Below are 288358 nucleotides of genomic sequence, written 5' to 3' on the forward strand. Positions count from 1 at the left end.
ATGTTTGGTAAAAATGAGTGCCTTCACCACTATGTAGTCCTAAGGGTATGATTCATGTGGGGATTACTTTTTCTAATAAAGACTTTATTTATTGCTGAGGCCATTGGTTGCAACAGGGAAAGTCTTCAACCCAGTGAGAAAATACACAAATCATAGCCAACACAATTTATATCCTTGAGATGGTGGTAGTCAGATAAAATTCACCTGTCATATCTTAAAAGGTCCTGAAGGCAAAGAACAATGTTCCATAGAACTATGAATAGGTTTTCTAGGGTTGTATTTGGGATGGACTTGGCATCTTTGATAAACTAGAGAAGTGACCTTTGGGGAGAGTTTCTAATAATATTGTTTTCCCCAAAGATTCATTTTATCAGTTTCCCAATGGGTTAAGTGATGAATATAATCTAAAATTTGCTCTTGGAGGACATTTGGCAAGACTGGTCTCTTATTGGGCCCACACCATAGGTTGGTTTTAGGTTATGAAAACATCCTCGAGTTTTCCATTTGTTTTTTTCATTTTGGGGAACTATCTGCTGTGCATCAGGAATGCAGTTTTTGACAGTATCAAATTGGCCATCAGAGAGCTTGAGGGGGCATTGAGCTATGGGCAGATGGTTCATAGAAGCTTCAGCTTTTGCAGCTGTGTCAGCCAAGTAATTTTCTTTACCTTCTTTAGTAACAGTTTTTGTGTGTCCTAAGATTTTAATTATTGCTAAAGACTTAGGTTTTTGGATAGGTTCAAGTAATTCTAGGACATAGTCACTGTTTTTTATCTTTTGGCCAGTAGAGATAGAAAACCTTTTGGTTTCCAGAGCATAACAAAATGGCACATGCCATCCCCAAAGCATAGGGGCTATCAGTATAGATATTTGCAGTCTTATTAATTGTCAGCATATGTGCTTGGGAGAGAGAAAAGGGTTCTGCCAACTGGGCAGAAGTGGCCTTGAGTGAGCAACCATTTTCAATAGTTTCAGACAGCAAAACAATAGCATAGCCAGGTTGACATTTCCCTGAATTATTTGGAAGGTAGGATCCATCGGTAAATCAGATAAGTTCCGCATTTGGAATGGGGGTTTCCAGTGGGTCCTTTCTTGGGGTTAGTAAAGTATCAGTTACGGTTATACAGTCATGTGGTATCTTGTCAGAAGGAAGAGGAAGTAAGGTGGTAGGATTCAAAGAGTCGCAGCAACCAATAGTTACATTAGAGGGTGATAAAAGAATCTTGTAAGAAGTGAGTCTGCTAGCAGAGAAATGTTGGATATGATGAAGTTAAATAAGGTGTCAATAGAGTGAGGAACATAAACAATGGAGAGCCCATAATCAACTCTTCCATTGCCCTTAATAAATGTGCAGTGACTGCAATGGCTTGCATACAGGGTGGGAGTTCCGTTGCCACAGGGTCTAATTGTTGATTGTAATATCTGAGGAGTTTCTGATGGTCTCCATGCCTTTGGGTAAGAAGCCCCAAGAAATTTTCATTTACTTATGAATAAAAAAGGAGAAGGTGAGGTTGTCATTAGGATGTCCTACCTAACTCAGGGGGCTCAGGAAAATTCTCCTTAATATTCTCAAAAAGCTTCTTCTGGCCATTGTAGATGTTTGAGGTAGTCACTATTTAGGATGGAATATAGAGGCTGAGCCATGGTAGAGAAATGTAGGATTTATTGTGTATAGTATACTGCTAATTCCAAGAACTCATGGGGTTGTCTTTGGTCATGGAGGCAGGAAAAGCCAAAATTGCTTTTATTCTTAGGGGATCAGGTGAAAGACCCTGTCCTGAAATTACATGTCCTAAATATTTTACTTGTAGGAGAGAAAGTTGTACCTTCTCTTTTGAAATTTTATGGCCCTTGGTGGCTAATTTCTTTAAATAGGTAGAAGCTGTCCATTATGGAGGCCTCTAGAGTGGAGGAACAAAAAATTCAAGTCTGCTATGTCTGCTTTTAAGACTTGGGAGAAGTATGTGAGACTTTCAGTATACCCCTGAGGCATTCCTGTCCAGATATATTGTTGTCCTTCCCACATGAAGGCAAAAAGATATTGGCTATCTAGATCAACCAAGATACTAAATAAAGCACTGCAGAGGTCAATTATAGTAGAAACTTACTGCCTGGTGACATGGCTGATAGTAATGTATGTGGGCTTTGTACAACAAGATCATGGGGCATTACAATGCCATTTATGGCTCTTATGTCTTGGACAAATCTATATCCCCAGTTATTAAGTTTTTGTATCTATAGAATGGGGTATTACATGGCCTAGTACATGAATGATTAGCCTCTGTTTGAGGTAATCTTCAATAATTGGTTTAATTCCTTGAATGGCTTCTTGACATATTGTTTAGTATTTGGAAGGTTTTTGTTTAATCTATTTGTATTTTAACTGGTGGTGCTGAATGAATCAGCCAATGTCAGTGGTGTATTTGGACCATAAGTTTTCACTAAGAGATATTTTCTTCTTGTTTTCATGAACTAAAAATATAGGGATGTAGAGTTCTGTGAGTTCCTCAAGGATTCCCTCTTTAGTATTAATACTTTTTCCGATGGTAATTGCATCTCTCCCTTTTAAGAGAAAGAAATGTAAGCTTTGTGGGCTTCCAAAAAAATCTAAGCCAATTAAGTGAATGGGAGCTGGAGGAACTAACAGAAACCAATGATAACCCTGGAGTTCCCCAAGTTGAAAGACTATGGGGAGACAGCCCCTCTTGCTGAGGTTGGGAACCCATCCTGCTGATGCAGAGATCTGCTGAGATGTATGTCCATCTGGGCCACTGGGACAGTTTTCTGGACTTTGTTCCCTGGCCAGTGCTCCCACACAGCCCCAATGCTCTCCTTGGGTCTTCCTTATATCCATCTGATCTAGAAAGCCACATTAACTTCTGAGCCCTTGTAAGACTTGTGGCAAGCCTGCACATAGAGTTTACTCTACTTCTGGGACATCTGCAGTGATCACAGCCTTAGAGAACACATCAGTCTGCTTAGAATCCCCGAGAAGGCTCCCTGAGGAAGGACAGGCACAGATAAAAGCAGACTGTGAAGATTAAAATAAATACCTAATCCCTCAATGTGCAGATATTATCACATGTCCACAAACATCAAGAACATTCAGGGATATAAACAGACAAAATAAGGCACCAGAGATTAAACCTAAGGTGATAGAGATGTGTGATCTCTCAGACAAAGAATTCAAAATAACTATTTTAAGGAAGCTTAACAAACTTCAGTAAAACATAGAGAATCAATTCAGAAACTTATCAGAAAAATTTAAGAAAGATTGAAATAATAAAAAAATCAAACAGAGACCTGGAGCAGAAAAATAAAATGAATGAAATAAAAAATGCAATAGAGAGTATCAACAGAAGAGCTGATCAAACAGAAGAAAGATTCAGTGAGCTTGAAGATAGACTATTTGAAAATAGTCAGATGAGAAAAAAGAATAAAAAGGAACCAAAGTTTATGAGATCTATGAGACAACATCAATATTTTCCAAGATTGGATTGTTGCAGTTTGGCCCAGTTCAAGGGTTCAAAGCAGGATTTGTTTTGGGGGGATTTTTTTTTTTTTTGTAAGTTTGCAGGACATGCAGTCAGTTCTTCTTAGAATGGCTTCCCAACTCCATTTTAGAGCTCTGAACATGAGTGATGCCATTTTGTATATCACATTTCACAAGCCAAAGTACATAAATCCACATCCCATTGCCCTTTCTAATGAATATCTAACTGCTTTGCACAACCACATGGTATAATGGAAAAGCACATGTTTGGGATTCAGAAGATGGTCCATGAACAAATCACTTTACCTTTCCAATCAGCTTCCTCATCTGTGAAAGAGGAGTGATGGTAATATATCATAGATTTTGATAAGAATTAAACATGACAAGACGTGTGAAAGTCCTGAGGTTATTAGAGGTTATACAAGTGTTCATTGCATATATGTTACATAAAACGTCTTATATTAAATATATAAAAGTTACATAAAATAGTTATAATATGACTGCTTATATGTAAAATAATGACAATTATAAAGTACACATATATTTAATAAATTATCAGCATATGTTGGAACAGTATATATATTTGCTTTACACAAGTTTTTCAATTCATGCTTAAAAATATATTCAATCACTTATATTTCCAAAACCAGCTATCTCATTGTCATTATTCTTATTTCTTTTTTTTTTTTTTTTTTTTTTTGAGACAGAGTCTCGCTTTGTTGCCCAGGCTACAGTGAGTGCCGTGGCATCAGCCTAGCTCACGGCAACCTCAAACTCCTGGGCTCAAGCAATCCTCCTGCCTCAGCCTCCCGAGTAGCTGGGACTACAGGCATGCGCCACCATGCCCGGCTAATTTTTTCTATATATATTAGTTGGTCAATTAATTTTTCTATTTATAGTAGAGACGGGGTCTCGCTCTTGCTCAGGTTGGTTTCGAACTCCTGAACTCAAACGATCCGCCCGTCTCGGCCTCCCAGAGAGCTAGGATTACAGGCGTGAGCCACCGCGCCTGGCCCATTATTCTTATTTCTGCTTGTCAGTTTTTCAGCTGCTTTTTACCCCTTATAATATTTTGTGGGCCTTCTGTTAATGCTGTAGGATTTGTAACCAAATGCTCACATGCTTTCATTTCTTGTTCAACAGGTGGGGAGCACACAGGCCTGGGATTCCAGAAGTGTTTTTAGTAGCTGGTAAGTCTCATTAAAACCTGGGGGCCTCCTTGTAGGCTGGGCACTCAGCTGCCTTTTTCTATTTTCAGAATGGCCACAGAAAATCTCCTGTCAAAAGTTTAAAACTTTCCACTGCCTGTAAATAGGGTGGTTCACACCTTGCAAAATATAACCTGGCTTGACTACATATAACCTCATTCTGACATATCCTTCAGCTTTTTAAAATTTGCAGCTCTCTTGATATGAGATGTTCCACTGCACATTTCATTTGCATTATTAGGCCATAAATCAGCATAAAGACAGAGAGATGCTCTAAAGAGAGATATTCTTCTCTTTAAAAGCATTCTAAGAAAAAAGAGTTACCTTTGTATAGTTAAATTGATCACCATGTCTATTAGTTATGCTATTTAAAGTAAATTTCAATAGGAAAAACATTAAAGAAAAGAGAGCACTCAACGTTAAAAAAAACTTATCTTGAAAGGTTCATGGAGATTAAATGTAGGAAAATATAATTTTTGAAGCTTAAAAACATTCTAAAATCACACATTGCAGAAGTGTGTTCTCTTTCTTAATAGGTATAAAACTTAACTTGGGAGAAATAGGAATGACTTAGTACTCACATATAAATATACTGGTTGTCTCATTCACAAATCTTGTTGAGGAAATCTAATAAGATGGAAGCAAATCATAGCAATTAAATGATCCAAATCAGCTTCACCCTAATTCAGATCTTCTCCCCACCATCGGAGTTTATCATTTTTGTATATTGTTATATATTTGTAAATATACATAGAATTATTTGCGGTTTTATTTGTATAAATGTCAGGCTACAAACATTGTTTAAGCAATCTCCTTTTTTTAACTCAATAATGCTTTTTTTTTGAAGAATGTTTTTGAAATGTACTCATTGTTTCTAATATCTCACCATTGTTATAATGAATGAGTGTATATATGATTCTAAGGTCTTTTTTTGGTTTAAAGTCAATCTCAGGCTTGTGCTAAGACCTGGTTTGCTTTGACATTGCAAGAAATTAAGAAAGAAGAAGAAACTAACTCCAATGCTTGGCTCTATTCCACAGAACATTTCACTACCAATTTTAAGGGAGGGATTAGCCAACAAAAGTGAAGTGTGGAATTAAAACGGTATTCCAGATATGTAATTCAATCCCAAAAAGCTACTTTGATCTGAACAACCAGATATTTAAGAAGTGGACTTTGTTCTGCCTTGGATTTCCAACTAGTTCCTCCTAGTCTACTTCATCTCAGTGAAGTGAGATGAAGTGAGATCAATTCATCTCAATGAATGAATGAATTGATCTATCCATCCGTTCTCAATGAGTTTTCATTAACTGTTAGCCATATGTATAGCACTGTATTAAACAAGTTATATTTTATTTTATTTTATTTTATTTTTTTTGAGACAGAGTCTCACTTTGTTGTCCAGGCTAGAGTGAGTGCCGTGGCGTCAGCCTAGCTCACAGCAACCTCAAACTCCTGGGCTCGAGAGATCCTTCTGCCTCAGCCTCCCGAGTAGCTGGGACTACAGGCATGCGCCACCATGCCCGGCTAATTTTTTTATATACATATCAGTTGGCCAATTAATTTCTTTCTATTTATAGTAGAGACGGGGTCTCGCTCTTGCTCAGGCTGGTTTTGAACTCCTGACCTTGAGCAATCCACCTGCCTCGGCCTCCCAGAGAGCTAGGATTACAGGCGTGAGCCACCGCGCCCGGCTATATTTTATTTTTGATTGCGAAGCTTGTGAAGGCCATCTTTTTTCTTTTCATGTCAACTTTTCACATTAGAGGATATATTTCCTGAATGATATACCAACCGCTGCAAACCAATAACTCAAACAGCGTAGTAGGAGAAAATGTAGGTGCTACCACTGATTTAGCTGTTTGTCTTATAGTTCCATCAAATCATCAAGTCATACCTTATACCTCAAAAAAAGATATATACCTTAAAATTGGAATTCTTGCTAACACTAGGTCCACACAGGTTAAATTCCTTTTTCTAGAGTTATAGAGCAAATCATTGTGGAAGGTTTGGAATTAGATGTAGGTTAGATCAACAATGGCTTGCTATTCAAATGTCAAAGTTCGAAAGCCCTTATAAACCCTGAGCTTTCTTTCTTTCTTTTCTTTTTCTTTTTTTTTTGTGAGACAGAGTCTCACTCTGTTGCCCAGGCTAGAGTGAGTGCCGTGGCGTCAGCCTAGCTCACAGCAACCTCAATCTCCTGGGCTCAAGCGATCCTTCTGCCTCAGCCTCCGGAGTAGCTGGGACTACAGGCGTGCGCCACCATGCTCATCAGTAGGAGAATAGGTAAGTAAGCTGAGGGATATTCATACAATGAAATACTAAGCAACAATGAAAATAAGTTTAAAGATAACTCTCACAAATATAATATTTTGCCAGACGCAGTGGTGCGTCCCTGTAGTCCCAGGTACTAGGGAGGCTGAAGTGGGAGGATCGCTTGAGCCCAGGAGTTCTGGGCTGTAGTGCGCTATGCCAATCGGATGTCCAGTCAATATGGTGACCTCCTGGGAGCAGGGGACCACCAGGTTGCCGAAGGAGGGGTGAACCGGCCCAGTTCAAAAGCGGAGCATGTCAGAACTCTCGTGCTGATCAGTAGTGGGTTCTCACTTGTCAGTAGCCACTGTACTTCAGCCTGGGCTAATTTTTTCTATTTGTTTTTAGTTGACCAATTAATTTCTTTCTATTTTTAGTGGAGATAGGGCCTCGCTCTTGCTCAGGTTGGTTTCGAACTCCTGACCTGGAGCGATCCGCCGGCTTGGCCTCCCAGAGTGCTAGAATTACAGGCGTGAGCCTGGCCTAGTAGATTTTGAATAAAGCAGATTATTCTCCATAATATGGGTGGGGCTGATTCAATCAGCTGAAGGCTTTAAGAGAAAACAGACTGAAGGAACATAGAGAATTCTGCCATCAGATTGCCTTTGGACTTGATTTGCAACATGGATCCTCCGTGGGTTTCCGACCTACAGTGCTACCCTGCAAATGCTGGACTTGCCAGCCTGCATAATTGGGTGATAGTTTCTCTGGAGGATCCTGACTAATACTCGGAACTGGAATCATCTAGAATACTAACTCCATCATGTGTCTGATGGTTAATGCTGAAAAGACTTAAACAATTGGGATCAGGAATACTTGGGGCTTCTTGGGCTTCTCTCTTTATCTCTATGTAGTTTTGTTTTGTTTTCTTTCTTTCTTTTTTTTGAGACACAGTCTTGCTCTGTCTCTTAGGCTAGATAGAGTACAGTGACATCATCATAGCTAACTGCAACCTCAAACTCCTGAGTTCAATCTGCCTGCCTCAGTTTCCCAAGTAGCTGTGACTACAGGCCTGCACCACCACACCTGGCTAACTTTTTCTTATATTTTTGTAGAGACAGCGTCTTGCTCTGTTGCCCAGGCTGGTCTTGAGTTCCTGGCCTTAAGCAATCTTCCCACCTTGGCCTCCCAAAGTACGGAGCTTACAGGCATGAGCCACTATGCCTGGCCTAAGTGAACTTCTTTTATGTTAAATCAGGATTCCCAAGGCACGTGTCCCTAGGAAGAGAGAACAAAGCAGAATCTGTATTTTTTTATTACCTAACCTCTGAGGTCACATTGTGTCACTTCTGCTTTTGATTGAGGCCATTACTAAGTTTTGCCCAGATTCAAAAGGAGGGAACACAGATCCCATCTTTCAATGGAGGAATGTCAACAACACATTATAGAAGGGGATGAAATATATTGGTGCAGCCATATTTGGAAGTATCATCTGCCTCACTAATATTTTCAAATTCTGAAATATATTTCCTATTTATTTACTTGATACTCTACTTTTAGAGTGGATCCACTTATTAACCATTCTTTTTATCTTTCTTGACTTGAAATAACTCTTTTATTATTAGAGAAATGTATACTTGAAAGCTTAATTTCAAGTATTAGGGATTTTTTTTTTTTTTTTTTTTTTTGAGACAGAGTCTTGCTTTGTTGCCCAGGCTAGAGTGAGTGCCGTGGCGTCAGCCTAGCTCACAGCAACCTCAAACTACTGGGCTCAAGGGATCCTCCTGCCTCAGCCTTCCAAGTAGCTGGGACTACAGGCATGTGCCACCATGCCCGGCTAATTTTTTGTATATATTAGTTGGCCAATTAATTTCTTTCTATTTATAGTAGAGACGGGGTCTCGCTCTTGCTCAGGCTGGTTTCGAACTCCTGACCTCGAGCAATCCGCCCGCCTCAGCCTCCCAGAGAGCTAGGATTACAGGCGTGAGCCACCGCGCCCGGCCAGTATTAGGGATTTTTTTGTTTTTGTTTTTTTTTGAGACAGAGTTTCACTCTGTTGCCCAGGCTAGAGTGAGTGCCATGGCGTCAGACTAGCTCACAGCAACCTCAAACTCCCGAGCTCAAGCGATCCTCCTGCCTCAGCCTCCCGAGTAGCTGGGACTACAGGCATGTGCCACCATGCCTGGCTAATTTTTTGTATATATATTTTTAGTTGGTCAATTAATTTCTTTCTATTTTTAGTAGAGACGGGGTCTAGCTCAGGCTGGTTTTGAACTCCTGACCTCCAGCGATCCACCCACCTCGGCCTCCCAGAGTGCTAGGATTACAGGCTTGAGCCACCGCGCCCCGGCCAAGTATTAGTTTTTAATCCCACTAAATTTTAGTATATTAATCTTTTTATCAAAGTCACATAAAAGCTTCAGACACCCGTGTTTAGAAAAAAAAAAAATTAAAAGTCACATAAAAGAAGTCCAAAGTAAAACCAACAATTTTTCATGTGACCATTAGGGCCAGAAAATTGTTTTATAAAAGAACATGTAATGGGAATGTAATTAACAAAATTGCCACAGAAGACAATTGTTTGGCTTGAGTAAATCCTAATTTGGACAATGTTAGCATTACCTTAGAGTTTCTTTTTATTTAGAATCAGCTGTGCTGCTTTTTTTACATACCTTCCTCTGGTAGGAATTTAAGTAGAGGAGGGGCTGCGTTGAGGCAAGGAGATGACCCCTCTCTGCTGGTGTGAAAAAATAGAGCCAGGACGGGTAGTTGATTTTAACCTACCATTCCCTAGGTGGTAGTTGCTCTTTACTTGAACCAATAATTTACCCTCAAGGTAGTTGTTGCTGGCTTTTTCTTGGATGTAAAGGTCAGATTAAACTCTTATAAAAATAACAACTGTACTTGTCTGTCCAGTGTTGCAAAGTTGAAAAGTTTCCTGAGCCCCAAATCAGTAGGGTACCATTTCAACCGAGTGAAGTTATATTCTTGTGCTTCTTTACTTTTTTCATCTTGACTGTTTGTCCTACATCATTCCCCACATGTATTTTAAAATTCCTATTATTTATTTATTATTTAAAAAATGTATTATTCAGCATTTTGGATATACAAAAGCTACACATCCGTGCATCTACACCTAGCTTAAGAAGTGAAACATTACCAACACAGTTGGAGCTTCCTGTGCTCACTCATACCACATACTAATTTCCTTTCTGCTTCATCAAAGGTCGCTTTTCTGAATTTAGTATCTTTTATTCTTTAGCATTTAAAAATCTTTTATTACATTTGTATGTGTTCCTAAGTAATCTACACTGGTATTGTGCATATTTTTAAGCTCTTTGGAAGTGGCATCATGCTATATATATCCATTGCAACCTCCTTTTTAAATATTATATTTGTTTGTTTTTTTCTTATTTTCTTTTTTCTATTTTTTTTAGACATGGGGTCTCACTATGTTGCCCAGGCTGGAGTACAGTGGCTACTGACAAGCGAGAACCCACTACTGATCAGCACGGGAGTTCTGACATGCTCCGCTTTTGAACTGGGCCGGTTCACCCCTCCTTCGGCAACCTGGTGGTCCCCTGCTCCCAGGAGGTCACCATATTGACTGGACATCCGATTGGCATAGCGCACTACAGCCCAGAACTTCTGGGCTCAAGCGATCCTCCCACTTCAGCCTCCCTAGTACCTGGGACTACAGGTACACACCACTGTGTCTGGCAAAATATTATATTTGTGAGAGTTATCTTTAAACTTATTTTCATTGTTGCTTAGTATTTCATTGTATGAATATCCCTCAGCTTACTTACCTATTCTCCTACTGATGAACATATTACTTCCTAAACAATGCTTCCATAAAAATTCTTGTACTTGTCTCTTGGTGCTCCTGGGTGATTTTCTTATGGTAGTGAACTATTTAATACAAGTCTGCAATGAGATAGGGAGCTTGAGTCAGAATATACATCAACATATTACTTCCTTCATCAAGAAAGTCTTATCTTAAAAATTCAGCTCACCCCTAAACAGTGTGCTTAATGACATAGGTGATTTACATGCTTGCATAAGCTCAGTATCTTATTGTGATCCAGTAACAAAAAGTTTGAGAATGTGGATCATTTTGAGTGAAATTGTTGAGTCATAGGCATATCTTCGACTATGCTTCATGTTTCCAAAATGTTCTCTAAAATTGTTGTACCAATTTACACAGCTATCAGAAGTGAATAAAAATCCAGTTTCACATCTTTGCCAACATGTGATATTATCAGACCTTTTAATTTTTGCCAGTCTGGTGGGTATGAAATGGCTTCTCATTATGGTTTTATTTTGTCTTTCCCTGATTGCTAGTGATATAAAGCATCTTGCCATTTAAAAAAAATTGTTTTTAGGGTTTTTGAATCACTGAACTTTTCTGGACTGCTGCTGCTAATTGTCAATTTTTTCTTTATTCATTTCTTCCTTTTATTCAATGTTCCAAAGGTGGACCATGTCTGTTTATTGCTTTTTTATCCTTTCTTTCTTCTCTCTTTTCCCTAATATCATTCCATTCTTGCTTGGTAATGTTGTTAGTGCTCTTATGACTGGCTTTCTGCTTTTCTGTCTCTACTGTCACTCTTAGGTGGAGCAGAGTCTCTTGGGATCTACTTTTTTTTTTTTTTTTTTTTGAGACAGAGCCTCGCTTTGTTGCCCAGGCTAGAGTGAGTGCCGTGGCGTCAGCCTAGCTCACAGAAACCTCAAACTCCTGGGCTCAAGCGATCCTTCTGCCTCAGTCTCCCCAGTAGCTGGGACTGCAGGCATGTGCCACCATGTCCTGCTAATTTTTTCCATATATATTAGTTGGCCAATTAATTTCTTTCTATTTATAGTAGAGACGGGGTCTCACTCTTGCTCAGGCTGGTTTTGAACTCCTGACCTCGAGCAATCCGCCCACTTTGGCCTCCCAGAATGCTAGGATTACAGGCGTGAGCCACCACGCCCGGCCTATGTCTCCACATTTTCTTAACACAAATAGTAGAATGTTATTCACATGAGATTCTTCTTTTAAAATGATACCTTCCTTTACAATTTGCAATTTATAATTATTCCTACTTCAGGTTCAACATTTGGTCCCTTAGATCCTCCAATCTCTGACTTTCCTTCAGGAACTGAAACACTTAACTTCCCTCGTACTTGACTCAGCTGCCAAGGTTGCTGTACCTTTTTCAGTTCTGAATCAAGCCTCAGGCCACTCTGCCTTTCAGAATCAAGCTTTCCGTATTATCGCCTCAAAGCCCCTATTACCAGCTTAAGGTAAGGAGGGAGCTACCTCTGCATTCCACTGCCTGTCCTCTCCAAAGTAATCTTGCTCTCAAATTCTTTGAATCTGGCCCGGCCCAGTGGCTTACGCCTATAATCTTAGTACTCTGGGAGGCTGAAGTGGGAGGATCCCTGGAGTTTAGGAGTTTGAGACCAGCTTCAGCAAGAAAGAAACCCTATCTCTACTAAAAATAGACAAATTATCCAGGCACAGTGGCATGTGCCTATAGTCCAGCTACTTGGGAGGCTGAGGTAGGAGGATCGCTTGAGCCCAGGAGTTTGAGGTTGCTGTGAGCTAGGTTGACGCCATGCACTCTAGCCATTGCAACAGAGTAAGACTCTGTTTCAAAAAAACCCAAAAACCAAAAAACAAACACAAACCAAAAGTTTTTGAATCTATAATTTCTCCATCCATTCATATTAGTGATCAGGCTGAAGTGTCTTGTGTGAGGGGCCCAAGAGTCACATGCTTGGTCTCATATTTCTCCTTTGAAGATGTGCATCATGTGGGCCTGTCTTACAACTTACTCTGGTTGCTGCTATCAGTTTGTCTTAGGACTTCAGACAAAAATTAAAATTTCAATATCCCATTACAGTCAAATGTGGTTAAATGCTGCCTTTGTAGATATTCCTATTCTCCTTTTGCTTTTTGGATTTGATGTCACAGAAGTTTCTCTCTGTCCAGTATTTCCTCGGGTTGTGTGCACAGGCTTGTGTGCTTATGCACACATATTCACACATAAGCACACACATATTTATTAATATATATATATATGAAGATAGATAGCTATGTCTGTTTTCTTGTCAAACTCTTATTGATAAATTTTGGTTTTTCCATAATTTTGCCCATCAGAATACTAAATCCCCTAGAAAAGTTCAAGACTAGGCCAAAAGAGTAAATCTAGGGAAAAAAGTAACCAGAAAACCGATCCCTAGAATGGAGAGAGCTTTATAATGGTTGAATTTATTATTGAAAAAGATCAGATTTGGCATACAGGCTTGACATTTTCTTTTTTTTTTTCTTTTATTATATATTTTTAAAAAGTATTAATCTTCTTCTCTTTTTTCTTTTCTAACACGGCAAACAGTATCTGAAGTCGTCATTTTCTTAGAAATGTCTTTAATCAGTCCTCATACATAATTTTATTAAATTAATTACAAATAGTGAATGACATCATTACATCACCATTTCTAAATTTGTTGTCTGGAGATCAATATCAAATTTCACATTCCCAGGAGAGAAAATATATAACTATTCACCCACAATTTATTTTTTTTTAATTTTTCTTTGAGACAGAGTCTCACTCTCTTGCCCAGGCTACAGTGTCATGGCATCAGCTTAACTCACAGCAACCTCAAAGTCCTAGATCCAAGTGATCCTCCTGCCTCAGCCTCCTGGGTAGCTGGGACTATAGGCATGCACCACCATGCCAGGCTAATTTTTTTCTATTTTTAGTTGTTTGGCTACTTTCTTTCTATTTTTAGTAGACACAGGGTCTCATTCTTGCTCAGGTTGGTCTTGAATTCCTAAGCTCAAGCAATCCTCCCCCCTCGGCCTCCCAGAGTGCTAGCATTATAGGCGAGAGCCACCGCGCCCGGCCAACCCACAATTTAAATTCAACAAACATTCAATTTCATTCTACAAATACTGAGTACCTGGTATATGCAAGGCACTGATTCAGCTAATAAAAAATAAATGATTCAGTGGGGAGGGGGAGCAAGGGCGATATATGTAACCTTAACATTTTTACCCCCATAATATGCTGAAAATAAATAAATTAAAAAAATAAAAAATAAATGATTCAGCTTAGTAAAAATAACCAACATTTTAAAGCACCTATTATATGCCAAGTACCATGCTATGTCTTTTGCATACATTATTTCTTTTTTTCTATAGCTTTATTGATATATACTTCATATATTATACAATTCACCCATGTAAATCCAGTGGTTCTTAGTATATTTACAAAGCTGTGCAATCATCACCACTATCAATTTTAGAACATTTTCATCACATAAAAAAGAAACTCTATAACCATTAGTAGTCATTCCTGATATTTCCCCTACTTTTTTATATCTCTCCCCAGTCCCCAGCCCCAGGCAACCATGTATCTGTTTTTTGTCTCTATATTCTCCTATTCTGAATACATTTTATATTCCTTTACATGTGTTATCCTTTACATGTGTTATTTCATTTAATCCTTACACAACCCTATGAAACAGGTACTATTGCAATCTCCACTGTACAGATGTGGAAACTGAGGCAGAAAGAGATTAAGTAACTTCACCAAAGTTATATAGCTAATAAGTAGCTCAGCCAGGCTTTAAACTCAGGACTGTTTGACTCCAGAGTTCATGCTTTTAATCCACTATGAGGGGGATAAAGGGCCTTGCAATCTAACATGACAATGATGTGTAAGATAAACGTAGGAGTAGTGATAGTGGATACTGCCCTACAGGGGGTACACAGCATCATAGAGTTCAGGGGTGAAAGATCGTCAGCAAAGTATGAACAATCACAGCATTTTTTCTGTAGTAGGTAGCCTTTGAGCTGGTACTTAAAGAATGTGGCTGAAATTGTGAACTGGGATAAAATGTGTTCCAGGTCAGGGAACAAAGGACTAGCGGAAGGAATAAACAGGTTGTGTCTGAGATCCAGTTTGGCTTGAATGTAACAATCCCAATCAATGAATCACTTCCCACTTAGGGAAGTGATATTAGCCACTGTTTGTCTTTTAATGCCAAGCTCTTGATAGATGTTGTGTCTGATCTTTAAGACACTGCATATAATTAACTTTCATTTGTAGACAATGAGATGGAGGTTCTTGAGGGGTCACAGGGCAAGTAAGTGATGGAGTTGAGATGTGAATCAATCTTCCTGATGTCACATCCCTGCCCTTTCTGCTTTATTGTGTTGCCTCGCTTCAGGGAGATGAAAAGCTAAGCTGGTGCCATATTGAAAAAAGCCCTGATGGCTGAGGTGAGAAGTTTTTACTGACCTTGGCAGGTAGAGGGAAGGCAGAGACAAAACTCAAGCTGAACTCTGGGAAGAATACTACACTACAATCATCTGAGCAGTAAAAATGAGAGTCTAAATTAGAAGAGAAGTAGTGCAACTGGACAAAAGTGGAGTACATATAAGAAGTATCCATCAATGGTATTTTTTTTTTTTTTTTTTTTGAGACAGAGTCCCACTTTGTTGCCCAGGCTAGAGTGAGTGCCGTGGCGTCAGCCTAGCTCACAGAAACCTCAAACTCCTGGGCTCAAGTGATCCTGCTGCCTCAGCCTCCTGAGTAGCTGGGACTACAGGCATGCGCCACCATGCCCGGCTAATTTTTTCTTTATATTCTAGTTGGCCAATTAATTTGTTTCTATTTATCATAGAGATGGGTCTAGCTCTTGCTCAGGCTGGTTTCAAACTCCTGACCTCGAGCAACCCGCCCGCCTCGGCCTCCCAGAGTGCTAGGATTACAGGCGTGAGCCACCTTCCGGCCCATCAATAGTATTTAGATACTTAATAATTGCTTGGGTAGGAGCAAGGAATAGAGAGGGATATATAATATTTGTGAATTTTTGAGCCTTTCCGTTCTCAGAAGGGTGTTCTGTCATGGCCATTAGCGGAAATACAGGGGGCAGGAAGAGGAACTGGCTTTGTGGGATTGAGGACAGGAAAAATGATAAACCTAATTGGGGGCTGGAGGTGCTGGTGACTTCTGCATCTATCTGGAGATGGGTAACGGACAATTAGAGATTTAGTTTTGGGACAAGATCTAGTTGTCCAAAGAGAGGTAAGAGTCAAAGCCATAGTAATCAATGAAGAATATAGAGTGTAGAAAAATCTGATCTTGATGTCTACTAAGAAATAGGAGAAAAAAAGAGAGTCATACTGCACACCTGTTATGTGCCTAACACTGTGGAGACTTCTGGGAAAGGTGACAAACCTTTTTGTATTAACCTTCCATTCTTTTTTTTTTTTTGAGACAGAGTCTCGCTTTGTTGCCCAGGCTAGAGTGAGTGCCATGGCGTCAGCCTAGCTCACAGCAACCTCAAGCTCCTGGGCTCAAGCAATCCTCCTGCCTCAGCCTCCTGAGTAGCTGGGACTACAGGCATGTGCCACCATGCCCGGCTAATTTTTTCTATATATATTAGTTGGCCAATTAATTTCTTTCTATTTATAGTAGAGACAGGGTCTCGCTCTTGCTGAGGCTGGTTTCGAACTCCTGACCTCGAGCAATCCACCCGCCTCGGCCTCCCTAACCTTCCATTCTTGTTTCAGAGATTAATTACTCTTAGGAAACTATGAGCAAATAGTACAAATATCCAAAAGCAAATCTGTAGGGTGTAAACAATAAGAGTTGTGGGATGTCAAAAGGGAAAGGGATTGATGATATTTGGGAGGCAAGGAGAAAACATGAGTATAAGGTACAAGAGGTAGAAATTGTGCATAGGCTGACACCAGGGTAACATGGCTGTGGACACAGTGACGGAACTTTTGGTGTTTTCTCTGTTGCCCAGGAGGTAGCATGGGGCAGAACAGTATAAATAAGCTTTAGGGTAAGGGAGACCCAAAATCTTATATCTCCCTTTACCGATGACATAATATTGGGCAAATTTTTTAGTTTTTCAGAACCTATTTCTTTTTTCTTAAAAAGTGAATATACTTATTTAATAAGGTGATTGTACACATTCAGTAAAATAACATATGAAAGGTATTTATCCCACTCTTTTTTCCCTGCTGCGGCAAGGGGTCCGGTGGTCATCTGTGGAGTAGCTATCTTGCTCTGTAAACCTATATCTTGCTCTTGCCCTGTAATCCTATTACAATCCTATCTTTCTCTTCTCAATAAATTTCACCTCATGCTTGCCTTAAAAAAAAAGAAAAAAGAAAAGTAGTTATCTCACTGCATTATTGAGCAAGGTTGGAGAAAACTTAAGTCGTTTTTCTTGCTACCACTTGCACTGATGGATTACCCATATTTTCTGTTCTTCCCTCCAGCTCACCTTCCTGGAGGCACATTTTACACGTGTGTAGGACTTTCATACATCCACTTAGCTCTTATTCAGGCATAGCTGTGGGATCTACAAAAAGAAATTAATTGTGAGCTGCCTCTTGCTTTCATTGATACGGTCTATTCAACAAACATTTATTGAGCATCTACAATGTCCTAGTTACTGTACTTGGCCCTTTTGTGATACAGAGAGAAAAAAGAGACCTTAAAGTCCTCAAGATACTTAAAGATGAGAAATAGCCTCTGGGTAAGTAACTATCGGAGTCCAGAAGGTGGAGAAAAGTGATGGGTGTAGAGCTTGTGAGCAGTGAGCACCTGTGGAAGGTGGCATTACTCGCAGAAGAGATGTTCTTTAAACTAAGTCTTGACAGATGATAGAACCCACCACCTGGAGACTGGGGAAAGAGGACAAGAATATGAGAAGATAGGTTGACCAAGGAGGGCCTCTCAAAGCACAATTATATCAGGCCAATACGTAATAGGTGGAAACTCTGTTTTACTTGGTGGAGACTTAAGCCATTAGAGTGAGCCCACGCTAAACAGAACTGTAACCCTTGTGAGTAAAACGGCCACAGTGACAGCAGTGGGTAACTGCAGCAGCCACAGAGCTGCAATTATTCTGAAACTGATCGGAGTGACGATTTATTTGTACAATTGGTGAGACATCATAAATTCTGAGAAACTGCTGTTTTCAGACTTCGAGTTTGTCCTTGTCAAATCCTCAGCTTGTTTTCCCAACCCGGGTGAAATGCGCAGCCAAAAGGCCCAATTAGTGTGAAAGGGAAGGGGGTAAGGGTGGTCTCTGCGGATGTAGTTTGGCTCCGTCGGACTCCTGCAAAGCTCAAATTTCGCCACATCAAACATGGCTTCCTTGCGGTTCCTCTCCTCGTTTTACCTAGCTTCCACCTTTAGGCCACACTTAACATGGTTCTAACCCGAAGGTTACATTCCTGTGGAACAGTCTCGGGACAGTTCTCGCGAGGTTTTCTTGGGCTCCGACTGCTCCCGCCCTGCCTCGCGCCGCCGCCACAACCACTGCCGCCAGCGCCGCTCCTCGTCTGTGTCAGTTGTCGGGCTGTAATGGCGACTGGGCCGCCCCTGCCAAAGTGACTCCCGGGCGGGGGAGCGGGGCCAGACCTGCGCCACAGGGAACTGCAGAAGCCGCAGCTCAGGGGTTGGCTTGCTGTGGGGGAGGGGAGGCAGCCTTTCCGCCTCTTCTTCCTTCCCTGCAGACCCGAGGATCCGCGGAGCCGGTGCGAGGCGGGCACCCGGTGCGTCCCCGGAGCGGGGAGGCCAGGCCGGGGAGCCCTGGGGCCGGTCGGGGCGGTGTCACTGCACCCTCCGCCAGGCCCCGCGGGATGCACCGTGGGAGCCGAGGGCGGAGGCCACACTCTCAGGTGAGCTGCGGGAGGACCTGGCAGGGTCCACGGACGCTCGTTCAGCCCCAGCTCTCTCTGTCCGCGGTCTGGGTCCCGGGGTGGCGGCGAGAGAGGCGGGGCGGAGCGCAGGGAGTCCTGGCCCTGCCTGGCAGCCCCCTCTGGAAACCTCCCTCGGTCCTGAGGCTTATCCGCGAGGGCCATCCTGAGACCTGGGTTTCAGGTCCCTCCAGTGCCTGCCGAAGACGGAATTTCCTTCCTTACCTGCCAGTGTTCTCCCCCCACCCCCACCCCTCCTCTCGCCTTTGGTCTTGGGGGAAATGTCCTTCATTTGGAGATCAAGCATAATTTGGGAAATGCCGGGGACCTGGCACCAGTTTCTGTTCCTTTTTGGTGGGAATAACATTCTCGTATAGGGAAAACTTTGATGTGCTCCAGTCTAGCAGCTGCTGAATATAGTCTATCGGTTTATTCGCAAATGATTTAGGTGGAGGATATCTTTACGCTTTGGAAGTTGTCAGTATTTACCCCTGTCTTCTTTTAAATGCAGCCTGACGTGCTAAATAATATTTAGCTCATGTGATAGATATGTGTTTGAATTTGCCTGGATTTTAATTTTTCAGATAAGGAAGTTGCACATAGGTATAGATTTTAATGTGGTTTGAATGATAGTAGCAGACCCTTCAAATGGGGAAAATACATGTTGTCAGGGTTAGTGGTCAGTATCCATGTCTTCCACCTGATTTGTTTTGATGGTGATCTTTGTTTTGAATTTGAAGAAGTCGTTAGTGTTACCATGTTAACTATACCTCCTGCTCTGTAATTTAACAGTTTTAAAGGAAAGGGTATCTGCAGACCTAGTAACAACCTGACAAGTTTTGTAGAAGCAATCTGTTTAAACAATTTCTAAGTGTAAAGTATTGTTTTTAAACCAGGAAATGAAATGTACTGTTAATAATAACATGAAATTGTGACTTTGGGGGATTAGTTTTTAGATTTATGCTAGAAGTTGCTTCAAACCTATGGGCATATAATAATTAGTAGTTTTGGTGTGCTAAATTGACAAACTCCATTCAATGTAATAAATCTGAACCATTGAACTTTCGTTGCATTAAATTTAAGATACTTTAATCAGAAAATGAATGTCAAGCTAGAATACATTGTTTGTGTGGATAAATACATGTGTATCTCATGTTTTTATAGTAGTAGAACTTTGTGTTTTAGAGATTGGTGAGTGATAGATGTAAATAATTTCGTACATATGTTAAAGAATTTCTCTGATTCTGGGAGATATATTCGTGTGTGTGTTATGTAAGAGCATTAATACTTGAACAGCCAACCTTCTGTGGGGTAATCAATTTATGAATTATAAAATTTTTGAACTTTTCTCTTCCTGATTGCCAGTCTTTTGTCCATTTTATAACACTTCTACCACATAATGAGCAGAAGAAGAGATGAAGTCCCTATATACCCAATTTTATTTGTTAAATTGCAGTAAGTTATAGTGGGAGCAAAAAAGAAGCTGTTTTTTTAAAATAACTGACATCATTTTTTAGTGTGCTTGCACATACTTTATTTAGTCTTCACACCAATCTTGTGAGGTGTAGGTATGGCAAATATCTTTATTTTGTAGTTGTGGAAACCGACACACAGGGAAGTTCCTTTATTTATGTGAATACTGATCTCATTGCTGCAGATAATCTAGAACTAGTTTATTTTAAATTAAATATTAATATACTTATGGCATTTGGTATTATTTTATAATAAAAAAATTCTATTTTTGTTCCTTTTTACATGCCACTTTCTCCTTAGGCTGGTGATTGTCAGTTTTTTAAAAAACAGTAATTTCATAACATTTTGCTAATTATTAACAAGTCATGAATTATTATAATAGATCACTTTACTTCTTTATGTACTTTTTCCTTGAACAAGGTTATTAAATTGTAGTTCATTTATTGTATTTCATTTTGTTTGGACTCTTAGTTCTGTCATCTTTGGGCTTCAAATCCTTTATACTTTTGGTTATATATAAAAAAATTCCTGCCTCACTGAAAAGTAGTGACATTTTGGTGATTTTATTATAGAGACAACTGATGATTTAAAAAGTTATCTGCAATTGTGATTGTTATTTTTGCAGTATGGGGCAAGTTGTGAAATAATTTTCCTTATTTACTTTTTTCCCTATGTCAAACAATTTTTAATGTCACAGTAAAAAAAAAATAATCAAAAGATTGCATAGTTTTTTCTGCACTGATTTTTTGTTCATTGTTATCCTAAATGTAATTTTACATGTGGGTATTTTGGATTATTTGCCTTTCTCATCTGATTTGTAAGTTCCATGATTGCAGAGATCCTCTATTCACTATTGTGCACCAGTGCCTAGTATAAAGTAATATAGTCAATAATTATTAGTTGAATAAACTGACTAAAGAGGGGTCTCAGGATAATATTTTCAAAACAAAACAAAAAAACTGGTTCTTATTTCCTAGGTACATCTCAACACTTGGGAATATCCTCCAGAGGTACATTCAGATTTGCTAGGTAGGAGGGGAATGACAGGTTGGGATTAAGAAGCCACTGAGAATAAGCCACAGGTGGATCCTAAAAATTTTATTGACTATTTTCATTAAAAAAATGAAATTTTCATTGCCTAGATGCTCTGGCTATAATTATTATAATTTAAAGAAAATAGAAGCTTTAAGACCCTAACCTGTTACACTTGTACTGTAATTATAGGCTTGTAATAAATTTAAGTCACTTCTTAATCATAGCATTGGGAGTTTTAATTCTTTAAGTTCAGCTAGTTCAATTCCCATGTTTTTTATATAAGAAAACAGAGGCTCATATAGGGGAAGTATCTCATCCATAGTTGGTTTCATCACTGGAATCAGAATCTACTATATAACTGTGGTCTACATTTGTTTAATGCATCAGATAATTGTCAAATCAGAGGATAATTGTGATCAACCTGACATTCTATTCTATATCACTATTAAAAACTCAAAATGAGCCTCTCTTTTCATGAATCAATAATATTTGTTAACTTAAAAATCAATTTCAATCCTCTCCTGTTATTGGAATTATAAATTAGTACAAGTGGAACAAAATTCTGGAAGGAAATTTGGAATTTCCTATCAAAATTAAAAGTGTGCATACTTTTTGATAGAATCATTTCATTTTTAGGCGTTTATCTTACATAAACATTAATGTAAGAGCACATGAATTCTGTAAGAATGTTCATTTTAGCATAAATAATAAAAATGTCATAAATGTGTATTGGAAGAGGTTAAAATTATATGTGTATTGGAAGAGGTTAAAATTATAGTATATTTATGCTGTGAGGTGCTATGCAGTTGTTAACAGGTTTTGGGATATCTCTATTTTTACTTTGAGAGAAGCAGATGAATATGTCTTCAGTCCCTGGACTGTGCAGCAGACTTTCTGGGTTCAAATCTTTACCACTTACTAGCTGTGATCATTTGCAGTTACTTAAACTCATGTGTAAAGTGGATATACTAATAGTTCTTACCTTAGTGAGGTGCTGTGAGAATTAAATGAGTTAATATTTATGCCCTAAGTAAGCATAGTAAGCACATAAGTGTTAGCTATTACTATTATGTACTGACTTGGAAGAATATTCATGATATATATATGGTAAAAAAAAGTTGTACCACACTGTGGAATATAATTTGATTTATGGAAAAATAAACACATAGGCAAAGAAATGTAGTTTGGTTTTGTTTTGATTTTTATGTAATAGAAAAAGGTCAGTAAGGATAGACATTAAACTGTTAGCTGTGTTATCCCTTAGAGAGTGGATGACTTTTTACTTTTGACACTTTTTATCAATATAGTGTGTTATTTTAAGTCCTACTTTTATAATTTTTGAAACTTTTTTCTAAAAAAAATAGTGAAGCAAACTTTTTCTTATATAGTTATATAAATATATTTTTGAATATAGTTTTTCAGAGATATACAGATTTCAACAGAATATCACATGATTAGATCCTGTTTCAAAACTTTTGTTGATGGGAGGTTGAAATTAATCTGTGAAAATCTCTAATAAGTACATTTATTTTTCGAACTCCTGACCTCGAGCAATCCGCCCGCCTCCGCCTCCCAGAGTGCTGGGATTACAGGCGTTAGCCACCGCGCTGGCCAAGTACATTTATTTTTCTACTATCACTGTGAGCTTAGGTCTCATATTTTAATTTGCAAAGTAAGCCCATAGGCTATGTCAGTGTTAAACCCAGAATTCCCAGAATGAGCATTCAGCAATGATACAGTAAGTCCTCACTTAATGTTGTTGGAAACTGCGACTTTAAGCGAAATGAGTGAAAGCAATTTTACCATAGGCTGATTGATACAAAGAAGAGTTAAGGTCCTATGGTATATATCTGGTTGCAAAAATATCACCAAAATTCTAAATAAAGACTCAAAACACCTCTAACATTGAAAATAAATGTGATCCATACATACTTTTAAGAAAGATTAATAAAAACAAGTAATATAATTATTTACCCACTTATTCCTATCCCAGCAGCTCAGGGCACAAAGGTGGGAACACACCCTGGACAGGATGCCATTCCCTTGCAGGGCGCACTCACACCCACACCCACACTCACTCAGATTGGGACCCTGTAGATACATCAGTTCACCTGATATGTGCATCTTTGGGATATGGTAGGAAATCTGAGTACCTGGAGAAAAATCAGGAGAATATGTAAGCTCCATGCAAATAGTAGCCCTGTCTGGAAATTGATTTTTTTTTTCTCAGCAAGATTATAATGAAATAATATTAAGTGAAATGACCTTATTTGCAGACCTGCTATATCTTGGAGCACTGTAGTGAACTCACATGGACACTGGGATTTTTTTTTTTTTTTTTTTTTTTTTTTTTTTTTGAGACAGAGTCTCACTTTGTTGCCTAGGCTAGAGTGAGTGCCGTGGCGTCAGCCTAGCTCACAGCAACCTCAGACTCCTGGGCTCAAGCGATCCTTCTGTCTCAGCCTCCCAAGTAGCTGGGACTACAGGCATGCGCCACCATGCCCGGCTAATTTTTTCTATATATATTAGTTGGCCAATTAGTTTCTTTCTATTTATAGTAGAGACGGGGTCTCGCTCTTGCTCAGGCTGGTTTTGAACTCCCGACCTCGAGCAATCCGCCCGCCTCGGCCTCCCAGAGAGCTAGGATTACAGGCGTGAGCCACCGCGCCCGGCCGACACTGGGATATTTTGAGGAAAACTGCAGTATTTGACAGCTGTGGGATACTTGACATCTATGGGAACACTAGTCATATACCAGCTTGAGATAGTGCATATGAATTGTGCTGCTACATTTTTTTTGAATGCAATGTGTCTTCAAAAATCTAGGTTTTAGGGGGTTGCTGTGATAAAATGCAAGTACTATATAAAAATCAATGTGGAACAGTAAATGAAGGTGGCAGTGTCCAAAATAATTTTAAGCTTTGAGAAATTGTGTAATGTCTAATATGTGCATATATCCTATAAATAAGTAATTTTGGTTATTTAGTAATAAAATATTTCAACTTATATGTATTTTTTAAACTGCTGCTGAGTTGTTAGGATATAAATAGTTACTAGATTGTATAGACCTAACTACTTTGGAAATGGAACTGTTAAGTATTTTTTTGGTTTAGGGGCTCATGAGAAAAGGAACTGAGACACTAAGGATTCTGTGAACTGAGAAAGTTTGGGAAACTTTCAAACTCTTTTGACTTGGACACTTACAAGTAAGAAATATATTTTCCAGTATCTATATGAGAATATAATGTACATATGTGTATATACACATATATATATAATGAAATGAAAGTTTCACTAAAAAAATGCACTTACTGCTTCTAATAGAGTCTGATATTTTCAATTCAGTTCTATTTGGCTTCATTAAAAATGCTAGATATACATTTATATATATATTTTTAAACTAATGGGTCACAGCTATACATTTGCAAAACATGAGGCTAGATGGCCTCTACTAATTTTGAAATGCTTTCTTTCTCTGAATTAGTTATAAATGAAGTAAGACTACAATTTATATAATAAATGCATCTCTGAAACTTTGTGTAGTTGCTATATTTTTGTATGATGAATTATTTTAAATGTTACAGAGAAATAAAGACTTTTTTACAAATAGTTGGATAAAGTTTTTTTTTTTTTTTTTTTTTTTAAGACAGAGTCTTGCTCTGTTCCTGGGCTCAAGTGATCCTTCTGCCCTAGCCTACCAAGTATCTGGGACTACAGGCACATGCTACTGTACATGGCTAATTTTTTCTATTTTTAGTTGTCTGGCTAATTTTTTTTCCCTATTTTTAGTAGAGATGGGGTCTTGCTCTTGCTCAGGCTGGTCTTGAACTCCTGAGCTCAAGCAATCTCTCCCACTTTGGCTCCCAGAGTGCTAGGATCACAGGCATGGCCTAGAAGGATATTTTTGCAAATAAAAGAATCTGATTTATCTTTGGTCAGTTTGTGACAGTAGGATCACCTGAGCCAAGGAGTCTGAGGTTGCTGTGAGCAAGGCTGACGCCAGGGCACTCTAGCCTGGGCAACAGAGTGAGATTCTGTCTCAAAATAAAAATACCTGGCTTCATATGTGTTTTTATGCCTGTTTGCATATAAGAATTGGATTCTGAGACTTAACCAATGGGATCATCATTCAGCAAACAGATCTGGAGCACCTAGTTACTAGTATATGCTGTGTAAAGAGCAATAAAGCATCATCTCCACAGTCTTGTGTAAGAGGTATGTAAATAATAGTACATAGGGGTAAAAGAAATGGTAAAGTTCTGTGGATACCCAAAGAGGCAGCAGCTGTACTGCGTCAAAGCAGTAAGAGCTTTCAGTGAAATAACAATTAGTTGTTTGTTTCATTAAACTCCTCTCAATTAGTTAAGTTATTGAATGTGGATGGAAACTTATAAAAATTTTTTTCCTTATTCTTTTACTTCAAAAAGTGATAAGTACATCTGCTTTTAAAAAATTTTAAAACATTCATACTGAAAAAAATATGCTTCCTATCCTGGACCCTCACTTCTCCTTGGAGTTAACTGATGTTAACAGTTTCTTATGTATCAGGGAAACTTTTGTATTTTTTTATTTTCTTTTTTTTCTTTTTTTTCTTATTTAACAGTTCTTGGAAGGGAAACTTTTGTAGTGAAAATTTTATACTTTAGGGCAAAAAATAATCCTTGACTTGCAAACCGTAAGACAACTTTTTGGGGATATAGCTCTTGAAATTAATTTAGGAAAGTACTCAGGATAACTAGATAGTGGGTAAGCAAAATATAGGCTCATTTTTAGGGCTTTTCTTTTTCTTTTCGGCTATTCTTGGTTTCAACTCTCCTAAAGCAATGATGGTCCCCAACTATTTTGGTACCAGGGACTGGTTTCATGGAAGACAATTTTTCCATGGACTGGGGGAGGGTGAGGGAAGATGGTCAGAATGATTCAAGCACATCACATTTATTGTGTAGTCAAACCTCTGCTAATGATAATCTGTATTTGCAGCCATTCCCCAGTGCTAGCGTCACCTTCTCAGTTCCACCTCACATCATCGGGCATTAGATTCTCATAAGAAATGTGTCACCTACATGCTTCATATGCACAGTTTACAGTCAAGTTTGTGCTCCTATGAGAATCTAATGCCACTGCTGATCTGACAGGAGGTGGAGCTTATGTGGTTATGCAAACAATGGGGAGCAACTACAAATACAGATGAAGCTTTGCTTGCTGGCCTGCCACTTACCTCCTGCCATGTCGCCTGGTTCCTAACAGGCCAGGGACCAGTACCTTTAGTTAGACACTTGTTTAGCTCTGTTTCTTATCAGTGTGTGACATTGTTTTCTCTGTTATCCTTATCCTGCCTCCTGTGCTGCAAAGGCCAAACTAGTACCAAATGTTACATAGTTTCTTCCAGATTTCCTGGATTATAGTAGATCAGCTTTGTTTTTGTAAAAGTAGTTGAGGTTTGTATTTTATTTGTAAACACAGGTGAGGCTAAATTCTCAGGCCATTCGTATGTACTACTGTATTATGGGAGTGTTGGTTATTCTGGGAATTTACTTGGAACAATGTAATAGGTCTGACTTAGAACTGGAATGTTTTCTACTTTTTCTAGCCCTACTAAATTTACCATTTGTCCATTTTATGTTGAGACTAGATAGTAGGACTTTTGCAGGGTTGTCTTTTTTTTAATATTTTAGGCAGAGATGATTGTTACATAGGATCTGATAGAAATGAGAGAACTGACGTGTAGCAAAGATACAGAAAATATTCCCTGTAGGAGCCATAATGAAGTCATTTCTTTCATTTTTTTTTTTTTTTTTATCCCTGGTGCCTGGCACATAGTAGGGGCCCAATAATTATTGAGCAAAATGAGACTATATGACTGAATGAGAGACTGTCACTAAATGTGAAAGGAAAATTTGCTGGTAGAAGATACTTGAGAATTGGCTATTACAAAATGTCATTATGTCTTATTTGTGTGTGTATTACAGGGATAGGTCATTGTTTCTCAGTCTTCTTGGTGTCAGGACCACTTTATATACTTGAGTTATGGAGGACTCAAAAAGCTTTTGTTTATGTTGGATATATCTATTGATGTATGCTGTATTTGAATTTTTGAATGCACTTATACATTTATTTAAAATAAAGATATAGTACATGTTAACATTTTTTTTTTATTTATTTTTTATTTTTTTTATTTTTTTTTTTAAAGACTAGTCAAGTGCAGTAGTGAGGAGGGGGGAAAGTAGTAGAACAAGGAGTTCAATCTGTAACTGACTGTGAACAATCACGTGAGATAACTCACTACCTTCGGACCAGCCTTCATGTTAACATTTTTTATTTTTTATTTTTTTATTTTTTTTTTGAGACAAAGTCTCACTCTATTGCCTAGGCTAGAGTGCCGTGGCATCAGCCTAGCTCATAGCAACCTCAAACTCCTGGGCTCAAGCAATCCTCCTGCCTCAGCCTCCTGAGTAGCTGGACTACAGGCATGCACCACCATGCCCGGCTAATTTTTTCTATATATTTTTAGTTGACCAATTAATTTCTTTCTACTTTTAGTAGAGACGAGGTCTCGCTCTTGGTCAGGCTGGTTTCGAACTCCTGACCTTGAGCGATCCTCCCGCCTTGGCCTCCCAGAGTGCTATGATTATAGGCGTGAGCCACTGCGCCTGGCCACACATTAACATTTTTACTGAAAAATAACTTTTCTAAAATAAGAGTAGCATTGTTTGACATTAAGAGTCTTTTTAACGTCTGTCTTAATAGAAGACATCTGGATTCTCATATCTGTTTCTGCATTGAGTCTGTTGTGATATCATGTGGCCTTTGGGAAACTCCATTATACACTCATAAGAGAATGAGGGTAAAAAAGACAAGTAATGTTTTAATACTATTATGAAAATAGTTTTGACTAAGATAGTCTCAGGAACCCTCAAAGTTCCCTGGATCACACTTTGAGAACTGGTGGTATAGGTTATAAATTCAGAGTAGAAAAGAGCCTTGTAGGTAATGTAGTTACCTCTTCTTGAGGTCACCTCTTCTTGTAGATTTTTCTGGTTTATGCAGCTGGATGACTCAGATAGGGACTACCTCAAGTTTGTTTTTGAGGGATAATTATAGTTGGCTTTTGGAGATGTTGAATTTGATGTTTCTTTGAGATTTCTGAATAAGCAGTTAGACATATGGGTTGGGATATCAGAAGATCTGGACTGGAGCTTTGGTTGTCATTGGCATAATAGATGGTATATCAAGCCTTAGGCAAGAGTGAAGTCACCCAGGGAGAGAGAATAGTGTTAAAAGGATAACACTATTAAAAGGTTGAACTTCCTGAACTTAAAGATTTAAAAGCTAGTTAGGGAACTACTGGCAGGAAAGGAGATTGAGAAGGAGAACTAGAAAAGTAGGAAAATCAGAGCATATATAAAGTGAAGGGCCAAGAGTGTTTTGAGAGAGTAGTCAACTATGATGAATACTGCCAGAGAGGTCAAGTAGGCTGAGGATTGAAAATACTCATTAGATTTGGAGAGGAAGAGGTCTTTGGTGATTTTAATGAGAACAGTTGTGGTGGAGAAATGGGGGTGGCAACCACAATGGAGTTTCTTGAAAATTGATTGAAAAGTATCTCCAAATGAAATGGAGACTGAGTGTATTCAATTTTTTTTGAGAAATTTGTGAAGGAAAAAGCAGTAATAGAGGAGGAGGGTGCTGGGTTGCAGGCGTTTTTTGTTTTTTTTTTTTTTTAAGTAAGACTTGATTAAGCATAAATGCTGATAGGAAGAATCCTAGGGAGAGGAGGAGGTTGGAGGTACCCATGAGAGAAAATATAATTAATGGTGAGATTTCTCGAGAGAACTTGGGTGGGGAGATCCAGAAATAAGTGAAGTATTCCTATGGCTCCTTTTCTGTAAAAGTTACTAGTTTTGTTTTTTTGTCATTTTCTATATTATGAACGCTAAGCCTGCATGATAAGAGAGAAAGCTAAATGGTATTATTAATAGAATTCTTTTTAATTTCTTGGCTACCATTATTCTTGTGTGAGCCTTTGTACATCTGCTATTTCATTTATTTGTTTTTTTGAGACAGGAGCCTCACTGTGTCACCCTGGCTAGAGTGCAGTGGCATCATCATAGCTTACTGCAATCTTAAACTCCTGGGCTCAAGCTATCATACTGCCTCATCCTCCTGATAGCTGGGACTACAGGCCCCCACCACTGACACCCAGCTCATTTTTCTATTTTTAGTAGAGATGGGGGTCTAGTACTTGCTTAGGCTGGTCTCAAACTCCTGAGCTCAAGCAATCCTTCCCCCTTGGCCTCCCAAAGTGCTAGGATTATAGGTGTGAGCCACCGAGCTCATCCCTTTTGAGCTTTTATTTATATTTTACATGATGCAAATAGGACTATGCCAAATATAGTTTCTTTTCTTTCTTTCCGTCTTTTTTTTTTTTTTTTCTTAGAGATAAGGTCTCGCTCTGTCACCCCAGGCTGGAGTGCAGTGGTGCAATCATAGCTCGAATTCCTGGGCTCAATTGATCCTCCTGCCTCAGCCTTTGGAGTAGCTAGGACTATAGCATGTGCCACTGCTGGCTAACTAAACATTTTTTTTGTAGAGACAGGGTATCACTATCTCACCCAGGCTGGTCTAGAATTCTGGGCTTCAAGCTATTCCCCTGCCTTGGCCTCACAAAGTGCTGGGATTACAGGCATGCCACTGCTCCCATCCCTAAATATGGTATCTTTTATTCCTTATATTTGAGTTTAGTATGAACAGACATTTTTGTTCATGTATGCTTTGACTTTTACATGAAACAACTTGTTTCTCTGAAAGATGCTAGTTAATCTCATTGTAAAATGGACACTAGAATAAAACTCTTGAGTCACTTAAATGAATAATAAAGGTATTCATAAACTTTAAGAATTTTAAGAAGCTTGCAGTATAGTAAGGAGATAGTGTAGTAAAGCAGCAGTCTCCAACCTTTTTGGCACCGGGGACCAGTTTCATGGAAGACAGTTTTTCCACAGACAGTTGGAGGATTGGTCGGGGAGGCAGAGCTTAGGCAGTGATGTGAGTGATGGGGAGTGGCTGTAAATACAGATGAAGCTTCTCTTGCTTGACTTCTGCTCACCTCCTTCTCTGCAGCCTGGTTCGTAACAGGCCATAGCCTAGTACTGGTCCATGGCCTAGGGGTTGGGGATTGCAGCAGTAAAGTATTTAGGTTATTAAGTATGAAATGTCTGATTTCGTTAAGTACTAAGTTTGACAGTTGATATCTCTGACATTTCACTTTGACATTTTTTTGTTTATCGTGAAGGTACCATCCTCTGTCTTTCAAACTCATGTTTTGGCTTGTGATTATCTTTCAGATTTTTTTAGAGCAATTTTTGTGAAACCATGGATAAGTCAAAAATGGTGTTATTTTCGAATGTGAGTTCAGTTGTGGAACCAATGCAGCATAGGCAGCTTGAAATATCAACGAAGTGTTTGGGAAGGATGTGGCTAAGGAATGTACAGTACGTTGATGGTTTGAGAATTTTTGTTCTGGTGATTTAATCTTGAAAATGAGTCATGTGGGTGACCTGAGACCAAAGTGGATAATCATAAGCTGGAAGCTATAGTGGAAGCGAATCCATCTCAACCTACACATGAATTAGCAGCAAGGTTTGATGTTATTACTCCAACAATATTGGACCATTTGATACAAATCAGCAAGGTAAAGAATTTGGATAGATGGGTTCCACATGAATTAAATGAGTTTCAGAAAAGAAATAGTCTCAAAGCTTGCCTTTCTTTGCTGTTACAACATAAAGGTAAACCATTTGTATACTGTATTGTTATGTGTAATGAAAAATGGATTCTTTTTGACAATCGCAAGCATTCGGCACAATGGTTGGATAAAGATGAAGTGCCAAAACACAGTCTGAAACCGAATATTCATAAAAAAAAAAGCTAATGGTGTGTGTTTGGTGGTCCAGTGCTGGTATTATCTTCTACAGCTTCATGAAACCTGGTCAGTTGATGACAGCACATGTCTACTACACCCAATTGGACGAAATGATGAGGATGCTTGTGATTAAGCAGCTGAGATTGGTAAACAGAGAGGCCAAGACAAGGGTTGACCACATGTTGCACAAACAACGCTGCTCAAACTGCAGAAGCTGGGTTTGGAAACACTCTGTCATCCACTGTATTCACCAGACCTTGCATCATCTGACTACCACTTTTTCCAGGCTTTGGATAACTTCTTGCCAGGAAAAATATTCAATTCTCAGCAAGCTGTGGAAAATGCCTTTTGTGATTTAATCACTACTTGCTTTCCAGGCTTCTTTGCTGCTGGCATGAACAAGGTACCATTAAGATGGCAAAACTGTGTTGATAGTTTAGGTACACACTTTGATTGATTGTACTGCTTCTTGTTTGAGATAAAATAAACCACACTTTTGATTTGAGATCAGACATTTCATATGTAATGACCTATAATATAAATGCTATATTTCTGAATGCATAGTTTCTGAAAACTATGGCAAGAGTGTAAGAGAGGAATGATCAATGCTTGATCCTTTAAAAACCATGTGATTGGCCAGGCGTGGTGGTTCACACTTGTAATCCTAGCACTCTGGGAGGCCAAGGTGGGAGGATCACTCAAGGTCAGGAGTTCGAAACCAGCCTGAGCAAGAGCGGAGACCCTGTCTCCACTAAAAATAGAAAGAAATTAATCAGACAACTAAAAAGATAGAGAAACAAAATTAGCCGGGCATGGTAGTGCATGCCTGTAGTCCCAGCTACTGAGGAGGCTGAGGCAGGAGGATCACTTGAGCCCAGGAGTTTGAGGTTGCTGTGAGCTAGGCTGACGCCACGACACTCTAGCCTGGGCAACAGAGTGGGACTCTGTCTCAAAACAAACAAACAAACAAACAAACAAACAAACAAACAAACAAACAAAAACCCCATGTGATCATATCACAGACCCTGAATGATCTTGTTCCCTCCCTTCTTTTTTTTTTTTTTTTTTTTTTTTAACCCTCCCTTCTTTAGTTTATTTCTCTCTAGTCATCTTCTCTGACACATGGGACTTTTTATTTTCTTAAAAAGAAATATTAAATAGTCATCTTCTTTTTTGCCTCAGGACCCATCCACATATTCTTTCTACTCCCAGGAAAACGCTTCTTTGCTTACCTTAGCTAACTCCTTTATCCATCCTTTAGGTCTTACTTCAAATGATGCTTTCCTCTCCACTTCCCAGATTAGATGAATTCTTTCTGTTTTATGCTCATAGCACATGCATTTTTCCCTATTTTCATCTCATTTGTAGTATTTGTTAAATATTAACCTTTAGACTCCTTGAGGGTGGGAATCATGTTGTTTTTACTGCTGTATCCCCACTGTTTAGCACTCTTGGTTCCTGCTACATACTTGGCTCTCAGAAAATATTTGTTAACTGAATGATCACATGGGTTAGATTGAAGCTAAAACAACTTACCTGCTCTGTTTAGGAGGGAGGGGAGAATAAAAAGCTTCATCTGTAGATATTTGTGGGGAAATCTCATCTTCCAGGTGAATTTGATAATAGTTAAAGCATATAGGTTAAAGGAGCATTCTCTAAAGAAGCTGTGAAGTTAATGAAATGTAGGTTCTAAGGAGGATAGGATCTAGGTGGGAAAGCAAGGTGTCTTATGATATTGAGAGGGGATAGGGGATTGTGTTATATATCAATAAATGATGGCTGAGTTTGAATATTATGAGAGACATGGGAATGACTGTTAAAGGTTTCACAGGTTTGAGAGAGATCTAGATTTAATTTTCACTTCTGTCACTTATTAGCTGAATGACCTTGGACTAGTTCCATAGTCTCTTTAATACTGTTTCTTCATTGGTAATGAGCAGTTATAAGGATACTTGCCTCACGGGTTGTGATGGAGATTAGAAATAATATATGAAAAACAATCCAGTCTTTGGCCCACATAAAAGGACACACAAAATGGTCCTATGATTATTGACTATTAATTGTCTTCATGGTCACCCCCTCCCCTGAAGTATTAAGAGGTCTGTAATTTTGCCTTCTGGTTTAAAGGAAATGTTGTTGTCAAGTGTTCTGGAGCTTTGGAAGACAAATGTTCTCAGGTGATGGAACAGTGAGATTAGTTCTGTCTACTGATGCTCATCTTCATAAAATGAACAGTGTTTTTGGAAGTGTCAGGCTTTAAAGAATAGAATTGAAGATAATCTCTAGAGCTGTAGTTCTCAAAGCTGCCTATTTATTGGGATCCCTGTAGATCTTAAAACATACAGGTTTTGGGACCTATCCTCAGACCTGCTGATTCAGACTCTCTTGAGGGTGACCGTCTTTGTTTTTAACCTGTTATCCAGCTCATTGTCCTAGAGCTGCTTGAGAAAGTAGGCCCAGGAGACAAGAACTCTGTAGCATTGTATGGCTACTCTGAAACTCATTTGTAATGGGAATGATTGGAAATGTATGTGTGGGTTATTTGGGTAAGAGTAATCTTTATTAAAAAAAGGCTTAGAAACTAGCTACAGAGGTAGAATGGGGGGGGTGTAATGATTTTAAAGTATTATATTTAAAAGACTTTTTGTTTTTTTGGGGGGGGGGTGGAGTGCAGTGGTGTCATCATAGCTCACTGCAGCCTTAAATTCCTGGGCTCAAGTAATCCTGCTTCAGCCTCCCAAAGTGCTTGGATTACAAGTATGCACCAACACCACTATGCCCGGCTAAAAGACATTTAAATACAAAGGATGTTTCTTATATATCCCCATTTGCCATCGATTAAAGTAAGTAGATATGATAACTTTATAACTGAAGGTGCATTTTGACATATTGTGCTAGCATCTTAAGACTGATTTGCACGTTGTCTTTAATACCAGTTCACAGTATGTGCCCTAATTTTTTTAAAGAAGCTAAGCATATTATGTTTCAAAAAATATGTGTTTATATATTCAGAATTTAGTGTGTTAAAGGTCTTTTTGAGTATTGAGAGAAATTTCATTACATTGTATGTTTATTCATAGAGAGAACTTTTTAAAAAAATTTAGAAAATTTCTTCCTTTTTTATTTTGTTTTCCATTCTTTTTTTCTACTCCTCTGTAGACCCAAGGAAGAGATAACTTTTTTAGATGTGGAAAAGTGATTCAATAGTAGAAAATAATGAAAGCCAAGACTTTCATTTTTTTTAACAGAGTTAATCATAAGCATATGTGGTACACATTTGAATATTAGATATAAAAATAGGGAAATTAAAGTGAGGAAGGAAGGAGTGGAAGTCAGATAAGAGATTAATATGGAGGCCGGGCATGGTGGCTCACTCCTGTAATCCTAGCACTCTGGGAGGCCGAGGTGGGTGGATTGCTTGAGGTCAGGAGTTCGAAACCAGCCTGAGCAACAGCAAGACACCATCTCTACTATAAATAGAAAGAAATTAATTGGTCAGCTAATATATATAGAAAAAGGTAGCCGGGCATGGTGGCGCATGCCTGTAGTCCCAGCTACTTGGGAGGCTGAGGCAGGAGGATCGCTTGAGCCCAGGAGTTTGAGGTTGCTGTGAGCTAGGCTGATGCCATGGCACTCACTCTAGCTTGGGCAACAAAGGGAGACTCTGTCTCAAAAAAAAAAAAAAGAGAAGGAATACATCGAGCTTGCTAATTAAATTTATCAAATATGATTTATGGCAATGTGTCTGGATTTCTAATTTCAGTTATTTTAATTTCCATGTTAAGATTCTGGCTTTTTCATGCCAATTGGAGACTCTTAGATCTTAGAATCTTTGTTACTTTATTTCATTATAGATGAAGTAGGGTTCAGGTCTGTTAAGGATGTTAAGGATGGGTACTCAACATCACCATACTTCCAGAATCGGGGAACTTGATTGCTGATAGACACAAAATTCTTAACAAGGCACATGTGTTTGCTAAGTTGTAGCCTGGTAATTAGTAGTGGTACCTTTCTCTTATAGTAATTCCTGCAAAGAATCTGCTCAGCTTGGGATATACCATTCCCCTCTAAAAAACATGAACATTTTTTGTGAGGTTGAGGCCATGCATGGGCCTAGTAATTAATCCTTGCTCTGAGTGGGTAGCTGGGAGAAATGTCTTCCCTTTCTGACATTGTTCAGTGATTCTAGATGGCAGTGTTCACCTTCTCTAGTTTTTCTGCTCATTACCTTGTTAAAGTCTAGAGAGTGAATAAATGAGTCTCCAATACAGTTTATATGTATTTCTTATACTATTTTTTTTAGCTTAGTCATAATTAGGCTTTTACTTGGTGATAGCCAGAGTAATAGCATTATATTTTGCTCCAGTCTTCTAATTCATTGCACATTAATGATGATGTGCTTTTATCAGATGATTACCATTATTTCCATGACATCATATATTTAGCTTATTATATGGCTATCTGTAGCTCCTTTCTTGCCTTGTTATCAGCAAGGTCAAATTTTGTGTGCGTACCTTGTTTATTTTACCATATATTGTTACAGGCTACCTGCAAAATAGTATATGAATTCCATTCCCTTGTTTTTCTTCCCATTTTCCATTTCTTTTTTCCCCTCTGGTTTACTGGCCTGGTGATGTATGTTAATTGTGTTCCTTTTTCTTTCTTATGAGTGGCTTTGCAGCCTGGCTTTTTAACTACCTCTTCTGCTTCTGTGATCATGTTGTTTACCACTTCTATTGGCCTACCCTACTCCCTTCTTCCCCATTCCTCCTTCCCCTGGCAGCCCTGTCTTTGACTCCCTTCTATTCTTTTCTTTTCTTTTCTTTTCTTTTCTTTTCTTTTCTTTTCTTTTCTTTTCTTTTCTTTTCTTTTCTTTTCTTTTCTTTTCTTTTCTTTTCTTTTCTTTTCTTTTCTTTTCTTTTCTTTTCTTTTCTTTTTTCTTTTCTTTTCTTTTCTTTTCTAATTTTGAGACACAGTCTCACTCTGTTGCCCAGGCTAGAGTGAGTGCCGTGATGTCAGCCTACCCCACTGCAACCTGAAATTCCTGGGCTCAAGTGATCCTCCTGCCTCAGCCTCTGGAGTAGCTGGGACTACAGGTACACAACACCATGTTCGGCTAATTTTTTGTTTCTATTTTTAGTTGCCCGGCTAAGTTTTTCTGTTTTTAGTAGAGACGGGGTCTCACTCTTGCTTAGGTTGGTCTTGAACTCCTGACCTCAAGCCATCCTCCCGCCTCAGCCTCCCAGAGTGCTAGGATTACAGGCGTGAGCTGCTGCGCCCAGCCCCTTCTATTCTTTTTTTTTTTTTAATTTTCATTTTACATTCTATTTTTTAATTTTTTTTTATTTCAGCATATTATGGGGGTACAAATGTTTGCCCCTTCTTTTCTATTTAAATTGAGCTCATAATAGCTTCTAATATTGCCATTTGTTCATCTGTTCATTGAAGGCTTCTTTTGATATCAAGATAAGTAATAAGATACAATCCTTAAGTACCTACCATACAACCTTGTGGGGAGACTGATACATATATTATTTGTAACTTTATTTTAGTACTGGTCATATTGTATACTATTTGTGTGTGTCTCCTCTACTTTGAATACTTTGTGTACATTAAGTTCTCAATGAATGTTCATTGAATGAATGAATTATGTATATGTATATATAAATATAAAATGATAAGTAGTATAAAAAATGAACAGGTGCTATGGGAAAGATGAAGTGCTAATTCTATTAAGGGACAGTCTGGGAAAGATTTATAGGAGATGACATTAGAGTTTGGCATTGAAAGGCATTCCTGCCAGAGAAAATTTAGGAAAAGACTTTAGAGATAATAGAGAAACATCTTAAAGGTTGAAATGACTTGGTAACCAAATATCTGATGTAATGAAGGGGAGATAGGAGTTTGAAAGATGAGCTGGATGCACAGTAATCCCATCTACTAAAATAGAAAACAAGAAAAAGGAATAGTTTTAAAGATAGATGATAAGGAATTTATTTGGTTTTGAACTTGATGAATTTGAGGTGCCAGTGATACTTGGAGGCAGACCATCTAATAGACTGAAAAGTTGGGTCCAGAGCTACAGAAAGATCTAATAAAGAAATATGATTTAGGAAATAGTTGAAACCGTGGAAGTGTGTGAAATTGTCTGGGAAGAAGGACCTAGAAAAGAAAGGACCTAGGAAGAGGCCTTGGAAATGTTACTGTTGATGAACTGGGCAGAAGTAGAGAAGCCATCAGTCAGGAAAAAAGTGATTAAGAGGTATGAAAAACAGGAGAGACACATTTTATTAATCTCAAAAGTAGTGAGAGTTTCCAGATGAAGGTTTAAAATCCCAGTTGTTAATGAACTAGTGTTATAATACCCACTAACTAGAAAATTGTGTTACTAGAAAGGTGTATTTATATTTCCTAGATTTTCTAGACAGGTACAATTTTTTAATGTTTAAACTTTTCTAAGACTTTCATAAAAATAAACCTGTAAATCAGAAAAAAAGTAGCTTTTTAAGACTATGCTCCAATTTTGGGGTTAGAAAATACAGACTGACTCTCTCTCTCTCTCTTTTTAAGATAGGGTCTCGCTCTGTCATCCAGGCTAGAATGCAGTGGCAGGATCATAGTTCACTGTAACCTCACACTCCTGGGCTCAAGCAATTTTCAGCCCCCTGCCCCAGCCCCCAAAGTAGCTAGTACTAAAGGAGTACACCATCATGCATTGCTAATTTTTAAGGTTTTTTTTTTTGTGGAGACAGGATCTTGCTATGTTGCCCGGACTGGCGTCAAACTCTTAGCCTCAAGCGATCTTGCCACCTCAGCCTCTGAAAGTGTTGGGGTTATAGGTGTGAGCCATTACTCCCTACCCAGAAAATATGAATTTTTTAGTTGAAGGACTATTCATAAGAAAGTGACTTGAAAGATAAAGGCAAATTTTTACCAGTGGATTAAAAAAAATAATGTTTTCTAGTGACCAGAGAAAATTCTACATGTATCTCTTAGGAATTCTCATTGATTTTTTTGGAATTTTCTATTCTCTCTGTCTTTAAATAATATATTTTTAACACATTTTCTATAGTATATATGAAATGAATTTCAAATATATTTTTTGTAAATAATGTTTTTCCTCTAAGCTTGTGATTTACAGGCTTGAAATTAATATTTTTTTTATTGGATTCTCTTTTCTTGTGGCTTTTTATCTTTTTTTTCTTTTGAGGTAACTCAAAGAGAAGTTTGTTGTAAGGTTTCAGAGACACCTCAAAGAATGCAAAGGCATAAAATGAGGTACTGGTACTATTAGAATTGGAAAATTATCAAAGAACAAGACTATTTTTTCCTTTTTGAGGGGCCACGTGGTTTCTCATTTGTTTTTCTTTGATCTTCCTTTTGCCTTTTCATCATGATTTTTCAGCTTAACTCCTAACAACTCATTGTCTCAGTTGCTTAATGTTCCAAAATTCTGTGATCTTGTTTGCCAGGGACAGGTTAGGATGGTATTGAATCAGTCCTCACTCCTTATGTGATCCGCTGTAGCTGGGATAAGGGGCAGGGTCTTGTGGATTGTGGGGGGCCGGTAGTTCCTTAAAAAAAGGGCTGTGGGTAGGCACATATAGTGATTGACATTTGTAATACATTCATACACAATATCATTTAACACACCTTTTCAGGAACATTTTAAAGGCATAATTTGAGATCAGTTGTTTTGTGCTCAATAGGAAGATAGCCATCTTTGACTTTTGCAAAATGTTAGCATGAAAGGAAGATGTATATGATAAATGCTGAGTTCAGATAGTGGTTATTACCTTTGGGTGAGGGGAGAGAAATACGAGCAGAGATACACAGGGCACTGCAGCAAAGTTGATGGTAGTTTATTTCGTAAACTGAGAGGGGGGGTATGTGGGTTTTTATCATATTATTAATAATTCTTATACCTTTTGATATATAACTATAGTAAATTTTAAATGTAGTTAAGAAGAAAGTCTATTTGTGGATGATTGAAGATCATTTAAATTTAGACTATGACAAACAATAAGCCTCAGAAAATAAAGCAGTCCAACAGGCTATTGAAAATTTGTTAACCCTTTCCTGAAAGTCAAAATCATTGACAGTGTGGCTCTTAGCTATTATGCATGGAAAATGTAATTCATAAAGTAACTCTCAGAATGTCAAGTTAATTAGATTATCTGTCATGTCTTAGAAGCATTTATATAGTCACGCATCACTTAACAACAGGGATATGTTCTGAGAAATGTGTCCTTAGGTGATTTCATCCTTTCGAGAGCATCTTAGAATGTACTTACACAACCTAGATGGCATAGCTTGTTGCTCCTAGGCTACAAACCTGTGTGCCATGTTACTATACTGAATACTGTAGGTGATTGTAACACAATGATAAGTATTTGTGTATCTAAAAATAGAAAAGGCACAGTAAAAATAGGGTATAAAAGATAAAAAAAATGGTATAACTATATAGGATACTTACCCATGAATGGAGCTTCTAGGACTGGAAGTTGGTCTGGGTGAGGATTAGCCTAGCCTTACACAGGGTCGAGGTCATCAGTATTACTGTCTTCCACCTCCACATTTTGTCCCCCTGGAAGGTCTTCAGAAGCAATAACATGCATGGAGCTGTCATCTCTTACCATAACAATAACAATGCCTTTTTCTGGAATACCTCATGAAGGACCCACCTCAGACTGTTTTACAGTTAACTTTTAAAATTTTTATAAGTGTAAGGAGTATACTCTAAAATAATGATAAAAAGTATGGTGTAGTAAATACTAGGTGATAGGAATTTTTCAGCTCCATTATAATCTTTTTTTTTTTTTTTTTTTTTTTTTGAGACAGAGTCTCGCTTTGTTGCCCAGGCTAGAGTGAGTGCCGTGGCGTCAGCCTAGCTCACAGCAACCTCAAACTCCTGGGCTCGAGTGATCCTTCTGCCTCAGCCTCCCGGGTAGCTGGGACTACAGGCATGCGCCACCATGCCTGGCTAATTTTTTATATATATATCAGTTGGCCAATTAATTTCTTTCTATTTATAGTAGATACGGGGTCTCGCTCTTGCTCTGGCTGGTTTTGAACTCCTGACCTTGAGCAATCCGCCCGCCTCGGCCTCCCAAGAGCTAGGATTACAGGCGTGAGCCACAGCGCCCGGCCTATCCATTATAATCTTAAGGGACCAACATCATATATGTGATTTGTTGTTGAAACAGCAACATGGTCCTGATGTTATGTGGTGCATGATTATTGTATTTGTCAGTTATATTATGTCTCTGTTTATCTCATATATCACTGGATCCCTGTGAGTATGTGATAAACACCATTACATTTATCTCCAGAAAAATGTACATAGATGACACAGACACGATTTTACATACAATTTCATTGAGTTTATAAATTCCTTGACTCTCATTCATGGATTCCTAGGTTAAGGATACTTGTACTAGATCGTGAGGTTATAGAGATCAGGGTCATTTCTTATTTGTTTTTTTATAATACACAATGCTTTGCACAAGTGGGTACTCAAAAAATATTATAGGCTCTTTATATGCAGGCTTACTTTCCTCATTCTGAACTTTAAGAGATAAAGATTATTACATTGGGTTAAAGAAGTTCTATTTTCTATATGCCAGATACATTTAAAATAAAATGATCTAGAAAGCTTGGAATTAAAAGGATAGGGCAGATGCAATGAAACAGTGCATGCTTTTTATTAATAGTATACAAAATAAATATAAATACTAAAATTTTTAATTTTTTTTTATTTTTATTTTTTTTTAGAGACAGAGTCTCACATTGTTGCCCAGGCTAGAGTGAGTGCTGTGGCATCAGCCTAGCTCACAGCAACCTCAAACTCCTGGGCTCAGGTGATCCTGCTGCCTCAGCCTCCCAAGTAGCTGGGACTACAGGTATGCGCCACCATGCCTGGCTAATTTTTTCTATATATATTAGTTGGCCAATTAATTTCTTTCTATTTATAGTAGAGATGGGTCTCGCTCTTGCCCAGGCAGGTTTCGAACTCTTGACCTTGAGCAGTCTGCCTGCCTTGGCCTCCCAGAGTGCTAGGATTAGAGGCATGAGCCACCACACCCAGCCAATACTAAAATTTCTTTCGGGGCAAAGATGGTCCTTTTTTATTGATGAAATATGAAATCCACATTGACAATATAACCATGAACCTTTATATATCAAGTAATAATATCAAGTTATTTAAAGCTTAACTTTTAGAAATATGAAGTGGACAAAGAGTTGGTAGTTATGGTAGATTTTTGTCCATCTCTCTTAATTCTTGACAGACTAAATAGGCAAAAACGAATTTACAGATATTCAATAAATTAATTCCATATTTCTTATACAGCTGTAGACTAAAGTTGTTTTCATGATATCTGTGAAATACTTCCTTGGGAAGGTGGTTTTGTTATACCCCAAGAAGTGTTCTTGAATACATCTGTTTGACTTGGTAAACACTTTAAAGTGGTTGGAGAAGATGCCTTCTGTATATTGAGATTTATACTTTAGAGATAATAAAACTTTTGATAGATTAGACTAACTTCTTTTTATGAACAGATATTTTATTGTACTTTTTCCTCAATAATTTTTTCAATTTTACAAAATGGTGAAATTTTATATATATTATATATTCTTACATAAAGAATAGCCCTATTTAAATACATTCTATTAAAAATACTCACCTATGGGACCTGGGGTAACCAGAGATTGTGAAAGATGGATTATTGAAAAATTGAGGTGATTCATGAGAATAGACATACTCCAGAACTGAATTAAAAGTATAATTATAAATCTAAACTATGATATAATTCTTTCATATTATCTGAAAATAACTTTTAATTGAAGTATATGCATTGCAAAATCATGTAAGTGTACAGCTTGGTAAAGTCTCGTGAACTGAAAATACCCTTGAAATCAGCACCCAAGTCAATAAACAATATTAGCAGTACCTCAGAACCCTTCCTTGCTCCATTTCCAGTTACCTCTCTAGCCATTCCAAGGGTAATGACTATCTTCACTTCTAGCACCATAGATTAGTTTTGCCTATTTTATACTTTATATGATGGAATTATATGGCATGTACTCTTGTTTCTGGCATTCTTAACATGTTTGTGATATTCAACTATTTTGTTGCATGTAGTTGTAATTAGTTCATTCTCATTGTTAATGGTGAATGTACTATAATTTACTTATAGTATGAAATTTTACATAAATGTCATACTCCTCCTGATACTTAGTCATTTGTGTTTGAAGAGGCGTAACTGTTCACAGGGTATTTATTTTGAAATAGAGATAGATTTTCTTTCATATTTACACATCTACCTACACTGTCTCAGTCTTATTAGTATTAGCTACTAGACGTAGAAATTATGGATACATAATGCAGTTTTTGATAATTTAATCTATTTCTCCTGGCCTTTAGAAAATTGATAATTACTATTATATATTTTAGCATTTATTTTAGTTTTAAAGCAAAGAGATATCTGCCCAAAGAAAACTTGTCAAATAATTGACAGATTACTTAGTAATGTAGAATAACTTGGCTGGGTGTGGTGGCTCACGCTTGTAATCCTAGCACTCTGGGAGGCTGAGGTGGGTGGATCATTTGAGCTCAGCAGTTCAAGACCAGCCTAAGCAAGAGTAAGACACCGTCTGTACTAAAAAAAATAGAAAGAAATTAGCTAGACAACTAAATATATATATATATATATATACACACACATATATATAGATATACATATATATACACACACACACATATATATATACATATGTATATATATATACACATACATACATACATACATATATATATATATATATATATATATATATTAGCCGGGCATGGTGGCTCATGCCTATAGTCCCAGCTACTCGGGAGGCTGAGTCAGGAGGATTGCTTGAGCCCAGGAGTTGGAGGTTGCTGTGAGCTAGGGTGACGCCACGGCACTCTAGTCTGGGCAACAGAGTGAGACTCTGTCTCAAAATAAAAAAAATAAAAAATAGAATAACTCATGTTTGTTTAGTTATTTTTTCAGTTGGCTAGACCAAAAATGTCTTTATCAGAAGGATAGTAAAATGAGTTTTAAAAATTGTATTGGCAGCTCTGATTAAAGATTTATGTTTGAAAAAATTTTAAACGATTGGCATATTTGTTGATTTTAGTTTTTCTGCCATCCCTATTTTTAAAAACCTAGTTTACATTTCTTGGAGCCACATTCTATAATCTATGAAATATTCTATTTTCACAGCATTTTTGAAGTATTTTCTAGGAAGCTTACAAATCAGGATTATTTACTTTTAGGTGAAATTAACTCCCTTAAAAATTAATTATACCTTTTAGTTTTATGTATTTGGACCTTGTAAGTAAACTTTTCCTTTTCTGAAATTTAAATTGGGGTCTTTGATATTCAACATACTGTACTGCCTCTACAGATCACTAATTGGATAAAATAATTTTTTATCAAATATGACAAAGGTTTAATATATTTGTAAGGTAAAGAGCTCATCAAATTGGTAAGAAAACATTAAGATCCTGGTGGGTAAGTGGGCAAAGGAAAAGAAAAGATAATTCACAAATGAGAAACTAAGATTAAAATTTGCAGCAGAATATTTAACTCTGATAACATCTACCAAATTCAAATTAAAGCAACCATTTTCTTCCTGTTAAATCAGCAAAAGAATAGATAATGTTTTAAAAGATATTAATGGAACATTATTGTAAATCGGAAAACAGTTTTACATTGAATCTCTAAATGTTCTTCACATTCTTTAGTCAAGTTTTAACATGCTTTGCAGATTCTGTTCTAGATAAGTAATCCAAATAAGCAAAAATTCATATATACAAATGTTTATTTGTAAGAGAGAAAGTGAGACATAATATTATACTGGCTATCTATTGCTTTGTAACTCATAATCTTCCACCCCCAACCCAATTTAAGCAATTTAAAATGACATGTTATCTCATCTGTAGGTCAGGAATTTGCGAGCAGTTTATCTGGATGATTTTGGCTTAAGGTCTCTCATGAGGTTGTAGCAGAATGTCAGGGTAGGACTGTAGTCATTTGAACTTGACTTGGCCTAGAGATCTGCCAGGAGTGCTCACTCACATAGCTATAAGCAGGAGGCTCAGTTTTCTTTGGCATGGACCTCCTTATAGGGATGCTCAATTGTTCTCATGCCATGGTGGCTGGATCTTGGAGATAGAGGAGAATACGTTTTTATAACCTGGTCTTGGAAGTCACACATTGTCACTTATGTCATTAGATATTAGTTAAAAGCAAGTCACTAAGTCCAACTTATACTCAGTGGAGAAGAATTAAATTCCACTTTTTCAAGAAAGGAGTATCAAAGAATTTTTGGATATATTTTAAAACCACCACAAATGTCCAGCAGTTAGGTAGAACACAAAATTGAAATTACAGTAATAAAATTAGAAGGGGATATGCAAAATATCTTAATAGTTAGGAGTGTGGGAGTAGGGCTGAGTCTTTCTACCTGTTATTTCCCATACTTCCTGTGTTATGTGACTTTTATAACAGAATGATTCCTCTATATTCATAGGAAAATATAATGATTTTTATTGCCAAGCTGTCTAAGCATAAGCAGATCATGATCTTTTTTTTGAGTCATGATATTTTTTGTCTTTTTGTTGTGGTAAAATACACATAACATAAAATTTATCATCTCAGTTATTTTCAAGTGTACAGTTAGTTCAGTGGTATTAAGTACATTCATATTGTTATGTAACCATCATCACCATCCATCTTCAGAATTCTATACTCATTAAATAATAACTCCTCATTCTCTCTCCCCATCAGCCCTTGGCAACCACCATTCTACTTTCTGTTTCTATGATTTTGACTACTGTAAGTATTAATATTTTATGTAAAGGAAATCATATAGTATTTGACTTTTTGTGACTGGCTTATTTTTCTTAGCATAATGTCCTCAAGGTTATTCCATGTGGTAGCATAGTCAGGATTTCCTTCCTTTTAAGGCTAAATAATCTATTATGTATATATGACATTTTGCTTATCCATTCATCTGTTGATGGACATTTGGACTGCTTCCACATTAGCTATTGCAAATATTGCTGCTTTGAACATGAAATACATGTACAAATATCTCTTTAAAACTCTATTTTTATTTCTTTTGGCTATATACCCAAGTAGAATTACTAGATATAGTAGTTCTATTTTTAATTTTTTGAGGAACTGCAATACTGTTTTCCACAGCAACTATACCATTATACATTCCGCCAGCAGTGCACAAAGGTTCCAATTTTGCATATCTTCACCAGGACTTGTTATTTTCTGGGTTTTTTTTTTTTTTTTTATAGTTAACCATACTAATGGGTATGAAGTGGTCATTATATAATTTTTAGTGGTTTATTTCTGTAAGGAAAAATAAAGTTATTGGCTTATTAGATACTCTTAACAGGATATAAAAATACCTTTTAGAGATGACACAGTCTTTTTCTGACTTTCCTGAAGGGCAATATAAGTCAGGGCATTTTCTTTACTAACCTTATAATATTGATATTCAGTGAATACTGATGATGTGATTGCAGGTAAATTGGCAGGATGAGGAGCAGCAAATCCAAAGAGGTGGTGCCTTTACCAAATCCAAGGAACTCTCAAAGCAAGGATACTATTCAAGGTATGATTTTTTTCTTTTTGAGATGGGATCTTGCTGTGTTGCCTAGGCTGGAGTGTAGTGGCTATTCACAGGTGCAATCATAGCACACTACAGTCTTGAACTCTTGGGCTCAAGTGGTCCTCCTTTTTCAGCCTCTCTAGTAGCTGGGTCTACAGGTGCATGATGCTGTGCTTGGCTTTGATTTTGTTTTTATAAACTGAACTTAATCTCTTGTTTAGGATCATGTATATTAAATTCTGGGCTAATCAATACGTTAAAATTATACATATGCTTTGATTTATAAAAAGTGGATACATTTTAAAATTCAGTTTTGTTTTAAATAAACAAGGTACCTCTCTTTCAAAGGTATCCTACTGTTTTGTAAAGGAAGCATCCTTTTTAAAAATGAAACAGTATATGTAAAATTTTTCCCCAGAATTTCTGGCTTAATATCAATAAATGGTGTAATGTAGTTCCTAATACAGTTAAAGACTTATAATGTACAGGTAACAAAAGAAATAGTCTCATTGAATTCTTTTTTAATAATGCATTAGGGATAACTTTAAGGCATGATATTGTTTGAGAGAGATTGACAAACTGGAATACATTTGGAGGAAGATTACTGGGTTTTTGAGAAATCTGGAAATCACGTCACCTGATGAGTGTTTGGTGGCAATTAAAATATTTATCCTGGAGAAAGATAACTTACCATTAATATGTGGCCTTCAACTATTTGAAGGGCTGTTATCTGAAAGACTAGATAGATTTTTACCTTTGTTTCTAATAGTAGATTGAAGTTTAGAGTAGTTTTCTAATCTTTTTCACATTGTATTGTGAAATACAATACAATATAAAATTTTGTATTTCTTCTGCTTATTGCAGTAAACTGGGATACTGCTTATTTTTGGAGATGTCTGATACAGGTATGGGTTGGAATGTCAATCTAGCCACTATTACTAAGGACTAGTAGTATCAGTGTCTATTCAACTTTTTTCTTTTTTTTATTCCTTTTTTTTTTTTAAATTTCAGCATAATAAGGGGGTACACATGTTATGGTTACATACATTGCTATTGCTTTCCCTCCCCCCTCGAGTCAGAGCTTCAAGCATATCCATGCCCCCGACAGTGCACAATGTACTTGTAATGTATATATATATATACACCCATCCCCTCCCCCCCTACCTGCTGGACACCTGATACATGTTTTTTTTTTTTTATAACATTTTGGTTAGATTTTATAATTTTGCCTTTACTTAGCAAAGGTTAGAGATATGCTCTTCCCCTCTACACTGTTCGGCGCATCTCTCAGATGTGGATCTATCCCCCCCCCCCCCCCCCCCGCCCCCTGAATCTCTGGTGAACACCACCCCCCTTTGAGCACCATATTGAATAACCCCAGTGAGATTGGCCTGTATCAAGAAATCTGTAAGCAATACTGGCGAGGATGCGGAGAGACAGGAACACTCTTACACTGCTGGTGGGACTGCAAATTAGTGCAACCATTGTGGAAAAGAATTTGGAGATACCTCAGACAGCTAAAAATAGAAATACCATTCGACCCAGCAATAGCATTATTAGGCATCTACCTAAAAGAGCATAAATCATTCTATTATAAAGACATCTGCACCTGAATGTTTTTGGCAGAACAATTCAGTATTGCAAGGACGTGGAAACAACCTAAGTGCCCGTCAATTCACGACTGGATAATTAAAATTTGGTATATGTTTACAATGGAATATTATTCAATTCTAAGAAATGACAGCAAGCTAACACTGCTTATATTATCCTGGATTGAGCTTGAGCCCATTATCCAAAGTGAGGTGACACAAACTCAGAGGGATGGGCTTCATATGTACTTGCCGTCACATTGGTACTGACTGATTTTCTTTTCAACTTTAAACCATATATTGGGAAGCTTGGCTTTATAGGGTGGTAGTTGGGGAGAAAAAGCATATTTTGGCTAAGTATAATAAAGCACTTGCTGAGGAATGGTTCTGCCTAATAAAGTCATTCTCAAACTTTTGAGTACATTTGGGAGCTTATTAAAATTCAGATTCTAAGATCTAATTCAGAGATTATGATTCAGTAAATACCAGTTTTTCCCAGCAGATACAACCACATCGTGGGATGCACTTTCTCAGACCAAGGCTGCTGTAAGTAATTTTAGCTTCCATTTATTTATTTCTGGTTTAAAATTGATTTCCTTTTGTGATCGAATAGATTAAAATTATTTCTATGGTGTTTTTTGGATGAGAAAATAAAGTTAACATTTTGGTAAGAAGTTATATACTATATATTATAAAGTGACCATAAATGACACCTATTACATAGTAAAGGAATAAGCATGACACTACTTCAGGTATCAAGAGCACTAACACTGTGGCATATAAAATATTAAAATAATTTGTGCTCTTCACCTTTAATAAATTTGTTCATTTGATACGTTGAAATGAAAATTTAAAATAGAGACTGAATTAGGGAATGAATTAGGGCTATGTTTATGTAGAAGGCTCATTGTCAGGGAGGAAATGAAAAGGAACCAACTTGTCCTTGAATAGACTGAGTTACCTCTTCTTTTTTGGGGCAATAATAGGCTGTTTTCTCACACTGGTGAAGATTAATGACTATGGGTAACCAGTTCCCATTTGTGTTTTGCTCAATCTTGTCTGGAGTTTAGGAATTCAGATTTGGCAGGTGATACATAGGCCCTTCAAAGGGAGATGCTTTTCATTTTCATTTGCTTTCTGGGCAAATTACTCTTTTAACTTAAATATCCTTTTTTGTTTTCTATACCACCTGAATTTGAATCACTTGTTTCTTTACTGTCTAAGTACTTTTATAGTTCTTCTGTCCTTTAATATTTAAAACTTGTTTGAAAATGAATTTGGAAAAAATATTATACCCTAGACTTGGTCCCAGTTGAAGGGTCAAATTTTGGCACTATCCTTATAGCAATATATATTCTCTCTCTTCTACATGAGCATAAGAATAGTTTTTATCCCCCAGTTTAGTTTAGTGCTGAACTGTTAATAATGCTTGCTTTTCAAAACTATTAGGTATTTTTGAAGAATTTTTAAGTATGATAAGGGGCTCATAAGTAGGGGGGAAATCTGATATAGAACTATTTATATATAAAGGATTATTCCAATTTTTAAATACATTCCACTGCAAAAAGTGAAAGAAGATAAATCAAAGTTTTATACGAAGTATTTTTCTCTGTGTGATGCAATTTTGGTGATTTTAATTTTTACATATTTTTTGTTTTCTAAGCTTTTTCCTATGTAATCATGTAATACTCTATTCAGTAGAAAATGCTCTTTAGGCTGGATGCAGTGGCTCATTCACGCCTGTAATCTTAGCACTCTGGGAGGCCAAAGCAGGAGGATCCCTTGAGCTCAGGAATTTGAGACCAGCTCTGAGCAAGAGCGAGACCCTGTCTCTACTGAAAATAGAAAAAATTAGCTGGGCGTGGTGGCATGCATCTGTAGTATTGGCTACTCAGGAGGCTGAGGCAGGAGGATCTCTTGAGTCTAGGAGTTTGAGGTTGCTGTGAGGTAGGCTGACACCATGGCACTCTAGCCTAGAGGAACAGAACAAGACTCTGTCTCAAAAAAAAAAAAAAGTGCTTTTTAAAATAATTGAGAACATTGGTGGTTATACCAAAAATTGACCTATATTGCAAAATGTATATGAAACCTGAATTCTATCTTGTGAAGTTTCTCCTTATTTTGAAACTTATTTTATAGCTATTAAACTGTAAAAAGTTGTGGCTGTTTATATACCTGTAGTCCTGAATTTTAGCCTAGCTAAATCATTCTTTTCTTATTTTTGCATGTGAAATGCATAGGCTATATTGCATAATGGTATACCACATATAATGTCAGATAATTTACTGCTTTAAAAAAACTCAACAATTAAAATAATTCAATGACAAATAGAAACTTTTTGATATTCTTCAGAATCTTACTGATTTTCTTATCTAAATTTGGGCAGCGTTTTGCCAGGTGTTATTACAGCTTAAGTAATAAATGATGAAACAACTAGTATTATAAGAAAGCATTGCTGAGTTTTTTCTACTTTGAAGAAAGGTATTGGACAATATAATTTTAAATAACCATGTAAATTGATGGTAGCTGGATTATTTACAGAACTAACTTATGTGTTGTAATGATGTTTAAATTTTAGCTGAGACACATTGAAAACAAGTTAGAAGTAGCCCCTACAAGTACAGCTGTGTTTGATTCTGTCATGGATGCCAAGAAATCTTCTGCAAGTGCTATGCGAAAAATAAGTAGGAAAGGTATGTATGAAGTTACTTCCAAAGATACAAATATGTTAAATATAAATTTTTGATGTTAGTTTTGTTTCCTTTTTTTTTTTTTTTTTGAGAGATAGGGTCTTGCTCTGTCACCCAGGCTGGGAGTATAGTGAATGGTGTGATCATAGCTCACACTGCACCCTTGCCACAGCCTCCCAAGTAGCTTGGACTACAGGAGTGTGCCACCATGCCTCGCTGATTTTTTTGTTTGTTGTAGAGATGGGTCTCACTGTTTTGCCAAGACTGGTCTCAAACTCCTGGCTTCAAGTAATTCTCCTTTCTTGCCTCCTGAAGTGCTAGGATTACAGGTGTGAGCCACTGCATCTGGACAGTTTTGTTTCAATTTAATTTCTTCTTACAGTTCCATATATTTGCTTGCTTTTTTATCAAAAAGTATACCTTGGCTGGGCGAGGTGGCTCACGCCTGTAATCTTAGCACTCTGGGAGGCTGAGGCAGGGGGATTGCTTGAGGTTAGGAGTTCGAGACCAGCCTGAGCAAGAGTGAGACCTGTTTCCATTAAAAATAGAAAAAATTAACCAGGTGACTAAAATAGCTCCAGTGACAGAGTGAGTCTCTGTCTCAAAAAACAAAAACCAAAAAAAAAAACGAACAGTAACAAGATAAAACAAAATAAAAAAAATCTATACCTCATTGGCATTTAATTTTTTTCTTTTGGTATTCAGTAGTTATGATGCAGCCTCATGTTCAGTGACTATAAATGGTGTTTTCACCATCCTCAATGAGGGATTTTAGCACCATTGCATCACCTTTGACAGTGAGTTTTCATTTGTTTTTAGTGATGAGAATTTCATTTTGAGATTTATATATGTCTGCTTTTTTTCTGATTGACTGATTGAGACAAAGTCTTGCTCGATCACCCAGGCTTAGAGTGCCGTGGCGTTAGCCTAGCTCACAGCAACCTCAAACTCCTGTGCTCAAGCAATCCTCCTGCCTCAGCCTCCCAAATAGCTGGGACTACAGGCATGCACCACCATGCCAGGCTAATTTTTTCTATCTTTTTAGTGGAGATGGGGGTCTTGCTCTTGCTCAGGCTGGTCTCAAACTCCTGACTTCAGGCGATCCTCCAGCCTCAGCCTCTCACAGTGCTAGGATAATAGGCGTGAGCCACTGTGCCCAGCCTAAGTTTTTTCTTTTTTGATTCACAGGTATATCACTTTGAAAATGAAATTTAGTTGACTTAATAAGATGTATATTTTCTTACTAGGGTTTAAAATCATAAATGGAATGTCCTTCATATAGGTATATCATAAATTGAGACTGCAAATATTTCTTTGATTACCTTTCATGTATTTCAGTCTGTGGTTTCTTAATTGGTGGGCTAAAATGTGTAGGTCAGTACTCTACCTAAACTATGATTTTCTTTTTTTCTTTACCTGTGAGCTTGGTGGGTTGCATCTGATACTTCTCTTGTAAGTGAGAGCCATTGACAAAAAGGAATTTTATATGTAGAATTTTATTTTGTGTTGTTTGCTCAGAATATAGTCTTTCTCTATTAATTGGGTTACTTTATTAATGTAACCTGAATATTTTCCATTCCCTTATATAATACTCAACTAGAGATGGCAGAAACAATAGATACCTAAATTATTTTCTTAGATACTAGCCAAATTCAGAGATGGTTGTATTTGATATCATACGTTCTCACAGATTTCCTTTTCCTTCAGATGGTAGATACATGGATGATTCTTGGGTTAATGCTCCAACCTCCAAATCCTCTAAATCACGAAAAGAGAAATCTCGTAGCCCTCTTAGAGCTACCACCCTGGAAAGTAATGTGAAGAAAAACAATCGTGTGGAATTTCGTGAACCTTTAGTTTCTTACAGGTTAGTATGGAAAAAATTATCAAATAGGGTTAGTCTATAATATTTACAGCAAGATTATGATTTATTTTTTCAGTTTTTTATAGCACTTTGGCTATGAAATAGTATTATAAGACTCTAGTATTATTACCTTTGTCATTCTCCACAAAAGATAATGTTAAAATCTTTCATGTGAAATATCATCAACTACAGTATACGTTTATTGATAAATATTTGGGGTGAAGAAATAGTAATATTTGCCTCGGGCCACTATTATTATAATCTGTTTCCTAGAAAGCAAATCATTCAGTCTCTGGAAGCATGGCTTTTTTTTCTTTTAATATCTCAGATTGTACATTCTATATGATGAACTTTATCTAGCTTTCTTTTCTTCTTATTTTTTTTTTGGTAGCAGTAATCAGTCACCTAAAATTTCTTTCTCATTAGGAAAGTGAGTTTGTTTATTGTTTTGTTTTATTGTTGTTTCAGCAACTTAGATGTTCAAGATTGATGAATGAATTTTCATAGTATAGATAATATAAAATGCATTGCATTTTGTTAACATAATTTGGACTATTCAACTGATAAAATTACAGGATCTTGTATTTGAGGGACACTTTCTAATGATTTAAATCCATTCATGCATTTAATATGATATAGTAACAAGTAATAATTACTGGACCTATTTCTTTGTTTCATTTGTAAGCATTTTTTGTGTTTTACAGTGTCAGTTAAAGTGTTTCACAATGGTACTTGGTAGTACTAGGTATGTGTTTGTAGTCTTAAATTTGAGATAAAGAATTTGGGTGATGGAGGTGGATTATGAGTGCAGTTCAATTTTTAAAATGTTACATTTGATACAGTTTGAAATATCTAAGTGAAAATATTCAGTAGACATCTAAAAATTTGGGTAAGAATGCAAGTGGAAGGCCAGGCACAGTGGCTCACGCCTATAATCCTAGCACTCTGGGAGGCCGACGTGGGAGGAGGATCACTTAAGCTCAGAAGTTCGAGATCAGCCTGAGCAAGAGTGAGACCCTGTCTCTACTAAAAATAGAAAGAAATTATCTGGACAACTAAAAATATATAGAAAAAAAATAGCCAGGCATGGTGGTACATACCTGTAGTCCCAGCTACTTTGGAGGCTGAGGCAGAAGGATTGCTCGAACCCAGGAGTTTGAGATTGCTGTTAGCTAGGCTGACGCCACGGTGGTACTCTAGCCTGGGCAACAGAGTGAGACTCTGTCTTAGAAAACAAACAAACAAACAAACAAAACAAAAAGAATGCACGTGGAATGTTCAGGATTAAGAATATAAATTTGGGAGTTGTCACTAGTATGAAGCAATAAAAATAGTGGAAAAAATATAGAGAGAAGACAGGTACTTAATCTGGGTAAAAGTTCATAGTTTGGAAAAAAGAGAAGGGAAAAAACTTGAAGAGTAATCAAAGTTCAGACTCTCTAAACATCAATAAGCAACTTGCCTAGAAACATCATCACTACCAGAATTGAGAATGAATAACTGACTTCTTATTTATATTCTAATTTTCTTCCTGCAAAGAATACTACCTGTTATTTAAAATTGTGTAAATTGTATGTCTTTTAAGAGAACTGCAAGAAAGATGCCCAGAGGATAGCTGTGAATGGAATTCCCTTCTCTGTGGTAGATTCCATTCATCACTTACAACTCTTATTTTTATATTTTTTTGAGACAGAGTCTTACTCTGTTGCCCCAGCTAGAGTACAGTGGCATCAGCCTAGCTCACAGCAACCTCAAACTCCTGGGATCAAGCCATCCTTCTGCCTCAGCATCCCGAGTAGCTGGGACTATAGGCATGTGCCACCATGCCCGGCTAACTTTTTCTGTATATTTTTAGTTTTCTACCTAATTTCTTTCTATTTATAGTAGAGATGGGGGTCTCACTCTTGCTCAGGCTGATCTCGAACTCCTGACCTTGAGTGATCCTCCTCCCACATTGGCCTCCCAGAGTGTGCTAGGATTATAGAGTCTTGCTCTCTTGCCCAGGCTAGAGTGCCATAGCCTCCGTCAACCTAGCTCACAGCAACCTCAAACTCCTGGGCTCAAGCGATCCTTCTGCCTCAGCTCCCAAGTAGCTGGGACTACAGGCATGCGCCACCATGTCTGGCTAATATTTTCTATTTTGGTAGAGATGGGGTCTCACTCTTGCTCAGGCTGGTCTCAAACTCCTGAGCTCAAATGCTCCATCCTCCTCGGCCTCCCAGAGTGCTAGGATTACAGGCGTGAGCTACCGCGCCTGGCCTAAAACTCTTTTTTACCTTCTGTTTGTTTTTTGTGATACACAATCTCCTTCTTTCTGTGGCAAAGGCTAGAGTGCAGTGGCATCATCATAGCTCAGTGAACCTCAAATTCCTGAGCTTAAGTGATCCTCCTGCCTCACCCTTCTGAGTAGCTGATACTACAAATACACACCATCACTCTCAGCTGCTTTTTACTTTATTTTTTGTAGAGATTGTATGTTGCTCAGGCTGTATGTTGCTCAGGCTGGTCTCAAACTCCTGGCCTTAAGTGATCCTCTTGCCCTGGCCTCTCTTGGGATTGGGATTCCTAGCACATCCCAAAGTGCTCGGAATACAGGCATGAGCCACTATGCCTGGCCTGTGTTACCTTCTGTATGAAACATGGACAAATGGGGGGGAGAGAGTGGGTATGTACATACATAATGAGTGTGATGTGCACCAACTGGGGGATGGACATGCTTGAAGCTCTGACTCGAGGGGGGAGGAGGGGCAAGGGAAATATGCGTAACCTTAACATTTGTACCCCCATAATATGCTGGAAAAAAAAAAAGAAACATGGACAAATGTGTTCCTAACCCACTCCTTTTTCGCAGCCTAGTTAATCATTCCTCTGTGCTCCCATAATACTATGTAATTTCTTCTATTATAGCATTTTATTTCATGTCGCATTATATTTTGATTCCATGTCTGCTCATTACACTAGTCCATATATAAGGGTCTAAATCTTGTTTTATTCTTAAAGCATTAGTTTAATGCCTGACATATGTACTAAATATTCAATAAATATTTTTTCTAACATTTTATTATGAAAATTTTCAAATTTATGGAAAAGTTGAAAGAATTGTTTAGTGAACACTCTTATATGTATTCAATAAATATTTAATGAGTGAATGAATGAAAGACTGTGAGAAATTACTCAGTTTTTTATCCCCTGTCAGTTTTTCATCCCCCCCCCCTTTTTTTTTTTAGAGACAGAGTCTTGCTTTGTTGCCCAGGCTAGAGTGAGTGCCGTGGCGTCAGCCTAGCTCACAGCAACCTCAATCTCCTGGGCTCAAGCAATCCTACTGCCTCAGCCTCCCAAGTAGCTGGGACTATAGGCACGTGTACCATGCCCAGCTCATTTTTTTAATATATATTAGTTGGCCAATTAATTTCTTTCTTTTTATAGTAGAGACGGGTCTCACTCTTGCCCAGGCTGGTTTCGAACTCCTGACCTCGAGCAATCCACCCACCTTAGCCTCCCAGAGTGCTAGGATTACAGGCGTGAGCCACCGCGCCCGGTCTCATCCCCTTTTGAGATTGGCACATGATATGTAACTTACCATTTTATGCTTTATTTTATTCTCTACATGTGCTAATTTTAGACCAAAATCATTTTAACCGTGAGTTGCAGTCTGGTCAAGATAGTGAAAATAATCGCAGTTAGTCTTGGTTTCTGATGGCAGCTATGGGATTCATTTCTCAGCTCCAGCTTCTTCAATAATCAACTACTCAGAGCAGGATCTAAAGTTTTTTGGGTCATGGACTCCAGTGAAAATCTGATGAAAGCTATAGACTATCTTCTTATAAAAATGTACATGCTCATATACTCCCAATATACATAGTTACTATGTTTTGTTGTAATACAGTCATGGTTTTAAGAATTTTTGAGGTATTTAGGGTTTTATGCCTTTATATGAAATGGTCTAGATCAGTGCTATACAATAGAACTGTTAATGAGGGCCACATCTGTAATTTAAACACTTTTAGTAGTCACATACAAAAAAGATGTTTTATATTCCTAAATCTTTAGAATCCAGTATGTAACTTACCTTGCAGCAGCTCTTAATTTGGACTAGCCACATATCATGTGCTCAATAGCTACATATGGCTAATGGCTACTGTTTCAGACATTGCAGGTCCAGACTGTTGTTATGTCTGGTTTTGTTGGATATTTTCTTGGCTGTTTTTTCATGATTCATGTGTTCTTCTCACTGTTGAGGCCTATTTGTCTTCATTAACCTCTCTTTTAATAAACTTCTTCCTGAAAATAAAGCTTATTAGAATGATGTGTAAAATAAAAATAGTCTCTGAAGGAAGACTTTTGCTAGTGTTTTTATGAACAGAGAATATGGATTTTGTAATATGTACTTTGGCTCTGCCCAGTCATCTTTGCTTACTCCTGAGTTTCTAGATATGCTTTACATAGTTTGAAGCTGCCAGAAAAGTGCTTTTTGGTTAAGAGGTTTAACTTTACTAACAACATGTATTTGGAGGAAAATATTTATTGTACCTCTACTTTATTTCTACTTCCCATTCTGTTTGTTAATTTGGTACCTTATTTAGAAATGACATATATATTTCAGAATTTATTTTCTAGTACTTAAGATTTCATAGAGGAGTAACAGATGGTAACAGATATCAAGTGAATACCCCAGGTCAGATCAGATCGTAATCTTATTTTCTGGAATTCTTAAGGAAATCTCTCCAAACATCTTTTGTATATTTCTTATTCTGTAATATGCAGGTTATTTAGATTATTTGCCACGTAACTTTATAGAGAGAGCATTGAGTCTTAATATTAGTAGTGGGTATTTTACTATTTTTAACTGACTAGAATTTCAGGCTTTTTTGATCTCTGAGGTTAGCTTAGAGTTCTCCAGTTTGTATGACTGGTTTCAGTTTGACCAGTTTTTGTGCTTTCATGCAAAGCTTTTTTCTTTTTAATTTACTTTTTAAATTGACAAGTAAAAATTATACGTATTTATGGTGTACAACATTATGTTTTGTTATATGTATACATTGTGGAATGGCTAAATCAAGCTAATTAATGTGTTACCTCACATACTTATTTTTTGTGATGAGAATACTTAAAATCCACTCTTAGCAATTTTCAAGTATACAATATATTGTTATTAATTATAGTCACAGAACTCGTTATTTTTTATTACAGGGATATCCATGGTGTACCTTCTAATTTAAGTCCCAGCCAGTTGGAGTCAAAGCACATATATTGTGTTGATGTTAATGAAGAAAAGACTGAGAGTGGGAACCGGATCATAGGCAATCGAGAAGAACGAAATATACATAGCTGTGACTTTGAGAGCTCCCAGTCATCAGTGATTAATGATACAGTTGTTAGGTTTTTAAATGATCGACCAGCAATTGATGCATTGCAAAATTCTGAATGTTTGATTAAGATGGGAGGTTCTATGAGAACTGAAGAAGAAATGCCTAATAGGGCCAAAGGAAATGAAAACAGTCTGAAGCCTTCTATGAATAACATGGGCCAAGATGTTGATCCGAAAGTGTTCCGGCTAGCTGACTCTTCTCCATCCTCTTCTAGTACTTCCAATTCCCAAAGATTAGATATTTTAAAGCGCCGACAACATGATATCAAACTGGAAAAACTCAAGGAGCGGATTAGGAAACAATGGGAACACTCAGAAGAAACAAATGGCCGGAGCCAGAATTTGGGTCATATTGACCATCCAGTAATGGTTGTTAATGTTGATAACTCAGTAACAGCAAAAGTCAGAAAAGTGGCAACAGCACCACCTGCTCCATCGTATAAAGGTGTGCAATCAATCTTTGTATCTTTTTCTCTCTGCTTCCTTGTTCCTTTCTCCCTAGGATATATTTGAGTGTGTGTGTATATGTATGTGTGGGGGGGTCATCTTTAGAACAGGATGCAAGAATCAAATGCAAAGAAATTATTTCAAGATATGTGTTAAAAATGCAGATTCCTAGATCCTACATTGGACCTAAGTCAGAATCTGGGGATGGGGTCCAGAATTGGAATTTCTAATGAAGAGTCCCTCAGGGGATTCTTGTAGTTTGAGATTTACTATATGAATGTTTAATAAATTGTACAAAAGAAAATATAAGAATTAGTACCATTTTCAGAGAACTGTAAGAATATTGCCTTTATTCTACCATTGTATTTGGATTGTTACTAGGAATTATTTCAAAAGTAATTTTTTTTTTTTTTTTTTTTGAGACAGAGTCTCACTTTTTTTTTTTGCTCAGGCTAGAGTGAGTGCCGTGGTGTCAGCCTAGCTCACAGCAACCTCAATCTCCTGGGCTCAAGCGATCCTGCTGCCTCAGCCTCCTGAGTAGCAGGGACTACAGGCATGCGCCACCATGCCCGGCTAATTTTTTTCTTTTGTATATATATTTTTAGTTGGTCAATTAATTTCTTTCTATTTTTAGTAGAGATGAGAGTCTCATTCAGGCTGGTTTTGAACTCCCAACCTTGAGCAATCCGCCCGCCTTGGCCTCCCAGAGTGCTAGGATTACAGGCATGAGCCACACCATGCCCGGCCCAAAAGTAATATTTAAAAGTTAATTCAATTTCCGGTGAATATTTGTGTCCAGAATATTTTGGCACTGACATTGATATTGTTGATATTTTAACCTTTAAGTTTTGATACAAAGGTTTCTTTCCCCTATATTAAAGAAAATAAATATTTAAATCACATTTATACCAGCACTGATAGATTTTCATTAGGAAAATGCTTTCCTGAGCTAATTTTTTTTAGCCAACTCAAGTTTTTATATATGGTGGTTTTAAATGGTTTATATTTTCTGTTTTTATTTTTATATTCCTGAAATTATTTTCATAGGGTCAGCAATGTAAAGTTTTTGATGAAGAGTTGATTTCTTGTTCAGTTTAATTCACATTACACTTCTGTCATTTAAACTACTGCCATTGTAGTTTTTCTTTTGTGTGTATTTTTTCCAAGTTTAGTTTTTTATATGCACTTAGGTAGATCAAAATATTATCAAGATTTGTTTCTTTTATTAATTTTAAATCATTAATAAACTAGGGCAGTTTTTGCTATCATGAATATTGTTTTGTGTTTCTCTACCAAGTTTAATTTTTCTTTGACCAGTTTTGCAGTTTTTTTTTATAGTCCTAAGAGATGCCTGTAGTAATTTTTCTCTAGAACAAATCTTACTAAGTACAGTTTTAGCAATTATCAGTTTTATTTTGTGTTGTTTACTATGTTTAGCTAGTGATGCTCATTGTAAATTAGATAAAAATAAATAACTTGCATTTCATTCTAGCTGATATGTGATAAAATTGTGACCACTTCACTTTAGAATACTGAAGAATTGCTCTGTTGTCCAGGATTGGTCTAATGTAATGTAATGTAAAATTCTTTCACGTCATTTTACTCACTTGTGTACCACATCCACAGTATTGGCAGAACAGATAGCAAATGGGAGTCAAAATGTTATTGGTTCCAAGATTGTGATTACCCCAAATCTATGTTATACGTATTTTCAGACCCATAAGATGCAGATTACACATTTAAGATTTGTTCATTCTACAAGTCAAAGTTCTGAAATACAAAAGATTATTCCATTAAGGCAAAGTTAAGATTGTCAATTTGAATTCATATCTTATGTAATAATTTACAAAAACCTGAAAGTTTAAAAAAAAATTCTAAGGAACCAGGCTGAAAATCATAATTATAACTTTCTTTGAATTGGTGACTGGATTTTCCACAGTTGTTTTACTAATTTTTTAATATGCTAGTTTTCAATATTAAATATTTTATAAATACAACTTTTGGGGGGTTAATTTCTGAAATGTAGTAAACATTTAAGAATTCATTATAGTATATAGTTTCCAATGTCCTGAGCAATGGACTTATTTTTTCCAACAATGAAGAACTATTTTTCTGTTAACTTTTTGGCATTATATATTGAAAATATCTTAAAATACTGTATTTATTTGAACACATAATAAATTCACTTGGTTCACAGTTCCAAAGATGAAAAGAGTATACCTTGAAAAGCTCTGTCACTCTTGTGCTCCAATTGCTGGTCCCCTTTGTGAAGGTTGTATGTGTTAATAATTTTTGTATCCTTTCAGAGATAATTTTTGCATATACAAGCAAGTAAGAGAATGTGTGTGTACTTACTTTCTTCCTCTTTTAATGTAGTTAGTAGTATACTAAACCCATTCTGCATCTTGATTATTTATTTATTTATTTTTAAAGGCGACATAGGAAGTGTTCTATGATTCTGCTTAAAAAATTTGAAATGGTGAACATGAGTGGTTGTTTATGTGATTCTTTCTTGTATTATACATAGATGTTTATGTATTTTTTTCTTTCCGGTGTAAATGCCCATGAGATTAAAGAGCCTATGTTGGTCATTCTTATTGTATCTCAGAGGCTAGAACAGTGTCATGGACACAAGTAAGTGCACAGCACAGTAAATTCTTTGTTCTATTCAATAAATTCAACCAGTAGGAGAAAAGTGTACAAAGAAATAGAAATAAGGACTTGGGGACAGAAAGAAAAACTAATGTAGATATTAAAATCTTCTTAAATTTAATGTGTAAGTAAAGATGCAGATATAGAGATAAATCACGTAGAGATAAATGTTTCTTAGGGAAGAGAGGAGAAAAAAATTTTAGGGTTGAATGTAAAGAGCTGGGATGGGGGTGATGGTGAAGAGAAAAGTTTAAAAGAGACAGATATAGATTTGCATGGAGTTGTCACACTTACTTTATTTTTATTTCTATTTTTTAATATTTAGAGACAGTCTCGCTATGTTGCCTAGGCTGGATTTGAACTCCTGGGCTCAAGTGATCTTCCTTTCTCAGCCTCCCAAGTCACTTGGACTATTGGCATATGCCACCACTCCTCGGTTTTTTTGTTTGTTTTTGCAAGTTTTTTCAGTTTATTAATTCTCATGAAAAATCTACACAGTCACCATAGATAAAGTCATACAGAATCTTTACTCCTTTACTCCATGTTTTTGCCAGCAGCAATACAGGCCTTTGAAGTCCCTCTGACTCTCATCATTCTGTTTTTATGCTCACTTTGCTATTTCCATGAGGTCTTTTTTTCTTCTCATACAGGCCATGTCCTATGCTTGGTTTCATTTTTCATTGCATAATCTGAGGAATCATAAGTCATGGCAAAGCCAGTTGTCTTGCCACCACCCAAATGGGTTCTGAATCCAAATATATTAATACAAAAATGACATTGGTGTGGTTTTGTATATTTTGTCTAGTTTTTTACCGAATTTCTGTCTTTAGTACTGTTACCTTCCTGGTGTGAAGGACCTGTTTGTTTCTCCTAAAGTAGTTGGTTCATCATGAACTTCCTGGTCTGGATAGTTAGTGTGTCAGTCATGATGGCAATTGATCCTCAGGTAGTGTGGCAGAATTGCCATACTTTCTTATGGCAGGCTGTTTTGCGATAGACTGAATACAGTGTTCATAAATTTTTTCCTGATATAGATGTAGACATAATTGTGTGTCCCTTACCACAAATGTCAGGAGGAGTTAAACTTAGACTCTAGTGCCTAAGAGCTGAATAGATTATTTTCTATTAGGCATGTAATTAATTTACCAGTACATTTAATCTAACACCTGTAAATACCATTACCAGTTTTTGACTCCAGCCTATTGATTTAATTCTACAATATTTATGGATCGCAAATTCTTTGATAAGTTGAGTGGATCTTAAAATATAAATCTTTATACTATTTTGGTTATCATCCATATTCATTATTATTGTTTTACAAAATAGAATTCAAAGTTTAATGTATTTCTTAAAGAGTAGTGATAAATTTGAAGTGGAAAATCAGAATAGTAATTCCTAGGAAATAGCACATGTGTAATGTTTCTTGAGAAACTGAACAATTATATTTTGAAGACCTATTTTCCATACTTTGGGCACAATTTGCCTATATAGGCAGCAGCTTGTCCAGTTGTTTAGCAATAGGCAAAAGCAGACATGGTAGCAATTAATGCCTGTCTTCAAAGACAAGAAGAATAAATAGTATTGTCTCTGTTTTAATCTTGAGAAGAATAGTTTGTCTGTGAAATATGTAACTTAAGATTGGTATTCTTTTATCATTTAACATAGTGCTTCTTCACTTCTAATCTTTTTGAATGAATGTATATTGCTTTATCTCACTGATGCTTACTTTTCCCAAATGGTATGTGTCAACACCTTATGTGGTAGTTAATTATGCATTCGTCTTTTAAAAGCTTATAAATCCGTTCATCATTAGTTATTAGGGAAATGCAAATCAAAACCATGATGAGATATTCACTAGAGTGACTATAATAAAAAAAGACAGACAATAAGAAGTATTGATGAGGATGCAGAAAAATTGGAACCCTCATATGTTGCTGTTGAGAATGTAAAATGGTACAGCTGAACTAGTAAGTTTTTTGGCAGTTGCTCAAAAAGTTAAACATAGAATTACCATATGATCTAGCAATTCTACTCCTAGATATAATACCCAAGGGAATTGAAAGCATATCTGCACAAAAACTTGTACAAGAAAGTTCATAGCAGCATTATTAATAATGGTCAAAAAATAGAAACAACCCAAGTGTCTATGAGCTGATGAATGGATAAACAAAATGTTGATCTATTCCTACAATGGAATATCACTTGGCAATAAAAAAAATAAATCCTGATAGATGTTACATAATGGTTGAACCTTGAAAACATTATGCTAAGTGAAATAAAAAGACACAAAAGACTACATGTTATATGATTTTATTTATATGAAATGTCCAGAATAGGGAGATCCATAAATATAGAAGGTAGATTAGTAGTTGGCAGGGGGTGAAGGGGCTTATATGGAAAGTGACTGCTTATAGGTACAGGGTTTCTTTTCAGTATAATTAAATACTCTGGAGTTAGATAATGATATTACACAATTTTGTGAATATACTAAATATCGTCAAGCTGTATACTTTAAAAGAGTAAGTTTTATTGTATCTGAATTATATCTCACTTTAAAAAGGATAACAAAGCTTGTAAAGCAACTTTATAAAAATGTTCTGTATTATTGGTATACATTAGGTTTCAACCCTTCAGAGACCAAGATTCGAACACCTGATGGGAAAGTGTGGCAGGAGGCTGAGTTTCAAAACATGAGTAGACAACTGTATCGAGATTTAGCACTTCACTTTGCAGGTGAGAATAGAGCTTTTTAATGTTTTGAGTATTTTATCATGTATGTGATCTAATTTATAATATTTAAACATAAAATTGTCATCAAAGTAATGATATTAAGTTGTGGTGGTTTGAGTCATAGGCTCTTTTAGCCTCTAGGCTCTGCTCCAGGGTTAAAATTAGACTACATGGCTAATGAGACAGAAACTAGGCAATTTTTTTTTTTTTTTTTAAGACAGAGTCTTACTCTGTTTTCCTGGCTAGAGTTCTGTGGTGTCAGCCTAGCTCACAGCAACCTTTAATTCCTGGGCTCAAGCAATCCTCCTGCCTCAGCCTCCCGAGTAGCTGGGACTACAGGCATGCGCCACCATGTCCGGCTAATTTTTTCTATTTTTGGTAGAGACAGGATCTCGCTCTTGCTCAGGTTGGTCTCGAACTCCTGAGCTCAAATGCTCTGTCCTCCTTGGCCTCCCAGAGTGCTAGGATTACAGGCGTGAGCCACCAGGCCCAGCCTGAAGCTAGGCAATTTTTAAATTGGGGGAATTTCAGAGTCAGTACTGCCTGATTTGAAGGAACCATAGTAGATAGTCCAGTTGATGTTTACTTCTGCTAGGCCTCTGAGATCTTTTAAGTAGTGAATAATTTGGCAGGCAACAGATAAGAAGATACATGAGGTCAAGATGCTAAAAGAAAAATAAGTATTATCGAGACTGAGGACAGCCGTGTGGAGGACGGACGTGCGGTGGACAGCCTCGGTGGTTGTTGGCTCTCATTTGCATTCTGGCTCTTGAATAATGTTAATATAAGCAGTTCTCACCGTTGAGCCACCTATAATCTTCCTCCCTTCTGGATTCCGTCCTCTCAGAATTCCCCTCCATCAGAATCTTCCCTCCTGAATCCACTGCAAGAAATCTGGTGGGATTCCCAGAATCCTGTCCACCCTAGAACCCAACTCCTTTGAGAGGCTTCTCCCGGAATTCTTTCTCCCTAGAGCCTCTCCCCAAGAATCTACCTTTCATCAGAATTTGCTTCCTTTCTTAGTCTCCTCTGTCGTAATCTCTCTGTGCCATAATCCTCTCAGAAGCCCATCCCCAAATGCCCTTCCTCAGAGCCCTCGCCCTCGACTCCTTTTTCCCTGACTCGCCCTCTACTCAGGATCCACTTCACCCCAGACAGCCTCTCCAGAATCTTCCTTTCCTCAGGACCCACCACCCCTGGAATCTCCCTCCTTCAGAATCTCTCTTTCCCAGCAAATCCCAGAAAACCCATCCCTAGAATCCCCTTTCACAAAATCTTCTTCTCTCTAACCCGTCCCTCAAAATCTACCTTTTCCCAGAATTTACTTCCCTTCAGAGACTCCTCCCAAGCAACTATCTATCTCCCTTGGAATTTTCTTCCTCTTAGAATCCCCATCTCCTCAGAGCCCTCCCTCTAGAATTCCCCTCTTCAGGGTCCCTACCCTAGGATCTGTTTCTCCAGAATCCCCCAAAGCATCTGTTTACTTTCCCCAATATCACCCTCCATGCTAGGCTCCACCCCCAACTGAATTCTCCATTCCCAGCCCTCCCCAGTCCCATCTGAGGGACCCCAGCATTACCCCCTGATTCCTCCCCAGATGCCCCCCCCATTCTTCCTAGCCAAGCAGTTCCTCTCTTGGGACCAGAGGGAGCCCAGAGTTGCCTCAGTTTCTCCGGCATCACAGGGTCTGGGGTCCAAGGTTCAAAGGGTGTGGTGGCCACAGAGGGTGGAGACTGGGTGGAGACAAAACAAAACAAACAAAAAAAAGAAAAATAAGTATTATAGGAAGGGAATAATGTTAGAGAATTAGAAATAGGAGGAACCCATGGAAGATTAGAAGAGGGCAATCATACTAATAATATTACTACTTATTAAATATCTAGCATGATCTTGAGCCAAATGCTAGGTACTTCGTCTTTTGTATTTTTTACAGTACAGGAGATAGAGGCTCAAAAAATAATTTTCTTAGGGTTGGATAGAGTAAGAATATAGAAGCCGGCCAGGCGTGGTGGCTCATGCCTGTAATCCTACCACTCTGGGAGGCCAAGGCAGGAGGATCACTCAAGGTCGGGAGTTCGAAAACAAGCCTGAGCAAGAGCGAGACCCCGTCTCTACTAAAAATAGAAAGAGATTAATTGGCCAGCTAAAAGTATATAGAAAAAATTAGCTGGGCATGGTGGCGCATGCCTGTAGTCCCAGCTACTTGGAAGGCTGAGGCAGTAGGATCGCCTGAGCCAAGGAGTCTGAGGTTGCTGTGAGCTAGGCTGATGCCACAGCACTCTAGCCTGGGCAACAAGAGTGAGACTCTGTCTAAAATAAAATAAAATAAAATAAAATAAAAATAAAAAAAGTAGAAGTCAAGATTCAAAACCAACTTTTGTCTGATTCTAAAGCCTGAGGTCTTTCTTGTAAGCCCTCATAGAGATTCTGCTAGTACATTTTGTGGCATTAAGTGTCCAATCCAGCTATTATTATTAGAATATTTTATTCAGAAAATTTTTTCTCATGTGAAGAGGAAGTATAATGTAATACTTAAGAGCAAAGATTTTGGAATCAGCTTACAAGATTTCAAATTCAGGCTCTGCCAACTTATTGACTGTCTATACTAGCTGTTACATAACCTCCATTCCTTGGTTTTCTCATCTGTAAAATAGGGATAATGAAAATAAATAGGATAGTATCATTACAGACTAGTAGAATATGTCAGGTGACTCCTAAAGAGGTCTACCTATTATACTCTGCTTTCTCACTTGTTATGGGATGGACTCTGTGTTCCTAGCTAAGACTAATCTATTTGTGTTTTAGATTCTATTCTTGTGTATTTAAGGATGATACTTCAGCTCTGTATTCTTTCTTTTACGTTAAGTTTTCCGTCTCTACCAGGTCATGCTCATCAATATACTATTTGCTAACATGCTGTTACATTAGCCATCATAAAATAACCCCTCTCTTGGCCCTATTTCTCTCCAACTACTGCCTTGTTTCTGTCTTCTGTTTACAGCAAAACTGCAAAAAATTGCCTTATACTCAGTGTCTTTAATTTGTCTCCTCTCTTTCTTCTAAATCCCTTCTATTAGATGTTTGCCCTTATTTCCCTGTGAACTGGTATTATCAAGATCAGCAATGACTTCCAGATTGCTGAATGTATTATTTAAAAGCCCTTTGTCATCTTGATCTCTCAGCAGCATTTGACATGATTGGTCACTTCTTCCTTGAAACTGTTCACTTGACATTTAGGACACCATGAGTATCTGGTTTTCTTCCTAAGTCTAACTGCTCCTTTTCAGTTTTTTTCCTAATTGACTCCCTGATCTCTAAACGTTGGCATCCCCTGGCCTCAGTCCTTAGTACTTGGGCAAGCGGGTGAGGGTGCTTTCCCTCCCTCCGTCCCTCCCTCCCTCCTTCCTTCACTCCTTTTTTACCTCCTTCCCTCCCTCCTTCCTTCCTTTCTTCCCACCTCTGTTTTTTTCTTCCCCCTTCCCTTTCTTCCCTTTCACTCTCTCTGTCTCTATCCCCCCTCCCTCCACTCACTCCTTTTTTCTTTCTTTTTTTAAATTTATCTACACACACACTAGGCAAATTATCTAGTCTCATGGCTTTATGTATTCTCTGTTGATCCCTAAATTTATGTCTCTAGCCCAGACTTCCCCTGAACTCAAACACTTATATCCAACTGTTAACTCCATGTCTTCCCTTGGATCTATACTAGATCTCTAAAGCTTAGTATATCCAAAATGAAGCTAACTAACTAAATGGGGTGATGATGTACCTCTTAAACCTGTTACTCTAGTAGTCTCTCCATGTCAGTTAATTTCATCCTTCTAATTTTTCAGGCTCTAGATTTTAAGTCATTGTTGACCACTTCCCCCATTTGTCTCATACCTTATATCTAATATTGTCTGAAATATATCTAAAATATAATCACTTTCAATCACTACTTAGAACAAAGCCACCCTCAGTCTCTTGTCTGGTTTACTCCAATAGTCTCCTAATTGGTCTCCCTGTATCTGCCCTTCTTCTTATGAGTCTGTTCTCATCACAGCTGCCAGAGTACGGTTGCTAAAATTTAATTTAGATAATGTCACTCCTTTGCTCAGAATCTTTCCAAAACTTCTCATTTCACTCTTAGTAAAACCTGGAGTTCTTACAGTGGCCTGTATAGCCCTGTATGATATGGCCCTCAGCTGTGTCTCTGACCCTAGTTCCCATTCTTCTTCTTTTTGTTCACACCACTCACACCAACCTGCTTACTGTTTTATGGATACTAGGGATGCTCTTTTACTCACACTTATTTCCATTCTGCCCAGAATGCAGAACTCTACCTGTATGTTAAAGTACATTTATTCAGATCTGTAATCGAGGTTGACTTTTTGAACTTATATGTATATTCAGTATATTCTCCCATGTTGGAATTTTTAAAATTTAGTGAGTAGTAATGTATATGTAAAATACCTTGACATGTTTCACTAGCATAATCATAAAAAGGCTTAATTTTAGATTATTATATTTTTAAAAGTTTTTATGTATAAATTCTTGAATGAAATAGGAATTTGTGAAAGTACTCATCTTTGCGATTCTATAAATGCAATGATCCTGGCTTGGAAAACATTACTATTGTACTTCTCCCATTTGTGAAAATGAGGTAAATTTCTCAAAAGTTTCCTGAAAAAATATTACAAAGAATTGGAACCTAACAGTGGAGTACTGGTAATCTTTAGATTTTTCCATAGAAGGAGTTGACATTGGTAGCATGTGGGTCATAGAATGGTCTCAGTGAAGGTTTCTTTCTCTGTACTCGAATCATATACGTTATATTGATTTTCCTTACTGGAGAGAGAATGAATGAGTAGTGGGAAACATTGTATGATCTGCTATAAGTATCTCTGCTTTTCAGATGATATCTCCGTAAAAGAGAAACCTGCTGAAAAAAGTAAAGAGAGGAAAGTGGTCAAGCCAGTGCGAAAAGTCCAAAAAGTAACACAGTTATCAAGTCCAGAATGCAAAACAGGTTAGTTTTCTCAGTATCATGTCTATCCTAAAGTTACATATTACTAAAATGGAATCTCCGTGGATTTACTATGGTACCAAATGTTCACATTGTTTGGCACTTATAAAAATTCAGTACATTTTATATGTCTTTATTTTGTGTGTGTGTGTGTGCGCGCGCATGTGTGCGCCTGTGTGTGTGTTATCAAAGTACAATTGATACTGAATAAAACCGGACTATTTAGAATGTACAGTTTGGTACTTTTTCATAATTGTATACATCTGTGAAACCATTTGTTCACCATATGTTCCTTAAGATACTGAACACATCTATTACTCCCTAAATTTTTTTCTGTCATTATTTTTAATAGAAGTTAACCAGATTAAAAGTAATGATTTTTATATGATGAACTTGTAAATACAAGGGGATTGTTTATTGACTGTCACTAAGTCCCTTCATGATTCTCATAAGAGAATAAATTTTTTTAAAATTTTATTTATTTATTTTTATTTTAGCATATCATGGGGGTACAAGTGTTAAGGTTACATATATTGCTCATGCCCCCCTCCCCCCTAGAGTAAGAGCTTCAAGCGTGTCCATCCCCCAAACATTGTACATCTTACTCGTTGTGGTTGTATATACCCATCCCCTCCTCCCCCTCCCACCCTGCCAACACCCAATAAATGTTACTCCTATATGTCCACTTAGGTGTTGATCCGTTAATACCAATTTGCTGGTGAGTACATGTGGTGCTGGCTTTTCCATTCTTGAGATACTTCACTTAGTAGAATGGGTTCCAGCTCTATCCAGGAATATACAAGAGGTGCTGTGTCACCCTTGTTTCTTAAAGCTGAGTAGTACTCCATGGTAAGAGAATAAATGTTGCACATTAGAACTTCAGTAGTCCATGCCAGTAGTGTTTAGGTGGGACTCTGAATAGATGAAGATTGGAAAAAAGAGAATTCTCTAGTTCCATAGTGATTAATTAACATTTTAGCACTGATCCAGAATGCCCAGATTTATAACTAGTTTTGTTCTTTTGGTAAATGAGTTAATTTTAGTGTGCCTTCCTCTCCCCATATGTAAAATGGGAAAGCAGTAGTACTCATCTCACAGGGTTATTGTGAGAACTGAAAGAGTTAATACCTAAAGGTACTTCCTGTGGTACCTGGTACATCATAAATGCTCAAATGTTAGCTACGACTCCATTAACAATAGTAATTATTATTCCTGGCTATACTGAAGATGGCTATTTAGAATGTCATATTCATGTTAGTGAGTAATTTGGGCCAAGAGTGGAAAAAGTTGGGAACTTGTCACTTTCATTTTGGAGACATTCTAAATTCATACATTCCTTCATTAGGCAAATATTTTTGAGCACTTGGCTATATATGAGGCACTGTGCTGTATACTAAGCTTAGGCAATACAGTGGTAAGCAAGATGCACATGGCTCCTGCCTTTTTGGAACTTATTATATTGTCAGGAAAACAGTAGATAATATAGTTGCTACGAGATGTGATGAATGCTGTAGTAAGAGATCACAAGGTCTTAGGAGAATATAGAGCAAGACTGATGGGGTGCTGATTTTTGATCAGACACCTGTTTTTTTGCCATACACTATTCAGTAGAATGGCAAATAATATATTTTGTGATATCCATTGTTAACTTTGGGTGTCATAATAGAGTGACACTGGCTATATACAAAAAACAAAAAATTTATAAGAAATGAGTTATCTGGGCCGGGCGCGGTGGCTCATGCCTGTAATCCCAGCACTCTGGGAGGCCGAGGTAGGAGTTTGAGCACTTGGCTATATATGAGGCACTGTGCTGTATACTAAGCTTAGGAGGACAATACTCCTCACTCAAGGTCAGGAGTTTGAAACCAGGCTGAGCAAGAGCAAGACCCCGTGTCTACTATAAATAGAAAGAAATTAATTGGCCAACTAATATATATAGAAAAAATTAGCCGGGCATGGTGGCACATGCCTGTAGTCCCAGCTACTCAGGAGGCTGAGGCAGCAGGAGTGTGAGGTTGCTGTGAGCTAGGCTGACACCACGGCACTCACTCTAGCCTGGGCAACAGTGAGACTCTGTCTCAAAAAAAAAAAAAAAAAAAAAAGAAATGAGTTCTCTGAGTGTTGACTTATTCTTGTATTTAACAAAAGTATTTTTCATGTGGCATTATGTATACTGTTGTCAGTTTGAAATGAAGGGCAGGGACCACTAAAGCTTAAGAATACTGATCTTGGATTGTATTTATCCAGTTTTGTAGTAGGCTAATTCCCATATATGCACTGTGGCAATGACATAGACAAAGAGTTATTAAATGTGCTTAAGCTCTGTTAATAGTTTATCTAATGAAAGCCTTCTATTTCTATCAATCGTTACATAAAACTCTCACAGAAAGCCAGAATTTAGAAATAACCACTGAGCATATTCAGAAGCCAACATGTATAAATAACTACCCAGTATATTAATGGTTGCTTGTTTTTGATTCAGAAAATTAAGCCAAAGTTGCAGAGAAACCTGCTTTCTCCTTTTACTTATGAGCATAGTTTCTTATAAATAGATTGAGCCATAGACTTAAAACCCAATATTTTAGACTGTAATGTTAATGACAAGGTGCGAAAACATTTTTTCTAAAGTAAATAGCATACATTTATGATTTACTTTTTTATTATTTTCATTAAAACTATATTTCTATTTAAACTTTTAAATTTAAGCCCTTTTTAAACAAATTCTAAGTGGAATGTCTTTTATTATAAATACAATAAAATAGCATCTCAAAGGGCCAGAAAAATAGAAGAAAACCATTACCCTGTCTTAAAGTACTAGTATTACTTTGTGTATTTCTTTACATTAGTTTTAAAATCATAATAGTATGTGATGGTAATTATTGTATACATTTTTTTTGTATATGTAAAATTCATTGTTTTCTCAGCATCTTTTCATGAGAATGTTTCTGTTGTTTCTCATGAAAATTGTCATTTGTCATGGCTACACAATATTCTGGTAGAAACTATATTCAGCATTCTTCAGTATTTGTTACTTCTGATATTGTAAAAAGTGATATAGTCAACATTTTCATATATTTTTGCTTTCTTTTGGATCTTTTTCTATCATATAAATTTGTTTGTTGGATTATTTGATCAAGGGGAATGAGTACTGTTGGGGTCTACGACAGGTAGTACTATGTTTTGTTTTGTTTTATAAAAAGAAACTCTACCCACTTATATTTCAACAAGTAATGTTAAAGTAGAATGATTTTATTGTAATTTTACTAGCATTGGCTGTCAGTGTAAAAATATTTTTTTCTAATTAGGCTTAAAATTCTACTTCATTATTCTTATTGTCGTTCTATTTGTTATATTGCTTTGCATTTAGATACTTTTACATATTTCATGTTTACTTTTTATAGTTTCTATTTTATAAATAGTCTTTCATATCATTTGTTGTGTTTTGAAGTTACTATTTTGAAGTGATGTAATTTTAATTTTCTTACAGTTCAAAACTAGTAGGTAAAAATTTGTTTTTCTCCTGGTAAACAACTATATTTATTTGAAACGTGTATTTTTATGAACTTTTATAATGAGAGAAATTTCAAATGTTGATGATATTTACTTTTTAAATGTTATTTTATGCATAAAAAGTAGTATGTACTTTGGGCATATATCTGTAAAATATATTGTGAAAGTCCCTGTAACACCATCCCCTTCCAAGGTAAATCACTGTTAACTGTTTCTTTAAAATTTTTTCCCTATGCTTAGATTAAGTCATTCATTTGTCTAGGAAGCATATGTTTTTACATGTGCTATGTACTGTGTTAGTATTGGCAAACCAAACACTTATTATATGTTAAGACATATTTTTGTTCTGTCGAATTGTGTTCTTGAGGTTTCAGAAATTATTATTATTTGGTATTTTCAAAGCATTTTACATTCATTTCAGAGGTGTGGGTAAATGAAGATATAAACAAATAATTAACCAATTTAGGGAGCTTAGGGTTAAAAATACAATTATATTGTAAACCTTTGATGTTGTCATAAGTTAAGCATAAGATTAATTATAAAATCTGTATGATTGAGTAGATAACATTTCTTAGAGCTAAAATTTAAGTTTTAATTCCTGTGGAATATATATATTTTAGGTAGTAGTCGTCTGATAAGTACATCTTCTTGGCGAGATGGACAAAAATTAGTAAAGAAGATTCTGGGTCCTCCATCCAGAGTGGAGCTAAAAGAGCGAAGAACAACATCAAGTGACAGAGGTGGAAGAGAAAGAACTACTAAATCTGGTGAGTGACTATAATTAAAATTGTTGAGAAAACAATTAAAAATTGCTTATGTAAGGATTTAGAGAAGGTGAAAATACTCTTCAGAATGTGTTAAGACTTTGCTTTATAATTGTGAATGTAGCTCAAAAAAGAAGCATTCTCTTGGACTTGTCTATGGATAATCTCTGCAGTGGGTGTTATATTCATCTTTATTAAGAATCCTGTTATATTAATTACATTTATCTGTCATTGTGAATATGAAATTATTATTTTAATCAAATCGTATTAGACTTTTAGGACCTTAGGAGAATTAAGTACGGTTTGTCACATCTCAACATATACAAACAAACATGGGTAAATATTCACAAGGTTGAATTTTTCTTATTTGACAAATTAAGAAAGAGGCTCTGACAGAAGTGATTTTTCTGAAGGGTATATAGTCAGTGGATGGCAAAATTTGATGTAGGATCCAGAACTCTTTAGTTTAACCCTCAAGTCCATTGATTTTCACTTATCTAAGTATCTTGAATGCTATTTGAAATAACTAGTTACTTTTTTTATGAATGCTAATATTGGGACATGAAATATAAATACCCACATGCCAGCTTTCCCCTTCAGCAACAAAATTTGTCTCAGTTAATTTGAGCTTCTAGAATGGATTTACTAGGAAATGTAATTACTGGTATAATTTGGTATATAGAAGTCAGTATATATACACAATACTTTTTGTATTATTCTTCACTTTCATCTAGCTTGTAAATAAGCTTACAATTAAGCCACATCAAATATTTAGATGATAAAATGATTGTTTTTCTATATATTTACTTTTTTCCATCATTTACTGGAGAGTTGTAGGGGTTTAACATTTATTCAGCGAATATTTACTGAGTGCCCACTATGTAGCAGTCACTCCTCCAGTGACTTCAGAGTAAGCAAAGTAGACCAAAATCCCTGGCAATGTAGAAAAGGCATTCTAGTAGAAGGAAACATTATGTTCCTCATATGTCTCATAACTAAACTTTGTCTCTTTTCTCTGAAAATAGGATAAATACTAAAAATTTTAAAAATATTTGATGATTGGTTTTACAGATATTTTAAAAGTGTGAATATGATCATATGAGAGGCCAGCTTTAATCTTTTCTTTTCCAACAGGACATGTAAATTAAACTTTTAGAAATTTGCTGATAAATTCATCTAAATACAGTGCTATTTCTTTTTTTTCTCTCTTTTTTTTTTCTTTTTTTTAATTTTTTATTTATTTTTTAATAGGCTTAGCTCCGCTGCTGTATCTTTTTTTTTTTTTTTGAGACAGAGTCTCACTCTGTTGTCCAGGCTAGAGTGCCGTGGTGTCAGCCTAGCTCACAGCAACCTCAAACTCCTGGGCTTAAGCGATCCTTCTGCGTCAGCCTGCTGAGTAGCTGAGACTACAGGCATGCGCCACCATGCCCTGCTAATTTGTTTTTCTATATATTTTTAGTTGGCCAATTAATTTCTTTCTATTTTTTTAGTAGAGACGGGGTCTCGCTCTTGCTCAGACTGGTTTTGAACTCCTGACCTTGAGCGATCCACCCGCTTTGGCCTCCCAGAGTGCTAGGTTTATAGGCGTGAGCCACCTCTTTTTTTTTTTTTTTTTTTTTTTTTTTTTTAATAGAGACAGGGTTTTGCTGTCACCAGGCTCGTGTGTGGTGGTGTAATCATAGCTGACTGTATCCTGGAACTCCTGGCCTCAAATAGTTGTCTTGCTTCAGTTTCTCAAGTAGCTAGGACTACAGGCTAGCGCTATTACCCCTGGCTAATTTAAAAAGAAAATTTTTTTTAGAGACAGAGTTCCACTGTGTTGCCCAGGGTGGCCTCAAACTCCTGGCTTCATATGATCCTCTCGCCTTGGTCTCCCAAAGCACCGGACCTACAGCATGAGCCACCTTGCTTAGCTGCCATTTAATATAATTGTCAAATGGATCAGTGTTGTAGAATTTTCAGAAAAATTAATATTTTCAGTGCCTTGGTTATTTGGCATGTTCAGTAGATCTTTGCAAAGCTTTTAAAAATTATTTTTAAGATTCTTAATGTATTTTTAATTTCCTTAATTCTAATTATTAATCAGATGCTTTCTATTGTTGGATTTTTTTAAACAGTTTTTTTTTTTTTTGGAGACAGGGTCTTGCTCTGTTGCTCTGGGCTAGAGTGCAGTAGTGTCATCATAGCTCACAGCAACCTCAAACTCCTGGGCTCAAGCAGTCCTCCTGCCTCAGCCTCCCGAGTAGCTGGGACTATAGATGTGCACCACTACACCTGGCTAATTTTTCTATTTTTTGTAGAGACAGGGTCTTGTTCAGGCTGTTCTCGAACACCTAGTCTCAAGTGATCATACTGACTCGGCCTCCCAACCTGCTACGATTGCATACAGGTGTGAGCCATCTTGCTTGGCCTTTTAATAGGTTTTTTTTTTGAGAAGTTTTGGAAGGAGACAAGTTGTAACATTAAATATGTACATGAGATAGGAATAGTAATGTTAATATTTACATCAGCCATAAGATCTGCCCTTTTTTCAGAAATATAAAAAGATAAAAAAGAAAACTCAAGGAAGTTTAGTTTTTCAGAAGATTGAAATTCTTCTTTTACTACTACTACATTTGCTACTAAAAAGGGAGGGTTTTGGCCAGGTGTGGTGGCTCATGCCTGTAATCCCTGCACTCTGGGTGGCTGAGGTGGGAGGATTACTTGAGGCCAGGAGTTTGAGACCAGTGTGAGCAACGTAGTAAGACCCTGTCTCTACCAAAAAATAAAAAAGGGATTTTTCTTTCCTTTAAATAATGTTCTTTAGAAGATAAGGCTATAGGATATTTAAATTTGAGTTTTTAAGGTAAAGTGAAATTCTCTTCATAGTGCAATAAATCTTAGGAGTGAATATAGGATTTTAATATATCACTAACAGTTCATACTTTGCAGGGGGTCATATTGGAAGAGCAGAATCTGATACCAGGTTGGATGTTTTACATAGACATCTTCCACGAAGCTCAGAACGTTCGAAAAGTAGAGCTCGGTCTGAAAATAATATAAAAAAATTAGCTCCATCTCCTCCAGATAATAAACAGGAGGAAAATACTGCCTTAAATAAGGACTTCTTACCTGTTGAAATTCGTGGCATTCTTGATGACCTACAGCTGGATTCTACAGCACAGACTGCAAGGCAAGAGACTGGAGAGTTACAGAATCAAAAGTCTTCAGCACCAGTACAAGCTCCTAGGAGTCATAGTCCAGTGAAAAGAAAACCTGACAAAATAACAGCTAATGAAGATCCCCCTGTTATTTCCAAAAAGCGTCACTATGACACAGATGAGGTACGACAGTACATTGTTAGACAGCAGGAGGAAAGGAAGAGGAAGCAAAATGAAGAGAAGAAGGCTCAAAAGGAGGCTACTGAACAGAAGAACAAACGATTACAGGAGCTCTACCGGAAACAGAAAGAAGCTTTCACTAAAGTAAAAAATATGCCTCCTTTTGAACCATCAGGAACTAAACGACTTCAGGAAACTTATTCCAAATTGCTACTTGAAAAGACCTTGCTTGAAGAGCCATCTGAAAAGACCTTGCTTGAAGAGCCATCTCATCAACATGTTACACAGGAAACACAGGTAATAATAGTGATAAAGGGGAGAGAGGAGTAATTTATGATTAGGAAAAGCTTATTTGCTATACGATTTAAAAATATTCCGTCATTCCTAATATTTAGATATATGCTCAGATGACATTTATAATAATCATGGCATTTCATGAAATGTATTATATATGAATAGTAATGTGATAAATATGATGGAAAATAAGAGCTGAATTAAGAGTTTCTGCCAGGTGCTGTGGCTTGTGCCCAAGTTGGGAGGATTGTTTGAGGCCAAGAGCTCGAGACCAGCCTGGGTAGCATAGCAAGACTTCTGTCTCTACAAAAGAATTAAAAAAAAAAAATAGCCAGGCATCCCCTTGAGCTCAGGAGTTCAAAGCTGTAATAAGCTGTGATCATGCCACTGCACTCTAGCCTGGGGGATAGATCAAGACCCTGTCTCTAAAAAAAAAAAAAAGTTACCTACATTGACATTACTTATCTTTTTTCCTCTTGTCATTGCTATTAGTTTTATTCCTGTTTAGGACTGAGTAAATAAAATTTGACTATATTAATGAAATATAATTGACCTCTGAACAATGTGGGGGTCAGGGGCAACAATTCCCTGTGCAGTTGAAAATCCACGCATAACTTTTAACTTCTCCAAAACTTAACTACTGATAGCCAGAAGCATGGCTATTAAGACCGGAAGCCTTACTGATAACACAACGTATACAGCTTATTAACACATATTTTGTATGTTATATGTATTATATGCTGTACTCTTGCAATAAAGTAAGCTAGAGAAAAGAAAATGTTCTTGAGAAAATCATAAGGGAGAAAATATATTGATTATTCTTTTAAGTGGAAGTGGACCATCATAAAGATTTTCATTCCTATCTTCACATCAGGTGGGTTGAGAAGGGGGAGGCAAAGGAAGTGTTGGTCCTGCCATCTCAGAGGAGGTGGAAGGGGAGGCAGGCACATTCGGAGTAACTTTGTGGAAATATATTGGAGTTTCTGTCTGACTCCTTTTCATATCTCTAGAAAGTTTGTATATGGTATCAACCCTTCTTCTACTATTTGCTTCAATTTCAGTGCCTGTATCATAGAGAGGTCCATGTTGTAAAAGAAATTAAAAGCAGTCTTGAATAATCAGAACCTTTCTGCTGGATCGTCTAATGTCAGTTTTTTTTTCTGGTATTGCTGCTTCTCTGTCTTTTTCTTCATTGTCTAGCCACTAGTTTGGAAGCACTCATTTCCATCCAGTTGTCTTCTGTTAATTCCTCTGGTGTGGGTCTGTCAGCTCTTGAATTTCTCCAAGATCCGTAACTTGAAACCCTTCATTCCCCACTTTTTTCCTCCATATCCACAATCTCTTTTATGATTTTCTTGATTAGCTCTGTATAGTAAATCCTGTGAAGTTATGCACACATCTGGACACAGTTTTCTCCAGGAGAAATTTATTGTTTCAGGCTTGATGACTTTCATGACTTTTTCTGTAACAACAGTGGTATCTTCAATGGTATAATCCTTTCAGATGTTTACGATATTCTCTCTGTTAGGGTTCTCTTCCATAGCATTGACAGTCCTTTCCATAGAGTACTCTGTGTAATGACCCTTAAAGGTCTTTATTGACCCCCGATCTAGAGGCTGAATTAGAGATGTGTTTGGGGACAAATAGAATACTTTAGTACCTTCAGTGTTGAACACATGAGGTTTTTTTGGCCAGAGGCATTCTCCAATCAAAGTAACTTTAAAAGGCAGTCTCTTACTGGCAAGGTACTTCCTGACTTTAGGTGGTAGTGAGCTAGGTTCACCCCCACGGCACTTCAGCCTGGGTGACAGATTGAGACCATTTCTAGAAAAAAAAAAAAAAGTCAAGGAACAGGAAAAGCAGCTTCTGCCAACCAAGAGGCAGCAGACACCATTTAAGAAAATCATTGAGAAGAAAGGATATCTGAGAAGAAAGCATCAAAGGAACCAGTCCAGAAAAAGGGTTCTCATTGTCCAGGCCTTCTTGTTGTGCAACCACAAGACTGGTAGTTGGTGTTTATCTTTTCCCTTTTAAGGCTCTGGGGTTAGTTAACAGCTTTATAGTTATGGGCAGTCTTGATCATAAAACCCAACCCCATTTGCACTAAACAGTAGGTGCTCTGTCCCTTCCTGCCTTAAAACCTGGTGCTTGCTTCTCTTTCTTACTAATAAATGTCCCTTGTGGTATTTTTTTCTAGGTTAGGGTACTTGTCTGCATTAAAAAGCTATTCAGGCAGATATCCTTTCTTCTCAAGTGATTTTCTTAATGGTGTCCACTGCCTCTTGGTTGGCAGAAGCTGCTTCTCCTATTACTTGACTTTTTTTTTTTTTTTTTTTTCCAGAAATGGTCTCAATCTGTCACCCAGGCTGGAGTGCATTGGGGGCAATTCTAGCTCACTGCCTCCTTGAACTCCTGGGCTCAAGCAGTCCTCCCTCTTGAACCTCCCAAGTAGCTGGGACTGCAGGTGTGTACCACCATGCCCAACTAATTTAAAAATTTTTTTGTAGACACAGGGTCTCACTATGTTGTCCAGGCTCATCTTGAACTCCTAGCCTCAAGTGATCCTCTCTCCTTGGCCTCCAAAAGTGCTGGAATTACAGGCATGAGCCACCATGCCTGGCCCTATCTTTACATTTTTTAAACCAACCTTCTTTCTAAAATTATCAAACCATCCTTTGCTGACATTGTATTCTCCAGCTTTAGATCCTTCACTTACCCTTGCTTTAAGTTTTCATGTGATGACCTCACTTTTCTCCAAATCATATTAGCCTATAAGTATGCCTTTCTTATAGTGATCTACACCCACATAAAAACTGCTCTTTCAAAATGAGATCAAAAAGTATTTTGCAAAAAATGCAAGGTTTTCATGCCTGCTGGCTTCGTTGCAGCTATGGCTTCACAAATTTCCTTTATTCTTTGTTACAGTGGTCCTTACATTGTGTTCATTGATTTTGAATTGGCAGGCAACCACAGCTACAGACTTCAAGCTACATTACATATCAAGCAATTAATCTTTTTCTTGTAATGTCATGACTTTTCTTTTCTTCTTGGGAGCACTTCCAGCCTCACCGGCAGCACTTCGTATGGGTCCCATGGTGTTACTCATGGTTATGGTATTGCACTAAACACTATGAAAAAATACATGAGAACCATGAATGATCACCTTTTACTATAATACACAGTTATTGGAGAGAGAGTGCTCACACAGTAATGATTAGCATCACATGGCGTTTAAAGCCCACACTTAACCACAGTTGAGCTCACTATAGTACCAGTGGGGTGGCTACAAAATTATTATAGTAGTACAGTCTGTTAATTTTGTGCAGTTAATGCTACATCTTTACATTTATTTATATTTTTCTTGATCGTGAGTGGCCCTGTGTATGGTCTGTGTTTGTGTAAGGATTGATGAATTTTAGCTTCATAATAGATTTGTGTATATATTATGGTAGGAAATGATAAAATAGACTACATATATTTATTTTATGCATTCTTGATATACCTAACTTTTTCTTAATTTTTTAAATATTTCTAGGTTGCAAGGTTTGCCTGCAAGTTTTTTGAAATGGTTGCAAATCTCTAATCTTATTATATTTATTGAAAAAAAGTCTATGTATAGGTGGATTCATACAGTTCAACCCCATGTTGTTCAAGGATAAATGGTACTTAGTTTTGTTTTCTGTGCTGAAATTGATAATATCCTAGTTTAGTGTGCTAATGTTTTTAAGAATAATAACGTGGAGTACATACCACGTACCACATACTGTTTTAAAGGCTTTACTTACAGGCTTAAGCTTCAATAAATCCTCACAACTCTGAGAAGAGTAGGCACTATATTATTGCTGCTTATCGGGTGAAAAAACTGAGGTTTACAAAGGTTATAGTTCCTTCTAAATATGTGGTTAAGATTAGGTGCACTCGTTGGATTTTAGATGATATTTTGCTGTTAACTGTAATGGTTGTTTTCAAGGCAAACTAAATTTGAATTGGTTTTACATGAGGGGAAAAAACCCCTACATTTTATGATCTTTGTAAAGTTGAAGTGAGTTAATGTTTATCTTATTTGTTACATGAGTATAGCTTTGTGATGGAAGTCAGATAAATTTGATTTCCCTTTTTTCCTAGGCTAGACCAGGGTATCAGCCATCTGGAGAATCTGATAAAGAAAACAAAGTACAGGAACGTCCCCCAAGTGCATCTTCCAGTAGTGACATGTCTCTCTCAGAACCTCCACAGCCTCTTGCAAGGTAAAAAGCGGAAAATGAAAGATGATTAAGGTTCTTTCTTTTCATGAAATTTAGTAGAGTGGTCTATGTTCAGTGAATTCACACTAACCTTCTGTGTGAACAAGATGGCAAAGAGAGGTGTATTTAGAAATTGTTTAATATTGGCTGGTCTGATGATAGTGGGAACTTACTATTAATAACAGTGTCACTAAAGTTGATATACAGCCTCTCATCACTAAATTTGACTGGCTATAAAAGAAAAAGAAAAAAAAAGAAATTGTTCAGTATCTCCTAACGGATATTTAAGCATTGTGTACGTCTCTACTTACTGTATTCTACTCTACTGTTTAGATTTTTACTGTCCTTTAATGTAAATGTCAACTTCTAATACATTGGAAAACATTCTTGCCTTCTCTGAACTAAACACAATAAAAGTTTGTTGGATGAATGAATCACAATGAAATTAATGTTTTAAAGTATTTTTTGGTGAATAATTTTTAAAAGGCATTTCTATACACATTGCTGTTCATAATTTCTTCATATAACTCATACCAATTTATACATCTTACCTTTCAAGAGCTATAGTTAGTTGGATGTGCATGCGAACATATGACTAAAGACTAAGCACTCTGGGAGGTCGAGGCGGGTGGATCACTCAAAGTCAGGAGTTCAAAACCAGCCTGAGCAAGAGCAAGACCCCATCTGTACCAAAAAATAGAAAAAAATTAATTGGCCAACTAAAAATATATAGAAAAAATTAGCCGGGCATGGTGGTGCATGCCTGTAGTCCCAGCTACTCCGAGGCTGAGGCGGGAGGATTGCTTGAGCCCAGGAGTTTGAGGTTGCTATGAGCTAGGCTGACGCCACGGCACTCTAGCCCGGGCAACAGGTGAGACTCTGTCTCAAAACAGCAGCAACAACAAAAGACTAGGAAGAGATCTAATTGAATTTCATGTTGTTGACTATTTTACCTTAAATTTTCTTAGGGAAAATTTTTTGCTGTAATATATTCTTTGCAATAAAGAAAAAAACTATTTGAGCATGAAAATTAAGGTGATTTTTTTATTACAGGGGTATAAATTATACTTTGTAATAATAACCATTTTGGGAAGGAGAATGATTTTGACACTTGGAGAATGCACAGATAGAAATCAAATCAGTTTCCAATTTGAAGTTAATACACATGCTCCTCTAGTACCCACCCCCCAAAATAATAATATTGATAAAAAATAGCTAACATTTATTGAATGTTTCTTAGGTTCTAGGTACTGATCCTAAGCACTTTAAGTGTATTATCGTATTTAATTCTTGTAATTCCTTCAGTTAGGCACTGTGGTTATGTCTGTTTTACAGAAGAGGTAATTGAGGCCAGGAATTTAATTAACTTTCTCAAAGATCAAAACGTTAGTGTTAGAGATGGGTTTGAACTTAAGCTATCAGACTCTAGAACCTTGTGTTTTTAACTACTCTATTAATACATATTGTCTCCCAGAAGAGAAATGTTTGTTTAAGGTTGAAAATACATTTCAAACTTTAAGCATAAACTTTAAATTTTTTTTAAATTTGAATACTTTCAGATAGATGATCCTCTATAGTTCATCTCAGTCACATTGTTGGTGTCAGATATACCCTGCTGGATTCATATCTTCTATTTTTACCTTTCTATGAGTCTCCTAATTCTAAACAAGTTGTCCAATATTAAAAACAAACCAGACACAAAGTAGATCTTACTACCTTGCACCAGTTCCCAATATCAAACTTATTTGACCTGTGATGTCTAACTTATTGCCTCTACTTTATCACTACCCTCATTCCTATTAACAGTTTTAACAGGAACTTTAACTTTATGCTTAGAAACATATTACTTTCTGCTTAAAATTGTGGCATTTCTTTTTCTTGCCATTCATATCCTATCATTCTGTGTTAGCTATCTGGAAAATTCCAAATTATCTATCTAACTTTGAAGACCTTGAAGATCCAGCTCAAAAGGCACTTCCATTGGCTAGAAGAGTTAATTGTTCCCCATCTACACTCTGTGGAACTTTATAAATCTTTGCTTTAGTACTTATGACATTGTATTAGCTGTTTATTAGTCTGTCATCCCTGGTAGATCTTGAGATCCTAAAGTGTACGGATTAAATCTTAACTGAATTAAGTGTTTTCATTTTTGTCTCCTCCTGTTTCTCTACCATCAACATAGCACCTACTGTAAAATTGGCATTCTAAATATATTAATTTAAACATCTTAGACTTTTACTCATCAATATCTTTTACAACTTACTTTGTATTTCTATTACCAGCAGCTTGGTTTGGGCCCTAGTAACGTCACAACTTGTATTTATAATACTCTGTATTCTATGACATATAATCTATGCTTTAATCTTCCTTCATTCCACTCTTCTTCGCAGGAATTCATAAAAGACAGATACAACTTAACGTCCAGCCAAATGTTTGCATGACAAGCTTTTCAGCTCCCTTATCACCCTGGTTACCCTCCTCTGGAAGATGTTTTTGAGCCCAGTTGTAGAACTTTACATTAATCCATATCAGTTTGGTCTAAGGTTTCAACTGTACAAATAATTCTGGATTATAATTTGGTAATGTGTTGTGTTAGCCCTAGTGCCCAGCTTTCTGTCATCTGCAAATTTGATAAGCATATCTTTATATCATCATCTAAAAATAATGGACAAGACCAAAGACAGAACCTTATACTATTCTTCTTAGGGTCTGACATCAGCCTTTAATTTCTGTGTAGTATCCCTTAATATAGAGGGAATATATAGCTTGGAAACATAGGTCAATATATATAATGTTGTCTAGGGCATCTTTGTTCTGTTTTTAGGCTTATGGACACCCTACCCTGTATTGTATATTTATAATTGATACTCACAGTTTTGCATTTAATTGTTTGATATTTATTAATTTTTTTAGAAGTAGGTTATAATCATCTCCTTATTTAGTATACATAATGTTGAACATAAATGTTCAGTGTTTAGTAAATATTTGTTGATTAGAATAATCTATATCATATCTGCATTAATATTTATCAATCTTAAGCATTTCTCTTTTATCTAACATTATTTTTAAAGGGAAGAAGGATAGAGCCAATGTTGTAAATAATTTTGTCCATAGAGTTTTAAAGGTTTTAATGCCGTCTTTTTAATTAATAGCTTAACAGATACGGTATCTTAGTTGAAGAAAGCAGTTTGCAGAACAGTACGTATAATAAAATCCCATTTTTGTGCAAATAACACCACCAGAACATAATATACACATAGAAAAATGTTTGGGAGGATATAATTCTAAATGAAATATTAATAGTGGCTTTTTTTGATTATTTAGCTATGAATGATCTTTATCTTTTTTTTATCCTTTTTTAAAAAATAGTGTGTATGTATTACTCTTATAATAAAAAATAAAAACTTAAAAAAATGGTGATTTAGTTAACTAACATATTGTGACTTTCATTTCCAGAAGGGACTTGATAGAACCTACATGGATGCATCCTGATAGATTGAGCCCACGAGTTCACCATTCTCAAGCACAGCCTCTTGTTGGAACAGCTGGAAATTTACTTTCACATCTCTTGAGTCTAGAGCATATAGGAATGTTGCATAAGGATGTTGAGTCTGTTTTACCAACTAGGAAGAATCATAATGTGGCTTCAGGGCCATTAACTTTTACACCTCAACCATATCTGACCTCACCAGCTGCTCATCCATATGCCTTGTTAAAACCTAGTGCCAGCCAATATAAGAGTAAACTGGATCGTATTGAAGCCTTGAAAGCAACGGCTGCTTCTTTGTCCAGCAGAATTGAAAGTGAAGCCAAGAAATTAGCTGGGGCCAACATTAACTATGGGTCAGCATGGAACACTGAGTATGATGTGCAGAAAGCAACTCAAGAAAATGGACCTTGGACCAAGGCTATAAGTCCACCTGTGAAAGATGATGCTGAAGATGTTTTCTCTGCCCGAATTCAGAAGATGTTGGGAACCTGTGTATCTCATGCAACTTTTGATGATGATCTTCCTGGTGTAGGCAACCTTAGTGAATTTAAAAAGCTTCCTGAGATAATAAGACCTCAGAGTGCCATATCAAGCTTTAGAATGAGATCCCCTGGTCCCAAACCAGCAGGGCTGCTGGCACAGTTGTGTAAAAGGCAGACTGACTCTTCTAGCTCTGATATGCAAACCTGTTCTCAAGACAAAGCCAAAATGTCACTTGGTTCCAGCATAGATTCAGTCAGTGAAGGGCCTCTTCTTAGTGAGGGGAGTCTCTCTGAAGAAGAGGAAGGCCAGGATGGACAGCCCCTTTTGAAGGTAGCAGAAATTTTAAAAGACAAGGAATTTAGTTCTGGAGAAAGAAATACTTATGAACCCCTCAAAGAGTTTCAGAAGGAAGCTGAAAAATTCTTGCCACTTTTTGGGCACATAGGTGGTACACAAAGCAAAGGACCATGGGAAGAATTGGCAAAGGGAAGTCCACATAGTGTCATTAATATTTTTACAAAATCATATCAGTTATATGGAAAAGGTGAGAAAAATAAGTAATGCTTATACTGTTTATATGTTATCTTAAGATAAATTATTTTATAATTTCTATACAAGATATATACTTAAGTACACATTTTTCATTGTTCATTGTGAGGGTAATGGAGACTTACTATCGTCCATATTAGTCATAGTCTACATTATCTACATGTTTCAACTAGAGTATTAGTAATTTAATCTTTAAAATTCCATTTTTTAGTTATTGTCATAAAACAGTAGTTGACTGGTAGTTGTTGAATTTTGATCTAGTTTAGAGAAATTCCCAGGTGATATTCAGAATTGGGTATATATCAAGTGTTAAACTAAGTTTTCTGTGACTATAGTTATATACTTAAATAGAAACTAAATATATTTCTTAACAGTGATTTGGGAATATTAGTGGTCAAGAATTGAGAGAAGCAACTGCAGTAACATTTCTAATATGAAAATAACTCTGTTATTCTGTGTTAAAACTACTTTTAATAGCAGTCAGACTTTGAACAGTAATGCAGCTGTATATTTGAGTCCTAAAACAGTAACTTCTAAAGTTCCCTTTTATCCCTGAAATCCTGCAACACAACTTTCCTTTTCTGTGATAACTTAATTCCTTCAAGTTCCTTTCTCTATTCTTCCTGCTGTAGGTGGATTCTGCCCATCTTATACTAACATAACTTTAGAATTTCCAGGCTGGAGATTTCCACTTTCTATAATGAACAAATTATTTGACAAATGAATTGATTTCATCTGTTCATTTTATGCTTAACTGGGTATCACATTGCTTTTTTCCTAGACTTCATATTGAGGCACTTATGATCTTGTACAGACCGTTGCTCTCATGTTTAGCCACTTATTTCTATTGGTGGTAATTTAAATTTCTTTTGATGTTGAAAGTTCTTTTGATGAAAGCAAAGTGCTTAAAACAACACCCTTGTTTTTTAAATAAGAAAATTGAAAAAAAAAAAGAAAATTGAGTTTATTCTTAAATTTTTCTATTAGATTTTTTATTAAGATTTTATAGTGAAATATTTAGAAATAATATATTACCTAGGATTTGCTTCAGAATACTCTATGGGGGAGCGATAGATGGGGTGAATGGGAAGCTTAATTTAGATTGGTCACATACTGGTCATTATTGAAGTTAGGTGATAAATGCATTGTTTCATTATGCTATTTTCTCTGTTTCATGTATGTTTAAAAATTTTCCTAGTAAAAAGTTAAAAATGTATTGTTAGATACAAAGGTAAATTGAAAAGAAGCACTAATAAAATCAAACTAAAATGTCCCCAAGCCCATGTTGTTAATCTCCATGTGTAGACTACTTTGCTGACAATCTTTGGTTTTTCACCATGTTTCAATTATTACTTTGGACAGGGTTTGAAGACAAGTTGGACAGAGGAACATCAGCATCACGACCTTTGAATGCCATCACAACCTCACTAAGCAGTGTTTCATATGAAGATGATTTTGTCTCCTTTCCAGGGAGTGGGACTTTGACAGAAAAAAAATCAACTCTTGAACCTCAGTAAGAATATGTTGGTAATATAGAATAACGTCTGAAGAGTAAGAAAAATGTACAAATGAGAACTGTGGTCTGAATATTAGTCAAATTTTGCTTGTTTAAAGATCCATATAGAGGCTGGATGGCATAATGGTTATTAAGAGCATGGGCTCTGGATCTAGACTGCTTGGGTCAAGTCCTGGCTCTTCTTCCCGATTATTAGTTGTTTGTATTTGTGTGTATTACTTAACCTCCCTATGCCTCAGTTTACTTCTCTATAAAATTGGGAAAACGGTAGTACCTGCCTGCCTCTTGAAGTTGTTATGAGTAGTCTGTGAAATAAAAAGTACTTAGAATAGGGTCAGGCACATAATATGCAGAATATAGGTTGTTAAATCAATCTGTGAATCCCCAGTGGAGGATAGTATTGGGAAACTATTCCATGGTGTACTAATGTAAGAAGCTTAAGAAGTGGTTATCTGTGGTGGAATTGAAGAAACTCAGACAGATACTTGATTCCACGGTCCCAAATAATAAGTAATTTTTTTTTATAATCAAGAAAACATCTACAATTTTTCAAAGCTTTTAAAAATAATTATGGTTATAATATCTAATAATTATTGACACTTAATGTGCAAGACAGTGAGAGGATTGAGGGACTTTACCTGAATTATGTCATTTTTATAATAGCCTGATGTGGTATTATTGTTATTATTTCTGTTTCAGAGAGGAAACTGAAGCACAGAGATTAAATCATTTGTACAAAGGCACAAATGAATCAGACTTTGCTAGAATTTTCTGCCTAAATTTTTTATCAAAAAAATTAATCTGTAATTATTCATATTCAATATCTTTTTTTCACATATTACAAATTGTAATCCACATAAAATAATTAGAGGATCTTATAAAAATTAGCTAAATCTAGTTAGATCAATAAAAATATTCAAATTATATCAGGAAAAGTATATTTTTCAATTATGAGCTCTAAGGAAAAAATTAAATTTTTAAATAAAAACTTTAAGGATTTAATTGTGGTGACATTTAATATTACCATTCAGTATCATTTGATGCGTTTTATTTCCAGGTTGAAGTGCAACATATTAAATTCTTGTTCTCTATAAGGTTATCACAGGGAAGACAGTTACAATATATAAAAATTATAAATTTGAACAGAAATTGAGGCCACATTTTCCATTATTCAACATTATATTTTTTTATCTTATGTATCTGAAATATTAGTTTTTTTATTGGTTTCACGCAGTAAACAATTCACCCGAGATTTTTTTCTCAGTAATAAATTGAGCCATAGGAAACAATCCAACTCATGGTAGTAAGAAAAAAAAAATAAAGTGGAAGCCATCTTTGGTTCTAGTTATATTCTCCTAGTGATTAAATAGATTTTTAAATATCTTTGATTTTAGCTGTGTTGTAAGACTTTATTTCTTTCTTGAACCACTATTACTTTTTCACAGTACTGGTGGTAGCACTTTAGGCATTCAGGAAGACCATTCTAGCAGAAAGTCTGCCTATGATCTTTCCTCTGTGGATGTTACTTCCCAGCATTCATCAGGACCCCATTCTGCTGCATCATCTCATTCATCTAGTTCTTCTAAAGGAAAGAAAGGGAAAAAGGAAAAGACAGAATGTAAGTGGAATTCTACATGGTAACTTTTTCTCTTACCAATGATTTTGTTTAGTGATCTAAAGTTAAGATTTGATTCCGTAAGAAGTTGAAGGCCAGGTGTGGTGGGCTCTTGGCTGTAATCCCAGCACTTTTGTAGCCTGAGGTGGGAGGATCACTTGAGGCCAGCCTGGGCGACATAGTGAGACCCCCATGTCTACGGAAAATAAAAGAATTAGCCAGGTATAGTGGCATGCATCTGTAGTCCTAGCTACTAGGGAGGCTGAGGTGGTGGGAGGATTGTTTGAGCCCAGGAGTTCGAGGCTACAGTGAGCTATGACTGAGCTATGACTGTGTATTCTAGCCTGGGTGACAGAGCGAGACCTTGTCTCTAAACAACATAAAAAAGGAAGAGGAATTTCTTTATGATAATAATCTAATTAGCCTCAGTATTTACTTATTATAATAATACCTTTTGATAAATAACATTATAAATCTTGTAATACAAAAGGAATACATCCGCAATGATGATAAATTAAGAATTATAGATAAAAGTACTTATTGAAGAAACATAAATTCCCTTTGATCCTTCTGCTCAGAAATAGCTACTATTAACATTTTCATACCTGTTTTCCCAATGTAGACATAAAACCACACACACCCCTTTATTTAAAAAACAAATGCAGGCCATGCATGGTGGCTCATGCCTATAATCCTAGCACTTTGGAAGGCCGAGGCAGGAGGATTACTTGAGGTCAGGATTTCAAGACCAGCCTGAGCAAGAGTGAGATCCTGTCTCTACAAAAAGTAGAAAATTAGCCAGGCATGGTGGCATGTGCCTGTGGTCCTAGTTACTCAAGAGGCTGAGACAGGAGAGGATCACTTGAGCCCTGGAGTTTGAGATTGCAGTGAGCTCTGATTATGCTATTGTACTAGCTGGGGTAACAGAGCAAGACCTTGTCTCAAAAAAAAAAAAAAAACAAAATACAAATAATAATTGCTTTGCAGTAGCTTTTTAAAATAATACTATGTCATACACATCTCTGAGCATCATTAAATACTCAAATTTTCTTATCTATAAAATAGAGACAGTAGATACTTCAGATGGTAATTTTCAAACTTATATGAAGTTAACAGACCTAATGTGTACATTCTAGTACCTGGTCCAGTAGCTAGTCCATTGGTACTCAGTAAATATTTTTGAGTGATTGAGATACTCTTCAGTGTCTACAGTTCTGCTTTTGGCTGTAGTTTGCTCTGTAGGCCTACAGGTGAGGAGATACAATGATTAGGCAAAGACTTCTTTTTTTTTTTCTTTTAGCGTATTATGGTGGTACAAGTGATAAGGTTACGTATATTGCGCCCCCCACACCCCCCTCCAGTCAGAGCTTCAAGCATGTCCATCCCCGAAACTTTTTACATCTTACTTGTTGGGTTTGTATATACCCATCCGCACCTCCCCGATCCCACCTGCCCGACACCCGATAAATGTTACTCCTATATGTCCACTTAGGAGTTGATCCGTTAATACCAACTTGCTGGTGAGTACATGTGGTGCTGGTTTTTCCGTTCTTGAGATACTTCACTTAGTAGAATGGGTTCCAGCTGTATCCAGGATATACAAGAGGTGCTATATCACCATTGTTTCTTAGAGCTGAATAGTACTCCATGCTATACATATACCACATTTTATTAATCCACTCATGAATTGATGGGCACTTGGGTTGTTTCCACAGCTTTGCAATTGTGAATTGTGCTGCTATAAACATTCAAGTGCAGGTGTCTTTTTCATAAAGTGACTTTTGATCTTTTGGGTGGATGCCCAGTAGTGGAATTGCTGCATCAAATGGTAGATCTACTTGTATCGCTTTAAGGTATCTCCATATTGCTTTCCACAGAGGTTGAACTAGTTTGCAGTCCCACCAGCAGTGTAGGAGTGTTCCTCTCTCTCCACATCTACGCCAGCATTTGTTGTTTGGGGACTTTTTGATAAAGGCCTTTCTCACTGGAGTTAAGTGATATCTCATTGTGGTTTTGATTTGCATTTCCCTGATGATTAGAGATATTGAACATTTTTTCATATGTTTGTTGGCCGTTATTCTGTCTTCTTTTGAAAAGTTTCTGTTCATGTCCTTTGCCCATTTTTTGATGGGGTTGTTTGATTTTTTCCTTGCTGATTTTCCTGAGTTCTAAATAGATTCTAGTTATCAGCCCTTTATTGGATGTGTAGCTTGTGAAAATTTTCTCCCATTCTGTGGGTTGTCTGTTTGCTCTCTTGATGGTTTCCTTGGCTGTGCAGAAGCTTTTTAATTTGATCAGGTCCCATTTGTTTATTTTTGTTGCTGTTGTGATTGCCTTTGGAGTCTTCTTCATAAATTCCTTCCCTGGGCCAATGTCTAGAAGGGTATTTCCAACATTTTCCTCTACAATTCTAATAGTTTCACACCTAAGGTTCAAGTCTGTTACCCAGCAGTGAGTTGATTTTTGTGAGAGGTGAGAGGTGTGGGTCTTGTTTCAGTCTTCTGCATGTGGCTATCCAGTTTTCCCAGCATCATTTATTGAATAAGGATTCTTTTCCCCAGTGTATGTTTTTGTCTGCTTTGTCGAAGATTAGTTGGCTATATGAGGATGGTTTTATATATAGGTTCTCTGTTCTGCTCCACTGGTCAATGTACCTGTTCTTGTGCCAGTAAAAAGCTATTTTAATGACTCTAGTACAGTTTGAAATCTGGTAAGTTGATACCTCCTATTTTGTTTTTATTGCCTAGGATTGATATTGCTACACGAGGTCTTCTCTGGTTCCATACAAAGCGTAAAATTATTTTTTCTATATCTGTGAAAAATGATGATGGTATTTTGATAGGGATTGCATTGATGCTGCAGGTCACTTTGGGTAGTATAGACATTTTAACAATGTTGATTCTACTGACCCATGAGCATAGTATATTCTTCCATCTGTTTACTTCCTCTGCTATTTCCTTCTTCAGTGTTTCATAGTTCTCCTTGTGGTCTTTTACCTCCTTAGTTAAATATATTCCAAGGTACTTTATTTTCTTTGTTGCTATTTTGAAGGGAATTGAGTCTTTGATTTGGTTCTTACTATTGTTGGCGTATATGAATGCCTCTGATTTCTGTGTATTGATTTTGTATCTTGAGACTTTACCAAATTCATTTATCAATTCAAGGAGTCTCTTGGTTGAATCCTTGGGGTTTTCTAGGTATAATATCATGTTATCTGCAAAGAGTGAGAGTTTGATGTCTTCTGCTCTCATTTGGATGCCCTTAATTCCGCTCTCTTGTCTGATTGCTGTAGCGAGGACTTTCAGCACTATGTTGAACAGAAGTGGAGATAGTGGGCAACCTTGTCTTGTTCCAGTTCTAAGTGGGAATGCTTTCAGTTTTTCCCCATTCAGTATGATATTTGCCTGTGGGTTTGTCATATGGCTTGTATCATTTTTAGGTAAGCTCCATGTATGCCTATTTTGTTGAGTGTTGTTATCATAAAAGGGTGTTGAATTTTGTCAAATGCTTTTTCTGTGTCTATTGAGAGGATCATATGGTCTTTGTTTTTGCTTCTGTTTATATGGTGAATTACATTTATAGGTTTGTGTATTTTGAACCATCCCTGCATCCCTGGGATGAAGCCCACTTGGTTGTGATGGATTCTTTTCTTTTTTTTTTTCTTTTGGCATATTATGGGGGTACAGATTTTAAGGTTTCAATAAATGCCCATTTCCCCCTCCCCCAAAAGTCTGAGTCTCCATCATGACCATCCCCCAGATGGTGCACATCTCACTCATTATATATGTATATACCCGCCCCCTTCCCCCCTCCCGCCTGCCCAATAGCCTATTACTGTAGTACCTATGTGTCCACTTAGGTGCTACTCAGTTAATACCAGTTTGCTGGAGAATATATCTGGTGCTTGTTTTTCCATTCTTGGGATACTTCACTTAGTAGTATGGGTTCCAGCTCTAACCAGGAAAATATAAGATGTGCTATATCACCATTGTTTCTTAGAGCTGAATAGTACTCCATGGTATACATATACCACATTTTATTAATCCATTCTTGGATTGATGGGCACTTGGGCTGTTTCCACAGCCTTGCAATTATGAATTGTGCTGCTATAAACATTCGAATGCAGGTGTCTTTTTTGTAGAGTGTCATTGGATCATTTGGGTAGATGCCCAGCAATGGGATTGCTGGATCAAATGGTACATTCACTTGTATCACTTTAAGGTATCTCCATATTGCTTTCCACAGAGGTTGAACTAGTTTGCAGTCCTACCAACAGTGTAGGAGTGTTCCTCTCTCTCCGCAACCACGCCAGCATTTATTGTTTGGAGATTTTTTGATAAAGGCCATTCTCACTGGGGTTAAGTGATATCACATTATGGTTTTGATTTGCATTTCCCTGATGATTAGAGATGTTGAGCATCTTTTCATATGTTTGTTGGCCATTCTTCTGTCTTCTTTAGAAAAGTTTCTGTTCAAGTCCTTTGCCCACTTTTTAATGGGGTTATTTGATTTTTTCTTGCTGATTTTCATGAGTTCTAGTTATCAGTCCCTTATTGGATGCATAGGATGCAAAAATTTTCTCCCATTCTGTAGGTTGTCTGTTTACTTTCATGACTATTTCTTTGGCTGTGCAGAAGCTTTGTAGTTTGATCATGTCCCATTTATTTATTTTTGTTGCTGCTGTGATTGCCTTTGGGGTCTTCTTCATAAACTCTTTGCCCAGGCCGATGTCTAGGAGAGTGTTTCCAACTTTTTCCTCTAGAGTTCTAATAGTTTCATACCTTAGCTTTAAGTCTGTTATCCAGCGTGAGTTGGTTTTTTTTTTTTTTTTTCTTAGCTCTTAGACACCAACGGAGTGAGTTGGTTTTTGTGAGAGGTGAAAAGTGTGGGTCCTGTTTTAGCCTTCTACAGGTGGCTATCCAGTTTTCCCAGCACCATTTATTGAAAAGGGATTCTTTTCCCCAGCATATGTTTTTGTCTGCTTTGTCAAAGATTAGATGGCTATATGAGGATGGTTTTATATCAGGATTCTCACATCTGTTCCACTGGTCAATATTCCTATTTTTGTGCCAATACCATATTGATTTAATTACTACAGCTTTGTAGTATAGTTTGATATCTGGCATATTAATGCCTCCCATTTTGTTTTTGTTGCCTAGAATTGCTCTTGATATTCGGGGTCTTCTTTGGTTCCATACGAAGCGTAAAATTATATTTTCTATATCTGTGAAGAATGCTGATGGGATTTTAATAGGTATTGCATTGAATCTGTAGATCAGTTTGGGTAGTATAGACATTTTGATGATATTGAGTCTACCGATCCACGAGCATGGTATGGATTTCCATCTGTTTACATCCTCTGCTATTTCCTTCCTCAGTGTTTCATAGTTCTCCCTGTAGAGGTCTTTTACGTCCTTGGTTAAGTATATTCCTAGGTACTTTAATTTCTTTGTTGCTGTTGTGAAGGGAATTGAGTCTTTGATTTGGTTCTCAATTAGATTGTTGTTGGCGTATATGAATGCCTCTGATTTCTGTGTATTGATTTTGTATCCTGAGACTTTATTAAATTCATTGATCAGTTCCAGGAGTTTCTTGGTTGAATCTTTGGGGTTTTCTAGATATAATATCATATCATCAGCAAACAGTGAAAGTTTGATCTCTTCTGCCCCTATTTGGATATCTTTGATTCCATTTTCCTGTCTGATTGCTGTAGCCAAGACTTCCATCACTATGTTGAACAGAAGTGGAAATAGTGGGCAGCCTTGTCTGGTTCCAGTTCTAAGTGGGAATGCTTTCAGTTTTTCCTCATTCAGTATGATGTTGGCTATGGGTCTGTCATATATGGCTTGTATCATTTTTAGGTATGTCCCTTCTATGCCTATTTTCTTAAGTGTTCGTATCATGAAAGGGTGTTGAATTTTGTCAAAAGCTTTTTCTGCATCTATTGAAAGAATCATATGGTCTTTGTTTTTGCTTCTGTTTATGTGGTGAATTGCATTTATAGATTTACGTATGTTGTGGATTCTTTTCTTGACAAGCACCTGGATTCGATTGGCTAGGATTTTGTTGAGAATTTTTGCATCTGTATTCCTAAGGGATATTGGTCTATAGTTTTCTTTTTTTGTTGCATCCTTTCCTGGTTTTGGTATCAGAGTTATATTCGTTTCATAAAATGTGTTGGAGAGTATTGTATTCTTCTTGATGTTGTGGAATAATTTCTGCAGGATAGGCACTAGTTCTTCCTTGTAGGTGTGGTAAAATTCGGGTGTGAAACCATCTGGTCCAGGACCTTTCTTTTTAGGAAGGTTTTTTATTGCTGTTTCAATTTCAGTGCTTGATATTGGTCTGTTCAGGAATTCTCTTTCTTCCTGGTTGAGCCTAGGAAGGCTGTGTGCTTCTAAGAAATTGTCCATTTCCTCCACATTTTCCAGTTTGTGTGCATAGAGGTTTTTGTAGTATTCATAAATTATATCTTGTATCTCTGTGGCATCAGTTGTGATATCTCCTTTTTTATTCCTGATGGAGCTTATTCGAGATTTTTCTTTTCTGCTTTTTGTTAGGCTAGCCAATGGTGTATCAATTTTGTTTTTTCAAAGAACCAACCCTTTGTTTTGTTAATCTTCTGTATGGTTTCCCGGTTGTCAGTTTCTTTTAATTCTGATTTGATCTTAATGATTTCACTTCTTATGCTGGGTTTCGGGTTGGTCTGTTTTTGTTTTTCTGGCTCTTTGAGACAATTCATTAGGTTATCTATTTGTGATCTTTTAGACTTTTGGATATAGGCATTTATGGAAATAAACTTTCCTCTCAGGACTGCTTTAGCTGTGTCCCACAGGTTTTGGTAACTTGTGTCTCCTTTGTCATTTAGTTCAAAGAATCTTTTGATTTCCATCTTGATTTCCTCGTTTATCAAGTGGTCATTCAGCAGAAGGTTGTTTAGTTTCCATGACTTTGTGTAGAAATAAGAGTTCCTGTTAGGGTTGATTTCTACATTTATTCCATTGTGGTCTGAAAAGATACATGGTATAATTTCTATTTTTTAAAATTGTTTGAGACGTGCTTTGTGTTCTAGGATATGGTCAATCTTAGAGAATGACCCATGAGCTGATGAGAAGAATATATATTCAGTGGTTTTGGGATAGAATGTCTTGTAAATGTCAGTGTGGCCCATTTGTTCTAGAGTTCTGCTTAAGTCCATTATTTCTTTGTTGATTTTCTGTTTGGAGGATCTATCCTGTGCTGTCAGTGGGGTGTTAAAGTCTCTGACTATTGTGGTGGTGTTGTTCATCCATTTGTTTAGATCAAGTAGAGTCTGATTTATGAATCTGGGTGCACCAAGGTTGGGTGCATATATATTTAGAATTGTTGTCTTCTTGTTGAACAGTACCCTTCACCATTATATAGTGACCTTCTTTGTCTTTTATTACATGTGTTTATTTAAAAACCTAGTTATCTGTAATCAGCACCGCCACACCAGCTTTCTTTTGGCTTCCGTTTGCTTGAAATATTGTTCTCCACCCCTTTACATTTAGTCTAACTGCATCCTTGTAGGTTAGATGTGTTTCCTGAAGGCAGCAGACACTTGGCTTGTATTTTTTTATCCATTTGGCCAGGCTATATCTCTTGAGTGGGGAGTTCAAACCATTCACATTTATTGAGATAACTGATAGGGGGGCACATTTCTGTTCATTATGTTGGGTTGAATTTTGTTGCTTTGTTTTCTCTCTTGAGCCATTGTGGTTTCTGGGCTTTGGCCTTTAGTTTTTGAGTAGGTTTATATTCGTAAGTGTTTATTATGCTGATCCGTGGGTAACACTGTTTTGAGTACTTCTTGTAGGGCTGGTCTTGGTGAATTCCCTCAGTCTTTGCTTATTTGAGAATGTCTTGGTTTCTCCTTTGTATTCAAAACTTAGTTTTGCAGGGAATAAGATTCTAGGGTGGGCATTATTCTGTTTCAGAAGAGTGAGAATGGGGCCCCAGTCTCTCCTTGTTTCAGTAGAGAAGTCTGGTGTTATTCGGATTGGCTTTCCTTTGTATATAACTTGCTTCTTTCGCCTTACAGCTCGTAGAAGGGCCTCTTTAGTTGATATTTTGGTCAGTCTGATGACTGCATGTTGGGACGTCTTCCTGTTTGCATTGAATCTCCCAGGGGTCCTCTGAGCTTCTTAAACTTGTATATTGAGATTTTTACCAAGGCCTGGGAAGTTTTCCTCTGTTATATCTTCAAATAGCTTATCCAACCCTTGAGTGTTTTCTTCTTCCCCTTGGGGTAACCATATAATCCTCACATTAGGTTTCTTCACATAATCCCACATCTCTTGTAGGCTTTGCTCTTTTCTCTTGTTCCTCTGCTCTGTCTCTGTGACTGATTTATTTAATTGGAAGGTGGTATCTTCAGTCTCTGAGATTCTTTCTTCTGTTTTATCTACCCTGTTCTTGAGGCTTTCCATTGTGTTTTGTAGTTCCCTGAATTGATTCTTCACTTCCAGGAGTTGTTAGACTTTTCTTCATTGTTTCAATTTCTTTAGTGAAGTTTTTCTCCAGGACCTGGAGTCTTTTTACGTTTTCTTTGTGTTGATTATCCAATTTTTCTTGCAACTCGTTGAATTTTCTTACGATCCATGCTCGAAATTCTTCTTCTGTCATTTTAGTGGTCCAATTTTGGTTGGTGTCCATTTCTAAGGGGCTGGTGTTACTCTTTGGGGGTGTGTTTTCTGTTTGAGTTTAATATTTCCAGAGTTCCTTCGCTGATTTCTTGCCATCTGGATCAGTTGTTGCTTCTTTCCTTTAGGTTTTGTTTGGGTATTGACACGCCTCGTTTAGTCTCTAAGCCGGTAGGTGGTGTTTGTGGGTGAGACTCGACTGCACGCTGTATGATGAGTCAGTAGGTGCCGTGAAAAGGGTGTGCAGAATGTCCTCCCTGTCAGTAGGTGGCACTTGCTAGGAGGAACAGGCAACACTGTTGTTTTTGTGTCCTGTAACCCGCTCTTGTTCCTCTGGAGAGGCACTCTAGTTCCTCATGTGGTCTGTGGGGCCCTGGGACTTCTTGGTGTGTCCTTTTCTCCCCATCAGTGAGGGTTGGTCTGGGAGTGAGTCTGGGCAGAGCTGGGTTGGGTAAGCCTGCCCTCAGGCACCACCAATGCTGTTAGCAGGGGTCAAAGTTCTGTTCTCTGCTTCCAGGAAAAGCTGTCAGGGAGGGGCTGGAATGGCCCTGCTCAGTCAGAATGTCTATATGTGGGGTGGGGCTGTCTGAGACCCACAGTCTGGAGTGGGCCTCCCTTCTTTCCACCCTCCCCAACTCCGCAACTACTCCTGTCCTCTGTTAGCAGGCCAGACCACACACCACCAGGCCTCCCCTGGGTATGATGCTGGCCGGGAAGTTCCCTGCATAGGATCACTGCCGGAGCTGGCCTCAGGGCCTCCCTTTGAGAGGAGGGTTGCCCTCTAGGAGGCTGATCTGCCCCTGAAGGCACACACACCTCAGTAGGCTGTTCGAGTATATCCCTTCTGTGCCCTGGGCAATGCGAGACCTGGGTGCACAGAATCTGGTCCGCAGGTCTGACCTCTGGGCCCCAGAGTTCAATTCCTGACCCCACCAGGGAGAGAAGTGCCAGTCCCAATTCACCCACGGGAGCCCAAGCTGGGTTGATGTCTGTTAGCCTCAGGGTCTGCCCCGTTCTCCTGGGATCACCGTGCTAGCAGCACCTGGGAGGGCTGGCGGGTAGGGAGCTCACCGTCTGAGTTCCCCTCAGTCAGCTGTCGGGCCCCAAAGGGGAAGATCCTGTTCCCTGGAGGTGCCTCCTGCTGGTGACTATATTGTCTCCCTAGGCAGCCAGGGATAGGGACGGGGGAGGGGAGAATGAGGCAATATGGCGCCTGCCGCGCGCCTCGGGTCTTTGCACAGGGAGGTGCCCGCGGGAGTTGGGAGCCTGGTGCCGAGTCCACTACAGGTTTAGTGGTCACTTGCGGTGGCCGTCTGTGGGCTGGTGTCCACAGGTCTCTCCACCCGCTGGGGAGCCCACCAGCAGTCCAAGATGCACGGGAGGGAAAAGTTAACTGCTCCACCTACCCTTGCCGCTGGTCTCCAGGCTGCTCCGGAGGTCTCTGCTTCAAGTTCTCCTCCGCAGCCTCCTCCTGTGGAGTCTCCTGTGGTCTCCGGTAGCCCTCCTTCCGTCCCTCGCCTGATGTATGCTCGTCTGCTTGCTTCTTGCTTCTAATTTCTTCTAGAAACTGTCTGTTTTGCAGAGACACTCTGTCTGGTGGTGTTTCTCGTCCCCGATCTTGCTCTGCCCCCCAGGCAAAGGCTTGTTAAACTCACAGGATAGCTTCTATCTAGGGAATTATTTTCCTTCCAAAATAGTTTTTTCTAATTATAAAGATAAACCCTGTGCATTTAATTGAGTTAAAATGGAAGAGGAGGACAGGGGAGGGGGAAGAAATCAGTCATATAGAAAACTATATTTAAAAATAAATTACCTTTAATCTCTTCACTTAGAGATAACCAATGTTAATATTTCAAAATATACTGTAGTTTAATTGTGGTAAAATATACATAACATAGAATGTATCATTTTAACCATTTTTGTATGTACAGTTCAGTGGCATTAAGTACATTCACATTATTTTGCAACCATTAGCACTTTTCATCTCTAGAACTTTTTCATGTTCCCATACTGAAACTCTGTACCCATTAAATAATAACTCCATTGCTCTGTCCCCTAGACCTGTGGTCCCCAACCCCTGGGCCACGGACTGTTACTGGTCCTTGGCCTATTAGGAAACAGGCAACACCAGCAGGAGGTGATCAGTGGGCGTGTGAGCGAAGCTTCATCTGTATTTACAGCTGCTTCCCATCACTTGCCATCCTCTCCTCCCCCTGGTCTGTGGGAAAATTGTCTTCCATGAAACCGGTCCCTGGTGCCAAAAAGTTTGGGGACTACTGCTTAGACCCTGGTAACCAGTGTTCTATTTTCTGTCTCTATGAATTTGACTGCTCTAGATAATTCATGTAAGTGGAATCATACAGTAATTTTCTTTCTGTGTCTGGCTTATTTCACTTAGCATAAAGTCCTCAGGATTCATCCATGTTGTAGCATATATTAGAATTTCATTCCTTTTTAGGGCTGAATAACAATCTGTTCTATGTATATACCATACTTTGTTGATCCATTCATCTACTGATGGCCATTTTTGTTGTTTCTACCTTTTAACTATTGTGAAAGATGTTGCTATGAACATTAATGTGCAAATATCTATTTAAGTCTCTGCTTTTGATTCTTTTGTGTACATACTCAGATGTAGAATTGCTGGATCAAATGGTAATTCTATGTTTAATTTTTCGAGGAACTGCCATAGTGTTTTTCTATAGCAGCTACACCATTTTTCATTCCCACCAGCAATATACAAGGGTTTCAGTTTCTCCACACTTTTTATTTTTTTGCGTGTGATAAGAAAACATCCTAATGGGTGTGAAATGTTAATAACATTTTTAGTAAGAATCCTTCCAGACAACTTGTAGGCATACATAAATAGAAAATTTTATGTGCATGGGTGTACACTTTATATGCTATTTTGTTCTGTCTATAGGTTATGGATATCTTTTTCTTTCAGCAAATATGGATTACTATTAATATTTGTAAGGACTACCTAGTATTCTATTATTTGAATATATTATAATTTATTTAGGTAATTCTACATTGGTAGATATATAGGTTTCTTTTTTCTTTTTTCCATTATAAATACTACTACATTGAATATCCTTATAAATACATCTCTATGCATTTATCTGTTTTTTTTCCGATAGGGGAAAATCCTAGAGGTGAGATAATGGGGAGATAGTATGCCATGTTTAAAATTGGGATACATTTTGCCAAATAGCATTTCAGAAAGCTAGTACTAGTTCATACTTCCAATGAGAGTGCTAGTAGAAATTATTTCTTAATCATTAACTGAGTATAACTCTATAACTTATACTTCAGAACACTTCCAGTTGCAGACTGCAATGTCTTTGGTAGGACATTTAGACATTATTTTACCAGCATTTCCCAAAGTCTGCCTTTCTTGTGAAATACGAGTTCAGTGGGATAAGCTGTTTCATAGGTGTTCTGATAATAAAAGAGCTCATGGTTCTGTAAATTTAGAAAATGCTTTCAGGGTAAAATGGGCTTCTTTCTTACAGGACTTATCAACAATTTTAATATGCTAATATGCAATATTTATTTCAGTATAAGGATGAGGCTGTATAGTATGAAGCATTTCCAAATTTATTTGACTGCAGAATCTTTTCTTTCAATCAGCATTTTATGGCACTGGAATTCAGCTGAACACAGTATGGGAAATGCCGATCTTGCTCAGTTATTTCATTTTGCTTTTGTTATGCTTTATTATGTTAGTGTCTTACCTAAGGTCAGTAACTTGTTATTGGAAAAGCCCAGATTCTGACTTCTGACTCCCCATTCTGGTCTATCTTCTACTACAATATACTGTACAATTTAAAAATATCATGACATATTGAGTATATGAAGATAAACAATATGATTTAATGTAGGCTTTTAGAAATTATAATCTAAAATAGATTAGGCCAGGCGCGGTGGCTCACGCCTGTAATCCTAGTACTCTGGGAGGCGGAGGAGGGCAGATTGCTTGAGGTCAGGAGTTCAAAACCAGCCTGAGCAAGAGCGAGACCCCCATCTCTACTATAAATAGAAAGAAATTAATTGGCCAACTAATATATGTACAAAAAATTAGCCGGGTATGGTGGCGCATGCCTGTAGTCCCAGCTACTCGGGAGGCTGAGGCAGGAGGATCGCTTGAGCCCAGGAGTTTGAGGTTGCCGTGAGCTAGGCAGACGCCATGGCTCTCACTTTAGCCTGGGCAACAAAGCGAGACTCTGTCTCAAAAAATAAATAAATAAAATAAAAAAAAATAAAATAAAATAATAAAATAATAAAAAATAAAATAAAATATATTAGATGACTTACAGGTAGTGTTTGTGGCTTTCAGTTTCCGTAATCTCCTTTCACAATACCTGAAACAAAACCACCCTATTATATTTCACTTTCCATAACATCATTTTTTTTTTTTTTTTTTGAGACAGAGTCTCACTTGTTGCCCAGGCTAGAGTGAGTGCCGTGGCGGCAGCCTAGCTCACAGCAACCTCCAACTCCTGGGCTCAAGCGATCCTCCTGCCTCAGCCTCCCGAGTAGCTGGGACTACAGGCATGTGCCACCATGCCCGGCTAATTTTTTCTATATATATTAGTTGGCCAATTAATTTCTTTCTATTTATAGTAGAGACGAGGTCTCGCTCTTGCTCAGGCTGGTTTCGAACTCCTGACCTTGAGCAATCCACCCGTCTCAGCCTCCCAGAGAGCTAGGATTACAGGCGTGAGCCACCGCGCCTGGCTTCCATAACATCATTTTAAACTTAATTTCTCCCTCATCCCCAAGTTCTAAAATCAGTGTAATTTTTATTGTGTATGCTCCCTCTGGAGGTGAAAAAGAGTGTCTGTGTGCACTGTGTGAAAGCTGTCCAGTGTATAAATAGTTGAAAGTAGTTGGTGAAGTGGTAATCTTAAGAAAAAAATTTTAATAGTACTTTCATTTGGCAATCTTTTAATGTAGGGGCTTTTAATGTAATTCTGTTAATGTAATTCTGTAATACAGTCTTTTAATGTAATTCTGTTTTCATATGGGTCCCTTGATTAGAATTTAGGTCTTTCTTGCATAGAACATTGTATTGTCTACAATTCCTGGTTGTTTGAAGTTAAGAGAAAATTTTAAGTTGTGTATTTATTGTTGAAGAACAATATTCAATGAACCAATAAAGTATTCTTATTATGAAAGCAATGCATCTTTATTATAGCAAAATTAGAGATAATCAGTATTAGCAGCTTGCTTCCAGCCTAGGGATCATAAATATACTGTAGATTGAAGAAACTTTTCTAAATGAATAATAATTCCTTAGATTTTTTTCTGTTTTGAGTGTAGCATTAAGTGTCAGTAGCATTAAGTATATTCACACTATTGTACAACCATCCCCACCATTCATCTCCAGAACTTTTCCATCTACCTATACTGAAATGCTGTACCTATTAAACAATAGCTTCTCCCTCCCCTCAGTCCCTGGCAACACCATTCTACTTTCTGTCTCTATGAATTTGCCTATGCTAGGTACCTCATATAAGTGGAATCATATATTTTTCCTTTTGTGACTGACTTATTTCACTTAGCATAATATCTTCAAGGTTCATCCATATTGCAGCATGTGTCAAAATGCCCTTTTTAAGGCTGAATAATATTCCTTTGTATGCATTTACCATATTTGTCCATCCATTGCTGGGTAATTGGGTTGCTTCCATCTTTTGGATATTGTAAATAATGCTGCTTGGAACATGAGTGTATAACATAATTGTTTTTTCACTTTTACATTTTCTTGTGACCTTTAATCATATATGTACATTTCAAAAAAAAAACACAAAAACTAGCTGCCACGAAAATATATATGCAATTTTGTACTCTGCTTTTTTAAAAAGGAAATAATGAATATATTTCTCATGCTGCTATTTAAACATACCATTAAGGTGAATCGTGCACTAGACTTAGGGTCAGGAGACCTGGATGTATGTCCTAGTTCTACTATTGACTGTGTATCCTAAACAAGTTATTAAGCCCCATATAATTCCAATTACCTTATTGGGAATATAGTAGGTACTTCAACAGTGAGCTATGGTTGTGCCACTCTACTGCAGCCTGAGCAATAGAACAAACAAACAAACCCCTTCTTTTTGGTTACTTTTTCATAGGAGTAGAGTAGTACTTCATTCTTACTTAATGTACTTGTCTTTTATTACCAGTTGAGCTAATATGAACAGGAAATAGAGGATATTAATGGAAGAAAATTCACTTTTATTAAATGGAGGCAGAAGGATGAACTGATTTTATTTTACATATGGAAAACAAATTTAAAATACATTATAGTCAATTTAAAAATATTCTGACTTACAGCTTTTTATTATTTCATTAAAATCTGTGTATCAGTTATCTTTCTCAAATTCTAATATTTGGAATCAGCTTTAAAAGAAATTTACTTTACAGGGTTGGATTCATTCACTGGAAATATTCAGAACTCACTTCTTAATGAGGAAAAAGTACAGTTTGTCTCAGAACGTGGCTCCCATCAAGGAAAGAAATCTGGTACCAGTAGCAGACTTTCTGTTAAGGATTTTGAGCAGACTCTTGACACGGATAGCACTTTGGAGGATTTTTCTGGGCATTCTGTGAGGTAAAGTAGTATATACTTTATTCTGTAATTCATATATAATTAAAATTACAGTGTCATTGATGTTCAGAGAATTTATTTGGTAAATTTTAGCTTGGCAGTCTCTTTAACTGTGTGTTTCTAAGTTACTACAAAATTCTGTACTTTCTAAATAGACATTATAGCTTTGTTCATAGCTCTAATCTTTATTTGTATTTTAGAATATGGTTATTACTTAATATAAGTCTCTTAACCTAAACTGTTATAACCTCTTTCTCAGGAATTCTCTGCCTCTAGCACAACCTACCTTTCTATTCTGAATGCCATTGTCACGGTGGTTTCTTGGCTCAATATTTTGACCAAGCATCTGCCTTCCTGAGGGTGCATTGGGAGGTCATGGTTACCCCATGGATCCATAGATTAGTTCTGAGAACCAAACTCTATTTGAAATGTTTTCACTGGGCTACCACAGACTATCTCGTTTCCTTTGTCTACAGATTTTGCTTTTCAACTGTATTCTTTCACTCTCAACTACTTAGCATCCTTTTGTCTTATTGTTTATTTCTTCCTCTGAATTTTTCTCTCCTGCTCAACTGACTAGACCACTTAAGCTTATTTGTTTGTTTGTTGTTTGTTTGTTTTTTGAGACAGAGTCTCACTTTGTTGCCTAGGCTAGAGTGAGTGCCATGGCGTTAGTCTAGCTCACAGCAACCTCAGTCTTCTGGGCTCAAGCAATCCTCCTGCCTCAGCCTCCCAAGCAGCTGGGACTACAGGCATGTGTCACCATGCCTGGCTAATTTTTTGTATATATATTAGTTGGCCAATTAATTTCTTTCTATTTATAGTAGAGATGGGGTCTCGCTCAGGCTGGTTTTGAACTCTTGACCTAGAGCAATGCAGTGGCCTCCGCCTCCCAGAGTGCTAGGATTACAGGCCTGAGGCCACCACGCCCAGCCTGTTTGTTTGTTTTTGAGACAGGGTCTCCTTCTGTTGCCCAGGCTATAGGGTAGTGACATCACCATAGCTCACTGCTTAAGCTGATCTTGACATCTCACTTTTATACTGGTTATGGAGCATGCCTACTTTGTTTTTCCCCCTTCTTTTTAATATATATTATGCGCTTTGGCCTGTTACTTACAATTAACCTTCAGTTACTGCTTTCTATACAGTTGCTGCTCATTTGTTCACATGATGTTTTATCTGTGTACTGATTTTATCCTTCTAGAAATTGGGACTGAGAAGGCACGGATTGATTTTTTTCCTTTTAAAGTAACTTTGTGTTTTTTCTAGTACTGTGTCACATCCAAATAACCATTTTTAATGCTTTCATGTTGTAAATAATGTTGCATGATTAATACCATCATTCCTATATTTAAAATTGAATTTTAATTTCTTTGTCAGTGATTTTGGAATTTACAAAACTTTACTTTTTCTTAAGAGATACTCTGGTGATTTAATTGGCAAAATCTACAAAGTTAAACATTTCTAAAATGGGATCCATACCCAAATAAGTTTGATAAGTGCCCCATACTATAAGCTAGATCTCACTTCCCCACCCATTGAGATTCACAGTGGATAAAATAATTTGAGGCTTTGATAAGGAGGATTTCAGATTTTTAAAAAATTGTTAAACCTATTTTATCTTATTTGGCTATAGATACTCTCTGTCCCCAGGCTGTCTTGCTTGCTTGCTCGTTCTTTGTTTTTCTCTTTAAATTTTTTGTAGTACTCACTGACATAATTGGAAACACTTTTATAAATGTTAGTCTAACTAAAGTTTCTCTGCAAAGCAAGTATAAATTCATCTTGTAAAACCATAAGGTGAGGTGCAGAGTGCTTTATTGTGTTTGATGATGGGTCAGAATTCTTTAATGGCAATCTATTAAAATGATAATTCTTTTTTTTGTTTGTTTTTTTGTTTTTGTTTTTGTTTTGAGACAGAGTCTCGCTTTGTTGCCCAGGCTAAAGTGAGTGCCGTGGCATCAGCCTAGCTCACAGCAACCTCAAACTCCTGGGCTCAAGCAATCCTTCTGCCTCAGCCTCCCGAGTAGCTGGGACTACAGGCATGCGCCACCATGCCCAGCTAATTTTTTTTTTATATATATTAGTTGGCCAATTAATTTCTTTCTATTTATAGTAGAGACAGGGTCTCGCTCTTGCTCAGGCTGGTTTCGAACTTCTGACCTCGAGCAATCCGCCCGCATCGGCCTCCCAGAGAGCTAGGATTACAGGCGTGAGCCACCGCGCCGGGCTGATAATTCTTTTTATGTTCCATAAGTGAAATTGCCAGACTCTTGGATATAGTATTTCTCTAAAACATCAGTAGAAAATTAAACATTAGGTAAACAAGTGGGTCCCTCTCAAAATTACTTTTATTCAAATATTTTTATGCTGGGCATAAGAGAAATTTTTATCTTTGAAAACTATCATAATTTTATTAGAAACTAAAGGCAAACTTGTTTTAGTATGTTGCAAATATGTTAACTGTGCTAAAATGCTTTATAGAGTATCTTTGAATAATGTATACAATAAATAAATATTCAGTGCAAGGCAACATCCTTGGAATTATAATAATACTTTTAATAAGCTTACTTTTTCAAAAAGGGGCTAGACATGTGCCTTGTATTGAATTAAATACCTTAGGAGTTTTTAACAATCTATTTGTTATGGGGAGGTTACTTATTAGAAAGTTCAGGAAAGAGAATATTAAAAGGTAGATATAAACAAATGAACATACATTAAGTATTTAGAGGTGGATAGTGTGAAAATAATTTTTTCTGTGACTCTTGGGTTAACAAAAGAGGGAATAACAAAAGTTTTTGTCATTTTTTAAACTTTTAATACAAATTGATATTTTATTCTCTTTCAGAGACATATTTTAAGACTTTTGTATAGCTGCAATTTTATTGTTGTATGTCTACCTATTTTAGAAAACTTTGCTTTATACTACAATGAGTGAATCATGATAAATATACATTGTAGAGGAAAGAGTTAAGTGCTAGTTTAATTAAGAGACTCCCTTTCTACTTCATTTAGGACAGAGTTTATGAGGATAGAGCTTGGCTTGTTTACCACTGTAAATCTAGCAATTAGAGGAATAGTCATAGTTCATTCATTTAGCATAGCGACTATATTGAACGAATAAATGCCTAAATCTCACAGTTTTTAAAGCTAATGTTAATAAAGTAATGTATTTTGTTCTTACAAATTGTTTAGCTGGCTTATGAAGTAGTTTTCCTTTCTCTAATGTTTTTATGAAACAAAACTTCTAGTGTCTCATCAGACAGGGGAAGATCTCAGAAAACTCCAGCATCTCCCCAATCTCCAAGTTCCCAAAAACTGTTGCAGTTTGACCTTCCAGGAACTTCATTAGAAAGATCTAAGTCTGCAGTAATGCCTACAACTACAACAGCATTTAAGCCTAATGCAGCTTTCACTGATTTGAACCTGGCTGCCAGCAGAACAACTACAGAGATGGCTTCAACACCAGGCAAGTAGATCCATGCATTTGTAATTCTTAAATATTAATTGTTTTTTCCTGAAAATTCCTTTTCTTTCATTTGAGCTATAGGGAAATGTTATTTCAACTAAATGTCATTACCTTTGAAGTAGTAAACAAAAACTGTGCAAGGAATTAAATATTGAAAAGCCTGAGAGATTCAGTAATGTTGATTTTTTTTCCCATCTTGCCAGCATTAGTCAAAACACATCTGAAAAATATATCCCATATATGCACTCTTATTTATAGGAGTATGTATGTATATATGTATACACACATGCACACACACACTTAAAAGAAATAGCTACATTGTGCAGGCATACCTTATTTTATTGTGCTTTGCTTTATTATGCTTTCCAAGTATTGCATTTTTTATAAATTGAAGGTTTATGGCAACTCTATGTTGAACAAGTCTTATCAGTGCCATTTTTCCAATAGCATATGCTTCATGACTCTGTCTCATTTTCGTAATTCTCTTGATATTTCAAGCTTTTCATTATTATTATATCTGTTATGGTGATCTGTGATCAATAATCTTTGATGTTACTATTGTAATTGTTGGGGGTAACATGAACCAAATCCATATAAGAAGACAAACTTAATGTTGTATGTGTTCCGACTGTTCCACCACCTGGCTGCTCCCCATCATGCTCCCTCTCCTTGGGCTTGCCGATTCCCTGAGGGGCAATAATATTGAAATTAGATCAGTTAATAACCCTATGATGGTGTCTAATAATTTAAGTGGAAAGAAGTGTTGTATGTCTCTCACTTTAAATCAAAAGCTAGAAATAAGTAAGCTTAGTGAGGAAGGTATGTCAAAAGGCAAGATAGGCCTTTTATGCCAGTTAGCCAAGTTGTGAATACAAAGGAAATGATCCTGAAGGAAATTAAAAGTACTACTCTAATGAACACATGAATGATAAGAAACCAAAACAGCCTTATTGCTGATATGGAGAAAATTTTAATAGAGGATCAAACTAGCCACAACCTAAGCCAAAGCCTAATCCAGAGCAAGGTCCTAACTCTCTTCAATTCCATAAAGGCTGAGAGAGGTGAGGAAACTGCAGAAGAAAAGTTTGAAGCTAGCAGAGGTTAGTTCATGAGGTTTCAGGAAAGAAGCTTTCCTGTCTTTCCTGACTTTTAGGTCTCCATAACCTAAAAGTGCAAGGTGAAACAAGTGCTGATATAGAAGTTGTAGCAAGTTATCCAGAAGCAAATTGATGAAGGTGGCTACATTAAATAACAGATTTTCAATGTAGGTGAAATGATGAGATGCTGAAAGAAGATGCTGTCTAGAACTTTAATAGCTACAGAGAAGTCAATTTCTGGCTTCAAAGCTTCAAAGGGCAGGCTGACTCTCCTTTTAGGGGCTAATATACCTGGTGACTTTAAGTTGAAGCTAGTGCTCATTTGCCATTCTGAAAATACTAGGGCCCTTAAGAATTATGTTAAATCTCCTCTGCATGTGCTCTATAAATGAAAAACAAGTCCTGGATGATAGCACATTTGTTTGCAGCATGGTGTACTGAATATTTTAAGCCCATTGTTGAGACCTGTTGCTCAGAACAAAATATTCCTTTCAGAGTATTACTGCTTATTGACGGTGCATCTGCTCATCCAAGAGCTTTGATGGAGATATACAAGGAGATTAATGTTTTTATATGTCTGCTAACACAACATCCATTCTGCAGCTCATGGATCAAGTAGTTATTTCAATTTTCAAGTCTTACTATTTTAGAAATACATTTTGGCTGGGTGAGGTGGCACATGCCTGTAATCCTAGCACTCCGGGTGGCTGAGGTGGGAGGATTGCTTGGGCTCAGGAGTTTGAGACCAGCCTGAGCAAGAGTGAGACCCCATTTCTACTAAAAATAGAAAAAATTAGCTGGGCATGGTAGTGCATGTCTATAGTCCCAGCCACTTAGGCTGAAGCTCATTTGAGCCCAGGAGTTGGAGGTTGTCGTGAGCTATTATGACACCACTCCTCTAGCTGGGGTCCCAGAGGGGGAATGTCTCCAAAAAGAAAAGAAGTACATTTTGTAAGGCTATAGCTGCCACAGGTGATTCCTCTGATGAGTCTGGGCAAAGTGAATTGAAAACCATCTGGTTTTCAATGGATTCTCCATCTAGGTTCCATTAAGAACATTTGTGCCCAGGTGCTTTTGGCAGCCATGGGTTACAATGCAGACATGGCCAAGTCCAAGAACCATGCCTCCCATAACCAGTCCTGAAAATGGCACTGAAATGGCATCCAGAAACCTCGATCACAAAGATGTGAATATCTTATGGGGGTGAACCCCAAGTTCCTAAGAAACATGTGCTTTGTCAAAAAGTACAACAAAAAGGGCCTGAAGAAGTTGCAGGCCAACAAGCCAAAGCTATGAGTGCATATGCTGAGGCTATCAAGGTCTCATAAAGCCCTAGGAGGTTAAGGCCAAGATCCCAAAGGGCATCAGCTGTGAGCTCAACCAACTTGCCTACATTGCCCACCCCAAGCTTGGGAAGTATGCTTGAGCCTACATTGCCAAGCGTCTCAGGCTCTGCTGGCCAAGAGCCAAGGCCAAGAATCAACACAAAGCCCAGGCCGTGCCTTCAGCTGTAGTTCTAGCTTCGGTTCTGGCTCCAACTCAGGCTCCCAAAGATGCTCAGGCCCCAGTGATCTCTGGAGAAGAGGCCTCTGTCTGCCAATGAGAGGACAGAAGGACTGGTGTAACCCCTGGGCTGCTGTCTTCCTGGGACTGTTGTCCTTCTGTGCTTTTTGTAGGAGTAAACCTGAGGCAAGAAAAATCACATTCATGATTCATGGGAGATCAAAATATCAACATTGGCTGGGCACACAGCCTTATACCTGTAATCCTAGCACTCTGGGAGGCCAAGGCAGGAGGGTCGCTTGAGCACAGGAGTTGGAGACCAGCTGAGCAAGAGCAAGACCCTGTCTCTACTAAAAAAAAAAAAAAAAAAAAAAAGAAAAGAAAGAAATGAAACAAAATATCAACATTAACAGGAGTTTGGAAGAAGGCGATTCCAGCCTTCATGGATGACTTTAAGGGGTTCAAGACTAACAGAAATAATTGCAGATATGGTCAATAAAGTAAGAGAACTAGAATTAGAAATGGAGCTTGGGTGTGGTGGCTCAATCCTGTAATCCTAGCACTTTGGGAGGCCGAGGTGGGTGGATTACTCGAGGTCAGAAGTTCAAAACCAGCCTGAGTGAGACCCTGTCTCTACTAAAAATAGAAAGAAATTAATTGACCAACTAAAAACATATATACAAAAAATTAGCCGGGCATGGTGGTGAGTGCCTGTAGTCCCAGCAACTTGGGAGGCTGAGGCAGGAAGATCGCTTGAGCCCAGGAGATTGAGGTTGCTGTGAGCTAGGCTGATGCCACGGCACTCACTCTAGCCTGGGCAACAAAGTGAGACTCAAAAAAAAAAAAAAAAAAGAAAAGAAGAGAAATGGAGCCTGAAGATGGGACTGAATTGCTGCAATCCCATGGTAAAACTTGAATGTAGGAGGAATTGCTTCTTATGGATAAGCAAAGAAAGTGGCTTGCTGAGATGGAAGATACTCCTAGTGAAAATGCTGTGATTATTGTTGAAATGACAAGAAGGGATTTAGAATATTACATTAACTTAGTTGATAAAGCAGCAGCAAGGTTAGAGAGTTAACTCTAGTTGTAAAAGTTCAATTGTGGGTAAAAGCCACCAGAGAGTATTGTATACGACAGAGAAATCCTTCATGAAAGAACGAGTCAGTGTGGCATATTTCATTGTTGTCTTATTTTAAGACAATGCCACAGCTACCCCAGCCTTCAGCAACCAGCACTGCTGATCAATCAGCAGCCTTCAGCATTGAGACAAGACCTTCCACTAGCGGAAAGATTGTGATTTGGTGACGGCTTAGATGATTGTTAGCATTTTTTAGCAATAAAGTATTTTTAAAATTAAGGTATGCACATTACTTAGACATAATGCTATTATACACTTTCCAGTATAATGTAAACATAACTTTTATATGCACTAGGAAACCAAAAGATTTGTGTGACTCACTTTAAAGTCCCCATCTTTCCTACAAAGGAAAACAGACTTGGTTTTGGCTCTTAAAATGAAATACATTTTAGAAATCTGAAGCATAATTTCATGTGAACTTTTCTGTTTGACAACTGTCATGCCCTCCAGGTTCTAAGCGCGTTTCTCCTGCTGGCCTCCAGCATCGCATGGCTGCAGAACTCAGTTACCTGAACGCCATTGAGGAGTCGGTGCGCCAGCTGTCAGATGTAGAAAGAGTTAGGGGCGTTGCACTTGCTCAGCAGGAAAGTGTGTCTCTGGCTCAGATCATAAAGGTATTTGTGGAGTTTTCTTCTTTAGTTTTCACTGGCTTTTCTTTTTTTTTCTTTTTTTTGTTATTCAAAATAGTCTTAATGATGAGTTTAAAAAATAATCTTTACCTGCCAAGTGGAAAAAAATGGCTTGCCAAACAGCACTTATAAATAAGCCTGGGAAAAACTATAATATATGTACTAAAAAGAAAATTCAAGAGACTGTATTTAGCAGCAAAACCATAACATAATCATTTTCTCTCAAATACTTTGTTTTCATGACTGTAAAAATCAGCTAGTCAGACAATCTTAGTATTTTCTCTTTTCATTGATAAGTCAGAGATGACTGATTTTGTTTGTTTTTCTGATGCTTTATTTGTACCAAAAAGAGAAGTATCTGAGATCCAGGTGTTTGATAAAGCCAGGATAATGTGGACTTTTCCTTACCAAACAAAACTCCAGAGAAGGAAGATCTTAGCAGTGTTCTTCAGTAGAGATACTATTGGTATCTTTTTTTTTTTTTTACAGAGGTATTATTTATATACAATAAAATACAAGATTTTTTAAATGTACAGTTTTGATGAGTTTTGATTAGTGTATATACCTATGTAATAACCACCCTAATCAAGATATTCCATTACCCCAGAAAGTTGACTCATGCCCGTTTTCAGTTAACCCCCCCCAAAGGTAATTACTATTCTGATTTCTAGCACCATAGTTTATTTCACCATAGTTATTTCACCATAGTTAATTAAGTTCTACCTGTTGTAGAACTTCACATAAATGGAAGTATACTTTGATCTCTATTATGTTTATTTTATTCAACATAAATTAAGATTTATCCATGTTTTTATTTCAGTAGTTTTTTTGTTAGTTTTTTGCTGAGTAATATTCCACTGATATCACAATTTGTTTATCCATTCTCCTGTTTATATACATTTGTATTATTTCCATCTTTTGGCTGTTACAAATATTCCTGCTTTGAACATTTTTAAGCAACTGTACGTACATATGTTTTTATTTTTCCTGTGTAAATACCTAGGAGTGCAATTGCTTGGGTCAAGTATAAGTATATGAAACTTTAAAAAAAGAAAAACAAAAAAACCTGCCATACTATTTTCCAAAATGGTTGTAACATTTTACACTCCTACAATAATACATGAGATTTCCAGTTATTCCATATCCTTGCTGTCATTTGGTATTACCACTCCTTTTTATTCCAGTCATTCTAGTGAATGTGAAATATTATTTCATTGTGGTTGTAATTTGCATTTGTGGTTGTAATTCTTATGACTGATGAATTTGATTATCTTTTTGTGTATTTACTGACCATTGTTTTTTTTTTTGAGACGGAGTCTCACTCTGTTGCCTGGGCTAGAGTGCTGTGGCATCAGCCTAGCTCACAGCAACCTCAATCTCGTGGGCTCAAGCTATCCTTCTGCCTCAGCCTCCCGAGTAGCTGGGACTACAGGCTGCGCCACCATGCCAGGCTAATTTTTTCTATATATTTTTAGTTAGCCAATTAATTTCTTTCTATTTTTAGTAGAGACGGAGTCTTGCTCTTGCTCAGGCTGGTTTCGAACTCCTGACCTCGAGCTATCCGCTCACCTTGGCCTCCCAGAGTGCTAGGAGTATAGGTGTGAGCCACCACGCCTGGCCTGACCATTCTTTTATATTCTCTTACGACTATCTGATCAAGTCTTTTGCCCACTTCAAAATTGGATTGTTTTTTAATTTTTTTTTTTTTTTTTTTGAGACAGAGTCTTGCTTTGTTGCCCAGGCTAGAGTGAGTGCCATGGCGTCAGCCTAGCTCACAGCAACCTCAAACTCCTGGACTCAAGCCATCCTCCTGGTTTCGAACTCCTGACCTCGAGCTATCCGCCCGCCTCGGCCTCCCAGAGTGCTAGGATTACAGGCGTGAGCCACCGCGCCCGGCCTGTTTTTTAATTTTTAAATTATAGGAGTTCTTTACATTTTCTGGAAACAAGTCTTTTGCAGATATTTTTCAAATATTATGGCCCACTTCTTGGCTTACCTTTTCAGTTTTTAAACTGTCTTTTGAAGAACAGAAGTTTTTAATTTTTGATGAAATCAAGTGTTAATTCCTCTCCTCTCTCCTCTCCTCTCCTCTCCTCTCCTCTCCTCTCCTCTCCTCTCCTCTCCTCTCCTCTCCTCTCCTCTCCTCTCCTCTCCTCTCCTCTCCTCTCCTCTCCTCTCCTCTCCTCTCCTCTCCTCTCCTCTCCTCTCCTCTCCTCTCCTCTCCTCTCCTCTCCTCTCCTCTCCTCTCCTCTCCTCTCCTCTCCTCTCCTCTCCTCTCCCCTCCCCTCCCCTCCCCTCCCCTCCCCTCCCCTCCCCTCCCCTCCCCTCCCCTCCCCTCCCCTCCCCTCCCCTCCCCTCCCCTCGTCTCTCCTCCCCTCGTCTCTCCTCCCCTCCCCTCGTCTCTCCTCCCCTCTCGTCTCTCCTCCCGTCTCGTCTCTCCTCTCCCCTCTCCTCTCCCCTCTCCTCTCCCCTCTCCTCTCCCCTCTCCTCTCCCCTCTCCTCTCCCCTCTCCTCTCCCCTCTCCTCTCCCCTCCCCTCTCCCCTCTCCTCTCCTCTCCCCTCTCCTCTCCCCTCTCCTCTCCCCTCGTCTCTCCCCTCGTCTCTCCTCTCGTCTCTCCTCTCGTCTCTCCTTTCCTCTTGTCTCGTCTTTCCTTTTCTTTCATTTTTTGAGACAGAGTCTTGCTTTGTTGCCCAGGCTAGAGTGAGTGCCATGGTGTCAGCCTAGCTCACAGCAACCTCAAACTCCTGGGCTCAAGCAATCCTGCTGCCTCAGCCTCCCAAGTAGCTGGGACTACAGGCATGCACCACCATGCCCGGCTAATTTTTTCTATATATATTAGTTGGCCAATTAATTTCTTTCTATTTATAGTAGAGACGGGGTCTCGCTCTTGCTCAGGCTGGTTTCGAACTCCTGACCTCGAGCAATCTGCCCACCTCGACCTCCCAGAGTGCTAGGATTACAGGCGTGAGCCACTGCACCAGGCCAATTATTTTCTTTTTTGATAGTACCTTTCGTTTTTGAGAAATCTTTGTCTATCCTACAATATAAGATACTTTAATAAAGATATCCTCTTATGTTTTTCCTAAAAGTTTTATAGTTTTAGCTTTTATATATAAGTGTGTGATCCTTCTCAAGTTAATTTTGGGATTTATGTGAAAGTTCATTTTTCTCTCATATCAATATTCAGTTGTTCCAGCACCATTTTTTTAAAAAAAGACTTGTATTACCATAATGCCTTTATCAGTGATCAAGTAACCACTTATGTGTAGGTCTATTTCTGGACTGTTCTTTTCCATTGATCTATTTGTCTGTCCTTAATGTCAGTACCATATTATTTTTATTACGGTGGTTTTTTAGTGAGTTCTGAAATCATGATATATTTCTTTCAACTTTGTTCTTTTTTTTCAAGATGGTTTTGGTTATTCTAGGTTTTTTGTGTTTTCATATAACTTATTGAATCAGTTTGTCAGTTTCTACCAAAAAAAAGTCTAGTGGAATTTTAATTAGAATGGCATTGAATCTATAGGTCATTCTGGGGAGAATTTACATCTTAATGATATTGCCTCTTCTAATTCATGAACATGATACATTTTTCTGGTTATTTAGATCTTTTAATATTTCTCTCAGCAGTATTATAATTTTCATTGTAGAGAGCTACACATTTTGAAATTTATTTCTATTTTTTTGATGCCACTGTAAATTCTTTTTTCAATTTCATTTTCCAGTTCTTCTTTCCACAATACGTATAAGACAATTCTTTGTGTGGGACTATCCCATACTTTGCAGGGAGTTCAGCATTTTTGCACCCTTCCCACTAAATAACAGTAGTGCTGTCCCATCACTGTGACAGCAAAAACTCCATAGACATTTCCAAATGTTCCCTGGTAGAGGGTGGGCAGGGACTGATACCAATTCTTTGGAGAATTATCATATTAAAGAAATGACCCCATTGTAATGGAGAGTCATGCTGACCTTGAAATCTGTGTCAGCACTGAGATTTTCTACCATTTTAGAGATACATTATAATTCTGGGTTTGCAGATTTGGGCTGAGCAAAATATGACTTTTTACATATAATCTTACCACCTTTGGAGAACCTGTATTATTTAGTACTAATTCAGAAGAGATGAAATATATAAATTTATAGATAACATTGTATAGAATAATGGTAAGAAAGGGTCATGGTGACCAGGAGACCTTTTATGAGGACAACAATTTTTACGTAGCTGCTTCTTCAAAGTCAAAAGAATTATAAAATTGTGAGATGTGCAGTATTATTTTTATTTTTATACATGGGACATATTTTTATCTCTTCCAAAGAGTGAGGTACTATAGCTTTTGCTTTCTAACCAGCTTTTTAGTATCAATTCTTAGTCCTTATGCCTTGGAAATTTTTTCTATTACTACATTATTTAATGTATGGTAGGTAGTCACTAAATATTTTGATAAATGATAAATGGCTGATGGCTGATCTCTTTACTGTCTTTTCCTTTAGGCTCTAATTGGTTGCTCCAAATAATTTGTGTTAGGAAGATATTATTGTGTGTATTATAGTCACTGTGTTAAAGTAGTTTACTATCTTAGAATTAATATTTGGCCATTTCCTTAATTTGAAGGCACAGCAGCAACGCCATGAAAGAGACTTGGCCCTTTTGAAACTAAAAGCTGAACAAGAGGCTCTGGAATGTCAGAGACAGTTAGAAGAAACCCGAAACAAAGCAGCTCAGGTAACTTATTTAATATTTTGCAGCAAATTCTGGTTTTTTAAACCTAAATTTGCATCTTAGAAATCACTTCAGTGTTTTTTTAATTATAGAGGAGTAACGATGTAAATAATTATGTTTTAGTATTGACTACTTTTTATGGGATAATTTCATGTCATTTGATTCTTGTAACAACCTTATGAAATAAGTAGTCAGGACTTATCCCAATTTAAAGAAGTAAGAATTCTGGTACATTGTAGTTATTTGTCCACAGACACATTAACTTGTGAACAGTAGAGTTAAGACTTAAACCATGAAATCTAGATTATAGTCAAGTGTTTTTTTCTACAAGGTATTTAATGCATGAAATAAATTTATAAGTTCAAACTAATTTGCGTATAGGGGAGACTGAAACATAACTTCTTTTTTTTGCCCTCTTTTATATAAAGGTCCATGCAGAATCCTTACAGCAGCTGGTTAAATCACAACGAGAAGTAACTGAAGTCTTGCAGGAAGCAACCTGTAAAATAGCAGCTCAGCAAACAGAGACTGCTCACCTTACCACAGATGCAGCATGCCAAATCTGTGAGGTAAGAGCCACTGAGAACCCTTTTCTCTTTAGTTCTTTTTAGTCAATCTTAGTAACCTTGCTCTTACCAGTAACAGATTTCTAATATCTAGTAAATACATAATCTGAATTAGTGACTTTTACTGGAGGCCATACCCTGTTGAAATAAGAGGCATTGTTGATTAGAGTGTATTGTACATGTAAATGTTATATGTAGAGAAAAAGGTAGAGAAGAACTCTGGTAAGCTTTTTAGAAAAGTATTGACTTTGGTAAGCTTTTTAGAAAAGTATTGACTTTATTGGTGTATAATTTACAAATGATAAAATGCATCCATTTTAAGTGTGCAGTTTGATGAATTTTAGTGTGTGTGTGTATGTCTATCTCTTCACCATAGTCAAGAGATAGAATATATCTATCACTTTAAAAAGTTCCTTCATACCCCCTTTGCAGTCAGTCTCCAGTTTCCACCCCAGGGAGCTGCTGATCTGCTTTGTGTGAGGATGGTACATTTTTACCCAGAATGATGTTAGTGTCTTTTCTTTTATTGTACCAAAGGTAAAGCCAGGAATAGTTTTATTACTGTCTCTATGTAGGCTATCACAAGTTATAGATACAATTTTACTTTATTGTAGCAGTTTGTAAAATGACTCAGTTATTGAAATTTCATGAACCTACTATATGTTGGGTACTCTGAGGTACTATGAGGTTTCATACTTACAAATAAGTATGAAATTGAGTTTCCTTTCTCAAGAAAATTTTAATGTAATAGACAACATTAACAAAGATTTCAAAACACTTTAGTTCATCAGAAAAAGGAATAGCTCAAAGCAGTGATTGAAGAAATATAAAATGAATAATATATGTAGCAGTTGCCAATAATGGTTAAGACTAGGGAAAATGTATTTCACATTATTGGTACAAAAAGAATGAGAAAGGAAGTTGTAATTGACTTGATTCTTAAAGGAAGATTTAATTTTTGGTTGCTACTGCTTATTATGTGATGTGAAGCTTTTTCTGTCTAGTTCATAGATTGTTATAGCTGGGTGAGACCTTATAAATCATGTAGTCTCTTTATATATAAGATGAAGCTGTGGAGATTTAAAGAGCCTAAAGTGACTTGGCCAAAGCATTTCTTCTGTTAGTAGCAGAATTTGCTTGCTCCTCAGTTCATTGATCTTTCCAAGACACTGTGCACCTTCTCAGTTATTCTTGATGGTATCTCTTGACATCTACATTTGCCTTTCATGGGTGTGTTTATATTTAGATGCCAGAGTTGACTCAAACTCATATCTCAGATGCTACCACTGCTTCAGGAGCTCCCCTAGCAACACTGTATGACCACCAGCGGCGACATTTTCCAGATTTCGTGAAACAACTGAGTACCAGAGCTGAAACAGATAGGTTAATATTCATTCATTCAGCAAATATGCAATGAGTATCTCTTATGTCCTAGGTACTATTCTGAGTACTAGGAATACAGTTATGGGCATACAGTCTAGTAGGGAAGATAAACATTAGTCAAATATTCAGTGAAGTGAATGAACACTTACAAACTGAGATAAGTGTTAGGGAAGAAAGGAACACATATCTCAGAGATATGTAACACAGGAATTTGAATAGCCTGGGGTACCAGAAGGTCAGAGAAGATTTTCATAAGGAAATAAATCTTATGGTGAGATCTGGTGGATGAGGAATCAGTGATGTAAAGGATGTAAAGAATAGGCAGATCAAAACCCTGGGCCAGGCACATGGCTCATGCCTGTAATCCCAGAGCTTTGAGAGGCTGAGGTGGGAGGATTGCTTGAGGCTAGGAGTTCGAGACCAGCCCAGGCAACGTAGTGAGACCCCATCTCTATAAAAGAAAAAAACAAATTAGCTGGGCATGGTGGTGTGCTACCTGTAGTCCCAGCTACGTGGAAGGCCAAGGCAGGAGGATCTCTTGAGCTTGGAGTTTGAGGCTGTAGTCAGCTGTGATCATGCCACTGCACTCCAGCCTGGAGGCAGAGAGCAAAGAGTTCTGGGTATGAGATGATGCAAGGATCAGATCATGGTAGGACCTTGCAGACTTTAGGATTTTGTAATTTATTCTAGGAGCAATGGAAAGTAATTAAAGAGGTTCTTTCGGCAAGACTGAGTGGCATGATCATATTTGTGTATGTTTTTAATCATATTTTGACAACCTCTAATTCATAAATTTTAAGTCTTTATTAACACTCATTGATACTAGGAGTGATTTTGTGTTTATTTTCCTTAATAAAGCCGAAGATACTCTTTAATGTGTTTATATAGATCATTTTCTATTGAATGCCTTTTTTTCTTAAATACTTTGTAATAGTTATTTCATAATTTCTGTTTATTCAAGATTTTATCTCATATTACTTTCAAGCAGTATTTAAAAATCTTTCTGTTACTGGAGACTTTGAATACTTAATAAGTTTTTATCTCTTTGTAGGAAAACTCAATCTATTTTCCTCTGTCAGAGTAAAGAAGGAACTCTTGACTCAAAGCATCAGAAGAATACCCCTTCATATGATAGCTATTCTGAGTCTTCAAGGTATAAGAATCATGATCAAAGGTGAAGATAGTTTGATTTCTTTATCAGTACAGTTTCGTAAACTCTGATAAATGGCTTAAGCATTGCTTTTCTTTGACTTCTTAATCTTGTTTCTTTAAATGGAACAGTGTCCGCCCTTCAAAGTGCTGGCTTTTCCATTTAATTTGCTAATTTATAAAAATAATATAGCTACTATTCCTTGAGAACCTACATTGTACAAGCATTGTATAAATCTCTGTTTTACGACCCATTTTGAACTTGAATAAGAAAATCACTCGAATTTGATTTTTGTCTAACATCATTTCCATAGTCTAAAATAAATATAAAATAAACAGCAAATAATAAATCATTAGCAAAAAAACATAAAGTGAGAAATGCACGTTAAAATGATGTATAACATAACCACATGTATTTAAGAATGTATTCCAATAGCAAATGTCAAATTTCAACATTGCTAAAACCGCAGTTACTTTTGCACCAGCCTAATAGTTTTCAATTATGGTTCCATTCTTGGATTAGAAAGGGTTAGAGGCTACTTTCCAGAATTCTTAGAGGTAAGACACTGACATTGCCAAGTGTAATAAAACTTCAATTTAAAAAAATTAAATCATGGGAATAAAAACCATGAAAATTAATGTTGTCCTTATTGAGTACCTATTATGCCTCTGAAACTATGTGATTTCATTTAAGCTTTACTGACACATACCTTTACTGATACTTCATTTAAGCCATCATCTGGATTACTTTGGTGAACTCCTAATAGGTTTGTTTCCCCATCCTCTAATCTTTCCCCACTCTATTCATTAGCCACATGGTAACCAGAGTGATTTTTCTAAAATGTGCAGCCAATTTGGTTATTTACCTATTTGAAACTTTTCAGTATTCCCTCAGAACATTCAAGGTAACATTCACATCACTTAGTATAGTATAAAAGTCCCTTTGTAATTGAGCCTTTAGTTCATCTCCAGCCTTGTTTTCTAGCATTTCCTACACTAATTACTACACTAATTCTAACTACTTCCAGTTCTTTAAAAGAACCATGTTCTCTTTGTCTTCTGTGCCATTATATATGATAGACACTTTCTTTCTAGACTCTCCCCTCCTTCATTTCATTTGGTTTACTTTTACTTACCCTTTAAGAATTAGTACTACCCCTAGTCTGCTTTAGCTATCCCTTCTATGTTCTCCCACAGCATTCTGAATATATGATATATTATAGTCTTGACCACTCAGTATATCCTTGTTCCTTTGCTTGTCAGTTACAAGCAACTAGACTAGAAGTTCTTTGAGGGCTACATTTTCATCACTCCAAAAAGAAACCCAGTACCCATTAGTAGTCATTCCCTATGCCCCTGTCTGGCAACCACTAGTCTACTTTCCATCTCTGTTCTCTATGGATTTGTGTATTCTGGATTTTTTATATAAATGGCATCATTACGCAAATGTGGTACTGTGACTGACTTCTTTCACTTATCATGTTTTCAGGGTTCATCTATGTTGTAGCATATGTTACTGTTTCATTTACATGGCCAAATAATATTGTATTGCACAGATATACCACATTTTATTTATTCTTTCATCAGTCGTGATTAGTATGAATAATGCTGCCATGAACATTTATGTACAAGTTTTTATGTGGATATATGTTTTAATTTATCTTGACTATATACTTAGGAGTGGAATTGCTGAGTCATATGGTAACTCTGTTTTCCAAAGCAGCTGCACCATTTTAGATTCCTATACCAGGAATGTAAAATGTTTCCATATCCTCACCAACATTAGTTATTCTCTCTTTTTTTTATAGCCATCTTAGTGGGGACCATGTATACTTGTATCCCAAGAACTTACTAAAGTGTAAAGCATACATTAGATAGTCTACTACATGTTTATTAAGAGAAATGATTGACACATAACTACTAATTGGTGGAATTGGGGTTCAACCCCGATGTCCTTCTGACTTTAAAGCCCTTGCTGTTTGCTGGCTTATATCTTTTACCTTACAGCTTTATTAGGAGATTTATCTTTTCACAAATATCTATTAAACCAGACAATTGCATTATATTATGATAAATACGATCGTAGAAGTATACGTAAAAAACAGCAGAAGCACAGGAATAGAAGTGACCAAACCTTCTGTGAGGGTTAGGGAAGGGTTCATAAGGACTTTGCAGAAGTGACACTTAAACTTAGTCTTGAATTAGTAGTCCATTAGATAGAGAAGGAAGAGCATTCAGAAGAGGAAATAGCATGTACAGAGGATCTTAAAGCCTGGCTCATAATAGGCTCCTAATATACTTTGTTTTTCTTAAATGAATGAATAAACAAAGAAAAACAAGGAGGAGAAAGGAAATTTCGGAGAATGTATGTTTAGTTTGTTGGCTGAAGGATAGCCAAAAACAGAAGTTCACTTGGCATTTGGATATAGGAGGGGCAAAGCCAGTCATACAGATTTGAGGCTCAATCTAAATGACAGGAATTAAAGTTGTAAGGATGCATAAGATTGCCCAAGGAGAATATGTGGCATAAAAGAGAAAAGGACCAAAACAAGTCCCTAGGGTACACCATCATTATAAGGAAGACAGAAAAATTAAAAGCAAGTAAAAGAATCAGGAAAACTTGTTTGAGAGGTGGGAAGAGAAACAGGCGAGAGTAGAATCATGGATTATAAGAGAAGAGATCTCTTTTATTTAATATTTAATTTTGACATAATTTCAGCCTTACAGAAAAGTTGCAAAAGTAAGAAAAAGTCCTCAAATATGTTTCATCTGGATTACCTTAATGCTAACATTTTACTACATTTTCTTTAGCAAGTAGAGCTTTTTAAAAAGCAGAAAGAGGTGAACACCATCTAATGTTGTGGAGAAATAAATTATCTATTGGATTTGGCAATTAGCAATTTAGATAGAGTTTATCAAGAACAGTTTTCTGAGCTGGGCATGGTGGCTCATGCCTGTAATCCTAGCACTTGGGGAGGCCAAGGCCAGGAGGATTGCTTGAGACTGGGAGCTCAAGACTGGTCTGAGCAAGAGTGAGACTCCATCTCTACAAAAAATAGAAAAATTAGCCTGGTGCCATGACTTATGCCTATAGTCCCAGCCACTCAGGAGGCTGAGGCAAGAGGATTGTTTGAGTTTAGGAGTTTGAGCGATGATGATGCCACTGCACTCTAGCTTGGGTGACAGAGCAAGGCCCTATCTCAAAAACAACAACAAAAAAACAAACAAAACAGTACTAGGAAAGCAGTTGGAATGGAAGCAGATTTGATAAATTGTGATGTTAATGAAAAGTCAGGAAGTAGAAACAGTGAGTAGAAGCCCCCTTTCCCAGTAGTTTGATTTTGAAAGGAAAAAAGTAAAAATAGTGGATGCCTATTATGATTATTTGAAAGTGAACCTTCCTTTCTCCTACTCATCTTTCCCAAGATAGTTTATTCTCATGCCCGTACCTATTTTTTATGTTTCGTATTATATCTCTCTTCATTTCATATCTTTTTTTTTTTATTTCGGCATATTATGGGGATACAGATTTTAAGGTTTCAATAAATGCCCATTTCCCCCCCTCCCGCCACAAGTCTGAGTCTCCAGCATGACCATCCCCCAGATGGTGCACATCTCACTCATTATATATGTATATACCCGCCCCCCTCCCCCCTGCCCAATACCCTATTACTGCAGTACCTATGTGACCACTTAGGTGCTGTTCAGTTAATACCAATTTGCTGGTGAGTATATGTGGTGCTTGTTTTTCCATTCTTGGGATACTTCACTTAGTAGTATGGGTTCCAGCTCTAACCAGGAAAATATAAGATGTGCTATATCACCATTGTTTCTTAGAGCTGAATAGTACTCCATGCTATACATATACCACATTTTATTAATCCATTCTTGGATTGATGGGCACTTGGGCTGTTTCCACAGCCTTGCAATTATGAATTGTGCTGCTATAAACATTCGAGTGCAGTTGTCTTTTTTGTAGAGTGTCATTGGATCTTTTGGGTAGATGCCCAGCAATGGGATTGCTGGATCAAATGATAGATTCACTTGTATCACTTTAAGGTATCTCCATATTGCTTTCCATAGAGGTTGAACTAATTTGCAGTCCCACCAGCAGTGTAGGAGTATAGAATTTTTTTATTTCCATCTTGATTTCTTCATTTATGAAGTAATCATTTAGTAGGAGGTTGTTTAATTTCCATGTTTTTGTGTAGAAATGTGAGTTTCTGTTAGGGTTGATTTCTACTTTTATTCCACTGTGATCTGAGAAGGTACATGGTATGATTTCTATTTTTTTAAATTTCTTGAGATTTACTTTGTGTCCTAGGATATGGTCAATTTTAGAGAATGTCCCGTGAACTGATGAGAAGAACGTATATTCAGTGGATTTGGGGTAGAATGTCTGGTAGATGTCAGTCAGACCCAGTTGTTCCAGGTTTTGTTTAAGTCTATTATTTCTTTATTAATTTTCTGTTTGGAGGATCTGTCTTGTGCCATCAGTGGGGTGTTGAAATCTCCGGTGATTATGGAGTTGCTATTAATCCATTTGCTTAGATCCAGTAAGGTTTGCTTTATGAAACTGGGTGCACCTAAGTTGGGTGCATATATATTTAAAATTGTTATCTCTTCTTGTTGAACTGTGCCCTTCACCATTATATAATGACCCTCTTTGTCTTTCACTACTTTTGTTGCTTTAAAAACTAAATCGTCTGAAATTAGAACTGCCACGCCAGCCTTCATTTGGCTTCCACTTGCCTGGAATACTGATATCCACCCTTTTACTTTTAGTCTATATGCATCCTTGTAGGTTAGATGTGTTTCCTGAAGACAGCATATATTTGGCCTGTATTTTCTTATCCATTCAGCCAGCCTATGTTTCTTGAGTGGAGAGTTTAAGCCATTCACATTTATTGAGAGAACTGATAGGTAAGGTAGATTACTGTTCATTCTGTTGGATTGGATGTTGTTGCTTTGATTTCTCTCTTGAGCCATTGTATTATCTGGCCTTTAATCTTTGGGTTTTGGTTGTTTTTATATTCGTGAGTTTCTATTATGGTGTTCCGTGCGTAACATTGTTTTGAGTACTTCTTGTAGGGCTGGTCTTGTCTTGGTGAATTCTCTGAGACTTTGCTTGTCTGAGAATGTCTTTATTTCTCCTTCATATACGAAGCTTAGTTTTGCAGGGAATAAGTTTCTAGGGTGGGCATTGTTTTGTTTCAGAAGAGTGAGAATGGGGCCCCAGTCTCTCCTTGCTTGTAAAGTCTCATTAGAAAAGTCTGGTGTTATTCGAATTGGCTTTCCCTTGTATGTCACTTGCTTCTTTCGTCTTACAGCTCGTAGAAGGGCCTCTTTAGTTGATATTTTGGTCAGTCTGATGACTGCATGTCATGACGTCTTCCTGTTTGCATTGAATCTCCCAGGGGTCCTCTGAGCTTCTTGAACTTGTATATCGAGATTTTGAGCAAGGCCTGGGAAATTTTCCACTATTATATCTTCAAATAGCTTGTCCAACCCTTGGGTGGTGTCCTCTTCCCCTTCTGGTAACCCTATGACCCTCACATTAGGTTTCTTCACATAATCCCACATCTCTTGTAGGCTTTGCTCTTTTCTCTTGTTTCTCTGCTCTATCTCTGTGATGGTTTTATTTAGTTGGAGGGTGTTATCTTCAGTCTCTGAGATTCTTTCTTCTGTTTGATCTACCCTGTTCTTGAGACTTTCCACTGTATTTTGTAGTTCCCTGAATTGATTCTTCATTTCCAGGAGTTGGGGTAAAGTTTTCTTCATTGTGTCTATTTCTTTAGTGAACTTTTGTTCTAGGTCCTGGAGGCTTTTTGTGGTTTCTTTGTGTTGGTTATTGAGTTGTTGCAGTTCGGTGAGTGTTCTTATGATCCACATACGAAATTCCTCTTCTGTCATTTTGGTTGCCTAATTTTGGTTGGTGTCCGTTTCGAGGGGGCTGGTGCTCTTCTTTGGGGGTGTGTTTTCCGCTTGGTTCTTCATATTTCCTGAGTTCCTTTGCTGATTTCTTCCCATGTCGATCAGTTGTTGTTTCTTTCCTTTAGGTTTTTGTTTGGGTATTCACACGCCTTGTTTAGTTTCTGAGCCGTTAGATGGTGTCTGTGGGTGAGATTCGACCACTCCCTGTATAATGAGTCAGTGGGTGCCGTGAAAACGCTTTGCAGGATGCCGTCCCTGTCAGTAGGTGGCACTTGCTTGGAGGAACAGGCTATGCTGTTGATTTTGTGTCCTGTTATCAGCTCTTGTTCTGGGCGGAGCTGGGTTGGGTAAGCCTGCCCTCAGGCACCACCAGTGCCCCTAGCAGGGGTCAAAGTTCTGTTCTCTGTTTCCAGGAAAAGCTGTCAGGGCAGGGCTGGAATGGTCCCGCTCAGCCAGAATGTCTGCGTGTGGGGGTGGGGCTGTCTGAGACCCGCAGTCTGGAGTGGGCCTCGCTTCTTTCCACCCTCCCCAACTCCGCAGCTACTCCTGGGCCTCTGCCAGCAGGCCAGACTACACGCCACCAGGCCTCCCCAGATTGTGATGCAGGCGGGGAAGGTTCCCTGCGCAGGAACGCCACCTGGGCTGGGCGCACGGCCTCCCTTTGGGGGGAGGGTTGCCCTCTAGGACGCTTATCTGCCCCTGGAGGCACACACACCTCAGCAGGCTGTTCACAAATATCCCTTCTGTGCCACGGGCAATGCTAGACCTCGGTGCAGGGGATCTGGTCTGCAGGTCCGACCTCTGGGTCCCAGAGTTCAAACTGTATCCTCACCACGGAGAGGAGTTCCGGTCCCAATTCACCCACAGGGAGCCCAAGCTGTGTCTGTGTCTCTCAGCCTCTGAGTCGGGACCGTTCTCCTGGGAACACCGTGCCAGCAGCACCTGGGAGGGCGGGCGGGTAGGGAGCTCACAGTCTGAGTTCCCCTTGGTCAGCTGTAGGGTCCCAAAAGGGAAGGTCCTGTTCCCTGGAGGTGCCTCGGTCTGGTGGCTATATTGTCTCTCTGGGCAGCCGCGGGTAGGGGAGGAAGAGGCAATATGGCGCCCGCCGCGCGGCTCAGGTCTGTGCACACGGAGGTGCTCCGAGGGATTTGGGAGTCTGGTGCTGCGTCCGCTACAGGCTCACCGCTAGCTGGCGGCGGCCGTCTCTGGGCTGGTGTCCGCAGGTCTCTCCACCCGCTGGGGAGCCCACCAGCAGTCCCAAATGCAGGGGAGGGGAAAGGTGATTTATGCACCTACCCTTCCCGCTGGTCTCCGGGCTGCTCCGGCGGTCTCAGCTTCCAGTTTTCCTTCGCAGCCTCCTCCCGTGGAGTCTCTCGGGGTCTCAGGTACCCCTTCTTCCGGCCCTCGTCTGCTGTATGCTTGCTTTCTTGCTTCTTTTTTCTAATTTCTGCTAGAATCTGTCTTTTCTGCAGAGACACTCTGTCTGGTGGTGTTTCTTGTCAGGCATCTTGATCCTCCCCCCCATTTCATATCTTGATTATAAAGCAGTCCTTTGGCCAAATAAGTTTATTTTGAAGTTATGATCCTTATTTTGCTGATTTTTTGTTTGTTTATAAGCAGAAGTAATAGTGGTAGCAGCCATCAAGAAAGTCCTTCAGTCCCATCTCATAAGGAAAATGAAAAGAAACTTCATGGTGAAAAGGTGGAGAGTTCCATTGATGAACAGGTTCAGACTGCTGCAGGTGATTCTCTACGAAGTGATAGTGTTCCATCTCTTCCTGACGAGAAAGGTAACTTTCCTTGCACATATATTTGTTTAGAAACGGGAGGAAAGGTGATCTCAGTTATAAAGTGGCAAATAACTTTACTGAAACTGTTTTCTAGAATTTTGTGGAAAGTAGAAGTTAAAAGTGATGAGCATGTATATTTAGCTTGAATACTTTCTAAGCAAAGTATTGAAGGCATGACCTGGTTTCTCCTTAGTGCTAATATTAATAATAGTAAGTTGAAGGTTTTGTTAAGCAAAAAGGAACCAAAACTTGAAGATTTGGAAAATTCTCAGCCCATCCATATTGTAAACAATGAGAAAGTGTGTTCTGAAGAGAACACCAAAGCTATGGCTGGACAATTACTTCATAAAGTCATCACCTGTGGATTTGACCAGCAGAAGCCAGGTATAGAGATGGGATTATACCATCAGAGACACTAAAGGAGAACATTGAGACTTTGGATTCTAAGATGGAACAGTAGAGCTTTTCTGGCTGTGAACATGCCTTAGCCTTCAAGAAAAGGGAAGAATAACTCCTAGGACAATCAGCAGGGCTGCCACTGTTACCATAGGCCCAGAGCATAGAGGCCTGGGTAGCAAGGCTGTCTCCTTGTTGATTTCAGACAGTGGAGTCACCTCCTCACTTTTAGGGGCCAGTCTGCCCCTCTCCATAGCCTCAAGGGCTGAGGATATAGAGCTGCTGTCTCAGTGGGCCCAGAAGGCAGAGCATCAAGCCAAAGAAGATTATTCTGTAGACTTCAGAGCTGATGGAATTTGTCTTGCTAGATTTTGGACTTGCTTGGAACCTGTCATCTCTTGTTTTCCAATTTCTTTCATTTGGATGGTAATGTCTATTCTATGCCTTTTCCACCATTGTATTTTGGAAGTACATAACTTGTCTGGTTTTACAGGTTCACAGCTGGACAAGAATTTTGCCTCAGAATAAATCATACTTTCAGTTTCACCCATACCTGATTTAGATGATATTTAAATGAGACTTTGGACTTGGAGTTGATGCTGAAATAAGTTAAGACTTTGCAGGCTGTTGGGATGAGGTGAATATATTTTGCGTTCAGAAAGGATGTGAATTGTGCAGGGCTAGAGGATGGAATGTTACAGACTGAATTGTATCCCCCTCAAATTCATATGTTGAAGCCCCATGTGACTGTATTTGAAGATAGGGCCTTGCAAGGAGGTAGTTAAGATTAAATAAGGTCATCAGGTGGGTGTCTTAATTTGATATGACTGGTGTCCTTATAAGAAGAAGAGGTACCAGGAGTACACACATACAGAGAAAAGGGCAAGAAGGTGTCTGTCTATAAGCCAGAAAGAGAAGCCTCACTAAACTAACCCTGCTGACATCTTGATCTTGGACTTCTAGCCTCCAGAACTGTGAGAAAACAAATCTGTTGTTTATGCCACACATTCTGTGGTATTCTGTTATGGCAACTCAGGAAGGCTAATATAATAGTTTATAAATGTTGGGAGGCATGGTCAGATTTCTTATTGACATTCACAGTCAAAAATGTTTCATGGACTGCTAGGTTAAACATTAATGAAATTCATTTTAGGATTAGGCTTCATAATGACAACTTCTATATCATGGTAGAAATTAAGGATATAAGAAAATAATAAATTATTTGTTTCCTGTAGGACAGTTTAACTTCTTCTGAATTTTATCTCATTAATAATAGTGTTTGAAGCTGGGCATGTTGACCTACATCTGTAATCCTAGTACTTTGGGAGGCCAAGACAGGAGGATCACTTAAGGCCAGTAGTTCAAGACTAGCCTGAGCAATATAGCGAGACCCTGTCTCTAAAAAAAATAGAAAAATTAGCTAGGCGTAGTGGTACGTGCCTGTAGTCCCAGCTACTCCAGAGGGTCAGACAGGAGGATCACTTGAGCCCAGGAGTTTGAGGTTGCAGTGAGCTTTGATGATACCAGTGCACTATAGCCTAGAACAAAGCAAGACCCTGTCTCAAAAAAGGGGGAGAGGGTTGTAATTAAAATACTGATGACAAATTTAATTATTGGTAATTTCTATGAGTCTTAGAAGGAAAGATGGTAACCATGTATGGCTTGTTTCATGCCATATCTCAAGTATTTATCATGATTCCTGGCTTCCAATAACAGTGAATAAATAATTGTCAAGTGACTATTTTGAGATATCATAAAGGAGTGACTTGATTTATTTAACTTCTTTAAACAATATTAAATTACTTGGATTGCTACTTCTGGCCATATTGGAGGAGCAAGGATCAGATTTGCCTTCTCTCCTAAAACAGGTATAAAATATCAGGCAAAACATATGAAATAATAATTTTCAAGATATTGGGCATCAGGCGGTGAATGATGTTTATTCATGAGAGACTGGAAACAAATGAGATGAGTGCCATGGTTGTACCAGCTTATTGCCTAAAGAGTTCCCATATTGCAGAGCATGGAGCCCAGTGGTCTCCTTGAATTGAAGAAGTGAAGGTGGGAGTCTGGAGAGGTCGAGAGAGCTAGAGTTCATGGGGCAACCACAGTTCGAAGAAATAGAACCATTAGAAAGACTGATATGTAAAAGAAAACATAAGAGAAAATCTAAGTGACCTTTGGTTTGGCAGTGACTTCTTAGATACCTCAAGGTATGATCCATGAAAGAAAAAGATTGATGAGTTGGACTTTATCAAAATTTAAAAGCTTCTGCTCTGTGAAAAACACTGTTAAGAGAATGAAAAGACAAGCCATAGACTGGGAGAATATATTTGCAAGTCACATATTTGATGAAGGGCTTATATCCAGAATATATAAAGAACTCTTAAAACTCAATAATCAGAAAATCACCAGCCCAATTAAAATATATATACAAGATCAGAACAGATATTTCTTTGAAGAAAATATGCAGATGGCAAATAGATGCAGGAAAAGGTCTTCAATATCATATCTCATTAGAGAAATGAAGACTTAAAATCATAGGATACCACAACACACTTATTAGAACAGCTAAAATCTAAAAAAACAGACAATTCAAATTGTTGACAAGGATGCAGAGCAGCAGGAACTTGCATTCATTGCTGGTGAGAATGCAAAATTATTTGGCCACTGTGGAAGACAGTTTCATAGTATTTTATAAGATTTGCTGTACAACCTAGCAATCACATGCCTAGGTATTTACTACATAATTTGAAAACTTAAGTCCACATAAAAACCTATACGTTAATGTTCATAGCAGTATTATTCACAATTGCTAAAAACTGGAAGCAACCAAAATGTTCTTTACTAGGAGAACAGATAAACAAACTGGTACATTCATACAATGAGATACTACTCAGCTATTAAAAGGAATACATTTTTGATTTAAGCAACAAATCGGATGATTTTTCAATAAATTTTACTAAGAAGCAAGCTCATATGGCTCTGTATTCTGTGATTCTGTTTATATGACTTTTGGAAAAAGGCAAAACTATAGAGATGGAAAATAGATTAATGGTTTCCAGGCATTAGGGGAAAGAAGACATAGTTGACTACAAAGGGAATGCACCAGGGAAACATTGAAGATGAAGGAACTTTTATGTATGGTATTTGTATGTTCTATATGAAGCTATGCATTTTTCACAACCCTGGAACTATGTATCACAAAGAGAAAATTTTAACCTTTTAATAACCCAGATGTTGAGAGATCCCAGGATGTAATGCAGCCTGTGACAAATGATCCTAACTATATTACAAATATATGGCAGGTTGAAGGGTATGGGATGGCAGGAAAAGCTGACCTAAGTAACTTTGGAAAGTGGTGTTTTGAGTGGAAATTTGAAGACTAAGACAATAGTAATAGTACATAAACCTAAACTCCAGTTGATGCTTTTATTTTTCACAGGGGTAAAACAGTTCTTTACATGGGTTGACAGTTCTTTACATATATATTGGGGTTGAACAAATAAGTAAATGAGTGTTGGACAGTAGGCACCAGGTTTCTCAGTGTTGGAGGGGGACACCACAGATACATAAGAAAGGAAGACCAGAATGAACCCTATGGTACTAGATTAGAGTCAGAGACATCAGTATGAATTCACATTTAGCTGGATTGTGTGTGTGTGCACATGTGTGTATGTATGGGTTAGTGTACATGCCACATATTACCTAGCCATGTCCACTGAGCAAGTGCAGAAGTCATATCCCTATAGTAAAAAGGACAACTAGTGCCTAGCTGTGGTTTCTAAACATTGTTCTTGAATAAAAGAAAACAAAGCTCTTTGGAGAAATGGTTGATTCTAGGACTGCAGATTCAAGATGTCCCGGATGCATCTTATAGTACCAGAAAGTGAGGAGGTATTCAGTAAAGAAAGGAATGACGGGGAAATGCCAAAGGCACACAGGAACCAGATTGAAAGAGCTGTCATATTTCTGATGAAGCATGGAATTAAAAAGATATTTTAGGCTGGCTGCAATGGCTCACTCCTGTAATCCTAGCATTCTGGGAGGCTGAGATGGGAGGACTGCTTGAGCTCAGGAGTTTGCCAAACTAAGCAAGAGTGAGACCCCATCCCTATTGAAAATGGAAAAATTAACCAGGCATTGTGGCATGTGCCTGTAGTCCCAGTTAGCCTATAGTCCCAGTTATTTGGGAGGCTGAGGCAGGAGGATCACTTCAACCGTGGAGTTTGAGGTTGTAGTGAGCTATGATGATGCTATTGCACTCTATCCCACGGGACAAAGCAAGACTCTGTCTCTAAACAATAATAATAATAGTAATATTTTAGTTTGCATTTCTTTGATTTCTAGATGTTAAACTTTTTTTCACTTTGTTTATGTTTCCTTTGTTAAACATCTGGTCTTGATCTTTTCTTATAAATGTATTTGTGGTTTTTTAATTGATTTGTAAGAGCTCTTTAAATATGTAGTGTATTGATATTTTTACCATACTTCTTGTCCTAGTATTTGTAGGTATTTTTGGGGATTTTTTTCATGTTTGTAAGGTAAATGAATTTTGTTTATTATTCCATGCCTATTAATTGCTAGTGATCAGTTATATGGATTTATGTTGGATTGTCCATAAAGAGGCAAATAGGGCTGCTAATTGAATAACTACTGAAAATAGTTATAATGATGAAATCTGCTTTCTCTATATTCTTATAGATTCAACTTCTGTTGCAACAGAATATTCCCTGAAATTTGATGAATCCATGACAGAAGATGAAATAGAAGAGAAATCATTTCGATCTTTGTTACCTTCTGAGAGTCATCGCAGATTTAACATGGAAAAGAAAAGAGGCCATCAAGACGACTCTGATGAAGAAGCTTCCCCAGAAAAGACTGCGCTGTCTTCTGCCAAGGTGTGTTTCATTTTTATCCATGGAGGTAGATGGTTGTGGATGTGTTCTCTCAAAGGTATGAGGATAAATTTTATACCTGGCCTTAGTTGTCAACTGCCAGAATTATTTTCCTGAGATTATCAATTTTATGTTATTTTTTACTATAAAATCTGGTGTCACTTTCCTTCTATATAGGACTTTGAGGATCTGAGCCAATATTATTGCTATTGGTTTTTCACTTGCTTCACTCTTCTAACACTTAATTCTATTTAGAAATTTATATTCATTCTTCTTCCAAATTGTAAGTCTTTTAGTTAACGGGAACAAAGTCTTACACCACGTTGTATCCCTAGGACAGTACCTGGCTTGCAGTTGTTTATTAAAGTTTTATTGGCTGAATAAATTAGCAGATGAACGTTAATCCCTCTCACGTGCCTTTTTATAAAGAATGTTGTCTTACATGGCTGGTGGCCTTATTAAATACATTTATTTTTAGGAATGTACACCTCTTTAATGAAGTTAAGTTCCAAAAGGTTTAGAATGTGATAAACTTGAAATAAACTCTCTGCTCTAGGAGCTGAGCATGCCATTCTCAGGAGGACAAGATAGCTTTTCTAAATTTACTATGGAGATGGTTCGACAGTATATGAAAGAAGAGGAAATGAGAGCAGCTCACCAATCTTCACTCTTGCGTCTCCGTGAAAAGGCCTTGAAGGAGAAAACTAAGGCTGAATTAGCTTGGCTAGAGCATCAAAAAAAGTGAGTTCTTTCAGTGAGCATAATTTTCATTAATTTCTTCTTTCATAAAAAGGAAATGCTTTATCTTTTAAGATGTTTTTGTTTCCTCAGTAGTTTGATTTGAGCAACCCAGTTTTTCAAGACAGAAATGTGGCAGTCATACTCGCTTTGTGTTACTTTAAAGACTTTCTTCCTACCCACATAGCGTTGTCTTTGCATTTCTCTTTTATCACTTAACTAACTCTTATGGTATATTGTCATTTTATACTTAATATTCCTACAATGTTGTAAATTTCCCAAAGTCCTTCTATCTTTAAAGGATGCAATTTAGGTCTTGCATGTATTATATATACCCAGTAATATTTTGTTGGGTTATGAATTGCTGCATGTAGCAACTGTTTTCCACTTTAGAAACTGTTAAATTGGTTTATAGACTTTTAAGTAGTCAAGAATTCTTGACATAATACAGATAATAGAAATTTAATCTTTGCCTCAATGAAAAATATTATTTGCAGACATCTACGAGACAAAGGAGAAGATGATAAAATGCCCCCACTCCGGAAGAAACAGCGTGGTTTGCTCTTAAGGTTGCAGCAAGAAAAGGTATGTTAGGAAAAACACTCCTTTAAAACAACTTATCATAAGGAAGTTAGTTTGTGGAATCTATTATTTTGCCTAATCTCTTTTTATAATTGCCTTAAATGAGATTTAGTTGATACCACTTTTTGTGCCCATACTACTATAATTATAGGAGTTGCTTGGTAGTTGCGTGTATTTCTCCTAAAGGATGGTGTGCCACTGCTGACATAACACAATACACAGTCAAGCCTTCTGCTTTTATACTAAGTAACATAAAATACTCTTTTGAGGTACATATTTTAAAAATTAATGTGTGTATTTTTTTGTCATTGTTTTCCTAAATAGATTTTCATGACATATTAATTACATATTGACAAATATTTGGGGTTAGTGGACTTAGACCTTGGTTTTGAATTCTGGTGAGGCAGTATGGTGGTGTAGTGGTAAAGAATTCAGGCTCTAGAGTCAGATTGTCTAGGCTAAAATCCCAGCTCTGCCATTTATTTGTTTCTTAACCTTGGATGAGTTAATTTCTCTCTGCCTCAGTTTCCTCATTTGTAAACTGAGAATGACATTAGTAACATACTTTATAGGTTTCTTGGGAGAAATAAGCTAATTAATACATAAAATAAACTTAGAGTAGACTTTGGCACAATAGTAAGTGCCCAATAAATGTTAGTTGCTCTTACTTGAATTCCAGCTTTGTTACTTGCAACTATGTAATCATGGTCAAGTTTAACTCTCTGAGACTTAATTTCCTCATCTGTAGGAGTAGGGTTTATACTTCATATGGTGGTTGTGAGGATAAAATGAGGTAACATATGTAAAGTGTATTTCACAGTGCCTGGTAAGTATTCAATAGATTCTAGTTTTTTTTCTCCTTATTGACCTGTTCTCAGGTACTAGCAACTGTTTAGATAATTTATCAACCTAATTATTTGAGTTATATATAGGATTATTACTTAGTTTTTTTTTTTTTATAAGTTTGCCTCAGGAAACATTACTGATGATATGAAAAAGTTTTTGAAAAAATTCTCAACTTTATTTTTGACAAAATCGTGTCTTTTTAATCCAGAAAACATGGTTTTAAATAAATTAAAACCTTTTTTAGTTAAAATAAGTAAACAACTTTCTTGAGTGTTACAATAGCTTTCTGTTTGTAAAGTAGAATAAAAGCAAGATTTATGAATATTTTTTCCCTTTGTGTGGGGTTTCTTTTGACTTTGACAGTATCCTTCGAAGCATAAAATTTTTAATTTTAATATACCTAGTATCGCATGCCTGCTGATAACATATTTTTGGGTTTTGTTAGTTTGAAAAATGTATTTGTTTTACCTTTGTTCTTGAAGGATATTTTTAAGAGGTCTAGAATTATTTTCTTTCAGCACTTTTAAAGTTTTTCCATTGTTTACTGCTTCCCATTATTAGGATGTCGAGTGTGGATAATGTCGAGTGGATAATGAGAAAAAAGCAAGCTAGTGCAAAGGGTTAATGTTTTTTTTCAAAGCTCTCTTATGATTTTTTAAAAATGGTCTTTGATTTTTCAGTTGTTTTATTAGGTAATTAAGTATGAAATGTTCAATTTCCTTAAGTACTGAGTAGACAGTTGATATCTCTGACATTTCATTTTCATACTTCTTGTTTTTTTTTTTTTTCTCCTATTGTGAGGGTGCGTCTTCAGTCTTTCAAATGCACATTTTGACTTGTGATTATCTTTCAGATTTTTTTTTTAGAACAATTTTTGTGAAACCATGGATAGGTCAAAAATTCATGTTGTTTTTTAATATGAGTTCCGTCATGGAACCAATGCAGTGCAGACAACTTGAAATATCATCAAAGTGTTTGGGAAGGTTGTGATTAATGAACACATAGTAAGTGCATCAATGGTTTGAGAAGTTCCATTGTGATGATTTTAATCTTGAAAATGAGTCATGTGGGTGACCTGAACCCAAGATGGATAATGACCTTTCAGCTGAAAGCCATAGTGGAAGCAAATCTGTGTCAACCTATGTGTGAATTAGCAGCAAGGTTTAACGTTACTATTCCAACAGTATTGGACCATTGGAAACAAATGGACATGGTAAAGAAGCTCGGGACAGATGGGTACTGTGTGAATTAAACAAGTGTCAGAACAGAAATTGTCTCGAAACTTGCCTTTCTTTGCTGTCATGACATAATGGCAAATCATTTCTATACCATCTTATTATGTGTGATGAAAAATAGATTCTTTTTGATGATTGCAAGCATTCAGCATGATGGTTGGATAAAGGTGAAGTGCCAAAACATAGTCCAAAACCAATATTCATCAAAAAAAGCTAATGGTGTCTGTTTGGTGGTCCAGCACTGGTATTATCTACTACAGCTTCATGAAACCTGGTCAATTGACTATCGTGGATGTCTGCTGCAACCAGTTGGACAAAATGATGATGATGCTTGAAATTAAGCAGCTGAGATTGGTCAGTGGAGACAGACCAGTCCTCTTGTAAGACCACATGTTGCAAAAAACAATGCTGCCCAAACTAGAGAGGCTGGACTTGGAAACTCTGTCATCCACCTTCACCAGACCTCACACTAACTGACTACCACTTTTTCCAGGCTTTGGACCACTTCTTGCAAGGAAAAATATTCATTTTCTCAGTAAGCTGTGGAAAATGCCTTTTACGATTTCATTGCCACTCGCTCTCCAGGCTTCTTCACTGCTGGCCTAAGCAAGCTACCGTGAAGATGGAAAAACTGTGTCAATAATTTAGGTGCATACTTTGATTAACTGGACTGCTACTTGTTTGAGATATAATAAACTAAACTTTTGATTCAAAATTGGGCATTTCATATTTAATGACCTAATACTGTGATGTGCTTAGGTGTGGTTTCCTTTGTGTTCATTCCGTCTAGGGTTTGCTGAACTTGAATCTGTTGGTTGTATTTCATCAGTTTTTCAAAAATTACTTCTTCATGTATTGCTTCTGCCCCATTCTTTCTCTTCTTTCCTTCAGGAACTTCAGTTAGACATTAGCTCTTTTGACCATTTACCACATCTATTTCCTGCTCTGTTTTGTTTTTATTTCATTCTGGAAAAAAAAAACCTAAAGTAAACTAAAAACACTGTCCTTCAATTTGTAAAGTTTTCATTGTCCCATTTTTTAATTCATTAGTGCTTCTTCTGCTTTGTCCAATGTAATGTTAAATCCATCCAATGAATTCTTAATTTTGTTTTTTTAATAGATTTTCATTCTTTGTTGAAATTATCTACCGTTTAGTCTGTTTTTCTGCCCTTTTCTATACTTTTTGTGCACATTATTCATACTGATTTTAACTTTCTTGTCTGCTATTCTTTCCTTGTTTTTTTCCTTGTCTGCCAATGTGCAGCCATCTGTAGGTCTACTACTGTTGTCTGTTTTTATTTTTTATTATCATATGATCCTTTTTCTTTGCATGCCCTAGTAATTTCTTTATTGAATGCTGGGGCACTGTGTATAAATAACTGCAAAGGCTCCAGCTGATGTCTTCTTCCCCTGGAGAGGATTTTCCTTTCTTCTGCTATGCTGTCAGAGTCATCAGTGGTTCACCTTAATCCATTCAAGGACTGAGCTGGCTTAGGGTTGGGTTGCAGAGTTCATAAGCTTTGGTTTACGTCTGGTTTGCATTGTCCCTAGCTTGTGACCTTTCAGGGATTTCACTTGAAACTTGGGTAAACCTTTTTTACTCAGCACAAGAGACTATAGGGATTTCTGCTCTGCTTTTGAGATGTTTCTGGCTTAGCTCCTTACTTCTGTCTACTGCTTCAGAATTTGACAAATACTTTCAGGAGGAGAATGAGTTTGAGGCCTCTTAAGTCTCCAGTTTTATCGTTTTTAGCTTTGCATAGCTAGTTGGAATGTTAATTGATATAACCATTTTGGGAGCAGTTTAAGTTGAGGACATATATAATATATGACTCAGCAGTTCTTTCTCGTTAGTAGCCTAGAGAAGCTTTCACACTTGTGCAGGGGAAAATAGAAACAACTTAATTTCTTCAGTAAGAGAATAGAGGAAAACTAACTGTGTTCTTGCAAGAAAGTATAATACTGCAGGAAAATGAATGCATTAGATATCAGCACTATCTATGCAGATTTCTGAAATGATGGTAATATTCTATATCTGTGCTATCCAATACAGTAGCTACTAGCCACATGTAACTAGTGGCTGTCATATTGGACAGTTTAGCATTAGATCTTTATTTATTAAAAACCATAATGTTGGCTTTTATAGAAAATCAGGATGCAAAGTATATGTACGGTATTATACCACTCATATAAATTTTTTAAAATAACCACTTAGTAGTATATGTTCTGTGGAAATAATCCATACATCAAAAGTACATGTGGAAATGATATACTTCTGAGGAAGAATCAAAGAAAAAAGAGATTGGAGTGGAGTTTGGTTTCACCTGTAATTATTATTATTATTTTTTTTGAGACAGAGTCTCATTCTGTTGCCCAGGCTAGAGTGCCATGGCGTCAGCCTAGCTCACAGCAACCTCAGACTCCTGGGTTCAAGCAATCCTTCTGCCTCAGCCTCCCGAGTAGCTGGGACTACAGGCATACGCAACTATGCCCAGCTAATTTTTCTATATATTTTTAGTTGTCCAGATAATTTCTATTTTTAGTAGAGATGGGGTCTTACTCTTGCTCCGGCTAGTCTCAAACTCCTGAGCTCAAACGATCCGCCCACTTCGGCTTCCCAGAGTGCTAGGATTACAGGCATGAGCCACCACGCCTGGCCAATGATTTATTTTTGAAACAGGTTTGAAACAAATATGCAAACTGTTAAATATGTTTAATGCCAGTGTTGAGTGACTACTTTTTCTATTTGTAGTACTTCTGGATTTTTTTAAGTAAATGTGCAAAAAATCCTCTTTGATGTAATTGGCTACCTCTGGAAAGTTGCCTTATAGAAATAAAAGAATCAGAGCATAAGAATTTTTGTGCTAAGATATTTATTGCAGTTGTAATTACATATTACAACTATGTGGCAGGAATGGGGAGTTCAGAATTAGGCTCTTTTGCTGGATACTAGAATACATTGATTGTTGTTAGCTCAAGGAAAAGTATTTGTGCAATTGTTTGAACTGTCAGCTGAACTAGCTATAACCAATTTTTTCATGGAATACCATTTTCACTTGAAAGAATGATTCCTGGGCAAACTATTCTAATTTGGATTTGGATATTTGAGAGAGATTTTCTCAAGGATCCACAAAATGTGCCTGTCACTTCAAAGAAAACAACTAACAGTATTTGTTGCCAGTGATAATATTCAGGCTTTCAAGCAAGTCAGAATTTTGAAAATTTTCTATCTGCCACCCAATACTAAATAATTGGTTTGGAGATTAATGGTCATATTAATGAGTGTGATATTTTTGATATTGTATAGTGAAATGTATTAACATTTAGAAGATCTGCATAACTCAGTAAGCCAGCATTTTCCAAATGACCAGTGCATGATGTTAAAAAAAAATCAAACTATACAATGAAGAGGTTTGCAAAACTCTAAATACCAATCTTTTTTTTTTTTTTTTGAGACTGTCTCACTCTGTTGCCTGGGCTAGAGGGCCGTGGCGTCAGCTTAGCTCACAGCAACCTCAAACTCCTGGGCTCAAGCAATCCTGCTGCCTCAGCCTCCCGAGTGACTGGGACTACAGGCATGCACCACCATGCCTGGCTAATTTTTTCTATATATATTAGTTGGCTAATTAATTTCTTTATATTTTAGTAGAGACGGGGTCTCGCTCTTGCTCAGGCTGGTCTCAAACTCCTGAGCTCAAATGATCGGCCCGCCTCGGCCTCCCAGAGTACTAGGATTACAGGTGTGAGCCACCACGCCCGGCCAATATTAATCTTTTCACTGAATTTTTTTGTGTGTTTTGGAAAATATAGCTGCTGTCTTAAAAATACATATAAAGCCCTTGTATACTAATGAGAGAATAAGAATGGAAAAGAACAAATAATGTGTTAGTATTATAAAAATAGTTTGGCCCTGAGAGTCCCCTGAAAGGGCCTCAGGGATCCCGTGGACTACAACTGGAGAACTGCTGCTCCAGAGAAATTCATAATGTGCCCGGCGAGACAAGAAGTATAAGGCTCTTCATTGCACCATTGTTTATAATAGTAAAAGTAGACAACAGCCTCTAAATTCAACCATATTGATAATGGATAAATGAAATGTATATTCATTCCTCCAGTGTAGTTTTGTGCAGCATCAGAAGGTATAAATTAACATGGAGAGGTATCAAAAACAATGTCTGATAAATAAAGCAAGACTGAAAATATGTACATATGATATTATTTATAAAATATTTTAAAACATGCAAACTGCCAAGCAGTATATGTCTTTTGCAGATAAGCACAAATATTTGTAGAGGGATTTAAAAAGAATAGATATGTGCCAAACCTATGATAGTTATTACCTCTGTGGAATTAGGGCACAAGATTACAGACTAGTTTCATCTATAATGTTTTATTTCTTTGTAAAATTAAATACTAGAAGAAAATATAACCAGATATTAGTAGTTGTTAACTTGGAGTTTTGGAAATGTGGATGTTTATTAAGCACTGTGCAACATTGTCAGATAGTTTAAAAAAAATTCTCTGAAATGTGATTAAAATAATTATAGCTAACACATTTTTAATGTTTTTATTATGCTTTATTGATAAGAAAACACATCTAAACAAATTTATTTTTAAAAAGGGCTGGCTCTGTTAAATGTGAACAGTTATTAACAGTGAAGTATATCGTCTTTTGTCCACTTAATTAGCAACTGAAAACATATCCTGTGAGATGTGGAAAGAGATTGGTACAATGTAGTCTTAAATGTTTCTAGTGGCATTGTAAGTGGGGTCAGTCCATTTTTGAAAGCAATTTTTAAAACTGTTTTAAGAGCCATAAAATGATTCACTGTCTTCAACTTACTTATTCCACTTTAGGAATTGCTCCTAAAACACTAGTCCAGGTTATGGAACAACTGCAAGCATTAAAACATTATTTTGATAGTGAAAAATGATAAGGACTTAAGAGTTTAGCAGTAAAATAATGGTTACATTAATTAAATTACTTGGTATGCATCTATTAAACAAATAAGTGTAAACACTGAGTAGCATTATGAAAGAATGTGAAAGGTATGTTTAAAAGGGATATGAAAATATCTGTTGTAATTATGATTATTTAAATTAAGGAATCATGTTAAATTATTTTACAGTGATGGAGTTGTGTGTCACTTTTTTCCTTTGTCATTACTTAAAAAACTTTACAGTGTTACTACTTTTATCTTAAAATACTATACATATTTATTTTTAATGTATATGATGGCTTTTAAAAAATGTTACTTTGGACTTTTTTCCTACAAAGCTCAATCCCTCTCCTAACTCTTTAAATCCTAGGCAGAAATAAAACGTCTTCAAGAAGCCAACAAGGCAGCTCGGAAGGAAAGGCAGCTGATTCTTAAACAGCAAGAGGAGATAGAAAGGATCCGACAGACCACCATAAAACTACAGGAGAAGCTGAAGTCTGCAGGGGAGAATAAACTGGTACATTACATGGAATTATTATTTGTTTTCTGCCTCATGTTGCTTACTAATACCCAACCCTATCTCATGTTCTAATTTAGTGTTCAGTCAGTACAACACAAAAATGAACTAGGATAAAGTTCTATGTATGTGCCAGTCTCAGTCCATTTTTTGTTGCTATCACTGAACATCTAAGACTGGGTAATTTATAAAGGAAGAAAATTTATTTCTTACAGTTCTGGAGGCTAGGAAGTCCAAGGCCAAGAGACTGCAACTGGTGAGGGCATTCATACTGATGGGGACTCTGTAGAGTCCTGATGTGGTGCAGGGCATCACATTTGGAGAGGGCAGGTCATGCTAGCTCAATGCTGTCTTTCTCCTCTTACACAGCCACTAATGACCCACTATCATGACCTCATTTAATCCTCATTACTCCTCAGACATTCCACATTTTAAATACCATGGTCTGATTTCTTACCCTCTTAATATTGTTACAGTGAGGATTAAGATTCAGTGTGAGTTTCAGAGGGGACATTCAAACCGCAGCAGTGCCTTAATGCATAGTGAGAATTTTATTTTTTTCCTATGAAATACTGAAGTTTTGAAAGGGGCACATAATTCTTATACAATATTAATTTAGTTTAAAATGTTTTTTATAAACTAAATTGAGATGGAGAGCTTTGCTTTAGCTTATTAATCCACATATATTCCAAATATATTCCAATATATTCCAAATATATCCAAATATATTCCTCTGAATTAATGGGAAAGATTATTTTGCTCTTTATATGATACTTATTTCAGCCATCCAATTTTAATATAAAGATACAAGATTCAAAGGATGTATTCAGACAAAAAATTTTGGACCTATTCCTTTTTTTTTTTTTTTCCCTCTCACTTTATCCTCGTTCCTCTGTAACCCTTCTCAGCCTCTGGTAATCATCATCTACTCTCTGTCTTCATGAGATCAATTGTTTTAAATTTTTGGCTCCCATGTATGAGTGAGAACATGTTAAGATTTGTCTTTCTGTGCTCAACTTATTTCACTTAACATAATGTTCTCCAGTTCCATCCATGCTGTTGCAAATGGTAGGATTTCATTCTTTCTTTGGCTATATAATATTCCATTGTGTGTGTGTAACACAGTTTCTTTATCCATTCATCTGTTGATGGACACTTAGGTTGATTCCAAATATGTGCTATTATCCAAATATAGTGCTGCAATAAACATTGGAGTGCAGATTATCTTTTTGATGTATTGAATTCCTCTCATTTGGATATAGACCCAGCAATATGGTAGTTCTATTTTCAGATTTTTGAGAGCCTCCATACTGTTCTCCATAGTGGTTGCACTAATTTACAGTCCCACCAACAGTGTACAAGTCCCCTTTCTCCACATCCTGGCCAGCATTCATTGCCTTTTTTATAAAAGCCATTTTAACGGAAGTGAGATGGTACTCATTGTGGTTTTGATTTACATTTCTCTGGTAACCAATGATGTTTAGCATTTTTTCATATACCTGTTGGCCATTTGTATGTCTTCTTTTGAGAAATATCTGTTCAGATCTTTTGCTCATTTTTTAATCAAATTATTTGATTTTTTTTCCTATTGAGTAGTTGGAGCTGCTTATATATTTTAGTTATTAATCCTTTGTCAGATGAGTAGTTTGCAAATATTTTTTCACATTCTGTGGGTTTTTTCTTCCATTTGTTGATTGTTTCCTTTGCTGTGCAGAAGATTTTTAGCTTGATGTAATTCCATTTGTCTAATTTTGCTTTGTGTACCTTTGTTTTGGGGTTATTACTCAAGAAGTGTGAAAAAATTTTGCCTTGTTCTAAGGTACTGTAAAATGTCAGTATAGTGTTGGAAAACTCAGACTATGTAGTAGTATAATTTTTAAAATCCCTAATATTCTGTGCTTTGATTTTTAAGATACCCTTTAAATTTTGAAACAATCTCAAACTTAGAGGAAAATTTCAAGCACAGTACAAAGAATTCTATTATCCTGAGTCATTGGAGAGTAAGTTAAAAACAAATTAACATTGATACTTTACTACCATTTAATCTACAGACCCTTTAAATTTCTTCAGTTTACATAATGATGCTTTTTTATAGCAAGAGTTAGTTCAGAGTCACATACTACATTTAGTTTTCATGTCTCTTTAGTCTCCTTTGGTCTGGAAAAGTTCCTTGACTCTCATTATCCTGACAAAGATCATGAAAGTTATTTTGTAGAATGTCTTTAACTTGGGCATGCCATGCTTCCTCATGATTAGATTAAAGTTGTGCATCTTTGGCGTAAATATCATGGAAGTAATGCTGTGTTCTTCTTTTGCACTTGATCAGGTGGCATATGATTTTGATTATTCCATTACTGATAATGTTGACTCGTTCACTTTTTTTAGGTGATGTCTACCAGACTTCACTCTAAAGTTACTGCTGTTCCCTTTGTCATTAATAAGTACTTTGCATGGAGGTATTTTGAGATTATTCTATATAAATACCCTTTTTTCATCAAATTTAAGTTTATGCTCTTAATCTATATCAGTATTAACTAATGGATTCTTATTTTACCCAGTCTTACAATCTATTACTGTCATTATTTATTTGATGCTCACTTTGTCCCAAATTAGGCCAATAAGAGCCCCTTTCATGCAAGTTTCTATGCCCTTTTTGTATATCCTATCAGTCTTGAGTCCTTCCATGTTTTCTGGAACAACAGGATGTTTTAGGGTCATTTTGTACTTACCCTGCCCCAGCCTTAGAAGCAGCCATTTCCTAAGGAGGAAAGTTATTTAGAAATCAAACACTGGTGTTAAGCATGCTCATTGCTATTCAGGCTTTGCTCATCCTAAGTAACAAATCTAGGGAATATGTAAATATATGTAGATGTAGTAAACACATTTTGTGTGTGTGTGTGTGTAAGTATAGATAAAAAAATCATGAGTCCATACCGATTCCTCCAATACCAATCCAGCACCACAAGGTTTATTCTTGTTTTCTATGTTTTGAAACTCTCTTCTCTGACAGATAAATGGTTAACATGTTCTTTAATATAGTTGATGATTTGATAATTTCTCCCATGGACCCATCTTCCATAACCACTACCACCCCCTCTCCATGTGGATGCCCTTCTCATCCCACTTGGGCTCCTGACGTGGCCCGATTACAGGACGGGGGATGGACACAGAACACAAAAGAACGACACACACCCACACACAAAGACATTATATGACTTGAGTGCCCAATACAATGGTCGCTTTATTTTCATACCCTCTAGACCCAAGGTTAGTTCCTTGTACTTAAGCATCTCAGCATAGCAGCGATAACCATTAATTTTGGAGTTGTTTTACAAGGGAACAATGGTCCCGTAATTTCAGACCTCAAAACAGTTACTTAAGGCGCCAGACATAGCTCAAAAGCCAAGGCCGAGATAAACAACATAGAGTAATGCAGCCACCTGAAGAACTTTTTGTTCTCTCTCCCAGCCAGTGGCAGGCCCCTATGGTTGTGTCTGTCTTAGGTCATCCCCCCCTTGGGGAATCTTACCCGTCACTGACTACCAACCATCTCACGGGGCCGAACCTTGGGAATGTTCTTTTTATCTTTAGGGCCTCCAGACTCCCACCGCCAGGGCCCACCATGTGGGAGCTGGGCAACATTTGCTCACGTGCAGAAACTCAGACCTCTTATCATGTCACGAGGCAGTAACCGTGTCTGAAGAAAATGCTGACTACCGCTACACCACGCAGCACACGTACATTACAGGCTCTAGTGGATGATTAGTATAACCAGAATCAGCCCCCAACAGGCTCTGACTCCCCAAATTGGGCTATTCCTTATCCCATAACCCCTTCTCTGTACTTTCCTTACCCTCTTTGGACACTGACACCTGTGCCAGGAAGTTCTCCGTGGGAATGCCATCCTCACCATGTTTGTGTTTCTGACTTCATATGCTGGACCACTAAGATGAAGACGTTCTTGTTGCCGCACATGGGCTCTGATTCACTGCACAGTCCACTCTCCCGTGTTAGGTACCCTCTTCTTCCTACTCAGGTTCTGAGACCTCATTCAGCCTCTGTCTCCCTACACCCCTTCATGGATACCTGCCTTGCTCTCTGCCCCATCTAATGACTTTAAGACTAAACTGTTCAGGAAGAAGAAAGGGAAGAAGAGCTGTACTTTGTATTTTTCATAAAATACAGTCATAACTATCCCTACTGATGTTCCTGAAAAGTTAGAATAAATAACTATTTGTGGGTAACATACTAAGTAATTAAAGTTTTACTTTTTGCTCATCAGAAATAATGTATTATTTAATAGTTCCTATGTGTTTTCATTATAAACTTTTTTTAATTTTTGAAAATAATATTTTTCCATAAGGAATATTTTAAAGGAAAATATCTGTTCCCCAGGATGATTAAAATAAGTTATGTTTTCTGTGTATTCTTCGTGTCTGTACATATATGTTTTATATAGTTATAGTGTCTGATTTTGTATTCCTTTTGAGTGGTTCAACTTTAAAAAATCATAAAAGACATTTATTTGGCATTCATAAGGCTACAAGTGCAATTTTGCACATTGGCATATTGCATTGTGGTGAAGTCAGGGCCTTCAGGGCATATGTCACTGAGGCAACACACATCTACCCACCAAGGCACCTCCCATGATCCATTCCCACTGACCCACCCTTTCTAGCTCCATTTCCCATCATTCCACACTCTGCTTCCATGTGTACACATTATTTAGCTCCCGCTTATAAATTAGATCATGTGGTTTTTGTCTTTCTATGTCTGAGTTGTCTCACTTAAGATAATGGCCAGAGAACATTTAGATACTGGATTACTAGTGGCAGAAGTTTTTTGGATTTCTTTCATCTATTCTTTTTTTAAATTATTACACATTATGATATTCTCATTCCCCCTCCCTCCCTCCCTCCCTCCCTCCCTCCCTCCACATGTATGTGTGTGTGTATGTATATATGGTGATAAAATGTACATAACATAAAATTTACTATTTTAACCATTTTTAAGTATGTGATATATTTTGTCCTTTAAGAAATGTCTTATTTTCAACATTTCATTGTTTTGAGGATAAACTTAGTGTTTAAGATAAATTCAAGATCCTTTTAAAGTCCAGTAAAAGTTTGCTTCTTTTTGTCACAGGATTCTCATAGTGATGATGATACAAAGGATAATAAGGCAACTAGTCCTGGTCCAACTGACTTGGAGACTCGTAGTCCTTCTCCCATTTCAATTTCCAGCAGTGAAACTAGCAGTATTATGCAGAAACTGAAGAAAATGAGAAGCCGGATGGATGAAAAGTAATTCATTTTTACGAATATCGCCTGTTTAGTTACCTTGAAAGTAGTGGCATCAAATATTTTTTAATATACTTCATTAGATTGAGACAAGAAAATATTTTACGAATTCAGTAGCATTTTAGCAGAAGTATTAGATCAACCTAGAAGTCAATTAACTGTATATCTTATTTATAAAACCATTTTTCTCATTTAATACAGATAAGTCTCTTATTAAAAAAAAAAAAAAAACCCAAAGTAGTATTTGCATGTGTACCCATGACAGTGTTTTCTAAGGACATGTCTGCCAAATTGGAGGAGCAATTAATGATACATTCTGATATCTCATCCTGTGAATCTCTGGTGGCTCTCAGGCTTATTCAAATAGAAGAATGAAATTTTAACCTTGTGAGTAGGTATGAGTTGCTCAGCTGAAACCAGAAAGACTGAAATTCTCCTGGGATGTTGAATGATTTGGTAGTCTAACATTGTTCTAAAATATTACAGAGAATTATTTCTTAAAGATGCTTAAAGAAAGCTATTCCTACTTAGATATAGCTCAATTTTACGTCACTTTTGACCATATAAAATGGTGTTTATGTGAGAGTTTACTTTTGGGAGTATATATTTAATTAAATATGGTTATGAATTAGCTGCTTATGGACTCTATCTTTGCCTCTGTAACTGCTATCTATCCCACATCTAGCTTTCTCGAAATACATTATATATAGAAAGGAGATACATTAGAAACTGTTAACTGTCATTTTAAGTTAGCAATTTGAATCACAGATTGAATTTAAATTGTATCTTGATATTTTTTGGCAGTGTACTACACATCACCAAGTTTAATAATGCTCTGTATTTATATGTGACGCCAATGTATCATTTAATTAGTTTTAGAATGGTCACAAAGTTATAAACGAAACCCTTACTTCCTGTAGGTGCAGTTATATTAATATATTGGCACTATATTGTAAGAAAGCCATTTCATAACTTGAAAATACCTGAATTATAAAAATAAATTTATAAAAATAAAAGGAGGTGAAGCCAAATATTTCCAAATATGTAAATATTCCTTTTGGATGATTTCCATGGGATAGACTAAATATGGCTTCTTCAAATAGGAATTTATTGAAATTTACGTTTCTTCTTTTCTTGAAAAAATTTTCCAGTAGCCTGTGTAGGCATGGTTTATTGCTCCAGGGATCTTTGTATTAAAAATTAGAATAATCTCTCATAAATTTTCATCACTGATTTGACATTTTATATCTGCTTCCATATGTCTTTGAATGGTAAGTTTTGAGGGGAAGACAGTTTGACAGTGATTTCTTCATTGATCCCTTGCTCTTCTATTTCACTGAGATCTTCATTGCCAGTCTCTAAGGATGATATTCTAATAATTTAATCACATTTGTAGGAAAAACTGCTAAGCCTAGTCTCTTTGTGGGTTCAATCAGTTTCTGTGGCGCTTATTTCAGATTTTCTTTTTTGTTGTTTTGTTTTGTTTTGAGACAGAGTCTCGCTTTGTTGCCCAGGCTAGAGTGAGTGCCGTGGCGTCAGCCTAGCTCACAGCAACCTCAAACTCCTGGCTCAAGCAATCCTGGTACCTCAGCCTCCCAAGTAGCTGGGACTACAGGCATGCACCACCATGCCCGGCTAATTTTTTCTATATATATTAGTTGGCCAATTAATTTGTTTCTATTTATAGTAGAGACGGGGTCTCCCTCTTGCTCAGGCTGGTTTCGAACTCCTGACCTCGAGCAATCCGCCCGCCTCGGCCTCCCAGAGAGCTAGGATTACAGGCGTGAGCCACTGCGCCCGGCCTCAGATTTTCTTAAAGCTTTAAAATTCCTAAATAACAAATTCAAGTTTGGATTTATTGCCTTCATTCCAAATTTTGTTAATTATTGTCATAGATTCCAAAATATTAATCACATAGAATTTTTGTATTATTGCCTTATCTTCCCTTATCAACTGCTGCAGTAGACTTTTGAGAAATTTGTTAAGGAGAATAGCCCTTGGAGCATTAAGTGACTTCTTGATCCATTGCTTGAAGCAGTTGCAGTTGTGCTTGTGGTAGGGATGAGGTGAGCAGTTATGGCAAAGAAGTGTTTGGAGGATGGTGCTGAAGTTTGAGGATATGAGAGTAGTTTCCAAAATTAATTTATTTTTTATTTTTTTGAGACAGAGTCTCAGTTTGTTGCCAAGCTAGAGTGAGTGCCGTGGCATCAGCCTAGCTCACAGCAACCTCAATCTCCTGGGCTCAAGCGATCCTACTGCCTCAGCCTCCCGAGTAGCTGGGACTACAGGCATGTGCCACCATGCCCGGCTAATTTTTTGTATATATATTTTTAGTTGGTCAATTAATTTCTTTCTATTTATAGTAGAGACTGGGTCTTGCTATTGCTCAGGCTGGTTTCGAACTCCTGACCTCGAGCAATCCGCCCGCCTCGGCCTCCCAGAGTGCTACAATTACAGATGTGAGCCACCGCGCCCAGCCAAAAAGGAAGATTATTATTATGCTCTACTTTTTTAGAAAGGAGCTATGCTCACCACCATATCATCAACACTTGGTATTACACTATTTTTTGATTTCTGGAACAAAGTAATATGAAAATTAGCTTTTAAATCCCATTTATGTAACCAAAGCTTTAGAATTAGATCTCCTTCAATAATGTTTGAGTGTCAGCTTAATAAATAGGAAGCTAATTAATTTTGTAGCCATTTACTACAGTAAACACAACACCTAACACAAAATCATTTGAACTTTTGCTACTTTGTGACCAAGAACTATATTTGTTCCATAGTTTTGCAAAGGCAGTCAGTCCTTTTTTATTGATATAAAACACCTGTGAAAGAACAGTCATCCTTCTCAATAAGTTTAGCTAACTTTTAGAGGGAACCTTTTCATTATATGCCATTGTTTGCTGTCATCCCTCTGAACTCTAATTTTATAACAGATATTTTTCTGAAGTAATTATACCATTCTTGGCTACAGTGAAACCTTTCCTTTTATAATGTTTCACTGAGACAACAATACCCTAATTAAAATTTATATCTCTAGAGTTCTCCTCCATCCCAGCTCCATTCCTCCTCCTCCTCTCCTCTCCCTCCTTCCCTCCAAAACCAAAACAAAATAAAAAATTTATATCTTTAATATATCACTTTTCTTGACCTCTTTATTGAGTTGATGTTTCATGAATAATTTTCATTTCTCAGTATAGTAAAAAGCAAAAAAAACCCAACAAAATATAAAGGACATTAGTAATAATGAAAACATGTTTGCAAAAGACAGACAGTAGATCTAAACCACAGGTTTAATAGCCTTCAGTGTTTTTGGTTTTGTTGGTAAAGGAAATCTGAGTTTTGTTTATTACTATGAGGGACATTATAATAGAAGTGGATTGCCTACAATTATGAAACACATATTCATGAAAAAGCACCATGCAATTGATTCTTCCTGTTATTTTGCCAATTCCATACCTGGATAATTGTTTACTGAGCAAATGAAACACTGAAAGAATGGTGTTATCTTCATCTTTAATTGTTGCATTACTTAAAATAGAACACAGTACATTTTTCTTTCATTTGTTAACAGTAGCTTGTTCTTCCATGTTATGTATTAATTATACACTTACTCCCTTAGCAATTATTTATTAAATAATGTGTGACTATGCTAGCTTCTGAGGGATATGAAGATAAATATAAACCTTGCCCTCAAAGAGCTTAGAGTCTAGATGGAGAAAAGAATGAGTGGCAAGTTCATTGAGAGTCAAGTATCTGGAGCAATTTCTAAGGGAAGTTCCGAAGAGAAAGAGAAATTTTTCCTCATAGGAGTATATAAAGGAAATTTTCACAGAGAAGTGTTTAGTGTTAAATATACCTTTTTTTTTTTTAAGAGATGAGGTCTCACTATGTTGCCCAAAATGGACTTGAACTCCTGGACTCAAGTGATTTTCCTCATTTATCTTCTTCTTTGAATATTATTAAAGATGCTAAAATACTAGAAAGAATTAATCCATTAAAAAATTTAAAGCACTGTGTTTTGTTTTTACTTATAACACTAATAGAAGGATCTATAATTCTTTAATTCTAAGTTTTGTGGGTTTTTTTAACAGTAAAAAGTAGTGCTTTAGTGTAATGCTCTCAGTAGTTTGGGGATACATAGCATTACATAAGGAATTATTATTATAAGGAAGCAGCAACAATTTTCTTCAAAATCAGTGCTAAATAGAACAATGATTCTTAATTTGGGGCAGATCTTGGATTTTCTTGTATATCAGATGAATGTTGCAGAATCTTGCCTCAGAAAAATGCATATACACACACATAAAGTTTTGCACACAATTCCAGAGGGTTCATGAACCTCTTGGCATACCAGTGGAATAATTAATGATAATGAAGCATAGTAATAGCCTAAACAAATGTAGAATTATAGATGATCTTTTGTGAGGCTATTAAGATTTTGTTTTCATATCTTTCAAAATCCAAGGATTTTAGACTTAGAAGTTTCATTTAAAATTTAGATCATAATTTTGTTCTTTTAAATTATAGCATGATTTTATAATTTGTTGGGATAGAATCCACAATTGTATTAATTCAGTGGGAAAAATTTTTTTATTTATGTCACAAGGTCTAATAGTGTGTTTAGGTATAAAAGAAAGTGGGAGAAAGAATCATAAAGCATTAGTAACTAGAAGAGCTCTTAGGGAAGTCATCAAGTACAGTGCCCCTATTTCACAGGAAGAAAAGGAGGTCCGCAAAGATTAAGTGATTTGCCCCAGGTCACACGCTTAGCAGAGCGGCAGGCACAGAACTCGATCCCTGCTCTCTGAACTTCAGCCAGCTAAAGTTAAAGTTAAGTTAGCTTATCTACTTTCAGCCTCAGATTTTTTTTTTTTTTTTTTTTTGAGACAGAGTCTCGCTTTGTTGTCCAGGCTAGAGTGAGTGCCGTGGCGTCAGCCTAGCTCACAGCAACCTCAAACTCCTGGGCTCGAGTGATCCTTCTGCCTCAGCCTCCCGGGTAGCTGGGACTACAGGCATGCGCCACCATGCCCGGCTAATTTTTTATATATATATTAGTTGACCAATTAATTTCTTTCTATTTTTTATAGTAGAGACGGGGTCTCACTCTTGCTCAGGCTGGTTTTGAACTCCTGACCTTGAGCAATCCGCCCGCCTCGGCCTCCCAAGAGCTAGGATTACAGGCGTGAGCCACAGCGCCCGGCCTCAGCCTCAGATTTTTTTAAAAGTACATTGATGACTTAAATTATCTTCAGTAGAAACTGATCCTAAATATTTGTTGAAACTAGAAAAGTGCTAGATGGCTGATTACTGGAGTTGAATAGCTGTACAGTGCAAGTTTAGAGTATGAAAGTGGGGACTTTGGCAGTGAATTGATTCCTTAAGTTCAAACATTATGGGAGCATAATGATTTCCATACTAGATTAAATCTATTATTAGCATTTTCTATTAGTAGGCATTTATGTCTCCTTCATTCACAAATTTTATTTCTTACCTGTGCAGTATCTTGAAGGATTGTTAACTCCACTGTGAAGTATTACTCTTTTATCTGAATAAAAATCTTAAAGGGCATTCTTTAGTTCTAGAATGTTTTTATATTAAATAAGGCAGATACATTTCTGGGAAGTTCTAACTTTAAGTTAAACTTTTCTTACACTATTTCTTAAACTATTTTATTTTCATTTTCTATTAGCCATTTCTTTTGTACCTCATTGCTTAACTGTAGCTTTTGAATATGCTTGATCTTTATAAATAAAAAATAAATCTCAGTTCTCGTTCTAATAGAGAAAATTATTCTCTATACTGGGCTGTGTAAAAATTATAAATTGTATATTTTGACAGTTTATTTCATGTTTCAATATTATTTTACTTTTTGTACTAGGTCATGCATGCATTTAGCAGTTATACACTTAAGAGGGTGGGTGATATTTAAATGTTATGAACAGATTTTTTTGAACCTTTTGCCAAGTACATTTGTCTTTGTATAATTTCATAATTGGCATCAAAATAAGTTTATTATACATTTATAAAGAATGGCAAGGAAGATTGCAGTGTCTTACTGAAACTTCACAAAAATTTCACTAAAGTTCCTTGAACTTCAGTGCAGAAAATCAAGGCAATCCAGATATGAGTGTGCCTGTGTATATAAGTAGATGAAGGGAAGATAACACACTTCATTATATGTGGAGAAACAGACATTAAAATAGTCTGTTATCTAAAGACACATGTAGGCAAGATTGTACATTCTTTTTAAAATTCAAATGGATTTATACCTAGATTTTCTCACTTCTATGACATATTGGTATTACTCCTTGCCGTTCCAAGGCAATAAATGTTGCCTTGATCTATAAGTTATTGTTGTGTGCATGTGAACAGAAGCATGCTCTGTCAAAGAGAATTAACCTTTCTAAACTACTACTAGACTTGTTTATCCATAGATGCATGTGTATATATATCCACATGTATATGTATGAGAACTTTTTACTATTCCAAAAGGAGCAAATTTGTGGGTTTATTTTTCTGCCCTTATAACTTTAATATGAAATTTTTTTCTTACCTTTAACCTTATTGATTGAGCTGTCCACAGCATTTTTTTTTAACTGACAGTATTTATTGGGACTAGCTTTTACTCTATTCTTAATTATGTATCCTGATATTTTATAGAATGGGTATTATATTTCAATGTTGTTATTAATATTTAATGGACCTTTGTTAGGTATAAAGCAAGATATTTCCAGTAGGTCCTGTTAGCAGTAAGTTTTATGTATATTATAGAGGTGAACAAGTTATTTTTCTATAAATCAATTATTATATTATTTTCAAATTAGATTGTGATGGTAAGGTTAAGTAAGGCAAATGTAGTACTTTTAAAATTTAATTTCAAGCTTAAAATACATGACAAGGTACAGATATAAAAATCACTTGCTCAGGATTACATATGTATGTAGAGTTGCTGCTATATTAGGTTCAGGGCCATAATTGTATTCTCTGTTAAAGCTTATTCAAAAACGTATTTAGCCCCACAATATACTTCTTATAGCTCACAAACAAGTGAATTTAACTGAAAATATAGATGATGGTTAAGCAGCATTTAAGAAGAAAGGCATGTTTATTCAGAAATCATTGGTAAGATCTATAAAAGTACATGCTTTCTTGTGTCACACAGACTATAACACTTGCTTTAACTGAGTAGCTTATAATGTTATTCAGAAAGCACATTAAAAGTTCTTCACTCAGCTCTTGTGCTTTCCTTTCCTCATTCTTTCTGCCTCTTGATCTCTTGGTTTTAAAATCTTCCTCCTTATTTTGTAGACACTGCTCTCCTGTTCACTACTTCTTCTCTGTCTTTACGTCTCATCACTGGGCCTCTCTCAGTGTCTGTTTTCCCAACCTTCATCCCAAATTCCAGCTGTATATCTACAACCAGTTGGTCAGGTAACTTTGCACCTTTTTCAGTGCACTCTTTGATAGAGCATGCTCTGTTCTTTTTGTTTGTTTTGTTTGCTTTTTTTTTTTTTTTTTTTTTTTTTTTTTTGCCTCTCTCTCTCTTTTATTTAATAGCCTGGAAGCCTCTTGTCACATGTCCCATAGATTTTACCTTTTTGTTTCCACATTAATTTGACATGATGATTGCTCAATACGTAGAGTGACAGTCCTTGTGCTTTATAGTGTTTGTGGAATGCGTGAATGCATTTTTGTTGGTTAGCTACTGCTGTAGATATAACACCAGTAATGTGAGTAGCCCACCTTTTATTTAGTTGTGGTATCTACATTTAAAGAGAATTTTTTTAGTAACCTCCAAACGGGATAATTTCTCCTAAATCAGCAATTTCTCCTAACCCTTTGGGCCTAAGATATGATTGGCTATTTAAGTTCAGAGATCAGGTTAAATTGGAAAATTTGAGGCATTTGATGCGTACTTTTACTCAAGTAAATAAATAGTTACGTTTATATGCATAATACATTTAACTGTGGTGCTTAGTGTTCTCTCCATTAAAAAAAGATTTATCACCTAATGTTTTATCTCTTAGGTAATGGAAACCAAATTCACTAGACCTGAAGCAAAGCCAGACAGAATTTGAAAATAAAAGTGAAAAAAGGACATGAACATGTTTTTTGTTTGCTTGCTTGTTTTGGGGCTTTGGGGTTTGTTTTTTGTTGTTGTTTTGGTCTTTGTTGTTTTGGGTTTTGTGTGTTTTCTAGTCTGTGTTCTGGTCTTCAAAGTAAATTCCTTATATCTTCTGTTATAGAAAAGAATAACCTATGAAAAATGCATATATAAATTAAGTATTAATCTTATTAGTTATGCTTGTCTAGATTTTCTGAAGATTTTTTTCTGCTTTTACAACTGTTTTTCGTTTGCTAATCTTACAAACTATTATAAGTAAAACATAGATTTTCTCATTTTCTGAATAAGTTGACTCATGAAAGCTTCTATTATCTCAAACTTTTTTCAGAGAAAATGTGAATGTTCTTCTTTTGCACAGCTTGTTGATAAGGTGGTGAGTGATAGGGCTCTCAAAGTGATCTTTCCCTATATGTTTGTTCTCACACTGTTCTTCATGATGTGACCATAGGTTTCTGACAAAGCGAGAGCAAAAACTAATGCAACGGCGACAACATGCAGAGGAGCTCCTAGAATGGAAGCGACGTTTAGATGCAGAAGAAGCAGAAATTCGTCAAATGGAAAAACAAGCTTTGGCTGCCTGGGACAAAGAATTAATAAAACCCCAAACTCCTAAGAAAGAATTGGAGGACCAGACAACAGAACAGAAAGGTAGTAAATACAAACTCTCTTCAGACTACAAACTAAAGGCTAACATAATTGAAAGATTTCTTTCATTGCTTTCAAAAATGCGAATGACTAAGGGTGAAGAAGGCACCCTTAGACAAATGCTGCAATAATTAGAAAGATAAAAAAAACTATAAATAACTTTATGCCAATACACACTTGAAAACTTAGAAGAAATGGCAAATTCTTCTAAAAAATACAACTTGCCATAGTTTGCTCAATAGGAGAGGCCGGCAGCGGTGGCTCATGCTTGTAATTCTAGCACTCTGGGAGGCCAAGGTGGGAGGATTGCTTGAGCTCAGGAGTTCACCCTGTCTCTACCAAAAAAAAAAAAAAAAAAAAAAAAGGAAAAAAACCCAGCTGGGCTTTGTATCATGCTCCTGTAGTCCCAGCTACTAGGGAGGCTGAGGCAGATGGATCACTTACAGCACAGGAGTTGGAGTTTGCAGTGAATTTTCTTATTTTTATTTATTTATTTTTAAATTAAAAATTAAAAAAAAAGATAAGAGAGACTTCCTGGTTCTTTGACCATTAAAGAAATTGTACTCCAGTAGCCAAACATCTTTTCACAGAGACCTTTTCTGGCTTTACTAGTACACTAGACATTCAAGAGGGGGAAAAATCCAGTGTTATAATTTTTTACTTTTACATAGAATGGAAAAAGAGAGACATTTCTCAACTCATTTTATGAGGCTATTATATAAGTTTGATACTAAATCCATAAAAGGACAGAATCAGAAAGGAAAAGGCCAATGTTACCTATTCTAAATTAAATACTAGCACACCAAATTCAACTATATATTCAAATATTTCATGACCAAGTGGGATTTACCACACATTAGAAAATTGATAATGTGGCGAATCACCTTTTACAGAATAAAGGAGAATAATTACATGACCATCTCAATGGATTCAGAAGAGGCATTTGATTAAATTTAAAAAGCATTTGTGATAAAAAAAAAACCAAAAAAACTTCAGCTCAAAGTAGCCATGGAAAGGAACTTTCTTTACCTAATAAAGGGTATATATTAACAAAAATAAAAAACTAACTCTATAACAGATATCATACTTAATGATAAAACATAGAAAGTTTTTCCTTTCAATTTGGAAATAAAACAAAGATGCTTATTTTCACCTTTTCTGTTCAGCATTGTGTCCTAGACAGTCCTAGACAGTTCATTAAGACTAGAAAAAGAATTAAAAGCTGTAAGGAGGAAGAAGAAGTAGCAAAATTCTCATTATTTACAGTTAATAAAACTATGTATGGAGAAAATCCAAAATTTACATGTCAATTATTAGAATATAATAAGTTTAGCAAAGTTACTCATTATAAACCCCAAAATACAAAACTCAATTGCATGTCTATAGACCAGCAAAAATTGGTTAAGCAAATCTAATTTTTAAAAAAGATATAGATGGAAACAAAATATAATAGAAACAAAAATATGATGTACCTAGGAATAAGTTTAACCAAAAATGTACAAGATCTTTTTTTTTTTTAATTTTTTCTTTTTAACAATTCTTTATATGAATGGAATAAGATCTTTATAGAGGAGAATTTAGAATTTTATTGGGAGACATTACAGAAAACCAAAATAAATGGAACATTACTCTGTATTCACATATAGATTCAGTGTCAGAAAATGTTCAGTCTCCTTGGACTAATATGTTGATTCAAGACAATTTTAATCAGAAACCCATCAAGGTTTCTTGGTAGGGTTTAAAAAGCTCATTTATCTCAGCTTTTTAGAACTGAAAAAAAAAAAAAATAAAAAGCTCATTTAAAAATTTATATGAAAGAGCAAGGGACCAAAAAGCAAAGATAATTCTAAAGATGAACCACAAAATGTGGGAACTTATCAGATATCAATATTTCTAAAGGTATAGTGACTAAAACTGTAGTGATAATATTTTGTAAATAGGTAAACAAATAGATTATGAAACAGCCCAGAAATAGTAAAGAAAAAAATTAATAAATTTGGCTTCAGTAAATTAAGAATCTCTATTCATAAATACAACATCAAAAAGTGAAACAACAAAATAAGAGACGATATTTGTAACACATATGACTAATAAAGCAATAGTATCAAGAATATATAAGTAGAATGGGCACGATGGTTTATGCCTATAATCTTAGCACTTTGGGAAGATGAGGCAGGAGGTCACTTGAGGCCAGGAGTTGGAGATCAGCCTGAACAACATAATGAGACCCTGTCTCTACAAGAAATAGAAAAATTAGCCATGGTGGTGCGCACTTGTAGTGCTAGCTACTTGGGAGGCTGATCCAGGGTGATCACTTGAGCCCAAGAGTTAGAGGTTGCAGTAAGCTATGATCATGCCACTACAGAATAGCCCAGGTGACAGAGCAAGACCCTGTCTCAAAAAATAAAAATAATTATTAAAAAATTAAATAACATTTTTTAAAAAAATTAAAAAAATATATGAGTAACTCCTGTGAATCAATAATAAAATGATAACCACGTAAAAATTAGAAGACTAGACAATTCACAAATGAAGAACTCCAAATGGTCAATAAGCATAGTCAATGGTTTATGAAAAGATGTTCAACTTCATTAGTAATCAGGGCTTGAAAACCATAAAGAGATACAGGTTGAGTATTCCTTATTCCAACTGCTTAGGACCAGAAGTGTTTCAGATTTTTTTTTTTTTAATTTTGGAATATTTGCATTATACTTACCAGTTGAACATCCAAATTCAAAATTCTGAAATGCAAAATGTTCCAGTGAGCATTTCTTTCGCACATTTTGTCATTACTCAAAAAGTTTCAGATTTTAGATCATTTCAGATTTGGTAAATATTGATACATACACATGACTATATCTATAACCATGTAAATTAAAGCTCTTTGGTGTCCTCAATCATTTTTAAGAGTTTAAAGAGGTTCTGAGACCAAAATGTTTGAGAACTCGGTCAGTTCTCAAACTTTGAGAACATTAGAGGCACATGAACTAGATTGCAGTCAGCATTGTTTAAAGTTGAAATAGAATAGAAAACATTAAGGATAAATATTATGGTTAAAATAGGTCTGAAAGCCACTGGTGTAGAGTACTCCTAGATAGATAGATAGATAGATATAGAAATATAGAGGTATAAATAGATATATAGGTATATACATATAGCTATGTACATATATACCTATAGATATCTATAGATAAATATATATCTATAGCTAGCTAGCTGTACTAGGAGATAAATATGACATCATTCATAGAAGCAATGAAATAGTAAAAAAATAACTTGTTTGTAAGTAGGAGGATAGATGAATTGTGGTATATTTACATATTATGCTCAGTGAAGATGAGAAATAACAGCTATACAAATCAATGTACAAGAATTAAAAACAAATCATAGAAGACTACAGACAATTTGAATCCTTTTATAGGAAATTCAAAAGCATGCAAAACTAAATGATATTATTATCTAGCTATACATGCCAAAGTGATACATAAAGAAAATCAATGATACAATAGATACAGTTTATTTGTAGTCATCCTCTTTTCCTCAATAATTTCTTTTTAGTTTATCCAGCAGAGGCTTACTTCTGTGTCAGCTTTCTCATCCTCACCTGTTGCCTCAACATCCTGCTGCATACAGATTTCTCCATCCTGGGAGGAAATTTAAGAGGACCTGGAAAAGAGACTTATTTGTTCTGGTGGTACAGGACTCAACTTTTCAGATATAATAGAAAACATTTATGACTTTGGCTAGAAGGCAAATCAATAATAGTTTTCACTGTTCAAGCCTATATTGTTAGGAACTGTTGCTTACTAATTGTGGAAAGTGTTGTTGGATAAATGTGATAAAACAAAGGTTATTTCCGTATGTTTACACTTGATCTTAGCCAAAAGGCTGACAAGTGATTCAGTGTGATTTTTAATCTCACCAAATATAGCTTAAAAATAGTAAGGTAAACTGATATAAAGAAGAGAAAAAAGTCAAGAAAAAAATACATTATAATAAAATAAATGCAGTGTACTCATTAAGTACATTGTTGCCATAGATAAAGCTGATTCTGACTAAGCAAAAAAGTAACTTATTAAAGGATATTCAGTGGTTCACAAAATCTTTGAGATTACTAGAGACTAAGCTGCATGCTAAGAGTGTTATTGTAGAGGATGTGTTATCATCTTTTTCAAGTAATACCAAATTGTTTAGCAAAGTGATTAGACCAGTTACTACTCCTAAAGGAATATATGAGAGTAGTAACTGCTCTGCATCCTCACACTTTCCTGCTGGGTGGTAAAAGGGTTGGTTGGCCTGGTTGGCCCGGCTTGACAGTGCCGAGGGAGTACAGAAAGAATTGGCAGCATTGGCTTTAAGTAGCACAGAGGTGCTGGGCAGGTATTGGGCAGTCCTGCTCTTGAATATATGCCATCTGAATCTATAGTGCAGCAGTTACCAGGAAGTCCAGGTTACAGTATACTTACTGCAGAAATGGTTTTTTCACAGAAACTAGATTGTCAGTCACTATCATTGCTGATTATGTGTGGTAGATATCGTCCTTCACTTGGCATCAGCCAAAATTCTCAATTAGACTGACAGACTTTGTAGTAAATGTTAAGTGACATTATGAAGAAATTATACCTAAATGCAAATAGTGATAATATGCTAAAAACAAATGTAAGGTGTTAACAGTTAGAATTTTCCCATTGACGGAGATTGTGTGTTTTTTCTTTTTTTCACCCTTTCTTTCTAGAAATAGCAAGTGAAGAGGAATCTTCAGTACCTTTCTACTCTCATCTAAACAGTGAAAGCTCTATTCCAGAAGAATTGGGCAGTCCTGCTGTTGAATATATACCATCTGAATCTATAGTGCAGGAGCAGCCAGGGACTCCAGATCACAGTATACTTACCGAAGAAATGGTGTTTTCACAGGAACTAGAATCTTCTACCTCTCCTAGTAAACATGTAAGTTAATGTATATCTTAAAAATTCTTTAGAAAAAGGTATATTATTAGCAGTTATTTGTTGCTGTTGATGACAGCATACCCATACTTGTAACATCAGAATATAACATTTGAATAGAAATAAAACTTCCATGACTAGTGTAGATTTATAAATATACAAATTATAGCTTTAATGGCAGTTATAAAATTATATGCTTCAAGTCTATTAATATTGAGGAGATAGGAACTTCTAAAGTCTTTAATAAAGATAATTTATAGAAACAACACAAGTTCTTTTTGAAATTTGTGTTTTGTCACATAACAGAAACAATAAAATCTTAAACCATACCAGAGTACCTTTACTATAATTTGGTTAATTACTACTGTATAACTTATAGTAAGAATAAAGGTAATGGTTTCATCTCCTTAAGACAGATCTGGAATGGTTATTGATTCTAAGTGAGAATAATGGTCATTATTAGAATTAAGAAGATTTTTTTGAATAGAAGTGGACATAGTGGGCAACCTTGCCTTGTTCCAGTTCTAAGTGGGAATGCTTTCAATTTTTCCCCATTCAGTATAATGTTGGCTGTGGGTTTGTCATATGTGGCTTGTATCATTTTTAGGTAAGCCCCATCTATGCCTATTTGTTAAGTGTTCTTATCATAAAAGGGTGTTGAATTTTTTACATGTCCTTAATTCTGTACTTCATAGAAAAAAAACTATCTGGTAAAAACTCAAGATAGAAACTTAACTGTTTTTTTAACTTGAGTTTATAAAGCATAGGCAGTCCCCTGGGCTACGGACAACCAACGAAACAATGGTGTTTCGTACTTACGAACAGGCTCCAAGGCTCCTCATAAGGAGAATTTATAATTAAGTAATTAAATTAATAATTTGGGTGCTAGTTTCTTCCACACATGTAAACAAACCTGCATGACATAAGTAGTTCTTGGGCACAGCATCTCATTGTTTATATGGTTGCTTACACACAGCATCACTTTCATCTTAACTTTTTTATTTGAGTTTTTGAATCTTTATTTACCTTATTACCATGCCTCCAAAGTGAAAGTCCACTGCAAGTCCAGGTGAGCCTGCAGCGAAGAGAAGGGTGATTACAATGGAAACAAAAGTAGAAATAAATAACTAAGCATTGGGAGAAAGGCCAGATGCCTTCATTGGGAAAGCATTAGGCTTTAGTCACTAGACTATCAGAACAATTATAAAGGATAAAGTGAGAATAATGGAACATGTGAAAGGCAGTGCTTCAATGAAAGCATCAATTATTACTAAGCAGTGTAGTGGATTAATTATTGAAATAGAAAGGTCATTGATTTGTTTAGAAGATCAAAATAAGCATAACATTCCTATTAGTGTAGCATTGATGCAACATTAGGTGAGTGTTAACCTTTAATATTCTTTTTTGAAATTTCTCTTATCTCCTATCTAAACTTTTTGTATGAGTTTGTTTTTATGTTCTGTTTATTTGAATTAAAAGAAAGAGCACAATAGTTTCTGTAACTTATTATTACAGTACAGGGGTATCATTACAGTATTGCACTGTTATTATCATCACATATGGGACATCATAGTATTGTTATTATTATTACTGTATATTCCCTGTTCATGAGGGATCTGTGTTATATACAAATCCAACCTAAAGACATTCTCAGAGACTTATCTTGTCCATACCCCAGGGACCACCTGTATAGCAAGTGATTAGCATAACAATATTAAATATTTAGTGAACACAGACATTGTTAAAGCCTCTATGCTTAAAAAACCAAAATCTACCTAAATTCAGAATGGAATATCCTTTGTTAGAGTCTTCATTTTTGGGGAAGTGAAGAATGAACTGCATTTCCTCTGTTGAAAAAAAAATCAGATTCATCTGTGTTACAGCCCCTAAAAGACTTAAAAGAAAACCCTTTTGTGTACAAGGAAGAGCCTATTCCATTTATGTTGAAAATATCCTATGTTCTTGTGCACATACTTGAAATCAGTGTTTTTAGATTATGAAAGGCTTATAATTATCAGGTTAGTGGTTTCTTATTTTTATGTGATAAAACTAGGCCTGTATAGATAATTTTCTTGTACCATTATCTATTATTATTATGTAAATTCCTACCTTCCAAGAATTTACAACCAAACTGTGCATTTTGAACAATCTTATTCTTACAAATTTGATTAGATTTTACTTAGCATCATTTTTGAGGTTCAGGATAGCCACAAACTGATGGAATATTAAAAATTAGGTTTTTTCCTCACATGAAAATACATCTAGGGTATCCAAACTAGTATGTCTTTTTTTTTTAATTTCATCATGTTATGGGGGTACAAATATTGTTAAGGTTACATATATTGCCCTTAGCCCCCCCCCCCGCCCCCCACCAAGTCAGAGCTTCAAGTGCGTCCATCCTCCAGGTGGTGTGCATGGTGGCACTCAGTATGCAAGTATACACCACCCCTCCTCACCCCTTCCCCCTGCCCGACACCTGATAAATGTTTTTTGGTGGGGTTTTTTTTGACATTTTGGTTACATTTTATATCTTTGCCTCTCCCTAGGAAAGGTTAGCGGTATGCCCTTCCCCTCCACAATGCTCACCACATCCCTAAGATGTGGGTCCCCCCCATCCCTGGTGAACACTACCACCATTTGAGCACTATAAAAACTAGTATGTCTTAAAGTGGTTTTTATAATAAAAGGTAATATTTATTGAGTGCTTACTTACCAAGTGCTAGATAGTATATTAAATGCCTCACATGGATTATCTTATTTAATCCTCACAGCAGTTTTATAAAGTAGATACTATTCTAATCCCCACTCTGAAGATTAGTAGGCTAGGAAACTTGCCCAAAGTCACAGGGATAGGAAATGATGGTCGCTAGGAATCAAATCAGGCATTCTCACTTCTGCTTCATGTCAGGGTAGAAATTGTGTCTTTTGTAATAATCTCTTGGGGGCAGTCTTCTTATGCCCTGTTTTCTGTTTTCCTCCTTTCCTCCTTTCCTTTCTCCCTTCCTTCCATGAAAGTAGTACCTATTTAGTATTTTTAAATTAGAAGAACGGGGGGGCGGTAAATATCAGTGATATACCAGCCACCTTTAACTTATTATAAACTTTCTAAAAGCATGCTTTTTTATAACTTTTTTCCTATGTTTTTAAATATATATATCCTTTGTATATTAGTAAACTTTTTCCACTCATGTCCTAGAGTTATTTAAAACTCTTTGTAAATATTATCTTTAATTGGCTAGTATCTCAAATTTTAAATAGAATTTTATAATTATATCACAAAATAGTCCCCATTTGGTTTTCTGTTTCAACAGTCACCTCCCAAAAGCTGTACATCTGTGTCAAAGCCGGAGTCTAGCAAAGGAAGTCGTAGGACTGGAGGACAGTGTCGTCTGCCTTTCAAGTCCCATCAACACTGTAATAGTTGGTCAGATGAGTCGTTATCTATGACACAGTCAGGTAAGAGTAATAATAAGGAGTTTGTTTTCTTTTTACTGTTTTTGAATTCCTTTTTAATGAGCTTTGTCTAACCATATGCTAGTACACTGTTCTTTGTTATAGTCATAAAGGCTTTTTAAAATCAAATTGAATCATATAATTCATTGCTTTTCATATAATTATTTCACTAATTTCACAAAATATGACAAACTGTTATATTCTCATACATTAATGGACAGTCTTTTTTTTTTTTTTTTTTTTTTGAGACAGAATCTCACTCTGTCACTTGGGATAGAGTGCAGTGGCATGATTATAGCTCACTGCAACCTCAAATTCATGGGCTAAAGCAATCCTCCATGGCATTAGCCTTTCAAGTAGCTGGGACCACAGGTGTGTGCCACCATGCCTGGCTAATTTTTTTTGTTTTCAGTAGAGAAAGTGTCTCAATCTTGCTCAGGCTGGTCTTGAACTCCTGACCTCAAGCATTCCTCCTACCTTGACCTCCCAGAGTGCTAAGATTATAGGTGTGAGCCACCACACTGGGCCCACAGTCATTTTTTATATATTCATCAAACATTTGTTAAATATTTTTCTATGTGTCAGGCACTGCCTGTATATTTCCAAGTACATTGTTCCACTCTATACTTCAATTTGCCATACCAAATAGCACAAATTGTAATCAGACTTTGCCCAGCAGGTCTTTCCTATTAGACTATAAAGTCACGGAGAGGAGGGTCTATGTTTTCTTAATTGTAGCACCAGGCCCTAGCAGGCACCACTGTACATGGTGGGTATTTATTAAATGTTTCTTGAATAAATTAATGATAACTGAGGAGATAGAAGGTGGTAGAGCATGATGGCACAAATCTCAAAGGAGGAAAAGTAGAGAAGTAATCGGCTGCAAATGGCAATGGGGAGTGTTGTCTATCTTTCCATCACCTCGAGGCATTCTACTACAAATCTCTGTAGTATGTATATGGATTATGAAAGAATGAATAGCCTCTACTCTAAAAGGCTTCAAGGACTTTGACCTTGGGAAGCATATCTAGACAGTGCTTGGTTTATATAGGAGTGGGAGGAAGATTAATACTATATTGAATATTGCCATATTGAGTATATTTGCTTTTTGAGCTCATTTTTAGTTTTCTTTGAGAGTAGACATTTAGTATGGGAAAAGTAAAAATGTTCTTCTTTTTTTGGTCTTTGATCCTGTGCTGTACCCTTTTGTTTTCCATGTGTCAGATAATAGGTAAATTATGTAATTGTTACCTATTTTTTGTGGTATATGCTCACAATGGAATATTACTAAATCCTAAGAAACAACAGTAGGCTAGCACCGTTTATACTATCCTGGATTAAGCTTAAACCTGTAATACAAAGCGAGACAACACAAGATCTGGAAAATGGGCTACACATCTACTCACCATCAAATTGGTACTGACTGACTAAGACTATGGTGCTCAAAAAACAGTAGTGTTCAACAGGGATGGGGGGGGGAGACCCACATCTTAAGGAAGTGGTGAGCATTGTGGGGGGAAGGGATTACCTCTATCCCTTTTTAGGGAGAGAGAAAGATATACAGTGTAACCAAAATGTCTAAAAAAAATTTGTAATCGGGAAGTGGGCAGGTGGAAGGGGGAAGGAGGGAAAGGGCATGTACTCACATGGTGGGTGCAGTGCGGTGCGCACCACCTGGAGGCTGGGCACACTAGAAGCTCTGGCATGGCGGGGTGGGGAGGGGGGACAGAGGCAAGATATGTAACCGTAACAATATATGTACCCCTATAATATGAAGTAATAAAAAAATAAAAAAGAAATGAGGTCTAGATATCTGACTTTGCAGCCCAGCTCTAAACTGTATTACTAAACTGTCAAATTACTATCAGGACCAGTTTGAAGAATCTTAGAAAGGAGGCCTTAACTAAAGACAAGGGGTCCTGTGTTTGAATCTTGCTACCTGTAAAATGGTGTTACAGTTGTTTTTCTCAAAGAATTACAAGAAAATGATTGTTTGTCAAACACTAAGGGCACTCCAGGGGGAATATGTGATATGTGCGATGGGGAGGTGGCTCAAAGGCCAGACAAAAAGGATAGTCTGTGTCTCTTGCTAAAAGAAAAAAAACCCAAAAAATCAGAAAACATATAACATGTCAGTAGACATAAACTTGATACTTGAAAACACTCAACATGGATTCTTATCTTGGATCTGTTACTTACTGGTGACTTTCTTCAAGTTTCTTTCCCTTATTGGGTTATCTTTTTCATCTGTAGCAGTGGAATAATGTTTTAACTTCCTTGCATGAGTTATGCACCAAGGATTAATAATAACATTTGTAAGATTTTTTATTGATAAAACTTACTGTATTACTAAACTGTCAGATTACTATCAGGACCAATTTGAAGAATCTTAGAAAGGAGGCCTTAACTAAAGACAAGGGGTCCTGTGTTTGAATCTTGCTACCTGTAAAATGGTTTTAGAAAAGCTTGGAGATTCTAAACTAGTATAGTCAATCTACCTGTTCATGATGACATCATTATATGATGTGTCATGTACAGTATTTGTGAAAGTGGAGTAGTAAATTTTAATGTAGTGGAGTTATATAGTATCTTTACTTAAGTGATGGAGAGTTTGTTATTAACCAAGTTAATGTAATCAGTATATGTCAAATAATTAGAAACTTATTTTTTCAATCATGTTATTCTGTTCATCAGGTTATTTTTGTCTTGACATGTTTCAACAAACTAATGTATCATTTGCCTGACATTTCCCATCTCTCCCACCTCACAAAAAACTCTACGGGAAAGAATCCCATAAAAATAATGTATTTATCAAGAGAGTTGCTTAGGTGAAAAAAACATTACAGAGATTCTCTTAGACATTACTGATTATAAATATTATGCTGTAGTACTAGATGTAGGCAGATATATATTTCCATTTATACTCTCATAGGCTTTTATTAGTCTCTAATTGTCTTTCATTTGTTTGCTTTTGGTTTCTTTAGTACTTAAAAATATAAACATTTCCCAAGGTCTTTTATCTAAAACCTCCCAAGTTCATCAACTGCTGCTAGATCTTTGCAGCCATAGATGGTAAAGATATTTTTAATTAGAAAATCACTGCTGGCATACATGTTTGTTTGTTTGTTTTGAGACAGTGTCTTACTCTGTTGCCCAGGTTAGAGTGCCGTGGCGTCAGCCTAGCTCACAGCAACCTCAGACTCCTGGGCTCAAGGGATCCTCCTGCCTCAGCCTCCATGTAGCTGGGACTACAGACATGCACCACCACACCTGGCTAATTTTTTCTATATATTTTTAGTTGTCCAGATAATTTCTTTCTATTTTTAGTAGAAACGGGGTCTTGCTCTTGCTCAGGCTGGTCTTGAACTCCTGACCTTGAGCGATCCTCCCACTTTGGCCTCCCAAAGTGCTAGGATTACAGGTATGAGCCACTGTGCCCAGTCCATAGATTTTTAAATAATCACTTTTTGGACAAAATTGAGATGAAGACTGTGAGAGTGTAGTGGTCTCCAAAATTGTATCAAAGTAAAATCTCAAGTTTTGGAAGCACATAAATCTTACCAGGCTAAAGAATACACAGTTTTAGAGGATCCAAAGATTTTAATTTTTAGCTCAGCCTCTAACCCTGCTTCCAGTTATTATACTAAATCATCAGTTGAATCAGTATGAAGCCAGCATCAAATGTTCAGAACTTTTTAACCCCGAAACCAACTAATTATTTTCTTCAAAATTAAAAGAAAGCATGAGAGATAAGGAGATGTTCAGATGTTCTCCTCCTCACCACCAGCGTTTTTAGTTTTAAACCAAAAAAATGCACTACCTGAAATATGGCTACATAAAAATGTTTGTTTTGTGTTAATATTCCTACCACCATTTTAAAAATTATTTTTTGACAACAATTTTATATATTTATCATGTGTAACATGTTTTGAAAAATGTATATACTGTGGAATGGCTAAATCTAGCTAATTACCTCACATAGTTATTGTTTGTGGTGAGGACACTTAAAATCTACTCTCAGCAATTTTTTTTTTTTTTTTTTTTTTTTTTTTGAGACAGAGTCTCACTTTATTGCCCAGGCTAGAGTGAGTGCCGTAGCGTCAGTCTAGCTCACAGCAACCTCAAACTCCTGGGCTCAAGCAATCCTCCTGCCTCAGCCTCCCAAGTAGCTGGGACTACAGGCATGCGCCACCATGCCCGGCTAATTTTTTTTTTTTTTTGTATATATATATTAGTTGGCCAATTAATTTCTTTCTATTTATAGTAGAGACGGGGTCTCACTCTTGCTCAGGCTGGTTTCGAACTCCTGACCTCGAGCAATCCGCCCGCCTCGGCCTCCCAGAGAGCTAGGATTACAGGCGTGAGCCACCGCGCCCGGCCTACTCTCAGCAATTTTTAAGAATACAGTACATTGTCATTAACTATAGTCACCTTGTGGTACAATAGATCTGTTGAACTTATTCCTCCTATCTGACTGAAATTTTGTGTCCTTTGAACGATTCCCCAAACTCCTGACTCCCAGCCCCTGGTAACTACCATTTTACTCTCTGCTTCTACAAGGTCAACTTTTTTAGGTTACACATATGAGATCATTTGTTTTTCTGTTCCTTGCTTATTTCACTTAACATAATGTCCTCCAGGTTCATCCATATTATTGCAAATGACAGTATTTCCTTTTTTTTTAAAGCTGAATAATATTCCTTTGTGTATATACACCACATTTTTTTCATTTTTCCATTAATGGACATTTAAGTTGATAATTATATTTTCTAGGCACTGTGCCACATGCTTTGCATACTTTATCTTATTTATTCTTCATATCAGTTCTAGAAATTTGTGATTATTTCATTTTATAAGAGTGTTGGGCCAGGTACAGTGAGAAATACAAACATTTTTGGAGGCTGCGGTGGGGGAGGATTGCTTGAGGCCAGGAGTTCAAGACCAGCCTGGGCAACATAGCCAGACCCCATTGCTACTTAAAAAAAAATAGAAAAATTAGCCAGGCAAGGTTACTGCTGCCTCTAGTATTAGCTGCTTGGGAAGCTGAGGCAAGAGGATCACTTGAGCCCAGGAGTTTGAGGTTGCAGTGAGCTGTGATAATGCCATTGCATTCTAGCCCAAGCAACACAGTGAGACCTGTCTCAAAAAAATTTTTTTTAAAAAAAGTGTTGTTTAATAATGAATAGTGAGCTTTGCTCATGCTAAGGACTCAGTATGATGACACTATAAGTATAAGGTGGTATAAGATGGGTGTAACTTTCCTACTGTAGCTTAACTCGGTGTCATAGAACTCTGAGATAACAGGAACTCAATTTTCATTATTTCTTTTTTTGCTTTTTTTCTTTAATCTGACTCAATACCCAGTGAATATTTCATTATTTCTAATCCAGATATTTGGACTACACTACAAAAAAAGACTATAATCTTTTTGCATTTGAATAAATTCTAAAACTAGTTCTTATATAATTTAATCCGAAATACCTGATAAAAATCTGACTTATGATATAATGTTGCGGTGCACATCTGAGCTTCAGATTTGCATACGTTAGTATTTATATTGCAAGGCTACTATATGTCTCACTCAACATTAGTATATGGAAATGACACTATTATGTGGTTTGAGGAAGTGTGAAGAACAGTAATTTCTATGCCATGCAATTTCCATGTTTAGTGAAATGAACAGTATCTTTAAACAATACCTGTTTGCTTTCATAGCATATGTATGACAGTATAATGAAATATCTTTTTCCTTATGTTGCTATGACTGGACATCTTGTCTGTGTATGAACTGTTGGGGAGAAAATAAAATTCAATGAGCTTCATTTCATTTATCTTAAATATTTTAAGAGCTTTCAAAGAAAGATTATAGCACAATGTATTTCTTTGTAATGTATCTCTTTTTAATGTGTCATTAAGACATCAGCTAATGATTCAGTCAATTTGAAATGGTAACATTCTAATTTGATTTTAATATGACTTAAAAACTATATGTTAATAACTAATGGGAATGACAGTTAATTATGATTATCTTGTCACCAGAAATAATTCCTGGCAGAATATCCAAATTTTACCAATTGAAAAAATTTTCAACTTCTAACTGCTTATCTTACTAAGATAGCATCCCTTCAGATTTACTTTCAATTTCAAATACTACAATTCGAAAGTGAAAATAAGGCCAAGTGTGGTGGTTCACACCTGTAATCCTAGCACTTTGGCAGACCCAGGCCAGAAAATTGCTTGAGATCAAGAGTTCGAGACTAGCCTGAGCAAGAGCGAGATCCAGTCTTTATAAAATATAGAAAAATTAGCCAGGCATGGTGGCACACACCTATAATCCCAACTACTCAGGAGACTGAGGGCAAGAGCATTGCTTGAGCCAGGAGTTGGAGGTTGCTGTGAGCTGTGATGAGACCACTGCACTCTAACCCAGGCGACAGAGCCAGATCATGCCTCCAAAAAAAAGTGAAAATAAATAGGAGGAACCAAGAAAACAATAATAAAGAGGGATTTATGGGAAAGTAGGGATATAGTTGACTAAATTATAAATCCTTTTCAGAAGCTCAAATGTCTTAATTTTAATTATTAGATTGACTTTATTTAAATTGAGTATTACATTACAGTTTTTCATTAGTAGTTACTGTGTTAATTATTCTTTTTTTTTTTTTTTGAGACAGAGTCTCACTCTGTTGCCCAGGTTAAGTGCCATGGCATCAGCCTAGCTCACAGCAACCTCAAACTCCTGGGCTCAGGCGATCCTCATGCCTCAGCCTCCCGAGTAGTTGGGACTACTACAGGCATGTGCCACCATGCCTGGCTAATTTTTTCTCTATAAGTTGTCCAGATAGTTTCTGTCTATTTATAGTAGAGACAGGGTCTCACTCTTGCTCAGGCTGGTTTTGAACTCCTGACCTTGAGCGATCTGCCCACCTCGGACTCCCAGAGTGCTAGGGTTATAGGTGTGAGCCACCATGCCCGGCCATGTGTTAACTATTCTTAAATTGAAATTAAGTAAAAGAATTTTGTATCTCTTTCAGAAACTACATCTGACCAGAGTGACATTGAAGGTAGGATTAGAGCTCTGAAGGATGAGCTGCGGAAAAGAAAATCTGTTGTGGACCAGTTGAAGAAGGAACAGAAAAAAAGACAAAAGGAAAGACTGAAAGCCCAAGAAGCCAGTCTGATAAAACAATTAGAGGTAGACATAGGAAGAAAAGGGTTTAATATCAAAGCTAATGTATAGGTGAAGCTAAATGTTTTTAATGTTGTTAATAAAGTAATGGGTTAGGATTTTTCATTATTAGTGTGGTGCCACATTTTATCCTAACTTGTAAAAAAAAATGTGAGGTTATCTAAGCAAACTCTTGCTTAAAACATTAAACTAAATATTAAATTTAAATATTAAAATAACAAGTATTAAGATAAATATTAAAATTAGCTGGGCATGGTGGCACGTATCTGTAGTCCAGCTACTCAGGAGGCTGAGATGGGAGGATCGCTTGAGCCCAGAAGTTTGAGGCTGCAGTGTTCTATGATCATGCCTGTGAATAGCCACTATACTCCAGCCTGGGTGATGTAGCGAGACCCCATCTCTGATTAATAAGTAAATATTAAAGTAAAGTATTAAAATAAGTTTTCTAAATAAGAAAGATTAGGCCTATGAAAGAAAGATTGGTATCTATGCCCTCTTAAGCAGAGAACTGAACCATTCAATAAGTAATTCTAGCTTTTGGAGTTGTTACTGCTTTTTCTTTTTTCTTTCTTCTCTTTACTTTTTTTCTTTTTTTTTAATCAGTAGAATGGTGTTTCATGCCACACAACATATTAGTAGAACTCTTTGTACTACTTGGATGGCTCCTAAATGATAACTCTAAACTTGACACTTCTCCCAAGCTCTAGCAGCCTTCCTGATTCTGTCCCAATCTAAAACCTGGTTTTGATATCTTCCTTATTGTTTTCTGGATACACTCAGTCACCAATTCCCATTGAGTCTTCTTTTATAAAGTTCCTTGCTTTTCCCTTTCCATTCCTACTGCCACCAAGCTGGGGCCTTATGACCTCTTGCCTCTATTATATGCATCGTTTCTTAGGCGATCTGCCTCTGGCTGCTTCTCTGTTACACATATTCTGCCAACCTAGTATTCCAAACACACCACATTCATTGTAGAATTGGACTGAATCTCTTATTTATCACAAGAATCCCTTCTTGTGTCATCACCAGAGGTCATTCAGCTTCCACCTGAACACTTCTAGTAATAAGAAATTTAAAATTTTCAAGGCAGTTGCTTTCGTTGTTAGATTCTAGGTGCGCTAAGTATTAGAGAGCTCTTTGTTGTATTTAGCCAAAATTTCTACCCCTTTAATTTCTACCCATTGGTCCTTGCTGCGCGACACCAAACAGATGCTCCTCTTATATTTACTAATTTAATCATCAAAATATTCAAATGCCTATTTATATGCCAGGAAACATAGCTAATTACACATATTTTTCATTTAATTCTCACAATATCGATGTGCAGGTGTTATTATCCCTGTTTTACAGATAAGGAAACTGAGTTTCAGTTGATTATTGATTTATCCAGTGATATACAGCTCATAAGTGCCAAAGCTAGAATTCTAATCTAGTTCTAATTTCCAAGTTCTGTGCCCATACCATTGTATGGCCACAAAGAAAATAAGCCTGTTAATAGACTGGAGAAAATAAACATTTAAACAGATACATATTACAGAGGTGTACCAGAGATTGTAACTTTCACAGATGTTTAGAAGTAGGGATAGTGATTAAGATACAATGACCATACAGGGGAGTTCATGTTGAAAAGTAGTGAGAAACAAACTTTAAAAATAAAGATTGTATTCAGGACCTTAGAAATCAAACTGATGTGTTTTGACTTCATCCTACAGATCAAGTAATGAGGAGCTGTTGAAGTAGAGTATTACTGGAAATAAAGTGCTATTGGAGTGAATAGCATTGCTCAAAAATTTCCCTTAATAGCTATATCAGTCAGAAAGGAGATCTTTAGAGAAGTGCCATAGGATCCATCTGATTCAACATCTATTAAATGGCTTAAATAAAGACAAAAGAAAATTCTTATTTAAGTTTTAAAATTATATGATACAGAAATATATAATACATAGCAGTTCAATTAAAACTCTATAGGATTTTATTTGATCACAGATTTAATAAGTATACTGTACTCATATAAGCATAGTTTCCAGATATAGGTAGTTGCAGTCCTCATATATACCTAGTTAGCTAGACCATCTAGCTGTAGTATATGTTTAGTACCAAGAGTTACTTTATCAAAACATTGAGAATTCACATTAAGATAAAATGGATGATGTGAGTTATGAAAGTAGGGATTTTAGCCCAGATTTTAGGGATCTGTGGCAGTTGACAATTATTCACTCATCCATTTGTTAATTCTGTAAATATATACCTTGATAGCCTACTTTGGGGCAGACATTGTGAATAGGTACTGGACATACAGTGTTAAATATAACAGCACTAGTCTCAAATAGTGAGAGTTGTGAAAGTGGGGGTTTTAGCTCGGAAAACTAAGGAGAGCTGTAACAGACGGAGGGCTCCCCTTAGAATCCGTACAAATTAATATTATAAATTAGTAAAGTTTTGTTTGCAGAATGGGTAATAACCGGACCATGTTTTTGTAATTCTGAGCTATCATACTCCCAACGATATCCTTCACTCTTCAAAATTTGTATCCCTAATTACTTATTACTTAAGAAGTTTACTGTCATTGAAACTCAGAGCAGAATGGCTAAACTTCTTTTTTTTTCCTTGTCTCTTTTTGTTCTCTTTTTAAAATTTTGATTTCATCCCATTTGTGCTGATAAACTTCTTAAAAATGTCATGAAAGTAATAGCACATCCTTTAGAGAATAACAGTTTAATCGGTTAACTTTTTAATGTAATGAGATATGACTTATTATTGCTTCAGAGTATTGAATGTCTATAGATCGAGGTCGTTGTTTCTTAATTGATAATCAGGATTACAATTATACATCTTGCTTATCTAGAGACTATTTTGAGAAGAATATACAAGTAACTTTACTGGGAAGCAGGGAGAGAGATTTTTATATTCAGCTTTACTGTTTGAGTATTTCATCATAAAATATTTTATAATTTTAAATGGTTTTAAAAAATTCTGCCTAGTGACTCGTCTCATTTTTCTGAACTTAGTCATATGATAAATTCATTAAGAAAACTGAAGCCGAGCTTAGCAGAGATTTGGAAACATCACCAACAGCCAAGCCTCAAATTAAAACATTCTCTCCAGCTTCTGAAAAACCCAAGATCAAGCCCCTTCCACTACACAGGTAGAAATTTTTGATAACTGATCTATAGTATGCCTTGTTTGAAGAAAGAATAGGGAAATATTTTTAGTAGAAGTTATCTTTTAAACAACTGTGAATTTGTATTTTTGTTTTCACTAAAGTGTTAGGTATTACAAATATAAATTAAATTTATAATGTACAGATTTAAAAATACATTTTTAATCCTGAAGTCTGCTGGTGGGTGCAATGAAAATAGTACTTTTTAACATTGCTGGTAGTAGCATCATAAGTTGGTGTACACCTTTTGAAAAATAATTTGGCAGTGTTTCAGAAGTCAAAAACAATCTGTAACCTTTGACCCAGTAATCCCATTTCTAAAAATCTAGCTTGAGAAAACATGGAGTACCAAAAATCTCTATTTGCATAAATATGTTTATCATAACAGTCTTTATATTCATAAAACATTGGAAGCAATTTTTATGTCCGGAAATGGGTCAATGGCTTAGTAGATTATGGTTCTATTCAAACAATAGAATATTATGCAGCCAATAAGCAAATACAGAAGATACTAAGTAGCAACATTGGAATATATAATATACTATATTGAAAAGTCAGGTTATAATACTTAAACTAAATCTTGAACAGTGAATAAGTGTTAGGCAAATCAGTATAACTGAGAAATAGGGATCATTTCAGAAAGAAGGGCATTCATGAATGACTAAAAGCAAAAAAGAGATTGGCATATTTTAGAAGCTAACCATACTAGCGTGTTGCTGGAGTTAGCAGAAGAGACTGGAAAAATAAAAGCCAAATTGTGAAAACCTTGTACTCACTAATTCTTAGTAGTTTCTATTTTACCTTTTAGAAGATATGGAGCCTTTGAAGGTTTTAAAAAAAGCATTTTGATATTTTTTTTTTGCTATAAAAGCAATACAGTTAATTTAGCATTACCTGAATTTGAATCCTGGCTCCATTTCTAGCTAGCTCTGTATCCTTGGGAAAGTTATTTAACCTCTCTGTGTTTCAGTTTTTTAACAGGGATTTATATCTCTATTAACCACTTTGGTACTATAGTGCTCACCGGCCAGGAAACCTTGCCCACAGCCAGCACTCATAGTTTGCACGGTAGTCTGTGCTGTGCATTGTCAACGAATCTGTTTCGCTCTTGTGTGATGAGGAAAGCTTTAAAGCACTGAAAGCTTGTTTTACTTTACAGGCAGCTTTACTTGTAATGTAAATCAGAATAGGTAACATACACATATAACATATACATTTTTATTATGTTATTTTTAAATGTTCACAATTTTGTTTTGATAAATGAAAAGTCAATTCAAAATTATAGTTTTATTTCATTCATATCATAAAGAAATAAGGCAAGTTTTTGAATGTTACGATAAATTTTATTCTTTGGTATGATAAATTTCAAAGCATGGGGCTACATATAGGCCAACATTACATTGTTTATAATAGTATCTAGTACTATGACTTTTATTATTTTTTGAGCATACAATACATTTTCTTAATGGATTTTTCCTTTTTGTTTAATCACTATTTTCTGATGCAGTACAAGGGTTGTATTGCCTCGATTCGGAGTACTGTTGTAGAAGTTTTGTTATTAACGCTAAACTCAACACTTGGCTGTGCGCCTTCATGTCATGGCTGTTGGCTGAAATCAACGCTAGGCTGTGCATGGTCATCTGTGGCTATCAACTATAGTTGACGCTCGTACCGAAGTGGTTAAACAGGGATAATAATAATAATACCTAATTAATATACTTGTTATGAGGGTTAAGAGACTTAGAACAGGGCCTAGCACACAGTAAGCATTGTGGATTAGCTGCTATTAGTGTCATTATTATTATATCTAGGGAAGCAATAGAAAGAAAAAAGTTTAAATCATGTCATACCAACTATCACAAAATAGCAAATATCAACAATAGATATATTTCCTTCTGGGATTGTTTATGCTTTGATTTTGTGTGTATTTTTTATATATACATTTTTTCATTATATAAATAAACTGTAAATTTTATTTTAATTCCTACATAATATACTATTGGATGGCTTAATAGTTTTTTCAGTTGAGCTGCTGAAGGATTTAACCAGAGAGTGACCCAGTAAGATTTGTGTTTACAGAGATCTTCCTGACCAAAACATGGAGGAAAAATAGAAAAGAGTAAGCTCAGAAGCAGGAAGAAAAGTAGTCTAAGCCAGTTCTCAAATAAACAGCAGTAATAAGAATATAAAATAGGAGATATAGTTTAGGAATATTTAAGAAGTGGACTTGACTAGTTAAGGTGCTAGATGGGGAAGGAGGACAGACCAGGATGACTCTCAGGCCTCTGTTAGGTAGTAGATTGAGTCAAGGTTTCATTAACCTAAATGGAAAAGTGGGTGGTTTTTTGTGGAAAGCTTATGTCTTTGGTTTTAAATGTTAATTTTGAGATGTCTATAGTTTATCCAAGTGGAGTTATCCAGGAATGTTTTCAGGGTTAGAAACAGGGAGAGATGATCAACATATATTAGTGGTTGAAGCCATAAACATCATTCAGAGAAGGTATGCACTCAGAATAAATGGGAGCCATGTACTAAATATAATAAAATAGCAACATTTAAGGGCATTATGATAAGGTAGGAAGTGGAAGCCAAATATTATGACTTAACAAATGAAGTGGAATTAAATAGAGACAGTGAAAATAATAAAGGAAAAAAATAAAGACAGTGAATGTATCCTTTTCTGTTAACTATAAAGAATTAGAGAGGACAATAGCATGAGGTGGAGGAATGAGGAATTGACGGGAAAAGGGAACATGTGATTTGAGGCTTGAGACTTACTGATATGCTGAGGGGGGGAAATCTTTAGATGGAAGGCTAAAGATTATAGGAAAAAGAATGGATAATGAGAAGTGTACCATCCATGAGGCTGTGGAAATGTATGGGATCTGGGGCAGAAGGAGGTTTAGCAATTAGCTTTTCTTTGCTTTTCCTTTTTTATCTCCCTGTTAGGAAGGTAGAACAGTTAGCTTTGCACCAGTAAGAGAGACATGTTTTCCTCCCTGCAGACAGGAAGCAAGACAGTTGGGATGACTGTCAAGGTAGATAAATTTGTAGGTAGAAAGATTGAAGGTAAGAAGAAAGTTCATGCCAGATGGCCTCTTTTTTTCATTAAAGGAAGCAAGATCATTTACTAAGAGTGATGAGGGCTAGAAGTAGGCTTAATGAATGAAGGTAGCAAAGGTTGAAATACCTCCTGTGGTGAAGAAAGAAGTAGTTGTTTACAGAAAGAGGGATCTTCAGAAAAAAAAAAAAAAAAAAAAAAGAAGTAGTTGTCTAAGAATGTCTGCTTTTTGTTACCAGTTATTATATTAATAGTGATATGTTTATTTCTGCTCATTAATTTTTTCACTTTAGATCTGAAACGGCAAAAAATTGGAAATCACTAGCAGAGTCAGAACGTTCCAGAGGATCCCTGGAGTCTATTGCTGAATATGTTGGTATGTAACTAGAAAAAATAATTAAGTTGTATCTGCATAGTCTAAGGATTTGTACAAAGGCCTACAAAATTCTACCTCTACAGCTTTTTTATTAAAAAGTGAATTTCTTAAATAGATTATTTAACATTTTTAAGTTACTTTTATATTATAAAATGCTTTTTTGGTTATGTGTAAGTTATGTTGAATCAGTTTTTTTTTTTTTTTTTTTTTTTGAGACAGAGTCTCGCTTTGTTGCCCAGGCTAGAGTGAGTGCCGTGGCGTCAGCCTAGCTCACAGCAACCTCAAACTCCTGGGCTCGAGTGATCCTGCTGCCTCAGCCTCCCGGGTAGCTGGGACTACAGGCATGCGCCACCATGCCCGGCTAATTTTTTTTTTTATATATATATATCAGTTGGCCAATTAATTTCTTTCTATTTATAGTAGAGACGGGGTCTCGCTCAGGCTGGTTTTGAACTCCTGACCTTGAGCGATCCGCCCGCCTCGGCCTCCCAAGAGCTAGGATTACAGGCGTGAGCCACAGCGCCCGGCCAGAATCAGTTTTTAATTGTCCCAAATTTTATGATAAAAACCAAAGCATGAAGATTAAATGGATGAGTATATTATCAGCATCTATAAATTCCCCCATAATCAGATTTCATATCTGATTATGTATGATAATAGCCTATATTATTACTCAGGGTAAATAGTTATGTACTGTACTTTTTTTTTCAGTTTAACCAAAGATAAGAATTATTGAAAGTAAAATATAATTCAGTGAGGAAATGAAACTGTTGGGGCATGAAAAGGACTCCCTAGCATCAATGGCAAAATAGAGATTTGAATTTAAAACTTTTAATTCTTGGTTTGTTAGCTCATTATATCATATTTGCTTTCTTCTCATTTTGAAAATTTAGTTCTTAAAGTACTATATTTGCAGAAACAGTTGATCTTTTTTCTTTTTTCTTTTTTTTCTTTTTTTTTTGTACATTCAAGAGCTTAGTTGAAGGTCCCAGTAAAATTAATTCTTTTAGAAGTATATATAGAAGTATATTTGTTCCTCCCTCCTTGGTTTTCTCTTTGAAGAATGTATGTACTATCATACAATTCTGTTTTTGCATGATTGGAGAATGATCATGCAAAGTAATGGCTCCATAAACTTAGATCCATTTTTCTTCACTTTATAGTTAACACTTGAAAAATTATTCCAAACTTTAAATTTTTCAGTAATTTTAAATGTTCTGTTTATTGTCAGTACAATACATTCTCTTAAAAGAAAAACTTACCTTATATGGTAACTAAAACAGGTCATATTTATAGACCAGAGTTTTTCTTCACTAAAATTTGGCTTTTATTTAAACTTGGGTCCTCAAAACTGAAAGATTGTGATTAAATAATTTTGATGTGGTGATTTTTTTTTTCTTTAAGATGCTTCATTGTCAGGTTCTGAGAAATCAGTATCAGAAAGATCTTTACCTGCATATGCAAAGAAAGTGATTGAATGGGATAGTCGAACCGAAGATTTTCAGATCCCATCTCCAATTGTCAGAGCATCAAGGCAAACCAGGGCAGAATCTGGAGATTCTCTAGAAAATATACCTTCCTTACCTCTTCTCAAAGAATTAAATGTCCCTAATAGAATTCTTGAGGTTTCTGAAGCCAAGGTTGAAGAATCTAGTAAAAAATCAGAAATACAAGAAGTAGAAAATGCAAAATTAGAGGAGAATGAGATTGAAAATGCTTGTTCTAAACAAAGGGTATCTCATGTCTTACTGAAACTAGACCTGGAACAGGGAGATTCATCTGAAATTCTTTCAAAGAAAGATCTTCCCTTAGACTCTGTAAATGTTCAGAAAGACTTAATTAGATTAACCATTGAAAACCTTCACAAAAAAGAGGTAATGTTGAAAGAGAGACTGTCAGATCAAGATATGGATCATAGTCCAGACATCCAATCAGGAAAAGACATTGATGAGCAAAAGAACAAAAAGGAAGGGGACTTGTCTTGGTCAAACCATCTTTTTGCTTCTAAAGAATCATACTCTGAAGATTTTGAAGTGTCTTCATTCAAGAAAGAAATTTCAGCTGAACTGGAAAAAGATGACTTTGAGGTGTCATCTTTGTTGTCACTCAGGAAAGACTCTCAGTCTTGCAGAGATAAGTCACAACCAACGAAGAGCTCTAGAAGTAGAGCCACTAGCTTTGGTAGTGATGATGAAATCAGTGAGTGCCTAGGCGAGAAAAGCCTTTCCATTCGTAGCAGTGTCCACTCTGAAAGGCTATTAGAACTCAAGTCCCCTACAGAGCTTATGAAAAGCAAGGAGCGCAGTGATGTGGAGCATGAACAAGGAGTTACTGAATCCCTTTCCTTGCCATCAGTTTGTGCTGCTGATGAATTACTTGATTTCCACATTGGTGATAGGGTGTTGATTGGCAATGTTCAGCCAGGAATTCTTCGATTCAAAGGTGAGACTGGTTTTGCTAAAGGATTTTGGGCTGGAGTAGAGTTGGATAAACCTGAAGGAAATAACAATGGAACATATGATGGCATTGTATATTTTGAGTGCAAAGAAAAGCATGGCATTTTTGCTCCTCCTCAAAAAATATCTCATATTCCTGAAAACTTTGATGACTATATAGACATAAATGAAGGTGAAGATTGTTATTCAGATGAACAATATCAATACTATAATCAAGAGCAAAAAGATACAGAGGGTCCAAAAGATAGAGAAAAAGATGCAATTGAATATTTTTATGAAAAATCTCTACCTAATATGCATGATATAGAAGCCTCTGTTGATAGAGATAGAAGCCTTAAAATAGAAAAAGACAATATACAGGACATTTCTGGGGTACTTGAAGCCCATGTTCACCAGCAATCTTCAGTGAATTCACTGATTTCTTCAAAGGAAAACTCTGTTTCTGATGCCACAGAGAAAGTTTCCATTGCTGCAGAAGATAATACTTTAGACAACACCTTTACTGAAGAATTGAAGAAGCAACAGCAATTTATAGAAAAGGCAGAGAACCTATATTCTGAAGTTTCAGAGAAGCTTTCTACCCCACTTCTGGACCTTTTATCAAGAGAAAAAACACAACTGGAAGCCCAGCAGAGGTCATCACTTAATGAGGAAAAAAAGTCAAAGCAACAGCTGGAAACAGTCAGCTTACTGACAGACAGTTTACTAAAAGTCTTTGTGAAGGATGCAGTCAACCAGCTACAACAAATAAGAAAAGCTAGGAATGAGAAAATCCAACTTAGCAATCAGGAGCTTCTTGATGATGACCAAAAGAAAGTACCACCCCAAAATCTTGAGGAACAGTCACCAAGTGTTCAAAGTTGCTTCTTAAAGTCTGAATTGGAAGATGAAAAAGAAGAGATTTCCTCTCCGGATATGTGTCCCAGACCTGTAAGTATTTTGTCTAGAAAAAGTGTCAATTTACCTTGCCTGGGTAGTGCATTTTCATTCTGTGGCTCCTGATAGGTTTGTTTTTTTGTTTTTTTCCTGATATGTTATTTATTAGATAAAGATCACTATACTAGCTTTTAAAGGCCTTGTAGCTATTTTTCTGTCTGAAGTGTAATTGTCCTCTATTATGTCACGAGTAGTCTTATGGAGACTGAAACATCCATTTAAACTGCTGAGTTGACAACCCTTGCATGCTGTCCACAGATTAGACTCCCTTCCAGATACATTGGACAAATTTATTCCAAGGAGCTTTCCAAAGGTTCACACCCAGTTTTTTCTTGCCTATGAAATTGTTTGATCCATATGTACTTAGTCATGGTTGCCCTGTAGAGAGTGCCAGTTGTGATGCTGATTCTGGTAAAACTGAAATATATCCATTATGACATATACTTAGACCTTCAACTTGTTTAGGTGGCCCATGGACAACAGAACAAAAAGTAATGATTTTGAGTAACTTGAGCCAGATAATCACCAAAGGTGAGAAATTTCATATCACAAAGACCTTTAGAAACAGAATAATGATAATACAAAAAGCAAAAAAAAAACCAAAAACCAAAAAACCCTAATCAGTAAACACTTTATAAAAATTCAGTTATAAGGCTTATATAAGCAGAACAGGATAATTTTTTTTCTTAAATTGTTCATTAGTAGCCACCATATTGTTTTATTTTGCTTATTTATAGAGAAATATTAAATATATAAATAATACACTTACTTTGTGTTTAAAAGAAAAAGATGTTAAGTGATCTGAGATCACTGAATGGTTCTCTATTGGAATGGTTCCATTTTTATAGGAAAGCCCAGTATTTGGTGCCAGTGGGCAAGAAGAGCTTGCTAAAAGACTTGCTGAACTTGAGCTCAGCCGGGAGTTCCTAAGTGCATTAGGAGATGATCAAGACTGGTTTGATGAAGACTTTGGTTTGAGCTCTTCTCACAAGATCCAAAAAAATAAGGCAGAAGAAACAATTGTACCTCTAATGGCTGAACGTAAAAGAGTACCCCAACAGCCTTGTGAAACATTATTGGCAGTCCCACACACTGCAGAGGAAGTAGAGATTCTTGTACATAATGCAGCAGAAGAACTTTGGAAATGGAAAGAATTAGGCCATGATCTTCATCGCATCACTATTCCTACAAAACTGCTTGGCTGTGCCAATAAGGATCTAGATCTAGAAAGCACGAGTAAAAGGGTCTACAAACAGGTATGTAACATGGAAGGATAATTTTAATTTTTTAACTTTCTCTCATTGTCTGAAATTTAGATTCTTAGCCATTTTGTTTTGTTTTGTTTTGTTTTTCTCTATCAAGGCTGTTTTTGATTTAACAAAAGAGATTTTTGAGGAAATATTTGCTGAGGATCCCAACTTAAGTCAACCTGTGTGGATGAAGCCATGTAGAATCAACTCTAGTTATTTCCGACGAGTGAAAAATCCAAATAACCTTGATGAAATCAAGGTAAACTACAAACTGCATAGTATCTTCTTTTTGAACTTTGTATTTATTTGCAGAGATCTATAAATGTTGTAAAAGCAGGTACTCTTTTGTATTGTTTATGTTCTCAGGGCCTGTCCTGTAGTGGGTATTCAATAAATATTTGTTGATTCACTGAATCCATGAAAACAATGCAGGGATGGGAGTGAAAGGGAACCCTGAATCCTCAAGTTTGTGGGGAAAAAAATATGACTTTTACTAGTCATTTCCTATATTATGCATAATTTATAGTATTTAAGAAAAATTAAGAAATACCCATAATTTCAAGAAATTATGGCAACTCATATGAGTTTTAGGTGAGGTTTGTTGTTTTCTTTTTTGAATTTAGAGGTAGGTATAATGTTCTAGAAGTACATAATGAAAACATGTCATATGTATATCTTTCAGCATACCAGTTCTGGACACATAGGTGTTACCTTTCCATCTTTGATTTTGGTGGTTTCAAATTGGTAATTTGTTTTTGAAATATGTAGGATTATAATATGATATATTAAAATATTTATTTTGTTATCTGAGAAAACTTTGTCCAGAAGCTATAAGGACTGAAACTTTAAAGTCACATTGGTGGCAATCTGTTCTGCCTAGTCACAGGTTTCTTTAATTCAGCAAAGTTTGTATTTCCAAATCAGTGATTCTCAAACTTTAATATGAATGTGAATCATCTGGGGATCTTGTTTAAATGGAGGTTCTTATTTAGTAGGTCTGGAGTAGGAGCTGACATTCTACATTTCTAACAAGCTGTCAGGTGATGCTAATGCTGCTGGTCCCAGGATTTATCTGAGTAGCAAGGCTTTAAAATTGTGTTTTACAAACTTATTTGATCACAGAAAGCATTTAAAAATATTTTATACTGACAGAACACCAACAGATAGTTATGAGATGTAATGTATGCTTACCTCAGAGATCAGCAGACTATGGCCACAGGCCAGCCCACTGCCTGTTTTTATAAATAAAATTTTGTTGGACCACAGCCACACCCATTAGTTTACATATTATCTGTGTCTACTTTCCTGTTACAATAGTGGAGGTAAACAGTTGACAAAGACCACATGGCCCATAAAACCTCTAAAATATATACAATTTCACTCTTTATAGAAAAAGTTTGCCATCCCCTGGCTTAGATTAAAGTAAGTAGCTTTTTCAGAACACACTTGTGTATTCCATTGCTTCCACCCTTACATAGTTGATAAATCCTTGAATGGGTCTATGTGTGTCTGTGTGTAGGCAGGGAGTAGTGAAGTTTGAGAGTACATTGGTACTTTGAGAGACTTCTCAAGATGATTGTGATTCATAAATGTGTCCCTTTCCCCATTAAGAACATTGCTTTTTTTTAATCAAACAGCCATAAAAAGTAATAAAAGAAGTTATTTGTTAATACAAGGAACAAATAAGTTGAAATTAGATAATATAGTATATACCAGCAGTCATCAAACTGCATGCATCAATATAGCATATAATACATGCTGCCCATGTATTTCAACATTGAAATAGCATTTTGTAAAAGTTTTTCTGAAGGTGATAGTCAAATCTTGTTAGCAGTAAAATTATCATGCTTCTCACACTGAAGTGTAGGTTTTTTAAATTTAATATATTTGAATCTTGGTGCTTCAAAGTAAACTCAACAAAGCTCTGTACTTTTCTCAAATGGCATTGTTCCCAAAAATTTCTTGGGATTTTTCAGATTCAGAGATTTTAAATGATTAAAGTCTTGAGCATTCCCTTCAAATTGCTAAGTGGAACCATAAGTGGAAGAAATTTGTGTGATCTTTTATTATATTCTTAGCATAAATCTGTTTATTTCATTTATTTGTCTTATTTCCACAGAACTTCATCACAATTGAAGTACTCAAGTTGTTCAGTCTTAAAAAGGAGGCAAACCACAAAACAGATTGGCAGAAAATGATGAAATTTGGAAGAAAGAAAAGAGACCGAGTAGATCATATCCTGGTTAGTGTAAACAACCAAAGGATTTTTATTTTGATCATATCTTCTAAAGTCAGAATATAGATAGATTATAAAAGGAAAAAGGATATAATTAATCTTAAATCTATTATATTAAAATCTTAAAGTCTTCATTTGCTGCATTTCTACTTCTGTTTTTTTCTGAGAAAATTGTTTCCTTTTGTACTCAAGATGAACATTTAACTTCATGAACAGTATTTTGTGGAGAACTTGAGAAATAAAAATTTGAGCGAAAGCAAATTTAAAAGTAAGTGAATTGAAAAGAGACCAGTGTCAGCCAGGCATGGTGGCTTATGTCTGTAGTCCCAGTTACTTGGGAGTCTGAGGTAGAAGGATCACTGGAGCACAGGAATTCGAGGCTGTAGTGAGCTATGTTCGTGCCACTGCACTGCAACCTGGGTAACAGTGAGACCCTTTCTTATTAAAAAAAAAAAAAAAAAGAAAGAAAAGAAAAGAGACCAATGTGGATTCTGGAGCCAGCCTGCCAGAGTTTAAATCCCTGTTCTGCCACTTACTTGGTATGTAATCTTGGAAAAATTTATCTAACCTTTTTGTGCCTCATTTCCCTATCACAAAATGAAGATGACAATAATGGCAACTGCCTGATAAAATTATTAAGAGAATTATGTGATTATTTATACATGTATAAAGCAGTTAGAACAGTTCCCTGTCCATAATTCAGTAAATATTGGCTGTTAGCATATCATTATTGTTATCATCAGAACTTCAGCTGGATAGGATTTATTTGGTTTTTCAGTATATTTCTCTAACATTAGAAAGCGTTTGTCAAGAAAAAAGAAAAGAAATAGTTTTTTACCCTTTCTTTTTTTTTTTTTTTTTTTTTTTGAGACAGAGTCTTGCTTTGTTGCCCAGGTTAGAGTGAGTGCCATGGCGTCAGCCTAGCTCACAGCAACCTCAAACTCCTGGGCTCCAGTGATCCTTCTGCCTCAGCCTCCCTGGTAGCTGGGACTACAGGCATGCGCCACCATGCCCGGCTAATTTTTTATATATATCAGTTGGCCAATTAATTTGTTTCTATTTATAGTAGAGACGGGGTCTCGCTCTTGCTCAGGCTGGTTTTGAACTCCTGATCTTGAGCAATCCGCCCGCCTCGGCCTCCCAAGAGCTAGGATTACAGGCGTGAGCCACCGCGCCCGGCCTTACCCTTTCTTCTCTAGAAAAAGAATGCTATATAGTAGCAAACCTTAGGAACACTCAGATGTTACTTGATTCAGGCTTACCTCTAAACATTTTAATTTTGGACTTTCTATCTTGTCTGTATTAACATTTATATAATTAAAAAAGTGTAATGCTTAAATTTCAGTTTTCCCTTTGTATGTATCTCTATAGTGCTTCATTTACTCAGTAATAACTATATAAATTGTTTAGAGTTTTATAGTTTATCACTCTTTCTCATGCCTTATTTGATCCTTGCAATAATTGTATGAGGTGGGAAGGACTAATGGTAGTCTATGTTTTGCATATGAAGAAATTTAGATTCAAAGATGTTAAGTGACTTGCCCAGCAAATAAGAGCCAAGGTTTTAACCAACTAATTGTTCGTAGATCTTTGCCTCTCAAGAAGGTGAATTTGTTTTCATATTTCTATAATGTTTTAAGGTTTGAGTTATTAATTTCTAAGATGTTACTTCCTTTACTTCTTAGTAATTAGAGAAAAAAAATCATGCCAAGAGACATTCATCTAACCTGTCAGTTAAATTGATCATACTCCTATAAATTACCCATGTGTACATACCAAGTCAAAACTTGTGCTGATTAGAGAATGGTGGTACAATGGTAAGCAAAACAGACATAGACCCTGCCTTTGTGGATTTCCAGTTTGCTGGCAGAAACTAGCCGTTAACGTAATTTACACAAGTGTATAATTATAACTTAAGCAATAAAAATAGGAGAATAGGGAGCTGTTGTAAAAGCATAAACCAGAGCCAACTAATCTAATGAGGATGGTCAAGGCAGACTTCCCTAATGAAGTGGCAATTCAGCTCAAATCTTAAAGATGAATTAAAGCATTAACTGAACTCTGTGATAGAGAGAAGAACAATTTAGGGAGAGCAAACCACACGTGCAAAGACCTGAAATGGGAAGGTGTATGGGTTTGACCTGAAATGTCAGAGTAGCTGGAGAGTGAGGGAAGAGGTAGCATAAGGTAAAGCTGGAGAAATAGTTGAGCATTGCCTTTTAAGCCACATTAAGGATTTTGGATTTTATCTTAAAAACAAGGGGTTAAGCAAGAGAAATATAAGATTTGAGTTATAGTTTTAAAAAATCATAGAGGAATGCTTCAAAAGGAACAAGAACATGACAGAAGAAAAACCAACAAGAAGGGTATTACAAGTTAAGCATTCCAAATCTGAAATACTTCTGGTTCTAAGCATTTCAGATAAGGGCTACTCAACCTGTATAAATTAGAGATGGCTGCTTAGGGGTATTAAAGCAAAATGTCTTAGATAAATTTGCCTTGAAATAAGTCAAAGTAACTGAAGAAACTAGCACAGGTAGTATACCAGTTCAAAATGACAGAGAGAGCAAAGGTTTAGTACATAAGGCTTCCAGCTAGTTCCAGACTTGTACTTCACATGGTTATAAAAATGTCCTCTTAATAGTGGAAGGATTAAATATATTGGAGGGAGGAGGGCAGCAGTTTGGAGCCATCTTCAGACCTGAACTATTAATGAGAATTAACAAATAGTATATCTAAAAAATGAACAATAGGGCTGGGCGTGGTGGCTCACGCCTGTAATCCTAGCACTCTGGGAGGCCAAGGCGGGTGGATTGCTCGAGGTCAGGAGTTCGAGACCAGCCTGTGCAAGAGCAAGACTCCATCTCTACCATAAATAGAAAGAAATTAATTGGCCAACTGATATATATAGAAAAAATTAGCTGGGCATGGTGGCACATGCCTGTAGTCCCAGCTACTCGGGAGGCTGAGGCAGGAGGATTGCTTGAGCCCAGGAGTTTGAGGTTGCTGTGAGCTAGGCTGACACCACAGCACTCACTCTAGCCTGGGCAACAAAGCAAGACTCTGTCTCAAAAAAAAAAAAAAAAAAGTGAACAATAACAAGTTGATTTGTGCCAAATCACTTTTGTACCACTTTTGTACCAAAAAACAAAGTATCGTACCCTGACAGCAGAGGTTTCCAGCAAGTATCAAATACAGTCAGTTAAGCAAAGACATCTCTCCAGTAGTTATCAGAAAATTCTTAAATATTTAACAAACAAAATGTTTCTTTTGCAAGTGTAAGATTATTATAGCTTGGATGAGGGTGATGTCTGTGCATAACAATTGAAGAGATTTAGCAATCGGTAAACAATAACAAAATATATATTATGTGAATATCCCCTTTGGTGGTCATAAAATATTTTTTCAGCTTCCTATAGAGAAACCTGACTTAGACAGCTTTTTGCACGAATTCTTTCTTCTTAATGTTTAACAAAATGATTCTGTTAGCTTCTTGAGCTAACAAGCAATGCTCCTAAAACACAAAAACATTAGAATCTGCAAATGCTAGGATGGCCAAATCTAATAGTGGGATAGTGGGAGAGACACATAGTACAAAAATTTTTCCTTTAGTACAAAAGGGTCTCAGAAATAGGAGTTTTTTAAAGTTTTTAAAATAATATTATAAAAATATGTACATTTTAGAAAGTTTAGAAAATACTGATTAATCAAAAGAAGATAATCGTGATAATTTTACCACCTAGATAACTCTTAATATTAGATGACTCTTAATATCTCTATACAAAAAAGATTTGAGACTTTTTTGGATAGAGAATTTAAAACAAATTGAGATTGTAGTCTTCTTTTAGAAATCTGTTTTTACTTAATAAAATGTGGACATTTTTCTTTGTCATTAGTGTTCCTCTGTTTTATATTAATTTTTAACTTTATTCTGTTTTTTTGTGTGTGTATGGAAATACGGTAGTCCATCACATGGACATACTATATTTAGTCAATAATTTTTTGCTCTTTTAAACAACACTGTTATGATAAACATCTATTGTATATCTTTGCACATATTTTCAATAATTCCTTAGGATAAATTCTTAGAAACAGAATTGCTGATTAGAAGTACATGCAGAATGTTAAGATTTTTATTTGTTGGCCAGTTCTTCTCTGGGAAGGTTATATATTAACCAGCACTATATATGAGAGTGTGGTTTTTCTCACTTTTACCAATACTGGCTATTATCAATTTTTTAAATCTCTACTAAAAGAATGAGCTTATTTTTTCTACATAATTTTGTTACCATTTTGTTTTACTTGTCATTTGTTATTTTTCTAAGTCTTTTTCATATTTAATTATGAAATATTTCTGAAGTATGAAGAATAGAAAATAATATAGATACCATTGTTTCTGCATTCTGAGTTCAGTTGCTATGTACCTAAAGTATATACTCTGGCATTTCATTAACTTCAGGTCTTTAATGTAAAGTCTCAGTGTTTATCTAAAAATGTCTTTATTTCAACTCTTAGTTGAGTATAGAATTCTAAGTTGATAGCTCTTTTACTTCAGCAGTTTGAATATTTCATTGTAATCTGACCTTTCTTGTTGCTGTTGTAAAATCTGCTGCTGTCCTTTATGGGGAATTGGTCTTTTCTTTTTAGTTCCCATTTAAGATTGTGTGTGTGTGTACATATCTATTTGTTCTATATTTTTTCTGGCTGTGTCTAGGTAAGAATTTATTTTTATTCTGCTTTAGACTCATTGTGCTTATTGAATCTGTAGAGTCATATCTTTACTCAATTCTGGACAATTCTCAGCTATTGCCTTTTATAATAGTGCCTCTCTCCAATTTCTCCAATTCTTTATGGCCCTTCTTTAGACATATCTTTGGCTTTATTCTCTGTCCCCTAAGTAGTTGCAGGACTTCCTCTCTTTTAAATCCCTCTTTGTTCTGGAACTTAAGATTTTCCTTTCTTTCTCAAGATTTCTTTATGCATTACAATTATTTTTTGTTACAGTTTAATATAGCTACATATTTATATGAGGAGAACTTTTTTGCATTATTTTACTTTGCCATTTTTGCTGGAACTGACAATCTTGTCAGCTGCTAGTTTTCTTATGCAGAGTTTTTTTTTTTTAAATATACTCCAAGAGTTTTTCAAGTTTTATCTGTAAATAATAGTTAAATATTATAGTTCAAAAGAGTGTGAGAAGACAGCTTAGTATTTTGGTTAGCCTAATACTGTAGATAAAATGAAGTCATCTTTTCTTATAAAATTGATAGTTTTTATTATTTTTCTAGAGTTTTGACTATTGGTAATTTTGGTTAGGATCTGTAGTTTTAAAGATTTCTGAAACTTTCAAGGCTTCATTTAATATTTTTGCATGTAATGAACCTCAGAATTCTCTAATGGATTTTAGTGCCACTAAAACAGGTGAGGATGACATAAGCAGTTAAGAGCAAGGCCTCTGGAATCAGACTGCTTTTAAGGTTTCAATCTTGTTTCTACTGCTTACTAACAGTGTTGGGTAAGTTACCTCACCTCTCTATCTGTCTCAGTCTCCCCATTTTACAAATGGGGAGATTTGTAAAATCAGATGGAATCAGACTGCTTTTAAGGTTTCAATCTTGTTTCTACTGCTTACTAACAGTTTGGGTAAGTTACCTCACCTCTCTATCTGTCTCAGTCTCCCCATTTGTAAAATAGCAACCCCTTAGAGTTGTTGTGATGATTAACTGAGATATAACAGGTATTAAGTGGCATATAGGAAACTCTTAAGAATATTAGATGTTATTAATATAATTATTTTCATTGAGTTAGAGTAGTTTTCTTACTTGCACTTAAAGCTGTTTCAGCTGTAGTGTTTCACCTGCGCCTAATATAGCATTCTTGGCCAGGCGTGGTGGCTCACACCTATAATCCTAGCACTCAGGGAGGCTGAGGCAGGTGGATCGTTTGAGCTCAGGAGCTCAGGAGTTCAGGAGTTCAGGAGTTTGAGCTCAGGAGTTCAAGACCAGCCCGAGCAAAGACTGTGACCTTGTCTCTACTGAAAAAATAGAAAGAAATTAGCTGGACGACTAAAAATATATATAGAAAAATTAGCCGGGTATGGTGGTACATGCCTGTAGTCCCGGCTATTCGGGAGGTTGAGGCAGGAGGATTGTTTGAGCCCAACAGTTAGAGGTTGCTATGAGCTAGGCCGACGCCATGGCACTCTAGCCCAGGCAATACAACAGGACTGTGTTTCCAAAAAAATAAAAAATAAGGAAATATTGGGTCTAGATAGGATTACAATTTTAGATAGGCTGACTAGGGAAGATCTCATGGAAAAGTTGGAGCAATGTCTCTGCTTAATGACTTAATGACTCTATGACATTTATACAAAGGACTGAAGGAAGTGAGGAAATGAACCAAACACTCATCTGAGGAAAGAACATTCTAAGGAAAAGCTACAGTGGGCCTTGTACACTGAAAGAACAGTCACTATGTATGGAACAGAATGAGAGTTGGGAAAGGGTAGAAAAAGATGATGTTCCAGAGGTAAAGGGCATGGGAGTGGGGAGCCATGTAGGGTTGTGGTTTGAATGTATTCACCAAAGTTCACATGTTGGAAACTTAATCCACAATGCAACAGTGTTGGGAGGTAGGACCTATTAAGAGGTGATTAGGTCATGTGAACTCTCCCCTCCTGAATGGATTAATGTTATCTTGAGAATGGGCTTATTTATAAAGGTGAATTCGGCCCCCTCTTGCTTTCTTTCCCTTCCACCTTCTGGCATGGGATGATGAAGCATGAAGGCCTATGGCAGATATGTGTGGCCCCCTTGATCTTGGACTTCCCAGCCTCCAGAACTATAGGAAATACATTTATTTACTATATAAATTGCCCAGTCTCAGGTATTCTGCTATAGCAACACAAAACAGACTGCAACAAGGGTCCGATAGGTCTTAAGGACTTTAGTTTTTAATCCTAGTGAAACATTCAAAGTTTTGAGCAGGAAAATGACATAATCTGACTTAAATTTTAACAGCATCACTCTGGCCACTGTGTTGAGAATAGACTGAAGGAAGAGTGGGAAAGGTGGAAGCAAGGACATTTTTTTTTTAATTTTAGCTTATTATGGGGGTACAAGTATTAAGGTTACATATATTGCCCATTCCCACCCTCCCCCCTCGAGTAAGAGCTTCAAGCATGTCCATCCCCCAAACGTTGCACATCTTACTCATTGTGGTTGTATATACCCATCCCCTCCTCCGCCCTCCCACCCTCCTGTCACCCGATAAATGTTACTCCTATATGTCCACTTATGTGTTGATCCGTTAATACCAATTTGCTGGTGAGTACATGTGGTGCTGGTTTTTCCATTCTTGAGATACTTCACGTAGTAGAATGGGTTCCAGCTGTATCCAGGAATATACAAGAGGTGCTATATCACCATTGTTTCTTAAAGCTGAGTAGTACTCCATGGTATACATATACCACATTTTATTAATCCACTCATGAATTGATGGGCACTTGGGTTATTTCCCAAGTGCCCATATAGCAGCACAATTCACAGCTTTGCAATTGTGAATTGTGCTGCTATAAACATTCAAGTGCAGGTGTCTTTTTCATAAAGTGACTTTTGATCTTTTGGATAGATGCCCAGTAGTGGAATTGCTGGATCAAATGGTAGATCTACTTGTATCGCTTTGAGATATCTCCATATTGCTTTCCACAGAGGTTGAACTAGTTTGCAGTCCCACCAGCAGTGTAAGACTGTTCCTCTCTCTCTGCATCCACGCCAGCATTTGTTGTTTGGGGACTTTTTGATGAAGGCCTTTCTCATTGGAGTTAAGTGATATCTCATTGTGGTTTTGATTTGCATTTCCCTGATGATTAGAGATATTGAACATTTTTTCGTATGTTTGTTGGCCATTATTCTGTCTTCTTTTGAAAAGTTTCTGTTCATGTCCTTTGCCCATTTTTTGATGGGGTTGTTTTATTTTTCCTTGCTGATTTTCCTGAGTTCTAAATAGATTGTAATTATCAGCCCTTTATCAGATGTGTAGCTTGCAAAATTATTTTCCCATTTTTGTGGGTTGTCTGTTTGTTTTCTTGACGGTTTCTTTTTTTTTTTATTTATTTATTTTTTTTTAATTTTGGCATATTATGGGGGTACAGATTTTAAGGTTTCAATAAATGCCCATTTCCCCCTCTTGACGGTTTCTTTGGCTGTGCAGAAGCTTTTTAATTTGATCAGGTCCCATTTGTTTATTTTTGTTGCTGTCGTGATTACCTTTGGGGGCTTCTTCATAAATTCTTTGGCTAGGCCAATGTCTAGAAGGGTATTTCCAACATTTTCCTCTAGAATTCTAATAGTTTCACACCTAAGGTTCAAGTCTCCTACCCAGCGTGAGTTGATTTTTGTGACAGGTGAAAGGTGTGGGTCTCCTTTCAGTCTTCTACATGTGGCTATCCAGTTTTCCCAGCACCATTTATTGAATAAGGATTCTTTTCCCCAGTGTATGTTTTTATCTGCTTTGTCGAAGATTAGTTGGCTATATGAGGATGGTTTTATATCTGGGTTCTCTGTTCTGCTCCACTGGTCAATGTACCTGTTCTTGTGCCAGTCATAAGCTGTTTAATGACTATCGTCTTGTAGTATAGTTTGGAGTCTGGTAAATTGATACCTCCTATTTTGTTTTTATTGCCTAGGATTGATTTTGCTATACGGGGTCTTCTCTGGTTCCATACAAAGCGTAAAATTATTTTTTCTATATCTGTGAAAAATGATGATGGTATTTTGATAGGGAATGCATTGACACTGTAGGTCACTTTGGGTAGTATAGACATTTTAACAATGTTGATTCTGCCGACCCATGAGCATGGTATATTCTTCCATCTGTTTAAGTCCTCTGCTATTTCCTTCTTCAGTGTTTCATAGTTCTCCCTGTAAGAGGTCTTTTACGTCCTTAATTAAATATATTCCAAGTACTTTATTTTCTTTGTTACTATTTTGAAGGGAATTGAGTCTTTGATTTGGTTCTCACTTGTACTGTTGTTGGCATATATGAATGCCTCTGATTTCTGTGTATTGATTTTGTATCCTGAGACTTTACCAAATTCATTTATCAATTCAGGGAATCTCTTGGTTGAATCCTTGGGGTTTTCTCGGTATAATATCATGTCGTCAAGAAAGAGTGAGAGTTTGATCTCTTCTGCTCCCATTTGGACGTCCTCTATTCCGCTCTCTTCTCTGATTGCTATAGCGAGGACTTCCAGCACTATGTTGAACAGAAGTGGAAATAGTGGGCAACCTTACCTTGTTCCAGTTCTAAGTGGGAATGCTTTCAGTAGTTTTTCCCCATTCAGTATGATATTGGCTGTGGGTTTGTCATATATGGCTTGTATCATTTTTAGGTAAGCCCTATCTGTGCCTATTTTGTTGAGTGTTCTTATCATAAAAGGGTGTTGAATTTTGTCAAATGCTTTTTCTGCATCTATTGAGTGGATCATATGGTCTTTGTTTTTGCTTCTGTTTATATGGTGAATTACATTTATAGATTTGCATATGTTGAACCATCCCTGGGATGAAGCCCACTTGGTTGTGATGAATTATTTTCTTGACAAGCACCTGGATTCGATTGGGTAGGATTTTGTTGAGAATTTTTGCATCTATATTCCTAAGGGATATTAGTCTGTAGTTTTCTTTTTTTGTTGCATCCTTTCCTGGTTTTGTTATCAGAATTATGTTCGCTTCATAAAATGTGTTGGGAAGGATTCCATCCTTCTTGATGTTGTGGAATAATTTCTGCAGGAGAGGCACTAGTTCTTCCTTGTAGGTGTGGTAAAATTCGGGTGTGAAACCATCTGGTCCAGGACCTTTCTTTTTAGGAAGGTTTTTTATTGCTGTTTCAATTTCAGTGCTTGATATTGGTCTGTTCAGGAATTCTCTTTCTTCCTGGTTGAGCCTAGGAAGGCTGTGTGTTTCTAAGAAATTGTCCATTTCCTCCACATTTTCCAGTTTGTGTGCATAGAGGTTTTTGTAGTATTCATAAATTATATCTTGTATCTCCGTGACATCAATTATAATTTCTCCTTTATTGTTCCTGATGGAGCTTATTAGAGATTTTTTTTCTGCTTTTCGTTAGTCTAGCAAATTTTGTTTATTTTTTCAAAGAACCAACTTTTTGTTTTATTAATCTTCCATATAGTTTTCCTGTTGTCAGTTTCATTTAGTTCTGATTTGATCTTAATGATTTCACTTCTGCTAGGTTTGGGTTTGGTCTGTTCTTCTTTTTCCAGCTCTTTGAGATAATTTGTTAGGTTATCTATTTGTGATCTTTTAGACTTTCGGATATAGGCATTTATGGAAATAAACTTTCCTCTCAGGACTGCTTTAGCTGTGTCCCACAGGTTTTGGTAACTTGTGTCTCCTTTGTCATTTAGTTCAAAGAATCTTTTGATTTCCATCTTGATTTCCTCATTTATGGAAGTGGTCATTCCGCAGAGGGTTATTTAGATTCCATGACTTTGTGTAGAAATGAGAACTCCTGTTAGGATTCATTTCTACATTTATTCCATTGTGGTTTGAAAAGATACATGGTATAATTTCTATTTTTTTAAATTGTTTGAGATGTCCTTTGTGTTCTAGGATATGGTCAATCTTAGAGAATGACCCATGAGCTGATGAGAAGAACATATATTCAGTGATTTTGGGATAGAATGTCCTGTAAATGTCAGTGAGGCCCCTTTGTTCTAGAGTTCTGCTTAAGTCCATTATTTCTTTGTTGATTTTCTGTTTGGAGGATCTATCCTGTGCTGTCAGTGGGGTGTTAAAGTCTCCAACTATTACAGTGTTATTGTTTATCCATTTGTTTAGATCAAGTAGAATCTGCTTTATGAATCTGGGTGCACCAAGGTTGGGTGCATATATATTTAGAATTGTTATGTCTTCTTGTTGAACTGTACGTTTCACCATTATATAGTGACCTTTTTTGTCTTTTATTACTTGTGTTTATTTAAAAACTAAGTTATTTTCTTGTGTTTAAGAAATGCTTTTGTGTAAAGAGAAAAAGAAAAAAAAAGAAATAAAGTGTAAATATTTTTAAATAAATTTTAAATAAAAAAAAAGAAAAAAAAAGAAAAACTAAGTTATATCTGTAATCAGCACAGCCACGCCAGCTTTCTTTTGGCTTCCGTTTCCTTGAAATCTTGTTCTCCACCCCTTCACCTTTAGTCTAACTGCATCCTTGCAGGTTAGATGTGTTTCCTGAAGGCAGCAGACACTTGGCTTGTATTTTTTTATCCATTTGGCCAGGCTATATCTCTTGAGTGGGGAGTTCAAACCATTCACATTTATTGAGATAACTGATAGGGGGGCACATTTCTGTTCATTGTGTTGGGTTGAACTTTGTTGCTTTGTTTTCTCTCTTGAGCCATTGTGGTTTCTGGGCTTTGGTCTTTAGCTTTTGAGTAGGTTTATATTCGTAAATGTTTATTGTGCTGATCCATGGGTAACACTGTTTTGAGTACTTCTTGTAGGGCTGGTCTTGGTGAATTCCTTCAGTCTTTGCTTATTTGAGAATGTCTTGGTTTCTCCTTTGTATTCAAAACTTAGTTTTGCAGGGAATAAGATTCTAGGCTGGGCATTATTCTGTTTCAGAAGAGTGAGAATGGGGCCCCAGTCTCTCCTTGTTTCAGTAGAGAAGTCTGGTGTTATTCGGATTGGCTTTCCTTTGTATATAACTTGCTTCTTTCACCTTACAGCTCGTAGAAGGGCCTCTTTAGTTGATATTTTGGTCAGTCTGATGACTGCATGTTGTGACGTCTTCCTGTTTGCATTGAATCTCCCAGGGGTCCTCTGAGCTTCTTAAACTTGTATATTGAGATTTTTACCAAGGCCTGGGACTGATTTATTTAATTGGAAGGTGTTATCTTCAATCTCTGAGATTCTTTCTTCTGTTTTATCTACCCTGTTCTTGAGGCTTTCAACTGTGTCTTCACTTCCAGGAGTTTGGTTAGACTTTTCTTCATTTTTTCCATTTCTTTAGTGAAGTTTTGTTCCAGGCCTTGGAGTCTTTTTGCGTTTTCTTTGTGTTGATTATCCAATTTTTCTTGCAACTCGTTGAATTTTCTTACGATCCATGCTCGAAATTCTTCTTCTGTCATTTTAGTGGTCCGATTTTGGTTGGTGTCCATTTCTAAGGGGCTTTATTACTCTTTGGGGGTGTGCTTTCTGTTTGAGTTTAATATTTCCAGAGTTCCTTCGCTGATTTCTTGCCATCTGGATCAGTTGTTGCTTCTTTCCTTTAGGTTTTTGTTTGGGTATTGACACGCCTCGTTTAGTCTCTAAGCCGGTAGGTGGTGTTTGTGGGTGAGACTCGACCACACGCTGTATGATGAGTCAGTAGGTGCCGTGAAAAGGGTGTGCAGAATGTCCTCCCTGTCAGTAGGTGGCGCTTGCTTGGAGGAACAGGCTACACTGTTGTTTTTGTGTCCTGTAACCCGCTCTTATTCCTCGGAAGAGGCACTCTAGTGCCTCTGGTGGTCATTGGGGCCCTGGGACTTCGGGTGTGTCCTTTTCTCCCCATCAGTGAGGGCTGGTCTGGGAGTGAGTCTGGGCGGAGCTGGGTTGGGTAAGCCTGCCCTCAGGCACCACCAATGCTGTTAGCAGGGGTCAAAGTTCTGTTCTCTGCTTCCAGGAAAAGCTTTCAGGGAAGGGCTGGAATGGCCCCGCTCAGTCAGAAAGTCTACATGTGTGGTGGGGCTGTCTGAGAACCGCAGTCTAGAGCAGGCCTCACTCCTTTCCACCCTCCCCAACTCTGCGGCTACTCCTGGGCCTCTCCCAGCAGGCCAGACCTCACACCTCCGGGTCTCCCCTTGCTGTGATGCTGGCTGTGAGGTTCCCTGTATAGGATCGCCGCCTGGGCTGGGTGCACGGCTCCCCTTTTGGAGGAGGGTTGCCCTCTAGGATGCTGATCTGTCCCTCAACGCACACACACCTCAGTAAGCTGTTCACAGATATCCCTTCTGTGCCCCGGGCAATGCGAGGCCTGGGTGCAGGGGATCTGGTCTGCAGGTCTGACCTCTGGGCCCCAGAGTTCAATCCCTGACCCCACCAGGGAGAGGAGTGCCAGTCCCAATTCACCCACGGGAGCCCAAGCTGGTCGATGTCTCTCAGCCTCAGGGTCTACCCCGTTCTCCTAGGATCACCATGCCAGCAGCGTCTGGGAGGGCTGGCGAGTAGGAAGCTCACACACTGATTTCCCCTTAGTCAGCTGTAGGGCCCCAGAAGGGAAGGTCCCGTTCCCTGGAGGTGCCTCTAACTGGTGACTATATTGTCTCTCTCGGTAGCCCCAGATAGGGATGGGGGAGGGAAGAAGGAGGCAATATGGTGCCTGCTGCGCTCGGCTCTGTGCACACAGAGGTGCCCGCGGGAGTTGGGAGCCTGGTGCCGCGTCCGCTACAGGCTTAGTGGTCGCTGGCAGTGGCCATCTCTGGGCTGGTGTCTGCAGGTCTCTCCCACCCGCTGGGGAGCCCACCAGCAGTCCGAGATGCAAGGGAGGTGAAGGTAATCGCAACACCTACCCTTGCCGCTGGTCTCCAGGCTGCTACGGAGGTCTCTGCTTCCAGTTCCCTCCGCAACCTCCTCCCGTGTAGTCTCCCGTGGTCTCACGTACCCCTCCTTCCGACCCTAGTCCGATGTATGCTCGTCTTCTTCTTTCTTTTGATTTCTCCTAGAATCTGTGTTTTCTGCTGAGACGCTCTGTCTGGCTGTGTTTCTCGTCCGCCATCTTGATTAATCTCTTGGGAGCAAGGACATGAGTAGAATATATGAGTCTGGAGTTTAAGCACGAGTGCTAGGCTATAGATATGATTTGGGGAGTGGTGAACATGTAGATGATAGTTAAAGCCATGAGGCTAAGAAAGTGTAGCTGAACAGAGACGAGGTCCATGCACTGATTACTGGAGCATTCCAGTGTTTCAAAGGTTAAGTAGGTGAGGAGGAACTAACAAAGGAAACTGAGAAAGAGCAGCCAGTGAGATAGAAGAAAGCCATGTAAAAGTGTTTCAGGGAAAAGCGAGAGATAAACTGTGTCCAGTGCTACTAATGGGTCACTTAAGATAGGAACTGAGAATTTACCTTTGGATTTAGCAAAGTGGAGGTCATTGTTAATCTTAATACAGGTGGTTTTGGTAGTATGGATGAGACAAAAGCTTAATTGGAGCGGGTTCCGTAAGAGAAAGAGATTAGGGAGACTAAAAATGGACACTTCAAAGTGGTAACAAGAGTGTTATTTTATCTTAGAAGAACTATGCAGTTTGTATGCTAATTGGAAAGATTCAATAGAGAAAATGTATGATGCAGGGGAGAGAGGACAGCAGTATCCCTGAGTAGATGGGATGGGGTCCACACAGTGGAGAGGTTGGCCTCAAAGTTAATATTTTAAAAAATTAATATTATTTTTAATTGACAGGTAATTATTGTATACATTTATGGAGTACAGTGTGATGTTTTTTGTTTTGTTTTGTTTTGTTTGTTTTTTGGTTTTTTTTGAGACAGAGTCTCGCTTTGTTGCCCAGGCTAGAGTGAGTGCCATGGCGTTAGCCTAGCTCACAGCAACCTCAAACTCCTGGGCTCAAGCAATCCTCCTGCCTCAGCCTCCCAAGTAGCTGGGACTACAGGCATGCACTACCATGCCCGGCTAATTTTTTCTATATATATTAGTTGGCCAATTAATTTGTTTCTATTTATAGTAGAGACGGGGTCTCGCTCTTGCTCAGGGTGGTTTCGAACTCCTGACCTTGAGCAATCCGCCCACCTTGGCCTCCCAGAGTGCTAGGATTTCAGGTGTGAGCCACCTCGCCCGGCCTGATGTTTTAATATATGTATACAATTTGGAATGATTAAACGAAGCCAGTTATCTATCACCTTGCTTACCTATCATTTTTTATGCAATGAGACATTTGAAATTTTACTCTTAGTTATCTTGAAATATACATTATAATTGATTATAATCACTCTGTTGTGCAACAGATCTCAAAACTTATTCCTCCTATCTATCTGAAAACTTTTACTCTTTGATCAACAACTCTATATTTCCTCCCTCTCCACACCCCTAGCCTCTGGTAACCATCATTCTACTCTCTTCTTCTATGAGTTCAAATTTTTCAGATTCCACATATAAATCAAATCATGCAGTATTTTTCTTTGTGTTCCTGGCTTATTTCACTTAGCATAATGTCCTCCAGTTTCATTCATGTTATTGTAAATGACAGGATATCCTTATTTTTAGTATTCCATTGTATATATAATATACGTTTTCTGTATCCATTCATTTGTTGATGGACATTTAAGTTGATTCTATATCTTGGCTATTGTGAATAATGCTGCAGTGAACATGGGAGTGCAGATATCCCTTCAACATATTGATTTCAGCACCTTTAGATCTATATTCAGAAGTGGGATTACTAGATCTTATCATAGTTCTGTTTTTTTAGTTTTTTGAAAAGCCTCCATATCATTTCTACTGTGGCCGTGCTAATTTACATTCCCACCAACAAGGCTTCTCTTTTCTCTGTATTCTTGCCAACACTTATCTTTCATCTTTTATATAAAAGCCAATCCAACAGATATGAGGTGGTATGTGATTTTAATTTGTATTTCTCTAATGATTAGTGATGCTGAGGATTTTTCTTCTTGTGCCTGTTGGCCGTTTGTGTGGCTTTTTTTGAGAAACATCTGTTCAGGTCCTTTGCCCATTTAATCAGGTTATTTTTTGCTGTTGAGTTGAATTCCTTATATATTTTGGGTATTAATTCTTTATCAGATGTATAGTTTGCTGATATTTCCTCCCATTCTGTTGGCTCTCTCTTCACTTTGTTAATTGCTTCTTTTACTGTGCAGAACTTTTTAGTTTGATGGCATCCCATTTGTCTACTTTTGCTTTTGTTGTCTGTGCTTTCAGGGTCATATAAAAAAAAATCGCTGCTTGGACCAATGTTATAGAGCTTTTTCTCTATTTTTCTCTTGCAGTTGTACAGTGTCAGGTCTTATGTTTAAGTCGTTAATCAATTTTGAGTTGATTTTTGTATATGGTATAAGATAAGGATCCAATTTCATTCTTCTGCCTGTGAATAGCCAGTTTTCCCAGCACTGTTTATTGAAGAGACTGTCCTTTCCCCAATCTGTGTTCTTGGCACCTTTGTCAAAGATCTATTGACCATAATTGTATGGATTTATTTCTGGGCTTTCTATTTTATTCCATTGGTTGATATGTCTGTTTTTATGCCAGTACCATGCTAGTTGTATTACATTTGTTTATAATAGATCTTAAAATCAGGTAGTGTGATGCCTCCAACTTTGTTCTTTTTGTTCAATATTGTTTTGGTTGTTTGGGGCCTTTTGTAGTTCCATACAAATGTAAGGATTATTCTATTTCTGTGAAAAATGATATTGGATTTTTTTTTTTTTTGAACAGGGTCTCACTGTATCATCCAGGCTGGAGTGCAATGGCCTTATCATAGCTCACTGCAACCTCAAACTCCTGGGCTCAAGCAATCCAATTGCCTCAGTCTCCTGAGTAGCTGGGAATACAGGTGCATGCCACAATGCCCAGCTAATTTTTCTATTTTTTGTAGAGGGGGGTCTCATTCTTACTCAGGCTGGTCTCAAACTCTTGGCCTGAAACAATCCTCCTGTCTTAGCCTCCCAAAGTGCTAGGATTATAGGCATGAGCCACCACACTCAGCCAATATTAGAATTTTGATAAGGATGGCATTAAATCTGTAGATCACTTTGGATAGTATGAACATTTTCACAATATTAATTCTTCCAATCTATGAACATAGGATACCTTTTCATTTATTTGTGTTTTCTTGAATTTCTTTCATCAGTGTTTTAAGTTTTCAGTATATAGATCTTTCACCTCCTTGGTTAAATTTATATCTAAGTATTTTAATTATTTTTGTTGCTATTGTAAAAGGGATTGTTTCTTAATTTCCTTTTTGGATAGTTTGTTATTACTATATAGAAATGCTACTGATTTTTGTATGTTGATTTTGTACCCTGTAACTTTACTGAGTTCATTTATCAGTTCTAATAGTTTTTGGTGGAATCTTTCGGATTTTCTATGTGTAAGATCATGTCATCAGCAAATGGAGACAATTTCACATCTTTCTTTCCTATTTACAATGTGTTTTTTTTTTTTTTTTTTTTTGAGACAGAGTCTCACTTTGTTGCCCAGGCTAGAGTGAGTGCCGTGGTGTCAGCCTGGCTCACAGCAACCTCAATCTCCGGGACTCAGTGATCCTACTGCCTCAGCCTCCCGAGTAGCTGGGACTACAGGCATGCGCCACCATGCCCGGCTAATTAATTTTTTTTTTTTTTTTGTATATGTATTTTTAGTTGGTCAATTAATTTATTTCTATTTTTGGTAGAGACGGGGTCTCGCTCAGGCTGGTTTTGAACTCCTGACCTTGAGCAATCCACCCGCCTCGGCCTCCCAAAGTGCTAGGATTACAGGCGTGAGCCACCACGCCCGGCCTACAATGTGTTTTATTTCTTTCTCTAGCCTAATTGCCTTGGCTAGGACTTCCAGTACTATGTTGAAAAGTAGTGAGTGTGAGTTTCCTTGTCTTATCTCTGATCTTAGAGGAAAAGCTTTCAGCTGTTCATTGTTGAGAATGATGTTAGCTGTGGGTTTGTCACACATGGCCTTTATTGTGTTGAAGTACATCTCCTCTGTCTCTAATCTGTTGAGAGTTTTTATCATGAAAGGGTGTTGAATTTTGTCAAAGCTTTTTCTACATTTATCAAAATAATAATATGATTTTTATCCTTCATTTTGTTAATGTGGTGTATCACATTTACTGCCCGGGCTAGAGTGCCTTGGAGTCAGCCGAGCTCACAGCAACCTCCAACTCCTGGGCTCAAGTGATCCTCCTGCCTCAGCCTCCTGAGTAGCTGTAACTACAGGAATGTGCCACCACGCCTTGCTAATTTTTTCTATATATTTTTAGTTGGCCAAATAATTTCTTTCTATTTTTAGTAGAGACGGAGTCTCGCTCTTGCTCAGAATGGTCTCGAACTCCTGAGCTCAAACCATCCTCCTGCCTTGGCCCCCCAGAGTGCTAGGAATTCAGGCCTGAGTCACCACACCCAGTCTCAATCTGAATCTTAATTGCCTTTTAAAACAGATATAACATGATAAATTATTATACTAAACATTTCATAATAACCAGTTGGCTCTTCTAGATTAAGAAAATGTATATTTTAGCTATTGCTTGGGCTAGGAAGGTCACTAATCAGTCTAACTATAGATGTGTTTTAGGCATTATTTTAGGTGAATAAATACAAAGACTATTTTTTTAGACATAAGGCCTATGTTAGCCAAAAATGAAGAAAAATCTTTCAGCTCTAGTCCTCATTCACTGTTTCTTTATCTCTTCACAAAGACATTGATTAATTTACTTCTTAGGTTAGCTAAGAAAAGCTATTTTTGGCAGTATGTTCTCAAAGTATATATGATATGGAAGGAGTAACAAGTAATTAGACCTACTTTTGTATGTTCTTTCTGTACAGTGGCCTTTGAAAATCTCTTTACTATAGATAGAATTGCACATAAAATGACAAGTCCTATAGTGAAACCATCTAGCTAATGATTGAATCTCCTTTACAACCTATGATCTGATAAGATACTTGAAAGCTCCTGAGTTTCTCTTATCTATAAGTTCCTTCTCATATTAAGCCTAGATTGATTTTCACATAATTAATTACAGTTTGATTCTATAGCTTTGGGGCTTTACATAACAATTTGAATTCTTCCTATACCCTTTTGAAGCAGCTATTATGTTTCACTTGAGTCTTTTCTACCTTTTAAGTATTGGAATTCTCTCCTATTTTCTGATGTGGTTTTGAGCCCCTTTAATATCAACTGTCAGTGTTTCTCCTTAAATACAGTGCTCTGAATTGGCCAAACAGTATTTCACAAATTGTTTAATTAGTATAGTCAGACAGCTTCCTTTTTTCTAGATAGTATATTTTGATTAGTGCAGTTTATGATTACATTTCTTTTGTTTATTTTTAGCTATATCATACAGGAGCTTAGCGAACCCCAAGACCAAAATCCCAGCCTCTATTTCTGTAGTGATTTTTTGCATCTTGTTGTAGGATCTTATTTTATTCCTTCATCTTGTTAAATTTAGCCCATCATTTCAGGCTACCAACACATTTTGGGGTTCTTTCTTTGAACATGTTATTATATTTCCCAGCTTCATGTCATCTCTAAAATTGTTGTACCTTCCTTCATCTAGGTCATTGCCAAAAACAGTGAACTAGACAGAGTCAAAGGCAACCTTTCAGTACCTTCTATTTGCGCTATCCTAGTCACTGGGGAATTATAAATAAAAAGAAATAACCCTTCAGGAACTCACAGCCTGGTGGGAGAACAGATACACATAATGTAATTCAGCACGGTAATTGCTAAATGGAATATGAAGAAGGTGGAATACGAGCACAGAGGTAAAGCCTCCTGAGTCTTCCGGGCAGAAACTTTCTTCCAGGTTGATTGATAGCTGTCCTTTAATCAAAAAAGTACAAATCTGGGCCGGGCATGGTGGCTCACGCCTGTAATCCTAGCACTTAGGGAGGCCAACGCGGGAGGATTCCTTGAGCTCAGGAGTTTAAGACCAGCATAAGCAAGAGTGAGACACCCATCACTACCAAAAATAGAAAAAATTAGCTGGGCATGGTGGCATGCTTCTGTATTCCCAGCTACTCGGGAGGCCGAGGCAGGAGGATCGCTTGGGCCCAGGAGTTTGAGGTTGCAGTGAGCTATGATGACGCCACTGCACTCTAGCCTGGGTGACAGAGCAAGACTCTGTCTTAAAAAAAAAGTACGAATCTACCCCACTGACCTGTCTCTATTTCTCCATCTTGTTCACAAGGCTGTGGTACAAGACCCTGGCATCTGCTTGCTGAAATCAGGCCACATTCTATCTACCACATTTCTCTATTCCACCAGCCTAATGCCTGTTAAAAAAAGAAAAAAGAAAGAAAAAAAAGGATGTTATTGTTAGTCTCAGCTTTAAATGTGATTTAATTGTTTCTATATCATATGTATTAATTTATAGAGAAACAAGTATGTCTTCAGGAGCGGGGGAAATGTGTAATAGACTCTAAAGATCAGAAGGAAGAAACAGGCAGATTTATAGGCTATGAGATTCCTCAGTTGCTATAGTTGAAGTTCCGAATTATGCTTGGGGCTTTCTGATGGCCAAAGTAAAAAACATCATGTTAGTTCTCAGTGAGTGACTGAGAGAGAAATAGTTCCTGTTCTGAAGGAGGAGCAAAGCTTTTGCCAATACCGAAATCTTATATTTCAGTGTGGGCTGCATTGAGGTTACACTGAGAGAGATGAGGAATAAACGTTGTAAGCATTTATTTCTATTGCAAGCATGAAAAAGATTTCCTTAGGACAGTGTTTCCTAAATGTTGTACTGGGGAGGAAATTGCTCAAAGAACACATTTAATATTAAAGGCTAAGAGAACTTGCCTATAAAATGGAAAGCTGTGCAACTGTTTTTCTTTTTTATTGAGACAGAATCTCTCTCTGTTGCCCAGGCTAGAGTGCCATGGCGTCAGCTTAGATTACAGCAACTTCAAACTCCTGGGCTCAAGTGATTCTCCTGCCTCAACCTCCTGAGTAACTGGGACTATAGGCTTGTGCCACCATGCCCGGCTAATTTTTTATATTTTTAATTCCCCAACTAATTTCTTTTTATTTTTTAGTAGCGATAGGGTCTCACTCTTGCTCAGGCTGTTCTCAAACTCCTGACCTCAAGCGATCCACCCGCCTCGACCTCCCAGAGTGTTAGGATTACAGGTGTGAGCCACCACTCCCGACCAGCTGTGCAGCTTTGAACAAATTCACTGGAGGTGTAAAATCTTTTGTGCAGACACACCTGGAATATAGTTATCCCTCAGCACCAGTTTGTTACATTAGGCTGTTTCTTATAGCATCCTTCGTAAGAGAGGAGCACCAATTCTTTGGTAGGTTGATAAGTATATACTCTCACAACATGGTTGTATGGTCAAATAAATATAGGAAACTCTGAGTTAAACAAATTTTGTTTTGTTTGTTTATTACAGAGATCTCTGTCTCCCAGGCTGGAGTGCACTAGTGTGACCATAGCTCACTATAACCTCAAACTCCTGGACTTAAGCAATCCTCCGGTCTCAGCCTCATGAGTAGCTGGGACTACAGGCATGTGCCATCTTGCTTGGTTAATTTAAAAAATTTTTCGTACATACAGGGTCTCACTATGTTGTCCAGGTTGATCTGGAACTTGTGGTCTCAAGTGATCCTCCCCTCTTAGCCTCCCAAAGTGTTAGGATTGCAGGTGTGAGCCACTGCACCCAGCCTAAACAAGTTTCTTTATGGGTGGACTTCTCTCTAATAGGCTGATGTACATTGTATATCTCCCAGAGGGAGTTCTCTAAATCTATTTGGCCATAGAACCATTTTTGGTGGCATATTAGAGACCAGAGGAATGAATATTGAGGTCCTTCAAACAACCTTCCTCAGAGAAAGAATGTGGCAGTCACCTTGTCATATTTGTCACCCCAGCCTAGGGCATATGTTGGACAATGCTTTTCTTCCCCTCTCTCTCCCTCAAACTTTAGGGTGATATGGTCTCTTTGTCGCAAGAGCCTCTTACTTCCTCATAACAGGAACCAGAGTACAGGCTCCTCCCTCTTCACTTTTTCTGCCTTTTTCGAGACGAAACTGATCAGAGTAAGCCAGAAGCTTTTGTCACTTGACTTTTTTTTTTTGCCAAGTTAGGCCTTTGGTTAGAAACCACTGTGACTCCATTAATTTTGCTGAATTTCTGACTAGATCAGGGCTCACTGTCTCCTTTCTCTACCTGGCCTTCATCCCATTCACAGTGTCATTATGTACAATAAATCTAATATGTTTATTTTATGATGTAGTTTTTAAAAAATTTATTATAAACCAGCATTAAGTCTGGGACAGTTATTTCTAATTTAGTTTTCATTTACCTAGGAATCCCCAAATCCTAAAATTCAAAAAGAACAACATTATATAATAGTAATTTTTTTTCAAATAAGCAATATTTCATTTCAAAAATACCCTAAGAAATATTAAATGTTATTTATTTTTAATACTCCAGAATCACATCCAATAGTATCTTTGGATATGTGTATTTTATAATTGTAAATCCATATACAGACATCTCTGACTTACCATGGTTTGACTTAATTATTTTTCAACTTTATGATGTTGGGAAAGTGATACAAATTCAGTAGAAACTGTACTTCGAATTTTGAATTTTGATGTTTTCCTGGGCTAGTGATAAAGTGGTATGATACTCTCGCAATGCTGGGATATAGCAGTGAGCCCAGCTCTCAGTCAGCCTCGTAATCATGGAGGGTAAACAGCTGATATCCTCCAGTGTACTATGTTGCAGATGATTTGCCCAACTGTAGGCTAATGTAAGTGTTCTGAGCACATGCAAAGTAGGTTGTGCTAAGCTGTGGTATTTGCTAAGTTATTAGGTATGTTAACTGTGTTTTTGACTTAAAACATTTTTAATGTTACTATGAGTTTATCAGATAGCTCATCACAAGGAGCACCTGTAGCTAATATTTTGTGTTCTTTTCTTCCCCGTGAATTCCTATACATATTCCCTTTTGTTGACATAGACAATATACTCATGATTCTTAATATCTGTGAAATACTGGACTATTGTCAAATTTCAGTGTAGTTTTGAAGCCATTTTAATTTTATTTGGCAATTGAGTGTTTTCAAACTTGTTGCAATTTTTAAAGGGGTATTGATGTCATCATATAAATTACCTTTTTTTCTCCAGCTATTTCCTTGGGCTGTATTTCCATGGATTAGACTACAAAGTCAGCAAATATAATTAATTTCCTAGCGTTTGTGTGACAAGGATTTTCTAACCTTGTTGTCTTCTAAATTCTAGGTTCAAGAGCTCCATGAGGAGGAGGCACAGTGGGTGAACTATGATGAGGATGAGTTGTGTGTGAAGATGCAGCTAGCTGATGGGATCTTTGAGAGTTTGATCAAAGACACTATTGATGTTCTGAATCAGATCGGTGAAAAGCAGGGGAGAATGCTACTTGTGTGACATCTTGCAAATAAATCCAACACTGAGTGCTAATATGAGTCCTGGGCCTTTCTGCCTCATGATATACACCCCTCTCCATCATAACAAAAGTGCTTCCAAACCTTACACTTGTTCTTAAAGATTGCTGGTTTGGAGTTCATGGGACAGTGCAGTATATCTGGTATTACAGCCTTTGCCTTTAGAGACTATCCACAGGATTGACTGGTTATTTTCAGTGGGCAGAGTTGCACTCCTGATGTTGAGACACAGTATACTTCTGTGCCTCTTGTTAGCACCCCTACTAGGTCTCAGATGAGGGCTGAAAACACCAGACTTCCTCTGAGCTTAGACTAGGGTATCACTTCTTTGAGTCTGAAGTCAGACAAGAGAGGTATAGATAATGCATCATACCATCTTTGAAATGTAATCCAGGTCTGTACCATTAAAGTCATAAATGGACATTATAATCTCTAAACAGTATTAAACCCATAACCACTTCTAAAATAGGCAAGTTTAATAATGCCTGCCTACTTCACATTCTGGACTTTGTTTCTTTTTGAAGACCGTTTTTTCCCATTATTGCAATTGAGCAGCTCCAAGTGGACTGTCAAGTTAACAGGAACAAATGGTAGCTTTGCTTTCTGAGCACCATCTAAAGAATTTTAAACTTTTGCATTATGTTTAGTTTTCTCTGTATGGACATGGAAACAAAGAAATGCCCCTACTGAAGACTGTGCTCAAAGGATGGATGCAGGGCTGGTTCTTCTACTACCCCTTGGTTTATCCCTGCACTTTTCTTACTCGTTCTGAACCTCTACCAGCTGCTCCCAGAATCACAGATACTCAGGACCATCTCAGGCATCCAGGCATGGCAAAAGTGGAAACAATTCATTTTGGCCTTCAAACCTTCAACTCCCATCTCTCCCCAGGAAGTCAGAGACGCTGTTACTTGAATGATTTAGGAAATGAGTGTGTGCACCAAAGACAAAAAGATACTGTCTATTGTTTTTGTGCTTGTTTTGTGCTATGGAACATTTTTTAATTTATTTTAAGATAAATTATTAAGTTGAAAATGTGTGTCCCTATTCAGAAGCAAAAGATTCTTCTTGTAATAGTTAAACCTCCGTCTTGAAGCTTCTATGCACAGGAAACCTACAGTTTTAACAAACTCATATACATATCGAAGAAGTCAGTTTAATTCAGTGAAAAAAAGGTGGGCTTTTCCAAGATCACCTGCAGTAGCAGAAATGGGATAAAATGATTTAAAGACACTGTAAAAATTTAATTCTGTCTCTCTTACAGCATTGCTTCTCACAACTATTACCTGTATCTGGAAAAAAATCAATAGACTCCAGCTGCTACATTTGAGTATACGAAATAATGCTCTCCTGGGACCTCAGTACCCTGCCTTCTTGACTGGTTTCTCTTAATCAGTCCTGTCCTTCTTCAGGTAATCTAGAAGAATGTGGATAATCTTAGGCATGAATGTAATGCCTTAATATTGAAGGTCCTGATTAGAAGCATGATATAAGACATCTACTGGATACATATTTACAAATATCTTGGTATGTTATACTTCAAAATATGTTAGAAAAACCCCAAAGATGGTATAATCTTTAAGTGTGCACATTTATTTATTTATGCATCTTTCCTCCAAATTTGCCTTTCCATCTTAAATGTTTCACTGTGCACACTTCCATTCCTCTTTGGTTTCATTTTGTCATTATGAGAAAGTTAGTGAAATAATCATTGGAATATTTGCATTTTGCACAATGACTGGTATGATAGCTCTTGACAAATAAGGAAAGCACTGAAATGTGATTGAGTCTTGGGAAATGCTCAGACTGATGTATTACCAGCATTTCTTCTGGGCTTTTGATGTTGAGCTGTAGTCTTGTAGCCATAATGAGCAAATTGACTAAGAGAAGCAAAGGTTTCTTAGGGTTATTAACCAGTAGTGTGGAAATACTGTTTTCATGTGGCCAAGGAAAAGCGAAGGCTTTTCTTTTCAGTGTGTGTTATATGGAAGACAGAAAACATCTTGTCTATATCCTTTGGTTGTTTGTAGGATTACATTGTCTTTATGATACTAGAACTCTACAGCTGCTTTAAATTTTTTATAAATGGATATCAAAATGTTATAGGAATATAGGTTTGTTTGTTTGTTGGTTTTTTTACACCTTCATTATTTGGACCTAAAATCAATTTTTAATAAGAAGTTTATTTTTACTCTTTATGACATTATATTCCAGAAAAGGGAAAAAAAAGTGACATAAGTCTAGAGTTCCCTGGTAAGAAATGCTGCCAAGATTGAGGTGGTAGCTGTCCTAACATACTCCAGCTGTCTTTACTATCTTAAGAACCCTGGGTTCCAGATGAGAGGCAGAAATAGGTCAGTCTTACTCGTTTCTAAAAATAATTGTCTGCAGTTTGATGGCAAGAAAAAAGGGAATCTGTAATTAGCAGATTTCTTATCATTTTACAATAACTATTTGGATCTAATTGAAATGGGTTTATCGTTAGGATTAAGAATGATAAATATGGGAACTCAGCCACTTGTTCCATATTGGTATCTTTTAAATCAAGCCCTGCCTCTTAACCAAGACCCTAAATATTCCCTCTTCCTAATCTTTGTTCCTTCTCCCCACACCCCCATCCTCTTTCACTGTTTCTTCATAATTCCTCTAAGAAAAAGATCTTTGCATCAGCAGTAATATCTTTTAGAATGGCATTATCAGAATTTAGTAGTAAACCAACATCAACATATAGGCTTCAGATTTACTTCTGAGTCCAAAACAATTTGTGCTACCCAGGGTAGTTAACTCTGGGTTAAATAAGTACAGGGTATAGATTCCCTCTTCAGGTCTAAACAGGAATTTTTACTCTAGGGAAAAGTGGGAAGAGCTTAAAAGTAGTTGATAAGGAAGGTAATTTGTTTTTCTTTTACCTAAAAGGAAAGAAAATTCCTTCTGTGACTACAGGTCTCTGAGAAATTATCTTTCAAAAGAGATTTCATTACTCATAAGAGTGTTGTGGCCTATTGATAAAAACAATTTTGTTCACTTTCTTGTCTTGAAAAAAGTGGCCTTAGCTTTTTGCAATACTTGAATAAAGTGTGTACTTGTAAAAGAATTTCTGTAGCACAGCATTAGAGACTCATAACTTTTCTGTAAGAAATTCAAACTTACATCTTCCTTTTACTACCTTAAGAATACTAGTGAATAAAACATTAATTCAAAGAGCAAATGATAGAAACTACAATGAAGTTTAATGCAAATTGTAGGAATTTACATGTTTACAAATCATCTTAAACTGGTTGTACAGCAGTTCAATAAAATGTCTGTATTATAAAAATGTGAAGAAAAATGTAAACTGATATAAAGGAGGTACTGTCATTTTAATTAACCTATGTTTAATAGCTTTTCCTTCTGGACTTTGCAAAGCCTTCTTGGTAAACATACTGCAAAGCATTCTCTGGGAGGCTTAGCCTCCTTGTGTGTACTGTACTGTGCAGACATGAAAAATTAAACCCGTTTACTGTGTATGTGTAAATAGCCTGGTCATCAGGCCATTTTCAGCCAATAGTCACATCCAGTGCAATTTGCACAGAAGATATAAGGGTGTGGTTTGTAAGTATGATCTGTAAAATAACTGGGCTTAATTCCCATGTATACCTGTGTAAATAGATTTGTTAACTGAATTGTACTTTAAGAAAAGATAAAATCTGTAAATAAACTGATTTATAAATTAATTTCATGTCAGGTGTTCATTTTTCCTCTTTTTTAGCTAACATCAGAAAATGAGCCCCTGTAAAATTCACTGGTTTCTGATTTCTTATTTGGTCACGGGGTGCTGCTTATAATTGGCAGTAGAATAAGGTGAACTGTGCATAAGAGCTATTTATTTGCCCTGCACAAAAATGTCAACACAGACATCTGAGCAGCCGGGGCTTTGACAGGTTCACTCATTCATTCAATAGGTAGCCATTGAACACCAACTTTCTGTTCTGAGCACTGTGCTGAGTGTTTAGAGATAGCAAAGAAGATAAATGTGATCCCTGAGTCATGGAGATTAACATGTAATGAAAGAGTCATCAAAAAATAATCTGGGGCCAGGTGCAGTGGCTTATGCCCAGGCCAGGAGCTTGAGACTAGCTGGGAAATACAGTGAGATCCTTATATCTACAAGAACAACAACAACAAAAATGTAGCCACGTGTGGTGTCATTCACCTGTAGTTCTAGCTACTTAGGAGGCTGAGCCAGGAGGATTGCTTGAGCCTGGGAGTTGAAGGTTGCAGTGAGCTGTGATCACGCCACTGTACTCCAGTCTAGGTGACAGCAAGATCCTGTCTCAAAATAATAATTTGAAAAATAATGCATGGCAAATTGTAACAAATGCTGCACAGGAAGCATACACAGAGTTTGAGAATATCTTTAAAAAGGACCCAACAAGGGTGGGAGTGGGTCAGGGAAGGGTTCCCTGATAAATTATAACTTTTCTGCATTGATGAGCTGCTTCCCTCTAATTCATGACAAATGCCATTTCTCCCAAATGACTAGAGTTTTGATCACCCTTGCAAAATAACACATATGGAAAAGTCCCACACAAGTGGGCCACAAAGAATAGCCAATAAACTATAGGTATAGTTCATTTCTGGAAATGTAAGCTTGGAGGGGAATGGAACTAGAGGTGCAAAACAATAAAAGCATTCCAAGGGTGGAAATGTATGGAGCTCAGGACAGTTATCTCTGGTCCAACAGATTAAAAGTAGTAACCACCATCATCCCACCTGAATTCCTCTAGTTGCTCCCGCTGGCCATCTCTACTATACCTTTACACAACCATGAGCATTAAATTCTCAGGGAAAGACTGACCCCCAAATTGCAGCAGAATCTAAGAAATTCTTCAACTCATAAAACATATTTAAGTGCCTACTAAGTGCCAGATGCTGTGGTGGTCCTAAGGATACAGTAGTACTGACAAATTGAATCTTGGAAAAAGACTAAATACCTGTAACCTTGAATCAAAACATGAAAATGGTAGATGAGAGGGTGGGAATTGACAGAGCAGAGCCAAGAATGGTGAAACTTACATTGGTGAGAGCTACAATGGTGAGTGCCTCCAGCAGTGAACACAGTCTGCATTGCATGACATTTTGGTCAACAATGGATGGCATATTCGATGGAGGTCCCATAAGATTATAATGGAGCTGAAAATTCCTATCGCCTAGTGATGTCATAATGTAGTGCAACTTATGTGTTTGTGGCAATTGGTATAAACAAGCCTACTTCAATGCTAGTCATATAAAAAATGTACAGTCATATCCCAGGCCTTCACTTGCCACTCACTCACCCAGAGCAACTTCCAGTCCTGCAGGCTCCCTTCATGATAAGTGTGCCAAGTGTTCCATTTTCTATATTTTATGCCATGTTTTTACTGTACCTCTAGATAATGTAGTAACACAAATACTTACCATGGTGTTACAATTGCTCACAGTATTCAGTACAGTAACATGCTATACAGGTTTATAGTAGGAGCAACAGGCCACACCCTATAGCCCTGGTGTGTAGATGGCTGTAGCATCTAGGTTTGTGTAAGTACACTCTGATGTTCACACAACAACATCATCATCTCTCAGAACATATATATCCCTGTTATTCAGTGACACGTAACTGTACTGAGGAGAAACAGGCCAATGCCCTAAAAAATTCCAGAAAATCTCAGAAGGGGAGGCACTAGCTGCCACAGAAAAAGTTGTGAAGCATGAAGATTGTTTTAGCATTCACTTGGTGACCAGGCTGTGCAGCCAAGGTCAAAAGGCAGATAAGTACCTCCCAGGGAAGAGACCAGTGCACAATTCCAGGTCACTGAGAACAGATAACGCACACACAAGGCTCCACAGGTCACAGCATTTACTTACAGCAAGAGAAGAGAGAGTGCACTAGATCTAGCTCCTGCAATGTGTGGGTCCCCAGTGGCCAATGAGTCCACTCTGTAACCAATGCAGGTGCTGTGACTGCAAGCTCCCCACTTTATGCTGCAGTGGAAGGACCCTCCCCTGCCCCCTACTCCCATACCACCTCTCCACCCCATGGGTTCTCAAGGATGGAAAGCTGGGGACATGTCTGAAGGCCACTGATGAAGGAGCTTAAGCAGAACAAAGTAGTACACCTTGAGTCTGCAATAGAGCAAGATAGTCTCTTGCCAGGAGATAAGCTTGGCACAGACCATAAGAGGCTTATCTCTTGGTAAGGAAGTACACCAGGCCCAAGACCCATTCTTAGGCACCTTTCAGAGGCAGGAAGCTGCATGTGATTTGCCTTTCCCAACTGGGATGAAAACAGAGAAGTTGACTTCAAGTCTTAGAGGAACAGTTGGACCTCCGGTGTCCCCACCCCTACCTAGTGGACCCAGGTTACTTCCTAGTCCTTCTCCTTACCCTCAGGAGATCATTTATTCTATGAAGAAATTGAACCAGAGAGGCCCTGAACTTGAGGACTCCAGGCGCAATAAAGCACCAAAGTGAGGCAACAGACTGAAAATAAGTTAAGGTCTGTGTCCTGAATGGAGGGACCCAGCCAGACTTCTCCATAAGCCTGTCCCCCAGGAAGAAGACTGGAGGACCCTCCTATGATAAAACTGAAAAAAGTTGGTTTGCTGCCTGATGCCCGCCCAGTAACATTCACCAGTCAAAAGCCCCACCCCAGCACAATGACTTACCCATCAGATTTTTAGCACATCATCCATATATGAACTAATGGCCAGTCATCTCCAGGCATTTAAGGAAAGTCACCAATATGAAATAGATTAAACCCAAAGGAAAAAACAATGGGGAATTTGGGGGGATGACAATGCATGGCACAGAAGAAAACATCACAAGAAATAAAATCTCTATTAAAATTAAAATCCTCAGGCTGGGCATGGTGGCTCACGCCTATAATCCTTGCACGCTGGGATGCCGAGGCAGGTGGATCGCTCGAGGTCAGGATTTCAAAACCAACCTGAGTGAGACCCCGTCTCTACCAAAAAAAAAATAAAAAAGAAATTAATTGACCAACTAAAAATATATATACAAAAAATTAGCGGGACATGGTGGCACATGCCTGTAGTCCCAGCTACTCGGGAGGCTGAGGCAGGAGGATCTCTTGAGCCCAGGAGATTGAGGTTGCTGTGAGCTAGGCTGACGCCACGGCACTCACTCTAGCCTGGGCAGCAAAGTGAGACTCTGTCTCAAAAAAAAAAAAAAAAAATCCTCAGATAGCTGAAACAAATTGTGTTCATAAAATAAGGACAGGATGTTCTAGAACAGTGTGCCCCAACCTTTTTGGCACCAGGGACGGCTTTCATGCAGGGCAGGTGTGGTGGTGGTGGGGAATGGCCAGGGAGAGGGGGTGGCTGTAACCGAAGATGCAGCTTCTCTCCCTCACGCCTCACAGCTCACTTCCTGCTGTGCAGCCTGGCTCCAACCTGGCTCCTTCCTGAGTCCTGTTCGCCCTGGGGTTGGGGACTGCTGCTGTGAAAGATTGAGTTCAAGAACATGATTAGCTCTTTTCTTTTTCTACATAATTATTGTGATGTTAATTAATATCAAGTAAAACATTTATTTGCATCACTTGCTTCTGTTCATGTGTTTTCTTGAAGTCTTCACTCCTTCTTCCAAAATGTTGCATACCACACTTGAGGCGATGAAGAAATATTTTCAAAAACCGCAGCTGAAGTACACTCATCTGCAGCTACCTATTTGCTTTAATACATGCAGTGGTGGTCTGTTTTCACTGCCATCTTCTATAGGTTTTTGGAAAACACCTGTCACAATGACCTTCACACACCTTCAAAACTCACAGGCTTTTTCTCACCCTCTCCGTGGCAGCACAGAAAAGCGTGATTAGCTCTTGAGAATTAAAGTACAGGAGCCATAATTTAAAAATCTATACAAAGTGAAGAGATAAATAGAAGAAATCTCCTAGAAAGTAAAATTAAAAAGAATAATAATAGGAGAGAAACAGATAAAATTAAAAAACCAATCCAGGAAATCCAGCATCCAATTAATTGGATATTTAGCAAAAACAGGAGGAAATTATATAAGAAAAAATTCCAGAACTTAAATATGTGAGTTTCCAATTGTAAGTGGTCTAATGAGTGACTATAAATGAAAATAAACCCACACTGAGGCATGCCATTGTGAAATGTCAGGACTCTGTGGGTAAAGAAACTATTCTAAATGTTTCTGAAGAGAAAAATAAAATATCACATATAAAGGGTTAGGAATAAAGATGTCATTGCTCTCCTAAACAGTAACACTGGAGGCCTCCAGAACACAGAGGATCATTTTTGAAAATTGAGTGAATGTAGACATCCAAAAGTCTACATTCAGCCAAACTGTGAATCAAGTATGAAGATAGAATGTGGAAATTCAAAGTGTCACTTCCCAAGCATCCCTTCTCAGAGGACATCGAAAATGAAAGATAAAGACTTGAGATCTAGAAACAGGAAATCCAACCCAGGAAGAGTGTGAGGGAAATTCCCAGGGTGGCAGTGGCCTTGCAGGCCGGGGAAGGTCGGAGGCCTCCAGCAGGGAATGGGGAGAGGGAATAAATACTCTGATGTTTCTAACAACATGAAGAAAAGGGGTGAGGAAAAAGGTTCAAAGAAGAGTAATGAAAAAATGAGGAAAAGGAGTAAGGAACAAGCATGGGGTGAGGGAAACTTGCCCTTTCCCCCTGAAAGTTCGCTGAAAAATCAACTCACAATGAAGGCAGTTGTAACAAGAGAGATGTTTGTTAATCAGTATCATGTGCATGGGGAGAATCACATAGTGATTAGCCAATATTCCAGTGAGGTTCAGATATTTTTATACATGCCTTTTAGAGGGGAGGGGGATGAGGAGTGCGGATGATCCTGTTCAGGGCGGTAAAGGGCTGCTAGGCAGGACGGAGGGACGGGTCCAGGAACAGCAGCCTGGCGCCCAGGTGGCGGCAGGAGCAGCTGGGTCCACCCTGCGAGGCTGAACCCAGAGGAGGAGAGGAAGGGCTGAGCGACCCTGCGCTGCCCTCGCAGTCAGGACACTTGCTCCTCTCACCTTCCCAGTGGTGCGGAGGGTGCAGGACAGGGTGACACTCATGGCGTCACCCAGATGAGGGGCCTCCTGTGCTGGCAGGGCAGGGCCTGTGCCCTCTTCTGCAGTCCAGGTGACTGGCCTGGCCCCTTGGGTTCCCCTGGGCCTGACGGGGGTGCACCTGGGCCAGCACGTCCATCCTCCCGGAGTGTGAGAGGAGCGAGCGGGACACACGCGGATGGCTGACGACTGTGCTGCTTGACTCAGCCCTGGCCCTCCGGGCTCAAGTCCCTCCTCTGTAGCATGAAAGGATTGAAACAATTAATCTCAAAAATCTTTTCTAGCTTTGAGAGTCCTTGATTTTATTTGTGGAAAACAAATATGTTTATATTGAGATCAATTTAGCAAATCGTTTCCTAGAGTAAATTTTATTTTAAAGGCAACTGTAGCTCAATTGTGTTCTTCCTATTGTTCAAATCTTTAAAGAAAAAATGTTGAAATGTCACTCCAAGCTTCTAATTCAAGCAGCTTGATTCTCCAGGGCAAGGAGGAGCAAGACTACCTCCAGGAAGCAGGGTCAAACCTCTGGTGAGCACAAAGCACAGAGAACTCTGTCCTTATCCAAATGCTCTCAAGAAGGGAGGGCAAGAGTGGTGATATCCATATTACCTGCCTCTATCCACCTACCCACTCATCCATCCACCACCCACCCACATATCCACCTACACATCCACCCACCCACTCATACACTCACATATCCACCGACCCACCCATCCACCCACCCACCCATCCCCCCACTCATCCCTCCACCATCCATCCACTCATCCACCCACCCATCCATCCACCCACCCACCCACCCATCCCTCCACCCACCCACCCACTGAGACACCCACATATCCAACCACCCACCCATCCATCCATCCACCACCCACCCACATATCCACCTACACATCCACCTACCCACTCATACACTCACATATCCACCCACCCACCCATCCACCCACCCACCCATCCCCCCACTCATCCCTCCACCATCCATCCACTCATCCACCCACCCATCCCTCCACCCACCCACCCACTGAGACACCCACATATCCAACCACCCACCCATCCATCCATCCACCACCCACCCACATATCCACCTACACATCCACCTACCCACTCATACACTCACATATCCACCCACCCACCCATCCATCCACCCACCCATCCCCCCACTCATCCCTCCACCATCCATCCACTCATCCACCACCCACCTACTGAGACACCCACATATCCAACCACCCACCCATCTATCCATCCACCACCCTCCCACATATCCACCTACACATCCACCCACCCACTCATACACTCACATATCCACCCACCCACCCACCCACCCACTGAGACACCCACATATCCACCCACCCACCCATCCATCCACCCATCCATCCACCCACCCATCCATCCACCCACCCATCCATCCACTCATCCACCCACCCACCCACCCACCCATCCCTCCACCCACCCACCCACTGAGACACCCACATATCCACCCACCCATCCATCCACCCACCCATCCCCCTACTCATCCCTCCACCCATCCATCCACTCATCCACCCACCCATCCATCCATCCACCCACCCACCCATCCCTCCACCCACCCACCCACCCACTGAGACACCCACATATCCACCCACCCATCCATCCACCCACCCATCCCCCTACTCATCCCTCCACCATCCATCCACTCATCCACCCACCCATCCATCCATCCACCCACCCACCCATCCCTCCACCCACCCACCCACTGAGACACCCACATATCCACCCACCCATCCATCCCCCCACTCATCCCTTCACCATCCATCCACTCATCCACCCACCCATCCATCCATCCACGCACCCACCCATTCATCCACCCACCTATCCATCCATCCATCCACCCATTCACCCATCCATCCACCCACCCACCCATCCTCCCCATTCTGACACCAAAATGGTAGCCACTCTGTCGGGACAGGAGACTGCAGGCAGGTTCATGAAGGCTGCCGATTGTTCTGTGGCCACACCTTTCATCTGGGCACCTCCTGGGATATCTGACTTCCTTACACTCAGTTCCCCTCTACCTCCAACGTGGTTCTAGGGGCACCTCCTCCAGGAAGACTTCCTTGACTCCCTTGCACAGGGCAAGTGGGTCTCTCCCCTCTGTGCTCCCTGGTGCTGGGCCTGTTTCTCTCCAGCCCGATAACAGCCTGTGACGTTTGTATCTGACTGGTGGGATACCTGAGGACAGAGACCACGGTTCAGTTCATCTTTGCACCAGTCACCAAGCGCAGTGTCTGGATACAGCAGTGGCTCCATACATTTTTTGTTTAATTTGCCCAATCTGGTCAATAAAGAAAGAACTATTATCCTGCGCTAGAGTCCCAGTTGACTCTTCTGCCTGTGATCTGCTCTAGAAGGAAAAATAGACTTTAGCGTCTCAGTCTCTGCGGACTGCACAGCTTCAAGATGATATGATTAACTCCTCCAGCCTCTAAGGCAGTTTGATTTCAGTTCAACTTTATTACATTTCAGAATCTTCTCTCAGATTTTTCTTTAATTCCTCAGCTTCATTCAAAATAGTACATAGGTTCAGTCTTGACAGAGAGAGAGATGTATTAGCCCATCCCTCTGGAACCTGATATTATGTGGAATTGACCCCCGCTCCTCAGTTCGCTGTGATTGCCAAGGACCCCATATGCTTGGCTTCCAGCAGGTCTCCTCACCTCCGGCCTGGCCCTGGTGACTCTTGAGCATGCCACGTGTCTTCCTTCTCCCTGGAGACCTGCCGGCTCAGCTCTGCACCTGGGCTGGCACCACGCTGGTCGTAGACGGTTGGTGCCCAGCATGTTTCTGGCCCCGGCGCCTGGACGGCTCAGCCCTGCCCCTCCTCCCACCTTCACCCTGCACTCCGCCCTCTGGACTTGGGCCCAGCATCCCTCCTTCAGGAAGGGAGGCCCCGAGAGGGGCTCTCTCCCCTGCACGCCTGCCCTGGCATCACTGAGCTTCTCTATCTGACGTTAACATTGTCCCTTCCGTGTCCTCCACTAAGGTGAGGCGTGATCGGGAAAGGTAAGTAAAGATACGTGTACAGGCTATGTCTTGCCGAGTGGAGTTTATCCCAGAAATACAAATTGGTTTAACACTAAGACAAAAGCCAAACTATCCATGCAAATCAACACCTTAATAGAATAAAGGAGAAAACTAATAATCCCAATATTTCAGGAAATATGTGCAATGAAATTCAAAATGCATTTATGGTAAAAACTCACAGGGAACTGGACTAGCAGGAACTTCCTTGATACTGTAAGGAGCATCTACAATAAAATCTATTGCACACCTTATACTTAATGTTAAAGAGCTGGCCTCTTGGGTGGTTAGTTTCATGTGGCCAGTTGTCTGGTCACACGCCTGTCTAGATGTGCTGTGAAGGTATTTTTAGATGTGAGTCACACTCAGAAGACTCTGAGTGAAGCCGATTACTCTCTGCAGTGCACGTGGGTCTTGTCTAAGCATTTGAAGGTTTATGAGCAAAGACTGAGGTTTCCGAAGGATTCTAACCCCAGACCACAGCACAGAAACCTGCCTTGCGTTGAAAGGCCCAAACTAGCCTAAAGGCCCAAACTAGCCTAACCAGCTTTTCGCTTCTGTAACTATGCTTGCTCATAGGTAATTAAGACCCCTACCCCTCCCTTTTTCTTTATCTTTTCCCGTAAGTGTCCTTTGCAAGTTCTCAGAATTGGGTAGTGGTCGTGCAACTGGTTGTGCAAGATGGAGCTACTGGAATTTCCCCACCCTAAACTCCCCGGCCACCTGCGTGTGGTCTCGCCCCATAAAAACCCTAAGCTTGAGAGCTTCGGGGCGGCAGCCTCCCCATCTTGGTGATGCTGTTTAGCCCCTGCGCGCGCTGGAAATAAATCCGCTTGCTCTCTTGCATCAAGCCTCTGGACTCTGAGTCTTTTTGGGCGGTCGTCTCTCTCTCCCAAACGGGCTGTACATTTCTACGGCCCAACAGCGTAAGGCGGGCTTGCAGCTGCTGCAATCCTGTGAGGCATTTCTTTAAAAATCTATCTGTCGTTCTATTGACCAGTTCACCTATTGATATCCTATTGGTTCTGTTTCTCTGGAGACTCTGACACAGAGAGTGATTCTAGAGGAACAAAGTCTTTAGGATGATGAGTTTTCTGACTTTGTTCTGGGCTTCCAGGAACCAGTTCTCTAATACAGTTAGATTGAAAAGCTTAGGAGTGGCTCTATTTCCAGTAGTAAAGACAGCACTGAGAGTCTATGGTATTGAGGAAAAAATAATTCCTGAACACTTGTTTAAAAATGGCAAGGAAGGAAGAATTTATTCAAGATTATTCCAACAGAAGAGAAATACTAAACTCAACTCTGCACACAGCACAGGCTTGGGGGACGTGAAACAGACAAGAGGAAGAGGGGTCTGCGGGTGGAGGTGGGTCAGATGCCAGGGCAGGAAGATTCTTGCCACCCAGCCTGGCAGGCTGCTTGCTGAGGGCAGGCCACGGTGCCCCTGCTAGACACCTTGGCAGCATTCTTTGCTAAAACCAGGCTGGACAGGCTCTGTGGCCCCTACGCTGGCACAGGGCTGCACTGAAGTGGCGCTTCCCTGGGTCCCTGCCCTGCCCCCGGTCCTGCTGGGACATTGGCCATGAGAGTGGATGCTCTGAAGAGGACCACAACGATTCCGCAGGAGGCCCAGGGAGCAACCCTGTGGGAGAGGGGAGCTGGTGCTGAGCTGGTCAGCCAGCAGGGACCTCACTCATCAGACCCCTCCGGGACACCTCCCTGCCATGGGGGCAGACGTCCCTGAGAACTGCTCCAGGGCGAGACCCTAGGGGCCTGGGACCCATGAGAGCCAGAGCCAGAGCCTGAGGAGGGTGGGAGGGCCTTCTCAGAAGAAGACCCCCAGGAAAGCCCAAAGGGGAGGGGGACCTTCTCCATCCCCTTCTCCTCTGCAGAACCGGGTCCTGGGGTGCAGGAAGGTGGCTCTGGGGCTGGATAAGGAGGACAAGCCAGTGCTGGGAGAGCGGCTGGGGCGCAGGGTACCGGAGCTGTGGGGAGCTCACTGTGGTTGACGAGGGGCACAGTGTCGTGGGACGGGGGCTAGTGGGTCCCAGATGTCTGCGTGTCATGTGGGGACAATGCTGAAGGTTCACCAAGCAGGGGCGGGCACGTGACTGTCATGAGGATGGGGACAGGGAAGAATCCAGCTCCTGAGAGACACCAGCCGGGGCCAGAGACCCACTGAGCACGGGAGCCTCGTAGATCGATATAGAATCCGTCATGTTCAATTATCTTGCAGAAAAAGCCAGAGGTTTCTCATAATTCAACACCTCATTAGCTATTGATTCAGCACAGATTCTCATCTACTGTGACTATATTTTATACAAATTATTTCGGACAAGAATTATGTCCCTAATAACATTGATCTTCATAAGATTGTCGCGGAGCATCTTGCCTGGGGCCTCTGTCCTTGGGTTTGCAGCTACCAATCAAAGCAGAGGACGCTGCAGACGACCTGGGGCCACCGCCCTGGTTGGAAGCCGGGGGCCAAGGCGGGGCCCCTGGGAGGACTCGCAGGGCCTGTCCTCGTGAAGGGCGAGCGCCGCCCCTGCCCTCAGCCCCGTCTGCTGGGCTCCCCCACCCTCCTGTGGTCTGGGGACCTCCCGCCCGACGGGCGCCGGGGAGAGACGACACTTCTCAGAAGGCCGCAGGGCTCTGCGCTGACTTGCTGGGCACCCGCAGGCGTTTGGAGGGAGATTTATCCTGGGGCTCAGCGACAGGGCACAGCCATCGCCCTAATGCGTTATCGGGCTTGTTGAAATTCTAGCTTTGCGCTTGGCTTCGCTCGGATGCCTGCGGCCCTGCTCCAGCCTGCTACTTAATTCTTCTGTCATTAAGGAATCCAATCTCCGATTCCAGTGGCTTGGGGGGGCAGCGGCTAACAGATCTCGAACCGTCTGCTAGTCGCTGTTCCTCAGACCCCGGGCGAGAGCCAGGGGCGCGGGAAGCGGCTGGGGGCCGCAGGGGCACGGCAAGGCTCGGCTCTTGCAGGGGTCGTTGGGCGCCGGCGGGCGCCTCCGAGCCCTGAAGCGACGCGCAGCCTCGCGACACGCGTTCCCTCGGTGCCGCTCCCCAAGAGGGCTCAGGGGACACTGGCTCCTTCTGCGTGGGCGGCCCCGCGCCTGCGGCCTGCGTGCAGCGGGTGCGGGGCCGCCAGCGCCGCCCCCCAGACTGCGGACGCGCCGCCCGGCCCTGGAGCGACTGGAACCTGCGCAGCGTCAGCCCTCGGGCCGCCCGGAGGCAGGCCTGCTGACGGCGTTTCCGGCGTTTTCGTACCTGAAGCCCCTTTGTAATCGGAAAATTGGTTTATTTCTCCATCCTGCTGGCTCCCTGCTACGCAGTCCTCACCCAGTCCTCACCCTTCGAAGTTGGAAGCTGGCAGTTGCAGCCGCACCCCCGTCTCTGCCGCCTTTCCTGCGCTGCCTGCTCGGAGCCAATGAGACGAGGGCAGGTTTCCTGAGAACCATTCCCGTCGTAAATGACTGTAGGCGGCTGATTTTCGCTGGGATTCAGTGCACAGTGCCCTCCTCGTGCCTTGCGGGGACGCGGCGGCGGCTTGGCTCCCAGCGGCCCTCAGACGCAGCCTGGCCCGTGTCCAAGCCTAAATATCTGCTTTGGCTCCAACTCAATGTGCCCGTTTGTATTGTTGGTAGTTTTCAAATAAATGTGCCTGTGGCAACAATTGGAGACCCCGGCCTTGCTCCTTTCCCTCTGGCATCATGAATCATCTGGCTCTAAATAAAGCCCTCGGCCTGCCTCACCGGCTCCCCTCCCTCCCTGGTCCCAGACATCCGCCTGTTCTCATCTTCTGCTGCTCCAGCGCACACGCCTTTGGGTTCTCAGCTGCCCGCTCGCCACCAGCTCCTGCGCACAGAGGAGGCCACCAAATTGAACCTTTCCCCAGCTGCGGAGACAGGCAGGGTGCCCTGATCCCAGTCCTGGGCTCCAGGACGTGCAGGGCCAGCCCCGGGACACGTGGCTGTTCTGTCCAGGAAAAACTGTGAAAAAGACTCTGCTCATTGAGAGATTCCATCAGTTATTCTTTGCAAGACAAGAAAATTGGAGACAATGCTCTGAAACATACTTAATTTTGTTTGTGGGACAATATAAAGATGCCAAGTCCATATGGAAAGGGTGGGCCTTCGTTAATTTCCTCAATGAGCCTTCGTTAATTTCTCCTTAATTAGCTTCATTACTTCCGTGGTTTGTGGGTTTACCTGTCCATCCATTCATTCCCCTGCCCCCCCACCCCCGACTCTAAGTGCCAGGCGTGGGGGTCTGTGGATGGCCGCCCGAGCAATCGGGTGTGTGTTCCAGCTCTCCAGCGTCTTCAGGGCCGCACCAGTCCACAGCAGCCAGCTGAGGTTTGGAGCCGAAGGAGGCCCTTTCAGTGGTCCCAAGCAGGTATCCATGGCTCGTCTGCCCTGTGCACTGCGGAGCTCTCCAGGGTGCTGGACCGGATTTGCGGCACCCAGTGTGGCGCACCTGCAGGCGTCCGTGGCAGAGGGTGGGACCCTGGGGTAGGGGGAGGCTGGGCATACGGAGCTTGGGGAGGCAGAATGGGCAGAGAAGGGGACCAAGGTGATTTTCAGGGGTGGGGTGTGGAAGAACCGTGAGTGTTGGTGCCTATTTTGTGGCATGGGAACACAACACCTTTCAAGAGGAAGGTGATTGACTTTCTCAGGACTGTACATTCCTGAAGTCAGGGATGATGATTGTCTTGTTTCTAGCACATTGCAACACTGACACAAATGACAGGCGATAGAATTTAAGAGAATAAATACTACAGAGTCTGAGTCGAGGCTGGACCCTGTGTACCAGGGGCAGATGCCGTTGGTGGTTGCTCCATAGTGCCTGGCACGCACCACAGAGGCTGCCTCAAGAGTGCTCCTGTGAGGCATCTTGGGTGGGGCACAGCCCCAAAATCCCCTCTTAAACCTCCACCAATCGCCTGCAAATTTCTGTGGCAGATGCATCCCTTCATGCTAGAATGCCCAAGGACTGAAACTCGTCCTCTCCACCTAGGTGGCTCCAGGCCGTGGGGATGTGATAGCACAGCTCCAGGCCAGGAAATGCAGATGGTCCCTAGCTGGTTAGGGTTAGGGTTCCTAATCCTAACCTTAACACAAAACCCTAACCCTAACCATAAACCTAACATTATCCAAAAAGTACCTTGACTACATGCTTGATTACTATGAAATGTGAAGCAGTGTGTAGAGTTTTCTGTTAATCCCACATAAGAAAAGGATAAGTACTTTCATAAAGAAGTTTTAAATGCCAATATTTACAGTGACTTACCCAAAGAAGGGAGAAAGTGCATTGATTACACATTTACTTTTCTCTGAGAACTGAAGCACTATTTATAATTTCTGGTCAACTCATATAACAAACATTAAGTTCTTTCATGAAGAAGATCCATATGCAACCCTAGCCCTAACCCTAACATGAAACACTAACCCTAACAATAACTCTAAACTATCCTTGAAGTACATTGAATATACTTCTCTGAAAAGAGAAGCAGTGTGTAGAGTTTCCAGTGTATGGCTCATAAGAAACAGTAAATACTTCCATAAAGAAGTTCCAGGCCGGGCGCGGTGGCTTACGCCTGTAATCCTAGCTCTCTGGGAGGCCGAGGCGGGCGGATTGCTCAAGGTCAGGAGTTCAAAACCAGCCTGAACAAGAGCGAGACCCCGTCTCTACTATAAATAGAAAGAAATTAATTGGCCAACTGATATGTATATAAAAAATTAGCCGGGCATGGTGGCGCATGCCTGTAGTCCCAGCTACTCGGGAGGCTGAGGCAGCAGGATCGCTTGAGCCCAGGAGTTTGAGGTTGCTGTGAGCTAGGCTGATGCCACGGCACTCACTCTAGCCTGGGCAACAAAGCGAGACTCTGTCTCAAAAAAAAAAAAAAAAAAAGAAGTTCCAAAGGTAAATATTTACAGTGACTTATCCAAAGAAGCAAGAAATTGCTTTGATAACACACTTGCTTTTCTCTGAGAACTGAAGCAGTGTGTAGAGTTTCCTAGAAAAGACACAAAAGATACAGTAAGTTGTTTCGTAAAGAACTTGCAAAGGGAAATAATAACAGTGACTTACAAAAAGAAGCAAGAAAGTGTGTTGATTATACACCTGCTTTTCTCTGAGAACAAAAGTAGTGTTTATGCTTTCTGGTCAAATTTGCATAACAAATATTAAGTTTCTTCATAAAGAAGTAACATATGCAATCTTAACTCTAACCTTAACGTGAAACCTTATCCCTAACTCCCACCTTAGTCCGAAACACTAACCCTAACCCTAAAGCTAACCAGCAACAATAACTCTAACTCTAACAATAACCCAAACCGTAACCCTATCCGAGAAGTATGTTGAATATATGTTAGCTTTTCTCTGAAATGTCAAGGAGTGTGTAGAGTTTCTTATAAATCACACATAAGCAACAGATAAGTACTTTCTTAAAGAAGTTTCAAAGGCAAATATTTACAGAGACTTGACACAGAAGGGAGAAAGTGGGTTGATTACACACATGCATTTCTCTGAGAATTGAAGCAGTGTTTATACTATCTAGGCATATTAAAATAACACACATAAAGTAGTTTCCAAAGAAGTTCCATATGCAACCCTAACTCCAACCTAATTCGAAACCCTAACCCAAACACTATCCTTAAGCCGAAACCCTGACCCTAATCCTAACGCTAACACTCTCTTAGAAGGGCTTGAATATATGTTTGCTTTATCTGAGTAGTGAAAATGTGTTTAGAGTTTCCTGGAAATCACCACTAAGAAGCAGTAAGAACTTACATAAAGAAGTTCCAAATGAAATATTTACAGTGCCTTATACAAACAAGTGCAAAACGGTAATGATAACACACTTGCTTTTCTCTGAAAACTGAAGCAGTTTCTAGAGTCTCCTAGAAAACACAAAGAAATACAATAAGTTATTTAATAAAGAAGATCCAAAGGTAAATATTTACATTGGTTTACACAAAGAAGAGACAAAGAGTGTTGCTTTCCTCTGAAAACTAAAGCAATGTTTATAGTATCCAAGAAAATTCACATAACAAACAGAAAGTTCTTTCTAAAGAAGTTCCATATGCAAAACTAACCCTAAACTTAATTAGAAACCCTAACACTAACCATAGCATGAAACCTTACCCTAACCTTAAGACGAAAGACTAACGCTAACCCTAACCCTAAGGCGAAAACATAAACTTAACCCAAAAACTGTCCTAGAAGTACATTGAATATACACTTGCTTTTCTCTGAAAAGTGAAACAGTGTTTAGAGTTTCGGGTGAATCGCACAGAAGAAAAAGTACTTTTATTAAAAAGTTCCAAACACAAATGTTTAAAGTAACTTACAAAAGGAGGCCAGAAATTACATTGATAAGACACTTGCATTTCTCTGACAACTAAAGAAGATTGTAGAGTTCCAAGAAAACACACACGAGGACACTAAGTTATTTGATAAAGAACTTAATATGGAATATTTACAGCGACTTAAACAGAGCGGGGACAAGGTGCATTGATTATACACATGCATTTCTCGGGGAAAGGAAGCAGTGCTTATACCATCCATGAAAATTCATATAATAAACATAAAGTTCTTTCCAAAGAAATTCTATATGCAAACATAACCCTAACCACAGTGCAAAACGCTAAGCATAACACTAACACAAGTGTGAAATCCTAACCCTAACCTGAACTCTAACTATATCCATACTGCAAAACCCTAAACCTAAAACTAAACATAAGGAAAAACCCTAATTCTAAACCTAACCCTAACAATATCCTAGAAGTACATTGAATATATGCTCGCTTTTCTGTGAAAAGTGAAACTGTGTTTAGAGATGCCTGTTAATAGGATGTAGGAAACAATAAAAAATTTCATAAAGAATTTTCAAGAGCAAATATTTAGAGTGATTTAAACAAAGAGTGAAAAATTGCATCAATAACACACTTGCTTTTATCTGACAAATGAAGCAGTTAGTAGAGTTTCCTAGAAAACACACATAAATACAATGTTATTTCATAAAAACTTCCAAGGGAAATATTTATAGTGACTTAAACAACGAAGCAACAAAGTGGGTTGAGTATACATTTGCTTGTATCGGAGAACTGAAGCAGAGTATATAGTATCCAGGCAAATTAAAATAATAAACATAAAGTTCCTTGTAAAAATAGTCCATATGAAACCCTAACCCTAACGCTTATACTAATTCGAAAAGCTAACCATAACCCTTAACCTAACATGAACCTTAAGGCAAAACCCTAACCCTAATCATAACCATAACCCTAAACCTAACTGAAACCTAACCATAATCCTAAACCCTAACCTAAATCCTAACGCTAATTCAAAACCCTAACTTAGGGCTAATTCTAACCCTAACTTTAGTGCGAAACAGTAAACATAACCTTAACCGTAAGGCGAAACCCTAACCTTAATCCTAATGCCAACCATACCGCAAACACCCTAACTCTAACCCTTACCATAAGGCAAAACACTATCTCTAAAACCTAACCTAACACAATAATATAAGTACATTGAATACACGCTTATTTTCCGTTAAAAGTTAACTATGATTAGACATTTCTGCTAATCGCACATAAGAAAAATTAAATGCTTTCATAAAGAAGTTCCAGCGCAAATATTTACAGTGACTTACACAAACAAGAAATTGCATTGATAACAAACTTGCTTTTCTCTGACAAAAGAAGCAATTTGTAGAGTTTCTTAGACAAAACACAAGAATACAGTAAGTTATTTCAAAAAGAACTTCCAAATGGAAATATTTACAGTGACTTCAACAAACAAAAGACAGGTGTGTGGAGTACACACTTGCTTTCTCTGAGAACTGAAGCAGTGTTTACAGTATCCAGGCAAATTCAAATAAAAACCATAAAGTTCTTTCCAAAGAAATTCCATATGCAATGCAAATCCTAACTATAATTCAAAATGCTAACCCTAACCGTAACCCTAGTGTGAAACTCTAACCATAAGCCAAACCTTAAGGTGAAACCACAATCCTAACCATAACTCAAAACCCTAACCCTGACACTATCCTAGAATTACATGGAATATACGCTTTCTTTTCTTAGAAAAGTGAGACTGTGTTAAGTGTTTCCTGTGAATTGCACATAAAAAACAATGAATACTTTCATAAAGATACTCCCAGTGCAAATATTTATACTGACTTACACAAAGAAGTGAGAAATTGCATTGAAAACACACTTGTTTTTCTCTGAGAACTGAAGAAGTTTGTAAAGATTCGTAGAAAACACACACGAACACAGAAAGTTAGTAAATAAAAAACTTCCAAATGAAAACTTTTACAGTGACTTACACAAAGAAGACACAAAGTGCATTGAAGTACAATTACTTTTCTCTGAGAATTGAAGCAGTGTTTATAGTATCCAGGCAATTTCACATCATAAACATAATGTTCTTTCTAAAGAATTTCCTATGCAATCCTAACGTAAACCTAATTACAAACTCTAATCCTAAAGCTAACCATAGGGCAAAACCATAATTGTAACCCTAACACTAAGGCGAAACCCTAACACTAACCCTAACCCTAACCTTAAACCTAAGGTGAAACCCTAACTCTAACCCTAATTCTAACATTATTGTAGAAATACATTGAATATATGCTTTCTTTTCTCTAAAGTGAGACTGTGTTAAGAGTTTCCTGTGAATAGAATATAAAACACAGTAAATACATTCATAAGCAAGTTCCAAGTGCAAATATTTACAGTGACAACACAAAGAAGTGAGGGATTGCATTGATAACACACTGGCTTTTCTCTGAGAACTGAAGTTTGTAGAACTTACTAGAAAACACAGAGGAATACTGTAACTTATTACATAATGAATATAGAAATAAAAATATTCACATTGACATAAACAAAGAAGAGAATAGGTGCGTTGAATACACACTTGCTTTCCTCAGAGAACTGAAACAGTGTTTATAATATCAGGCAAATTCACATAACAAATATGAAGTCATTTCTAAAGAAATTCTATATGCAACCGTAACTATAACTTGAAAACCTAACACTGACCCTAACCCAAGAGTGAAACCCAAACAGTAACACTAACCCAAAAGTGAAACCCTAACACTAACCCGAACCCTAAGGTGAAACTCTAACTCAAAAACTAACCCTAACATTATCCTAGAATAACATGGAATATACTCCAGCTTTTCCTGACAAATAAAACTGTGTTGAGAGTTTCCTGTGAATCAACATAACAGTAAATAAATTCATATAAAAGTTCCAATTGCAAATACATACAGTGATAACACAAAGAAGTGAGAAATTACATTGATAACAATTTGCTTTACTCTAAGAACTGAAGTAGTTTGTGGAGTTTCCTAGAAAAAACACACAAATACAGCAAGTTATTACATAAAGACATTCTAAATGAAAATATTTACAGGTACTTAAACACAAAAAAGAAAAGGTGTATTGAGTACACACTAGCTTTTCTGTGATAATTGTATCAGAGTTTATAGTATTCAGGCAAATTCACATAAGAAACACGAAGTCCTTTCTATAGAAATTCTGTATGCAACGTGATCCTAAATTAGAAACCCTATCACTAACACTAATGCTACAGTAAAACCCTAACCATAGTGAGAAACCCCTAATCCTCACCCTAAACCTAACCCTAACCCTAACTCTAGTGCAAAACACTAACCCTAACACTAAACCTTAGGAGAAACCCTAACCCTAACACTATTCTAGAAGTACATTGAATAAAGCTTTATTTTCTATAAAAGTGAGACTATATTAAGGGTTTCCTGTGAATCACACATAAGAAAGAATAAATACTTTCATAAAAGTTCCAAGTGAAAATATTTACAGTGACTTACACAAAGAAGTAAGAAATTGCAATGACAACACACGTGCTTTACTCTGACAACTGAAGCAGTTTGTAGAGTTCCTAGAAAACACAGAGAAATACAGTAAGTTATTTCATAAACAATGTCCAAAAGGAAATATTTACAGTGAATTAAAAACAAGGTAGAAGGTGTGTGGAGTGTGTACACACACTTGCTTTTCTCAGAGAATGGAAGCAATGTTTATATTATCCAGGCAAATTCATATAACAAACTTACTGTTCTTTCTAAAGAAATTCCATATGCAACCCCAACCCTAACACTAATTTGGAAGCCTAACCTTAACCCAAACCATAGGGTGAAACCTTAATCCTAACCCTAATACTAAGGCGAAACACTAACACTAAACCAAACCCTAAACCTAAAGCGAAAACCAAACTCTAACCATAACCCTAAAATTATGCTATAAGTATATAAAATATACCCTTGCTTTTCTCTGAAAAGTAAAACTTCGTTTAGTTACATGTGAATCACAAATTAGAAAGAGTAAATACCTTCATAAACAAGTTTTAAGGGCAAATATTTACAGTGACCTACACAAAGAAGTGAGGAATTGCATTAATAACACACTTCCTTTTCTCTGAGGATTGAAGAAGATTATAGAGTTTCCTAGAAAAAACACACAAATAGAGTAAGTTATTTCAAAGAGAACATCCAAGTGGAAATATTCACAGTGACTTACACAAGGAAGAGACAAGGTGCGTTGAGTACACACTTGCTTTTCTCTGAGAACTGAAGCAGTGTGTAAAATACTGTAAAGTATTGAGGCAAATTCACATAAGAAACATAAAGTTCTTTCTAAACAAATTCCTTTTGCAACCCTAAAACTAACTCAAAACACTAACCTTAACACTAAACCTACCATGAAACCCTAACCGTAGCCTGAAACCTAACCCAATTGCAAAAGCTTAAGCCTAACTCTAACCCTAAATGCAAAATACAATCTTAACCCTAACCCTAACACTATCGTGGAAGTACATTGAATATACGTTTGCTTTTCTCTGAATTGAAGCAGAGTTGAGACTTCCCAGTGATTCTCACATAAGAAACAGTAAATACTTTCATACATAAGTTCCAAGTGCATATATTTACAGTGACTTACAAAAGGAAGTGATATATTACATTGATAACACACATGCTTTTCTTGAACACTGAAGAAGTTTGTAGAGTTTCCTAGAGACCACAATAGTGCAGGAAGTAAATTCAAAAAGAAAGTCCAAATGGAAATATTTAGAGTGACATACACATAGAAAAGACAGGTGCGTAGAGTACACACTTCCTTTTCACTGAGAACTGAAGCAGTGTTCATAGTATTGAGGCAAATTCACATAACAAACATGAAATTCTTTCTAAAGAAATTCCATATGAACCCTAACCCTATCTCGAAACCCTAACCCTACAGTGAAACCCTAAACCTAACCATAACGTAAAGGTGAAACCCTAACCCTAAGCCTCAGGAGAAACCCTAACTATAACCCTAGCCCTAACAATATCCTAGAAATACATGGAATATACACACGCTGTTCGGAGAAGAGAAACTGTGTTTAGAATTTCCAGTGAATCACACATAAGAAACAGTAAAGACTTTCATAAACAAGTTCTAAGACAAATATTTACCATGACTAACACATAGAAATGAGAAAATACATAGATAACACACTAGCATTTCTGAGAGAACTGAAAAAGTTTGTAGAGTTTCCTAGCACACACACATAAATAAAGTAAGTTATTTCATGGAGAACTTGAAAATGGAAAAATTTACAGTTATTCAAACAAAAAAGAGACAAGGTAAGTTGAGTATACACTTGCTTTTCTCTGAGAAATGAAAGAGTGTTTACCTATACAAGCAAATTCACACGACAAACATAAAGTTCTTCCTAAGGAAATTCGATATGCAAAGATAAACATAACCCTAATTTGAAACAGTAACCCTAGCGCGAAACCCTAAACCTAATGCTAAGCCTAGTGCAAACCCTAAACTAACCCTAACCCTACTGGGAAAACTTAACCTTAATCCTAACCCTAAGGCAAAACCCTAACACTAACCCTAACACGAAAAGTATCCTAGAGGTACATTGAATATACGCTTGCTTTTCGTTGAAAAGTGAAACTATGCTTAGAGTTTCCTGTGAAAAGCACATAAGAAAGAGTAAATAGTTTCATAAACAAGTTGCAAGTGCAAATATTTGCAGTGACTAACACAAAAAAGTGAGAAATTTCATTGAGAACACACTTGCTATTCTCTGAACACTGAGTAAGTTTATAGAGCTTTCTGGAAAATACACGTGAATACAGTATGATACTGCAAAAAGAAATTCCAATGGAAATGTTTATAATGACATAAACAAGAGACAAGGTGCGTTGAGTACACATTTGCTTTTCTCGGAGAACTGAAGCAGTGCTAATAGTATCGAGGCACAGTCACCAAAGAAGAATTTCTTTCTAAAGGAATTCCATATGTAACCCTAACCCTAACCCTAACTTGAAACGCTAACCTAACTCTAACCCTAGAGAGAAACCCTAACCCTAACACTAACCCTAATGTAACAATAGCCTACCATGATATCCTAACCCTAACCCTAAACTTCAGGTGAAACCAAACTCTAACACTAACACTATCCTAGAAGTACATTGAATATATGCTTGATTTTGTCTGAAAAGTGAAACTGTTTATAGTTTCCTGTGAATCGCATATGACAAACAGTAAATACTTTCATGAACAATTTCCAGTGCAAATATTTACAGTGACTAAAAAAAAAAAGTGACAAATTACAATTGAAAACACCTTTCCTTTTCTCTGAGACCTGAAGAAGTTTGTCGAGTTTCCTAAAACACCCACATGAATATAGTAAGTTATTTATAAAGAACTTCCAAATAGAAAATTTAAAGAGCCTTACACAAAGGAAACACAGGGCACGATCGGAATAAAAAGTGCTTTGCTGCAAGAACTGAACCAGTATTTATAGTATCCAGGCAAATTCACTTAACAAACATGAAGTTCCTTCTGAAAAATTTCATATACAAACCGAACCCTAATTCAAAACCCTAATCATAACCCTAGAACGAAACCGAAACCCTAACCCTATTCCAACTCTACGACTAACACAAACCCAAACCCTAGAGGGAAACCTAGGAAAACTCTAACACTAAACCTAGCGTGATACCCTAACCCTAAACCTAACCCTAACTCTAACCCTAACTCTAATTTGAAACTTTAACACTAACACTAACCCCAGTGCAAAACCCTAAACATAATGTACCCAAAGGCAAAACCCTAACTCTAACCCTAACCATAACACTATCCTAAAAGTACATGGAATATAAGCTTGCTTTTCCTGAGAAGTGAAACTGTGTTTGGAGTTTCCTGTGAATTGCATATAACAAAAAGTAAATGCATTTATAAAGAAGTTCCAATTACAAATATTTACAGTGACATAAACAAAGAAGTGAGAAATTGCATTGATAACAACTGTACCTATCTTTGTGAACTAAATGAGTTTGTAGAGATACCTAGAAAACAGAAGAATAAAATAAATTATTTCATAAAGAACTTCCAAATGGAAATATTTACACTGGCTTACACAAAGAATAGACAAGGTGTGTGAGGACACAATAGCTTTGCTCTGAGAACTGAAGCAGTGTTTATAATATCTAGGCATATTCACATAAAAAACATAATGTTCTTTCTAAAGAAATTCCTTATGCAATCCTAACCCTAACCCTAATTTGAAACCCAAACCCTAAATCTAACACTGGTGTGAAACCCTAACCCTAACGCTAACCTTAACAATATCCTAGAAAAACATTGAATATACACTTGATTTTCTCTGAAAAGTGAAAGTGTGTTTAGAATTTCCTGTGAATGACACATAACAAAGAGTAAACACTTTCATAAAGAAGTTCTAAGTTCAAATATTTACATTGACTAACAAAAAGAAGTGAGATATTACATTGATAACACACTTGCATTAGTTGAGAAATGAAGAAGTTTCTAGCGTATACTAGAAAACACACACGAATACAGTAAGTTATCTCATAAAGAACTGCCAAAAGGAAATATTTACAGGTACTTACAAAAATAAAACACAAGATGCATTGAGTACAACCTTGCTTTAATCGGAGAACTGAGAATGTTCTCAGAGACCAATATAGTATCCAGACTAATACACATAACAAACATAAAATTCTCATAAAGAAATTGTATATGCAACCCTAAGGCTAACCAAAATTCGAAACCCTAAGCCCAACCCTAGGGTGAAACCCTAATCCTAACCCTAACACAACCCTAACCCTACCATGAACCCTAACCCCAAACTTAAACCTAGGTCTAACCCTAACTCTAAAACTAACCCTAACATTATTCTAAGTACATTGAATATACACTTTCTTTACTCTGAAAAGTGAACTCTGTTGAGAGTTTCCTATGAATTGCACATAAGAAACAGGAAATACTTTCAAAAAAAAGTTCCAAGTGCAAATATTTACAGTGACGTACACAGGAGAGGAATTGCACTGATAACACACTTGCTTTGCCCTGAAAACTGAAGAAGTTTGTAGAGTTTCCTGGAAACCACACACGAATACAGTAAGTTATTTCATAAAGAATATCAAATTGGCAATATTTACAATGACATACACAAGAAGGGTGAAAGGGTGTTGAGTATATACTTACTTTTCTCTGAGAAGTGAATGAGTGTTTACACTACGAGGCAAATTCCCATCACAAACATAAAGAGCTTTCTAAAGAAATACCATATGCAATCTTAAACCTACTCGAAACGCTAACTTTGACCGTAACTGTAGTGCAAATCCCAAACCCTAACCCTGAACCTAGTGCAAAAACCTAACCTTAGGCTGGGCACGGTGGCTCATGCCTGTAATCCTAGTACTCTGGGAGGCCGAGGCGGGCGGATTGCTCTAGGTCAGGAGTTCGAAACCAGCCTGAGCAAGAGCAAGACCCTGTCTCTACTATAAATAGAAAGAAATTAGTTGGCCAACTAATATATATAGAAAAAATTAGCCGGGCATGGTGGTGCATGCCTGTATTCCCAGCTACTCGGGAGGCTGAGGCAGAAGGATCGCTTGAGCCCAGGAGTTTGAGGTTGCTGTGAGCTAGGCTGATGCCACGGCACTCACTGTAGCCTGGGCAACAAAGCGAGATTCTGTCTCAAAAACAAACAAACAAAAAAACCTAACCTTAAAACTAACCCTAAACCCTAATGTGAAACGCTAACTGTAACAAAACCATAACAGTATCCGAGAAGTACATTGATTAAAGTTTTCTTTACTCTGAAAAGTGAGGCTGTGTTGTTTCCTGTAAATAGTACATAAGAAACAGTAAATACTTTCATAAAGAAGTTCCAAGTGCAAATATTTACAGTGACTTACACAAAGAAGCGAGAAATTGCATTGATAACACTCTTGCTTTTCTCTGACAACTGAAGCAATTTGTAGACTTTCCTAGAAAACACTCACTAACACAGTAAGTTTTTTTTTTTTTTTGAGACAGAGTCTCACTTTGTTGCTCAGACTAGAGTGAGTGCCGTGGTGCCAGCCTAGCTCACAGCAACCTCAAATTCCTGGGCTCCAGCGATCCTCCTGCCTCAGCCTCCCGAGTAGCTGGGACTATAGGCATGTGCCACCATGCTTGCTTAATTTTTTTTTCTATATGTATTAGGTGGCCAATTAATTTCTTTCTATTGTTATAGTAGAGACACGGTCTGGCTCTTGTTCAGGCTGGTTTTGAACTCCTAACCTTGTGCAATCCGCCTGCCTCGGCCTCCCAGTGTGCTAGGATTACAGGCGTGAGCCACAGGGCTTGGCCAGTAAGTTATTTTATAATGAACTTCCAAATGGAAATATTTACAGATATTTAAACAAAGAAGAGAAAAGTGCACGGAGTACACACTTGCTTTTCACTCAGAACTTATGTAGTCTTTATGGTATCCAGGTAAATTCACATAACAAACATAAAATGGTTTCTATAGACACTCCATATGCAACACTAACCCTAACTCTGATTGGAAACCGGAAGCTAACTCTAACCCTAGGGCGAAAACCTAACCCTAACCCTAAGGTGAAACCCTAACACTACCCCTATCCCTAAACCTAATTCTAACACTAACACTATCCTAGCAGTGCATTGAATAGATGCTTGCTATTCTCAGAAAAGTGAAACTGTATTTAGAGTTTCCCATGAATATCACATAAGAAACACTAAATACTTTCTTAAAGAAGTTTGGATATCAAATATTTACAGTGACTTACACAAAGAAGTGAGCAATTGCATTGATAACACATTTGCTTTTCTCTTAAAACTAAAGCGGTTTGTAGAATTTCCTACAAAAAAAACACATAAATACAATGAGTTAATACTAAACGGATGTATAATGCAATATTTATAGTGAATTACATAAAGAAGAGACAAATTGCATTGAGTGCACACTTGCTTATCTCTGAGACCTAAAGCAGTGTATCCAGGGAAATTCACAGAACAAAGATAAGCTTCTTTCTAAAGAAATTACATATGGAACCCTAAACCTAACTCAAAACCCTAACCATAATCCTAACCCTAGAGCAAAACCGTAACCATAAACCTAACCATAAGGCTAAAACCTAATCCTAACACTAACCTTAGCGTGAAACCCTAACCCTAACCCTAACGCCAACCCTAACACTAAATAGAAAACCTAAACCTAACCCTAACTCTAGTGTGAAATCCTAAACCAAAGAATAATACAAAACCCTAACCCTATCACTATCCTAGAAGTACATTGTGTATACGATTTCTTTTCCCTGAAGAGTGAGACTGTGTTAAGAATTAACTGTGATCACACAAAAGAAAAAGTAAGTCCTTTCATAAAGTAGTCACAAAAGCAAATATTTAGAGTGTCTTACAAAAAGAAGCAAGAAATTGCATTAATAGCACACTTGCTTATCTTGAACACTGAATAAGTTGGTACAGATTCCCAGGAAACACACGAATAGAGTAAGCTATTTCAAAAAGAATTTAAAATAGAAATATTTAGAGTGACTCAAAAAAAGAAGACAAGGTGCGTTCAAACAACTTGCTTTTCTGTAAGAATTGAAAGTATTTATACTATCCAGGCATATTCACATAAAAACATAAATTCAATTTAAAGAAATTCTATATGGAACCCTAACACTAACAATAGTGTGAAATGCTAACCCTAAGCCTAATGCTAACACTAATCTTAAACATAACCCTAACCTTAAAGCTAATGCGAATCCCTACCCTAACCCTAACCCTACGCAAAACCCTAACCCTAACACAAGGGTGAAATCCTAACTCTAACCCTGCCCCCTAACAGTATCCTAGAAGTACATTGACTATACACTTGCTTTTCTCTGAAAAGTGTAACTGTGTTTAGAATTTCCTGTGAATCAAACATAAGAAACAGTAAATACTTTCAAAAAGAAGTTCCAAGACCATAATATTTATGGTAACCTACACAAAGTAGTGAAAAATTAAGTTGATAACACACTTGTTTTTCGCTGAACACTGAATAAGTTTGTAGAGATTCCCAGAAAACACACACACACAGTAAATTATTTCATAAAAAACTTCAAAATGGAAATATTTACAATGACTCAAAAACAAAGAAGAGACAAGGTGGGTTGAGTTGCTTTTACCTGAGAACTGAAGCAGTGTTTATAGTATCTAGGAAAATTTAAATAACATACATAAAGGTATTTCCAAAAATTTCCATAGAGAACCCTAACCATAACCCTAAACCTAGGGTGAAACACTGACCCTAACCCTAGGACGAAACTCTAACACTAACCTTAACCATAAACCTAATATTAATGTGAATCCCTAAGCATAAGCCTAACCCTAAGGTGAAACCCTAACACCAGCTCAAAACCCTAACACTAATCCAAAGGCGAAACAATAACTCTAACCCTAAACCTAACCCCAACACTTTCCTAGAAGTACATTGAATACATGATGGAATAACTCTGAAAAGTAAAACTGTGTTTAGATTATCGTGTGAATCACACATAAGAAATTGTAAATACTTTCAAAAAACAGTTCCAAGTGCAAATATCACCAGTGAGAAATTTCATTCATAACACACTTGCTTTTCTCTGAACACGGAATAAGTTTGTAGAGCTTCCCAGAACACAAACATGAATAGAGTAAGTTATTTCATAAAGAAGTTCCAAATGGAAATATTTACAGTGACTTAAACAAAGAAGAGACAAGGTGCATTGAGTACACACTTGCTTTTCTGTGAAAAATGAATGTTTACAGTATTCAGGAAAATTCACATAAACAGTTCTTTCTAAAGAAATTCCATATGTAACCCTAACCCTAACACTCACACTAACCCTAACCTTATCCCTAACCCTAGCGTGAAACCCTAACTCTAACCATAACCCTAGTGCAGAACACTAACCCTAACTCAAACCCTAAGGCAAAACACTAAATGTAACCCAAACCCACGTGTGAAACCCGATCCCTAACCCTAACCCTATCCTAGAAGTACATTGAATATAAGCTTGCTTTTCTCTGAAAAGGGAAACTGTGTTTAGAATTTCCTGTGATTCACACATGAAAAACAGTAAATACTTTCATAAAGAAGTTCCAAGTGCAGGGCCAGGCGTGTTGGCTCACACCTGTAATCCTGGCACACTGGGAGGCCGAGGTGGGCGGATTGCTCAAGGTCAGAAATTCCATACCAGCCTGAGCAAGAGCGAGACCCCGTCTCTACTAAGAAAGAAATTAATTGACCAACTAAAAATATACATACGAAAAATTGGCTGGGCATGGTGGCGTATGCCAATAGTCCCAGCTACTTGGGAGGCTGAGGCAGTAGGATTGCTTGAGCCCAGGAGATTGAGGTTACTGTGAGCTAGGCTGATGCCATGGCACTCACTCTAGCCTGGACAGAAAAGAGAGACTCTGTATCTAAAAACAAAAAGAAATGAACACAAGTTCCAAGTGGAAATATTTACAGTGACTTACACAAAGTAGTGAGTAATTTTTCGCTTATAACACACTTCCTTTACTCTGAACACTGAATAAATTTGTAGAGTTTCCAAGAAAACACACATGAATACAGTAAGTTATTTCATAAAGAACTTCAAAATGAAAATATTTAAAGTGACTGAAAAAAGAAGAGACAAGGTGCATTGAGTACACACTATCTTTTCTCAGAGAACTGAAGCAGTGTTTATATTATATAGAAAAATAAACATAACAAACATAAAGTTCTTTGTAAAGAAATTCCATGTGCAACCACAAACTTAGAGCAAAACCGTAACCCTAACCCTAAGGTGAAACACAAGCCTTAACCCTAACCCTAGTGTGAAACCTTAACCCTAACCCTAAGAGAAAACCCTAACACTAACCTTAACTATAACCCTAACCTTAACACTAGTGCGATTCCCCAACCCTATCCCTAAGGCGAAACCCTTATCCTAACCCTAGGGCAAAACCCAAACCCTAACCCAAAGGCAAAACACTAACTCTAACCCTAACACTATCTTAGAAGTATATTGAATACACACTTGGTTTTCTCTGAAAAGTGAAACTGTGTTTAGAGTTTCCGAGAATAGCATATAAGAAACAGTGAATACTTACATAATGAAGTTCCAAGTGCAAATATTTACAGTGACTTACACAAAATAGTGAGAAATTGCATTGCTCACCCACTTTCTTTTCTCAGTGAACTGAAGAAGTTTGTAGAGAATCCTAGAAAACAAACAAGAATTCAGTAATTTATTTCATAAAAATCTTCCAAATGGAAATATTTACAGTGACTTAAACAAAGAAGAGACAAAGTGTGTTGAGTAAACACTTGCTTTTCTCTGAGAACTGAAGTGGTGTTTATAGTATCTAGGCAAATTCACATACCAAACATAAAGTCCTACTGAAATTCCATTTGCCACCAACAACACTAATCCTAACACTTACCCAAACCATAACTCTATGCTTAAACCTAGTGCAAAACCCTAACCAAAGGACGAAACCCAAACCATAACACTAACACTATTGTAGAAGTACATTGACTATATGCTTGCTTTTCTCCAAAGAGTGAAACTGTGTTTAGAATTTCCTGTGAATCACACATAAGAAACAGTAAATGCTTTCATAAAGAAGTTCCAAACACAAATATTTACAGTGATTTACACAAATTAGAGAGAAATTGCATTGTTACCACAGTTGTTTTTCTCTGAACACTGAATAAGTTTGTAGAGATTCCCATAAACACACACACTAATACAGTAAGTTATTGCATAAAGAACTTCTAAATGGAAATATTTACAGTGACTCACACGAAGAAGAGACAAGATGTGTTGAGTACACACTTGCTTTTCTGTGAAAAGTTGTTGGGGGCTGATTCTGGTGTTATGCCTTAAATTAATCATAGTCTGTAATGTACGTGTGCTGCCTGACGCAGCGGTAGTCAGCATTTTCTTCAGACACAGTTGCTGCTGTGTGTCTTGATAAGAGGCCTGAGTTGTTGCACATAAGCAAATGCTCCCAACTCCCACACGGAGGGCCCCCGTGGTGGGAGTCTGGATGCCATGAGAACAAGAATAAGAAGAACTCTCCCAAGAACTGGCCCCCGATTGATGGTTGGTAGTCAATGACGGGTAAGACTCCCCATGGAGGGGGACGACCTAAAACAGGCACAACCGTGGGGACCAGGAAGGAGTCGCTGCCTGGGATTGAGACCAGGAAGCACTTCAAATGGCTGCATTGTTTTATGTTGCTTATCTCGGCTTTGGCTTTTGAGCTCTGTCTGGCACCTTAACTTTAGTAACTGTATTGAGGTCTGAGACTATGGGAAATTTTTCCCTTTTGATACAACTCCGAAATTGGCTGATATCCCTGCTATGCTCAGATGCTCACGTACAAGGACCTAACCTTGGGTCGGGGGGGTATAAAAATAAAGCAACCGTGCATTGGTCACTCGAGTCATTGTCATGTCCATGCGTGTCTGTGTTGTTATTTTATGTTGAGTGTCAACCCCGTCCTGTATTTGGGCCATGACAAAAAGTGAAAGAGTATTTATAGTATCCAGGCATATTCACATAACAAAGTTCTTTCTAGAGAAATTCCATGTGCAACCCTAACCTAATCCTACAATAGTGCGAAACTCTGACCCTAACCCTAAGGCAAAACCATAACCATAACCCTAGCGTGAAATCCTAATGCTAACCCAAAGGCAAAACCCTAACTGTAACTATAATTTTTACCCTATCTAAGAAGTATATTGAATATACAGTTGAATTTCTCTCAATAGTGAAACTGTGTTAAGAATTTCCTGTGAATTGCACATAAGAAACAGAAAATACTTTCATAAAGTAATTCCAACTGCAAATATTTGTAGTGTCTTACACAAAGCAGTGAGACATTTCATTGATAACAATTTGCTTTTCTGTGAACACTCATTAAGTTTGTAGAGTTACCCAAAAAAACACACATGAATACAGTAAGTTATGACATAAAGAACTTCCAAATGGAAATATTTATAGTGACTTAAACAAAGAAGAGACAAGGTGTGTAGAGAAAAAACTTACTTTTCTGTGAATACTGAAAGAGTGTTCATAGTATCGAGGCAAATTCACATAGAAACATAAAGTTCTTTCTAAGGAAATTCCATATGTAACCCTAATCCTAACACTAACACTAACACTTACCCTATGCCTAACCTTAAGGTGAAACACAAAACCTAAACCTAACCCTTGTGCGAAACCCTAGCCCTAACACTATCCTAGAAGTACATTGAATATTGGCTTGCTTTTCTCCAAAAAGTGAAACTGTTTAAAATTTCCTATGAATCGCACATAAAAAAACAGTAAATACGTTCATAAAGAAGTCCCAAAGCAAATATTTACAGTGATTACACAAAGTTGGGGGAAATTTCATTGAAAACACGTGCTTTTCTCTGAACACTGAATAAGTTGGTAGAGTTTCCCAGAAAACACACAGGAAAATAGTAAGTTATTTCATAAAGAACTTCCAGAGGGAAATATTTACAGTGACTTAAACAAAGAAGAGACAAGGTGCATTGAGTACACACTTCCTTTTATCTGATAACTGAAGCAGTGTTTATAGTATCAAGGCAAATTTACATAACAAACATAAAGTTCTTTCTAAAGAAATTCCATATGTAACACTAACCCTAACCCTGGTGAGAAACACTAACCCTAACCCTAAGACAAAACCTTAACACTAACCTTAACCCTAACAGTAACATTTACCCTAGGGTGAAACGTTAAACCTAACACAAAGGCGAAACAATAACAACAAATCTAACAGTATCCTAGAAGTACATTGAAAATTGAGTTGCTTTTCTCTGAAAAATGAAACTGTGTTTAGAATTTCCTGTAAAGAGTACACAAGAAACAGTAAAAACTTTCATAAAGAAGTTGCAAGTGTAAATATTTATAGTGACTAAACAAAGTAGTGAGAAATGTCACTGATAACAGACTTGTTTTTCCTGAACACTTAAGATATATCATAAAGATATTCCAAAGATACATATTTACAGTTAGACAAAGAAATGACAAAGTGCATAGTTTACAAACTTGCATTTCCTTGACAAATGAGGCATTGTGTATAGCTTGCAGTCACATTGGTACAACAAACAAAATGTTCTTTCTGAAGAAGTTTCATGTAGAACACTAACCCAAACACTAAACCTAGCTAAAAAAGCTAACCCTAAACCTACCCTGATCAAAACACTAACACTCAGCCTAACAATAACACTAACCCTAACTCTAGCTCAAAACCCTAACATTAACCCTAGCCTTGCCCAAAACGCCAACCAGCCTATCTGTGGCCTGAAACCCTAATACTAAACTTAACAAAGAACCCTAACCCTAATCTTAACCCTAGCGCGAAATCCTAATCCTAAACCTAACACTCACGCTTACACTATCCTGGAAGTAAATTGAATATACGCTTTCTATTTTGTGACTGATAAACAGTGTTTCTAGTCTGATGTGAGTCACACAGAAGTAACAGTATACTTTCATAAAGAATTTTCAAATGCAAACATTTAGAGTGACTTACGCAAAGTGAGAAATTGCATGGATAAGACAGTTGCTTTTCTCTGAGAAATGAAGCACTGTGTAGAGTTTCCAAGAAATAACGCATAAGGTACAAAAAGTTATTATACAAATAACTTTCAGAGGTAAATATTTATAGTGACTTACACAAAAAAGCCAAAATGTGCATTAATTACACATTTGCTTTTCTCTGAGAACTGAAGCACGGTGTAGACTTTCCTAGAAAACAACCCTAAGATACAATAGGATATATTCCAAAGATATTCCAAAGATACATATATGCAGTTACTTACCGAAAGAAGTGACTAAGTGTGTTGATCACAAACCAGTTTTTCATGACAACTGAAGCAGTGTTTATAGTTTCTGGTTACATTCAAAAAACAAATATAATGTACTTTCTAAGAAGTTCTATATGCAACCATAACACCATGAATAACAATAACCCTAACTGAATACAGAACCCTAACCCTAACCACAACCCTAGCTCTACACAAATCCCTTTGCCTAACACTATGCCTACCCGTAAACCCTAACCATAACCTTAACTCTAACACTAAACCCTAACCCTAACCACAGCGCGAAACTCTAACCCTAACCCTAACACTATCCTAGAAGTACATTGAATATATGATTGCTTTTCTCAGAAAGTGAAACAGTATTTCTAGTTGCCGGTGAATCGCACACAAGTAGAGTTATGTACACAAAAAAGTAAGAAACTGCATTGATAACACAGTTGCTTGGCTGTGAGAAATGAAGCAGTGTGCAGAATTTCAAAGTAAACACCCATAAGGTACAATAAGTTATTAGACAAATATTTTCCAAACGTAAATATTTCCATAGAATTACTCAACAATGTGCATTAATTACACACTTAATTTTTTCAGAGAACTGAAGCAGGGTGTAGAGTTTCCCAGAAAACCACCTTAAGTTACAATAAGTTATATCATAAAGATATTCCAAAGAGACATATTTACCGTTACACAAAGAAGTGACAAAGTGTGTTGCACAAACTTGTGTTTCCCTGACAACTGAAACAATGATTATAGTTTCTGGTCACATTTGTACAACAAACATAACGTTCATTCTATGGAGTTCAATATGCAACCCTAACCCTAAACCTAACCATAGGTCAAAAACCTAACCCTAAACCTAACCCAGCCACTATCCTAGAAGTATATTGAATATATACTGAAGAATATATACTTTTCTGAAAGATAAACAGTGGTTCTAGTTTCCTGTGAATCACACATAAGTAAAAGTATATATTTTCATAAAGCATCCCAAATGAAAATATTTAGAGTGACTTACACAAACAAGTGAGAAAATGCATTGATAACACAATAGATTTTCTTTGAGAAATGAAGCAAGACGTAGAGTTTCATAGGAAACACGCATAAGGGACAATAAGTTATTATCTAAATAACTTCCAAATATAAATATTTACAGTGACTAAAAGAAATAAGTGACAATGTGCGTTAGTTACACACTTGCTTTTCCTTGAGAACTAAAGCACGGTGTAGAGTTTTCTAGAAAAGTTAGGATTCTAAGTTACAATAAGTTATATCATAAAGATATTGCAAAGACACATATTTACAGTTACTAACACAAAAAAGTGACAAAGCACGTTGATTGCAAACTTGTTTTTCTCTGATAACTGAAGCAGTCTTTATAATTTCTGGTCAAATTCGTACAACAAACATAATGGTCTTTCTAAGGAGTTCCAGATGGAACACTAACACTAACCCTAACCCCAGATCAAAACCCAACATTAGAACTAGCCCTGCACCAAACCTTAACCAAAACCCTATCCCAACCTTGAACACTAACCCTAACACAAAACAGTAACCCCAATTCTAACCCTAGTGCGAAACCTTAATCTTACCACTATCCTAGAAGTACATTGAATATATGCTTGCATTTCTCTAAAAGTGAAACAGTTGTTTCTAGTTTCCTGTGAATGGCATAAGTAAAGGTATATACTTTCATAAAGAAATTCCGAATGCAAACATTAACAGTGACTTACACAAAGAGTGAGAAATTGCATTGACAACACAGTTGCTATTCTCTGAGAAATGAAGCAGTGTGGAGTTTCTTAGAAAACCAGACTAAGGTACAATCTAATATATCACAAAGATATTCCAAATATACATATTTACATTTACTTACAAAAAGAATTGACCCTACATCTAGCTTAAAACCCAAACCTAACCCAAGCTCTGCACAAAACCATTAACCTAACACTATCCCTAGCCAAAAACCCTAACCTTAATCCTAACACTTAGACATGCCCAAAACCGTAACCCTAACTCTATCCTTACCCCCAAACCCCAACCCTAACAACATTAACCCTAACACTAGTTTATAAGTAAAATGAATTAACCTTTGGGTTTCTCTGAAAGTTAAAAAGTGTTTATTTTTCCGGTGAAACGCACAGAAGTAACAATACTTTCATAAAGAAGTACCAAACTCAAACATTTAGAGTGAGGTAGACAAAGAAGTGAGAAATTGCATTGATAACGCAGTTGCTTTTCTCTGAGAAATGAAGCAGTGTGTAGAGTTTCATACAAAATACGCATAAGGTACAAAAATTACATAAATAATTCTAAAGGTGAATATTTACAATGACTTACACAAAGAAGCGTGAATGTGCATTAATTACACACTTTTTTATGAGAACTGAAGCAAGGTGTAGAGTTGCCTAGAAAACAACTAAAGTTACAATAAATTATATCATAAAGATATTCCAAAGATACATATTTACATTTACTTACACATGGAAGTGATGGAGCGCTGATGAAAAACTGTTTTACCTTGAAACCTAATCAGTATTTATAATTTCTGGTCACATTCATACAAGAAGCATAATGTTCATTCTCATGAATCCCTATACAACCATAACCCTAACCGTTACTCTAGCTCAAAACCCTTATCCTAACCCTAAACAAGCCCCAAACCCTAACTGTAACCTTAAACCAAACCCTAACATGAAACCCTAGCCCTATCCAGAAGCTGAAACCCTAACCCTAACCCTAACCCTAACCCTAACACTAACATAGAAGTACTTTAATATACACTTGCTTTTCTCTGAAAGTGAAACAGTGTTTCTAATTTCCTGTGAGTTTCACATAAATAACAGTATATACTTTCAAAAAGAAGTTCCAAATGCAAATATTTAGAGTGACATACACGAAGAAGAGAGAAAATGCATTGAAAACACAGTAGCTTTTCTTTGAGAAATGAAGAAGTATGTAGAGTTTCATGGACAACACGCATAAGGTACAATAAGCTATTACATAAATAACTTCCAAAGGTAAATAGTTACAGTGACTTAAACAAAGAAGTGACAGTGTGCTTTAATTACACACTTGCTTTACATTGAGAACTGAAGCAGTGTGTAGAGATTCCTAGAAAGAGCCATAAATTATAATAATATCATCAATATTCCAAAGATATATATTTAGAGTTACTTACACTAAGAGGTGACAAAGTGTGTTGATTACACTTGCTATTTCCTAAAAACTGAAGCAGTGGCTATAATTCCAGTCACATTCTTACAAGAAACATAATGTTGTTTCTAAGGAGTTCCATGTGCAACCCTAATCCTAATCCTAGCCGCCCTCACTGTAGTTCAAAACCCAGACCATAACACTAGCCTGGCCACAAATCCAAACCGTAACCCTATACATACACTGAAACCGTAACCGTAAACTCAGGGTGAAACACAAACCATAATCCTAACAGTGGTGTAGAAGTACATTCAATATATGCATGCTTTTCTAAGAAAGATAAACAGTGTCAATATATTCCTATGAATCACAAGAAGAGTATATACTTTAATAAAGAAGTACTAAATGCAAACATTTAGAGTGACATACACAAAGAAATGAGAAATTGCATTGATGACACAGTTGCTTTTCTCTGAGTTATGAAGCACTATGAGAAGTTTCACAGAAAACACGCATAAGGTACAATGTTATTACATAAATAACTTTCAAAAGCAAATATTGGACAGAGGAGAGAAAAAAATGGCAGACTAGGGGTGCCCTTCTGGCTCTCTGCTCCCAGAGCGAAAATTGAAGAAAGTGGATAGCCACACTCGAGCGATCTGCACTTCCACGGGACCAGCTTCACAAGCCTGCAGACATCCAACAGGAAATGGAGAAATAAGACCTTTTGCAGCCTAAAGCAAAGGTGAACGGATCATTCTTCCGCAAAAATCGGGGATTCGGAGGCACACAACAGGGAGGGAGGCACAGGTTAAGCTGCTGCAAGGCTGGCAGTGGTGCCAGCCTTACCTGGTGCTGAGAAACACCCCTCCTACACCAATCTCCACTTCCACGTAGGCCAGGAGGTGCCTGAAGTTGGTGAGAAGTGGCAGCGCGGGACTAAGCCGTGTGGAGAGGAGACTAGAGCAGGGAACGCGCTGAGTTCGCCAGAGCACACAGCGCTGTGTGGAACTGGCTGTGTCCACTCACCCACGGGAGACGGGCAGACAGGGTGCCCTGTTGAACTGGCTGTGTCCACTCACCCACGGGAGACGGGCATGCATGACGCTGTGATGAACTGGCTGTGTCCACTCACCCACGGGAGACGGGCAGGCAGGGCGGTGTGTGGAACTGGCTGTGTCTACACAACCACGGGAGACGGAGAGGAACGGCGCTCTGTGGAACTGGCTGTGTACACACACCCACGGGAGATGGGCAGGCAGGGTGTGGTGTGGATCTGGCTGTGTCCACACACCCACGGGAGACAGGCAGGCAGGGCGCTGTGTGGATCTGGCTGTGTCCACTCACCCACAGGAGACGGGCAGGCAGGGCGCTGTGTGGAACTGGCTGTGTGCACACACCCATGGATGACTGTCAGGTAGGGCGCTGTGTGGAACTGACTGTGTTCACTCACACACGGGAGAAGGGCAGGCACGGTGCTGTGTAGAACTGGCTGTGTCCACACACCCAAGGGAGACGGGCTGGCAGGGCGCTTTGTGGAACTGTCTGGCCACTCACCCACGGGAGATGGGCAGGCAGGGCGTGAGGTGTAATTGGCTGTGTCCACACAACAACGGGAGACGGGCAGGCACGGCGCTGTGTGGAACTGGCTGTATCCACTCAGCAACGGGAGCCGGTCAGGCACAGCACTGTGTGGAACTGTCTGTGTCCACTCACCCACGGGAGACGGGCAGGCAGGGCGCTGTGTGGAACTGGCTGTGTCCACTCACCCACAGGAGACGGGCAGGCAGGGCGCTGTGTGGAACTGGATGTGTCCACTCACCCATGGGAAACGGGCAGGCAGAGCGTTGTGTTGAACTGGCTGTGTCCACAAACACACGGGAGTCGGGCAGGCAGGGTGTCGTGTGGAACTGGCTGTGTCCACACACCCACGGGAGACGGGCAGGCTCGGCGCAGTGTGGAACTGGCTGTGTCCACACACCCACGGCAGACCGGCAGGCAGGGCGCTGTGTTGAACTGCCTGTGTCCACTCACCCATGGGAGATGGGCAGGCAGGTGCTGTGATGAACTGTCTGTGTCCACTAACACATGGGAGAAGGGCAGATAGGGCGCTGTGTGGAACTGGCTGTGTCCTCTCACCCACGGGAGACAGGAACGGCGCTCTGTGGAACTGGCTGTGTCCACACACCCACGGTAGATGGGCAGGCAGGGCGTGGTGTGGTTCTGGCTATGTCCACACACCCACGGGAGACAGGCAGGCAGGGCACTGTGTGGATCTGGCTGTGTCCACTCACCCACGGGAGATGGGCAGGCAGGGCGCTGTGTAGAACTGGCTGTGTGCACACATCCACGGGTGACTTGCAGGTAGGGCGCTATGTGGAACTTGGTGTGTCCACTCACCCACGGGAGAAGGGCAGGCACGGCGCTGTGTGGAACTGGCTGTGTCCACACACATACGGGAGACGGGCAGGCAGGGCACTGTGTGGAACTGTCTGTGTCCACTCACCCACGGGAGACGGGCAGGCAGAGAGCTGTGTGGAACTGGCTGTATCCACTCACCCTCGGGAAACGGGCAGGCAGAGCGTTGTGTTGAACTGGCTGTGTCCACAAATTCATGGGAGTCAGACAGGCAGGGTGCTGTGTGGAACTGACTGTGTCCACTCACCCACGGGAGACAGGCAGGCAGGGCGCTGTGTGGATCTGGCTGTGTACACAAACCCATGGGAGACTGGCAGGCAGGGCGCGGTGTGGAAATGGCTGTGTCCACTAACCCACGGGATACATGCAGGTAGGGTGCTGTGTAGATCTGGCTGTTCCACACACCCTTGGCAGATTGGCACACTGGGCACTGTGTGGAACTGGCTGTGTCCACACACCCATGGGAGACGGGAAGGTATGGTGCTGTGTGGATCTGGCTGTGTACACACATTCACAGGAGATGGGCAGGCAGAGGTGGTGTTGCAATGGCTGTGCCCACGCTGGCATGGGAGATGGGCAGGCAGGGCGCTGTGTGGCACTGGCTGTGTCCATTCACCTACGGGAGACGGGCAGGGAGGGCACTGTGTGGAACTGGCTGTGTCCACACACCCACGGGAGATGGGCAGGCAGGGCGCTGTGTTTATCTGGCTGTTTCCACTCTCCCACGGGAGACGGGCAGGCAGGGAGCTGTGTTGAACTGGCTGTGTCCACACATCAACGGGAGACGGGCAGGCAGGAAGCTGTGTTGAACTGGCGGTGTCCACTCACCCACGGGAGACGGGCAGGCAGGTTGCGGTGTGGAACTGTATGTGTCCACTCATCCACGGGAAACGGGTAGGCAGGGCGCTGTGTGGAACTGGCTCTGTCCACTCACCCACGGGAAACGGGCAGGCAGAGCATTGTGTTGAACTGGCTGTGTCCACACACCCATGGGTGTCGGGCAGGCAGGGCGCTGTGTGGTACTGGCTGTGTCCACACACCCACGGGAGATGGGCAGGCAGGGCGCTGTGTGGAACTGGCTGTGTCCACACACCCACGGGAGATGGGCAGGCAGGGAGCAGTGTGGAACTGGCTGTGTCCACACACTCATGGGAGACTGGCAGGCAGGGCGCTCGGTTGAACTGGCTGTGTCCACACACCCACGAGAGACGGGGAGGCAGGGCACTCTGTGGAACGGGCTGTGTCCACACACCCACAGCAGACGGGCAGGCAGGGCGCAGTGTGGATCTGGCTGTGTCCACTCATCCATGGGAGATGGGCAGGCTGGGCGCTGTGTGGACCTGGCTGTGTCCACTCACCACGGGAGACAGGCAGGCACAGCACTGTGTGGACCTGACTGTGTCCACACACCCACGGGAGACGTGCAGGCAGGGCGCTTTGTGGAACTGTCTGGCCACTCACCCACGGGAGATGGGCAGGCAGGGTGTGAGGTGTAATTGGCTGTGTCCACACAACAACGGGAGACGGGCAGGCACGGCGCTGTGTGGAACTGTCTGTATCCACTCAGCAACGGGAGCCGGTCAGACACAGCACGGCGTGGAACTGTCTGTGTCCACTCACCCACGGGAGACAGGCAGGTGGGGCACTGTGTGGAACTGGCTGTGTCCACTCTCCCACGGGAGACGGGCAGGCAGGGCACTGTGTGGAACTGGCTGTGTCCATTCACCCATGGGAAATGGGCAGGCAGAGCGTTGTATTGAACTGGCTATGTCCACAAACGCAAGGGAGTTGGGCAGGCAGGGCGTTGTGTGGAACTGGCTGTGTCCACACACCCACGGGAGACGGGCAGGCTCAGCGCAGTGTGGAACTGGCTGTGTCCACACACCCATGGGAGACCGGCAGGCAGGGCGCAGTGTGGATCAGACTGTGTCCACACACCCACGGGAGATGGACAGGCAGGGTGCAGTGTGGAACTGGCTCTGTCCACACACCCACGGGTGACGGGCAGGCAGGGCGCTGTGTGGAACTATCTGGCCACTCACCCACGGGAGACAGGCAGGCACGGCAAAGTGTGGAATTAGCTGTGTCCGCACACCAACGGGAGAAGGACAGGTAGGCTGCTGTGTGAATCTGGCTGTGTCCACACACCCATGGGAGACGGGCAGGCAGGGTGCTGTGTGGAACTGGCTGTGTCCACACACCCACGGGAGATGGGCAAGCAGGGCGCTGTGTTTAACTGGCTGTGTCCACTCACCAACGGGAGACGGTCAAGTAGGGTACTGTGTGGATCTGGCAGTGTCCACACACTCACCGTAGACGGGCAGGCAGGGCACTCTGTTGGACTGGCTGTGTCCACTCACCCATGGTAGACAGGCAGGCAGGGCGCTGTGTGGAACTGGCTGTGTCCACACACCAATGGGACACGGGCATCCTGGGTGCTGTGTGGAACTGGCTGTGTCCAGTCTCCCAGGGGAGATGGGCAGGAAGGGCACAGTTTATAACTGGCTATGTCCACACACCCACGAGAGACGGGCAGGCAGGGCACTGTGTGGAAATGGCTGTGTCCACTCACCCACGGGGGAGGGGCAGGCACGGCGCTGTGTTTAACTGGCTGTGTCCACACACCCACAGGATACGGGCAGGCAGGGCGCTGTGTGGAACTGGCAGTGTCCACTCTCCCATGGGAGATGGGCAGGCAGGGCGCTGTGTTGAACTGGCTTTCTCCACTCACCCATGGGAGACGGGTAGGCAGTGTGCTGTTTTGAACTGGTTGTGTCCACTCACCCATGGGAGACGGGCAGCCAGGGCGATGTGTGGAACTGGCTGTGTCCACAAACCCACGGAAGACATGCAGGCATGGCGCTGTGTGTAACTGGCTGTGTCCACCCACCCACGTGTGATGGGCAGGCAGGGCGCGGTGTGGAACAGGTTGTGTCCACACACCCACGGGAGTCAGGCAGGCCGGGCGCTGTGTAACTGGCTCTGTTCACACACCCACAGGAGATGGGCAGGTAGGGTGCTCTGTGGATCTGGCTGTGTCCACACACCCATGGGAGACGGGCAGCCTGGGTGATGTGTGGAATAGCTTGTGTCCAGTCACCCACGGGAGACAGGCAGGCAGCGCGCTGTGTGGAACTGGCTGTGTACACTCACCCATGGGAGATGGGCAGGCAGGGCACTGTGTTGAACTGGCTGTGTCCACACACCTACGGGAGACGGGCACGCAGGGCGAGGTGTGAAACTGGATGTGTCCACTCACCCACGAGAGACATGCAGGTAGGGTGCTGTGTGTATCTGGCTGTGTCCACACACCCTTGTGAGATGGGCAGGCTGGGCCCTGTGTGGAATTGGCTGTGTCCAAACACCCACGGGAGATGGGAAGATAGGGTGCACTGTCGATATGGCTGTGTCCACTCACCCACGGGAGACGGGCAGGCACGGCGCTGTGTTGAACTAGCCGTGTCCTCACACCCACGGGAGTCGAGCAAGTAGGGCACTGTGTGGAACTGGCTGTGTCCACTCAGCCATGGGAGACGGTCAGTCAGGGTGTGGTGTGGAACTGGCTGTGTCCACTCACCCATGGGAGACCGACAGGTAGGGTGCTGTGTGGATCTGGCTGTTCCACACACCCTTGGCAGATTGGCACACTGGGCACTGTGTGGAACTGGCTGTGTCCACACACCAACGGGAGACGGGCAGATAGGGTGCTGTGTGGATCTGGCTGTGTCCACACACCCACGGGAGATGGGAAGTTAGGGTGCTGTGTGGATCTGGCTGTGTACACACATTCACAGGAGATGGGCAGGCAGAGGGCGGTGTTGGAATGGCTGTGCCCACGCTGGCACGGGAGACGGGCAGGCAGGGCACTGTGTGGAAGTGGCTGTGTCCACTCACCCACGGGAGACGGGCAGGCAGGGCGCTGTGTTTATCTGGCTGTGTCCACACACCCACGGGAGACGGGCAGGCACGGCGCTGTGTTTATCTGGCTGTGTCCACACACCCACAGGAGACGGGCAGGCACGGCGCTGTGTTTATCTGGCTGTGTCCACACACCCACGGGAGACGGGCAGGCACGGCGCTCTGTGGAACTGGCGGTGTCCACTCACCCATGGGAGATGGGCAGGCAGAGTGCTGTGTGGACCTGGCTGTGTCCACTCACCAATGGGAGACGCCAGGCAGGGCTCTGTGTGGAACTGGCTGTGTCCACTCACCCACGGGAGACGGGCAGGAACAGCACTGTGTGGAACTGGCTGTGTCCATGCATCCATGGGGGACGGGCAGACAGGGCGCTGTGTGGAACTGGCTGTGTCCACTCACCCTTGGGAAACGGGCAGGTAGGGCGCTGTGTGGAACTGGCTGTGTCCACACACTCACAGGAGACGGGCAGGTAGTGCGCGGTGTGGAACTGGCTGTGTCCCCTCAACCACGGGAGACTGGCACGCAGGGCGCTGTGTTGAACTTTATGTGTCCACACACCAACGGGAGACAGGCAAGCTGGGTGCTGTGTGTAACTGGCTGTGTCCACTCACCCACGGGAGACGAGAAGGCAGGGCGCTCTGTTGAACTGGCTGTGTCCACACACCCACAGGAGACGGGCAGGCAGTGTGCTGTGTGGAATGGGCTGTGTCCAATCACCCATGGGAGACGGGCAGGCATGGCGCTCTGTGGAACTGGCTGTGTCTACTCACCCATGGGAGACAAGCAGGCAGGGTGCTGTGTTGAACTGCCTGTGTCCACTCACCCATAGGAGACGGGCAGGAAGGGCAGGGTGTGGAACTGGCTATGTCCACACACCCATGGTAGACGGGCAGGCCGGCCACTGTGTGGAACACGCTGTGTCCGCTCACGCACGGGATACGGGCAGGCAGGGTGCTATGTGGAACTGGCTGTGTCCACACTCCCATGGGAGATGGGCATGCAGGGCGCGGTGTGGTTCTGGCTGTGTCCACTCACCCATTGGAGACGGGCAGGCAGGGCGCAGTGTGGAACTGGCTGTGTCACACACCCAGGTGAAACGGGCAGGCAGGGCGCTGTGTGGACCTGTCTGTGTCCACACACCCACGGGAGATGGGCAGGCAGGGCGCTGTGTGGAACTGGCTGTATCCACTCACCCAAGGGAGACGGGCAGGCAGGGCACTGTGTGGAACTGGCTGTGTCCACACACTCACAGGAGACGGGCAGGCAGGGCACTATGTGGAACTGGCTGTGTCCACACACTCACAGGAGACGGGCAGGCAGTGCGTGGTGTGGAACTGGCTATGTCCCCTCAACCACAGGAGACTGGCACGCAGGGCGCTGTGTTGAACTTTATGTGTCCACACACCAACGGGAGACATGCAAGCTGGGCGCTGTGTGTAACTGGCTGTGTCCACTCACCCACGGGAGATGAGAAGGCAGGGCGCTCTGTTGAACTGGCTGTGTCCACACACCCACAAGAGACGGGCAGGCAGTGCGCTGCGTGGAATGGGCTGTGTCCAATCACCCATGGGAGACGGGCAGGCATCGTGCTCTGTGGAATTGGCTGTGTCCACTCATCCATGGGAGACAAGCAGGCAGGGTGCTGTGTTGAACTGCCTGTGTCCACTCACCCACAGGAGACGGGCAGGAAGGGCGGGGTGTGGAACTGGCTGTGTCCACACACCCATGGTAGACGGGCAGGCTGGGCGCAGTGTGGTTCTGGCTGTGTCCACTCACCCATCGGAGACGGGCAGGCAGGGCGCAGTGTGGAACTGGCTGTGTCCACACACCCAGGTGAAATGGGCAGGCAGGGCGCTGTGTGGACCTGTCTGTGTCCACACACCCACGGGAGATGGGCAGGCAGGGCGCTCTGTGGAACTGGCTGTGTCCACTCACCCATGGGAAATGGGCAGGCAGAGCGTTTTGTTGAACTGGTTGTGTCCACAAACCCACGGGAGTCGGGCAGACAGGGCGCTGTGTTGAACTGCCTGTGTCCACTCACCCATGGGAGATGGGCAGGCGCGGTGCTGTGTGGAACTGGCGGTTTCCACACACCCACGGGAGACGGGAAGGCACGGTGCTGTGTTGAACTGGACGTGTCCTAACACCCATGTGAGACGGGCAGGCAGAGAGCTGTGTGGAACTAGCTATATCCATACACCCACGTGTGAAGGGCAAGTAGGGAGCTGTGTGGATCTTGCTGTGTCTACACACCCATGGGAGACAGGCAGGCAGGGCACGGTGTGCAACTGGCTGTGTCCACTCACCCAAGGGAGATGGGAAGGTAGGGTGCTGTGTGGATTGGCTGTGTCCACACATTCACAGGAGATGGGCAGGCAGGGCGCGGTGTTGGATTGGCTGTATCCACGCTGGTACGGGAGACGGGCAGGCAGGGCGCTGTTTCGAACTGGCTGTGTCCACACACCAACCTGAGATGGCAGGCAAGGCGCTGTGTGGAACTGGCTGTGTCCACACACCCACGGGAGAAGGGCAGGCAGGGCACTGTGTGGAACTGGCTCTGTCCACACACCCATGGGAGACGGGTAGGAACGGCACTGTGTGGAATTGGCTGTGTCCACACACCCACGTGAGACGGGCAGGCAGGGCGCTGTGTGGAAATAGCTGTGTCCACACACCCATGGAAGATGGGCAGGCAAGGCGCTGTGTGGAACTGGCTGTGTCCACTCACCCACGGGAGAATGGCAGGTAGGACGCTGTTTGGAACTTGCTGTGTCCACTCACCCATGGGAGATGGCAGGCAAGGCGCTGTGTGGAACTGACTGTGTCCACACACCCAGGGAGACGGGCAGGCAGGGCGCTGTGTGGATCAGTCTGTGTCCACTTGCCCACGGGAGACAGACAGGTAGGGCGCTGTGTGGATCTGGCTGTGTCCACACACCCACGGGAGATGGGCAGGCAGGGCGCTGTGTGGAACTGGCTGTGTCCACACACCCACGGGAGACGGGGAGGCAGGGCTCTGTGTGGAGCTGACTGTGTCCACACAACCTCGGGAGATGGGCAGGCAGGGCGCTGTGGGGAACTGGCTGTGTCCACTCACCCACGGGAGATGGGCAAGCATGGCGCTGTGTGGAACTGGCTGTGTCCACTCATCACCGGATACGGGAAGGCAGGGCGCTGTGTGGAAATGGCTGTGTCCACTCACCATCGGGAGACGGGCTTGCAGGGCGCTGTGTTGAACTGGCTGTGTCCACTCACCCACGGGAGATGGGCAGGCACGGCACGGTGTGGAACTGGCTGTGTCTATTCAACCACGGGAGACGGGCAGACTGGGTGCTGTTTGGAACTGGCTGTGTCCCCTGACCCACGGGAGACGGGCAGGCAGGGCACTGTGTGGAACTGGCTCTGTCCACACACCCATGGGAGATGGGTAGGCACGGCGCTGTGTGGAACTGGCTGTGTCCACACACCCACGGGAGACGGGCAGGCAGGGCGCTGTGTGGAAATGGCTGTGTCCACACACCCATGGAAGATGGGCAGGCAAGGCGCTGTGTGGAACTGGCTGTGTCCACTCACCCACGGGAGAATGGCAGGTAGGACGCTGTTTGGAACTTGCTGTGTCCACTCACCCATGGGAGATGGGTAGGCAAGGCGCTGTGTGGAACTGACTGTGTCCACACACCCAGGGAGACAGGCAGGAAGGGCGCTGTGTGGATCAGTCTGTGTCCACTCACCCACGGGAGACAGACAGGTAGGGCGCTGTGTGGATCTGGCTGTGTCCACACACCCACGGGAGATGGGCAGGCAGGGCGCTGTGTGGAACTGGCTGTGTCCACACACCCACGGGAGATGGGCAGGCAGGGCGCTGTGTGGAACTGACTGTGTCCTCACAACCTCAGGAGACGGGCAGGCAAGGCACTGTGGGGAACTGGCTGTGTCCACTCACCCACGGGAGATGGGTAGGCAGGGTGCTGTGGGGTACTGGCTGTGTCCACACACCCACGTGAGACAGGCAGGCAGGGCACTGTGTGGAACTGGCTGTGTCCACTCACCCACGGGAGATGGGCAGGCAGGGCACTGTGTGGAACTGGCTGTGTCCCGCTCACCCATGGGAGATGGGCAGGCAGGGCACTGTGTGGAACTGGCTGTGTCCCGCTCACCCATGGGAGACGGGCAGGTATGGCGCTGTGTGGATCTGGCTGTGTCCACCCACCCATGGAAGACGGGCATTCAGGGCACTGTGTGGATCAGGTTGTGTCCACTGACCCACGAGAGATGGGCAGGCAGGGCGCTGTGTGGATCTGATGTGTCCACGCACCCATGGGAGTCGGGCAGGCAGGGCGCTGTGTGGATCTGGCTGTGTCCACAGACCCACGGGAGACAGGCAGGCAGGGCGCTGTGTGGATCTGGCTGTGTCCACACACCCACGGGAGATAGGTATGCAGGGCACTGTGTGGAACTGGCTGTGTCCACTCACCCAGGGAGATGGGCAGGCAGGGTGTTGTGTGGATCAGGCTGTGTCCACTCACCCACGGGAGACAGACAGGCAGGGCAGTGTGTGGATCTGGCTCTGTCCACACACCCACGGGAGACTGGCAGACAGGGCGCTGTGTATAACGGGCTGTGTCCACTGACCCATGGGAGATGGGCAGGCAGGGCGCTGTGTGGATCTGTCTATGTCCACAAACCCATGGTAGATGGGCAGTCTGGGTGCAGTGTGGAACTGGCTGTGTCCACTCACCCACGGGAGATGGGCAGGCAGGGCGCTGTGTGAATCTGGCTGTGTCCACACACTCATTAGAGACGGGCAGGCAGGGCGCTGTGTGGAACTGACAGTGTCCACTCACCAACGGAAGACGGGCAGGCAGGGCACTGTGTGGATCAGGCTATGTCCACTCACCCACGGGAGACGGGCAGGCAGGGCGCTGTGTGGATCTGGCTGTGTCCACACACTCATGAGAGACGTCAGGTAGGGCGCTGTGTGGATCTGGCTGTGTACAAACTCACGGGAGACGGGCAGGTAGAGTGCTTTGTGGAACTGGCTGTGTCCAGTCAGCCATGGGAGATGGGCAGGCAGGGTACTGTGTGGATCTGGCTGTGTCCACACACCCACGGGAGACAGGCAGACAAGGCGCTGTGTGGATCTGGCTGTGTCCACACTCCCATGGGAGATGGGCAGGCAGAGACTTTTGTGGATCTGGCTGTGACCACACACCCGTGGGAGACGGGCAGGCAGGGCGCTGTGTAGAACTGGCTGTGTCCACTCACCCACGGGAGAAGGGCAGGCAGTGTGCTGTGTGGAATGGGCTGTGTCCACTCACCCATGGGAGACGGGCAGGCAGAGTGTTTGTGGAACTGGCTGTGTCCACTCAGCCACGGAGGAAGAGCAGGCAGGCAGCTGTGTGGATCTGGCTGTGTCCACTCACCCCTGGGAGGTTGGCAGACTGGACGCTGTGTGGAACTGGGCGTGTCCTGCCACTCAAGGGAGACGGGCAGGCAGGGCAAGGTGTGGAACTGGCTGTGTCCACTCACCCACGGGAGACGGGCAAGCAGGGCGCTGTGTGGATCTGGCTGTGTCCACACACCAACCGGTGACGGGAAGGTACGGCGCTGTGCGGAACTGGCTGTGTTCACACACTCACGGGAGAGTGGCAGGCAGGGCGCTGTGTGGAACTGGCTGTGTCCCCTCACCCATGTGAGACGTGCAGGCAGGGCGCTGTGTGGAAATGGCTCTGTCCACTCACCACTGGAGACGTGCAGGGAGGGCGCTGTGTAGAACTGGCTGTTTCCAGACACTCACAGGATACGGGCAGGCAAGGCGCTGTGTGGGACTGGCTGTGTCCACTCACCAACGGGAGACGGGCAGGCTGGGCGCTGTGTGGAACTGACTGTGTCCCCCACCCACGGGAGACGGGCAGGCAGGGCGCTATGTGGAAATGTCTCTGTCCACACACCCATGGGAGACGGGCAGGCAGGGCGCTCTGTGGAACTGGCTGTATCCACTCACCCATGTGAGACGTGCAGGCAGGGCGCTGTGTGGAAATGGCTCTGTCCACTCACCACTGGAGACGTGCAGGGAGGGCGCTGTGTAGAACTGGCTGTTTCCAGACACTCACAGGATACTGGCAGGCAAGGTGCTGTGTGGGACTGGCTGTGTCCACTCACCAACGGGAGACGGGCAGGCTGGGCGCTGTGTGGAACTGACTGTGTCCCCCACCCACGGGAGACGGGCAGGCAGGGCGCTATGTGGAACTGGCTGTGTCCACTCACCCACGGGAGACGGGAAGCCAGGGACTGTGTGGAACTCGCTGTGTCCACACACCCACGGGATACTGGCAGGCAGGGTGCTGTGTGGATCTGGCTGTGTCTACACACTCACTGGGGATGGGCACAGGGCGCTGTGTGCAACTGGCTGTGTCCACACACTAACGGGAGAGTGCAGGCAGGGCGCTGTTGGAACTGACTGTGTCAACTCACCCACGGGAGACAGGCAGGCATGGCGCTGTGTGAAACTGGCTGTGTCGACTCACCCACGGGAGATGGGTAGGCAGGACGCTGTGTGAAACTGGCTGTGTCCCGCACACCCACGGGAGACGGGCAGGTAGGGCGATGTGTGGATCTGGCTGTGTCCACTCACTTACGGGAGATGGGCAGGTAGGACGCTGTGTGGAACTGGCTGTGTCCACTCACCCACAGGAGATGGGCAGGCAGGGCGCTGTGTGGATCTGCCTGTGTCCACACACCCACGGGTACGAGCAGCCAGAGCCCTTGTGGAACAGGCTGTGTCCACTCAGCCATGGAGGAAGAGCAAAAAGGCAGCTCTGTGCATCTGGCTATGTCCACTCACCCACGGGAGACTGGCAGGCTGGGCGCTGTGTGGAAGTGAGTGTGTCCTGATACTCAAGGGAGACGGGCAGGCAGGGCAAGGTGTGGAACTGGCTGTGTCCACTCACCCATGGGAGACGGGCAGGCAGGGCGCTGTGTGGATCTGGCTGTGTCCACACACCCACTGGAGATGGGTAGGCAGGGCGATGTGTGGATCTGGCTGTGTCCACTCACCCATGGAGGACGGGCAGACAGGGCACTGTGTGGATATGGCTGTGTCCACTCACCCACGGGAGGCGGGAAGGCCGTGCACTCTGTGTAACTGGTGTGTCCACTCACCCACGGGAAACAAGCAGGTAGGACGCTGTGTGGATCTGGCTGTGGCCACACACCCGGGAGATGGGCAGGTAGGGCACTGTGTGGAACTGGCTGTGTCCACTGACCCACGGGAGACGGGCAGGCAGGAAACTGTATATATCTGGCTGTGTCCACACACCCACGGAAGACGGGCAGGAAGGGCGCTCTGTGGAACTGGCTGTGTCCACACACCCACGGGAGACGGGCAGGCAGGGCACTGTGTGGAACTGGCTGTGTCCACACACGCAACGAGGAGGGCAGTTAGGGCGCTGTGTGGAATTGGTTTTTCCACACACTCAAGGTAGAGTGGCAGGCAGGGCTCTCTGTGGAACTGGCTGTGTCCACACACCCAGGGAGACGGGCAGGCAGGGCGTCGTGTGGAACTGGCTGTGTCCACACATCCACGGGAGACAGGCAGGCAGGGCGCTGTGTGGAATTGGCTGTGTCCACACCCCCACAGGAGACTGTAAAGCATGGCCCTGTGTGGATCTGGCTGTGTCCACACACAGAGGGATATGGGCAGGCAGGACGCTGTGTGGAACTGGCTGTGTCCACACACCCAGGGAGCCGGGCAGGCAGGGCGCTGTATGGAACTGGCCTGTCCACACACCCAGGGAGACGGGCACGCAGGGCGCTGTGTGGAACTGGCTGTGTCCACACACTCACGGGAGACGGGCAGACAGGGCACTGCGTGCAACTGGCCGTGTCCACTCACCCACGGGAGACGGGCAGGCATGGCGCAGTGTGGATCTGGCTGTGTCCACTCACCCACAGGAGACGGGCAGGCAGGGCACTGTGAGGAACTGGCTGTATCCAGACACTCATGGGAGACGGGCAGGAGGGGGCTGTGTGGTACTGGCTATGTCCACACACCCACGGGAGACGGGCAGGCATGACGCTGTGTGGATCTGGCTGTGTGCACACACCCAGGGTAGATGTGCAGGCAGGGCACTGTGTGGAACTGGCTGTGTCCACTCACCCACAGGAGACGGGCAGGCAGGGCGCTGTGTGGAACTTGCTGTGTCCACTCACAAACGGGAGACGAGCAGGTAGGGCGCTGTATTTAACTGGCTGTGTACAGTCTCACACGGGAGACTGGCAGGCAGGGCGCTGTGTGGAACTGGCTGTGTCCACGTACCCACGGGAGATGGACAGGCACGGCGCTGTGTGGATCTGGCTGTGTCCATTCACCCATGGGAGACGGGCAGGTAGGCGCTGTGTTAACTGGCTGTGTCCAGACACCCACGGGTACGGGCAAACAGTGCGCTGTGTGGACCTGGCTGTGTCCACTCACCATGGGAGATGGGAAGGCAGAGCACTGTGTGGAACTGGCTGTGTCCACACCCATGGGAGGTGGGGAGGCATGGTGCTGTGTGGACCTGGCTTTATCCACACACCCACGGGAGACGGGCATGCAGGGCGCTATGTGGACATGGCTGTATCCACATACCCATGGAAGACGGGGAGGCAGGGCGCTGTGTGTAACTGGTTGTGTCCACACACCCACGGGGGATGGGCAGGAACGGCGCTCTGTTGAACTGGCTTTGTCCACACACCCACGGGAGACGGGCCGGCAGGGCGCTGTGTGGAACTGGCTGTGTCCACACACCCACGGGAGACGGGCCGGCAGGGCGCTGTGTGGAACTGGCTGTGTCCACACACCCACGGGAGATGGGCAGCCAGGGCACTGTTTGGAACTGGCTGTGTCCACTCACCCACGAAAGACATGCAGGGAGGTTGCTGTGTAGAACTGGCTGTGTCCAGACACTCATGGGACACGGGCAGTCAGGGCGCTGTGTGGAACTGGCTGTGTCCACTCACCCACAGGAGACGGGCAGGTAGGGCGCTATGTGAAACTGGCTGTGTCCACTCACCCACGGGAGACAGGAAGGCAGGGTGTTGTGTGGAAATGGCTGTTTACACTCACCCACGGGAGATGGGCAGGCAGGGTGCTTTGTAGAAATGGATGTGTCCACTCACTACAGGAGAAGGGCAGGAAGGGTGCTGTGTCAATCTGGCTGTGTCACACACCCACTGGTAACAGGCAGGTAAGGCTCTGTGTGGAACTGGCTGTGTCCACACACTCACGGGAGAGTGGCAGGCAGGGCGCTGTGTGGAACTGGCTGTGTCCACTCACCCACGGGAGATGGGCCTGCTGGGTTCTGTGTGGATCTGGCTGTGTCCACACACTACCGGTAACGGGTAGGTAGGGCGCTGTGTGGAACCGGCTGTGTCCACTCACCCACGGAAGACGGGCAGGTAGGGCGCTTTGTGGATCCTGATGTGTACACACTCACGGGAGACGGGCATGTAGGGCGCTTTGTGGACTTGGCTGTGTCCACTGACCCACGGGAGATGGGCAGGCAGGGCGCTTTGTGGATCTGGCTGTGTCCTCACATCCTCGGGAAACGGGCAGGCAGGGCGCTGTGTGGAACTGGCTGTGTCCTCTCAGCCACGGGAGACGGGCAGTCAGGGCGCTGTGTGTATCTGGCTGTGTCCACTCACCAACGGGAGATGGGCAGGTAGGGCAGGTGTGGAACTGGCTGTGTCCACACATTCACAGGAGAGTGGCAGGCAGGGCACTGTGTGGATCTAGCTGTTTCCACTAACCAACGGGAGACGGTTAGGCAGGGCGCTGTGTGGAACTGTCTGTGTCCACTCACCCACCGGAGACGAGTAGGAAGGGCCTTGTGTGGATCTGGCTGTGTCCACACACCCATGGGAGTCGGGCAGGCAGGGCACTGTGTGGAATTGGCTGTGTCCACTGACCCTCGGGAGAAGGGCAAGAAGGGTACTGTGTAGATCTGGCTCTGTCCACAATCCCGCGGGTGATGGGCAGTCAGGGCGCTGTGTGGATCTGGCTGTGTCCTCACACCCTCGGGAGACGGGCAGTCAGGGTGCTGTGTGGAACTGGTTGTGTCCACTCAGCCACGAGAGACGGGCAGGCAGGGCGCTGTGTGGATCTGGCTGTGTCCACTCACCCACGGTAGATGGGCAGGTAGGGTGGGGTGTGGAACGTCTGTGTCGACACAGTCACGGGAGAGTGGCAGGTAGGGTGCTGTGTGGATCTGGCTGTGTCCACTCAACCACAGGACACGGGCAGGCAGGGCGCTGTGTGGAACAGTCTGTGTCCACTCACCCACCGGAGACGGGCAGGTAGGGTGCTGTGTGGATCTGGCTGTGTCCACTCACAAATGGGAGACAAGCAGGATGGGCGCTGTGTGGATCTGGCTGTGTCCATACACCTACGGGAGATGGGTAGGCAGAGCGTTTGTGGAACTGGCTGTGTCCACTCAGCCACGGAGGAAGAGCAGGCAGGCAGCTGTGTGGATCTGGCTGTGTCCACTCACCCACAGCAGACGGGCAGGCTGGGTGCTGTGTGGAACTGGGTGTGTCCTGACACTAAAGGGGGACGGGCAGGCAGGGCAAGGTATGGAACTAGCTGTGTCCACTCACCCACGGTAGTCGGGCAGGCAAGGCGCCTGTGGAACTGGCTGTGTCCACACACACAGGGACACGGGCAGGCAGGGCGCTGAGTGGAACTGGCTGTGTCCACTGACCCACGGGAGATGTGCATGTTGGGCGGGGTGTGGAACTGGCTGTGTCCACTCACCCACGGGAGACGAGCAGGTAGTGCGCTGTGTTTCACTGGCCGTGTCTACACAGCCATGGGAGACGGGCAGGCAGGGCGCTGTGTGGAACTGGCTGTGTCCACTACCAACCATAGACAGGCAGGCAGGGCGCTGTGTGGAACTGGCTGTGTCCACTCACCCACGGTAGACGGGCAGGTACCGCGCTGTGTGTAATTGGCTGTGTCCACTCACCCATGGGAGATGGTCAGGCAGGGTGCTGTGTGGAAGTGGTTGTTTTCACACACCCACGGGAGACCAGCAGGCACGGCACTATGTGGAACTGGCTGTTTCCACTAACCCATGGGAGACGGGCAGGCATGGCGCGGTTTGGATCTGGCTGTGTTCAAACACATATGGGAGGAGGCAGGCAGGGGGCTGTGTGGAACTGTCTGTGTCCACTCACCCACAGGAGACGGGCACACAGGGTTCGTTGTGGAATTGGCTGTGTCCAATCACCAACAGGAGATGGGCAGGCAGGGCGCTGTGTGGAACTGGCTGTGTCCACTCACCAATGGGAGACGGGCAGGCACGGCAATGTGTTTAACTTGCTGTGTCCACTCACCCATGGGACATGGGCAGGCATGGTGCTGTGTGGAACTGGCTGTGTCTACTCACCCACGGTGATGGGCAGGCAGGACGTTGTGTAGAACTGTCTGTGTCCACTCACCCACGGGAGACGGGCAGGCAGGGTGCTGTGTCGAGCTGGCTGTGTCCACTCACCCACTGGAGACGGGCAAGCAGGGCGCTGTGTGGAACTGGCTGTGTCCACTCACCCACAGGAGACTGGCAGGTAGTGCGCTGTGTTTCACTGGCTGTGTCCACTCACCAACTGGAGATGGGCAGGCAAGGCGCTGTGTGGAACTGGCTGTGTCCACTCACCCACGGAGATGGGCAGGTAGTGCACTGTGTTTCACTGGGTCTGTCCACTCACCCACTGGAGATGGGCACGCAGGGTGCTGTGTGAAACTCGTTGTGTCCACACACCCATGGGAGACGGGCAGGCAGGGCGCTGTGTTGAACTGGCTGTGTCCACACACTCACGGGAGACAGGGAGGAAGGGCACTGGGTTGAACTGGCATTGTCCACTCACCCACGGCAGATGGGCATGCAGGGCGCTGTGTGGAACTGGCTATGTCCACTCACTCTCTGGGGACGGGTAGGCAGGGGGCAGTGTGGAACTAGCTGTGTCCACTCACCCACGGGAGATGGGCAGGCACAGTGTTGTGTGTAACTGGCTGTGTCCATTCACCCAATGGAGATGGCAGGAAGGGCGCTGTGATGAACTGGCGTGTCCACACACCCAAGGGAGACGGGCAGGCTGGGCGCTGTGTGGAACTGGCTGTGTCCACACACCCAAGGGAGTTGGGCAGGCAGGGTGCTGTTTGGAACTGGCTATGTCCACTCACTCTCTGGAGACGGGTAGGCAGGGCGCAGTGTGGAACTAGCTGTGTCCACACACCCAAGGGAGACGGGCAGGCAGGGCGTTGTGTTGAACTCACCGTGTCCACTCACCCACGGGAGACATGCAGGCAGGGCGCTGTGTGGAACTGGCTGTGTCCACTCACCCACGAGAGACGGGCAGGCAGGGCGCTGTGTGGAACTGGCTGTGTCCATTAACCGACGGGAGATGGGCAGGCAGGGTGCTGTGTGGAACTGGTTGTTTCCACACACCCACGGCAGATGGGCAGGCACGGCGCTGTGTGGATCTGGCTCTGTCCACTCACCCACGGGAGACAGGCAGGTGGGGTGCTGTGTGGATCTGGCTGTGTCCACACACCCACGGGAGATGGGCATGTTGGGTGCTGTGTGGAACTCGCTGTGTCCAGACAGTCACGGTGACAGGCAGGCAGGGTGCTGTGTGAAACGGGATGTGTCCACACACCCACGGGAGACGGGCAGGCACGGCGCTGTGTGGAGTGGCTGTGTCCACACCCCCATGGGAGATGGGTAGGTAGGGCGCGGTGTGGACCTGTCTGTGTCCACAGACCCACGTGAGATAGACAGGCATGGCAGTGTGTTTAACTAGCTGTGTACACACTGTCACGAGAGACGGAGAGTCAGGTCGCTGTGTTGAACTGGCTATGTCCAATGACCCACGGGAGAAGTTCACGCATGGCGCTGTGTTGAACTGGGCGTGTCCTCACACCCACGGGAGACAGGCATGTAGGGCGCTGTGTGGAACTGGCTGTTTCCACACACCCACGGGAGACAGGTAGGCAGGGTGCTGTGTGGAACTGGCTGTGTACACTAACCCACGGGAGACGGGCAGGCAGGGCGCTGTGTGGAACTGGCTGTGTATGCTAACCCACGGAAAAGGGGCAGACACGGCGCTATGTGGAACTGCCTGTGTCCACACACCCACGGGAGACGGGCAGGCAGAGTGCTGTGTGGAACTTGCCATGTCCACTCACCCACGGGAGACGGGCAGGCAGGGCGCTGTGTTGAACTGGCTGTGTCCACTCACCCACGGGAGAAGGGCAGGCACGGAGCTGTGTTCAACTGGCTGTGTCCTCACACCCACGGGAGACGGGCAGGCAGGGCGCTGTGTTGAACTGGCTGTGTCTACATACCCACGGGAGATGGGCAGGCATGGCGTGTGTTCAACTGGCTGTTTCCTCACAGCCACCGGAGACAAGCAGGCAGGGCGCCGTGTAGAACTGGCTGTGTCCACTCACCCACGGGAGACGGGCATACAGGGCGCTGTGTGGAGCTGGCTGTGCCCACTCACTCACAGGAGACCGGCAGGCGGGGCGAGTGTGGAACTAGCTGAGTCCACTCACCCAGTGGAGATGGGCAGGCAGGGCGCTGTGTTGAACTGGCTGTGTCCACACACCAATGGGAGACGGGCATACAGGGCACTGTGTGGGAGTGTCTGTGTCCACTCACCCATGGAAGACAGGCAGGCAGGGCGCTGTGTTGAACTGGCCGTGTCCACACACCCATGAAAGACAGGCAGGCAGGGCGCTCTGTGGAACTGGCTGTGTCCTGTCACCCACGGGAGATGGGCAGGCAGGGCGCTGTCTGGAACTGGCTGTGTGGAACTGGTGGTGTCCACTCACCCATGGGAGACAGGCAGGTAGGGTGCTGAGTGGATATGGCTGTGTCCACACACCTACAGGTTACGGGCAGGCATGGCGTGGTGTGGAACTGGCTGTGTCCACTCACCCATGGGAGAAAGGCAAGCACAGTGCTATGTTGAACTGGCTGTGTCCACTCACCCATAGGAGACGGGCAGGTAGGGCGCTGTGTGGATCTGGCTGTGTCCACTGACCCACACGAGATGGACAGGCAGGGGCCTGTCTGAAACTGCCTGTGTCCACGCACTCTCGGGAGGAGGGCAGGCTGGGTGCTGTGTGCATCTGGCTGTGTCCACTCACCCACGGGAGACGAGCAGGTAGGGTGCTGTGTTAAACTAGCTGTGTCCACTCACACAAGGGAGACGGGCAGGTAAGGTACTGTGTTGAACTGGCTGTGTCAATACATCCACTGGAGACGGACAGGCAGGGCGCTGTGTGGAACTGGCTGTGTCCACTCACCCAGGGGAGACGGGCAGGCAGGGCGCGGTGTGGAACTGGCTGTGTCAACTCACCCACGGGAGACAGGCAAGCAGGGTGAGGTGTGGAACTGGCTGTGTCCACACACCCACGGGAGACGGGCAGGCAGGGCGCTGTGTGGATCTTGCTGTGTTCACTCACTCACTGGAGACGGGCAGGCAGGGCACTGTGTGGAACTAGCTGAGTCCACTCTCCCACGGGAGACGGGCAGGCACAGCGCTGTATGTAACTGGCCGTGTCCACTCAAACATTGATGACGGGCAGTCAGGGTGCTATGTGGAACTGGCTGTGTCCACTCACCCACTGGAGATGGGCAGGCGGGGCATGGTGTGGAACTGGCTGTGTACACACACCCATGGGAGACGGGCAGGCAGGGTACTGTGTGGAACTGGCTGTGTCCACATACTCACGGGATACGGGCAGGCAGGGCGAGGTGTTGGACTGGCTGTGTCAACACACCCACGGGAGATGGGCATGCTGGGTGCTGTGTGGACTGGCTGTCTCCACTCATACACGGGAGACGGGCAGGCACGGGGCTGTGTGGTACTGGCTGTGGCCACTTACCCAAGGGAGAGGGGCAGGCAGGGTGTTGTGTGGAACTGCCTGTGTGGAACTGGCTGTGTCCACTCACCAACGGCAGACGGGCAGGCAGAGTGCTGTGTTGAACTGGCCGTGTCCACACACCGATGGGAGACAGGCAGGCAGGGAGCTGTGTTGAAATGGCTGTGTCCACTCACCCACGGAAGATGGGCAGGCAGCGCGCTGTGTGGAACTGGGTGTGTGAAACTGGCTGTGTCCACTCACCCATGGGAGACGGGCAGGTACGGTGCTGTGTTTAACTGGCTGTGTTCACATACCCACGGGAGATGGGGAGGCAGAGCACTGTGTGAAACAGGCTGTGTCTACTCACCCAGGGTGACGGGCAGTTTGGGTGCTGTGTGGAACTGTCTGTGTCCACTCAACCACGGGAGACGGGCAGGCAGGGCGCTGTGTTCAACTTGCTGTGTCCACTGACCAATGGGAGACGGGCAGACAGGGTGCTGTTTGGAACTGTCTGTGTCAACTCACCCACGGGAGACTGGCAGGCAAGGCGCTGTGTTGAACTGGCTGTGTCCACTCACCCACGGGAAACAGGCAGGAAGTGCGCTGTGTTGAACTGGCTGTGTCTACACACCCATGAGAGACGGGCAGGAAGGGCGCTGTGTGGAACTGGCTATGTCCACTCACTCTCTGGAGAAGGGTAGGCAGGGCGCAGTGTGGAACTAGCTGTGTGCACTCACCCACGGGAGACGGGCAGGCACAGTGTTGTGTGTAACTGGCTGTGTCCATTCACCCAATGGAGATGGATGGAAGGGCGCTGTGATGAACTGGCGTGTCCACACACCCAAGGGAGTCGGGCAGGCAGGGCGCTGTTTGGAACTGGCTGTGTCCACTCACCCACGGGAGACGGGCAGGCAGGGCAATGTGTGGAACTGGCTGTATCCACTCACTCTCTGGAGACGGGCAGGCAGGGCACTGTGTGGAACGAACTGTGTCCACTCACCCACTGGAGACGGGCAGGCACAGCGCCGTGTGTAACTGGCTCTGTCCACTCAACCACTGGAGACGGGCAGTCAGGGCGCTGTTTGGAACTGGCTGTGTACACTCACCCACTGGAGATGGGCAGGCAGGGCGCTGTGTTGAACTGGCTGTGTCCACACACCCATGGGAGAAGGGCAGGCAGGGTGCTGTATGGAACTGGCTGTGTCCACACACCCACGGGAGACAGGCAGGCAGGGCAATGTGTGGAACTGGCTGTGTCCACTCACCAACGGGAGACGTGCAGGCAGGGTGCAGTGTGGAACTTGGTGTGTCCATTACCCGATGGGAGACAGTCAGGCACGCCTCTGTGTGGAACTGTCTGTGTCCACTAACCCACGGGAAACGGGCAGGAAGTGCGCTCTGTAGAAGTGGCTATGTCCACACACACACGGGAGACGGGCAAGTAGTGCGCTGTGTTGAACTGGCTGTGTCCACACACCCACGGGAGACCGTCAGGCAGGGTGCTGTGTTGAACTGGCTGTGTCCACTCTCCGACAAGAAACAGGCAAGAAGTGAGCTGTGTTGAACTGGCTGTGTCCACGCACCCACGGGAGATGGGCAGACAGGGAGCTATGTGGAACTGGCTGTGTCCACTCACTCTCTGGAGACAGGCAGGTAGCATGCTGTGTGGAACTGGCTGTGTCCACTCACCCACGGGAGACAGGCAGGCAGGGCGCGGTGTGGAACTGACTGTGTCAACTCACCCACGGGATATGGGCACGTAGGATGCTGTGTGGTTCTGGCTGTGTCCACACACCCATGGGAGATGGGCAGGCTGGGTGCTGTGTTGAACTGGCTGTGTCCACTCACCCACGGCAAGGGGCAGGCAGGGCATGGTGTTGAACTGGCTGTGTCCACACACCCATGGGAGATGGGCAGGCAGGGCGATGTGTTTAACTGGCTATGTCCACACACCCACGGGAGACGGGCAGGCATGGCGCTGTGTGGATCTGGCTGTGTCCACTCACCCATGGGAGATGGAAAGGCAGGGCGCCGTGTGGAACTGGCTGTGTCCACACACCCATGGGAGATGGGCAGGCAGGGCGGTATGTGGAACTGGCTGTGTCCACACACTCACGACTGATCGGCAGGTACGGCGCTGTGTGGAACTGGCTGTGACCACTCACCCACGGGAGAGGGGCAGGCAGGGCGCTGTATGTAACTGGTTGTGTCCACTCACCCATTGGAGACGGGCAGTCAGGGCACTGTGTGGAACTGGCTGTGTCCACTCACCTACTTGATATGGGCAGGCTGGGCGCTGTGTTGAACTGGCTGTGTCCACACACCTACGGGAGATGGGCAGGCTGGGCGCTGTGTTGAACTCGCTGTGTCCACACACCCACGGGAGACGGGCATTCAGGGCGCTGTGTGGAACTGGCTGTGTCCAACACCCACGGGAGATGGAGAGGCACCGCGCTGTATGGATATGGCTGTGTCCACTCACCCACTGGAGACGGGCAGTCAGGGCGCTGTGTGGAACTGGCTGTGTCCACACACTCACGACTGATCGGCAGGTACGGCGCTGTGTGGAACTGGCTGTGACCACTCACCCACGGGAGAGGGGCAGGCAGGGCGCTGTATGTAACTGGTTGTGTCCACTCACCCATTGGAGACGGGCAGTCAGGGCACTGTGTGGAACTGGCTGTGTCCACTCACCTACTTGATATGGGCAGGCTGGGCGCTGTGTTGAACTGGCTGTGTCCACACACCTACGGGAGATGGGCAGGCTGGGCGCTGTGTTGAACTCGCTGTGTCCACACACCCACGGGAGACGGGCATTCAGGGCGCTGTGTGGAACTGGCTGTGTCCAACACCCACGGGAGATGGAGAGGCACCGCGCTGTATGGATATGGCTGTGTCCACTCACCCACTGGAGACGGGCAGTCAGGGCGCTGTGTGGAACTGGCTGTGTCCACTCACCTACGGGAGACGGGCAGGCACAGCGCTGTATGTAACTGGTTGTGTCCACTCACCCATTGGAGACGGGCAGTCAGGGCACTGTGTGGAACTGGCTGTGTCCACTCACCTACTTGATATGGGCAGGCTGGGCGCTGTGTTGAACTGGCTGTGTCCACACACCTACGGGAGATGGGCAGGCTGGGCGCTGTGTTGAACTCGCTGTGTCCACACACCCACGGGAGACGGGCATTCAGGGCGCTGTGTGGAACTGGCTGTGTCCAACACCCACGGGAGATGGAGAGGCACCGCGCTGTATGGATATGGCTGTGTCCACTCACCCACTGGAGACGGGCAGTCAGGGCGCTGTGTGGAAATGGTCGTGTCCACACACCCATGGGCGATGGACAAAGGGCGCTGTGTGGAACTGGCTGTGTCCACTCACCCACGGGATACGGGCAGGCAGGGCACTGTGTGGAACTGGCCTTGTCCAGTTCCCCATGAGAGAACTGTTCCCCACAGCGGTTTGTGAAACTGGCTGTGTCCACTCACCCACGGGAGATGGGCAGGCAGGGTGCTGTGTGGAGCTGGTTGTTTCCACTCACACACGGGAGATGGGCAGGCACGGCGCTGTGTGGAACTGGGTGTGTCCACTTACCCACGGGACACGGGCATGTAGGGTGCTGTGTTGAACTGGCTTTGTCAACGCCCCCACTCTAGACGGGCAGGCAGTTCGCAGGGTTGAACTGGCTGTGTCCACTCACCAACGGGAGACGGGAAGGCAGGGCAATTTGTGGAACTGGCAGTGTCCAAGAACCCACGAGAGACGGGCAGGAATGGCGCTGTGTGGAACTTGCTGTGTCCACACACCCAAGGGAGATGGGCAGGCAGGGTGCTTTGTGCATCTGGTTGTGTCCACTCACCCACGGCAGATGGGCATGCAGGGTGCTGTGTTGAACTGGCCCTGTCCACTCACCCACGGGAGATGGGCAAGCAGGGCGATGTGTTGTACTGGCTGTGTCCACATACCCACGTGAGATGAGCAGGCATGGCGCTGTGTTTAACTGGCCGTGTCCTCACACCAACGGGAGACGGGCAGGCAGGGCGCTGTGTGGAACTGGCAGTTTCCACTCACACATAGGACACGGGCAGGCAGGCTGCTGTGTGGAACTAGCTGTGTCCACTCTCCCACGGGAGACCGGCAGGCACAGCACTGTATGTAACTGGCCGTGTCCACTCACCCACTGGAGACAGGCAGTCAGGGTGCTATGTGGAACTGGCTGTGTCTACTCACCCACTGGAGACGGGCAGGCAGGGCGCTGTGTTGAACTGGCAGTGTCCACACCCCCCCGGGAGACGGGCATGCTGGGCGCTGTGTGGAACTGGCTGTGTCCACACACCCATGGGAGATGAGCATACAGGGCGTTGTGTGGAACTGGCTGTGTCCACTCACCCTCGGAAGACGGGCAGGCAGGGCACTGTGTTGAACTGGCCGTGTCCACACACCCATGGGAGGCGGGCAGACAGTGTGTCCACACTACCAGAGGAGACAGGCAGGTAGGGTGCTGTGTGGAAGTGGGTGTGTCCACTCACTCTCTGGTGACGGGCAGGCAGGGCGCTGTGTGGAACGAGCTGTGTCCACTCACTGATGGGAGACGGGCAGGTACGGCGCTGTGTTTAACTGGCTGTGTCCACTCACGCACTAGAGATGGGCAGTCAGGGCGCTGTGTGGAACTGGCTATGTACAATCACCCACTGGATAAGGGAAGACAAGGCACTGTGTTGAACTCGCTGTGTCCACACACCCATGAGACATGGGCATAGAGGGCGCTCTGTGGAACTGGCTGTGTCCACTCACCCACGGAAGACGGGCAGGTAGGGTGCTGTGTTGAACTCGCCGTGTCCACACACCGATGGGAGACGCACAGACAGGGCACTCTGTGGAACTGGATGTGTCCACACACCCACAGGAGACGGGCAGGCAGGGCGCTGTGTGGAACTGGCTGTGTCCACACACCCACGGGAGACGTGCAGGCAGGGGGCTGTGTGGAACTGGCTGTGTCCACTCACCCACGGGAGATGTGTAGGCAGGGGGCTGTGTGGAACTGGCTGTGTCCACTCACCCACGGGAGACGTGTAGGCAGGGGGCTGTGTGGAACTGGCTGTGTCCACTCACCCACGGGAGACGTGTAGGCAGGGGGCTGTGTGGAACTGGCTGTGTCCACTCACCCACGGGAAACGGGCAGGAAGTGCACTGTGTTCAACTGGCTATGTCGACAAACCCACGGGAGATGGGCAAGTAGTGAGCTGTTTTGAACTGGCTGTGTCCACACACCCATTGGAGACCGGCAGGCAGGGTGTTGTGTTGAATTGGCTGTGTCCACTCTCCGACAAGATGGGGCAGGAAGTGTGCTGTGTTGAACTGTCTGTGTCCACACACCCACGGGAGATGGGCAGGCACGGTGCTGTGTGAAACTGGCTGTGTCCACTCACACTCTGGAGACGGGCAGGCAGGGCGCTGTGTGGAACTAGCTGTGTCCACTCACCCACGGGAGATGGGCCGGCACAGTGCTGTGTTTAACTGGCTGTGTCCACTCACCAACTAGAGATGGGCAGTCAGGGCGCAGTGTGGAATTGGCTGTGTCTACTCACCCAATGGAGATGGCAGGCATGGAACTGTGTTTAACTGGCGTGTCCACAAACCCAAGGGATACGGGCAGGCTGGGTGCTGTGTGGAACTGGCTGTGTCCACACACCTATGGGATACGGGCAGAAGGCGGCTGTGTTGAACTGGCCGTGTCCACACACTCATGGGAGACAGAAAGACAGGGCGCAGTTTGGAACTGGGTGTGTCCACACATCCACGGGAGACGGGCAGGCAGGGCGCTGTGTGTAACTGGCTGTGTCCACTCACCCACTGGAGACGGGCAGGTGGGGTGCTGTGTGGATCTGGCTGTGTCCACACACCCTTGGGAGACGGGCAGGCAGGGTGCTGTGTGTAACTGGCTGTGTCCACACACCCACGGGAGACGGGCAGTCAGGGCGCTGTGTGTAACTGGCTGTGTCCACACACCCACGGGAGACGGGCAGGCAGGGTGCTGTGTGTAACTGGCTGTGTCCACACACCCACGGGAGACGGGCAGGCAAAGTGCTGTGTGTAACTGGCTGTGTCCACTCACCCACTGGAGACGGGCAGTCAGGGCGCTGTGTGGAATTGGCTGTGTCCACTCACCCAATGGAGATGGCAGGCATGGCGCTGTGTTTAACTGGCCTGTCCACACACCCAAGGGATACGGGCAGGCTGGGCACTGTGTTGAACTGGCGGTGTCCACACACTCATGGGAGACAGGAAGACTGGGCACTGTTTGGAACTGGGTGTGTCCACACAACCACGGGAGACAGGCAGGCAGGGCACTGTGTGGAACTGGCTGTGTCCACTCACTCACTGGAGACCTGCAGGCAGGGTGCTGTGTGGAACTAGCTGTGTCCACTCACTCATGGGAGACGGGCAGGCACGGCGCTGTGTGGAACTGGCTGTGTCCACACTCCCACGGGTAATGGGCATACAGGGCGCTGTGTGGAACTGGCTGTGTCCACTCACCCACGGAATATGTGCAGGCAGGGCACTGTGTTGAACTGGCTGTGTCCACACACCCATGGGAGACGGGCAGACAGGGCGCTTTGTGGAACTAGCTGTGTCCACTCACCCACGGGAGAGGGGCTGGCACGGCGCTGTCTGGAACTGGCTGTGTCCTCTCACCCACTGTAGACGGGTAGTCAGCGCGCTGTTTGGAAATGGCTGTGTCCACTCACTCACTGATGATGTGCAGGCAGGGCGCTGTGTTGACCTGGCTGTGTCCACACACCCATGAAAGACGGGCATACAGGGCGCTGTGTGGAACTGGCTGTCCACTCACCCACGGAAGACGGGCAGGCAGGGCACTGTGTAGAACTGGCTGTTTCCACTCACACACGGGAGACGGGCAGGCACGGCGCTGTGTGGAACTGGGTGTGTCCACTCACCCACGGGAGATGGGCAGGTGGGGTGCTGTGTTGAACTGGCTTTGTCAACACCACCACTCTAGATGGGCAGGCAGGACACAGGGTTGAACTGGCTGTGTCCACTTACCCACGGGAGACGGACAGGCAGGGCACTGTGTGGAACTGGCTGTGTCCACACACCCACGATAGACGGGAAGGCAGGGCGCTTTGTGCATCTGGCTGTGTCCACTCACCCATGGGAGATGGGCAGGCAGGGCGCTGTGTGGAACTGGCTGTGTCCACTCACCCATGGGAGACAGGCAGGCAGGGTGCGGTGTGGAAATGACTGTGTCAACTCACCCACGGGATACGGGCACGTAGGGTGCTGTGTGGTTCTGGCTGTGTCCACACACCCATGGGAGATGGGCAGGCTGGGTGCTGTGTTGAACTGGCTGTGTCCACTCACCCACAGCAAGGGGCAGGCAGGGCATGGTGTTGAACTGGCTGTGTCCACACACCCACGGGAGATGGGCAGGCAGGGCGATGTGTGGATCTGGCTGTGTCCACTCACTCACTGGAGATGGGCAGGCAGGGCACTGTGTGGAACTAGCTGTGTCCACTCTCCCACGGGAGACGAGCAGGATCAGCACTTTATGTAACTGGCCGTGTCTACTCACACACTGGAGACGGTCAGTCAGGGCGCTGTGTTGAACTGGCTGTGTCCACACCACCAAAGGAGACAGGCAGGTAGGGCGCTGTGAGGAACTGGCAGTGTCCACTCACCCATGGGAGACGGGCAAGGAGGGCGCTTTGTGGAAATAGCTGTGTCCACTCACTCTCTCAAGACGGGCAGGCAGGGCGCTGTGTGGAATGAGCTGTGTCCACTCACCAACGGGAGATGGGCAGGCACAGCACTCTGTGTAACTGGCTCTGTCCACTCAACCACTAGAGACAGGCAGTCAGGGCGCTGTTTGGAACTGGCTGTATACAATCACCCACTGGAGATGGGCAGGCAGGGCGCTGTGTTGAACTGGCCGTGTCCACACACCCATGGGAGGCGGGTAGACAGTGCGCTGTGTGGACCTGGCTGTATCCACTAACCCATGGGAAACGGGCAGGAAGTGCGCTCTGTTGAACTGGCTGTGTCCACACACCCACAGGAGACGGGCAAGTAGTGCACTGTGTTGAACTGGCTGTGTCCACACACCCACGGGAGACGGGCAGGCAGGGCACTGTGTTCAACTGGCTGTGTCCACACACCCACGGAAGATGGGCAGGCAGGGAGCTGTGTGGAACTAGCTGTGTCCACTCACCCACGGGAGATGAGCAGGCACAGTGCTGTGTGTACCTGGCTGTGTCCACTCACCCACTGGATTCGGGCAGGCTAGGCGCTTTGTGGAACTGGATGTGTCCACACACCCATGGGATACGGGCAGACAGGGCACTGTGTTGAAATGGCCGTGTCCACACACTCATGGAAGATGGAAAGACAGGGCGCTGTTTGGAACTGGGTGTGTCCTCACAGCCACGGGAGACCTGCAGGCAGGGCGCTGTGTGGAACTAGCTGTGTCCACTCACCCACGGGAGACGGGCAGGCATGGCACTGTGTGGAACTGGCTGTGTCCACTCACCCACTGGAGACAAGCTGTCAAGGCGCTGTGTTGAACTGGCTGTGTCCACACACCCATGGGAGATGGGCATATAGGGCGCTGTGTGGAACTGGCTGTGTCCACTCACCCACAGAATACGGGCAGGAAGGGCACTGTGTTGAACTGGCCGTGTCCACACACCCATGGGATACGGGCAGGCAGGGCGCTGCGTGTAACTGGCTGTGTCCACACACCCATGGGATACGGGCAGGCAGGGTGCTGGGTGGAACTGGCTGTGTCCACTCACCCACGGGAGATGGGCAGGCAGGGCTCTGTGTTGAAATGGCTGTGTCCACATACCCAAGGGAGACGGGAATCCTGGGTGCTGTGTGGAATGGCTGTGTCCACTCACCCTAGTGAGACGGGAAGGCTGGGCGCTGCGTGGAACTGGCTGTGTCCACACACCCATGGGAGACGGGCAGGTAGGGTGCTGCTGGATCTGGCTGTGTCCACACACCCATGGGAAACGGGAAGGCAGGGCACGGTGTGGAACTGGCTGTGTCCACTCACACACGGGAGGTGGGCAGGCACGGTGCTGTGTTTAACTGGCTGTGTCTACACATAAATGGGAGATGGGCAGGCAGGGCACTGTGTGTGTCCCGGCTCGCGGGACCTTCTGTTACTTGCGGGGTCAAGGGGGACCTTGCCTGAAAGAGATGAGCGAGAGAAAGAAACGAGACCAAAGGAATGGTTGTCAAGGTCTACTTTACTTGGATTTTTAGTAGGTTTTATATACAGAAAACAAGGAAGTAGAAACAGAAAAATAGAGTGGGGGGATGATGAGGCTTGGGTGTGGGCTAATCAGCCCCAATCAGCATCCCAATGGCACTGGAAGCTATAATGCATTCTTCTCGGAACTATAGCTGGAAGGCTGGGTGCTATTTTCATCTTAGGCTATTTTTCGTGTGTAGGACAAGTCAGGACAAGTCAGGACAAGTCGTTGGAATGTGGAGGGTCTTAGTCTCCAACATCTCCCCCTATCTTTATTAATATGAGGGAGATTTACACAGGTTGGTGGAGAGCCTGTCTTAGGCTATGCGATGGGCTTCCCACGACCAGCACCCCAATTATAAGATCGGGCGATCGAAATGTCGGTGAGGCCTCTGTCTTAGGCTATGTAGGTGGCATCTAGCTCCGGCACTCCTGATTATGAAGTGTGCCCCCGGGCATGGACCTACAATATTCCCGTCATGGAGTTACCTCACTGCTGGTGGGGTGTGCACCTGGTACGCGGCATCGCGATAATCCCGTCATGGGCGTCTCCACAGCTTTTGGAACCAACTGCGTTCCATGTCTGCGGCAAGGTCTGAGAAATTTAGACCTTCAGTGGGTGTGTTCGGAGACTCTTCATGGAGGTCTTCTCTGGAGCCTCTTAGTTCTAGCCGTTGGTAAAACACGGAGACCGATTTTTGTGTGGCTACGTCTACCTGCGACTTGACAAAGTTGGTTAGTTTTTTGAATGCCCAAGGCCCAAAAGTGAAAAGCAACAAGAAACCTACAAACGGCCCCAAGACACTGGGAAGCAATGTGGATAGCCAGGGGGATGTGGAAAACCAATTTTGATACCATGCCTCACTTTGTTCCCTCTGTTTCTTTCTATTTTCAAGGCTTTGTCTAACTCTCTCAATGCTATCTTCTACCAGGCCTGTTTTGTCTGCGTAGAAGCAGCATTCTTCTTTGAGTGCTGCGCACAAACCTCCCTCTTGGAGGAACACTAAATCTAAGCCTCTTCTATTTTGTAACACTACCTCAGAGAGTGAAGCGAGGGACTCCTTAAGATATTTTAGACCTTGCTGTAGCTCTCGGAGGTCATTATCGATGGCTATAGAGAGCTGTCGGTATTGTTGATTGGAGGTGACTAGAGAGGCTATGCCTGTTCCAGCCCCTGTGGCACCAAGGCCTAGAACAACTGCGAGTGTTATGGCTGTGATGGGCTCTCTCTTTACCCGGGGCATTGTGGTGCCGCGCTCTTAAAACTGAAGTAACTCATTAGCAGGATGTACAGTGAGTCTGGGAAAGAGCATGACTAATACACAATACTCTCTATGCTCAAGAAACGTTGCAGAGACTACATACGGGGTAAGGCCAGAGGAACAAGCAAAATAAGAGGTGTTAGATGCCTGAATATACTGAAAAGTGGAGTTGACAGTAATTGACTGATTACATATTTTTTCTAAGGGTGCGGGAGGGAGCATTGTTGGGCTAAGAAGGCAAAGACCTAGGCCTGTGACTTGGCTGAGCGTCAGGCCATCATGGGTCTCTAGACCCCATCTGAGTCTGCTGGTGTCATTAGTAAATAATGGCTCACCAAAGGTAGCGACGCCTTCATAGAAGGGAGGCCTGGGGGAGTAGCATACCCAACATTCCTGATATTCTGAATTATTGGCCTCTCGGATGGTCCTGACAGAGGCATTGACTAAGGAGAGAATTAGTTCTGCTGAGGAAGGGGGCCCCTTGGGCAGGGTAGGTTGGTATAAGGAGGTGCTGAGCGGAGGAGGGGACACAGTTGGGGAGGAGGGTAGGCCCCTGGAGGGACCGTGAGGCCGTGGTGGGTGTAGGTTGTTATTAGGGCCTAATGCGACTGTAGGACCTCTGGGGAGGCTTTTAATTAACTTGATTTTAAATGTGAGACCAATATCTCTCCCAGATATGTAAAGTCTGAGCCCCCATTCAAATCCCCTGGACTGGTCCCAAGAAGCCTTTTTTCCAGCTTTGGTGAATGAAATTAACAGGGGGTTGCACCATTGGTTGCTACACTCTTTCTCAAAGGGGACCGGACCGCTGTTGAGGTGGTATGGGGAAGGGGATTTTCTTTTGACTGTTATATAGTCCCAGGAGGAGGAGGGGCTCCATTAGGTATCGACCGTAGTCTCACAGCCCCAGGAGGCACAAAAGAAGTCAGGGGCATAGCCACACGCTTCAGCAAGAGAGCGGTCTCGATGAGCCCCAGGGCAAACATATATAGGGGCCATGGTTAGATAGGTTCTTCGAACCCCAGAGCTACAGCCTGGCCAAGAACTGGTGTCTTGATCTCCCGTGTTAATGGGTTTTACCTGTGGTGCAAAATGTGAGGGCGTGCCCCAATAGTCATGGGCTCCAAGGGCCAACACGCATAGGTCAATTTCTAGTGGATTCCATGGCGTAGTGGCGGAGAGGTGCGAGGAGGAAATGGCAACGTCTCCTGCCTCATTATTTGCCATGTATAGTTAGTTGTATACCTGGTGGATGTTGGCTGTGGCGGTGTTCTTGACCGTGGCCAGAACTAGGCACAGGAGGATCAGCGTCTTCTCTTGGGGAGTCATTGTATTTCTGGAAGAGAACAGAATTAAGAATTCTTCTCAGAGGATTCCCTGGGTGGGTTATATAACTTAATCGCTCTCTCTGGTAGCCATCTGGTGTTTCCTGCCTGGGTATCGTAGATGCAGGCATGTCCTTTTCCCCATATGAGGACAGGGTCAGGCCCCAGCCATTTGCCTGTAAGCGGCTCCTTCCATAAGGCCTGTGCATAAGTATCTGTGGTGGATGGGTGCCAAAGGCGGTCGGCGGCTGTTTTACCGGCAGTGTCAAAGGTGAGAAAATTTAAAATGAACAGGGCATGATTAAGCAGGGTTTTGGAATTACCTGTTAAAGGGTACAAAATTCCTCCTCCCGATTGTAGTTTGGAGAGCGTATTTTTTAACGTCTGATGAGCTCTCTCTACAATACCTTGGCCCCGAGGGTTGTAAGGAATGCCTGTAACATGCCTGAGCACAAAAACTTTTGAAATTGGAGCTGACATTTCCCGGGCCATTGTCAGTCTTAATAACTTTAGGCTGAGGGAGGGAGGTGAGACAGGCTATAATATGGCTGATAACGTGGCGGGTGGCCTCGCCTGTTTGTAGGGAAGCAAAGATAAATCCACTGCAAGTATCTATAGAGACATGTATATATTTAAGCTTTCCGAAAGGGGGGTAATGAGTGACATCCATCTGCCAGAGCTCCCCAGGGATCAGGCCGCGAGGGTTGACTCCTAGGTGTGGCTCAGGGAGAAGGATAAAACAAGCCCTGCATTGGCGGACAATTTCTCTGGCCTGTTCTCTAGTAATGGAGAATTTAAGCCTGAGGGTATGGGCATTGAGATGGTGTAAATTATGAGCCTGGCGTGCAGCGCAGACAGGATCAACAGTGATATTGTGAACAGCGCCTGCAACACGAGTCGCCTGATCAACAAGATTATTTCCAGCTACTAGAGGCCCAGGAAGGCCACTGTGGGCGCGAATATGGCCTATAAAAAAGGGCGCAGAACGGGAGTCAATGAGTCCTTGTAGTTGCTGGAACATTTGAGTAGTATTGTTGGAGGGCCAAATATGAGGCACAGTTTCCAAAGCGGCGACAGCATGAGCAACATAAGAACTATCAGTATACAAGTTAAATGGTGACTGATCTACGTATTTGAAGACTGTGACTAAGGCTGCTAACTCAACGAGTTGAGCAGAGGAGAATCTGGTGGGAAAACTGCGGACCTGGCCATTAATGCTATAGGCTGCAGTGCTTGAGGAGGATCCATCGGTAAAGACTAAGACAGCTCCTGGAATGGGGGAGACTCTTGTTTTCTTGGGAAATATTACAGGTGTCTGATAGAGGAACTGAATTAGTTTATCAGGGGGGTAATGATTATCTAGTTTGCCCTGGAAGGATGTACAGTTAACCGCCCAGTCATCATCATTTTTTGTTAGCCACCGAATTTGAGAAGCATTGTAAGGGAGTATTATGATATCTGGATCCTTTCCAAAGAGCTTAAGGGAGTTTTCTCGCCCCAAGCGAATAATCTTAGCTACTAAGTAAGGGTAGGTGGGAAGGACTTTAGGGGAGGAAGCCGATAGGTGAACCCAAAAAAGAGGCTTGCCCTGCCAAAAGAGTCCCGTGGGCGAAAAGGGGGTGGGGAGGACAAGTCTTTGGAAAGCTGGGCAAACTCTTTTTGAAGTTGTAAAACATCTCTTAATTGCGTAACCCTTTGACTTAAGTCTCTTTTGGTACGCAAAAGCAAGGGCATTGTAAGGGGAGGCATTAACGAAGGTGCGCAAATTTGGGGCGCGTAAGGAGGAGGCCATTTGGGATTGTGATATCAGGCCGCTTCCTCTCCGAGGGTTGCCTCTTCTGCGGGGTCGAGGGACTCTGGGGGGGGGGTTGTTTTTTGAACACTGGGTAATTAAATGCATGAGGGGCTGTACCCTCGGGTAAGGGAGGATAGAGGGTCTTGGTGTCTGGTCTACTAATCGGGGGCTCCTCTCTAGATGTTTGGAGCTCAACTGAGGGGTTCTGAGGGGGCATATTAATACAAACTGAGGGGCAAGGGGAAGGACATGTTGGTCTCTTGAAATTATTAGGAGAAGCTGGCCCTTCGGCTGTCTTTAAAGACGTTCTCGAAGCGGACCGCGACACGGGTCGGAGGCAGAATTCTGCTACTGAGAGCAGCTGCTTTTTATTGGGGTCTGAATCTGGCCCTTCAACAATATCTCTGATTAGCCCCCAGTGTTAGGGACCGACCTTCCACAGCCCCACCGGACAGAAAAGCAGAGACATCGAGGATGCAATCACACAAGAGGAGGTTTATTTTCTGGCTAGCCAGGGTCCAAGCCCCAGAGCACCAACGCAGTGGCCACTCTCACAGGCAAGGACCCCGACCGGAACAACGGCATGCCTTTTATCCCCATGGTGCACAAGCTGCGCACAAGCCGACTACGCATGGATCATGCGTTGACCTTTAAAATGATTGGTTGCCCACTATTGCCTTTTGAAATAATTGGCGGGTTGGTTGCCCTCTATTGCCTGATGGGCCAGTCGCCCGTGCTTCAATGACCTCATCCCATAATTCCCCCTACAGCGGTGTAGCAAGCAAGCAATGACCAGAAGCAAAGGTTTGCCGTTAGCTCATTGCCCCACCCAAGTGAATTCCCGACAAGTAGAAGAATTCCTCTGCCCTTCCTCTGTCCTACAAATTCCTCTGCCCTACATTCCCCCCTTTCTCTAGGTAGCAGACGAGCACTCCTGCTCGTCCTCAAGGTCTCTTAGGTGCTCTAGTTCTATAGCACTTGACCATAGCTACTGATATTGTTGTTGCAATACTAGTAGCTGGACAGTGTTTATCCGTTCTTTTACAAAAGCTACTAGTCTATTAATTACACATGGCGCAAAAGTAAGGACTAAGATTAGCATAATGAGTGGGCCTAGTAGGGTGGATAGTAGCGTTGTTAACCAGGGGGAACTGTTAACCCAAGACTCAAACCAACCTGCTCCTATCGCTCCTAAGCCAAAAAGAGTAGCCAGGGTTATGGCTGTGATGGGCTCTCTTTTTCTTTTAAAAATTAGGTTGGTGACTCTTCACCCTACTATGCCCTCATACATTGTCTCCTCAGTGTGGTATATTATTTTTGGGAACACTAACACCATTATACAGTAATCTTTAGACCCATGTAAGGTTATGGGGTTGGTGGGGGTTCGGGGCGGTAAGTATAGCTGTAGGTCTCTATCCCAAAAACATTGGACCAAAAACACAACATCCCCAAAACACAATAACCAACCCCCCACCGCGACCGTCCATGTTTGTCACCCAGTCAATCTTTAGATGCCACAACCCCAGTCCAAGTCTGTGTCAGCGGTCCTGGGCTGTCGCCGCCACGCGGGTCAGTCTGGTCTTCAGAGGATTCCTCTGGTCTGCAGTTGCTTTCCACTGGTCCTGGCACCGCTCCTGGTCTTTTTTATTAGCAGGTCTCACGTGGGAGTGGTGTATCCAGGTCGCTACTATTCTATCGACCTTAAGAGCAGTGGGGGCAACAAGAATAATTTGACAGGGGCCCTTCCACCTCGGCTCGAGGGTTCTGTTGTTATGCCGTTTCACCCACACCCAATCCCCTGCTGGTGTGGGTGAAACGGTGTCCGGCACCCTCCTCCTCAGGCCGGTAGATAGCACGGAGGCCCTGCCATACTTGACTGTGGACACGTTGCAGAGCCTGCCTCAGGGCTCATTCTAGGAACTACAGGAGGGGGTGTGCCATACATGATTTCAAAAGGGGTTAAACCCAAGTGATAAGGGGTGTTCCAGGCTCGGAACAGGGCGAAGGGAGAGAGGGTCACCCAGTCTCCGCCAGTCTCCAGGGCCAATTTAGTCAGGGTCTCCTTTATTGTTCTATTCATTAGCTCTACCTGCCCAGAGCTCTGGGGATTATATGCACAATGTAATTTCCAATCTATCCCCATAGCCCGGGCCAGCCCTTGACTAACCTGACAGATAAACACAGGTCTATTATTTGATCTTATCCCTTCCGGCAGTCCATACCTGGGGACTATTTCTTCTAATATTTTCTTAGCTACTATCAAAGCTGTTTCTCCTTTCGTAGGGAAGGCTTCTACCCATCTGGAAAACGTATCTACTATGACCAGTAAATATCAGTACCTGTATTTTCTAGGCTTGACCTCTGTGAAATCCACTTCCCAAAATAGTCCTGGCTGCCTCCCCCTTTCCCTCGTACCTGCATGGGTCCCTCTGGTCCTCCCCGGCTGCATGACCTGACAGGCTCGGCAACTTTTGACGATGTCATCTGGAACCCGTCCTTGTGACTTGAACCTTAGTTGAGCAGTGTCCAGCAGTTGCAGCATCTAGATGTGTGGTCTGATGCAGGTGTTCTAACAGGTGGCGTCCTAAGAGTTCTGGCACTATTAGGCGATGCCCTTCATCCCGCAACCAGCCATCTTCACGTAGCTGCTCTGAGGCCCAGACCTCATCTACAGTCCGGCAGAGGAGGCAACCGTCCCATGCCTGGGGGTGGCAGGCTAAGGTGCAGGATGTTTGGCTGCGGAGTGTCTTCTGCAGCCTTCTTAGCTTCAGCGTCTGCTCTCCGATTGCCCCATGCTTCCACGGAATCCCTGCTCTGGTGTCCTGGGGTATGGACTACCGCCACTGCCTGCGTCCGTCCCGGATGAAACTGCTTCCGTCCGTGAACCAGGTCAGGTCGCTACCTGGAAGGGGGCGATCCTTCAAGTCTCTACGGGTCGTCTGGGTCTCGGCTAGGATCTCAAGGCAATCACGTTCAGGTGCGGCTGCAGCGGGGGTTGGCAGAAGCGTAGCTGGATTCGAGGCGGCAGGGGTCTGGAACTTGATGTGGGGTGCGTCCAGCAAAAGCCCTTGGTAATGAGTTAGCCTCGCATTTGTGATCCACCGTCCCGGTGGCTGCTTCAGAACCCCCTCTATGGCGTGCGGGGTGGTGATCTGCAGCCGCTGCCCTAGGGTGAGCTTATCAGCGTCTTTGACCAACAGGGCCGTGGCTGCGATGAATCGCAAGCACGCTGGCCACCCCGCTGCCACCGGATCTAGTTTTTTTTTTTTTGAAAAGTAGGATCAGGGAGTGCTAGGGCCGGGGCTTCCAGCATGGCTGCCCTCAGGGCCTGAAAAGCATCTTCCATTTGCAGTCCACTCCCATGCTCGCCCCGCCCTAAACCCTTCATACAGAGGTGGAGCCTTTTCCGCAAACCCAAGGTCATCATGGAGGGCCTTGTTGAACAGGGTAGGCGAGTTTTTCCTGAACCCAAACCCAATCTCTGCCATGTGGTCCACCGATATAGTTTGGCTCCTGTTGCCCCCTGCACCCAACTGGTCTTACTGGACAATTTTCCTGTGTCTTCCGTTAGTACCAAATGTTCTGCTCCTGTATCTATGAGGAAGCTGACTGGGTTCCCCTCCACTTGCAAAGTTACCCTAAGTTCAGGGAGGGGGACCGAACCCCATCCTCCCTATTTGTCTGTCACCTGTCCTGCAACCATGACTTTTTCAGGACCTCCAAGTCTTTGCCCCCCTTTCTTTTGGGGCACTCTCGGGCCCAATGCCCATGCTCCTTGCAATTGGCACATTGATCCTTGCCTAGCCTCTCCCGCCAGGGCCTTTCTCTGTCCTCTGACCCTATCTGTCCCCCTCTTGTGGCAGCTAGCAGGATTTTAGCCATCTCTCTGTTGGCTTTCCGTGCTTCCCCAGCTTGGAATTTCCTGTCTTCTCTTCTGATCCTCTCTAACCTCTCTTCTAGCGTCTCTCTATTGTTATAGACCTTCTCTGCCACTTCTAACAGGTCCTGTAGAGTCTTCTCGCCCAATCTATCTATTCTTTGCACTTTGCGCCTAATGTCGGGGGCTGCCTGATTGACAAACGTCATCATAACAGTTGCCTTGCTCTCTTCTATAGTGGGATCTATGGGGGTGTACTGCCGGAAGGCCTCCATGATCCTCTCTAAGTATGCTGCCGGGCTCTCCTCCGGCCCCTGACGAACATCTCCTACCTTGGCCAAATTGGTCGGCTTTCGCGCCGCCATACGGAGACCAGCCATCAGAGTCTGGCGGTAGACCCAGAGACGCTCCCTACCTTCAGCCTCATTGTAGTCCCAAAGCGGCCGTTCAAGGGGAAAAGTTCGGTCAATGGTTCGCGGGTTTGTAGTAGGTCTTCCGTCCTCCCCCGGAACCAGCTTCCGCGCCTCCCCCTGAATCCTTTCTCTTTCCTCCATTGTGAAGAGCACCTTAAGCAACTGCTGGCAATCATCCCAGGTGGGCTGATGAGTGAAAAGAACAGAGTCTAAAAGATTAATTAGGTCTCTCGGATTCTCGGAGAAGTTCGAGTTTTGAGATTTCCAATTATAAAGATCACTGGTAGAGAAGGGCCAATATTGGAATGTCTGTGTTCTATCCTCCCCCTGGGGTCCCACTGCCCTTAGAGGGAGCGCCTTTACGGGCTCCGGATCTGTGGCTCGGCCAGCTCGCTGTCTGGTCCCATAGGCTGGCCCCGCTGCTGGTGGTCCCGCATCCGCCTCGGCCGGGAGAGCCGCAGAGGCTGCCCCAGGGTTATAGGGCGGAGGCGTGTTCCATTCGGGACCTGTTAGGTCTGGGTAGAGATTGGAATCCGGCAACACTGGCGTCCCAACGGACCTCGGACTCCGCGCCCCCTCCTTTCTGACTTTTTTAACTGCCAGAACTTCCGCCTTTCCCCTCGGGGCAGGTAGGAGGGCCTTCAGCCAAGGTGGTAGGTCTCGAACCAAGTCTTGCCAGACCACAATATAGGGGATCTGATCAGGGTGGCCGTGGTGGCCAAATACCACCCCTTTTACCTTTTCGATCAAGGAGGCATCAAACGAGCTCTCCCTGGGCCACCCCACTCCAAACGTGGGCCACTCGGCCTTACAAAGGGTAACAAACTTTCCCTTCTTGACCTCCAGGGACAGGTTGTGTGCCCTTGCCCTGACATCCTTAAAATGGCTCACCAGGATGGACAATGGCGTTGTTAGAGCCTGTCCCATGGTTAGTCAATAATAGGCAGATGTGCAAACCGATATTCCGCAGTTGGGGCACTGGGGACAAGGATCTGAATCCCTAGCCTTTCACTCCCTACGGAGGTAATGGCTGTGCCCCTCCCGCATAGCCACTCCTGGCACGGGCGGCAGGAGATACACTGTGCGCTGCCAGCTCATGTAGGGGAATGCTTACCTGGAGGTTCTAGTTGCCCCTGCGGATCTTTTCGCGGGTCCCCTGATTCCACGGCCCCAGCCCGAAAATCCATGCAACCCTGATGGGTTCTCGGGCTGAAACCATAGAACCCAGAGACTCCAACAAGCCAATGAGAGATGTCACACTCACACACACACACACACACACACACACACACACACACACACACACACAGAAAGCCGGCGACAAACAAAGCAGACAACAGACAAGTGGACAGTGAGGTAAACAGACAACCTAACCTAGTCCGGACCTACTCCCCAGTCTCCTCCTGACCGAGCCCTTGGCTACAAGGTCAGCTCCGGAGTCCAAACGGGGCCAGAGGACGTCTCCGCCTGGCTCCTACCGGCGACCCACCAGCGCGTCCGCCTAGGTCCTGTGCCGGCGTCCTGATTCGGGGTCCTGCAAGGGGATTCCGCGTCCCTTGCCTAACACCACACCCGGCTAGTCCGGGGTGGATTTTCACACTCCTCCCTCAGCCCTGAGTTCTATCCGGTAGTCTGTGGGGAAGGCAAATCCCGGACGAGCCCCCAAATGTTAGGGACCGACCTTCCACAGCCCCACCGGACAGAAAAGCAGAGACATCGAGGATGCAATCACACAAGAGGAGGTTTATTTTCTGGCTAGCCAGGGTCCAAGCCCCAGAGCACCAACGCAGTGGCCACTCTCACAGGCAAGGACCCCGACCGGAACAACGGCATGCCTTTTATCCCCATGGTGCACAAGCTGCGCACAAGCCGACTACGCATGGATCATGCGTTGACCTTTAAAATGATTGGTTGCCCACTATTGCCTTTTGAAATAATTGGCGGGTTGGTTGCCCTCTATTGCCTGATGGGCCAGTCGCCCGTGCTTCAATGACCTCATCCCATAATTCCCCCTACAGCGGTGTAGCAAGCAAGCAATGACCAGAAGCAAAGGTTTGCCGTTAGCTCATTGCCCCACCCAAGTGAATTCCCGACAAGTAGAAGAATTCCTCTGCCCTTCCTCTGTCCTACAAATTCCTCTGCCCTACACCAGTACGAAAAAACAGATACAGGGACGGTATCTGGGCCCTGATTTAGAAGTAAATCGTTTAAATCTCTACCTACTTTTTGCCATTTGTGTGGGTGAATCTCAGGTCCACCAATAATAAACCAAGGACAAGCACGATCAATGAACACAAAAAACTTTACTAGATCCTTTTTCTTAACTCTAATTCCTCTCTCTCTGAGTGAGGCCTTAAGATCCTTGATAAAAACGGCCTCTTTAGACAATGAATGGCCCATCTCGATGGGGTGACAATGTAAAAATTTACTCACTAGACCGTCGACTCTGTGAGCGGCAGAACAAGGGTCTCTGTAGGGTTTCCTTCGGCCGAAGAGCGCTCCGCGGCATCACCCAACAATGGTCCGTACCTCGGGCCCCATGTTGGGCGCCACTTGTCCCGGCCCGCGGGACCTTCTGTTACTCGTGGGGTCAAGGGGGACCTTGCCTGAAAGAGATGAGCGAGAGAAAGAAACGAGACCAA

The 288358-nt window shown here is 40.5% G+C and overlaps 1 protein-coding gene across 11 annotated transcripts; it reads left to right on the plus strand.

Annotated features, from left to right (window-relative positions):
• The first annotated feature begins 18261 nt into the window (after nt 1-18261).
• On the plus strand, nt 18262-210716 carry CEP350 (centrosomal protein 350). 11 transcript variants are annotated; one of them, XM_076000426.1, is made up of 40 exons: nt 18262-18651; nt 40874-41001; nt 45675-45763; nt 47849-47895; nt 49928-50042; nt 51747-51906; nt 57094-57716; nt 62990-63103; nt 67995-68108; nt 72236-72382; nt 75311-75996; nt 80119-80240; nt 83694-84754; nt 86122-86272; nt 87721-87893; nt 102986-103172; nt 106421-106638; nt 110827-110990; nt 115622-115732; nt 116158-116298; nt 117542-117678; nt 118730-118852; nt 126379-126551; nt 131652-131848; nt 132402-132586; nt 133081-133168; nt 140557-140703; nt 145849-146006; nt 153318-153440; nt 154583-154782; nt 159515-159726; nt 163035-163179; nt 170211-170371; nt 173374-173510; nt 176880-176962; nt 178367-180348; nt 181203-181610; nt 181717-181863; nt 183724-183846; nt 206822-210716. In XM_076000426.1, the coding sequence occupies exons 3-40, from the start codon at nt 45688-45690 to the stop codon at nt 206984-206986; spliced, it is 9504 nt and encodes a 3167-aa protein (XP_075856541.1). In that variant the 5' UTR covers nt 18262-18651; nt 40874-41001; nt 45675-45687; the 3' UTR covers nt 206987-210716. The 11 variants fall into 11 exon arrangements, with proteins under 11 accessions (XP_075856541.1, XP_075856540.1, XP_075856544.1 ...); XM_076000425.1 differs by lacking the exon at nt 40874-41001; XM_076000429.1 differs by lacking the exon at nt 40874-41001 and having other exon boundaries at nt 126382-126551.
• The last annotated feature ends 77642 nt before the right edge of the window (nt 210717-288358 follow it).

The sequence above is a fragment of the Microcebus murinus genome, chromosome 2 (assembly GCF_040939455.1).
Source record: "Microcebus murinus isolate Inina chromosome 2, M.murinus_Inina_mat1.0, whole genome shotgun sequence".
Taxonomy (NCBI): Eukaryota; Metazoa; Chordata; class Mammalia; order Primates; family Cheirogaleidae; genus Microcebus; species Microcebus murinus.

Coding starts and splice junctions, on each gene's coding strand:
- CEP350 (XM_076000426.1), top strand. CDS start 45,688: ATGAGGAGCAGCAAATCCAAAGAGGTGGTGCCTTTACCAAATCCAAGG. Junction 47,896..49,927: donor TTTCTCAGACCAAGGCTGCT/GTAAGTAATTTT, acceptor TTTAAATTTTAG/CTGAGACACATTGAAAACAA. Junction 126,552..131,651: donor ATCTCTTCCTGACGAGAAAG/GTAACTTTCCTT, acceptor ATATTCTTATAG/ATTCAACTTCTGTTGCAACA.